The sequence below is a fragment of the Ovis aries genome, chromosome 5, assembly GCF_016772045.2.
Source record: "Ovis aries strain OAR_USU_Benz2616 breed Rambouillet chromosome 5, ARS-UI_Ramb_v3.0, whole genome shotgun sequence".
NCBI classification, from domain to species: domain Eukaryota; kingdom Metazoa; phylum Chordata; class Mammalia; order Artiodactyla; family Bovidae; genus Ovis; species Ovis aries.
Genome location: NC_056058.1, coordinates 59458290 through 59729413, shown reverse-complemented (window position 1 = coordinate 59729413; position 271124 = coordinate 59458290). Strand labels below are relative to the sequence as shown.

Below are 271124 nucleotides of genomic sequence, written 5' to 3'. Positions count from 1 at the left end.
AAAGGTTAGAAAACATGTCACTGTCCATCAGTAGGGACTACCTACCAAAGTACAGAGTGTCCGTGTAGCCAGATGGCACGTGGTGCTCAGATCTGTATTAAGAAATGATGTGTAAAACATACAACCCAGCAGAGTGGGTAGGATAGGTTTCCACTGTGTAAAAAGGAGGGATGGATACATTGGACATATGTCACCTAGAATCTCTCTTCAAGGATATGAAAGACCTGGCAGTAAGGGTGCCTTCTAGGGAGAGAACTGGTGTCAGAGAAGAGAAATTTATTTTTATTTTTTATTTAACATTTAATTGTACTATTTGCCTTTTTTTTTTTTTTTTTACAATGAATGTGCGACTTAAACTTTTTTAGTGTCAAAATAACACATGAAAGCCTTTTAAAAAAAATGATTCCTTACTCTAGGGGATAAAGTCCAAAGGCCTCAGCCTGACTTTATGGCCCCGGGAGCCCCTGTGACAGCCGCTCCAGCCCCCTGTTCTCTCCTCAGACCCTTTCGGCTCCGCATCCCACCCCACACCTCTGCCACAAGGCATGTGGCTGTCTCCTCTTTCTTTCTCTCTTACACACACACACACACACACACACACGATCCCCTCCTCCCCTTACTCCTAAGTCCTGTGTCTGGGTATACAGGCACACACACACACACACGCACACACACACGCATGAATGCACGTGTGCACACACACACACTCCCCTCCTCCTTCCTCCTACAGTCCTGTGTCTAGGGACACACACACGCACACGCACACACACATGCATGCACACACACACACACACTCATGCACGTGTGCACACACACTCCCCTCCTCCTTCCTCCTACAGTCCTGCATCTGGGGCCTCTGAGTCCACAAGGCCCCTTCTTTGCCTTCTAGGGAGGGAACTGGAGGCAGAGAAGGAAAGTTTACTTTTTACTAAACATTCGATTGTACTGTTTCCCAGGGCTGTACCTTGGCCTGAGCCTGGGCCAGGCAGCCCAAGGCTGGCTCTAGGGGTGTTCGCCTCCACAAAACACACTCCCCGCTCCCCAGCTTTAGGGCTGCGAGTGCAGGTGTCCATGAGCATGAGGAAGTTCCAGGCAGGATACGTGGAGCCAGAAACTCATGGCGGGGGCTCCTTCCACAACCTGCAGCCCCCTGGGGGTACACCTGAGTAGAAAATTGTACGCTGAGACACGGCTGATGGCCAGGCCGACTCAAGAGGGAGAGGCTGGCTGGTCCTCCCACCCCAGACCTGGGGCCTCATGCACCATACTCCCAGGGCCTTGGAGTCCACCCTGACAGCCCCACCGGGCTTTGAGGAAGGTGTGGAAGGGCATCTGTACCAGGCCTGACAAAACCCAGTGGTGAAGCTGGCCTTCCCAAGAATGCAAAGGAAACCCTAGATTTTGCAACCTCTTCTTTTAAAGGGAAAAATGGAGGCCCAGTGACTTGCCTTAGATCACACAGAACCCCGAGAAGAGACAGGACTGAAACAAGCGATTTTAACCCCATTTTTGGAGGCTGTTTTTGTATGACAGAAAATGGACTTAGGGTCACCAGATTTGCTGGGTGATCTCAGACAAAACTTCACCTTTCTGAACCTGTCCATCTCTTGTAAGAGGAAATTGAGTTCTGTAATTGCACCTTCTAATTATGATGCTGAGCTATTTTATTCTAATGAAACAATAAATAAAAAGCATCTGAGTTTAGCAGTCTAGACTTTTATAGTTCTACCCAACCATCTCTCTTGTGCTTGTGCTTCTGTCCACCTACCAATTCATCTACCTTCCAATCCAGGACACATTCATCCACCTATCCATCCATCTGTCTACCCATCCATCCATCTATCCCTCCAACCATCCATCCATCCACCCATCTACCCATCCATCTACCCATCCACCCACCCATTCACTCAACAAATATGGGTTTTTGCTATTTTCCAGGGCTGGTGGGTATACCAGTGAACACAACAGACACATCTCCTGCCCTCCCAGAGCTTGCAGCTAGAAGGAATATAATATCAACCAAATAATCCCACAGATGAGAGTTTAATTACCTACCATTCTGGGAGAAGCCCCAGCTCTGTGAATGCTATTTCTGAGGGAATTTGGCTGCACTCCAGTGTGTGGTGGGGTTTGGAGGCAGGTATCAGGCAGGCTTCCCCCAGGAGGGGTCGCTTGAGCTGAGGCCTGAAAGAGGAGGAGGTGCTACCTAGGAGACAGGAAGCAGGAGTAGAGTGTGACCCCACAGGCTGTGGTTGAGGGGGCTTCTGCCTGAATCATTCCCTGCTTCTGCAGTGTGATCCACTCTAACCCCTGTGACTTGGGGATCTGGCTGAGCACATCGCAGGGCTGGGCTCAGCTGCCCCGCCCTGGGGGCAGCACCCTGATCTCCTGCAGGGTTCACATGGAAGCAACTGGCGAGGTGCCATTCGCCTTTTCCCTCCTCCATCTCCAGCCTCTGCCTGGCACTCAGCTGTGTTGCCTGAAACACTGGTCTGTGCCAGGGGCTTGATGCTGATGTGTCCCAAGGACCTTCAGGACCCGGTCCCTGCGCTGCCTGGTAGCATCCCTCTCTGGGGGTGGCAGAGTCACAAGGGGCCTCCTGGGTCCTCCCTCTGTGAGTCCTGGTTAGTGACACCAGGGACACCTCTGCCCAGCTCAAGGCCAACCCTGGCAGGGTCCCCAAGAGCTCTCCAGATAGGATGCCAGGGCCAGGCTTGCCTGTCACCCCTCTTTCAAGCAAGGGATGACAGAAGTCCGTGTGTATCTCCCTTAGCCATGAGTCCCCCTCCGGCTGATCTGTCCCCTCGTTGGTGTAGGGCTCACGGGGACATTCCATCCCCATGCCTTGGTTCAAGCCACACTCACTTCCTAGAATGCGCCCCTCTCCCCTCCCATCCTTTCCCCTATCCTCTGAAAAGCTGCTCAAATCCCAGCTTCCCAAAGCTTTCACCTGGTTGATGCCCTGGTCTCTTCCTCATTCAAGCCTGTGAGTGCAGCCTAGTGAGAACCTGAAGACTGGAGCAACACTGCTAGGTTTGAGTCCTATCTGGCTGTAAGCCTTGCTTTTCTTATCTGTAAGATGGGGGCGAGATGGTAATGTTAGTTTCCACTGTGGTGGGTTTTTAGGGGAGTAAAGGAGAGAAGGCGTAAAAAGAATGGCCGCCCGGCAGCACCCAACACACTGGAACTACGGTCAGTGTTAGCGCTGCTCTGATCTCCCACAGGGTTCACACACCCTTCAGATCTCCTGGCGGGAGAGGCTGTGTCTCTGCAATAGCCCCAGCCTGACCCCACCGCTGCTCTGCCCCACTGCCTCTCCCTCCTTGTGTGACCCTGAGCAAGCCCATCATCTGGGCCTCATGACTGGAGGAGCTGTCAGTCCCTTGAGGAGGGGAACCTGGGCTCCCCTCCCCACTGCAGCCCAGCCCCACTGCCAGGCACACAGGAAGCAGGTCCCCAAGACTGGCTTGAGAGAGCAGAGGAGGGAAAAAGAGGGGAGAGGAGGGAAGGAGGGAAAAGGAGAAGGGGGGAGGGGGGAGCGGCAAGGTAAAGGGCTCAGGGACCTGTTGGGGCCGGGGGTGGTGCGGCCTCTTTCCAGTTCCGCAGCTCAGGGCTGGGGAAACACAAGATGCCAAGAAGGGGTTTAGAGCCTGGATTTACTGCACCTCCAGCTGCCTGAATCCGAACAAACCGAGTCTGTTCACTGTGTACCAAGCGCTGGGAGAGGCTTTGTGGAAAGGTTTGTGTGGCCAGGACCCAGCCTGGGCAGGAAGACAGAAGGCAGGGAGCAGGAGTGGGCTGGGTGTGTCTAAGCTGGTGGAGAGGGGCCGTGTGTGTGTGTGTGTGTGTGTGTGTGCGCGTGTGTGTGCGTGCGTGTGTACGTGCCAAGGGCAGGCTTCCTCTGCCTACCAGCTCTGTGGCCTCAGGCAGGTGAATTCACCTCAGCCATGCAAAGGAACTAGTGATGGTGCCTGCTCTGGGGGTGATCAGACAGTGCCTGGGAAGTGCCTGGCACATAGTCAGTGCTCAATCACTGTGTTAGTAACAATGTTACTGTATATTATTGTCATTAATGTATGTCTAAGCCACGAGCAAGAGTGTGGGGAACAATGAAACTGTAGGCTTCAGTGCACATGTGTATGCTCACTCACATGCACACATATGAAGGAAACTTGGAATACTGTCAGAAGTAATTGATGTTGACTGTGCATGGGAATGTCAGACAGGGCACAGGCTCCACGCCGTTGATGGGGTTCTTGGGTTCCAGGACGCTTCGAGAAGTCACCTCCAAGGCAACCCCCACATCTGGTGCTTCTCTGAGAGGTCACGGCTCCTCTGAGTTGGCATATACTCCTCTCCCTGAGGACCCCCGAGAGACAGCGGGGCCTCCTTGGCGGCTTACCTGAGGGCTAGGCTGCTCACCCAGCCTGGTCTTCGTGTCTGTCAGGGGTGAGCAGGCCTGTCACCACACAGGCCCAGGCCTGGGCTGGGTGCTCAGGAGACGATGTCCTGCCCTTGTGGCTGCCACCATCCCCGCCTGAGTCACAGACATCCCTGCCAGCTGGGTAGCATTGCAGTGATGTTGTGGGTTCACAGGCCCTGTGAGCTGGAAGAGAACGGCGACACTGGCTCCTCCAGTCTGCAGATGGGCAAAGCGAGGACCAGACAGGACTTATCCAAGGTCCCCTCAGTTCCCACCCGGGACTCCCCAACCCCTGCTGCCTTCCTGAGAACGACAGGGAAGGATGTGTTTCTGGGCCCACAGACAGACCCTGGCTGGCCACTGCGGGCCCTGCCCACCACCTTCCTGCAAAGTGGGGGCCCATGCTCGGTGGACATGGAGAGCAGGTGTGGGGACAAGCAGGTGAGCCAAGTTGGGGGAACCAGGACCTGTGTGTGTGAGTGAGAGTGACTCAGGCTTCAGGAAGTCAGTTTCATCAGGTGTCCCCCAAATCCCATGTATCATGTACTCTTCAACTGACCAATTTTACTTCTTGGAATTTATCCTAAGGAAGTCATCCATGTGTGTACAAAGGTACTGGTACAAAACGATTCAGGGCTGCATTGTCCAGATTGGGGAGATTTTGGATATCACCCAAAAGCCAAGAACATGGGGTATCTACACAAGGGAAAGGCATCAACAAGGCTGTGGGGATCTCCAATCCTGGAAGAGGGCAGGTGGTCACCACATGCTGCTGGGAAGGAAGGCAGGTTACAAAGTTGAAATATATGATGATCCCACTTTTTGGAAAAATGTGCGTAGTGAAAGGGACAGTCACTCAGTCATGTCTGACTCTTTGTGACCCCATGGACTGTAGCCCACCAGGCTCCTCTGTCCATGGAATTCTCTAGGCAAGAATACTGGAGTGGGTTGTCACTCCCTGCTCCAGGGGATCTTCCTGACCCAGGGATCGAACCCAGGTCTCCTGCATTGCAGGCAGATTCTTTACAGTCTAAACCACCAGGGAAGCCCCTAAATGTGCATACCTAACTAAATATTTATATCAATAGGTCTAGAATATAAGTAAAAGAAGAATTTATATGAACATGTTAGCAGTTAATTATCCTGCATGGTGAATCTTGGAGTGACGTTCTCTTTTTTGTTGTTGTTCCTTATGTTTTTTCCTGTTCTCCTCTAATTATTATATTTTTAATACTACGAATCATTAGCAGATTGGAAATGATGCTGTGTAAGTCTTAGCTACAGTCACAGGGCTTGACAGGAGGAGCACGAGGCAATAAGTCTTGGGTCTTGTCTTAGTGCTGGTGGAACCACCTTTTTGCCCAGAATCTGCCTTGAGACCCATTCACTAAATCACAAATTCAGGGCCCTCACTGGGATCCCCCAACCTCATGGAGGGCTCAGGCCCCAGTCACACCTCTCTCTGTGGCTCTGGGCAGAGTAACACAAAAGCTTTGGGCAGGCTCTTGGGACATTTTCCTCTTCGGAGCTTAAAGCCCTTTCCTAGGTGGTTATGTGCCTCTCCCAGCAGAACAGGGCAGGGGAGGACCACCATCCCCAATTCTGAACAGTCAGGTCCCAAGGAGATGTGGCCATTGGCCAAAGGTCAACAGCAGAGCCAACACCACCTGCGTCCAAGTGCCAAAGAGAAGGAGGCAGAAGCTCGACATCTGGGTGGCTGCCCCCTGGCCGGCCTTCCCTGCCCCCATCCCAGCTCCCCAAAGTCCAGGAACATCTGGCTGCTGGCCTTGCTCCAGGAGGGGTGAGTGGCGGAGGGGCCTCCTTCCGCCAGGCCCCATCGCTGCTGTGATGCAAGGCACATCAATCAAGGCTGCAGGGCTGGCTGATGCTGGGAAGGGAGCCGGCTCCTTCCCCACCCCCACCCCAGACATTCCTGCGTAATGGAATCTCCTTTCCTGTCCATTTATTACCAACCCACAGAGCTCTGCCAAGCACAGTCTGCACATTCAGACCTCAGCAGCCCTGCCTTTTCCTGGGGAAAGAGGTTCCCCAGGGGGGCCTAGGAGAAGTGCCAGACCCTAACCCTCACCAGCGTGTCCCACCCTGGGTCCTCCACCCTGCCCATGGGTTTGCTCAAGGAGCCAGATCTAAGCTACGCACTTCACATAAGGTTATCTCGCATGTCTGTAGCTATGAGAAGGGCACTTTCTCATTATCTTCATGTTAACAGATGAAAAAACTCAGGCTCCAAGAGATTAACTCACTTGCTCAGTCACACAGCAAGACAATGGCGGTGGCTGCCTAATCCCCAAACCAAGCCTTTTCTTTTCTTGTTCTTTCAAGTAGTCTTGAAAACACTACTCTTTCCTCATTGTATGGTCTTGGCACCCCTGTCAAAATCGGTTAAACTTAGACATATGGATTTATCTCTAGAGGAGACTGTGACTTCTATTCCACTGCTCTGAGTGTCTAGCCTTGGGCTGATACCATACCATCTAGATTATCATTGCTCTGTAGTAAGTTTTGAAATCTGGGAGTGTGAGTCCTCCTGCTTTATTCTTCTTTTTCAGGGTTGTTTTGGTTATTCTGGATCCCTTGAACTTTAGCATCAGCTTATTAATTCATGCAAAGAAGTCAGCTGGGATTCTGATAGGCATTGCATTAAATCTGTAGATGAATTTGAGGAGTATTGCCATCTTCTTAAAAGTATTTTTATTTATATATTTGCCTGAGCTAGGTCTTAGTTGCAGCATGTGGGATCTAGTTCCCTGACGAGGGATCAACCCCAAGCCCCCTGTGTTGGGAGCACAGGGTCTTACCCACTGGACCACCAGGGAAGTCCCGGTATTGCCATCTTAATAATGCTAATGGAATCTCCCAACCCATAAATATGTGATGTTTTTCCATTTCTTGAAATCTTGAGTTTATTTTAGCAATGTTTTATTTCAGACATAAATTTTACATTTCTTTTGTTAAATTTATTCATATGTATTTTATTCTTTTAGATGCTATTGTGAATGGAATTGTTTTCTTAATTTCATTTTCAGATGGTTCATTGCAAATGTGTAGAAGTACAGTTGATTTTGGTAGATTGACTTGTGTCCTGCAAACTCGCTGAACTCTTTCATTAGCTGTAATGGTTTTGTAGTGGATTCTTGGGGCTAGTCTAGATACAAGATCGTGTCCTTTGCATGACATGTTTTACATCTTCCTTCCCCATCTGGATGCCTTTTCTTTCTTTTTCTTGTGTGGTTGTCCTGTTAGAACCTCCAGTACAATGCTGAGAGAAGAGGCCAGAGCAGACGTCCCGGCCTTGACCCCTCTCTTCTCTGTGTGCCGCATCCCCCCTTCCTTTTCAGGCTGCCTTTCCCTCTGTTCCCCGCCCCCCACCAATCAGCGGTGAGGGTAGGTGTACCAGGAGAGGAGGATGTGTGTGTAAGTAGGTGGTTGTTCTTGTTTAGTCGCTCAGTTGCGTCTGACTCTTTGTGACCCCATGGACTGCAGCATGCCAAGCTTCCCCGTCCTTCACTTAAATTCATGTCCTGGAGTTTGCTTACATTCATGTCCGTTGAGTTGGTAATGCTGTCTAACCATCTCATCCTCTGCCACCCCCTTCTTTTGCCTTCAGTCTTTCCCAGCATCAAGGTCTTTCCCAGTGAGTTGGCTTTTCACATCAGGTGGTATAATGTGGTATAAGTAAGTGACAAACGTAAAATGAGAAAGAGGGAAATCCGTTGGACAGCTAAAAGCTCAAGGAATATATCAGGAACCTCACTGTATAACTGAGAAAACTGAGGTCCAGAAAAAAGAAGTAATAATTAATATTTACTGGACACCTGTATATGCATGCTACATTGCTCCAAGTTGTGTCCAACTCTTTGCGACCCCAAGGACTGTAGCCCGCCAGGCTTCTCTGTCCATACAATTTCCTAGGCAAGAATACTTGAGTGGGTTGCCATTTCCTTGCGTCAAATACTCAGGATCCAAAGATGAATCAGGCATTGAAGGGTCAAAGCTGGGATTCAAACTGAGGTCAAAGTTCAAGCAGACCCATGTTAGCATCTTTAAAGAGGGAAGACAAAAGTAGCCTGACACTGTCACTCCAAAACCTCTTTTAGTTTCTAGAGCTGGCAGGTCCTGCGCTGTCATGAAAGCAGCGGGGGAAGAGTGTGATTTAGGTTGGGCCCCTGATCCTTTACTTCCTGGCTTTGGGATCTTGTGTACACCATGAGCTTCTCTGTGACTTAGTTTTCCCTTCTGTAAAATGGGGAGAATTACAGTGGCTGCTTCACAGGGCTGTTATGAGGATTAAATTAGTTAATAAGTGAAGTGTTTAGTAGAGGTCCTGGTGGAGCTATGTATGTGGCCTTGGCACCCATAGATGCCAGCCCAGTTATGGAATGGGGCTGTGAAGCTGCTCATTGCTGGGGGCTTGGGAAGGGACTTGTCCTTGCTGCTTGGGCTCCTTTCGAGTCATGAAAGAGACTGACATGACTTATGCTTCTTTTAAGACAGGGCTCCATGACATTTGCCAAGAGCCTACACTATGCAGGCCCATGGCTAGGGAATTGTCAAAGATGTTGATGATAATGACTAATATTCTTATTTTAATTTACTATTTGCTAGAGTCAGTGTTCAACCAGAGAAACAGAACCACAGTAGGAGGGACACATTAAGAGATTTACTGCAAGGAACTGGCTTACACAACTGTAGAAGCTGGCTAGGCAAGCATGATATCCGTAGGTGATGGTTAATTTCAGGTCAACTTGATCTGGTGTCTAGATATTTTGCCAAACATTATTCTGAGCATTTCTCTGACGATGATTTTGGATGAAGTTGATATTTTTATCAGTAGACCAAGTAAAGCAGACAGCCCTCCCTAATGTGGGTGGGCTTCATCTAATCAATTGAAAGTCTGAATAAAAAGACTGATGCTCTAGTGAGTAAGGGAGAATTGTTTCTGCTTGACAGTCTTTGAACTAAGATGTTAGCTTTTTCCTGCCTTTGGGCTCAAACTGAAACATTGGCTCTCCTGGTCCTCAGGTGTTTAGACTCAAGCTGGAGCTATACCATCACCTCTCCTGAGTGTACCAACACTACTTGTGGGTATCCATATGTATACATTCTATTGGCTCTGTTTCTCTGGAGTACCCTTTGTAATACAGGTTGTCTGTCAGGAAGGGCGAGCTAGAATTCTCAGGCACAAGTAGAATATATTCTTCAAGGAAGCCTTAGCTCTGCTACTAAGGCTTACCAACTGATCCAGTCAGGACCACCCAGATTATCTAAAATAATCTCCCTTGCCTGCATGCTAAATTGCTTCAGTCCAGCTCTTTGCAACCCTATGGCCTGTAGCCCACCAAGCTCCTCTGTCCATGCATTCTCCAAGCATGAATACTGCCATGCCCTCCTCCAGGAGATCTTTCTGACCCAGGGATCAAACCCACATCTCTTATGTCTCCTGCATTGCCAGGCGGGTTCTTTACCACTAATGCCACCTGGGAAGCCCCCTGATCTCCCTTACTTAAACTCAACCGATTATGTACTTTAATCGAATTTACAAGATACCCTTCTGGAATAACGGGGGGCTGCAGCCAGCCTAGTTGACACATAAAGCTGACCACCAGGGCCAGATGTAATGCCAAGTCCAAGTCAGCTGGTTTGCTTCTCTAACAAAACCATTCGGAAGGTTTTTCAAACTCTTTTATTCCAGAAGAAAATGACTTGCCCAAGCTCACACAGCTGAGGAGGAGGAGCTGGGAGCTTGAACCCAGGCTCCCTCCAGCATGTGGTCCCACTACTCGCAGCTTCTGCATCAGAAAAGCACTCATACAACCCTGTGTGGTGCATCCTGTTCTCTGCTATAGAAGCAACTGGAGCTTTAAGGAGGGTATGTGGCTGCGCCAGACTCTTAGCTAGGAAGTGGAGGGATGTTCCATATCAGCTCAGGTCCTCCTCCTCACAACAGCCATCTGCTCACTCCCCCTCACCGCAGCCACGACCCCAAAGGAAAATGCTGGGTGTCCACCCCTGAGCGCCATGTGACACGGGCGCCCCTCCTCCCTGGCCTCAGCATTGTCCTGCGTCGGTGGGGACAGGGCCTTCCAGGTTTGTCCTTGGAGGAGAGGGTGGAGTCTGGGGACCCCTATCTCTGGGTGCTGTATTCCGGGCCAAGTCTAATCCTTGGGGATGTCTCAAGGGTATCCACGAGAGACGCTCAGCCAGGACCAAGTGCTCTCAAAGTGTCTCCCCCCACCTCAGACAGGGCGAGGCCTGAGGCGCCCCATGGAACGTGCATTCCTTGCGAAACCAGGGTGCCTTCTGGGACACCAAGGCCCTGAAGGGTCCCGGCTCAGCCAAGCCTGCGGTCAGCACTGGCCGTGGCCTGGCCCTCCCACCCCTTCCTGTGGGGGCCTCAGTGCCAAGGAGGAGGCCGTGTGAACAATGCCCAGCTCTGTTCTTGGCCCAGGAGGGGGTGGCTAGTTCAGCCACACTTCACATCAGCTGGCGATCCAATGCTCCCCACTCACCCTCACTATCTGGCACCTTGGGCCTCAGAAGAGACCCAGACACCCACACTTAGCACCCTCCCAGTTCCCAGACAGGTAAGGTCAGGAGTCAGGGCTAAAATGATTTCAGGGGCCCTGGGGCTGGGGGCTTGGGCCCAGAACCAACCCCAACCCCACACCACCCCCACTCAGTGTGTCTTTGCTCCGGCCCTCTGACCAGCCCCCAGGCTTCCTTTGGCGAATGAGGAGGAGAGATCAGAGAGGCTGGGCAGCTTGTCTCCAGTCACACAGCCAGTAAGCAGCAGAGGTGGAATTCAGACCCAGGCCTGTGAGCTTTCAGAGCCCATGGTCTTAACCACTGCACCAATGTGCTTATGGAAAGCCTGATGTGCTCGTGATCCCGAGGGCTCAGGACACCCTCCTCGGGTGTCAGCACACAGGCAGCCACACACGAGCACACCATCCTCAGTAACAGAACCCTGCCCAGTTAGAAGGGCCCCAAGGTGCTCCCCATCTCTACCTGGAGGGGCCTCTCTGCCCCCCACATGCCCAGTTGGGATGCAGGAATCAGGACCCCAGCTCAGGGTCCCCTTGGTGTGTGCCTAGGAGGGGGAGGTCAGTCTTGCCCGGAGCTCCCGCATCCTGACAGCCTATGGGTCAGCTGGACCTCCTCCCCCAACCCTCCCAGGGCCCCCAGGCCCCCGGCCAGGCCCGGCTTCCGGAGCTGCCGCCACCTTGGCCGGCCGCACCACACATGGTTTCCATCAGCAGCCTGCCTGGATGAATGGCGCCTTGTGAGAGCCCGGCAGGGCTCACCTCCGCACAGGCCGAGCCAGGTGGGCAGCCTCGGGGAGGGAGGCGTGTGAGGGGACCTTGGGGCGGGGGTTGGGCTAGGGGGACCGGCTGCACCTCTGTTAAGACCCAGGGCCTGTGGTCAGACAGAGAAGGGAGGCGTCCTGGCCCTGCCACCCACAGGCTCAGTCTGAGCAATGCACAGAAGCTCTCTGGGCCGGGCGCCACCCTCCGGGTAGAGGGGAGTAACAGAGTCCCTTCCCGGGCCTGCAGGGGTTTCAATGAGATGGAGCTTAGCATGGAGAAAGGGCCTGGAACAGGGTGTGCACTTGGCTCCTAGAGTCCAGCCTGTCAGGGGACCAGGGGGCTCACATACTCAATTTAATGGGGAAGGGAAAGGGCCCCGGCTTGGAGCAAGGGGACTGGTCTCCATCATGACTTTCCTTGTGAACAGGGGAGGGCTACAGCCACCTCTATGGTTCCATCCGCTCCCCTCACACTTGCAAAGGCCTCACCAAGCGAGCTAGAGAAGCAGACCTCAGCTTCATGAAGGAGGCAGGCAAGCACGGGGCGGCCTCCCTCCTCTATGGCACAGGATGGGAATAATGATCGTAGCGCTTCCCAGGTGGCTCAGACGATAGAGAATCTGCCTGCAATGCAGGAGACCTGGGTTCGATCCCTGGGTCGGGAAGATCCCCTGGAGAAGGAAATGGCAACCCATTGCAGTATTCTTGCCTGGAGAATCCCATGGACAGTGGAGCCATGGACAGGGTTGCAAAGAGTTGGACACAAATGAATGACTAACACACATTACGCACTTTCTGGGTGCTGCGCTCTGTGCCTTACATGATTCTCCTCCTCCTCCTGTTAATGTTTCCATTTTACACGCAGCAAAACTCATTCAGAAAGGTAAGCAGCCGGGCTGCAGCCATGCCGCTGGGAGAGGCAGAGCTGGGCACGAGGCTCCAGGGACCAGGCTGCTGCTGCCACACCACCTGCCACAGGGCGGCTGGCACAGGGCGACCTGCCATGGGAGCTGAGAGCGCCTTCCCTGAGGGTCTCTGGCCCTGTCTAGAGGCTCCAGGACCCAGATCCTCCTCCCCACCCCTCTCCCAGCACCTGGCACGGTAGAGCAGCTCCTGGGCATTTGACAACAGAGGGGAGGGGGAAGTATCAGGGGGAGGCACAAACCTTGTGTCTTTCTACCAAACCAGGGTGGCAGTGCTGCCACAGTCGGGATAAAGTGCAAACTCCTTATACCTTGGATGAGGCCCCAAGGACCTACCTGCCAAAAGTCTCCAGCTTCCTCACTCCTCTCCCCTCACCCCCGCCCCCACTCCCACTCTCCAGACTAAGGCCTTCAGCTCCTCGGCAGCCCTTGGCCCTCTGTCCTTCTCCTCCAGTCTTTGTTCCTGTTTTCACCTGCCTGGAACCTCCCCTTTTCCACCTGGGTTGACCAGTCCTTCAAGACTCAGCCAAGCACCCAGGTAGACCAGATGCCCCATCTGCCCCACTGGGCTCTGAGACACACCCTCCTCACTTTCCAGAGGGTTGGGAACAGAGCTCTGGAGCCTTGTGAGCTGTTCTATGGGCTGGGCTCCAAACTCCGAATCAGTCTCCCCAGAGAAACGAGAGCTTCCTTTCCCCTCTGTTGAAGATGCCCACCCCCTCCCCTTAGATCGGTTTTCTCTGTTCCTCTTCTGACTCAACCATCTGGGAAATCAAGGGGGCTGTATTGATGTGGCTACAGGGGAGTCATTTCTAGCTCTTAGCCTTTCAGTGGTTCTCTGAGCTCTGCTGAGAACCCACTTCTGGAGGACAGTTTTAAGACGAGCCGCCCCTTTTGTCTGCTCCGTAGAGTAGGATGTCTCCCTCCAGGTGAGCTGACAGAGCCAACAGCTGGTGCTCACATCTCACTAGTGTCCCCCCTCACCCCCATGCCCATTGCTGTGATTGCTCAGCGAGGGCAGTTGGAGAAAACAGCTCTGTGGACATAGCTGCAGATGTGCTCAAGGGTTAAGCTGCAAAAATGTTCAAGTGGCTTTGTTTATGATACTAAAGATTTAACACAGTCAACAATTAAAGAGTGGGACATTCCCAAAAAACTGAATTCCAAGAATATTTAAGGATACAGGAGATGGTCAGAAAAATAAAGCAGCAGAAGAAAACCTTCAGGCAGGCACATGGAGGAAGCAGGAGGCATGGCTTGAGAGTGTAGATTCGGAAGCTACAAGGCCTCGCCCAAAGGCAGACACTGCCACCCTGTAGCCAGGAGACGATGGACAAGGCACCAAACCCCAAAGCCAAGCTGCATGCTCTACAGGATGAATGCCCCGCCTCTGTGATGTGTGCAGGCCCTTAGCACAGTGTGACCAGCACAGAGCAAGCATCCAGTAAACACTAGCTTTTATGATTACAGACAACAAAGTGCATTATGAGTCATTTCAGTTTTCTTAGGTTTGCGTGCTTGTATTTACATTTTTTCCCCTGCAATTGAATGTGTATTACTTGCATTAATTTGAAAAATAAAAGCAAACATGAATTCCCAAGGAAACAGAGTAGCGGAACTCATTTCTGTGGTTCCTGCCAGCATGGTGCAGAGGACATTATTCATTATGATACACTGATGGGATTTTCTGAGAGAAACTCATCTGCTTTTGGCCCTAGGAAGATTCCCTGACCATACTGGCTGCCCATGGGCTTCAAGCCACAGCTGGGTGCCTAACCTCAGTGTTCAACGCAAGGCGATCATTTAAATAAACTATAATACAGCTCTATAATGTGCATAGGAGAGCTTGTGAAGGAAGCCCACCAAAGAGTTAGAAGTGTTAGCCCAGGGGCCCAGAAAAGAGAGACTCTTATGCTTTAGATTTTGTGCGCTTCACTGATGACTGCTATTCTTTCGCCAACAATCGTGTACCTCGATGAAAATGGAAATAAGACAATTTGATATGTTCATAGTAAGAAAATATTTAATAACATGTAAAGATGTTGATGAGGTTTTCCTGATGGCTCAGTGGTAAAGAATTCACCTGTCAAAGCAGGAGACATGGATTCGATCCCTGAGTCTGGGAAGATCCTCTAAAAAAGAGAATGGCAACCCACTCCAGTATTTTTGCCTGGGAAATCCCATGGACAGTAAAGCCTGGCAGGCTACAGTCCATGGGGTAGCAAAGAGTTGGACACAACTGAGAGACTAACCAACAACAAAAAGATGTTGACAATTTATTATGATTGAAAAGCAAAATAGAACGTTGGTTTATTATTTCTACAAAACGAATTTATACAACAGAAAGGAAAGTCCTAAAATATTAACAGTGATTATTCCAGAGTCATAGGTACGGACAGCTTTGTTTTTTTCTGATTTGTCTATATGTTCTCAATTTTCCAAATGGACATCTATGACTTCTGTGATTAAGGTTTGGCCCAAGGCTTTGCCTGTGCGGAGCGCCGGAGTCACGGCAGCCTGCACCGTTAGCCTTTTTCTCGCCTCTCCTTTCTCCTCCTCCTTGTGTGCTTGTTTTCTCATCCACTTTTAATTGGCGTCATCTTGCTGTCCTTCCTGCGTCCTTGAAAGAGGCCCGAAGACCTTGTTAAATGGATGCTAGGCGGAAGCCAGGGCGCAGGTCCAGCCCACAGCTCCCCATCCAGTGGTTCCCCCCTCATACCGCCTTCTGGGGTATTGTTCTAATTAGAGTGGGATGCAAAACAGACCCAAAGGCGGAACTATAAACACCAGAGGCAAAGACCCATAAACATCTGGATAACTGACTCCAGCTGTGTAGATGGCCCTGGCCCTCATGTAAAGGCTGGAAGCTGGATGGGGGCTGGGCAGACCGCTGAGGACCGGCCTCCGCCTCCCCTACTTAGGCCACAGGCTGCTATGAGTCAGGCAGAGAACTGGGTGGGTGAGTCCTGGGTGAGCTTGCAGCCAAATGAGCAAGGGGTGTGGGGGCCAAGCGTCCTCAAAGTCATTTGAGCCCTATTATCTATGCCCCGTGGCCTCAATTTCCCCTTCTGAAAAATGGAGAAGAGAGGAACTAAGAGACTAGATGGGCCTTCTCAGCTCTACCACATCATGCTTAACTCATATACCTATGCACTGGGACTAAATACCTGCAATTAAAAGTCTGTAATATGATAAAAAAATATGTATATGCTAATATAAACATATGCTATAACAATATTACCTCTAATGTAACCCATTCATTATAAATTATAGTATCATACTCTTTTTTATCAAAGTGGTTTTTAAAATTTTTTATTTTTATTTTTTTGGCTGCCCTGGGTCCTCATTGCTACGCACAGTCTTTCTCTGGTTGTGAGCAGTGGTGGCTGCTCTTCACTGAGGGGTGCAGGCTTTTCACTGCAGAGGCTTCTCTTGTTGCAGAGCACAGTCTCTAGGGTTTCAGTAGCTGCAGCACACGGCTCTGGAGTGTGGGCTCAGTAGTTGTGGGGCACAGGCTTGGCTGCTCCGTGGCATGTGGAATCTTCCAGAACGAGAGATGGAACCCTTGTCCCCTGCATTGGCAGACAGATTCTCACCCACTGTACCACCGGGAAGTCCTGTATCATACTCTTTATAATTTATAGAAATTCTCTTTCCGTAATTTCAAAATGACTATGAATATCTGTGATCAGAGTATGTAGAGGCTAGCCAGGAAGATTACCTATAAGAAGAGAGATTTAAGAGCTGTAAATATGGCAGGCAGAGGAAAGGAGGGAAGAGATGAAGGAAAGAGACTTGAAAGAGAGGGGATTTTACGGGTCTTTTGGGACAGGTCATCTGGGACAGGGATCCATGTCCATACGCCACCCTAGAAGCACACAGCCTGGTACAGCAGAGGGCAGGAAGAAAGCACACTGGGTTACAGGGATCAAGACTTGCCAGCCCCAGCAGCCCCCAGACCTGGATGCACAAAAGACCCCCTGGGGAACCTGGAAAACACAGATTCTTGGGCCCTTCCTAGAGTTCCTGAATCAGGATTTGGGGCGTTTGAATATTTGAATTTTGGAAGTTGCCCAATTGATTCTGAGGCCGTAAGTGTCTGTGACTGGCACAGGTGGGTGTTTGGGAACCGCTGGCCCAGAGTTCTCAGTGTCTGTGGAGAGAACGTGGTGGGGGTGACACTCATGAGTCTTAATCCTCCTCTGTGCCTGGCTAGCCTCATGCAAAGGAATGAAGCTGGACCCCAGCTGCACACAGTACACAAAGATCAACTCAAAATGGGTCAAAGACTTAAATGACCTATCTGAGAAGGGTCCATTTATCCAGAATTTATCAAGAACTCTTACAACTCAAGAAAAAGAAAAAAAAAAGACAATTCAAACATGAATAGGACTTCCCTGGTGGTCAAGTGGTTAAAAATCCACCCGCCAATGCAGGAGACATGGGTTCAATGCTTGGTCCAGAAGATTCCACATGCTGTGGAGTGGCTGGGCCTGTGCACCAGTTATTGCGCCTGTGCCCTGGAGCCCAGGAGCTGCAAGTACTGAGCCTTTGTGCTGCAAGTACTGAAGCCGTGTGCCCTCGAGCCAGCGGTCCACAACCAGAGAGGTCACCGCAATGTGAAATCTGAGTGCTGCAACTAGAGGGTGGGCCCTGCTCACCACAACCAGAAAAAGCCCTCAAGCAGCAATGAAGACCCAGCGCAGCCAAGTACCAAGATAGATAATAAATTTTAAAACATTTTTTCAAATGGGCAAAAGGTCTTGAATAGACATTTCCCCAAAGACATGCAAATGGCCAACAAACGCATGAAAAGATGCTCAAGATCATTAATTATCAGAGAAACGCAAATCAAAAACCACTTTGCACCCACTCAGATAGATACAATTTTTAAAAATGGAAAATAATAAGTTTTGGCAAGGATGTGGAAAACCTGGAACCCTTGTACATTGCTGGCAGGAATGCAAACTGGTTTGGTCACTATGGAAAACCGTTTGAAGTACTGATTCATGCTTCAATGTGGATAAACTTTGAAAACATTATGTTTTAGTGAAAGAAACCAGACACAAAAGGCCATATATTGTAGGATTCTGTTTATGTGAAATCTTCAGAATAAGTGACCCAGAGAAACAAAGTAATTGAGTGTGTGCCAGAGACTGGGAAGAAGGAAGAATGAGGAACAGCTGCTAATGGATATAAACCTTTTTATTTTTATTTTTTTTTGAGGTGATTAAATGTTCTAGAATTAGAGTGGTGATGACTGAAAATACACCAATTTAGTATATTTTCACGAATATACTAAAACCCACTGGTTGTATACTTTAAAGCATTATTTTATGGAATGTAAATTTTAATCTCATTTTTTTAGAGTTCCCTTTAATGCCATGTATGTATTTTAATTGTGCTAAAAAACATATAGCATAAAATTTGCAATTGTAACCACTTATGTTTTGGCCACGCCACATGGGATTTTAGTTCCCTGACCAGGGATGGAACCCATGCCCCCTGCAGTGGAAGCATGAAGTCCTAACCACTGGACCACCAGGGAAGTCCCCATTCTAACCACTTTCAAGCATTAATTACCTTCCCAGTGTTGTGCAAACATCTCTCTATTTCTAATATTTTCTGTCACCCCAAGCGGGAACCCTGGACCATTAAACTCCCCATTCCCTCTTCTTTCAACCTCTGATAACCTCTAGTTTACTTTACCCGTGAATTTTCCCATTCTAGATGTTTGGAGGAATCATACGATGTTTGGCCTTTTGTGTGTCTGCTTGTATGGTCAGGCCACTCAAGCTGGCTCTTCTCCTGTTACTGTATCTGCTGCTCCACCAGCCCTGCATCTCCTAGCCCTACTCACATGAGCCTGCTGTCCCCCTGCCCCAGCTAGTGACTGTTCTAATCCTCAGGCTAGAGTGTCTCCAACTGCTGGGTTATTAAAGGGAAACATCTGCCCTTGTGATGGTCATGAACCTGAGGTGCCCCAGCTCCTGGTTTCCATGGTAACTGAGGAACCAACCTGACGTCAATTCCCCCTGTAAATGGTGGCCTCCATTCCCTCATAGCAGCTCAGGTTACTTGCCGTGTCCTGCCTGCCGGCTGCCACTCACAATGAGGGTGTTGCTCCCGACCCATTTGTTTTGGACGCGTTAAATCCCCGGTCCAATAAACCATTGATGTCTCTGTCACTACTTCCAGAGCCTTTCTTTAGTCTTGAGGCTGGGCAACTACAACACTTGTTGGGGTACAGCCCAACAATTGACAAGCCAGCCCGAGAAACTCCTAGGAGCACTGAGATGTCAGGAAATAAGGCCAGGGAATGGAAAACTGCGGAAGTAAGGCTGACCGCCACTTGAATGGAGCCCTGTGCAGCTGACTACCACAAAAATGTCTTTCTCTTCCGTAAAGCCGATGCTATCCTGTTAACCTCAGAGCCTTTTCAGTTTAAAAGTAGCAGCTCATGGCTCATCTGACTGCATGAGGACAGCTAGTGGGTACAGACAAAATGTAAGGACCTGGATTATCTATCAAATACTTGAATGTTAACTGGTCAAAAAGACAAGGAGACCTCTGACACTATTAAACAGTTACAGACATAAGTCTCAGGGATATTAACTCAGGGACAGGATTGTGTATTGGTTACCTGGAACGATTTGGATGCAGTCAGTGGCAGTGGAAAAATGATATGAGTACTCTTGGTCTTCTGGTCCCAGCAAGAAAAGGGGCAGAGCAATGATATAGTGTGATGAAAGGGTAGCCACATGAGATCAACAATGCTACAAAAGTTGAATAATGGGAAAAGGCCGCTATTCAGGGTCTAGAACAGCTGTGCATGACATAAGGCCCTCCATGGAAATCGATAGTAACCAAGGAACACATTTTACCAACCATGAAGTTTAAGAATGGGCTGATACAAACGGCAGTTTCACTGCTGCTGGGCTCTGAATGGACTTAAACAACTACAGAGACAGGAAACTGGCTTTCTCAACTCATGGACACATCCCAGTGCTTCTGCCCTGTTACCAAGCAGCAACTAGTCAACACAATCCAAGTTCAACTCTTGACCACCAGAGGACCACTGCCAACTATTCGTCAGGACAATAACTCACTTCCCCAAGGGAACACACTGTAAAATGGCCTTGGAACTTGCAGGTTACTGGTGGTTTGAGTTTGCTACCTCATGGGGAATAGGATTAGAAAGGGACTTACAGATTTCACCTGTCTTCTACCTGGCCCCACCTAAGACTACTAAAGTAACTAATCTGGGCCCCCCACTGGAGAAAAACATATTTATTATATTATATTCAGTCAGTTCAGTTCAGTCACTCAGTCGTGTTCCACTCTTTGTGACCCCATGGGCTGCAGCACACCAGGCTTCCCTGTCCTTCACCAACTCCCAGAGCTTACTCAAACTCATGTTCATCGAGTCAGCGATGCCATCCAACCACATCATCCTCTGTTATCCCCTTCTCTTCCTGCCTTCAATCTTTCCCAGCATCAGGGTCTTTTCCAATGAGTCAGTTCCTTACATCAGATGGCCCAAATACTGGATTTTCAGCTTCAGCATCAGTCCTTTCAATGAATATTCAAGATCGATTTCCTTTAGGGTGGGGTAGTTTGATCTCCTCTCAAGAGTCTTCTCCAACACCACAGTTTAAATGCATCAATTCTTCAGCGCTCAGCTTTCTTTATATTATATTAAATTATATTTTAGGCTTTCCTGGTGCCTCAAATGGTAAAGAATCTGCCTGCTATGCAGGAGACCTGGGTTTGATCCCTTGGTCAAGTAGATCCCCTGGAGAAGGGAAGGGCTACTCACTCCAGTCTTCTTGTCTGGAGAATTCTGTATTCAGAGGAGCCTGATGGGCTACAGTCCATGGGGTCCCAAAGAGTCGGATACGACTGAGCGGCTAACACTTTCACATTATATTAACCCATCGTCCGTTATTATACTGCCTCTCCAGTACTGGGCACTGGCTGTGGGAACACAGTGGACAGAGGGTGTGGTACCGCAGGCCAGGACAAAACCTCAGGCAGGGGTGCTATTATCTCAGAATGCTCTTACTACTTATATTTTGCTTAATGGTCATGACCTTCCCAGTATTGTACCTCTTAAACATCTTACGTTTCATCCGTTTCAATATCTGCAAACAGCTCAAAGGATTTGGTTCAGAATATTATCTATAACCCTTGAGGATGAGCTAAAGGCCCTTGATTTTGTTTAATGGTTGAATTATTATTTTGTCCTGCTTGACTGTTTCGGTTTCTGCATCTTCTCAGGTTAAATTTATTCTTTGGGACTCAGGAAGGCCTTGGAGGCTCAAGTTTTTCTACAAAGAGATAGGAAGTAGACATGGAGGCATCTCTGTGCCAGGAAGGCCCCATTGGTCCTGCTCAGTTAGTTACAGTCAGTAGTCCAATGAGGGGGGAATCTGTTTGGGGCCTGGGGGACAATGGAGGCCTCACTGTGAAATGAGTTTCATTGTTGGGTCTGCACTGAGATGCCATTGTTGTCCTCAAATTCCAAGAAAAACTGACCTGATAAGTGCCTGGCTCCAAAGTTTGCCCACCTCTTGAACTCTAGACACTCTCTGTCTGCAGTTGCCTGTATGACACGTGTGTTGTTTGGCTGCAGTACCCCTCTACACACCTGAGCTCAGGGACAGAGCACAAGAGGGGCAGACTACGATGGTAAAGGTTGTATGTGGTAAAGAGGGGCGGAGTGTATGGTCAAACACTCAAGATGGCTGTTCTCCTGCTCCTGTGCCCGCCGCCCCCACCCCAGCTAGTGATTCTTCTAATCTTCAGGCCACTGTGGCTCCAACTGCCAGGTTATTTAAGGGAAACATCTGCCCTGGTGATGGTCATGAACCGTTAAACTAGTTATATACATATATGTAACCACTCTGCTTTAGATTCTTTGCACATAGGGGTTAATGCATGATACTTAATAGGGTTGCTTATGCTATATAGTAGGCCCTTACTAGTTAATCTATTATATATATAGTACTGTGTGTATGTTGATGCCAGTCTTCTAATTTATCCTTCCTGGCCACCCCTAACTTTACGGTCTGGTAACTATAGGTTTGTTTTCTGTATCTCTGACTGTATTTCAGTTTTGTAAATAAGTTCATTTGTGCCAACTTTTTAGATTTTGCATATAAGCAATATCATAGGATGTTTGTCACTTTCTGTCTGACGTATATCACTTGCTATGAGAATCTGTAGGTCCATTCATTTTGCCTCAAATGGCAGTATGTTGTTAATTTTTATGGCTGGAAAACATTCCATTAGTATAGATGTACCACTTCTTCTTTACCCACTTGTCTATCAATAGATTTTGGTGGCTTCTCTGTCTTGCCTATTATAAACAGTGCTGCAGTGAAACCCAGCATGCGTGTATCTTTTGGAATAATGGGTTTTTCCAGATGTATGATTTGGCATGGGATTGCTAGCTCATATGGTATTTCCATATATAGTTTTTTAAAGACCCTCCATATTTTATCCATCATGCTTGTACCCATCAGGGCTTTGCTGGTGGCTCAGATAGTAAAGACTCTGCCTGCGATGTGGGAGACCTGGGTTTCATCCCTGGATTGGGAAGATCCTCTGGAGAAAGGAATGGCAACCCATTCCAGTATTCTTGCTTGGAGAATTCCATGGGCAGAGGAGCCTGGTGGGCTATAGTCCATGTGGTCGCAAAGAGTTGGACACAACTAAGGGGCTAAAGACTAGAGATCTCTTCAAGAAAATGAGAGATAACAAGGGAACATTTCATGCGAAGATGGGCTCGATAAAGGACAGAAATGGTCTGGACCTAACAGAAGCAGAAGATATTAAGAAGGGGTGGCAAGAATACACAGAAGAACTGTACAAAAAAGAGCTTCACAACCAAGATAATCATGATGGTGTGATCACTCATCTAGAGCCAGACATCCTAGAATGTGAAGTCAAGTGGGCCTTAGAAAGCATCACTACAAACAAAGCTAGTGGAGATGATGGAATTCCAGTTGAGCTATTTCAAATCCTGAAAGATGATGCTGTGAAAGTGCTGCACTCGATATGCCAGCACATTTGGAAAACTCAGCAGTGGCCACAGGACTGGAAAAAGTCAGTTTTCATTCCAATCCCAAAGAAAGGCAATGCCAAAGAATGCTCAAACTACCACACGATTGCACTCATCTCACACGCTAGTAAAGTAATGCTCAAAATTCTCCAAGCCAGGCTTCAGTAGTATGTGAACCGTGAACTTCCAGATGTTCAAGCTGGTTTTAAAAAAGGCAGAGGAACCAGAGATCAAATTGCCAACATCCTATGGATCATCGAAAAAGCAAGAGAGTGCCAGAAAAACATCTATTTCTGCTTTGTTGACTATGCCAAAGCTTTTAACTGTGTGGATCACAATAAACTGTGGAAAATTCTGAAAGAGATGGGAATACAGACCACCTGACCTGCCTCTTGAGAAATCTGTATGCAGGTCAGGAAGCAACAGTTAGAACTGGACATGGAACAACAGACTGGTTCCAAATAGGAAAAGGAGTATGTCAAGGCTGTATATTGTCATCCTGCTTATTTAACTTCTATGCAGAGTACATCATGAGAAATGCTGGGCTGGAAGAAGCACAAGCTGGAATCAAGATTGCTGGTAGAAATATCAATAACCTCAGATATGCAGATGACACCACCCTTGTGGCAGAAAGTGAAGAGGAACTAAAGAGCCTCTTGATGAAAGTGAAAGAGGAGAGTGAAAAAGTTGGCTTAAAGCTCAACATTCAGAAAACGAAGATCATGGCATCTGGTCCCATCACTTCATGGCAAATAGATGGGGAAACAGTGGTAACAGTGTCAGACTTTGTTTTTCTGGGCTCCAAAATCACCGCAGATGTTGATTGCAGCCATGAAATTAAAAGACGCTTACTCCTTGGAAGGAAAGCTATGACCAACCTAGATAGCATATTGAAAAGCAGAGATTACTTTTCCAACAAAAGTCCATCTAGTCAAGGCTATGGTTTTTCCATTGGTCATGTATGGATGTGAGAGCTGGACTGTGAAGAAATCTGAGTGCTGAAGAATTGATGCGTTTGAACTGTGGTGTTGGAGAAGGCTCTTGAGAGTCCATTGGACTGCAAGGAGATCCAACCAGTCCATCCTAAAGGAGATCAGTCCTGGGTGTTCATTGGAAGGACTAATACTGAAGCTGAAACTCCAATACTTGGGCCACCTCATATGAAGAGTTGACTCATTGGAAAAGACCCTGATGCTGGGAGGGATTTGGGGCAGGAGGAGAAGGGGACGACGGAGGATGAGATGGCTGGATGGCATCACTGACTCGATGGACATGAGTCTGAGTGAACTCCAGGAGTTGGTGTTGGACAGGGAGGCCTGGCGTGCTGCGATTCATGGGGTCGCAAGGAGTCGCACACGACTGAGCGACTGAACTGAAGGGGCTAACATTTCAGTTTTAATAATGAATACTGTTGCGCATGCTGTCATGTGCCATTGGCCATTTGTATGTCTTCTTAGGAGAAATGTCTGTTCAGGTTTTTGGACCACTTTTTAATGGTGTTCTTGGCATCCTTTACATTTTGCTGATCTTAAACCCATGGCAGGCCTATGGTTTGCAGACACTCTCTGCCATCCTCTAGGTTGTCTTTTCACTCTTCAGAGAATGTCCTGTGACCCATGGAAGTTTTTCATTTTGATGCGGACCAGTGTATCTAAGTTTCATTTTTCTCTATGCCTTTGATGTCATATTTGAGGAATCATAAGCAAAGCCAAGGTCATGGAGATGTGCGTCTGTTTTGGTCTGTAGTTCTTAGCTCGAGCGTTTGTTTCTGGGTTCCAAGTCTGTTCCATGGTCTGTATATCTATGCTAATGCAGTACCACACTTTTGCAAGATTGTCTGTTCAGCATCTCTTGAAGTTTCATGTGAATATTAGATTTTTTTTCTCAACTCAAAAAACAACAAAGTAAAACTCTGAATTGAATAGGGATCAAACTGAATCTGTGCGTTGTTCTGGATAGTATTGTTATTTGAACACTGCTAATAGATGGGGAAACAGTGTCAGACTTTATTTTAGGGGGCTACAAACTCACAGCAGATGGTGATTGCAGCCATGAAATTAAAAGACGCTTACTCCTTGGAAGAAAAGTTATGATCAACCTAGACAGCATGTTCAAAAGCAGAGAATTACTTTGCCGACTAAGGTCCATCTAGTCAAGGCTATGGTTTTTCCTGTGGTCATGTATGGATGTGAGAGTTGGACTGTGAAGAAGGCTGAGTGCCAAAGAATGATGCTTTTGAACTGTGGTGTTGGAGAAGACTCTTGAGAGTCCCTTGGACTGCAAAGAGATCCAACCAGTCCATCCTAAAGGAGATCAGCCCTGGGATTTCTTTGGAAGGAATGATGCTGAAGCTGAAGCTCCAGTACTTTGGCCACCTCATGTGAAGAGTTGACTCATTGGAAAAGACTGATGCTGGGAGGGATTGGGGGCAGGAGGAGAAGGGGACGACTGAGGATGAGATGTCTGGATGGCATCACCGACTCGATGGACATGAGTTTGAGTGAACTCCGGGAGTTGGTGATGGACAGGGAGGCCTGGCGTGCTGCAATTCGTGGGGTCGCAGAGTCAGACATGACTGAGTGACTGAACTGAACTGAAGTGTTCTAATCTTTAAACATGGGTTGTTTTTCATTTATTTAGGTCCTCTTTAATTTAGGCAATGTTTTAGAGTTTTCAGGGTAAAAGCCTTTCACTTCTGTGATTGAATTCTGAGATTTTAAAAATTATTTTAAAATTATTATTGGAGTGTAGTTGATTAACAACATTGTATCAGTTTCATGTGTACAGCGCCTGAAGTGAGTGTATAAGGAGTGATAAGTGAATCAGTTATACATATACATGCATCCACTCTGTTTTAGATTCTTTTCCAATATAGGTTAATACCAAATATTGAATAGAGGCCCCTGTGCTGTATAGTAGGTCCTTATTAGCAGCAGCAGTGTATATATGTTGATTTCAATCTCCTAGTTTATTCCTCCCTGCCACTCTCTCAGTTCAGTTCAGTCACTCAGTTGTGTCCAACTCTTTGCAACCCCGTGAACTGCAGCACGCCAGGCCTCCCTGTCCATCACCAACTCCCAGAGTCCACCCAAACTCATGTCCATTGAGTTGGTGATGCCATCCAACCATCTCATCCTCTGTCGTCCCATTCTCCTCCTGCCTTCAATCTTTCCCAGCATCAGGGTCTTTTCCAATGAGTCAGCTCTTTGCATCAGGTGGCCAAAATACTGGAGTTTCAGCTTCAACATCAGTCCTTCCAATGAACACCCAGGACTGATCTCCTTTAGGATGGACTGGTTGGATCTCCTTGCAGTCCAAGGGACTCTCAAGAGTCTTCTCCAACACCACAGTTCAAAAGCATCAATTCGTCGGCGCTCAGCTTTCTTTATAGTCCAACTCTCACATCCATATGTGACTACTGGAAAAACCATAGCCTTGACTAGATGGACCTTTGTTGGCAAAGTAATGTCTCTGCTTTTTAATATGCTGTCTAGGTTGGTCATAACTTTACTTCCAAGGAGTAAGCATCTTTTAATTTCATGGCTGTAGTCACCATCTGCAGTGATTTTGGAGCCCCAAAAAATAAAGTCAGCCACTGTTTCCACTGTTTCCCCATCTATATGCCATGAAGTGATGGAACCAGATACCATGATCCTCGTTTTCTGAATGTTGAGCTTTAAGCCAACCTTTTCATTCTCCTCTTTCACTTTCATCAACAAGCTCTTTAGTTCTTCTTCACTTTCTGCCATAAGGGTGGTGTCATCTTTTCCCTTTATTAACCATCGATTTGTTTTCTATATCTTAGTGTCTGTTTCTTTGGTGAAAAAGTACATTTGTACCATCATTTTAGATTCTGCATATAAGGGATATGAATGATATTTCTCTCTTGTATCTGACTTAATGTTCCTTTGTATGAGAATCTCTCAGTGCATCCATATTGCTGCAAATAGCAGTATTCATTTACTTGTTTTTACTTTTAAACTTTTTATTTTATAGCCAGAGAATCCCATGGACAGAGGAGCCTGGTGGACTACAGTCCACGGGGTCATAAAGAGTCAGACACGACTGAGCGACTTCACACACAGCCAATTAACAATGTTTTGATGGTTTCGGGTGGACAGCAAAGGGACTCAGCCATACATATACATGTATCGATTCTCCCCCTCACCAAATTCCCTCCCATCCAGGCTGTCACACAATATGGAACAGAGCTCCCCATGCTGTATAGTAAGATCTTTTTGGTTATCCATTTTAAATATAGCACTATGTACATGTCCATCCCAACCTCCTTGACAATCTCTTCTTCCCGTCCTTCCCCTCTGGCAACTACAAGTTCTTTCTCTAAGTTTGTAAGCCTGTTTCTGTTTTGTGAATAAATTCATTTGTGTTCTTTCTTTTTAGATTCTGCACACAGGAGATGTCATTCAAGATTTCTCCTTCTGTGTCTGACTTATTGCATTCAGTATAAAAATCTCCAGGTTCATCCATGTTGCTACAAATTGCATTATTTCATTCTATTTGATGGCTAAGTAATAGTCCATTGTGTAGATGTACCGCTTTTTCTTTATCCATTTCTCTGTTGTTGGACATGTAGGTGGCTTCCATTACTTGGCTATTGTAAACAGTGCTAAGATGAACCCTGGGGTGCATATAGTTCCGTATGTGGTTTTTTAATATTCCTCCATATTCTTCTCCATAATGGCTATGCCCATTTACACTTTCACCAATAGTTCAGGAGGATTCCCTTGTCTCTGCACTGTCTCCAGCACTGACTGTAGATTTTTTAAATGATGGCCATTCTGACCTGTGTGACGTGATATCTCACTGTAGTTCTAATTTCCATTTCTCTAATAATGAGTGATGTTGAGCATGTTGTCACGTGCCACTGGACATTTGTATGTTTTCTTGAGAGAAAGGTCTGTTCAGATTTTTGGACCACTTTGAATGGTGGTGTCGGCATCCTTTTGGTATTCCAGATCTTAAACCCATAGCAGGCCTCCGGTTTGCAAACATTTTCTGCCATTCTCTAGGTTGTCTCTTCACTCTCGTGAGAATATCCTGTGATGCATGGACTTCTTCCGTTTTCTTGAGGGCCAGTGTATCTAGTTTTCATTGTTTTCAATGCCTTTGGTGTCATATGTAAGGAATCATTAGCAAAGCCAAGAGCATGGAGATGTGTGTCTGTGTTTTTGTCTATAGTTCTTAGCTTAGCCTGAGGGTTTTTTTCTGGGTTCCAAGTCTGTTCCATGGTCTATTTGTGTATCTGAATGAAGTAGCACACTTTTGTAAGATTATTTCAGCATCTCTTCGAATTTCATATGAATATTAGAGTTTTTCTTCCCAATTCAAAAAAGAACAACAAAGTAGGAAACTCCGGGATTGAACTGAATCTCTATTTTTCTTGATACTGTTGTTACCTGAACACTGTTTACTGTTCTAATCTTCAAATATGGACTGTTTTCCATTTATTTAGGTCCTCTTTAAGCAGCTATTTACAGTTTTCAGGGTAGAAGCCTTTCACCTCCTTGACTGAATTCTGAAATGCTGCACATGATGTGTAAGCCATTCATTTATTTATGGTTGCACTAGGTCCCTGCTTCTGGGCAGGCTTCCTCTTGTTGCAGCAAGGGGGGCTACACTTCACTGTGGTGAGCAGGCTTCTCCTTGAGGGGCTTCTCTTGCTGCAGGGCACAGGCTCTAGGCTCACGGGCTCCAGCAGTTGTTGTACATGGGCTCAGGAATTGCGCAGCACAGAATTAATTGCTCCACGGCCTGTGGAGTCTTCCTGGACAAGGGGTCTAACCCGTTTCCCCTACACTGGCAGGCAGATTCTTACACACTGCACCACCAGAGAAGTGCCCTTGTATTATTTTTTAATTTTTCTGGAGAATAGTTGATTAACAATGTTATATCGGTTGGTATATAGCACCTGAAGAGAATCAATGAATAAGCCCTGATAAGTGAATCAGTTATGTGTTTAGTCACTTCAGTCATGTCTGACTCTTTGCACCCCTACAGACTATAGCCCCACCAGGCTCCTCTGTCCATGGGATTCTCCAGGCAAGAGTACTGGAGTGGGTTGCCATACCCTTCTCCAGAGGATCTTCCTGATCCAGGGATGGAACCCGTGTCTCTTGTGTCTCCCACACTGCAGGCAGATTCTTCACCCACTGAGCTATACATATACATAGATCTACTCTGTTTTGGATCTTTTCCCATATAGGTTAATACAGAATATTGAGTAGAGTTCTCTGGGCTGCAAGCTAAGTCCTTATTAGTTATCTATTATATGTATAGTAGTATATATATGTTGATCCTAACCTCCTAATTTATTCCTCTCCGCCACCCTCTCACTTTCCCCTTTAGTAACCATACTTTCTCAAGAAGATCATTTGAATCATCTTTTTACATTCTTCACATAAGAGATATCAAATGATCCTCTTTTTATCTGACTTAACATTCCTTTGTATGAGAATCTCTAGTCCACCCATTTACGGCAAATAGCATTTCAGTGATTTATTCATTTGTATTTACTTTACACCTTTTTATTTTATATTGGAGCATAGTTGATTAACAATATTTGCATAGTTTCAGGTGGACAACAAAGGGACTCATTCATACACGTATCCATCGCTCCCAAACTCCTCTCCTATCCAGGCTCCCACGTAACATTGAGCAGAGTTCCCTATGCTATACAGGAGGACCTTGCTGATTATCCATTTTAAATATAGTAGTGTGTACATGTTGATCCCAACCTCCCTGACTATCTCTTCTCCCTGTCCTTTGCCCCGGCAACCATAAGTTCATTCTCTAAGTTTGTTTTCTGTGTTGTAAATACATTTACTTGTATCCTTTCTTTTTAGATTGCACATACAGGGGATGTTGTATGAGATTTCCCCTTCTCTGACTTCCTTCACTCAGTATGCAAAACTCTAGGTTCATCCATTTCGCTGCAAATTGCAGTATTTCCTTCTTTTCAATGGCCAAGCAGTATTCAACTGTATAGATATATCAGATTTTCTTTATCCAGTCCTCTGTTGATGGACATTTAGGTGGCTTCCCTGCCTTCAGTTCAGTTCAGTTCAGTTCAGTTGCTCAGTCGTGTCCGACTCTTTGCAACCCCTGCCTTAGCTATTGTAAACTCTTCTGCAGTGAACCCTGGGGTGAATGTATCTTTTTGAATACTGGTTTTTACAGATGTATGCCTTGGAGTGGGTTTGTGGGATCATATGGTAGTTCTGTATACAGGTTTTTTTTTTAAGGAATCTCCATATTCATCATGGTTATGCACATTTATACTCCCACTAATAGTGCAGGAGAGTTCCCTCTTCACACCCTTTCCAGGATTTATATTTTGTAGATTTTTTATGATGGTCATTCTGACCTGTATGATGTGATACCTCATTGTAGTTCTAATTTCCATTTCTCTAATAATGAATGAAATTGAGCATCTTTTCATGTGCCATTGGCCATCTGTTTAGGTTTTTGGTCCATTTTTGAATTCTGTTGTTGATATCTTTTACATCTTCTGCATATTAAACCCACAGCAGGCCTATGGTATGCAAACATTTTCTGTTCTTCTCTAGTTTATTTTTTCACTCTCTTAAGAATGTTCTGTGATGAATGGAAATTTTTCTTTTTTTTTTTTTCTGAAGGCTACTGTATCTATTTTTCATTGTTTTTGTGCTTCTGGTCTCATATTTAAGGAAACAAAACCAAATTCAGGTCATGGAGATGTGCAGCTGTTTTTTCTTCTATAGTTCTACAGCTTAGATCCAAAATTTAGGCCTTGATTCATCTTGCATCTTGATACCTTCTTGCATTACCTTGATGTTGCATTACCATCTTGCATTACAGTCTGTGCCTGGTATGAGGTCAGGTCCACCCTCAAGGCTTTGCACATGAGGTCAGGCTTCTGCAGTGCCATTTGTTGGGTCTGTTCTTGGCCCAGTGACCAGTCTTGGCACTTCTATCAGCAATCAAGTGAAAATAGAAGTGAGGGTTTATTTCTGGGTTCTCAAGTCTATTCCTGTATTTGGTAGTTCTGCATACAGTTTTTTAAGGAACCTCCATATGCTTCTCCACCGTGGTTGTACCCATTTATATTCCCACCAATAGTATGGGAGAGTTCCCTTTTCTCCACATCCTCTTTGGTGCTGATTCTTTGTAGTGTTTTTTGATGAAGCCCATTCTAACCTATGTGACTTGACATCTCACTGTAGCTCTGATTTCCATTTTCCTGATCATTAGTGATGCTGAACATCTTCTCATGTGCTGTTGGCCATGTGTATGTCTTCTTAGAAATGTCTGCTCAGGTTTGTGTACCACTAAAAAATTCTTTTTTAATTAATTTATTTTTTCGCCGTGCTAGGTCTTTGTTGATGCAGTGGGTTTTCTCTTGTGGTGACCATCAGGGGCTGGCTACTCTCTAGTTGTGGCACGTGGCCTTCTCACTGCAGTGGCTTCTCTTGTTGCTGAGCGCAGGCTCTAGGGCAAGTGGGCTTCAGCAGTTGTGACATCTGGGTCCAGGTAGTTGCACTTCCCCGACTTGAGAGCACAGGCTCATCAGCTGTGGCCCTCAGGCTTAGTTGACCTGCAGCATGTGGGATCTTCCTAGATCAGGAGTTGAACCTGTGTCTTTTGCACCAACAAGCAGATTCTTTACCACTGGGAAGCCTTGGATCAGCTTTGCATTGGCTAGTGGGTTCTTTACCACTGGTACCACTTGAGAAGCCCCTTGGACCATTTTTAAATTGTTTCATTGGCATCCTTTACATATTCTGGACTTTAAACCCAAAGCAGGCCTATGGTTTGCAAATGTTTTCTGCCATTCTCTAACTTGTCTTTTCACTTCTGTGAGAATATCCTGTGATGTATGAAAGTTTTCCATTTTTTTTGAGGTCCAGTGCCTCTAACTTTCATTGTTTTCTATGCCTTTTGCATCATATTTTAGGAACCATAACTAAAATCAAGGTCATGGAAATGTGCACCTGTATTTCTGTCTATAATTCTTTGCTTAGCTTGAGGGTTTGTTTCTAGGTTCCAAGTCTGTCCCATGGTCAGTATGTCTATGCTAATGCAGTAACACACTTTCGTAAGATTATTTCCACTATTCAGCATCTCTTGGAAATTCATTTGATTATTAGAACTTTTCCCAATTCAAAAAACATCAAGAAAAAAGGAGACTCTGAGATTGAATAGAGATTGAATTGACTCTGTATATTGTTCTAGATAGTATTGTTATTTGAACAATATTAAGTGTTTTAATCTTTAAACATGGATTGCTTTCCATGTATTTAGGTCCTCTTTAAGCAATTTTTTAGAGTTTTCAGGGTAGAAGTATTTGTTTCACCTGTTTCATTAAATCTGAAATATTTCACATTATTTCCTACTTTTTACTAGAGTATAGCTGGTGTTCAATGTTGTATTACTTTCTGGCATTCATTAAAGTACATCTGTTATACATACACTTATATCCACTCTGTTTAAGATCTTTTTCATATGGGGTTAAAGCAGAATACTGAATAGTAGTTCCCTTGTGCTGTATAGTAGGGCCTTATTATCTATTATACATTGAGTAGTGTGTGTGTGTTGATTCCAGTCTCCTAATTTATCTCCCCCGGACACCTCTCACTTTCCCCTCTGGTAATTACAGGTTTGTTTTCTGTATCTGTGATTCTGTTTCTTGTTTGTAAATAAGTTCATTGGCACCGATGTTTTGTATTTTGCATACAAGTGATATTTGTCATTTCCTGTCTGACTTATATCACTAGCTATAATCTCTAGGTCCATCCATGTTGTGCAAATGGCAGGATTATGTTCATTCCTGTGGCTGAGTCGTATTCCATTCTTATGTGTACCACTTCTCCAACCATCTGTCTGTAGATACTTAGGTGGCTTCCCTGTCTTGGCTATTGTAAACAGTGCTGCAGTGAACCCTGGAGTGCAAGTATCTTTTCGAATAGTGGTCTTCTCTGAATATATGCTCTGCAATGGGATTGCTGACTCATATGGTAGTTCTGCATATAGCTTGAGGAACCTCCATATCTTCTCCATCGTGGCTGTACCCATTTACATTCCCACCAATAGTATAGGAGAGTTCCCTTTTCTCCACACCCTTTTCAGCATTTGTGGTTTGTATATTTTTTGACAGTGCCCACTCTGAACTGTATGATGTGATATCTCACTGTAGTTCTAATTTCCATTGCTCTAATCATTAGTGATTTTGAGCCTATTTTCATGTAGTGTTGGCCATTTGTATGCCTTCTTAGGAGAAATGTCTGTTCAGATATCTGGACCACTTTTAAATTGTGTTGTTGCCATCCTTTGTGTGTTGATATTGTTTACTCGCTAAGTTGTGTCTGACTCTGTGACCCCCTTAGACTGCAGCACACAGGTTTCCTTGTCCTTTATTATCTTCTGGATGGTGACACCAGATAGTGGCACCCAGATTGTAGCACCCTTTACATATTCAGATTATTAAACTTGTAGCCAGACTATGGTCTGCAAACATTTTCTGCTGTTCTCCAGGTTGTCCTTTTACTATCATGAGAATGTCCTGTGATGCATGGAAGTTTCTAATTTCTTTGAGGACCAGTGTATCTAAATTTCATTGTATCTTATGCCTTTAGTGTCATTTTCAGGAACCAAAACCAAGATCATGGAAATGCGTGTCTATGTTTCGTCTGTAGATCTCAGCTTACCTCGAGGGTTTATTTCTGGGTTCCAGGTCTGTGCCATGGTCTGTGTGTCTATGCTAATACAGTAGCACATTTTTGCAAGATTATTTCAGCCATTCAGTGTCTCTTGGAATTTCATAAAATATTAGAATTTTTTCCCATCTCAAAAAACAACAGAAAAAAAAGAAACCTGAGACTGAATATGGATCGAATTGCACCTGTATATTGTTCTGGAGAGTGTTGCTATTTAGACGACACTGAGTGCTCTCTTTTCCGTACCTGGGTTGCCTTCTGTTTGTTCAGGTCCTCTTTCATTTGAGCAATGTGAGTTTTCAGGGTAGAAGCCTTTTCATATTCTTGATTGAATTATTAAATATTTTACATTATTTTTTAATTTGTATGAGATTACAGTTGATTAACAGTGTTGTATCAGTTTCAAGTGTACAGCCCCTGAAGTAAATAAGTGAATAAGCACTGATAAGTGAATCAGTCATGCGTATACTTATTTCCACTCTGTTTTAGATTCTTTTCCCGTATAGGTTAATACAGAAAACAGAGTAGATTCCTGTGCTATATGGTAGGTCCTTTTTAGTTATCTATTATGTGTATTAATGTATATATGTTGTCCTGGTCTCCTAGTTTATTCCAACCCTCCACCCTCTCACTCTCCCCTTTAGTAACCATAAGCCTCTAGTTCTCTTTTGTAAATAGGTTAATTCCTATCATCTTTTTAGATTTTGCATATAAGGGCTTCCCTGGTGGCTCAGTGGGTAAAGCGTTTGCCTGCAATGCGGGAGACCTGGGTTCGAACCCTGTGTTAGGAAGATCCCCTGGAGAAGGAAATGGCACCCCACTCCAGTACTCTTGCCTGGAAAATCCCATGGATGGAGAAGCCTGGTAGGCTCCAGTCCAAGGGGCTGCAAAGAGTCGGACATGACTCAGCGACTTCACTTATAAGAGATATCAAATGATATTTCTCTTTTTGAACTTAACGTTCCTTTGTATGAGAATCTCTAGGGCCATCTATGTCAATGCAAATGGCAGTATTTCATTCTTTTTTAATGGCCAAGTAATATTCCATTGTATAGAGGTACCCCATTTTCTTCATCCATTCTTTTGTTGATGGACATTTAGGAGGCTTCTATGTCTGGGCTATTGTAAACAGTGCTGCAATGAACCTGGGAGTGCTTGCATCTTTTTGAATACAGGTTTTCCTTCCAGATGTATAGTTCTATTTATAGATTTTTAAGGACCCTCCATACTGTTCTCCATAAATGGTATGCCCATTTATGCTCCCTCCAACAGTGTATGGGGCTCCCTTTTCTCCACACCCTCTCCAGCATTTATTGTTTGCAGATTTTTTGACGATGGCCATTCTGACCTGTGTGATGAATATCTCATTGTAGTTCTAATTTCCATCTCTCTGATAATTAGTGGTGGTGAGCATCTTTTCATGTGCTGTTGGCCATTTGTATGTCTTAGGAGAAATGTCTGTTCAGATTTTTGGACCACTGTTGAATTGTGTTGTTGGCTTCCTTTATCTATTCTGGATATTAAACCCAAAGCAGGTCTATGGTTTGCAAACATTTTCTGCCATTATCTAGGCTGTCATCTCACTCTCCTGAGAATGTCCTGTGACACAAGAAAGTTTTTAATTTTTTTTGAGGACCAGTGTATCTAATTTTGTCTTCTATGCCTTTGGTGTCATATTTTAGGACCCATGACCGAAGCCAAGGTCATGGAAATCTGTGTCTGTGTTTGTGTGTGTGTCTGTGTGTCTGTGTGTGTGTGTGTGTGTCTGTGTGTGTCTGTGTGTCTGTGTTTTCATCTGTAGTTCTTAGCTTAGCCTGAGGATTTGTTTCTGGTTTCCAAGTCAATTCCATGGTATGTATGCCTATGAGAATGCAGTAACATTTCTGCAAGATTATCTTGGCCATTGAGGATCTGTTGGAATTTCATATTTTCATATGAATAATAGCATTTTTTTCCCAATTCAAAAAACAACAGAAGAAAGCAAACTCTGAGCCTGAATGGGAATTGTGCATATTGTTCTGTATAGTACTGTTATTTGAACAATATTAAGTGTTCTAATCTTCACACTTGGGCTGTATTTCATTTATTTAGGTCTTCTGTCACTTAAGCAATGCTTTAGAGTTTTCAGAGTAGAAGTCTTTCACCTCCTTGTTTGAATTCTGAAATATTTTATATTATTTTTTAATTTTTAATAGCATATAACTGACTAACACTGTTGTAAATTTTAGGTGTACAGCAGCTGAAGTCAATAAGTAAATAAACACCAATAAGTGAATCAGTTATACATATACATATGTATCACTCTGTTTTACATTCTTTTCCTATATAAGTTAATACAGAATATTGAGGTAGAGTTCCCCGTGCTTTACGGTAGGTACTTGTTAGTTATTTATTATATATAATAGTGTATATATGTTGATCCCAATTTCCTAGTTTATTCCTTCTGTCCGTCGCTCCAAATCTTTGTTGTGACGAGACAAAGAACCGAGGAACATACACTCACATGACACTTCTCTCCACACTCTCAATTGTCCCATTAGTAGCCATAGGTATGCTTTCTATATCTGTGCCTCGATTTTTCTTTTGTAAATAAGCTCATATGTGTCATCTTTTTAGATTCTGCATATGACATATCAAATGATACTTCTCTTTTCTATCTAATGTTCCTCTGTATGAGAATCTCTAGGTCTATCCATGTTGCTGCACATGGCTCTATTTCATTTATTTATTTATTTTTACTTTTAACTGCTTATTAGAGTATAGCTAATTAACAATGTTGTGATAGTTTCGAGTGGTCAGCAAAGGGACTCAGCCATATATATACATGTGTCTGTTCTTCCTCAAACTCCCCTTCCATCCAGGCTGCCCCAAAACATTGAGCAGAGTTCCCTATGCTATACCTTGCTGGTTATCCATTTTAAACACAGCAGTATCTACATGTCAATCCTAAACTCCCTAACTATCTGTTCTCCCCATACTTCACCCCTGGCAACCATAAGTTCATTCTCTGCATCTGTGAATGTATTTCTGTTTTGTAAATAAGTTTACTTATATGCCTTCTTTTTTGATTACTCATAGAGGGGAGGTCATTCAATAGGGCTGATGACCCTAATTGCTCCGTACTAAGGGGACAACAGGGCTGATGACCCTAGTTGCTCGGAGGGGGCACCACCTGCTGGGGTCCAGCCCCGGTGGATCCAGGGTAATTCGAAGGGGAGACGGAATTGGCGACCTAGGAAAAAACTTATTTAATTACAGATATATAGAGAGATTAGAAATGGATAGTGTAGTAGGAAAATTAGTGGAGAAAAAGAGGCTGAATAACTTGGTTTACGTGGAATACCAATAAAATTCCAAGACAAGGAATTTGCACCATCTACGTTGGGCCACCGGCACCACTTGAATATCGGAAGGTGCTCCTCCTTGGGCTCCTTCTCACGTGGAACTTAAAAGCCGGGGCAGGTAAGTAGACGTGGTGAGTACCCGCGCTCCAGATGGGAATTCAGCCAGAAGGGGAAAGAAAGAACAACATGGGGGAATCAGTCTTTCCAGAAACTGATCTGATTTCTTTATTTTTTAGGTTTGCTTATATACCTTTTGTTACACATAGAGACAAATGGAAATTTTAAAGTCATGCGGGGGTCAGCAGTCCTGACCTTTATCAAAATCAGGTGCTTCACATAAATGTATTAAAAAAAAGGTCTTAGGGGTTTTGCATCATTTTCGGGCCATGAGGCCTGCTGACATTTTATGATCCTTTCTTTCTGATAACCAAAAAACTTATTTTTTCCAAGGGTGTTTTTTCTTAAACCAGGCACCACCCTCTGAAGGTATCAGATAAAGTTGCATTCCTATAGGGTGAGGGTGTAGTGGGTTACAACTAAGAAAGGAATTTATTTAACCTAAGGTTAACATGATTAATCTTAAAGGTTAATACTTATTTCTCCTATATGCTAGTTATATTCATTATAAGGGCAGGGAATATGGAGATTTAGCAGCAAACATCAGCCCAACAAATGAAAACCCTTCACCAATGTTCCCTGTAAGATCTATTTAGTCTTAAGTTAGTGATAAAGTTACATTTTTGCATAGCAAGGACACAGTGATTTATAACAAAGTACAGTGATCTATAACAAAAGAGAAAATTCATTAACTCAACAAGTCTAGTATTGCTAACATCAAAAACTACTATATTTTCTTTTCTATATTCCAAATACATCAATATATTCCCAGGTGCCTAAGGATATGGAGGCCTGGCGGCAATCATTGACTCAACAATGAGAAAAGCCCTATGCTAATTAAGATTTTCAAAATACTCCAAACTCTCTGTGCTGTTTATGGTTGAGAGATAGTAAACAATCATGTGTGTAGTGGCAGGAGCATGGATAATCCTGTCACACAAGCTAGTCTGCCAGTAGAGAGGTTTGACCTGAGACACCCTTGTCATGCTGAGGAATTTTTATTGACTGGAGCTGCAAGTTTACTCCTTCTCCGAGAGAACCGGTGGGGAACAGCCCCCCATAAAGTCAGAGGTGTAGGCGAGAGCATGAAACAGTAAAGTAGGTAGACTCTGGTTTTGGGGGTAGATGCTCGGGAACAGGGGGTTTCCTGAGGCTTGATCCCGCCCTTGCGTATGCCGAAGCGTCCTTCCTCATGACCTTTGCCATGGGCTGAGTTCCTCACGCTGGCTCCCGGCATTTCTCCTTCTCTATCTGACTTTTTTCACTCAGTATGGAAATCTCTAGGCCCATTAATGTTGCTGCAAATGGCATTATTTCTTTCTTTGTAATGGCTGAGTAATATTCCATTGTGCAGATGTACCACTGTTTCTTTATCCATTCTTCTGTTGATGGACTTTTAGGTAGCTTCCGTATCTCGGCTATTGTAAACTCTTCAGCAGTGAACCTTGGGGTGCATGTATCTTTTTAAATACTAATTTTTATTTCCAGATGTATGCCTTGCTATGAAACTGCTGAATTATATGGCCATCCTATCTATAGTTTTTTTAAGGAATCTTCATACTGTTCTCAGTATTTGGTATACCCATTTTACATTCCCTCCAGCAGTATAGGAGGGTTGCCTTTTCTCTGCATCCTCTCCAGGAGTTATTGCTTGTAGATTTTTTGATGATGGCCATTCTGACCCATGTGAGGTGGTATATCATTATAGTTTTAATTTCTACTTTTCTAATAATTAGTGATGTTGAACATCTTTTCATGAGCGGCTGGATATTTTTATATGTTTCCTTTAAGAAATGTCTGTTTGGGTTTCTGGTCCATTTTTGAGTTGTGTTGCTGGAGGCCTTTACATATTCTGCATATTAAAACCATAGCAGGCGAATGTTTGGAAACATCTTCTGCCCTTCGCTAGGCTGTATCTTCAATCCCATGAGAAGATTCAGTGATGCATGGAAATTTTTTCACTATGTTTTTGAAGGCCAATGTCTCTATTTTCCATTATTTTCTGTGCTTCTGGTCTGATACTTAAGGCACCATCATCAAATCTAAGGTCATGAAGATGTGCAGCTGTTTTTCCTTCTACAGTTCGATAGCTTAGCTCCAAAATTTCGGGCTTGATTCACCTAGTGTTAAGTTCCACGTATGGTATGAAGTTAGGTCCACCCTCAAGGTTTTGCACGTGAGGTCTGGGTTCGGCAGTGCCATTTGTTGGATCTGTTCTTGGACCAGTCTTAGCACTTCTATCAGCAATCAAGTGAAAATAGAAGTTAGAATTTGTTACTGGGTTCTCAAGTCTATTCCATGGTCTGTATGTCTCTGCTACTGCAGGAACACACATTTGCAAGATAATTTTGTCTCTTCAGCATCCCTTGAATTCCATATGAAATAGGACCTTTTTCCTAATTCAGAAAAAAAAAAAGATGAGATTTAACAAGAATGATGAATCTCTATATTGGTCTGAATATTTTTGTTATTTGAACAATGCTAAACATTCTAATACTTAAACATGGCTTATTTTCCAATTACTTAGGTCTTCTTTAAGCAATGTTTCAGAGTTTTGAGGGTAGAAACCTTTCACCTCCTTGACTGAATTTTGAAATATTTTATATTATTCTTAATTTTTTTAAGAGTATAGTTGGTGTTCACTGTTGTATCATCTTCAGGCAACAAAGTGAATCAGTTAGACATATACATGCATTTACTCTGTTTTAGATTCTTTTCACATGGGAGTTAATACAGAATACTGAATGGAGTTCCCTATGCTATACAGTAGGTTCTTATTAATTATCTATTATATAGAGAGTAGTAGGTATATGTTGATTCCTATCTCCTAGTTTATTCCTCCCAGCCTCCCCTCACTTTCTACTCTGGTAACTATAGGTTTGTTTATATATCTATGACTCTAATTCTTTTTTAAATAAGTTTATTTGTACCAAGTTTTTAGATTTTGCCTGTAAACATTATCATATGATATTTGTCATTTTTTTGTCTGACTTACATCACTGGCCATGAGAATCTCTAGGTCCAACCATGTTGTTGCAATGGTAATATTTCACTCATTCTTATGGCTGAGTAATATTCCATTGTATGTATTACCACTTTTTCTTCTTTTGAAAAATTTTTTTATTATTTAAATTATGAAAGTATGATAATACATTCACAAGAGACTTGGAAAATACAGAACAAGGTTCTATATATAGCCACCATATAGTATAGTTTTTTATCTAGATAAATTAAGATTTTTAGTTGGAGTTTCAATATCATACTCTCATATCCTTTCATTTTAGACTCTGTATCCAGAGGATGCCATATAGTATTCCTTCCTCTCTGTTTGACTTCCTTCACTCGACATGAAAATCTCTAGGCCCATCTGTGTTGCTGCAAATTGCATTATTTCATTCTTTTTAGTGGCTAACTAAGATTCTGTTGTAGTGATGCATGGAAGGTTTTCTTTTTTTTGAAGGCCAGTGTGTCTATTTTTCATTGTTTTCTGTGCCTCTGGTCTGATATTTAAGGCACCATCTCTGAATCTGATGTGCAGCTGTTTTTTCTTCTGCTGTTCTATAGCTTAGCTCCAAAATTTAGGCCTTGATTGATCATGCATTACCTTCTGTTTATTGTATGAGGTCAAGTCCACCCTCAAGGTTCAGCACATGCGGTCCAGATTCTGCAGTGCCATTTGTTGGATCTGTTCTTTGCCCAGTGCCTAGGCTTAGCACTTCTATCAGAAATCAAGTGAAAATAGAAGAGAGGGTTTATTTTTGGGTTCTCATTCCATGGTCTGTACGTCTACACTAATGCAGAAACACACATTTTCCAAGACAGTTTTGGCTATCTGTCATCCCTTGAATTTCCATATGAATATTAGGATGTTTTTCCCAATTCTGAAAAGAAGAAACTCTGAGACCAAATAGGAATGAAATGAAGCTCCATATTGATCTGAAGAGTATTGTTATTTGAACATTATTCAGCATTCTAATATTTATACATGAGTTGTTTTCGAATTATTTAGGTCCTCTTTAAGCAGTGTTTTAAAGTTTTCAGTGTAGAAGCCTTTCAACTCCTTGATTGAATTCTGAAATAGTTTATATTATTTTTACCTTCTTATAGGAGTGTAGTTAGTGTTCAATGTTGTATTAGTTTCAGGCATACAGCAAAAGCAATCAGTTGGACATATACTGATATCCACTGTTTTAGACTCTCATCATATAGGGGTTAAGGCAGAGTACCGAATAGAGCTTCCTGTATTATAGAGTAGGTCCTTACCAGTTACTATTATACATAGAGTATTGTTTATATGTTGATCCCCTTCTCCTAAATTATCCCTCCTAGCCACCCCTCACTTTGCACTCTGGCAACTGTAGGTTTGTTTTTATATCTATGACTCTAATTCTTTTTGTAAATAAGTTCATTTGTATAAACTTCTTAGATTTTGCCTATAAGCGATATCATATGATATTTGTCATTTTTTGTCTGACTTACACAACTGGCTATGAGAATCTCTCCGTCCAGCCATGTTGCTGCAATGATAGCATTTCACTCATTTTTATGGCTGAGTAATTCATTATTTAAATTATGAAAGTATAACACATTTACAAAACACAGAAAGTTCAGGACAAAGTTATATATCATTTCACTGTATAACTTTTTTTTACTTAGATAACTTTTTTAGTTAGAGTTTCAATATCATACTCGCCAAAATTAGTAGAATGTGTATATACAGAGAAGTTGAAAGATATAGTAGACCTGGGAGCAATTATGAACCATTTCAACATAATTAAGATTTATACAATTTTCACACAGCAATAGGAGACAAATTCTATTCAAGTTCCCATCGACTGTAAACTAGGAGACACTGGAACATATCCAGGACATAAAACAAGGTGCAAAGATTGCATAGTCTGAAAGTACTGACATCATACAGAGTCTATTGTCTTATCACTGTAGAATTACATCAGAAATCAGTATCAAAAGATATTTGAAAATAACCCACACATATTTTCAAGTGCAAAACGTGACATTTACCAAGAAAGGTCTTTGACTTAGCCAATGAAAGCCTCAGTAAAGTTAGACTGAAAAATACACAGAGGGCAATTGCAGGGAAGAAAGCATTTAAGTGAGAAATTAACAGCAAAAGAAGTAATTAATATTAAGATCCTTTAAACAAAATCCCATGTAGTTAGAAATTAAATGTCTGTTTTTAAGTGATGGGTATATCTAAGAGGCCATAACAAGGAAAATTAGAAAATATTTGTAATAGAGTAAAAATGAAAGATAATTTATTATAGTTGTTGCATGCAACTGAAGCTGCTCAGTGCAACTAAATACAATGTGGAGTCTTGAGTGAGGTATGAAAACAAATAATGGACACTGGCATAAAATTTTGTGAAATTTGAACAAAATCGGTACTTTTTAGTTAATAATCCTGTATCACTTGTTAATTTCCTGGTGTGTGTGTGTGTGTTTTGTTTTTTTACAACATAATATTTCTTTATATTCTCAAATTGGATTAGAAGTTTCAAGCCTCATTCAAATTTACTTTGAGTTTCTAAGATAATAAATTTTCTAGACTTTTAGCAGTAATACTAGATGCCAAAATGCATGGAACTATATCAAAGTTTTGAGTGCATATAAACTAGAAATCTAACATTCTAGTCACAGTACATCAAACAAGTAGAACAAAATGTCATAAATTTTTATAATTAGGCAAAAATTCATAAATTTTCTAAATATAAATATTATACATACTATACATATGTATTTAAATGCTTTTATTACTACATTTAATAAAGGCTCAGGAAAGAACAACAACGAAAATAGACAAATTGGAAAACAAACTAAATGAAACAGGAGTCCTGAATATGAAATAGAAGAAGTGAAATGAACTAGTTAAAAGTAAAAGATCATCACATAGTCCAGTTGTTTTTAAACGTGGCTGCTCATTAGGAACACATCTGAAGCTTCGGGAAAAAACAGTATTACCTGGGCATTTGTATTTTCCAAGATAATTCTGTAATGCATCTGAATTTTTTTATTTTATTTTTTAATATAAATTTATTTATTTTAATTGGAGGCTAATTACTTTACAATATTGTATGGGTTTTGCCATACATCAACATGAATCCGCCACAAGTGTACACATGTTCCCCATCCCTAACCCCCCTCCCACCTCCCTCCCCATACCATCCCTCTGAGTCATCCCAGTGCACCAGCCCCAAGCATCCAGTATCATGCATCAAACCTGGACTGGTGATTCGTTTCATATATGATATTATACATGTTTCAATGCCATTCTCCCAAATCATCCCACCCTCTCCCTCTTCCACAGAGTCCAAAAGACTGTTCTATACATCTGTGTCTCTTTTGCTGTCTCGCATACAGGGTTATTGTTACCATCTTTCTAAATTCCATATATATGTGTTAGGATACTGTATTGGCGTTTTTCTTTCTGGCTTACTTCACTCTGTATAATAGGCTCCAGTGTCATCCACCTCATTAGAACTGATTCAAATGTATTCTTTTTAATGGCTGAGTAATACTCCATTGTGTCTATGTACCACAGCTTTCTTATCCATTCGTCTGCTGATGGACATCTAGGTTGTTTCCATGTCCTGGCTATTATAAACAGTGCTGCGATGAACATCGGGGTACACGTGTCTCTTTCAATTCCGGTTTCCTCAGTATGTATGCCCAGCAGTGGGATTGCTGGGTCATAAGGCAGTTCTATTTGCAGTTTTTAAGGAATCTCCACACTGTTCTCCATAGTGGCTGTACTAGTTTGCATTCCCACCAACAGTGTAGGAGGGTTCCCTTTTCTCCACATCCTCTCCAGCATTTATTGCTTGTAGACTTTTGGATTGCAGCCATTTTGACTGGCGTGAAATGGTACCTCATTGTGGTTTTGATTTGCATTTCTCTGATAATGAGTGATGTTGAGCATCTTTTCCTGTGTTTGTTAGCCATCTGTATGTCTTCTTTGGAGAAATGTCTACTTAGTTCTTTGGCCCATTTTTTGATTGGGTCGTTTATTTTTCTGGAATTGAGCTGCAGAAGTTGCTTGTATTTTTTTGAGACTAGTTGTTTGTCAGTTGCTTCATTTGCTATTATTTTCTCCCATTCTGAAGGCTGTCTTTTCACCTTGCTTATAGTTTCCTTTGTTGTGCAGAAGCTTTTAAGTTTAATTAGGTCCCATTTGTTTATTTTTGCTTTTATTTCCAATATTCTGGGAGGTGGGTCATAGAGGATCCTGCTGTGATTTACACTGGCGAGTGTTTTGTCTATGTTCTCTTCTAGGAGTTTTATAGTTTCTGGTCTTACGTTTAGATCTTTAATCCATTTTGAGTTTATTTCTGTGTATTGTGTTAGAAAGTGTTCTAGTTTCATTCTTTTACAAGTGGTTGACCAGTTTTCCCAGCACCATTTGTTAAAGAGATGGTCTTTAATCCATTGTATATTCTTGCCTCCTTTGTCAGAGATAAGGTGTCCATAGGTGCATGGATTTAACTCTGGGCTTTCTATTTTGTTCCATTGATCTATATTTCTGTCTTTGTGCCAGTACCATAGTGTCTTGATGATTGTGGGTTTGTAGCAGAGCCTGAAGTCAGGCAGGTTGATTTCTCCAGTTCCATTCTTCTTTCTCAAGATTGCTTTGGCTATTTTAAAAAGTGACTACAAGTTTTTCTATAAGTGAGTACAGCTTCTTCTTTACCCATTTGTCTGTTGAAAGATAATTAGGTTGCTTCAATGTCTTGGCTATTGTAAAGAGTGAAGTAGTGAAACTTGGGATGCATGTGTCTTTTCAAATAACGATTTTCTCTGGATACATGCCCTGGAATGGGATTGCTGTACCATATGGTACTTTTATATATGGTTTTTTTTTTTTTTGAGGAATCTTCATATTCTTCTCCATCATGGTGGTTATTTACATTCCCACCAATAGTGTAGGAGAGTTCCCTTTTCTCCACACCCTCTCCAGCATTTATTGTCTTGAGATTTTCAGATGATGACCATTCTTAGCTCTGTGACATCGTATCTCATTATTGTTCTAGTTTACATTTCCCTAATAATTAGTGATGCTGAGCATCTCTCACTGTGCCTCTGGCCACTTTTATGTCTTTTTAGGAGAAACGTCTGTTTAGATTTTTGGACCACATGTGAATAGCTTTGTTGGCATCCTTTACACATTCTGGATTTTAAGCCCACAGCAGGCCTAAGGTTCGCAAACAGTTTCTGCCTCTCTCTAGGCTGTCCTTTCACTCTCCTGATAATGTCCTGTGATGCACGGAAGTTTTTCATTCTTTTGAGGACCAGTGTATCTAATTTTCATTGTTTTCTATGCCTTTGGAGTCATGTTTTAGGACCCATAACCCAAGCCAATGTCATGGAGATGTGTGTCTATGTTTTCATCTGTGATTTTCAGCTTAATTTTAGGGTTTGTTTCTGGGTTCCAAGTCTATTCCATGGTTTGTATGTCTATGGGAATGCAGTAACATACTTTTGCAAGGTAATTTTGGCTCTTTGGTGTTCCTTGGAATTTCATATGAATATTAGAATTTATTCCCAATTTGAGAAACAACAGGAAAAAAAAAAAAAGAAACTCTGAGCTAAATAGGGATCAAATTAAATCTGTATTTGTGCTGGTGAGTATTGCTATTTTGGTATTAAGTGTTCTAATCTTCAGACATGGACTGTATTCTGTTTATTTCAGTTCAGTTCAGTTGCTCAGTCATGTCCTACTCTTTGTGACCCCATGAATCACAGCACGTCAGGCCTCCCTGTCCATTACCATCTTCCAGAGTTCACTCAGACTCACATCCATCGACTCTGTGATGCCATCCAGCCATCTCATCCTCCGTCGTCCCCTTCTCCTCCTGCCCCCAATCCCTCCCAGCATCAGAGTCTTTTCCAATGAGTCAATTCTTCGCATGAGGTGTCCAAAGTACTGGAGCTTCAGCTTTAGCATCATTCCTTCCAAAGAAATCCAAGGGCTGATCTCCTTCAGAATGGACTGGTTGGATCTCCTTGCAGTCCAAGGGACTCTCAAGAGTCTTCTCCAACACCACAGTTCAAAAGCATCAATTCTTCAGTGCTCAGCCTTCTTCACAGTCCAACTCTCACATCCATACATGACCACTGGAAAAACCATAGCCTTGACTAGATGGACCTTTGTTGGCAAAGTAATGTCTCTGCTTTTGAATATACTATCTAGGTTGGTCATAACTTTTCTTCCAAGGAGTAAGCACCTTTTAATTTCACGGCTGCAATCACCATCTGCAGTGATTTTGGAGCCCAGAAAAACAAAGTCTGACACTTTCTACTGTTTTCCCATCTATTTCCCATGAAGTGATGGGACCAGATGTCATGATCTTTGTTTTCTGAATGTTGAGCTTTAAGCCAACTTTTTCACTCTCCTCTTTCACTTTCATCAAGAGGCTTTTTAGCTCCTCTTCACTTTCTGCCCTAAGGGTGGTGTCATCTGCATATCTGAGGTTATTGATATTTCTCCCGGCATTCTTGATTCCAGCTTGTGTTTCTTTCAGTCCAGCACTTCTCATGATGTACTCTGCATAGAAGTTAAATAAGCAGGGTGACACTATACAGTCTTGACGTACTCCTTTTCCTATATGGAAGCAGTCTATTGTTCCATGTCCAGTTCTAACTGTTGCTTCCTGACCTGCATACAGATTCCTCAAGAGGCAGGTTAGGTGGTCTGGTATTTAGGTCCTCTTTAATTTAAGCAGTGTTTTTAAAGTTTTCAGGGTAGAAGTCTTTGCCTCCTTGTTTGGCATCTGAAATACTTTTTATTATTTTTAAACTTCTATTGGAGTATAGTTGATTAACAATGTTGTATCAGTTTCAGGTGCACAGCCCCTGAACTGAAAAAGTGAATAAGCTTTGATAAGTACACCAGTTATACATATATCCACTTTGTTTAAATTCTTTTCTCCTGCAGGTTAGTACAGAAAATTGAGTAGAGTTCCCTGTGCTATATGGTAGGACCTTACTAATACATATATAGTAGTCCATATATATTGCAGAAGGCAATGGCAACCCACTCCAGTGTTCTTGCCTGGAGATTGCCGGGACGGGGGAGCCTGGTGGGCTGCCATCTATGGGGTCGCACAGAGTTGGACACGACTGAAGCAACTTAGCAGCTTAGCAGCAGTCCATATATGTTGATCCCAGTCTTCTAACTTAGTCTTCCTTGCCACCCTCTCACTTTCCCCTTTATAGCCATAGATTTGTTTTCTATCTAAATGCCTCTCTATCTCTTTTGTAAATAAGTTCATTTGTATCATCTTTTTAGATTCTGCATGTAAGAGATCTCAAATGATATTTCTCTTTTCTGACTTAATGTTCCTTTTATAAGAAGTTCTAGGTCCATCCATGTTGTTGCAAATGGTAGTATCTAATTTATTTATTTATTGTTTTTAGTTTTAAACTTTTTATGTTATACTGAGTATAGCTGATTAACAATGTAGTGATAGTTTCAGGTGGACAGCAAAGGGACTTAGCCATACATAATATACATGTATCCATCCTCTCCCAAACTCCCTTCCTTTCCAGCCTGCCACATAATATTGAGCAGAATTCCCTATACTATACAGTAGGACTTTTGCTGGTTATCCATTTTAAATATAGCAGTGTGTACATGTCGATCCCAAACTCCCTAACTATCCCTTTGCCCTGTCCTTCTCCCCTAAGCAGCCATAGGTTCGTTCCATAAGTCTGTGAGTCTGCTTCTGTGTTGTAAATAAATTCGTTTGTATCCTTTCTTTTTAGATTCTGCATGCCAGGGATGTCATACAATATTTCTCCTTCTCAGTGGGACTTCCGTCACTCAGTATGAAAATCTCCAGGTCCATCCATGTTGCTGCAAATGGCGTTATTACATTCCGTTTAATGGTTTAGAAATATTCCATTGCATAGATGGACCGCTTTCTCTGTATCCATTCCTCTGTCAGTGGACACACAGATGGCTTTCATGTTGGCTGTTGTAAACAATGCTGCAGTGAACACTTCAATGAAAGTATTTTTTTCAAATACTGACTTTCCCCCCAGATGTAGGCCTAGTAGAAGGATTGCTGAATTATACAGTAATTCTACATAGAGGTTCTATATAGGTTCCTTTTTAAGGTTCTCTATATAGTTTCCTTTTTAAGGAACCTCCACACAGTTCTCCATAAATGGCGTACCCATTTACACTCCCTCCAGCAAGGTAGGGGGGCTCCTCTTTCTCTTCATCCTCTCTAGCAGTTATTGTTTGCAGATTTTTTGATGATGGCCATTCTGACCCTTGTGTGGTAGTATCTCACTGTAGTTTTAATTTCCATTTCTCTAATAATTAGTGGTGGTCAGCATTTTTTCATGTTCATTTGACCATTTGTATGTCTCCTTTGAGAAATGTCTGTTTGGGTTTTTGGTCCATTTTCAAATTACATTGTTGTTAGTCTTTCACATATTCTGCAGAGTAAATCCATTCAGGTTTATGGTTTGCAGACATTTTTGGTCCTTCTCTAGGTTGTCTTTCCACCCTCGTGAGAATGTCCTGTGATGCATGGAAAGTTTTCATCTTTTCCTTGAAGGCCACTGTATCTATACTTTGTTGTTGTTTTTGTATGCTGTGCCTCTGGTCTGACATTTAAGGCACCATCACCAAATCCAAGGTCATGGAGATATGCAGTTGTTTTTTCTTCTACCGTTCTATAGCTTAGCTGCAAATATTAGGTCTTGATTCATCTTGAATTACCTTCTGTGTATGGTATGAGGTCAGGTCTACCCTCAAGATTCTGCATGTGAGGTCAGGGTTCTGCAGTGCCATTTGTTGGATCTGTTCTTTGTCCAGTGACCAGTCTTAGCACTTCTATCAGAAATCAAGTTAAAATAGAAGTGAGGGTTTGTCTCCGGGTTCTCAAGTCTATTCAATGGACTATATACCTATTCTAATGCAGAAACACACATCTGGGATAGTATTCTGAATCTTCAGCATCTCTTGGAATTCCATATGAATATTAACATGTTTTTGTCAATTTGTCAAAAAAAGTAAAGAAACTCTGAGACTGAATATGAATGAAATGAATCTGTATATTGGGCTAACTAGTATTGTTACTTGAACAATACTAAGCATTCTAATACTTAAACATGGGTTGTTTTCCAATTACTTAGGTCTTCTGTAAGCAACGTTTTAGAGTTTTCAGGGTAGAAGACGTTCACCTCCTTGATGAACTCTGAAATATTTTATGTTATGTTTAAGTTTTTATTGGAGTATAGCTGTCGTTCAGCGTTGTATCAGCTTCAGACATACAGCTAGGTGAATCAATTAGACGTACATCTCTATCTACTCTGTTTTAGATTCTTTTCACAAAGGGGTCAAAGCAGAATCCTGAAGAGAGTTCCCTGTGCTGTATAATAGGTACTTATTAGTTACCTATTACATACAGAGTAGTGTGTATATATTCCCCCATCTCCTAATTTATCCTTCCAAGTACCACACACTTTCCACTCTGGTAACTATACATTTGTTTTCTATACCTCTGACTCTCTTTCTTTTTATTCATTTGTACCAACTTTTTAGATTTTGCATATAAGCAATATCATATGATATCTGTCATTTTTTGTCTGACTTAGATCACTGGCTATGAGAATCTCTAGTGCCATCCATATAGCTGCAAATGGTAGTTTTTCACTCATTTTTCTGGCTGAGTATTACCCCATTGTATGTATGTACCAGTGTTTTCTTTTTTAAAAAAGTTTTTTATTTTTAAATTATGAAAGTATGATAACACATTTATAAAAAACTTGGAAAATGCAGAACAAGTTTATATACAGTTCAACACATTATTACAATTATCTTTTAAGTAAATTAATATTTTTATTTGGAGTCTCAAGTCAGTCTCCCCAAAATTAATACAGTGAATATACAGAGAAGTAGAAGGATAGAGTAGATCTGGGAAATGCTACACACCAATTCAACATAATTAAGGTTTATCCAATTTTCAAACAACAGCATAATAAAAATTCTACTCAAGTTCCCATAGACTGTAAACTACAAGACACTGGATCATATCCAGAGACATAGCACAAGGGGTAAATATTTCATGGTCTGAAAGGTACTGAACTCGTAGAGAGCATGTTCTCTTATCACTGTAGAATTATGCTGGAAATGAATATCAAAAGATATTTGAAAGCAACCCACATATTTTCATATAAAACATGACATTTATCAGAGAGATCTTTGACTTAGCCATCCAAAGCCTCAATAAGGTTAGAGTGAGAAAAACAGAGGGTGATGGCAGAGAAGAAATCATTAAAATGAGAAATCAGTATCAAAATGTGAGTTAATATTAAAGATACTTTAAACAAAATCCAATGTATTTAGAAATTAAATGTCCAATCTTGAATAATGGCTCTATCTAAGAAGCCAAAACAAGGAAAATTAGAAAATATTTGTAATAAAATCAAAATGAAAAGAGAATTTGTCAGAATTTGTTGCATCCAGCTGAAGGTGCAGCTAAATACAATGTGGAATCTTGATAAGGATTAAAACATATAATGGATACTGGCATAAAACTTTGTAATATTTGAACGAAATCTGTACTTTAGTTAATACTGTATCACTTATTTCCTTTTTTAAAACATCATATATCTTTATATTCTTAGAACTAGATTAGAAATTTCAAGTCTCATTCAAATTTTTTTAAATCACTAAGATAAATTTTTAGCACTAATACTAGATGCCAAAATACATGGAATTATATAAAGGTTCTGAGTTAATATAAATTAAAGTCTAGCATTCTAGCCATGTTGAGTCAAACAAGTATAATCAAAATGTCAAAAAAAAATTTAGCTAGGCAAAAATTCATGAATTTAAATATATATATATCCATTTTATTATACATACTGTATCTGTATTTGTATACAAAAACTTTACTACCACACTTGATAAATGCTTGAGAAAAAGCAACAACACAAAAAGAGACAGAGAAATTGGAAAACATAAAGTAAATGAAATGGGAGCACTGAACATGAAATAGAAAAAGTGAAACAAACTAGACAAAGGTGAATGACCAGCATGCGGTCCAGAAGCCTTTCAACATGGCTGCCATTAGAAACACTGCCTTGGAGGAAAACAGCTTTACCTGAGCATTCGCATTTTTCAAAATATTCCAAGATAATTCTGTTCTGTGTCTTGACTTTAAAAAGCGATCACAAGTTTTCCTGTTGAGTATCGCTTCTTCTTCACTTGTCTGTCGACAGAAACCTAGGTGACCTCCATGTCTTGGCTATTGTGAATAGCATTGCAGTGAGCCGTGGGGTGCATGTATCTTTTCAAATAACGGTTTTCTCTGAATATATGCACGTGAGTGGGATCACTGGCTCATATGGTAGTTCTGTATACAGTTTTTTAAGGAACCTCAATATTCTTCTCTATCATGGTTGGACCCATTTACATTCCCACCAGTAGTGTAGGAGAGTTCCCTTTTCTCTGCACACTAGCCTGCATTTATTGTTTGCAGATTTTTTGATGATGATCATTCTGACTTGTGATGTGATATCTCATTGAGGTTCTAAGTTCTATTTCTCTGATAATGAGTGATGCTGACCATCTTTTCATGCGCTGTTGGCCATTTGTATGTCTTCTTAGGAGAAATGTCTGTTTGGGTTTTTGGACCACCTTTGAATAGCGTTGTTGGTATCCTTTATATATTCTGAATCTTAAACCAATAGCAGGCCTATGGTTTGTAAACATTTCTGCCATTCTCTCAGTTGTCCTCTCACTCTTGTGCGAACATCCTTTCACACATTTTAATTTTTTGAAGAGCAATGTATCTAATTTTCGTTGTTATCTATGCCTTTGGTCATACTTTTGGACCCACAACCCAAGCAAAAGTTAAGAGAATTCAGCACCACCAAACCAGTTCAATTTAGTTCAGTCCTTCAGTCATGTCTGACTCTTTACAACTCCACGGACTGCAGCATGCCAGGCCTCCCTGTCCATCACCAACTCCCTGAGCTTACTCAAACTCATGTCCATCGAGTTGGTGACGTCATCCAACCATCTCATCCTCTGTCATTCCCTTTTCCTCCCGCCTTCAATCTTCCACAGCATCAGCGTCTTTTCCAATGAGTCAGTTCTTTGCATCAGGTGGCCACAGTACTGGAGTTTCAGCTTCAACATCAGTCCTTCCAATGTATATTCAGGACTGATTTCCTTTAGAATTGACTGGTTTTATCTCCTTGCAGTCCAAGGGACTCTCAATAGTCTTCTCCAACACCACAGTTCAAAAGCATCAGTTCTTCAGTGCTCAGCTTTCTTTATGGTCTAACTCTCACATCCATACATGACTACTGGAAAAACTGTAGCTTTGACTAAATGGACCTTTGTGGGCAAAGTAATGTCTCTTTTTTAACATGCTGTCTATGTTGGTCATAGCTTTTCTTCAAGGAGCAAGTGTCTTTTAACTTCATGGCTGCAGTCACCATCTGCAGTGATTTTGGAGTCCAAGGAAAAAAAGCCTGTCACTGTTTCCATTGTTTTCCCATTTCCCATGAAGTGATGGGACCAGATGTCATGACCTTAGTTTTTTGAATGTTGAGTTTTAAGCCAACTTTTTCACTCTCCTCTTTTACTTTCATCAAGAGGCTCTTTAGTTCCTCTTTGCTTTCTGCCAAAAGGGTGGTGTCATCTACATATCTGAGTTTATTGATACTTTTCCCTGCAATCTTGATTCCAGCATGTGCTTCACACAGTCCAGCATTTTGCATGATGTACTCTGCATTTCTTTTCTTTCTTTTTTCTTTTTTTTTTTTTTTTGCATTTCTTTTTCTTGGGGATGGTCTTGATTCCTGTCTCCTGTACAGTGTCACGAACTTCCATCCATGGTTCATCAGGCACTCTGTCTATCAGATCTAGTCCCTTAAATCTATTTCTCACTTTCATTCCAATCCCAAAGAAAGGCAATGCCAAAGAATGCTCAAACTACCACACAATTGCACTCATCTCACACGCTAATAAAGTAATGCTTAAAATTCTTCAAGCCAGGCTTCAGCAATACGTGAACCGTGAACTTCCAGATATTCAAGCTGGTTTTAGAAAAGGCAGAGGAACCAGAGATCAAATTGCCAACATCCTATGGATCATGGAAAAAGCAAAAGAGTTCCAGAAAAACATCTATTTCTGCTTTATTGACTATGCCAAAGCCTTTGACTGTGTGGATCACAATAAACTGTGGAAAATTCTGAAAGAGATGGGAATACCAGACCACCTGATCTGCCTCTTGAGAAATCTGTATGCAGGTCAGGAAGCAACAGTTAGAACTGGACATGGAACAACGGACTGGTTCCAAATAGGAAAAGGAGTATGTCAAGGCTGTATATTGTCACCCTGCTTATTTAACTTCTATGCAGAGTACATCATGAGAAATGCTGGGCTAGAAGAAGCAAAAGCTGGAATCAAGATTGCCAGGAGAAATATCAATAACCTCAGATATGCAGATGACACCACCCTTATGGCAGAAAGTGAAGAGGAGCTAAAGAGCCTCTTGATGAAAGTGAAAAAGAAGAGTGAAAAAGTTGGCTTAAAGCTCAACATTCAGAAAATGAACATCATGGCATCTGGTCCCATCACTTCATGGGAAATAGATGGGGAAACAGTGGAAACAGTGTCAGACTTTATTTTTTGGGGCTCCAAAATCACTGCAGATGGTGAGTGCAGCCATGAAATTAAAAGATGCTTACTCCTCAGAAGGAAAGTTATGACCAACCTAGACAGCATATTAAAAAGCAGAGACATTACTTTGCCAACAAAGGTCCATCTAGTCAAGGCTATGGCTTTTCCAGTAGTTACGCATGGATGTGAGAGCTGGACTATAAAGAAAGCTGAGCAGCGAAGAATTGATGCTTTTGAACTGTGGTGTTGGAGAAGACTCTTGAGAGTCCCTTAGGCTGCAAGAAGATCCAACCAGTCCATTCTAAAGGAGGTCAGTCCTGGGTGTTCATTGGAAGGACTGATGTTGAAGCTGAAGCTCCAGTAGTTTAGCGACCTGAGCTGACTCATTGGAAAAGACCCTGATGTTGGGAAAGATTGAGGGCAGGAGGAAAAGGGGACGACAGAGGACGAGATGGTTGGATGGCACATGAGTTTGGGTGGACTCTGGGAGTTGGTGATGGACAGGGAGGCCTGGCGTGCTGCGGTTCATGGCGTCGCAAAGAGTTGGACATGACTGAGCAACTGAACTGAACTCTGCATATAAGTTAAATAAGTAAGGTGACAATATACAGCCTTGACATACTCCCTTCCCAATTTGGAATGAGTCTGTTCCAGCAACAGTTCTAACTGTTCCTTCTTGACTTGCATACAGATTTCTCAGGAGGCAGGTAAGGTAGTCTGGTTTTCCCATCTCATTAAGAATTTTCCACAGCTTGTTGCTCTTTAAGCACTCTATCAGATCTAATCCCTTGAATCTATTTGTCAGTTCTACTGGATAATCGTAAGGGATTTGATTTAGGTCATACCTGAATGGGCTAGTGGTTTTCCCTAGTTTTTTTAAGTCTGAATTTTGCAATAAGGAGTTCATGATCTGAGTCACAGTCAGCTTCCAGTCTTGTTTTTGCTGATTGTATAGAACTTCTCCATCTTAGGCTGCAGAGAATAAAATCAACCTGATTTTGGTATTGACCATCTGGTGATATCCATGTGTAGAGTCATCTGTTGTGTTGTTGGAAGGTGGTATTTGCTATGACCAGTGCATTCTCTTGGCAAAACTCTATTAGCCTTTGCCTGCTCCTTTGCCCTGCCCTGTTCTATAGCTTAGCTCCAAAATTTAGCCCTTGATTCATCTTGCATTACCTTCTGTGTATGGTGTGAGGTCAGGTCCACCCTCAAGATTCTGCACGTGAGGTCAGGGTTTTGCAGTGCCGTTTTTGGATCTGTTCTTTGCCCAGTGACCAGTCTTAGCACTTCTATCAGAAATCAAGTAAAAATTGAAGAGAGGGTTTGTTTCTTGGTTCTCAAGTCTATTACATGGTCTGTATGTCTCTCCCAATGCAGTCACACACATCCGGAAGACTATTTTGGCTCTTTGGCCTCCTTGAAATTCCATATGAATATTAGAGTATTTTTCCCCATTCAGAAAAAGATAAACTCTGAGATTTAATAGGAATGAAATGAATATCTATTTTTACTGAATAGTATTGTTATTTGAACATTACTAAGCATTCTAATATTTAAACATGAGTTGTTTTCCAGTTATTTAAGTTTTCTTTGCAGTGTTTTAGAGTTTTCAGGGTAGAACCATTTCACCTCTTGGATTGAATTCTGAAATATTTTATATTATGTTTAAATTTTTATTGGAGTATCGTTGGTGTTCAGTGTTATATCAGCTTTAGGCATACAGCAAAGTAAGTCAGTTAAATATATTCGTATATCCACTGTCTTTTAGATTCTTTTCACACAGGGGTTAGTGCAGAATACTGAATAGAGTTCTCTGTGCTGTAGAGTAGGTTGTTATTAGTTATCTTCTTTATATAGAATAATACGTGTATGTTGATCTCAGTCTCCTAATTTATCCCTTCCGGCCACCCCTCACTTTCCCCTCTGGTAACCATAGGTGTGTTTTCTATATCTGTGTTTCTATTTCTGTTTTATTGATAACTGCACTTATTCAGATTTTGCATATAAGTGATATCATATGATATTTGTCATTTTCTGTCTGACTTACATCATTGGCTGTGAGAATCTCTACGTCCACCCATGCTTCTGCAAATGACAGTATTTTGTTCATTTTTGTGGCTGAGTAATACTCCATCGTCTTTATGTACCACTCATTCTGCACTCGTTTGTCTGCTGAGGGACAGTTAGAGCAGTTCCATGTCTTGGCTATTGTAAACAGTGCTGCAGTGAACCCTGGGGTGCATCTATCTTTTTGAATAACCATTTTCTCTGGATATATTCCCTGATGTGGGATTGAGGTATCTTATGTATTAATAGTTCTGTATATTGTTTTTTTAAGGAAACTGTATATTTTTCTCCATCATGGTTGTGCCTACCTACATGCCCAGCATTAGTGTAGGAGAGTTCCCTTTCCTCATTAGCCTCTCCAACATTTATTCATAGATTTTTTAACTTTTAAATGCGTTTATTTTTTGCGGTGTTTATTCCTGGGCCATCAGTTTGTATTTCTTCAGTTCCTTCTGGGGTATCTTTTTCTCCTGCACAACCTCCTCTTCTGGTTTAGGAACAGTGTTCTTCTCCAGCTGGCATCATCTCAGTGCGGCAGGGCGGGTGGATCTGGACATGAGTCTCTAAGTCCTGTGCTGCCTCCTGGGGCCTTTGTTCACCTGAATGTGCTCAATGACCAGAGACCCTACATCTAAGCCCGGAAGTTCAGCACTCTGCATTTCTGAGCATGTGCAGTAAAATTCAGCATTTTTTTCAGGCCACTGACCCTGCGTGCAGCCCCACTGTTTGGCCTGTGCACATCTACCAACTCCACGCTGGCATGATGGAATGGCGCACATTGCTTCTTTACAGTGACATACTTCAGACACTTGGTGGCTTTTCAGATATGCATACGCTTAATGGTCTGGGCGGTTTCTCAAGTGTTCTTAAAGTGAACACGGAAATTTGAGCCTCTTGATCTGCATTTGTGGGGCTTTCTGGGTCAAGTGTATTGTGCTCCGTTTTTAGAGGTCACTTCAGACCCTGTAAATTTTATGATGATGGCCATTCTGACCTACGTGATATCTCACTGTAGTTCTAATTTTCACTTCTCTAATCATTGGTGGTGTTGAGCATCTTTTCATGTGCTGTTGGCCATTCGTATGTCTTGTTAGGAGCAAGGGCTGTTCAGGTTTTTGGATCACTCTTGATTGTGTTGTTGGTATCCTCTATGTATTCTGGATCTTAAACCCATAACAGGCCTATGGTTTGCAAACATTTTCTACCATTTTCTAGTTGTCCTTTCACTCTCATGATAATGCCCCATGACTAATAGAAGTTTTTCATTTTTCTGAGGACCAGTGAACCTAACTTTCATTGTTTTCTGTGCCTTTGGTGTCATATTTTAGGACCCAAAACCCAAGCCAAGATCATGAAGCCGTGTGTCAGTGTTTCGCCAGTGTTTCGTCAGTGCTCTTAGCTTAGGCTGAGGGTTTGTTTCTGTGTTCCAAGTCTATTCCATGATCTGTATGTCTATTCGAATGCAGTAACACACTTTTGCAAGATAAATTTGGCTCTTCAGTGTCCTTTGGAATTCCATATGAATATTAGGATTTTTTCCCCCAATTTGGGGGAGGAGGGAGAGCTCTCAGATTGAATAGGAGTGAAATGAATCTGTATATTGGGCTGACAAGTATTATTTGAAGCGTTCTAATATTTAAACATGGACTGTATTCCAATTATTTAGGTCCTCCTTAAGCAGTGTTTTAGAGTTTTCAGGATAGAAGCCTTTCACTTCCTTGATTGAATTCTGAAATGTTATGTTATTTATAAATTTTTATTGGAGTATAGTTGGTGTACAATGTTTATTGGTTTCAGGCATACAGAAAAGTGAATCAGTTCAACATACACATATAGCCACTCTGTTTTAAATTCTTTTCACATAGGGATTAATGCAGAATACTGAATAGAGTTCCCTGTGCTACAGTAGGTCTCATTGGTTATCTATTACACATATAGTAGTGTGTATATGTTGATCCCAGGCTCCTAATTTATCCTTCCTGGTCACCCCTCCCTTTCCCCTCTGGTAACTGTAGGTTTATTTTCCATATCTGTAACTCTATTTCTATTTTATAACTAAGTTCATTTATATCAACTTTGTAGCTTTTGCATATGAGTGATATCATATGGTATTTATCATTTTTGTCTATCAGTGACCATGAGAATCTCCTGGTCCATCCTTGTTGCTGCAAATGGTAGCATTTCGCTCATTTTCATGGCTGAGCAGCACTCCATTGTATATATGTACCCCTTCGTCTCTACCCATTTGTCTGTCTATAGATACTTAGGTTGCTTCCATGTCTTGGCTATTGTAAACAGTGCTGCAGTGAACCCTGGGGTGCACGTATATTTTCAAATAATGGTTTTCTCTGCATATATGCCCGGGAGTGGGACTGTTGGCTCATATGGTATTTCTATATATGGTTTTTAAAGAAATCTGTATATTCTTCTTCATCACGCTTGTACCCATTCTACATTCCCACCAATAGTGTAGGAGAGTTCTCTTTTCTCCACATCCTCTCCAGCACTTACTGTTTGTAGATTTTTTGAGGATGGCCATTCTGACCTGTGTGAGGTTGTATCTCATAGTTTTGATTTCCATTTCTTTAATAATCAGTTATATCCTGCATCTTTTATGTGCTCTTGGCCATTTGTACATTTTTTTTTTTGAGAAATGTTTAGGTTTGGGCTCATTTTTTAAATGTTCTTTTTTATAAAATTTTATTTATTTTAATTGGAGGCTAATTACTTTACAATATTGTAGTGGCTTTCACCACACATCAACACGAATCAGCCACGGTGTACACGTGTCCCCCATCCTGAACCCCCCTCCCACCTCCCCCCCATGCCATCCCTCAGGGTTGTCCCAGCGCACCAGCCTTGAGTGCCCTATCTCATGCACTGAACCTGGACTGGCAATCTAGTTCACGTATGGTAATATACATGTTTCAATGCTATTCTCTCAAATCATCCCACCCTCACCTTCTCCCACAGAGTCCAAAAGTCTGTTCTTTATCTCTGTGTCTCTTGCTGTCTCGCATTTTGAAATTGTGGTGTCAACATCTGTTATATATCCTGGATATTAATCCCATAGGCAGCCTGTGGGTTGCAAACATTTTCTGCCATTCTCTTGGTTGCCTTTTCACTCTCTTGAGAATGTCCTATGACACATGGAAGTTTTGCTTTTTTTTTTTTTTGAAAGCAAGTGTATCTATTTTTCATTGTTTCCTGTGCCTTTGGTATCATTTTTAATGAACTATGAACAAGCCCAGGTCATGAAGATGTTCACGGATGTTTTTCTACATATCTATAGGTTAGCTCCAAAATTTAGGCTGTGACTCATCCTGTATTAACTTCTCTGGATGGTATGAGGTTAGGTCCACCCTCAAGATTTTGCCCATGAGGTCCAGGTTTTGCAATGTCATTTGTTGGAAATGTTCTTAGCCCAGGGACCAGTCTTAGCATTTCTATCAGAAATCAAGTGAAAATAGAAGTGAGGTTTTGTTTGTGGATTCTCATATCTGTCCCATGGTCTGTAAGTCTATTCTAATAACACATTACCACTGTTTTGCAAGATTTTTGGCTCTTTGGTGTCCTTTGGAATTCCAAAGAATATTAGGATTTTCCCCCATTTTTAAGATAAAAAAGTAACTCTGAACTATGGAGAACAGTATGGAGGTTCTTTGAAAAACTAAAAATAGAGCTGTCATATGATCCAGCAGTCTCACTCCTATGCATATATCCAGAGAAAAACATGATCCAAAAGGATCCATTCACCCCAATATTCACTGCAGCACTGTTTCCAATAGCTAAGGCATGGAGTTCACCTAAATGTCCGTTGGCAGTGGAATGGATAGAGAGGGTGTGGTGTATTATATAATGGAGTACTACTCAAAGTCTTTTTTAAAAAATGGAATAATGCCATTTGCAGCAACATGGATGAACCTAGAGATAGTCATACCGAGTGGAGTAAGGCAGAGAAGGGGAAATGTGGTATGACACACCATATATGTGGAATCTAAAAGGAAATGATACAAATGAGCTTACAAAACAGAAACAGACTCAGACTTAGTGAAGGTAATTTTGCCAGGAGGAGGGTAAGGATGGGGGGAAGGGATAGTTATGGCGTTTGGGATGTACATGTACACACTGCTACAATTAGAATCGGATAACCAATAAAAACCTACAATATAGCACATGGAACTCTGCTCAATATTATGTGGCGGCCTGGATGGGAGGGGAGTTTGGGGGAGACTGGATACATGGATATGTATGGCGGAGCCCCTTTGTTATCTACCTAAATCTATGGGAGGGGAGTTTGGGGGAGACTGGATACATGGATATGTATGGCGGAGCCCCTTTGCTATCTACCTAAATCTATTGCAACATTGTTAATAAAGTATACTCCAACACAAAATGTTTTTAAAAATTAAATACAAACTGGAAAATAGAGACACTCTTAGATTTAACAGGGATTGGATTTAATCTATATGTTATTCTGGGAAATATTAAGCGTGAGTGAACAATATTTGAACAATATTAAGCATGAGTGAGTGTGTGAAAGTCACTCAGTTGTGTCCGACTCTTTGTGACCCCATGGGCTATACAGTCCATGGAATTCTCCAGGCCAGAATACTGGAGTGGGTAGTCTTTCCCTTCTCCAGGAGTTCTTCCCAATGCAGGGATCGAACCCAGGTCTCCCGCATTGCAGACGGATTCTTTACCAGCTGAGCCACAGGGAAGCCCAAGAATACTGGAGTGGGTACCCTATCCCTTCTCCAGTGGATCTCCCAACCCAGGAATTGAACTGGGGTCTCCTGCATTGCAGGCAGATTCTTTACCAACTGAACTGCTGCTGCTGCTGCTGCTGCTGCTGCTGCTGCTAAGTCACTTCCGTCGTGTCTGTGTGACCCCCAAGACGGCAGCCCACCAGGCTCCCCCGTCCCTGGGATACTCCAGGCAAGAACACCGGAGCAGGTCGCCATTTCCTTCTCCAGTGCATGAAAGTGAAAAGTGAAACTGAAGTCGCTCAGTCGTGTCCGACTCTTCACAACCCCATGGACTGCAGCCTACCAGGCTCCTCCATCCATGGGATTTTCCAGGCAAGAGTACTGGAGTGGGGTGCCATTGCCTTCTCTAACTGAGCTACTAGGGAAGCCCGATATTAAGCATACTAATCTTTAAACATGTGTTGTTTTCTATTTATTTAGGTCCTTTTAATTTAAGCAATGTTTTTAGAGGCTTCAGGGTACAGTCCTTTCACTTTATGAATTCTGAAATATTTTATGTTTTTAATTTTTATTGAAGTTAGTTGATAAACAATATCTTGTTAAGTTCTGGCGTACAGCAAAGTGAATTATTCATATGCATATGTATACCCACTCTTAGATTCTTTTCTTATACAGGTTAAGACAGAATACTGAGTCGAGTTCCCTGTGCTCTATAGCAGGCCCCTATTAGTCATGTTTTACGTATGTTGTATTGCGTATTTGTTGATCCCCCTACACGTCTCCTAATTTATCACTCTCTGCCAACCTCCTCCTTCCTTTGATAACCATAGGTTCATTCTCTGCATCTGTGACTATTTTTGTTTTGTAAATAAGTTCATTTGTACCATCTTTTTAGATTCCGCATATGAGTGATACCATATCATATTTGTCTTCCTTTGACTTGCATCACTTAGTATGAGAATCTCTCAGTCCTTTTATGTTCCTGCAAATGGCATTATTTTATTCTTTTTGATGTGATGGTTAACAAAATTGTTTCCTTAATGTCTCCCTCCCTCTGTTCTTTCATCATTAGTGTATAGGAATGTAAGAGATTTCTGTATTAATTTTGTATCCTGCAACTTTACTGACTTTACTGATACTCTAACAGTTTCCTGGTACTATCTTTACGATTTTCTACATATAATATCCTGTCATCTGCAAACAGGGACAGTTTTTTTACAGTTTGAATTCCTTTTTTCTTCTCTGACTGCTGTGGTGAGGACTTCCAAAACTATGTTGTATGAGTGGCAAGACATCCTTGTCTTGTTCCTGGTCTCAGAGGAAACGCTCAGCTTTTCACCACTGAGAATGCCGTTAGCTGTGCATTTTTGGTAATGTCCTTTATCGTGTTTAGGTAGGTTCCCTAACGCCCGCTTTCTGGAGAGTTTTTATTGGGAGTGGATGTTGCAGTTTTCCAGAAGCTCGCTGCGGGCTTCTCGCTGCTGGGGCTCCTCTGGTTGCAGAGCGTGGGCTCCGGGGCCATGGGCTTATTAGTCGTGGTATGTGAGCTTAGTTGTCCTGCAGCATGTGGAATCTTCCTGGACCAGGGACTGAACCCGTGTCCCCTGCATTGCCAGGCGGATTCTTAGCCACTGGACCGCCAGGGAAGTCCAGTCTCTAGACCTGCAGTTCTATCCGGATTTTCTCTTTCTTCTTGAGTCAGTTTTGGTAGCTTGGGTAGTCCTAGGAATTTGCTCATTTCATCTATTTGTTGACATGCAGTTCATAGTATTCTTTTATGATCCTTTGCATTTCTGGGAAGTTGGTACTTGAGGGGATGTATATTTTGAGGGGTCATTCTCAGTGTCCTAGATCACCTAACCGATTTGATTTCAGGGGTCCCAGAGAGAACAATCACACGTGATGAGTTTTCCCGTTGGGCGTTCCTCTTGGCTCTTCAGCCCCATCCTTCTCAGCCTCAGGACAAAGGTGGCAGTGCCAGACCCAGGCCAAGGCATGGGAGCCGCCAAAGTCGGGTGCCTAGAACTGGATCAGTCTTTACCGAGTGCTCAGTGTGGAGCAGGCCTTACTCCTCACAGCAGCCCTGGCACCTGCCACCCATCACTGTTCCCATTTTACCAATAAGACAGCCTCGGGGACATAAGGTACTTGCCCAAGGTCACAAAACCAGTGTGGACCTATTTGAAATCAGGTCTGCTATCTGTGCATATTTCAGCAACTATGCTACACAGCCTCTTCCCTTCCCAAGGGACAGCTCCCTAGAACGGGGAACAGCTCCTAGAGAACTTAAGCTCCAGCTTATCCCTCCCTCCCTCCTCCTCCAAACGTTTGATAGAGTGGAGCCCCCTCCGTGCCTATACCAGAGTCTCCATCCACTGCTGAGAAAGCAGCAAAACCTGCCACACAGTGTCCAGTACCAGGGAAGAAGCACCGTGCAGAGCGTGCATGAGCAGGGCAAGCCAGCAGAGGATGTGCGTGTACTGAGCTGTCACATTTGAAAAATAATTTCCGGAAAGATCCAGAGACACTGGTGGTAGTCGTTCCCTTGGAGAGGTGCGGGTTGGGGTGGGTTAGAGGTCAGGGGGGTGGGGCTGCTGTTTAGAGCTGGACTTAGGTCTCACTGTAGGCGGTGTTGTGCTTGCTTTATACTCATGGGTGGAACACACACACACTTTTAAGTGCTCAGCCTATAGACGGGCAGGGGCAGGCTCAGTGCGTTCTCCCCAGTCTGACTCATGACAGGAGGCAGGACCACCCGGGGGGCTCAAGGCAGTGGAATCTCACAGACCAAGGACTCCCAGCTCTGTGATCCTGGCAGAATGATTCAACCCCTCCGAATCTCAGACTCCTCATTTACATAGTGGGAGTAAGGATAATACCTACCTCAGAGGGTTGTGGCAAGGATTAGAGAGAGCGCACTTGACGAGCAGAAGGCCTCCCTGACAGACTGAGAAAGTTTTTAATTAATCCTGTCGTTGAATTATTTATAGTCTCATTACCTCACCACCATTGATCACCAGCCCAGTCTTCCCAGAGGAGGTTCAAACCAACTCTAGTTTGTCAGAGGGTGGGGCGACAGTGTCCCCTGGTGGACACGGTCTGAACTGTGCCAGATAAATTTGACCCATTAGAGAAAACGCAGGGGTCAAAATTCAGCTTTATTTCTTCCCTTTTACCCATCAATATTTCAGCATGTACTACTTAAAAACAAAGATATACTCTTACATAACAGTATAATAAATAGTATTATCCAGTCCACACAAAAAATATTCACATTTTGCCAACTGTTAGTATGGTGTTCTTTACAAGTAACTCTTTTCCTAGTCTAGGAACTCTCCTGGATTATAAATGATGGTTGATTTGCCAAGGCTCTTTAGTATCTTTAGCATCCTTTAATCTCCTTGAACCATTTCTTAGCCTTTCTTGACCTTCCATGACCTCAACCATTTTGAGAGTTCAGGCCAGTTATTTTGCAAAAATGTCCCTCAATACGGATGTGCAGCTGCTGCTTCTTGGGTAGATTCACGTTATGAATTTCACAGGTGCTAGGCTGGGTTTGTCCCAACACTGATGTTCACTCCAACTCCCTAGTGTGAGCATGTGGAGCCGAGTCACCCACAGTCACACAGCGAGTCAGGATCCCCAGGTCAGGAGCCTGACAGGTGCTCAGGATTCCTGCAGCAAGGCAAGAATTCCCCCCACAGCCAGGGCCGCCTCTGGCCCTGCGTGTTGGGTGCCTGTGGGCTGGGAGAGCAGCAGGGCTGTTTTTACGGTGAGCATCCCACAACAGTCCTGCTCTCTGGACTTCATTTTCTGCTTTGCCCATTTCTGTTTCTTAAAGTCCCCTTTATGACATTTTCATTCCACAAATGATACATACATCTCTCTTTTTAGTAGAATACTTGGGACAAAGCTGAAGCCCCCTTTGAAAGCTTCCCCCTCCCCATTTCCTTCTCCCTCAGAAGTAGCCAGTTATCAGCTCAGTGTGAGAGCGAGCTAGCTACATTGCCAGGAAAAACAGTGCAGAATGGCCTAAGTAGTCGGAGCCAGCAGAGCATGTACGTGTACTTAGCTGTGTGGCAACCTCTTTCCACAGATGGTCACATTCTTCAAATTTCCCTGGATGGGGACCTGGGGCCTGAGCTATTCATTCTCTCCTCCATCACCATGTTCCAGCATGTGGCCATAGCAGTGGCTATTTAGCCAATGCTCTGGATGGACATCGAAGCTGTTTCCAGGGCTTCTCTGAGGGAGTACCCATTTCCAGGATCTGACACTGCCCCTTGGGCATGATGCTCCCTGAGTAAGGACTCCTCACGTGGGAGATGAGGAGGTTTCGATGTGTTTGTTCAGACTGTTGGAATTGCAGGACTCTTGGGACCTCTGAGAATACTTGGGCTGGGCTTCCCTGGGGTGTTTCAAGGATTCTTCGGGTTCCAAAACAGTGCAGGGACACGGAGATGCGCTGGTGAGTCCTGATACTCACCCCAAATCCAGTGAGAAGTCTCTGCCTCTACCTGGGTTTCAATTACGTTTCTTTAAAAAAAAGAATTCTTACTTCAAAACTCTCTGTTACAGCTTGACTGATTACCTGGCCCAGGAATCCCATCTGGACCGTGCATCCTCACTGCTCCTGTTAATGCCACACCCATGCTCTTTATATATAGAATTTGTTAGCTGCACCAGGTCTTAGCTGGGGCTCACAAGATCTTTGATCTTTACTGCAGCATGTGGGATCGAATTCCCTGACCAGTGATTGAACCCCGGCCCCCTGCATTGGGAGTGCGGCATCCTAGCTCCTGGACCACCAGGGAACCTCCCACCCGTGTTCTTATCGTTGCGCCATGACTTTTACCAAGCTCCCAGCCGACAAACCCCAAGAAGTGTCTGAAAGAGCCACCCTTGTGCCATCGAGGTTGTTTTTGCTGTCCTTTGGGGGGATTTTTGGCCACATCATGCAGCTTGTGGGATCTTAGTTCCCCAACCAGGAATCAAACCCAGGCCTTCAGCATTGACACATGGAGTCCTAAGCACACTGCACCACCAGGGAATTCTCATGGAGGCGGTGTTTCTTATTTTTAGTTTTTCTAGGAGTATGGTTGATTTACAATGTTTTATTTCAGGTGTGCAGCAAAGGGATTCAGTTAAACATCTATACATGGCCAATTTTTTTCAGCCTCTGTTCCCATACAAGTTATTAAAGCATGCTGAATAGAATTTTCTGTGATATAGAGTAGGTCTTTGTTGATGATCTATCATAATTATTATAATATATATTAGTGTGTATAGGTTTCTTTCACCTAATTTATCCTTTCCTCTCACCTTTCCCCTTTGGTAAGCAAGTTTCTTGTCCAAGTCTCTCTTCTTTTTTTTTGCAAATTAGTTCATCTGGAATGAGTTTTTGATTCCACCTTTAAGTGATATCACATGACGGTTAGCTTTATTTAGTATGATCATCTCTGGGTCCATCCATGTTGCTGAGAAGGGTCTTATCATCTTCTTCTTTATGGCTAAGATTCCATTGTCTCTCTATTCTTCCTTATCCATTCATTGGTCCGTGGACATTCTGGCCACTCTGGTGTCTTGGTTATTGTAAATAGTGCTGTGGTGAACGCTGGGGTGCCTGTGTCTTTTCTCCAGATAGATCCCCAGGTGTGGGAATATCTGATCAACTGGCAGCTCTATTTTCAGTTTCTTGAGAAGTTGTGGTGCTGTTCTCCAGGGGACTCTTTACACTTCACATTCAAGGACACTGTTCAGTTCAGTTTAGTCGCTCAGTCGTGTCCGACTCTTTGTGACCCCATGAACTGCAGCACACTAGGCCTCCCTGCCCATCACCAACTCCCAGAGTTCACTCAGATTCATGTTCATCAAGTCAGTGATGCCATCCAGCCATCTCATCCTCTGCCGTCCCCTTCTCCTCCTGCCCACAATCCCTCCCAGCATCAGAGTCTTTTCCAATGAGTCAACTCTTCACATGAGGTGGCCAAAGTACTGGAGTTTCAGCTTTAGCATCATTCCTTCCAAAGAAATCTCAGGGCTGATCTCCTTCAGAATGGACTGGTTGGATCTCCTTGCAGTCCAAGAGACTCTCAAGAGTCCTCTCCAACACCACAGTTTAAAAGCATCAATTCTTCAGCGCTCAGCCTTCTTCACAGTCCAACTCTCACATCCATACATGACAACTGGAAAAACCATAGCCTTGACTAGACGGACCTTAGTCGGCAAAGTAATGTCTCTGCTTTTGAATATGCTACCTAGGTTGGTCATAACTTTCCTTCTGAGGAGTAAGCGTCTTTTAATTTCATGGCTGCAGTCACCATCTGCAGTGATTTTGGAGCCCCCCAAAATAAAGTCTGACACTGTTTCCACTGTTTCCCATCTATTTCCCATGAAGTGATGGGACCAGTTGCCATGATCTTCGTTTTTGGAATGTTGAGCTTTAAGCCAACTTTTTCACCCTCCTCTTTCACTTTCATCAAGAGGCTTTTTAGCTCCTCTTCACTTTCTGCCATAAGGGTGGTGTCATCTGCATATCTGAGGTTATTGATATTTCTCCCAGCATTCTTGATTCCAGCTTGTGTTTCTTCCAGTCCAGCGTTTCTCATGATGTACTCTGCATAGAAGTTAAATAAGCAGGGTGACACTATACAGCCTTGACGTACTCCTTTTCCTATTTGGAACCAGTGTGTTGTTCCATGTCCAGTTTTAACTGTTGCTTCCTGACCTGCATACAGATTTCTCAAGAGGCAGATCAGATGGTCTGGTATTCCCATCTCTCTCAGAATTTTCCAGTTTATTGTGATCCACACAGTCAAAGGCTTTGGCATAGTCAATAAAACAGAAATAGATGTTTTTTTGGAATTCTCTTGCTTTTTCGATGATCCAGCGGATGTTGGCAATTTGATCTCTGGTTCCTCTGCCTTTTCTAAAACCAGTGTGAACATCTGGAAGTTCACAGTTCACGTATTGCTGAAGCCTGGCTTGGAGAATTTTGAGCATTACTTTACTAGCATGTGAGATGAGTGCAATTGTGCAGTAGTTTGAGCATTCTTTGGCATTGCCTTTCTTTGGAATTGGAATGAAAACTGACGTTTTCTAGTCCTGTGGCCACTGCCGAGTTTTCCAAATGTGCTGGCATATTGAGTGCAGCACTTTCACAGCATCATCTTTCAGGATTTGAAACAGCTCAACTGGAATTCCATCACCTCCACTAACTTTGTTCATAGTGATGCTTTCCAAGGCCCACTTGACTTCACATTCCAGGATGTCTGGCTCTAGGTGAGTGATCACACCATCATGATTATCCGGGTCATGAAGATCTTTTTTGTACAGTTCTTCTGTGTATTCTTGCCACCTCTTCTTAATATCTTCTTCTTCTGTTTGGTCCATACCATTTCTGTCCTTTATCGAGCCCATCTTTGCATGAAATTTTCCCTTGGTATCTCTAATGTAGGTGTCCCTTTCCCCCACATCCTGTTCAGCCTGTATCCTTAGTAGATGTTTTAAAGATAATCACTCTGTCTGGTGGGAGGTGATACCTTGTTGCAATTTTGAGTCCCCTGTCTCTAATCATTAGCCATGTTAACCATCTTTTCCTGTGCTTTTTCTTTTTTAAATAATAGTGAAACTAATATTTACCTCTTGAAATTGGCCTCCAGAGAGTCGTCCTGATTTGAATTCTTTTTTGATTACCTCTCCCAGGATATTTCTTGAGAGCTGGGGCGGCAGGCTTTGTGAATATTCAGTGCCGAGTTGCTGTTACAGGCAGTGTCCACACCGAGGCAGCACTTATGTTCCCAGCTGTGTCCCAGCAGACCCCAAGGCAGCCGTCCCCAATTCTGGGGAGCTTCTCAGGATGACCCTTGGTGGCTTGACTCAAGTGTCCCCATACCTTCCTGTGAGGCAGGGACTGTTTAAAGGCCACATTTCTGGATCTCTCTCCCAGAGGTTCTGAGTGGACAGGACTGGGGGAGGCTGGGAATGTGCATTTTGTAAAGTTCCCCAGCGGCCTCTGAGGGAGCGGCTTCTGCCTCTCTGCTCCCCACCTCTGCCCCGCCCCCGCAAACTTGACCTCAACCAAGCAGGGAGAACTAGGAAATCATTCATTTCATCCAAAGTTTTCACTTCTTGGGCAGTAGGAGGAATTAATTGGAATTCATGAATTAGAACCTGCAGGAGCCACCTATCTGAACCAGGGTTTCCTGAGTGGGGCGCCTCAGTCTGCTGGAGAGGCTGTTAAAATGCAGGTGCTCGGGTCACACATGCATCTGCCACGGAGGAACCCTTGGGGGCACAGACAGGGAATCTGCATTTGAATCAAGCTCTCCAGAGTGGCCACTGAGCCCAACACCTTCCACGCCCCTAAGAGGTGAGAGAAACTGAAGATCCAAGCGTAAGGGTGACTTGTCTTCAATCACATCACACGCTGAGGGCAGAACTCTCTCTAGACAGAGGCTCCTCGCAGCACAGAACTCCAGCACTTATTGTCCAGCGTGCCTGAGAGCTCTCTGGCACCTGAGAGACCCCATCTGGCTGTCCTGGGACAGGCCCCTACTGGCTGCGGCTTATCCTCTGTGGGATTGGTCTTCGATCTGATAAAGTCACTGTGATTACAGGGGTGGCCACGGCAGCCACCGTGCGAACACCCTTCTCTCTCCCACTCCTGTGGGCCTTGAAAAAAGATCAGACAGACAGATGTGACCAAGGTGTACAAACAGAACCCCACTTTATTAGCAGTTAGTTCAAGATTGTACATTAATGGAGGAAGGTTCCCACGTTCAACACAACCCAAAACGGCTGGTTTGAGAGCCCTGATCAGCTGAGTGGGGAAGCACCCTCCTCTCTCCTCCCCACCCACAAAGGAAGGAAACCTCTGCCTGTTCCCCTAACCTGCCCCCCACCCTCTCAGTCAGCACTCTCCTCTCTCCCCAGGAAATGACATGAATTTCATGCACAAATTACAAAAGGAGCCCTCTTGCTGATAATAAAAGCTAGCACAGTCATAGAAAACCCTCACCGCCCTCATTCTCCTCAAGGGCCACAGAGAGGAGGGAGGGAGGGATGAACTTATTAGGACGAAACACAGCCAGAGTCTTCCCTGCACCCTCGACACTGACTGCACATGAGGCCCATGGCTCTCCCTGGTGGGAGCTGGCGAAGGGAAGCCATGGGGACAGGCAGCCCCAGCCAGGCAAGCAAGCCAGAAGCCCAGCACTGCCTCAAGAGCAGGGGGCCTCCATCCCCACCTCAACGAGAGCAGACCCCTTCCTTCTTCGATGTCTGAAAAGCCCATGCTGCAGCCCCATCTGCTTGTTCTAGATGGGGAAATTAAGCCCCTGGGAGGAAAACTGTCACTGAGCTACTCGGTGCACACGACTTGGACAAAACTTCACATCTCCTGCCTCAGCCCAGCGCTCTTTCTCCCTAACCGCGGCCTGCGCAATGCGCCCTCCCCTTTCTTTGGTGCATCCTTGCGGCTCTGCCCTCATGCACACAGACCATGGGCCTCCAGGAAGCGAAAACCCAGAGATGCAAAACAGAGAAAAAGAGATACTATTTGGTGCCCTGTTTCCAGTTCCAGGATCAGAAGGAAAACACAGGACCTTATGAGTCCAAGATGCCTCATTTCCAGCAGGCCCAGCCTCCACGCGTGCGGCCTCTTCCTTCTAGACTCTCCCAGCCCAGTCGTGAAGCTGCCTCCCCCGGCCTCTCCAGGAGCTCTGGCCAGCCCCTCTGTTGATTTGGCACTTGGTACAGGTGACAGCAAAGGGACTGAAGTTTTTAAGTCAGCAACAAAAGGTAACACTCCCCATAGCCTAAATCACCCTTGCCAGTACAAGGGTTAGAGGAACTAGACCCCTTGAAAAACAGATCAGCTTGCGGGACGTCGAGCCTCAGAAATAACGTCATTTAAAAACCAAAGTGGGCAGAATGGAAACTTCACTGGCTTGAAAGAGATTTTAGAAAACACACTTCCAAGATGCAACTTGTGTACCTTAACTAGGTCCTAATTCTAAAACCAGGCATAAGTTATTTGGGGGAACTTTAAATAGGGACTGATGTTGCTGGGAAATGACTGTTGTCCTGGGTGTGATGGAGGGCCAACTGAAGGAAAATGACCTATCTCTTAGGAGATGCAGGCTGAAGTATTTGGGGTGGAGTCTTAATGATAACTGCAACTTTTAAACTAGTTCAGAAAAAGTGTACAGACAAAAAGATACAAAAATGTGGCAAAATGTTCACTGTGAGTCTAAACCGTGGGTAGTGGGAGTTAGTTATAGAATACTGGGTACAACATTTACTTGCTCTTTCTAACATACCTGTGGGGACAGCTCCATGTTGGGACCAACTGGTCTCTGCAGGTCAGCCCAGCAGTTTCCTCCTGCTGGGAACAGACCACTGCTCCCTCGCTGGGCCCCAGAGGCACTGGCTGCTCCTATTGAGAGGTGCAGAAGAGACCCATCCTTACACCTCAGACTCTTTCTCCAAGTGCAAGGCGCCTGCCGTGGGCAGCTCTAGAACCCCGGCGACACAGCACACCTGCTCCCAGCCTGGGGCACAGGCGTGTGGAGGAGACGGCAGAAGGGGGGCAGAGTTTCTGCTCTTGTTTTCAGGCCAGACAGTGACTTAGTGACATGGAGGATGCAGAGGACATTGCACCACTGACCTCTGGTTTTCTTCCCCTCTCAGGGGGATCTGTGTACTCAGTAGCCAAAGAGCCCCTAGGGCTCTCTCCCCTCCCCAGTACCTCCAAGTCCTGGCAGGGGGGTCCTTGAGACAAATTCCTTTAGTGGGAAGGGAAAAAGTAGCAGTGACCAGACAAACTTACAACACGTGACAGGTCAAGTCCCTAGGATTTCCTCTGCTCCCTCAGGGTCTCAAACCTGCCTGTTTCTTCCTCAGGCCGGAGGAGAAGGGGACCGGACCCACCCGCCCCTCAAGGACAGACCTCAGACGGTGGGAGCTGTGAGGTCCTCATCACAGAACACAAGCCTTGCACTGAAGGCTGGGCTCTGCACTGCGGAAGCCACTGCCAGCTCTGGGAGTCTGGTTCCTGGTGCAAGTAAGTCCTCACAAGCATGCACGCAGGCATGCCACCCAGTCCTCAGACACTCTGCTCCTCAGCCCCCGCCGGGCGGGCAGCGCCAGGTTCTAAGGCCCCGTGAAAAGCATAATGGGAACACTTCCCTCGGGGGACGGGAGAACCACATGCGGCCGGCTCGGCAGAACACTCCACTTCTCCATTCCACGGAGACCCCAGGAACCAAGATCCAGGTTTCCAGGCTGGGGAAGGGCCTTCTGAGGTGGGGCGAGCACGACAGGAATGCAGATCTGGGACTGAGAAGGCACCGGGCTGGGAAGGAGTGGTTTGTCCCCATATCCTGGAATGACCAAAGGCGTGACCGCTGGAGGGACAGCAACCTGGCAGGGCAGGGTCCCAAGGACAGGCTCAGAGGCAGTGTGGCATTGGAAGAGGAGCTCTGGGCATGGAAGCGGGAGCCTCAAGTTCGCTTCTTGGCCCTGCTCCCAGTCAATTCTGTGACGTCAGCCCAGGAGGCCCCCTCCCCTTTCTGGAGCTGTGTCCACACCCGTTGAGGGACTCCTCAGCCCCAACATCCTATGAACAAAGACCAGGCTCTCTAGAAAGGATTTCCGAAGTGTCAGTTCAAAGCTGAACTGGCAGTGGGAGGGACTGGGGAAAAGGCACCCCAGCCTTAGTCACTTCACATTGTTAAGAGGGGGTTAGGAGCAGGCCCCCACCAGAAACTAGCCCAGAGATCCACTTGTCTGCAGAGGGGCTGGAGACAGCTCTGGGGGGTCCTGGGGGGCCCCAAGCTCCCAGGGCAGCTCCCCACCTAGCACCATGTGAGGGGAAGGGGGACAGGCCAGCATTCAGCCCCGGGGTCTCCTACCTCAGCCTGGCTGTTTCCTTTGATCAGAAGTCCCTAGGATCACTGCACTTCATGAAGGCAGACTTCCTGGAGACAACAGGTCTTCCCTCTGCATCTTACAACCCCTGTTCCCCTGGAGTAGCTGCCGGGCAGCCATGACACTTGACCTTTCCAAGGGCACATCCATTCTGTGTCCTTGAGGCCCCCACACGTGAAAATACATACCACCCCCCGCCCCGATCCCGTGCTCTAGCACTGAGATAGGACACCCTTTGGGACTGGGGCTTGCCACCATTCTATATGACTGAATTAAAAACAAACCCAACCAAAAAAATATAATATATATATATATATATATATACACAGTTATATATATATATGTAACACAGTGCAACCCCAGCACCCAGGGTATAAACTCTGGCACCAAGAAAAAAAAAAATTAAAATACTTTAGCTTCTTAGTACTTGGGAGATTAAGGGGAGCTCTAGGTACCCTCGGCCCCAGGGAGCTGGCGTCAGGAAGAGGTGGTGGTCTCACCAACTCTGTCCAGCATCTGCCTGGGGTCAAGCCAGGGGCCTGGGGGCAACAAATGTACACTGGAGCATGTATACAGCCGGCCCCACGACCGCCTCAGTCTCTTACCACAGGAAACACCACGCATGTCATATCCCAGGGGGAGAGAGGGGGCAGGGTTGAGGACTGGGTCTCTGGGTCCAAATGGCATGGCAGTGCCCGTGGGGCCCTGAAGGTGGCCTTGAGAACCGGGTGGGTACTGTATAAACCAGCGGCTCTATCCCCAAAGCGGGAAGATGAGATGCAAAGGTATGGGCCGCAATGGGTGTGGAGGTCCAGCATTCTTTCAAGGCGGCCACCCTCACACCCCGCCTGTGGCTGCCTCTGGGTTTCCAGCTGACCCCTCTGAAGAGCCTGGCTTGAAACGTCAGTGACAGGTCCAATTTCTCTCCCTGGTTTGCCAGAGGCCCCAGCTGGACCCTTGTCCTTGTTGTCAGGAGGACAGAGACGACGTGGCAGCTAATACTGAGTGGACGCCCTACAGGGGCAGGGAGCAATGGATGGGGAGAGCGCGGTGGGTAGGACACAGTGAGGGCCAGAGAACAGAGTCCTGTGCCTCCTTCCTACTAGCCTGTGGCCTTCCACCAACAGGAAGCGGCCTCCCCATGAAAGACTGTGAGTGGAACGGACCGCAGGTGGCAAGGGAGGTCCGAGAGGCCACCGACGGCGTGCTGGATGCTCTGAGGCACGTGGGCACCTGCCTGGGCTCTCCTCCTGGCTGGCCCGGGCTGTGGCGGAGTATTGCTGTGAGTGCTTGGCCAGCCGGGTCCCACTCCCTGCTCTGCAGGTCAGCCTGGCTCAGCGTGTGGCGGGCCATCCCTGCCGTCACATTCAGCCCGGTGGGGGCCGCGGCTACCTGGTGTTCTGCAGCTCCTCCCGGAGCCAGGTTGGCAGTGTCTGGCCCATCTTGTACAGCAGCTTGGAGAGCTCGACGTTGTGGTCCCGGTAATAGTCCTTCAGGAAGGCACGGGACTGCAACAGGAAGGGACGCTCAGACGCTGGTCATGTGCTGGCTGGAGTGACCCCCGCCCCTGCCTCTGGAAAACCAGCACCCCGCTGCCATCATCGCCCACTCCCACTAGTTATTCACAACCTTCTTCAAAATGGTAACCTTCAAAAGAAAACATATAGTAAAGCACCAAACTAGTGCACAAGGTCAAAACTCGTGTTTGGGAGAAAAGAGAATTAATCAAGAGTACTTTGTTGAGGATTTTTGCATCCATGTTCATCAGTGATATTCGCTGATAATTTTCTTTTTTCTGTGGTAGTATCCTCATCTGGTTTTGGTATCAGGGTGGGTGATGCTGGCCTCACAGAATGAGTTTGGGAGTATTCCTTCCTCTGCAATTTTTTGGAAGAGTTTCAGAAGGTTAACTGTTAACTCTTCTCTAAATGTTTGATAGAATTTATCTGTAAAGCCCTCTGGCCCTGGACTTTGGTTTGTTGGGAGTTTTTAAAACACAATTTCAATTTCCACTTAAGTACTTGTGATTGGTGTGTTCCTATTTTCTATTTCTTCCTTGTTCCGTCTTGGCAGGTTGTACCTTGCTAAGAATTTGTCCCTTTCATCTAGGGTGTCTATTTTGCTGGTGTACAGGTAAGTGCTGAGAGTAGTTTCCAACGGTCCTTTGAATTTCTGTGGTGTCGGTTGCAGCTTTTCCTTTTTCCTTTCTAATTTTATTGATTTACACCCTTTCCCCCTTTTATCTTGATGAGTCTGGCTAATGGTTTATCAACTTTGTTTATCTTTGCAAAGACCTATCTTTTAGTTTCATTGATCTTTTCTACTGTTTCCTTCGTCACTGTTACATTTATTCCTGCTCTGATCTTTATCCTCAACAAAATACTAGCAATTCTAATCCAACAATATAGTAAAAGGATCATACACCATGATTAAGTGGGATTTATTTCAGGGATACAAGGAGTTTTCAGTATCTTCAAGTCAATTAGTGTGATACACCCCATCAACAAACTGAAGAATAAAAACCATATGATCATCTCAATTGATGCAGAAAAAGCTTTTGACAAAACTCAACACCAATGTATGATTAAAAACTGTCCAGAAAGTGGGCATAGAGAAAACCTACCTCAACATAACAAAGGCCATATATGACAAACCTACAGCTAACATCATTCTCAATGGTGAAAAGGTGAAAGCATTTCCTCTAAAATCAGGAACAAAACAAGGATGTCCACTCTCGCCACTTTTATTCAACATAGCTTTGGGAGTCTAGCCACGGCAATCAGAGGGGAAAAAAAAGAAAGAAAAGGAATCCAAATTGGAAAAGAAGTAAAACCATCACTGTTTGCAAATGACACACTATACAACGAAAATCCTAAAGATGTTATCAGAAAACTACCAGAGCTCATCAATGAATCTGGTAAAGTTGCAGGATACAAAATTAATACACAGAAATCTACTGCATTTCTATACACTAACAACAAAATCTCAGAAATAAAGAAATAATCCTATTTACCAATGCATTGAAAAGAAAATATCTAGATGTAAGGCCAGATACTATAAAACTCTTTAGAAGAAAACATGGGCAGAGCATTCTTTGACATAAATCACCGCAAGATCTTATTTGATCTACCTCCTAGAGTAAGGAAAATAAAAACAAAAATAAACAAACAGGACCATAAACAAAAAGAACCCTCAGAACGGGAGAAAATCTTTGCAAATGAAGCAACAAGGGATTAATCTCCAAAATATACAGACAGCGCATGTAGCTCAATATCAAAAAGCCAACAATCCAATCAAAGCATGGGTGGAAGACATAAGCAAAGATGGTTTAAAGAGCACATGAAAAGATACTCCATATCACTAATTACTAGAGAAAAGCAAATCAAAACTACAGTGGGGTATCACCTCATGCCAGTCAGAATGGCCATCATCAAAAAATCTACAATTAATACTGGAGCAGATGTGGAGAAAAGGAAACCCTCCTACACTGTAGATGGGAGGGTAAATTGGTGCTACCACTGTGGAAAACAGTATGGAAGTGCCTTAGAAAACTAAAAATAGACCTACCATGTGATCCAGGAATCCCAGTCCTAGGCATATACTGAAGGAAACAGTAGTGAGAAGAAAAAAAGTGCACCCCAGGGGTCATTGCAGCATTTATGAACTTATTTACAAAATAGAAACAGACTCAGAGATTTTGCAAACAAGCTTATGGTTACTAAAGGGGGAGGAGAATAAACTGGGAGTTTGGGATTGATATATATACACTGCTATATTTAAAACAGATAACCAAGAAGACTTACTGTATAGCACAGGGAACTATGCTTAATATTTTGTAATAACCTAAACGGGAAAAGCATTTGAGAAAGAATAGGTATGTGCATATGTACAAATGAGTCACTTTACACCTAAAACTAACACATTGTTTATCAACTATACTCCGATATGAAATAAAAATTTAGAAAAAAAACAACACTCCCTAACACCATATATGAAAATAAACTCAAAATGATATAAAGACCTAAACGTAAGGCATGATACCACAAGACTCCCAGAAGAGTAACACAGGCAAAACATTCTGGCATAAATCATAGCAATGTTTTCTTAGGTCAGTCTCCCAAGACAAAAGAAATAAAAGCAAAAATAAAGAAATGGAACCAAACTAAACTTAAAAAGCTTCTGCAAAGAAAACACTGACAAAATGAGGAGAGAAAATATGTGCAAACAATGCAGCCAAGGAGTTAATTTCCAAAACATACAAACAGTTCATGTGACTCAGTATCAAAAAAGCAACTCGGTTGAAAGAGCAGACCTGAGCCGACACTTCTCTGAAGGGAACATACAGATGATTGACAGGCACGTGAAGGGACAGTCAGCATGGCTAAGTGCTGGAGAAATGGAAATCAAAACCACAATGAGAGCGCTCCACAAAGATGAGAACGGACAACATCAAAGACCTACAGAAGATAAATGCCGGAGAGAATGTGGAGAAAAGGGATCCCTCCTATACTGTTGGTGGGGATGCACAAATTGGAGAACTATGGCGAACAATAGGTTCCTTTTTGAAAACTAGTCATTGCAGCATTAGTTATAATAGCGAGGATATGGAAGCAACCTAGATGTCCATTGACAGCTGAATGGATAAAGAAGTTGCGGTCCTTATATATAATGGGATATTAGCCATAGAAAGGCATGCATCTGAGTCAGTTCTAGTGAGGTGGATGAACCTAGAGCGTGTTATACAGAGTGAAGTCAGAGAAAAACAAATATCGTATGTTAACACATACATATGGAACCCAGAAGGATGGTACTGATGAACCCATTTGCAGGGCAGGAACAGAGACACAGTCACAGAGGTCAGACTTGTGGTTACAGTGGGGGAAGAAGAGGGTGAGACAAATACAGAGTAACATTAAAACACAAATATTACCATATGTTATAATACCATATTACCATAATATCCTACAGGATATTATCACACTAAGTGAAGTCAGACAGAAACAGACAAACACTGTATGATATCGCTTAATATGTGGTATCTAAAAAGCAAATCTATTTATAAAACAGAAACAGACTCAAAAGACAAACTTATTTGTTACCAAAGGGAAAGGGAGCGGGGTGGGGCAAATTGGGAGTATGGGATTAACAGATACACAATGCTATATATAAAATAAATAACTAACCAGGATTTACTGCAAAACATAGGGAACAATATTCAATATCTTGTAATAACCTATAAGGGAAAATAATCTGAAAAATTTATATATATATATATATGTATATATATAAACACTGAATCACTTTGCTGCATACCTGAAACATATAATATTGTAAATCAACTATACTTGGATTTTTAAAAAATGAGCAAGGGGTAATGAAAAAACTGGGAAACATAACCACAGTCACAGTTACGTACGTTTTACCATACATTTATACTATAAAGGATGTCCTCTCCTACAAGAATGCCTCATCCTTCCATGCCATAGGTCCAAATGCTCCCCCATCCTTCCAGGCCCAGCTCCAGAGTCAGCCCCCACCCCATCTGAGAAGCCTTTGCCCATCCAGCTTCACAGGGTGCGTCCTTGTTCTGAAGTCCCATCGCACATGTGCACACATAACTACACAAAGTGCTTCTTGCCTTGCATTCTACTTACTGGCAGGTGTGACTCATTTTCCTCCTAGACTAGGAACTCCCTGAAGGCAAAGAACATGTCTGATTCATTCTCAAAGCCCCATAGCATTCAGCCCTTGCGAAAGGAAATACTGTTTAACTAGATCAACTGAGTTGTTAAATCCTAGCCCACATTTCCTCCTAAGAAAGCTATCCAAGAAGTGTCAAGGCAATGCACTGAGCACTGGGTGTCAGGTAAAGAGAAGCTTGTCTCCAGTACGGGGCCCCATCATTTATTCCCCTGCCACAGGCGGCATGTCTGCTACTTACATCCAAGTCCATCTCCGGGTACTTCCGGCCCTTGCTTTTGCCTAGACACTTGGTTTTTCCTCCTTCGAGCAGCTGGCACCAGAATCCTTTCTTTGGATCAAACCTGTGGAGGTGGGGAAAGCCTTCATCATTCCTCAGCCTGGAAGCCCTCCTGGCACTCTCCAACTCAGGGGCCAGACCCAGTAGAAGAACGTTTAGTGGGGGTTCTTTTGCTTTTTAATAAATTCAATCTTTATCAAGAAATGCTCTATCTACAATTGTGTTTAAGCATGTGTATATCTGGAAAGTTGCTGTTGTTTAGTAAACTCCAGAACTGACAAAGCAAGACTGCCTTCAGAATCTGAAGTCATGCGGGCCTTCCAGGGTATTTTGGGGAGAGCAGGTGCTGTTACTGGGAGGGGAGGTATAGTGATGTCAGAATTCAGTCCCAGATCAGCAACTATCTGGAGATTCTTGGGCATTAGGACAGCAGAACATTTTCCTTCTGGCAGGAGAGCGAGATGGGGGTTTCTGAACAGGTCACAGGGCAGGCATGGTGATGCTGAGGGCAGCTGTCATTTACTGAGATTAGTACATTCTGGGCACTAAGCCAAGAGCTCCACAAGATAGTGGCCCTCGGGAGATAGGAATTATTATTATCTGTACCCCCAACCTACAGAGGAGGAAAGTGAGGCTTGACGGAACTAAGACACAAGTTCAAAGTCCCACAGTTAAAGTAGTAATGGGTCTGGAATCCTCACCCAGGCATCTCTGCTCCCACAGCTATGCCCTTAGCTGCTGCTCCTCTCTACCCTCAGAGCAAAGGACTGACTTTCTTTCTCTACCTTCATCCTCCAAAGTAGGGAGATGGCGATATTCTTGCTGCAGGGCTTTCCAGAGAAGGTAGCTGGGGAAGGAGACTTTATTTCTCCTCCTGAGACCCCCTCATCCAGCTGTGTGTCACGGGTCTGAGATTCACCCTCGAAGATAGCCCCTCCTCAGCCCTGAGTCCCTCAACAAAGGCTGGCACTTATTCACCTTGGGAGGGCATTCTCAGTGTCCTTGCACTGGGTTTTACGTGATGAAAATTATTAACTGTTGACAATATTTATAGTATCTTTTTCCTTAAATTATATTTAAGTCATAAACTAATGCTGAGAAACCCTTAAGGGTATTAGAGCTGCTCATTGCTGGTCTAACTTAAACATTCTGAAAATGTTCAGTCCAGATCGAAAAGAACACCCTACGGGAAGAACTACCAGAAGAGAACAGAGTCATCACCTCCCTTTTTCTTGAGTCAATACCTTTGTTTATATGACTCAAGTCATATAAACTTTTCTGCTAAACTGCCATCAGGGCCACGCATACTTCCTCATACTTGCTGACTTTAATCTGTGTCTCTCTCCTAATCATTCCAGCCTCCGGCTCTTGGGCCCATGTGCCTGTTTAGAACATCCCCCTGCTGAAAGGCCAAGATAACACTCACGCCAGCGTTTTGTGGTAGTCAATGGTGTTTGTCACCCCAAGGAACTTTTGCACTGTGTCCATCACTTTGGCAGGTTCTGTTCGCAGCAATTTGCCATCCAAGACCAGAATCTGGAAAAAAAAAAAAGAGTGTGATCTGAACCTGTTTTCACTCCGGTGGCCAACAGGCCCCTAGTCTTCTGGGTCAGCAGCCACAGTTATGGGTTGGGGACCCTACGCTCTGTAGAGTGCCTCCTCCTCCTCCTCAGACAGGAGGCGTCCTTGTGCCTCAGTCCTGGGCAGTCTTGCTCCCTGCCTTCTTCTGACTGACACCGTCCTCTCCCAGCATTTAATCCATCACCAAGACCCTGTCTTTCCCTCCTGCCCCTACGACACCACCCTCTCTGCCTCTCTCCAAGTTTCTGGACTACATGTCACTCTCCTGCCTAAACCTTCCAAGGGTTTCCTTAAAATGCCTTAGCAACCTGGCTCTTTACCTCTCCAACTGGGCTCTCCTCCCCTCCCTCCCAGGGCCTATTCCAGGGCTTTCTGGGTCCCCTTAGGGTTACAGAGCCTGCTGTGATGGGACAAGGGCTTGGGATAAACAAGACTGAAACCTTTGACGATCCCAAAGACCTAAGTGTCCAACGACTGCATTTCTGGCCCTGTCACTGGTAAAAGGGATCTTGAGGCCCTCAGCTAACTGCCCCAAGTCAGTGCTATAGCTGCCCTCCCGAGTCAGGGATAGGCCTACCTGGTTGGCGTGAAAGGCGCTGAGCCAGCGCTCGATGTGGGTGGCGTACCAGCCAGGGACCAGGCAGCGGTTCTGGAGGGTGCGCAGTTTCAAGGATGCGTCGGGCCCAGCAGTGATCACCTCATGGAAAGTGTACTTCAGGGCTACCGGGTCATCGTGGGCTCGCTGGTGCTGCAGACAAGCAGGGAGAGAGGGTCAGTGTGTCACATGGAGGCACCAAAGGGAGAGGCTTTTGTGGGGCAGTGACTAGGAGGTGGCCAGGACACCGAGCTGGAACCAGGAGCCCTGGCCTCAAGATCTGGCTCTACCTGTCATTACCCTTTGACCTCAGGGAAGTCACAGCCCCCTGGAGCCCTAGTTTCCCCATCTTTGCAAGATGGGGGTCAGCCTAGGTCAGAATTTCCGAATGCTGCTCCCTTTACACCGTCTCTGTGGTCTCTGCCATGCCCACCTGTACAAGCCAAATCAACAGGATTGTCTTTATGTGGACACATCTTATTCACATAAATGCATTTCAAAATAAAACTCAATACTGCCTTCACAGACAGAAAACTAGAACCAGCTGTCGTATATAAAGATAATAAAGGTAATCATTCATAAATACAATAAAAATAAAGCTATGTGCTCACACACCAGGCAGATACAAATGTCTGCTCCAAGCCTTGATGCAGTCAGGCAGGCAGAGCCCGTGATAGGATTGGTGCCCTGGTACAAAGAGACACTACAGAGGTGGTTTGCCATGACACAGTGACATGGTGGCTGTCTAAAAGCCAGGAAGGGAGCTCTCACCAGGAGCCAGACCGACTGGTACCTCAGTCTTGGACTTGAGATTTCTAGGCTCCAGGACTGCGAGAAAAAAGTGCTGCTGTTTAAGCCACCCAATCTATAATATTTGCTGTGGCAGCCCAAGCAGACTAAAACAGAAGGACTGGGGAAGAACTGGAAAGGGGAAAACACCAGGTTTGAAGCCCCTGAAATAATGCCCCAGGCAGTCGGCATCTGCAGAGTGCCAAAGTCCAGAGATCACGAGCCTGTTCACCAGGGGTGACCCTCAGGAGCCCCCACACCCTCACTGAGCATCACACACAGCCTGGGCCAGGGATTGGGGGACAGCCCCCTTCCTCCTGATCTCCCCTCTGAGGCAGGCCATCATCCTTCCCTTCCCTTCCTTGGACCTCCCTGGACCGTCCTGGGAGGAATCAGCCCCCCTTCGCCTTATCCCGCCTCAGCCACAGACAGAAGAAAGAACAGGGGCTTAGACCTGGAGGAGCTGGGTTCAAAACGCCAGCACATGAACTTGAGCTAGTCACCGGCTTGATGAACCTGTCTGTGAGAGGAGACACAAAGCTCTCCGCCCTCTAGAGGAGGAGGTGCATTAGGACAGAACCCGGATGCCTCCACCCAGGGCTGCTTTCCCTCTGCCTCCCTCTCCTGCCTCTTTCCTCCCCTCATAAATACAGATGGTCAGTCTCTGCTCACTGCCGGGGCACAGGGTAGGGGGCAGCAGGGCACGCAAGGGAAATGGCTTCTGTTCCCCCGGGATCAAAGCCCAGAGGAAAGAATACTGGGGTATAGACAGAAAGTCCTAGATAAGTGAGAGGAAGAGTGGGGTTGTACACCAGAAAAGGAGGGTAACCAGGCTTGGGAGGGAGAGGAGGGGAGAGGTCTGTTGGGGGATCTGCACCCAGACTCCTACCAGCCTGTGGTCACAATGAAGCCCCAGAGAGGAAGCTCAGAGAGTGGCCAGGCCTACAGTAGGACCAGCTCTAGAGCAGGAAGCCCCCCACTCTGGCATAAGCATAATTCCAGCAAGACTGGCAGGTAGGGGAGGAAACCCCCCAAAAGACCCGAGGTTAAGCTTTCCTATAAGCCCAGTGGAAAGGGGCTCAGAAAAAATTCAGTCAGGTCATTGATATTACAGGAAATTCTAGTTCTTACACAATCAAGTAGAAACTAGAAGCTGCATTCCCTCACACAAACCACAGTCCAGGTAACTTCCTTCCCTGATCAGGCATTTGCATCCTCCACTAGGAATGGCAGGTCCTGTGTTCTGTCCCTCTCTGAATTCCCAGCCCCACCCAGAGCCCAGTGAGGCGGCCACAGATAGCATGAAGCCTGGATCACTATTCGCCAAATCCTGGCTTCAGCAAGACAAAACCAGCCTCCACCTCTACTTGGAGAATCAGAGTCAGAGCAGGTCCCCAGATGAAGCTGGGAGGGGGAGCAGGTAACCTGGCTGGGACTCAGCATGGATTTCTGCCCGGCTCCTCCTCTGGGCTGGGAGCACAGTAGAGGGGACCCTGTTCTTACCCACCAGTGCACTGCAGGAGCCAGCTGAGGGTGAGCACAAAGACGACGCAGGAAAAGTGTTCGCTGATATTTATTAGTGGCTGAGTGGAGGACACAGCCCGTGCCACTACCCAGGGCCCCTCCCCAGCTCACCTGGTACCAGGAGTAGGCTCGGTCCGCTGGGTTGATGAGGATGGTCAGGACCTTGGCCTTGGGTAACAGGGCAGCTGCCCGCCGGGGAGCCACTTCCGAATCAAAGTAGTTGGCGCTTTTCTCAAAGTAGAAGTCGGAGGTGGTGTTGGAGGGGATAGGGAAGAATTCCATGTACCTGCAGGAAGCCCACAGAAGAGGGCTCACAGGCAAGATTCAGGAGGAGGGGCCTGGGGAATGCAGCCAGGAGGGCCAGGCTCACTGAGGGGTGGAACGTGAGAATGCAAGCAGGCACGCTGCTCTGGGTCTAACGAGGACTTACTTGCCAGGATCCCTTACTTGCCAGGATCCGAGGCAGAGTGGCCACTGGCAGACTCCTTATGAATCAGCTGCTTTTTCGGGGAGACCTCAGGATCAAGAGGATCTGAAGACTTGTGGGTGTGATGTGTGTGGCGGGGCTGGGGGCAGGGGGAGGTGTGTACGCATGGGAAGGGGTTGTGTCTTTTCTTCTTAAACGGGATGCTCCCAGGGTGAAACTAACAGAGCCCTAACCCCTACTGCCACTAGGGGGCGAGCGGGGACGCTTCTGACCCGGGAACCCCAGCACTGAGGGGAAGGACGCCCTCTGCTGCCTCCAGGCTGCAGGGTTTCCTTCCTGACCTGATGGTACTTTCTAAGCTGTTACTGTAGACCAGCAGACAAGGAGGGGAGGCGACTGACTGCCTACCATCTGTCCCCCCACACTCCGCCTGCCTCATATGGGTGAACCTCACAGTTTCCCAGATGAACCTCCCACATCCCGCCCAGAGTGACTGTCCACACCAGTCCTGAGATCACCTCTAGGTTGAGGGCCCCTCAGAAAAGAAAATAAACACTCCAGACCCTCCCAGGGGTACCTACTCACGCAAGACGGAGCTACAGCTTCGGAAGTTTCTGGGAACCAAAGCCCACAGAGCCCGTCTTAGTTGAGGGCATAGGATCCCTACTCTATCCTGTGAGGCGAGGTTTCTCCTGGGTGGTCCCAGGGACCCATTTATCAGATTTCAGAGTTACCCGGGGGCCTGGGGGATTTCTGTACCCCTACAAACAAAATATTTGGAGTGGAGCTGAGAAATTGCTAGTTCTCTCACATTTCCAAAATTTCTTTACAAAATAGCACCTTTATGTTCACAGTTCATTGTTGGTTATACCTGAAGGGAGAAAGCTCTGAGAAAGCAGCTTTTTTGCTAAGTCTGTAGCAAAGCCATCCAGCAGCAAACCCTGACTTCAGAATCTTACCTGGCATAAATGTTCACATACTTTGCTACAGATATATTAATAAACTTGCTAATGGGTGCTGCCGCAGACCTTGGTGAAGGTGCTGTTAAATATGCTATGTCCCTCTAAATCCAGAAAGAGGTGACTTCCAATCATGCATCTGGTTACAATGGATTTTAGATAAGAGATTGTGGCAGTATCAGAGAGAGAAAAAGACAGCTAGATTGCCTGACAGATGATTGGAAGGAAGAAACAGAAAGAGGCTGCTGGTAATACACAGAGAAATACCAGAAAACAGAATAATGCTCATGAGGCCTCTACTCAGGTAAACCACAGACATAAAAACAATGATAAACAATACACGTATAAGGTTAGAAAAGACAAATAAGAAAGAGGCAAACATAAGAAACACGGTGTGGAAGCATCCCCCCAGCACCCACACCCTGGGGTAGCCTCTTGGCGACAGCTTCTGGTAGGAATCTACAACTCCAGCCACGCTCCCAGGAGACTCCCTGAAGACCTAACAAGCCACCTCTGAAGGGCTCACAAGAACGCCTCCTGCTACACGGTCAGTCACACGCAGTGGAAAGGGCCAGCTTTCCGGTCAGAACCCCTGGATTTTTAACCCCTGCTCTGTCCTCAGCTCTCAGGGCCTCAGGCGTGTCCCTCTTCTCTTCTTGGACTCGTGAAGGCAAGGAAGGGGAGGGACTCTAACGTCTAGTATTCTGAGTCCAGGCAATAATACAAAGGGGCAAAGGGCTTCCTCATCAAGTGTCCCATCTGTGTGCAGGCTCCAACATCATGACTCAAGGGTCACCGCACTCTGTCCCTGTTTACAGGAACTGGCTGCGTGTGAGCAAGCGCCAGCTGCTTCCTGCTGTGGCCTCAGCAGACCTCCTCCTTGGCAGCCTCCATGGCGGCCGTCCTGTCCCACTGCTGACAGAAAGACCCACTCACCAGTCGATGCCTTTGTGATAGTTGTGGCCGTTAAAAAACTGGATCTCCTCAAAGGTCTCGGAGCTGGGGTAGTTGCTGCTGAGGTCAGGGTGCATGCCCAGGAACAGATAGAGGGCCGTGGTGCCTGCAGGGAAGGAAGGCGGGTGAGACCTGGGCCCAGGCCCCCAGTGAAAAGACAGTCTGAAATCCTGAGTTCTGGTCCTGGCTCTCCATTACTTGCTGGGAGACACTGGAAAAGTCCCTTCTCTTCTCTGGGTTTAGTTTCTTCGTCTCTACCATGAGGGAAACACACTAAACTCAGGACAGGCAAATACAGAGCTTATAGGTGGGCGCCCCAACTCTTGAATCCACTGCAGACATCACTAGCCCATCACAGCACTCTTCATCACAAAGACTTGGCCTCAGAATCCTTCTCAGCACTGTACTCCGGCATTCACATTCACTTGATTACTGTCCCCTCAAAACCCCAGAAGAAGATGGTTTCTGCTGGCCCCTTCAAGCCCTGGGCTTTGGTCCTCTCTAGCACTTGGGAGGAACTCAAGGACAAGGGAGTTCCAGACTCGCCAGCCTGCTGGGAAATTCCTGAAGGGCTAAGAAATCTGGCCCAGATGCCTCCTCTTTGAGTGCCCTTCCTTCACTCACACTCCCTCCCCATTCAACAGTACAGGGCTGACCCTCTCCCTTTAGAGGGTCCATTCCTTTCCTACATGGATCTACGGTTAATATGCTTTAATGAGAGGTTTCAGAAGAGAAGAGACCTCAGAGTTCGGTGGTTCAGAGTATATATTTTGGCGGCACAGAGACCAGAGTTCCAGACCTGGATATGCCATCTTCTAACTAAATGTGTTAGAGAAAGTGACAAGTTCTGTGAGCCAGGAGTGTTTGTCTGTAACATGGGAACAGCCATCCATACCATGTAGTGTGCATGTCACCACTGCAAACAGTCCTAACTTGTCACGGTCTCTTTGCCCTGACCCAGTTTTGCCAAGCACTGCTCAGTCTTGCAAAGCATCTGATCTGGGCTTCTCTGCTTGGACCCAAACTCCCAAGAGGACACCAAGAGAGCTCCCTGAGGCTGTGGTTCACAACAGGAGAATTCAATGCCCAACCTCTACCCTTCCCACCTCCACACTGATGGGCAACTCATGGTCACCCCAGCTTTGGTCCCACTTCCTGGGAAAGAGCGTGTAGATTACTGGAGAGTGGGACCAGGGCACGACGGTCTCCAGAATTGTGTGGCTGGGACAGCAGGGGAAGCTGTCAAGACAGTAAGGGAAGCTGGTCAAGAGTGGAGAGACCTGCCTGTTTTCTGGGGGCCAATGATGAGGAGCTTTGGGAAGCGGTCACACGTCTTCTCCTTGGACCAGATGTCCTTATGGCGCTTGTCTTCGCAGGGATCCTGAAATGACAGTGGAAGAGATGTCAGGGCGGGGTGGGAGAATGGACTCCGTGAGTGGATTCCAGACTCCCACTGCACGTGGACGTGTGGCTCTTACAGCCCTGAGTGACAAGTGTAACTACACGTGTCCTTGTCACACCCCACCTCAGGACACTGAGCTACTGGTAGGCAGCAATGATTTCTGGTCAGTCTCCCACTCCCAGACAAAGCCTTAGAAAATGCTCACCCCAGCACTTGGCGCATAACAGGAGCTCACAGGCTCCTACTGTTGAATTTAAAAGCTCAGCAAGAGGTCAGAAAAACTTTATGAAGTATAGTAAATCTTTTGAAATGTTTATTAAATATTTTAGGCTTGGGTACTATCCGGTCTCTGCTATTGGAGCTTGAAAGTAGTCACAGACAGTATGTATAAGAATGAGCATGGCCATGTTCCAATAAAACTTTATTTACAAAAATAGACCACAGGCCAGGCCATACCGACTTAAAAGCTAGGTTGTGGACACCTGGTCTGAACTGTGAGACCATCAATTCAAGCTTCTGCTCCTAGTTTTTGACAGTCCCCACTGGGGCAGACAGCCAAAGTGGAAATGGTGCTCAGCTGCAGAAGTGTCTGGTGGTAAAATTAAAGTCTGATGCAGTAAAGAACAATATTGCACAGGAACCTGGAACATTAGGTCCATGAATCAAGGTAAATTGCACATGGTCAAGCAGGAGATGGCAAGAGTGAACATCGACATCTTAGTGAACTAAAGTGATGGGAATGGGCGAATTTAATTCAGATGACTATTATATCTACTACTGTGGGCAAGAATCCCTTAGAAGAAATGAAGTAGCCCTCATAGTCAAAGAAAGAGTCTAAAATGCAGTACTTAGGTGCAGTCTCAAAAACAACAGAAAGGTCTCGGTTCATTTCCAAGGCAAACCACTCAGTATCACAGTAATCCAAGCCTATGCCCCAACCACTAATGTTGAAGAAGATGAACTTGAACAGTTCTATGGAGACCTACAAGATTTTATAGAACTAACACCAAAAAAAGATGTCCTTTTCATCACTGGGAAGTGTAATGCAAAAGTAGGAAGTCAAGAGACACCTTAAGTAACAGGCAAGTTTAGCCTTGGAGTACAAAATGAAGCAGGGCAAAGGCTAACAGAGTTTTGCCAAGACAACACACTGGTCATAGCCAACAACCCCTGCCAACGACACAAGAGACAACTCTACACATGGACATCACCAGAAAGTCAATATCAAAATCAGATTGATTATATTCTTTGCAGCCAAAGATGGAGACGCTCTATACAGGCAGCAAAAACAAGACCAGGAGCTGACTGTGGCTCAGATCATGAACTCCTTATTGACAAATTCAGATTTAAGTTGAAGAAGTACGGAAAACCACTAGGCCATTCAGATATAACCTAAATCAAATCCCTTATGATTATACAGTGGAAGGGACAAATAGATTTAAGGGATTAGATTTGACAGAGTGCCTGAAGAATGATGGATAGAGGTTTGTAGCACTGTATAGGAGAGAGTGATCAAAACCACCCCAAGAAAAAGAAATGCAAAAAGGCAAAATGGTTGTCTGAGGATGCCTTATAAATAGCTGAGAAAAGAAGAGAAGGGAAAGGCGAAGGAGAAAAGGAAAGATATACCTACCTGAATGCAGAGTTTCAAAGAATAGCAAGGAGAGACAACAAAGCCTTAAGTGAACAATGCAAAGAAATAGAGGAAAGCAATAGAATGGGAAAGACTAGAGGTCTCTTCAAGAAAATTAGAGATATCAAGGGAACATTTCATGCAAAGATGGACACAATAAAGGACAGAAATGGTATGGACCTAATAGAAGCAACAGATATTAAGAAGAGGTGGCAAGAATACGCAGAACTGTACAAATAAGATCTTAATGACCCAATAACCACTATGGTGTGATCACCCATGTAGAGCCAGACATCCTGGAATATGAAGTCAAGTGGGCCTCAGGAAGCATTACTATAAACAAAGCTAGTGGAGGTCTTGGAATTCCAGCTGAGCTATTTTAAATCCTAAAAGATGATGCTGTTAAAATCCTGCACTCAAAATGCCAGCAAATTTGGAAAACTCGGCAGGGGCCACACGACTGGAAAAAGTTGGTTTCCATTCCAATCTCAAAGAAGCACAATGCCAACCAACGTTCAAACTCCCACACAACTGCATTCATTTCACATGCTAGCAATGCAATGCTCAAACTCCCTCACGCCAGGCTTCAACAGCACACGAATCAAGAACTTCCAGATGCACAAGCTGGATTAGAAAAGGAGAGGAGCCAGAGATCCTATTACCAACATTTGTTGATCATAGAAAAAGAAAAGGAAAAACCAGAAAAACATCTACTTCTGCTTTATTGACTACACTAAGCCTTTGACTACGTGGAACACAACAAACTGTGGAAAATTCTGAAAGAGATGGGAATACCAGACCACCTAACCTGCCTCCTGAGAAACCTGTACGCAGGTCAAGAAGCAACAGTTAGAACTGGACATGAAACAATGGACTGGTTCAAAACTGGGAAAGGAGTCCGTCAAGGCTGTATATTGTCACCCTGCTTATTTAACTTACATGTAGGGTATGTCACGCAAAATGCCGGGCTGGATGAACCATAAGCTGGAGTCAAGATTGCTGGGATATGCAGATGACACCACCCTAATAGCAGAAAGGAAAGAGGCACTAAAAAGCCTCTTGATGAAGGTAAAAGAGGAGAGTGAAAAAGCTGACTTAAAACTCAACATTCAAAAAATTATGATCAAGGCATCCAGTCCCATCAGTTCAGTTCAGTTCAGTCGCGTCTGACTCTTTGCGACCCCATGAATCGCAGCACGCCAGGCCTCCCTGTCCATCACCAACTCCCGGAGTGCACTCAGATTCACGTCCATCGAGTCAGTGATGCCATCCAGCCATCTCATCCTCTGTCGTCCCCTTCTCCTCCGGCCCCCAATCCCTCCCAGCATCAGAGTCTTTTCCAATGAGTCAACTCTTCACATGAGGTGGCCAAAGTACTGGAGTTCCAGCTTTAGCATCATTCCTTCCAAAGAAATCCCAGGGCTGATCTCCTTGAAGTCCAAGGGACTCTCAAGAGTCTTCTCCAACACCACAGTTCAAAAGCATCAATTTTTCGGCACTCAGCCTTCTTCACAGTCCAACTCTCACATCCATACATGACCACAGGAAAAACCATAGCCTTGACTAGACGGACCTTAGTCAGCAAAGTAATGTCTCTGCTTTTGAATATGCTATCTAGGTTGGTTATAACTTTTCTTCCAAGGAGTAAGCGTCTTTTAATTTCATGGCCAGTCCCATCACTTCATGGCAAATAGATAGGGGAAAAAATGGAAACAGAAACAGACTTTATTTTCTTGGGGTCTAAAATCACTGTGGATGGTGACTGCAGCCATGAAATTAAGATACTTGCTCCTTGGGAGAAAATCATGACAAACCTAACAGTGTGTTAAAAGACAGAGACATCACTTTGCCAACAAAAGTCCATACAGTCAAAGCTATGGTTTTTCCAGTACTCATGAACGAATGTGACAGCTGGATCATAAAGAAGGCTAAGAGCCAAAGAATTGATGCTTTCAAACTGTGGTGCTAGAAAAGACTCTTGAGAGTCCCTTGGACTGCAAGGAGATCAACCAGTCAATCCTAAAGGAAATCAGTCCTGAATACTCATTGGAATGACTGATGCTGAAGTTCAAATACTTTGGCCATGTGATGCGAAGAGCAGATTCATCAGAAAAGACCCTGATGCTGGGAAAGATTGAGGGCAGGAGGAGAAGGGGACAGCAGAGGATGAGATGGTTGGAAGGCATCATCCATTGACTCAATGGACGTGAGTTTGAGCAAACTCCAGGAGACAGCGAAGGACAGGGAAGCTTGGCATGCCACAGTCCATGGGGTTGCAAAGAGTTGGACACGAATGAGCAACTGAACAACTGGGGCGGACTTCCCGAAGGACTGTCCCTTAAGCTCTCTGACTGGCCCCCTTTCCCGGGCTCAGAGCCTACTGGAGTGAGAAGGGACGTAACAGACTGAATCCAGGCAGGCCAGCAGCTGCTTCCCACACTCATTTATACCATGTCCACCCGCAGTTCTATGATGCTGTTTTTCACAGGCTGTGTGTGAGTGTGCATTCACATAGGTTCTGCATGGGAGGTCTCATGTGCACAAGAACAAGTGACAGTGCCCACACTGGTGAGCAAGTGTACAGCTGAGTTTACACTCGAGAGAGCATGCGGGCCTGAGGACCGAGTCCCTGAGCCTGTGCCTGGAGCGCAGGCCTGTGGGTGCTGGGCCTTCCCTCCCTGCAGCGAGGTATCCAGGCCACCCACCCCACTCACCTGCCAGAGCGGGTCCTTCTCCTCGGAGAAGATCTGGAAGTACTTCTGGGCCAGCTGCACCGGGGGCAGCGTCTGCAGCCGGAGGTTGGTCCAGGAGTGCAGGAAGCGCACCAGGTGCTTGAAGGTGTACAGGCCCAGGCGGTCATTCCCGTAGTTGGACAGGTGTGTCATGAAGATGCTGATCTGCTCCAGGGAGGAAGATGGGAGGCAGGGGTTGTCAGCCTCTGAGCCCCCTTCACTACCTTCACCCCGACTTCTGACCCGCTGGCCTTGCTTAAGCTTATGGTGCCACTCGATGACCAGTCCACAGTTCACCGGGGCCATCAGTCAACTTGCCACGTGACCTTGGACTAGGTGCACCAGGTGAATCCAGTCTGACACCAAGCACAGCAGCCCCGAAAGGGAAGCTGACCTCCTGTGCAGACACGTGGGTGCTCTTTTGTACTTTTTTGGCAGGAAGGTGAGGGAGTACATGAACCATAGGAATACACGGTTACCCCACAAAGCTGATACCACCACCACTTGATATCTATCTAACATTATCAAAGCATGGATGATTATTTCCATTTTACAGATAAGGAAAGAGAGGCCCAGGAAAAGAGGTGAAAAGTTTAAAATGCACTCTACATCTATAGCGAGTGCCTTTTAAACTTTATCTATCAGTACATATATATAAATGTATACAGATAGTGATATATAGTTTAACATATTCAGTTTATTATATATGTTAACATGCAATATTTATATATTTAAACACACACAAGGATTGGAAAAAGAACATGGAGAAAAATGACAACACTATTGTATAGAAGTGTAAGATGATAAAAGGAAACAAAGGCTGCTCAGATTCTCTGCCAAGGTCACACAGCAGGTGGGGACAGGATCAGGGCTGGAATGCGGGTTTTCTAACTCCCAGCTGCACACCTGCTCCCACCCTCCCCCAGGGATGGCGGTCCAGCTGCCCCTCCTCACCCCAGCCAAGGGCTGGGGAGCACTCACAGGGTTCAGGAGCACGGTCAGGAAGAGCTCGCCCCCATTGATGATCTTGTCCAGCTCACTGGAGCCCCCTGGGTACTCATTGTAGAAGATGGTGTGTGTGAAGAGGCCGCAGGTCTGCCGCGGGAGGACCTGGGGATGGGGCGGGAGAGGAGCTATGGCTTCTCCAGGTCCAGATGGTGGCAGGCAGAGTCCTGCCAGAGAGGCAGCCTCCTATGTGACCACACAGCCCCCACCCTTGGGGGTCTTCCCCACCAAAGAATGTCTGCAGCCTGTGACAGTCCCCCAAGTGAGCCCACCCAGCCTTGCCAGTTTACACACGTAAATACTTTCCACATTTCTCTGTACAAAGTGAGCAGACTCCAAGGTAATAGGGACTGGCAAGGGAGAATCTTTCTGGCAACCTGGCCTGTGTGCCCAGAAAGGGCCCCTTCCGTCTCTAGAGCAGCACCCCCAGGCACGCTCTGTGACTCCTCTCCTGGCTTTAGCACTTGCCTCGTGGCACTCTCGGTTGTGCACTGATTTAGCTGTTTCTTATGTGATCCACCCTCTCCGTCACCACCTTCATCCCCAGGGTCAGTAGGAATGCCTGAAAGGAGGAGGTCAGTGGCCGGATGGATGGAGGTGTGACTCTGGCCTTTCCATAGCTGCCCATCTGGACTGATGAGAACTATCTAGCCACTCCAGTGGCTGAGGTCAAAAACTGGGAGTAATCTTTCTCTCTCTTATATGCTATGTCCAACTCATCAGCAGTTCATGTATGCTCTAACTACTAACTAAGTCCAGAATCTGAACACATTCCAGCACTGCACCCTGGGCCAAGCCACTGCACCTCAACCAGAAGACTGCAGCAGCCTCCACCTGCTCCCCACTTTACCCCCTAGCAGCCAGAATGATGGAAATCCTTTTAATTTATGAGTCAGGTCATCAGAGCACTCCACTCAAACCCCCCCCACACACACACACACAGACTAAAGCTCAAGCCCATCCAGGGGTGTTAGTTGCCCTGCATGACCCGGTCCACCAATCGCCCTTCTGACCTCATCACCTGCCACCTCCCAACTTGTCTTCCAGCCACAGTTGCCTGTTAGTTGGTCCTCAAAACCACCTGCACAAGCCTGCCTCGCGGCCTTTGTGCTTGTTTTCTCTGCCACGCATGCTCTTCCTCATGTAGCAGCATGGTTCCATCCCCAAAAGGCTCTCCCTAACCATCTTGTTTAAGTTTCCTCTTTTCCCGCATGCATGCTACGTCATTTCAGTCATGACCGACTCTGCAATTCCTATGGACCATAGCCCTCCAGGCTCCTCTGTCCATGGGATTACCCAGACAAGAATACAGGACTAGCTTGCCAGGCCCTCCTCCAGGGATCTTCCCGACCCAGGGATCAAAGCCTCTTACGTCTCCCTGCACTGGCAGGTAGGGTAGCACCACCTGGGAAGCCCTCTCCTCTTCTGAGCCCACCCTTTCTCCATCCCCCTGCTTGACTCTTCTTCACAGCACTTATACCATCTGACCATTATATACTTTACACAGTCATGAATGCACTGTCTCCTGTCACTAGAATGTCAGGTCTACAAAGGTGGGGACTTCTGTTGACTTTGTGGATTTCAGTATTCCCAGTGTGTAAAAAAGGGACAGACACATTTCACGTAAGCCAACAAATGGATGAGACAGAGGCCTGTCCCAGGGCCTCATCAGAGGCCTCTTAAAAAATGTTCAGCCACCTGATCCTGTCACAAAAGCATGAGAGTCACTCACTAAAGAGGCAGACTGGCCTCCTCCCTCCCTGGGATAGAGAGCCTCAGGTGACAGAGGGGACAGCAGAAACCCCTAACCAGGTCCCCCGAATCCTGCCTCTCAGGCTCCGGGCCGCACTCACCATGATGCCGTTGTGGATGAAACCACGACGGTAGCGGGCTGGCTTCAGGTGGGGGTACTCCTCCGTGCTGGTCACGCGGATGTTCCACACCTGCTTCCAAGCCTCGTAGAGCTGCACATGCACAGGGTACACGCCCGAGTGGTGGGGTGCCACCGCGTACCCCATGTCTGTGGGAATGCCATGCTCCTGGGGAGAGGAGGGCCAGGGCAGGGTGAGCACAGGGTTCCTGCTCCTCTGGGCCTTACTTCCCCTTTGTAGGGCAGGGGAGAGAAGTCAGAGACTAGGACGGCAGGACGGCAGGTCCGAGACCTCGAGGTGCACATGGGGAAGCTGAGGCTCGGGGCCCTGAGTCTTGGAGGAAAGCACTGGCCGAGCCGGGACTTCAGCTCTCAGCCTAGTGTTCACTTCCTCCTGCTCCAGGAGTGAGAAGCAAGGATGGGCACCCTTCTGCCTTCGTGGTCTCTATGACTGGCTGGTAGCTCAGGGGGCACTAGCACCAGGCCTTATTCTCTCCTTGCTGGGCACCTCCTCCAGCTGTCCAGGGCTCCTAGTCTAGCCTCAAGACAAGGGCTTGGCTCCGGAAGCCAACAGTCCTGCGTTTAAGTTCTGGTTAGACCTCTTATAAGCTGGGGTGGCCTCCCCAAGCTTCCGTTTCTTATCTAAAATGATGCTATCAAGACACCGGGCTCTTGGGTATCAATGAGTTTTCAATGAGACAGTGGCTATAAAGATGTTAATAAAAAGCTGTCACATGGAACTGCAAAAGCAGCGGGAGGCCAGCAGTTCTGACCCCCAGTCCAGCCCCAAGCCCACCCAGCTCTGCCCTGTAGGGAATCTTACTCACGACAGCGAACTTCTTGTTCAGGGCCATCTGCTCAGCCAGCACAGACTGGTTGTGGAAAAGGTGGGGCTGCATGTGGCTCCACATGTGGGGGAACCACCAGAACTCCTTCACGTATGACAGCAGCAGGTCATCCCCCGCATCCTCAGCATCAGTACCTATAGCCCAAGCACAGGCAGCTCAGCCCAGCCCACCTGCCTCAAGGCCCAGGGATGGGCGTGGAAGGCCACTGCCCACCCAAAAGTTGCTCAGAGAGTTCTATGAGCTATAGGGCAGCACAGAGAGAGCCCCAGTCCAGGTCCTGGAACCATGTGGCCTTGAGTCAGTGGATGACTTTGGCCAAGTTCTCCCATATTTGGGCCCTCGAGGTCTGTCTGTTCAATATGCAGTTCAGATACAATGATCCCAATGGTTTCCTCTAGCTCTGACTTCCTTGCTGTGATTTTATTCCTATTTTTCTGTGTTGTCTTTTACTTATTAACTTATAGATGTTTCTTGTATATATACAGGATGTTTAAGCTGTCTTGTGTATATCACCCCAACTACCTCTGATATGCTAAGGGTTGTGCGTGTGTGTGGCTCAGCCATCTCTGACTGTTTGCAACCCAATGGACTGCAGCCTGCCAGGCTCCTTTCTCCATGGAATTTTCCAGTCAAGAATACTAGAGCGGGTTGCCATTTCCTACTCCAAGGGGTGGAACCTGCCTCTCTTGTGTCTCCTGCACTGGCAGGCAGATTCTATACCACTAGTGCCAGCTGGGAAGCCCCGTTAAGGGTTAAGAACATAAAAATACTGACAAACAACCCAATGTTGCTCTTATTTGGCTTTGGCGCTAAGCTGCAGACTTTCCTCCCAGAGCTGCAGACCGGGAGAGTCTGCCTAGAATTTAAGAGAGGCTGCCCTCACTATGGCCCAAGCAGGTGGCAGCTCAAGTGAATACTCACTACAGATGACCACTCATGGGCTCTTCCCTCCTGCCCAGTCCTGCAGGGTAGCATGTGAGGAACGAGGGAAAGTCACCAAGAGGAGGGCAAGTATGAACCAGAGAGCCCTCAGCCTTCAACCTCAACCCTTAAGACATGAAAATAAACTCATTCCAGGCAAAGAACAGGATAAAACCCCACAAGAACAACTAAATGAAGTGGAGATAGGCAACCAACCTGAAGAAGAATTTAAAGATGCTAAAGCGTGAGCCGCTCAACCTTGTCTGACTCTTTGCGACCCCATGGACTGTATGTAGCCTGTCAGGCTCCTCTGTCCATGGAATTCTTCAGGCAAGAATTCTGAAGTGGGTTTTCATTTCCTTCTCCAGAGGATCTTCCCAACCCTGGGATTAAACCCAAGTCTCCCCCATTGTAGGCAGATACTTTACTCTGAGCCACCAGGGCATAAGAATTTAGAGTAACGATAGTAAGCATGATTCAAAATCTCGGAAAAAGAATGGAGGCATAGATCATTAAAATACAAAAGATGTTTAACAAAGAGCTAGAAGATTTAAAGAACAAACAGAGATGAAAACAATAACTGGAATGAAAAATACACTGTAAGAAATTAATAGCAGAATAACTGAGTCAGAAGAAGTGAGCGGAAAGACAGAATGATAGAAATCACAGCCATAGAACAGAAAAAGAAAAAAAATAAAGAAATGAAGACAGTTTCAGAAATCTCTGGGATAATATTAAATATACCAACATTCGCTTTATAGGGTCCCGAAGGAGGAGAGAGAGAAAGGGACTGAGAATATATGAAGAGATTATAGCTGAGAAGTCTCCTAACATGAGAAAATAATCACCCAAGTCCAGAAAGAATCCCATACAACATAAACCCAAGGAGGACCATAAACACCCCAATACATGTTAATAAAACAGACAAAAGTTAAAGACAAAAAAATATTAAAAACAAAAGGCAACAAATAACATACAAGGGAACTCCCCCAGAGTTATCAGCTGACTTTTCAGCAGAAATTCTGGAGGCCAGAAGGGATGGCACAATATATTTAGTGATAAAAGGGAGACATCTAGAGCCAAGAATACTCTATCCAGCAAAGCTTTCGTTCAAATTCAATGGAGAAATCAAAAGCTTTACAGACAAGCATAAGCTAAGAGAATTCAATACCACCAAACCAGCCTTACAACAAATCTTAAAGGAACGTCTTTAGGCAGAAAATAAAGGGAGGACAACGAGAATCAGGAAAATCACAAAATGGGAAAGCTCACTGTAAAGGCAAACAAAGTAAAGGTAGGAAATCATTCCTTACAAAGCTGATATCAAACTATAAACCTAGAAGAGAGGAGAGTGCAAATGAGGGATATTGGAAATTAAGAGACCGGCAACTTAAGACAATCTTGTGCATATGTAGACTGCTATATCAAAACCTCGGGGAAATCACACACACACACAAAATCTACAAAAGATACAGACTCAAAAAAGGAAAAGCAATCCAAATACAACAGTAAAGATGGACATTAAAGCACAAGAGAAAAGAACAAAAGAAGAAAGGAAGAAAAAAAATCTTTAGAAATAAGTCTAACAACAAAATGACACTAAAGGCATACATATTGATAATTACCTTAAATGTAAAAGGATTAAATGCTCAAACCAAAAGACATAAATTGGCTGAATGGATACAAAAATAAGACCCATATACACATATGCTATTTACAACAGACTCTTTTAGGAAGGGTCTTAGGAAGCACTACTACAGACAAAGCTAGTGAAGGTGATGGAATTCCAGGCAAACTATTTAAAATCCTAAAATATGATGCTGTTAAAGTGTTGCACTCAATATGCCAACAAATTTGGGAAATTCAGCAGAGCTCACAGGACTGGAAAAGGTCAGTTTTCATTCCAATCTCAAAGAAGGGCAACGCCAAAGTATGTTCAAACTACCACACAATTATACTCATTTCACATGCTAAAAGGTAATGCTCAAAATCCTTCAAACTAGGCTTCAACAGTATGTGAACCAAGAAATTCCAGATGTACAAGCTGGATTTAGAAAAGGCAGAGAAACCAGAGATCAAATTTCCAATATCCATTATAGAAAAAGAGAATTCCAGAAAAACATCTACTTCTGCTTCACTGACTACAGTAAACCCTCTGACTGTGTGGGTCACAACAAATTGTGGAAAATTCTAAAAGAGACAGAAATGCCAGACCACCTTACCTGCCTCCTGAGAAACCTGTATGCAGGTCACGAATCAACAGTGAGAACTGGACATAGAACAACAGACTAGTTCAAAACTGAGAAAGGAGTACGTCAAGGCTGTATATTGTCACCCTGTTTATTTAACTTATATGCAGAGTGCATCATGTGAAATGCCGGGCTGGATAAAGCACAAGTTGGAATCAACATTGCCGGGAGAAATATCAATAACCTCAGATATGCAGATGACACCACCCTAACGGCAGAAAGCAAGGAGGAACTAAATAAAGAGCCTCTTGATGAAGGTGAAAGAGGAGTGTGAAAAACTGGTTTAAAACTCCAGACCAAAACAAACAAAGAACATGGCACCCAGTCCCATCACTTTGTGGCAAATAGATGGGGGGAAAATGGAAATAATGACAGATTTTATTTTTGTGGGCTCCAAAATCACTGTGGATGCTGACTGCAGCCATGAATTAAAAGATGCCTGCTCCTTGGAAGAAAAGCTATGATACCTAGACACTGTATTAAAAAGCACAGACGTCACTTTACCAACAAAGGTACATCTGGTGAAATCTATGGTTTTTCCAGTAGTCATGTACAGATATGAGATTTAGACCATAAAGAAAGCTGAGGGCCAAAGAACTGATGCATTCGAACTACGGTGCTGGAGAAGACTCTTGAAAGTCCCTTGGACAGCAAGGAGATCAAATGAGTCAACCCTAAAGGAAATCAACCTTCATTATTTCCTGGAAGGACTGATGCTGAAGCTCGAGTACTTTGGCCACCTGATGTGAACAGCTGACTCACTGGAAAAGACCCTGATGCTGGGAAAGACTGAGGGCAGGAAGAGAAGGGGGCAACAGAAGATGAGATGGTTGGATGGCATCATTGACTCAATGGACATGAGTTTGAGCAAACTCCAGCAGACAGTGAAGTACAGGGAAACTTGGTATGCTGCAGTCCAATGGGTCGCAAAGGGTTGGACACAACTGAGCAACTGAACAACAAGGTCAGAATGGCCATCATCAAAACATCTACAAAAAATAAAGGCTAGAAAGGGTGCAGAGAAAAGAGAATGTTCCTACACTATTGGCAGGAATATAAATGAGTACGACCATGATGAAGAAGAATACAGAGGTTTCTTAAAAAACTATATACAGAATTATTAATACCACATGATCCCGCAATAACACTCCAGGGCATATTCCAGAGAAAACCATTATTCAAAAGATACATGCATCCCAGGGTTCACTGCAGGTTTACAATAGCCAAGACGTGGAAGCAACTTATCTATCAACAGACCAATGGGTAAAGAAGGAGTGGTACATATATACAATGGAGTATTACCCAGCAGTAAAAATGAGCAAAATAATATCATTTGCAGCAACATAAATAAACCAAGAGATTCTTATAGTCAGTGATTAAGTCAAACAGAAATGACAAGTACCATATGATATCACTTTATAGCAAAATCTAAGGAGTTGGTACAAATGAACTTATTTACAAACAGAATTAGGGTCACAGATATAGAAAACAAACCTATCATGGAAAACACTTAGAGAGATGGGAATAGCAGACCAACTTACCTGCCTCCTGAGAAGCCTGTGTGCAGGTGAAGAGGCAACAGTTAGAACCAAACATGGAACAACAGACTGGTTCAAATTGGCAGGGGAGTAAAACAAGGCTGAACATCATCACTCTGTTATTTAACTTATATGCAGAGTACATCATGTGAAATACCAGGCTGGATGAAGCACAAGCTGGAATCAAGATTGCCAGGAGCTATACCAATCACCTCAGATATACAGATGACATGACCCTAATGGCAGAAAGCAAAGAGGAACTAAAGAGCCTCTTGATGAAAGTGGAAGAGGAGAGCGAAAAAGTTGGCTAAAAGCTCAACATTCAGAAAACAAAGATCATGGCATCTGGTCCCATCACTTCATGAGAAATAGATGGGGAAGCAGTGGAAACAGTAGCTAATTTTATTTTTTGGGCTCCAAAATCACTGCAGATGGTGACTGGAGCCATGAAATTAAAAGACGCTTACTCCTTGGAGGGAAAGTTATGACCAACCTAGAGAGCATATTAGAAAGCAGAGACATTACTTTGTCAATAAAGGTCCATCTAGTCAAGGCTATGGTTTTTCCAGTGATCATGTATGGATGTGAGAGTTGGACTATAAAGAAAGCTGAGTGCCAAAGAATTGATGCTTTTGAACTGTGGTGTTGTAAAGACTCTTGAGAGTCCCTTGGACTGCAAGGAGATGCAACCAGTCCATCCTAAAGGGGATCAGTCCTGGGTGTTCATTGGAAGGACTGATGTTGAAGCTGAAACTCCAGTACTTTGGCCACCACATGCGAAGAGCTGACTCATTTGAAAAGACCCTGATGCTGGGAAAGATTGAGGGCAGGAGGAGAAGGGGACAGCAGAGGATGAGATGGGTGGATGGCATCACCAACTCAATGAACATGGGTTTGGGTAAACTCCGGGAGTTGGTGATAGACAGGGAGGCCTGGCATGCTGCGATTCATGGAGTTGCAAAGAGTCGAACACAACTGAGCAACAGAACTGAACTGAACCTACAGTTATGTAGAAAAAACATATGTGAACATCTCCATGACCTTGGCTTTGTTCAGAGTTCACTAAATATGATACCAAAAGCATAGAAAACAATGAAAAATAGATACACTGGCTTTCAAAAAAATAAATCTTCATGCATCACAGGACATTCTCAAAAGAGTGAAAAGACAAGCAAGAGAATGGCAAAAAATGTTTGCAAACCCACAGACTGACTATGGGATTAATATCCAGAATAGGTAAAAGATGTCGACAACACAATTTAAAAACTAGCAAAAAACTAAAAAAACGTTTCTCTAGAAAAGAAATACAAGTGGCCCAGAGCACATAAAAGATGCAGAATATAACTGACTGATGGAAATCAAAACTATAATGAGATACAACCTCACACAGGTCAGAATGGCCATCATCAAAAAATCTACAAACAATAGATGCTGGAGAGGATGCGGAGAAAAGAGACCTTTCCTACACTACAGGTGGGAATGTAAATGGGTACAACCATGATGAAGAAGAATATAGAGGTTCCTTAAAAACTATGTATAGAACTATGTACGATACGATCCAGCAGTCCCACTCCAGGGCATTTATCGGGAAAAATCAGTATCTAAAAGACAGATGCACCGCAGCGTTCACGGTAGCACTGTTTACAACAGCCCAAACATGGAAGCCACCTAAATGATCACTCACAGAGGAAAGGATAAAGAAGATGCGGTACGTGTACAATTAGACACTACTCAGCCATTAAAAAGAATGAAACAATGCCATCTGCAGCAACATGCATGGAACTAGAGGCTGTCATACAGTAAGTAACACACAGGAGAAATATCACATAACATCTGTTGTATGTGGAATGTAGAAAGAAATGATACAAATGAATTCATTTACAAAACAGAAACAGAATCACAGACTTAAGAGAATGAACCTGTAACTCCCAGGTGGGAAGGATAGAGGGTATAATTAGTTGGGGATAGACAAGTACACACTGCTATAGTTTAAATGGATAACCAACAAGGACCTATAATGTAGCACATGGAACTCTGCTCAGTGTTACATGGCAGCCTGGATGGGAGGGGAGTTTGGGGAGAATGCATACATTTATATGTATGGCTGAGTCCCTCTGCTAGCCACCTGAAACTATCACATTGGTATTCAGCTACACTCCAATACAAAATTAAAAGGTAAAAGAAAAAAGAACAACCATCATCAAAAAATCTACAAACAATAAATGCTGGAGAGGGTGAGGAGTAAAGGGAACTCTCCTACACTACTGGTGGGAATGTAAATGGATACAACCATGATGGAGAAGGATATTCAGGTTCCTTAAAAATCTGTATACAGAACTACCATATGAGCCAGCAATCCCACTCGAAGACATATATCCAGAGAAAACCATTATTCAAAAAGATGCATGGATGCCAAGGTTCACTGCAACACTGTTTACAATAGCCAAGATATGGAAGTAACTTAAGTATCCAGTGACAGACAAATGGGTAAAGCAGAAGCGGTACACATGTACAATGGAGTATGGAGTTCATAAAAATGAACGAAATACCACCATTTACAGCAACATGGATGGACCAGGAGATTCTCAGAGTCAGTGATATGTCAGACAAAAAATGATAAATATCATGTGATATCATTCATATGCAAAATCTAAAAAGTTGGTATAAATGAACTTATTTACAAAATAGATATAGAAAATAAACCTATAGTTACCAGAGGGGAAAGTGAGGGGTGGCTGAGAGGCATAAATTAGGAGACTGGGATCAACATATACACACTACTATATCTATACAACAAATAACCAATAAGGCCCTACTATATAGCACAGGGAACTCTATTATTCAGTATTCTGCATTAATTCCTATGTGAAAAGAGTCTATAACTGAGTGCATACAGGTATAGATCTAACTAATTCACTTTGCTGAATGCCAGAAACTGATACAACACTGTATACCAACTAAACTCTAATAAAAATTTAAACATAATATAACATATTTCAGAATTCAATCAAGGAAATGAAAAGCTTCTACCTTGAAAACTCGAAAACATTGCTTAAGGAGGACCTAAATAATTGGAAAGCAACCCATGTTTAAATATTAGAATGCTTACTTTTGCTCAAATAACAATATTAGTCAGCCCAATATACAGATTCATTTCATTCCTGTTCAGAAATTTTTTTTCCCCCTGAAGTGGGAGAAAAATTCCTAATATTTATTTGGAATTCCAAGGGATGCTCAAGAGCCAAATTTACCTTGCAAAAGTGTGTTACTGCATTCAAATAGACATACAAACCATCGAGTCTACTTGGAACACAGAAAGAAACCCTCAGCGTAAACTAAGAACTACAGATGAAAACAGACACATCTCCATGACAATGGCCTGGGTTATGGGTCCTAAAATGTGAATCCAAAGGCATAGAAAACAATGAAAATTAGATATACTGGTCATCAAAAAAGTTAAGAACTTCCATGTGTCACAGGACATTCTCATGAGAGTGAAAGGACAACTAGAGGTTGGCAGAAATATTTACAAACCGGAGGCCTGCTACGGGTTTAAGATGCCAACAACACAATTTAAAAGTGATCCGAAAATCTGAACAGATATTTCTCTTAAGATGACATACAAATGGCCCACAGCAAACGAAAAGATGCTCAATACCACCAATTACTAGAGAAACGGAAATCAGAACTACAATGAGATGTCTTGTCATACAGGTCACAATGGCCATCATCATAAAACCAACAGGGTCTGACGTTATCTCTAAAAATGGAGCACAACACACTTGACCCAGAAAACCCCACAAATCACACAGATCAAGAGGTTCAAATCTTCGTGTTCACTTTAAGAACACTCGAGAAACCACCCAGGCCATTAAGTGTATGCATATCTGAAAAGCCACCAATATCTGAAGGATGTCACCATAAAGAGGCAATGCATGCCATTCCATCATTCCAGCGTGGAGTTGGTAGGTGTGCACAGGCCAAAGAGCGGTCCGAAAAGACTGCTGAATTTTTACTGCACATGCTCAGAAATGCAGAGAGTGCTGAACTTAAGGGCAAAGATATAGATTCTGTAGTCATTGAGCACATTCAGGTGAACAAAGACCCCAGGAGGCAGCACAGGACTTAGAGACTCATGGTCAGATCAACCCCCAAGTGAGCCCTCCCTGCCACACTGAGATGATGCTAACTGGAAGAAAACATTGTTCCTAAACCAGAAGAGGAGGTTGTGCAGAAGAAAAAGATATGCCAGAAGAAAGTAAATAAATAAAAATTGATAGTCCAGGAGTAAACACAGCAAAAAATAAATGCATACGAAAGTTTTTTTAAAAAATCTATAAATAAATGTTGGAGAGGGTAATGAGAAAAGGGAACTCTCCTACACAAATGGTGAGAATGTACACGGGTATAACCATGATGAAGAAGAAAATACAAGTTCCTTAAAAAACAATAAACAGAACTATTAATACCATAAGATCCAGCAATCCCATTCCAGGGCATATATCCAGAAAAAACTATTATTCAAAAAGACACATGCACCCCAGGGTTCATGGCAGCACTGTTTACAATAGCAAAGACATGGAGGCCACACAGGTACCTACTGGCAGACAATGGGTAAAGAAGTGGTACATATATACAATGGAGTATTACTAGCCATAAAAATGAACAAAATAATGTTCTTTGCAGAAACATGGATGGACATAGAGATTCTCACAGCCAGTGATGTAAGTCAGACAGAAAAGGACAAATATCACATGATACCACTTATATCCAAAATCTGAAATGTTGCCATAAATGCAATTATTGATAACACAGATACAGAAAACAAACCTATGGTTACCAGTAGGGAAAGTGAGGGGTGGCTGGAAGGGATAAATTAGAAGACTGGGATCAACATACACACATTACTCTATATAAAATAGATAACTAGTAACAACCTACCGTGCAGCACAGGGAACTCTATTTAGTACCCTGCATTAACCCCTATGTGAAAAGAATCTAAAAGACAGTGGATATACAAATAATTTAACTGATTCAATTTGCTGTATGCCTGAAGCTAACACAACACTGAATAACAACTATACTTCAAAAAAAAATTAAACATAATATAAAATATTTCAGAATTCAGTCAAGGATGTGAAACACTTCTACCCTGAAAACTCTAAAACACTGCTTAAAGAAACCTAAATAATCGGAAAACATGTTTAAATGTATTAGAATGCCTAGTAATGTTCAAATAATAATACTATTCAGTAAAAACAGAGATTCATTTCATTCCTATTCAATCTGATTTTTTTTTCCTGAATTGGTAAAAACATCATAATATTCTCATGGAATTCCAAGGGACACTGAAAAGCCAAATAGTATTCCAGATGTGTATTACTGCAGTAGCATAGACATACAGACCATGGAATAGACTTGAGAACCAAGAAACAAACCTTCACTTCTAATTTCACTTGATTTCTGATAGAAGTGCTAAGACTGGTCGCTGGGCCAAGAACAGATCCAACAAATGGCACTGCAAAACTCAGACCTCACGTGCAAAACCTTTACAGCGGACCTTCCCTCATACCATACACAAAATTTAATGCACAATGCCTCAAGGCCTAAAATGTTGGAACTAAGCTATAGAACTGTAGAAGAAAAAAAGGCTGAATATCTCCCTGACCTTCAATTTGGTGTTGGAACCTTCAATTTGACACCTAAGGCACAGAAAACAATGAAAATCAGACATTGGCCTTAAAAAATAAATAAATAAGAAACTTCCACGCATCATAGGACATTCTCACACGAGTGAAAAGACAACCTAGAGGAGGGCAAAAATGCTGGAACACTGTAGGCCTCCTATGGGTTTAATGTTCAGAATATATAAAAGATGCCAACAACAGAATGCAAAATTGGACCCAAAACCTAAACAGACACATCTCAAAGCAGACATACAAATGGCTAACAGAACATGAAAAGATGTTCAACATCACTAATTATCAAACAAATGGAAATTAAAACTACAATGAGATACCACTGCACATAGGTAAGAATGGCCATTATAAAAAAAAGTCTAAAAACAATAAATGCTGGAGAGAACGTGGAGAAAATGGAGCCCCCTACACTGCTAGAGGGAGTGTAAATGGGTACACGCATTACAGAGAACACTACCGAGGTTCCTTATAAAACTATATACAGAACTACCCCACGATCCAGCAATCCTACTCCAAGGCATACATCCAGAAGAAATTAGCATTCCAAAGGATACCCACACCTCAGGGTCCACCGCACCACTGTTTACAATACCCAAGACTTGGAAGCCACCTAGATGTCCATCGACAGAGGAATGGAGAAAGAAAAAGTGCAACACCTATTCAGGAGATATTACTTAGCCACTAAAAAGAATGAAATAATGCAATTTGCAGCCTCATGGACGGACAGAGAGATTTTCATATTGAGTAAAGAAGATCAGACAGAGATGGAAGAAATACCACAAAATATTCCCTGTATGGGGAATTTAAAAAGAAAGGATACAAGCTAACTTATTTAGAAAACAAAATAGACTCACAGACTTAAGAATGACTTATGGTTGCCAGGGGTGAAGGGCAGGGAGAAGGGGTTGTAGGGAGTCTGGGATACATGTGAACACACCTGCTGTATTTAAAATGGATAAGCATCAAATCCTACTGTATGGCATATGGAACTGTGCTCAATGCTATATGGCAGCCTGGATGGGAAAGAGTTTAGAGGATAATGGGTATGTGTATATAACAATCGTCATATATTGTTTTTGGATTAATCCCTTGATCATTACATTGTGCCCTTCCTTGTTTCATTTTTTTTAAGTTGTAAATATATAAGCACTCAAAATAGGAGCTCCTTAATATACAAAGTAAATGCTAATGGTCATAAAAGCAGAAACAGTGACACACAATAGTGGGGGATTTTTCAGCCAGACGAAAAAAATAAACAAAGAAACATGGGCCCTAAAAGAAACATTAGACCAAACAGACTTAGTTGATATTTATAGAAAACAGGAAACACCTTCTATGGTACACATGGAATATTCCCCAGGACAGATCACATCATGGGCCAAAATCAAGCTTTGGTAAATTTAAGAAAACTGAAATCACATCAAGCATCTTTTCTGACCACAAAACTATGAGATTAGAAATCAATTACTGGGGAAAAAATGTAAAACACATAAATATGTGGAGACTGTACAATATGTTACTAAACGACCAACGGATCAATGAAAGAATCAAAGAGGTAATAAAAAAATAACTAGAGACAAGTGACAAATAAAAAAATAGCAAACCTACGGGACTCAGCAAATACAATCTTACCTCACAATAAAAATCTCAAATAAACAACCTAACTTTACATTTAAAGCAACTAGTGAAACAAGAAGTAACAAAACCCAAAGTTGGTAAAAGAAAAGAAATCATAAAGATCACGGCAAAAAATCAGTGAAATAGAGACAAAGAAAACAATGGAAAAGATCAATGAACCTAAAACCTAGTTCTTTGAAAAGATAAAACTGGTAAACCTTTAGCCAAACTTCCCAGAAAAAAGTGGCAAAGGGTGCAAATCAATAAAATTAGAAATGAAGAAGTTATACAATGAACACCACAGAAACACAAAGGGTCATAAGATGACCACACACACATGCGCACAAAAACTATATGCAAAAAAAAAAAACGGACAACTTAGAAGAAATGGACAAATTCTGAGAAAGACACAGCCTTCCAAGACTGAACCAGGAGGAACAGAAAATATGAACAGACCAGTCACAAGTGCTGAAACTGAAACAGTGATTTTAAACTCCCAAAACAAAAGTCCATAACCAGGGGGCTACACAGGCAAATTCTATCAAACATTTAGAGGAGAGTTAATGCCTATCCTATCCTTCTGAAACTCTTCCCAAAAACTGCAGAGAAGAAATATTCCCAAGCTCATTCTATGAGGCCACCATCACCCTGACACCAACCAAAGACACAACACACACAAAAGAAACTACTGAACAGAGACACAAAACACTCAACAAAATAGCGGCAAACTGAATCCAACGATACACTGAAAGGATCACACACCACCATCAAGTGGGATTTATCTCAAGGATGAGAGAATTCTTCGATATCCACAAATCAGTGTGACACACCACATTAACGAACTGAAGAACAAAAACCATATGATCATCTCAATAGATGCAGAGGAAGCTTTTGACAAGATGCAACACCCATTTATGATTGAAAAAAAAACCACACTGCAGAAAGTGGGCATAAAGGGAACGTACCTCAACATACTAAAGGCCATATATGACAAACTCACAGCTAACACCATTCTTACTAGTGAAAAGCTGAAACCATTCCCTACAAATCAGGAACAAGGCAAGGATGTCCTCTGCCACCACTTTTATTCAACATAGTTTTAGAAGTCCTAGCCATGGCAATCAAAGAAGAAAAAGAAATGAAAGGAATCTAAACTGGAAAAGAAGTAAAATTGCCACTGTTTGCAGATGACATGATACTATACACAGAAAATCCTAAGGATGGTACTAGTAAACTACTACAGCTCATTGATCAATTTGGTAAAGTTGCAGGGTACAAAATTAATACAAAGAAATCACTTGCTTTCCTACACACGAACAATAAAGGTCAGAAACAGAAATTAGGAAAACAATCCCATTTATCATCACATCAAAAAGAATAAAATACCTAGGAATAAACCCATGTAAGACAAAAGATCTGTACTATGAAAACTATAAGATACTGATGAAAAGAAACAGAAGATGACACAAATGGAGGGAAACACCATGCTTTTGGATTGGAAGCATCAATACTGTCAAAAATGAGTATACTGCCCAAGACAATCTACAGATTCAATGCAATCCCTATCGAATTACCAATAGCATTTCTCACTGAATCAAAAATTTTAAGTCTGTACAGAGTCACGAAAGACTGAATAGCCAAAGCAATGCTGAGAAAGGAAAATGCAGGCGGAGGGATCAGGCTCCCTGACTTCAGACTACACTACAAAGCCCAGTCACCGAGAGGCATGCTACTGGTACGAAAGCAGAAATACAGGTCAACAGAACAGGACTGCAAGCCCAGAAACATAACCCCGCACTTAGGTGCAATTAACTTATGACAAAGGAGGCAAGACTACACACTGGAGAAAAGACAGTCTTCTTCAATAAATGGTGCCAGGAAAACTGGACAGCTACATGCAAAAGAATGAAATTATTCTCTAATACCAGACACAAAAATAAACTAAAAATGGATCAAAAACTAAATATAAGGCTGGACATTATAAAACTCTTGGAGGAAAACATAGGCAGAACACTCTGACATATCGCAGCAAGATCTTTTTGAACTAACCTTCCAGAGTAATGAAAATAAAAACAAAAATAAACAAATGGGACTCAAACTCAAAAGTTTCCGCACAGCAAAGGAAACCATAAACAGAAAGACAATCCACAAAATAGGAGAAAATATTTGCAAACAAAGTGACTGACAAGGGATTAATCTCCAAAATAGACACAAAACTGTTCATGAAGCTCTAGGTCGAAAAAACAACGCAATCAAAAAATAGACAGAAGATCAGACGTTTCTGCAAAGAAGACATACAGACGGCCAAAAAGCACATGAAAAGATACTCAACATCACTAAATATCAGAGAAAAGGAAAGCAAAATACAGTGACCTATCACTTCACACCAGTCAGAATGGCCGTCATCAAAAACTATGCAAACAATAGACAGGGAGCTCTGCACGGTGCTCTGTGATGACGCAGAGGAGTGGAGCAGGCCAGGGGGCTGGGGAGGCTTAGAGGGAGGGGATATATACACATATATGATCATGACTGATTTGCACTGATGTAAGGCAGAGATCCCCCCAACACTGTAAAACAATTCTCCAATTAAAAAAATCAAAAAAATATGCAAACAGTAAATGCTGAAGAGGGTGTGGAGAAAAGGGAATCCTCCTACACTGCTGGCAGGAATGTAAACTGGTATAGCCACTAGGGAGAATGTTATGGAGGTTTCCTAAAAAACTAAAATAGAGCTACCATATGATCCAGCAATCCCAGTTCTGGGCACATATTCAGAGAAAACCATAATTTGACAAGATTCATGCACCATAATGTTCGCTGCAGCATTATTTACAACAGCCAAGACAAGGAAACCACCTAAATGTCCACCCACAGGGGAATGGATAAAGAGGAGGCACATATAGTAGCTCAAACGGTAAAGAATCTGCCTGCAACGCAGGAAACCCAAGTTCAATTCCTGGGTCAGGAAGATCCTCTGGAGAAGGGAATGGCAATCCATTCCAGTATTCTTACCTGGAGAATCCCACAGACAGAGGAGCCTGGCGGGCACAGTCCATGGGATCGCAAAGAGTCGGATACGACTGAGCAACTGACAGTACCTACTACTCACCCATTAAAAAGAATGAAATAATGCTATTTGCAGCTACATGGATACTACAGATTATCATACTGAATAAGCCAAAGTAAATATCATATCTCATAAGTGGAATCTGACTTCTAAAAAATGATACAAATGAACTTAGTCACAAAACAGAAACAGTTACAGATATGGAAAACAAACTTATGGTTACCAAAGAAGGGGGAGGGATAATCAGCAGTATGGGATTAACATGTGCACACGACCATAAATGAGAGAGAGAGCCAACGAGGACCCGCCGTACAGCACAGGGAACTCTCCTCGATATTCTGGGATAACCTATATGAGGAAAGAATCTAAAAATGAACGGATATGTATATATGTATAACGGAATCACTTTTCTGTACACCTGAAACTAATACAACATTGTAAATCAACTATACATCAATAAAATTTTAAAAAGAAAGAAAGAAAATAAACTCATGACAGCGCTCGTCTCTGGGGTGGGTACAATTATAGTGCCTTTTCACTTTCTCTGCTATGTATTTCTGTAATGTTCTTAAAATTCAACCAATTCCTTTGTAAGGCAGAAGTAGTACAAAGAATATTAAAGGTGGGGGTGAGACAGACAAGAGGGAGAAGATGCCCACTCCCAGGACAGCAGAGCCTGAGGGCCGGGGATGAACTGGGGGCTGTCGTCACATCACTGCTACCCCCAAATGCCCTCTACCTGGGGCTGTGACTGCTCTGTGGGCTGTGTGGTTCTGGGAGAGGCCACAGGGGTCAGGTCAAATGTGACCCTAAGTGGGTCCATGCACTCTCCTGTTGTCCCCACGGCACTGCACTCCGAGGGTCTGGATGCTGAGGGCCCGTGGAAGTTGTGAGTAGGGGCAGAGCCAGGCCCACTTACCTGTGTGGAAGAATTTCCCTGAGTAGCCCAGGTTGAAAGTGAAGTTTGGGATGTGTGTCCGTAGTTCGTTCTGTGTATCAAACAGGGCCTAGGATAGGCAGAGTGGGGACAGTGGGGTGAGAGGGAGCCAGGAGCTGCTGCTCCCCCCGTGAGGGCCCACATCAAGGGTCCGGCTCCAACAGGACCAGCTACAAAGGCTGCAAGGCCCAGGGAAAAGTAAGAATAGGGATGTTTGCACAAAAATTGTTAAAAATGTCAGGAAGGCAACAGCAGAGGATCACCTTGTGTGGGCGTCTTCAAAGCATGGGGCCCTATGTGACTGTGCAGGCCCCATTCCCACGAAGCCGGCCTGTGCCGCCACCTCCACCACGCCTCCAGCCAGACAAGGCCTAGACCCTAAGCCTGGTACTGCTGTGTCCTTGAGAAAGTTTAGCAACTTCTCCAGGCCTCAGTTTCCCTAGGTGTGAAATGGGGATAACAACAGCTCTCTCATGGGACTCTAAATGAGATACTACATGTAAAACAGCCTGGCGTTTTGGCAAATGATGAAAAATGGTGGCATCGCCACGCCTGCAGTCACTGCCACTGTGAGCCTCACATCTCCATCTGCCAAATGAGGGGGATTTCACCTCACTGGTGACTAAAAGGCTGATATCAAAGGACCACAACTTTTCCAAAGATGTACTGTGTGTCCAGCAATGCAGCGTTTCCATGCATGGCACACCCAGTGCTTTGCATGTCAGTGAAGGGATGCTGACCCTTGTCAAACAAACAGTTGCCCTCTGGAGTAGGGACTCAAAAAATCCCTACCAGACATGATGTGCAAGGCTGCTGGGAAACCTGCAAGAGCCTGCTATCAGAACACTTTGGAAACAGAAAGTCCTGGCTCTCCTGGGGCCATGCACTACCTCATGGATAGCCATGCCCTAGCTGTGTTGCCTTGGGCCAGCCACTTCACCTTTCTGAATCTTAGTGTCTGCCTCTGTAAAACGGGATTTAAAACAATACCCATCTCACAAAGCTGCTGTGAGGATCAGATGAGGCAACACACAGAAAGGGCTGAACACAGAGCCTGGCGCTTGCCAAGCCTTAAATAAAAGCTGCTGTTGGTATTACTTAAGTTGTACTGGACAGCCCGTACTGTACAAGTTAATGAGGCAACATTCATGTTTCTGAAAGAAAAGCTCAGTTGTCGCCAGTGCTTGGGACTGAAGAAAAAAATTTTTTTAAGCTGTCCATTCTGACTCAAAAAAGGATGCTTAAGGCAAATGGGACCTGGTTGCTGGAGGGCTCGGCAGTCTCCACTGAGCTGCGTGCGTGGAAGAAGGCATCTCTGTTGGTACTCTTCTACAGAAACAGCTCCAAACTGCTAGCACTCTTCTCACTCTAAAAATGGGGAAAATAAGAACCAAGAGACCAAGTCTGGGGTTCATGGGAGACACAGTGAGTCTGGCAGCCTGATTTCCTTCTGGGGCCAACCCTGGACTTCTCAAGGACTCATCCTGGACAGGGAGCAAAGACCCAAGTTACAGAGGAGAGAGCAAGGCTGGGCCACTGGAAGAATGACCTAGGCAGAAAACAGAGTAATCTACTTTGCGGGAGGTGGGTTGTGGCATTGTATGAAGCCTCAGCTGGAAGGGTCGCGAGGAGTTGTCACAAAACTTTCTTCCAACAGAGGAGCCCTTGAGGAGGTGAAATCTCAGAAGCAAACATGTAAAAAAGCAATACTGCCCTGTCCTAAAAGTGAGGCAGAGAGCTCAGAGCCTGGTACCTGCACACACACCCCACCCCCACCCCAGCCATCCAGGGCCCTCCCACCCACACCATCTTGTCATTTCACTGCTGAGGCTCAGACAAATGAAGGGGTGTACTCAGGTTACCCACTTAGGGGCAGACTGGGACTTGAACCCAGGTCTTGACTCCCCAGACACTGCCTGCTCCCCAACAGCCCCTGCTCTGCTCTTCTCCTCTGGAGGTGTAAGAAGGAGCAGAGAGTTCACTCTGGACCAAGGAAGAGTCAACAAATCCCCCTGCCCCTCACCCCAGGGGCCCTACCCACTATGGCCCTTTCAGGACCTACAGAGAATCCCAACACAATACCCATGGGAGGAAAGCATTCCTGTAAAGTCTCTTTCACTCCTCCTAACATCAAAAAAAAAAGTCTTGGTTTGGTGCTAATACACTTCTAACTCTCACTAATCTCACATAAGAGAGGACAGGCGGTCAGTAGGCAGCAGGACTTCGCTAGAATTTAATCCCGTTTTGTTTTCACTGGATATATTGTTATGGCTGCCCTCTGTTTATGGCATGTGATACTTATTTCCCCATTTACACAAGTGATGTTGTTCCCTTTGCATATAACCCTGAGTAAAATAGTGAGTAGATGGAAGCTGTCTTTTAGAGAATGCTTAATGGTCTTAATTTGTAGGTGTCTCTTTTACAGTGAAACGTGTAAAATTTCATGGCTTGCAAAATGCTTCTACATATAGTTAGTTAAGTTAGGTAAACATTTTTTGAATTAAATACATGCCTTCCACCATCCATACAGAGCTCAGTTAAAGCATGCCTTGTGTATAATTTAAGCTCTAATTCTTGTTTTATGAGTTTTGGAGGAGCTTTGATACTGACATACACATTTTTGAGAGCTAAAAATCATGTCTGGATTAAGAGGTAGGTAAACAACTCTGCACAGCGCCCATCTCTCAGTAGTTATGTTCCTGAGCCCCACATATCCAGAAGCAAAATTCCTCTATATTCAGTACTTCAAATAATTTTAAATGGCAACCTGCTGCGAAGAAGACAATAGAACCAAACGGCCAAGGGAGGGGCACGGACAGCATAAAGGAGGTACAGAGAGCAAAGTCACAGTGGGGACAGCAGATGCTGATGGTGCTGAGGCATCCCCTGCCCCCGCTGGCACCCCCAGCCATACCTTCACGTCCTCCACCTTCATGCGTGTGCCCTCCTTGCCCACGAAGATGTCATCGATGTCCACCAGGATGTAGCGATCCAAAGGCAGCGAGAGGCGCTTGCCCGTGAGGAAGGCCACGGCGTCGACGAAGACGAGTTTGTGCAGCCAGAAGTTGAGGTTGTTCCCAAAAAGGACACGCTGGATGCCGTCGTGCAGGCCCAGGTCCTGGACCACTGTGGCGTGCAGCGCGGCATGCAGCCCGGCGTCCGCGCCCAGGTGCGGGATGGACTCAGACGAGCGCGTCTTGGCCAGCAGCACCGGCTCGTAAGTGGAGTGGTTCGACTGGAACACAGTCCAGTCCTCGCCGGGTAGCACGCCCTTCTCCACCTCACTGGGCCGGGTCACGTAGAGCAGCGGGGACTTGGGGTTGATGCTGCAGTCCTTCAGGCCCAGGTTCGAGTGCAGGAACAGGGGGAAACCTTTGAGCTGCGCGCTCAGCAGGCTGTTCTCATTGGCCTGCAGCAGGGAGGGGAGGAGAGGGGAGGAGAGGGGAGGGGGAAGACAGCCATCAGATCCACAGCCTCCTGGGACCATGGAATCTCAGGTGTAATACTGAGATGGGCAGAGAACAGTAATGTCAGCAGTACCCGCTCTCATTCCCGGAGGCCTCATCACACTCCTGAGCCTATGTGAATGTAGCATGCTCCACTCCGCCCATCTCAGTACTACACCAGCTAACACACAGGACGCCTTCCCAAAGCCAGGAGCCAGGCTCGCGTACTTCACATGAAGGGGCCCTGTAATCCTCCCAGCAGCCCCACGATGGAGGCATCTCCGTTATGCAGACAAGGAGACCAGGTCCGGAAAGGCTAGGTAACCTGTCCAAAATCACACATGGGAAAGCTAGCAGTGGAGTGCATGGATTCCGCCACCAGTCTGCCTGACCTTGAGCAAGTTATGTAACCTCCTCACGCCTCAGTTTCCTCTGCTATAAAACATGGCCAAGAATGGCAGCAAGTCCCTCAGGGCTGGTGGAGGAGGGTGAGCATTAAGCCTGGCAAAGTGAGCAGAACAGGGCTGGCGGCGCCACCATCGCTCCTTCAGTCCTCACATCAGCCTCTGTCGCCCCGCTTCACAGGCAAGGACACCGAGGCCCTGAGCGCAGTGCCGTCCTGGGTCACACAGTGGTCAGGATGAGCCACACCGCACAGCCAGATGGCTGACCCCAGAGCCCGCCCGCCTGACCACCAGGTTCCCTGCCTGGGCTTTCCAAGCTGGCTTCTGCTACACCATCTTTCCTTCAGGAGAAAGCCTTGGCGAATGCCCATGGAGAAGAGATCAGAGCACAGGAGACTGCTGGGGTACAGGAGTAGATACTCCGCCGCAAAGTGCTCCCAACCCCTAGACGCCCCAGCACTCCCGAGGCCACGCCCCGCAGGAGTCCAGCTCCCTGTGCCTCTGTCTCCTCCCAGGATCCACCGCTGCCAGCTCTCTGGGGACCTTCAGACAGTACCCACAGCACCCTCTCCTTCCTCTTCCCTAGACCCACAGCCCCTGCCCCTTGTCCTTCACCCTCCCAGTCACCTTCCTCTGATTGTAGTACAATCTGTCTTTGTCCCTGTGCCAGCTCCTTTGCATCTTCTTGGCCTGACAAACTCCTGCTCATCCTTCAAAACCCAATGCATCTGCCCTCTTCTCATCCCTGGGACCATATTAAAGCCTCAGCTGCAGCACCTCTCACCTCGGCTGCGGCACTATCTGTTCAGAGTCTCTCTGCCAGTCTGCGCCCTCTCAAGGGCAGGGATGATGTCATTTCCACCTTGGATCCCTGGTGCCAGCACAGGCTTGACACCCAGTGGGAGAAAAGGCATATTTGATGAGCAACTGAATTTTTAAAAAGAACAGACAGATCCCGAATACCTGGCACATGCCAGCTGTTCATTACACATTTCATTTGTTTAACCCACAATTATTCACTATTCCAGGCACTGTGTTAAGTAACAGGCACATGGCGAGAAAACAGACACTGCTCCTGCCCTTATGAACTATAAAGGCAAGCAGAGAAGAGAGAAATCAAAATAGCAGAAATGCACATAAAACGTCAATGTGGCACAACTACACAGAAGAGGTTCAGAGCTCTAGAAGAGTAGGTAACTGAGCACAGTCAGCTAGCTCAAGAGAGGCTTCGCTAGGAAACGGACTCCTGAACTAAGATTTAAAGAATGAGTAAGTGTCAACTAGGGCAGAGGTGGGAGCCAAGTTCAAAGAACAGCAAGTGCAAAGGTCCTGAGATTGGAGAGAGTGCGGCACAGTCAAGGAACATGGAAAGGCCAGCAGAGTGATCAACAGGGAGATGAGGCAGAAAGGTCAGCTGGGGCCAGCCCTGCAGGACCCTGGAGGCTGGAAGTGGCACTGGGAAGCCAACAGACTCCATCAACGGGATTTGAACAGAGGGATGACAGGTTCCTATTTGCATTTTAAAGGTCCACCTGACCACTGTGTCAGGAATGAGTGTGGTGGGACAAAGCAAGAGTGGACAAAGGGTGCCAAATGGTTGGAGAGGGAGGCAGGGTGGTGCGCTGGGCCATGCTGGAGAGCTGGCCTGTGAGCGCCATGCAAGGACACTTGAGAGGGCTGAGCCTTGTGCCAGGGCACCTTTCAGTAATAACCTCCATGCACAAGTGCTTTTCTGTAAGGCTCTGGAGGGCCCTGGCCTCACAAGCTGAGGTAAGGGGCCTGTGTTACACTCTCCACACACCAGGAACACGTGCCAACTCCCCACCCTTGTGCTGAGAGTCCCAAACTGAGAGGCCCCTCCCCCAGCCCCAGAGTCCCCAAGACTACTAAGCTAGCACCGGGGACAAAGGCAGTGGGAGCCAGCGACATCTCAGACCCTGTCCATCACCTGCTGTGGCCGGGGAGGCCACAGTGGACCACAGGCACTGGGGGATCCCATTTCAAAGCCCCGATCCTGAACTGACTGCCAGGCGCTGGCAGCTCAGGCAGCTGGCCTGCTGGGACGTGGAGAGGAAGGGAGAAAGCCAAGTCACTGACTGTCCACCCCAACCTGCAGTGAAAGCAAATGTCTGAGAAGGGAAGGGAAAGTAACCATAAGCACGGCAGAGACTGAATCCCCATTGTGGGCCTCGCCCCAAGGGAGAGGAATCCCTCCTGTCCTTCAGCACTGGGGACCCACACAGGAGACACCAAGTCTTCCAGTGGGGTCATCAGGCAGAGGAAGGAACAGCCCTGACCGGGAATGGGGAGGCCTAGTACATGGCACCCCACTCCAGTACTCTTGCCTGGAAAATACCATGGACGGAGGAGCCTGGTGGGCTGCAGTCCATGGGGTTGCTGAGAGTCGCTTTTCTCTTTCACGCATTGGAGAAGGACATGGCAATACTCCAGTATTCTTGTCTAGAGAATCCCAGGGACAGGGGAGCCTGGTGGGCTGCCATCTATGGGGTCGCACAGAGTCCGACACAACTGAAGCAACTTAGCAGCAACAGTACAGACTGAGAGTAACTGATTGCATGACCTTGGAAACCTCAGGGTGCTACTTCCCAAGGCACTACTTCTTAGGGCCTCAGGTCTTACAGCCATTGGTCAGTTTGCTCCTGCAAGTGGGCTAAAAGAGCTGAGCGTGGTGGCTGAATCTTGGCTCAGACTTACGAGCTGTGTCAGTCTAGACAGCCATGTTACTTTTGGAGCCTCAATTCCTCACCTGAAAACAAAGTACTCACTTCACCAGGACCTATGAGAATTATATATGATAAAGCACTAGAGCATTTAGGTCTGACCTAAATCAAAGCCCTTCCGATTATTCAGTGGAGTTGATGAATAGATTCAAGGGATTAGATCTGGTAGACAGAATGCCTGAAGAACTGTGGACAGAGGTTTGTAACATTGTACAGGAGGTACTGACCAAAACCATACCTAAGAAAAAGAAATGCAAGAAGGCAAAGTGGTTGTCTGAGGAGGCCTTACAAATAGCTGAGAAGAGAAGAGAAAGGCAAAGGAGAAAGGAAAAGATATACTCAACTGAATGCAAAGTTCCAGAGAACAGCAAGGAGAGATAAGAAAGCCTTCATAAGTGAACAATGCAAAGAAAGAGAGGAAAACAACAAAAAGACTAGAGATCTCAAGAAAATTGGAGATACCAAGGGAACATTTCATGGAAAGATGGGCACAATAAAGGACAAAAACAGCAAGGACCTAACAGAAGCAGAAGAAATGAAGAGGTGGCAAGAAGACACAGAGAAACTGTACAAAAAAGGTCTTAATGACCCAAATAACCACGATGGTGTGATCACTTACCTAGAGCCAGATATCCTGGAATGCGAAGTCAGCTGGGTCTTATGAAACTCACTATGAACAAAGCTAGTGGAGGTGATGGAATTCCAGCTGAGCTATTTCAAATCCTAAAAGATGATACTGTTAAAGTGCTGCACTCAATATGTCAGCAAATCTGGAAGACTCATTAGTGGCCACAGGACTGGAAAAGGTCAGTTTTCATTCCAATCCCAAAGAAGGGCAATGCCAAAGAATGTTCAAATTACCACACAATTGCACATTTCACATGCTAGCAAGATTATGCCCAAAATTCTTCAACCTAGACTTCAGCAGTATGTGAACCAAGAATTTTCAGGTGCTCAAGCTGGATCCAAAAAAGACAGAGGAACCAGAGGTCAAATTGCCAACATCCGTTGGATCTTAGAAAAAGCAAGGGAATTAAAAAAAAAAAAAATCTACTTCTGCTTTATTGACTATGCTAAAGCCTTTGACTGTGTGGATCACAACAAACTGTGGAAAATTCTTAAAATGATGGGAATACCAGACCACCTTTCCTGCCTCCTGAGAAACCTATAGGCAGGACAAGAATCAACAGAACCGAACATGGAACAATGGACTGGCTCAAAACTGGGAAAGGAGTACGTCAAGGTTGTATACTGCCACTCTGCTTATTTCACTTGTATGCAGAGTAGTACATCCTGTGAAAAGCCGGCCTAGATGACTCACAAGCTGGATCCAAGACTGCCAGGAGAAACATCAACAACCTCAGATACGCAGATGATACCAGTTTAATGGCAGAAAGCGAAGAGGAAGTCAAGAGCCTCTTGATGAAAGTAAAAGAGAAGAGTGAAAAAGCTGGCTTAAAACTCAACATTCGAAAAACTAAGATCACGGCATCCATCCCATCACTTCATGGGAAATAGATAGGGAAAAAGTAGAAACAGTGACAGACTTTATTTTCTTGGGCTCCCAAATCACTGGGGATGGGGACAGCAGCCATGAGATTAAAAGACGCTTGCTCCGTGGAATTAAGGCTATGATAAACCTAGACATTGTATTCAAAAGCACAGACATTACTTAGCCAACAAAGGTCCCTCTAGTCAAAGCTATGGTTTTTCCAGTAGTCATGTATGGATGTGAGTGTTGGATCATAAAGAGAGTTGAACGCTGAAGAATTCATGGTTTTGAATTGTGGTGCTGGGGAAGACTCTTGAGAGTCCCTTGGACTGCAAGAAGGTAATCAACCCTGATTATCCACTGGAAGGACTGACGCTTAGGTTGAAGCTCCAACACTTTGGCCACCTGATGGGAAGAGCTGACTCTTTGGAAAAGACCCTGATGCTGGGAAAGATTGAGGGCAGGAGGAGAAGGGGGTGACAGAGGATGAGATGATTGAATGGCGTCACCGATTCAACGGACATGATTTTGAGCAATCTCTGGCAGATGATGAATGACAGGGAAGCCTGGCATGCTAAGTGCTGCCGTCCATAGGGTCACAAAGAGTTGGACATGACTGAGCAACTGAACAACAAGGCCTGCAGGGCAATGAGCTGAGGGTGTGGCACAGAGTAAGTGTATAAACAGGGCTTCCCAGGTGGCACTAGTGGCAAAGACTCCAGTTGCCAATGTAGGGGTTTGATCCCTGGGTCTGGAAGGTCCCCTGGAGGAGTACGTGGCAACCCACTATAGTCTTCTTACCTGGAGAATCCCCATGGACAGAGGAGCCTGGCAGGCTACAGTCCATGGGGTCGCAAGGAGTCAGACACGACTGAGGTAACTTAACACACACACACACACACAAGTGTGCACAGAAAGCATTAGTGGCCCTTGTCAGGCCTCTGTCAGGGTGTGCTCAACCCGGGGGAACCTGGAGCTGCCAGGCTCAGCCAGGAAACAGGGCTACTGATGAAGACCGACTCTGCCCTCAGGGACTTCAGGGGCACATGTTGGCTGAGCCACAAGACAGAGAGCCACCCCCAGTTGCGTGTGCTGAGTAAGATGGCAAGGCAAGCCAGCTGCCATCTCCTGGGTGGCTCTGGGTACCAAGCACTGTGCTAGTGCTTTCTGTCCACTGTCCTGTCTTCAATGTGGCACAACAAAGGCGGGTGCTGTGACTGGCTCCATTTCACAGGCCAGCTGAATATCCTGCCCAAGGTCACTCTGTCTATAACTGACAGAAAGAGCTGACCCACAGTCTGGACTCTCCAGCCCCTGCTCTCCCACTGACCAGGGAGTCCAGTGCTGTGGGCATTGGAAAGTGAGCGCTTCCAGACTCCTGGAGTTCCAACCCCCGCCCTGCAGCACATGTTTCTTACAGAAGAGCAGAAACACGCAGCTTGACCACCAGATGGCTCCAGTCAGAATGGAAAGTCACCGGCCCCTGATGAAAACCACGGAGGGGGTCTTGTCTTACAAAGAAGGGTGGAAAGAGCATGGAAAACTGGAATGACCACAGGCCCCACAGGAGACTCAGCAATCCCCTGCCCCTCCCTGGGCCAAATGTTCACCTTCTGTATAGCAAGGGACCAGGGCCTGAGAGGATCCCAGCTCTGTTGTACCCACTGCACCCAATGACCGGAGTCCACTGACTGGTCCCCAGAAACCAGGGGAGCTCTGGGCACTGGGCGTGGCCTCTGGTGCAAATGCTACTAAATACGTGGTTTTCAGTGCTCCTGGACCCATCCCAGTGTTGGGAATTAAGTCTGTGGAACCAGATCACCTAGGTTCAAATCCTACGCCTATGCTCATTAGAGGTGTTGAGTGTGGGGACACTGCTTTGCCCCTCCGTGCCTCAGTTTCCTTCTCTCTCAAATCAAGATGACTTCCACCTGGTTTGGAGGATGGTCTATGAGTGGCAAATGTGTTAGTTCACATAAACTGCATAGGATGTGTGTGGCTGTGCTTGAGCACTCCGTAGCTGTCAGCCACGCCGACGTTTCTCAGGCCTGGGGCTCTGCATCGAGCATAATGAAGCTCATGGCAGGAAAGGGAACAGAGTCCAGGAGCAAAGGGAAAGCAGACAATGCAGCCGTCTGACGCTACGCCACTGCCCAGCCATAAACCAGGCCAGCATTCCCCAGATGCTGAGACATGAAATAAAGGGTTTTGTCATCAAGCCAGCTGGGGAACAAAGCTCACCAGGTTGGTCCACTGCAGGACTTCTAAGGGCCTTCAATTTCTTGGCCCACAAAACCTTTTCTAGTGGCAGAGCATCCTACTCCATTAGTGTGTGAAAGAATACACCGTGAGACACCCTCATCTAGACCACAGTCCTCCCAGCACAGCGCGGCTGTGCCACCAACGCCTGGGCACGAACAAGCAGCCACCGGTGCACATGGGCTACTTTTGACCCATCTCCTGCTCCTCTCTCCACTCACGCCACACAAGGGCCGACCTTGGGACTTGTGTGTTTACTGTCTCCTCTGCCTGGAAGGCCCTTTGCATAGAGTCATGGGCTCCTCTCATGCCCTTCCAGTCACTTAATCAAAGAAAACGTCTCTGGCCAGTCTATCAAAACCAGCATCACTGCCCATACCCATCATCCACGTGCCCTTTCCTGCTTATTTTTTTTTTGTACTTATCACCACCTGCCACATGGTATGTTTATTTGCCCACTGTCCAGTCACCCACCCCACCCATTGCACAGAAATGTCAACAGCACGACCGCAGGGACTTTGCACACTTCGATCACCACTGCGTCCCCAGTGCCCACCGAAGAACTTAAACATGGTAGGCACTCCGTAAATAATTGCTGAATGGAGGAACAAACACCCCCAAGCACCCAGCTAGTCCCAGTCACCCACCTTGCAGTTCAGGGTTCTCTGGCCAGAGCCTCTGGGTCTCCTATCCTGTTGTCCCCAACCTCCTCCCCAAGGACAGCTTCTCCATGACAATTCCAGAAAGGACCGTGGTCCTAGCAGTTGCTCCGGGTACCCCAACAAGCCCAGAGCAGCTCACCTGTCCTCTGGGATTTCTTTCCCTTCCTGCCTCCAATGCAAAATGGCTCTGGTTCAAGGGGTGCATGAACTCCATATACCCCTCCACAGCCAAGAGGAAAGGGTATAGGACCCAGAGTCCCAACCATCTGAGTCTGGGCTCAGAGGCTGACTCTCTCACTTACAGGCAGCACAGCCTCCTGTAACCTAACTTCACCCTCCTGAGCTTTGGTTTGCCCATCTGCAAAACAGGGACATAGCCCCGCCCTTGGGAGAACTGCCGTGACAGGTTTTGAATGACCCAGTAGAGCACATGCTCTTCTCCTTTGCACCTATCCCTAGAGCCACTCTTAAGAATGGGCCAGCAGCATGCAAGGCCTGTGTAAGGCAGGCAAGGCTCCTAATAAAGCTAATACTTAAAAGGCCCTATCAGACACGAGGCACCATGTACCCCAAGCACCTTACCAACACTCACCCGCTCACCCTTCACGACCAACAAGCTGGGAGGAGGTGCTGTTATTACACCCACTGTACAGGTGGGAAAGTCAGGAACTCAGCCAGCGAGGGTGGGATGAGAATCGAGCTCGGCTGGAGCCCCTCACTGCTCGGACCTGCTCCCTGCGTACCTTGAAGAAGCCAATGATGCCCACGCCGTAGGCCACGCAGTACTTGTCCAGCAGCTCCCGGTTCCAGGCATCCAGGTTGACATACTTAAGGATGTTCTCATAGATGATGAGGGCGAAGCGGCCGCGGCCCTTGTCGGTGAGTGTGGGCATGTCGCCCTTGCCCGGTGCAATCTCCGTGCGGTACTTGAAGCGGCTGGACTCCAGGATAGCCACCACCTCCTGGCCCAGCTGCGAGTAGAGGCTCTCCACGAACACCAGCACCAACGGGTCCGTGCGGGAAGGGGTGGCTGCCTGGATGGGCTTGAGCGGCAGCAGGCGGCTGGGGGCCACGGGAGGAGGGTCCCCACAGTCAGGCTCGGGGGCATCCGCGGAGGGCTCCAGGCCCCGCTTCCAGCCATAAAGGTAGTAGGCCGAGACAAAAACGCTGAACAGGCAGAAGGCGAATAGCAGGAAAAGGACGGCCTGCGGGGACACGTGCCGACACAGCCTGCGGAGGCGCGCCAGGGCGGGCATCCTGGCCCCCGAGACCGTGGCCACCAGGGCCCCGGCCTGCCCCAAGGCCCCACGCAGGAGGAGACGCCCGAGTTGTCCACCGGCCAAGAGATTCACAGAGACTCAGTGAGTGAGGCCCGCAGTGGGCAGGGGAGAGGAGGATCCGGGCCCTGGCCCTTCCTCCCAGCCAGGGGCGCAGTCCACGGCTGGTTGCGCTCCTTCCTTCCTCCGCACCCCTTTATGTCACCATGGCAAACCCCCACGTGGTCCTTTGCACAGCAGAAGTGCCCCAGGGCGTCAGGGCCTCCTGGGGGTGCTGGGCAGCGGGCAGAAGGATGCTGGGCAGGCCTGGGGGCGCCGCATGCCACTCACTCAGTGGGGCCCCTGGGGCCAAGGCTGTGGAGAGAGAAGGAGAATCAGAAGGTGGAAAGCCAGAGTGTGGGCCCTGGGGGGCTCCACCGACTGTGGACCCACAGGACCTGATCTAGGCTGGCCCGAGTTCAACTACTGCTGCTCGACCTGGGTGCATGCTTTGGGGCAAGCTTCTTCATCTCTCTGAGCCTCAGTCTCTCCATGTGTTAACCACAGTACCTGCCTCACCAGAGGCTGGGAGGTTTCGTCCCATGATACATACATCACGCTGAGCAGTTACCTGCATATGGTGTCTACAGTGATAGATGCGGTTTATCATGATTACCAGAGTCCAAGACTGCACCAAGAAGACTCCAGAAGCAGGAAGAATGAAGTGGGCCGATAAGCGTTCACAAGGCCTGGCAGCTAGAGGTGGAATTCTAAATCACGACCCAACGCCGCGTTCCCCCACTCCCTTACCCGCGTGCTTCCCACCCATTTCTCTCTCGGAGTGCGCCCAGCAGTGCCATCTGACAGATTAAAGCCTAAGGCTCAGACTAGGATTCAGACTTAGGCTGTGAGGCATCAGCGGCTTGGCTGTGCTAGAAGGCCCTCTCAAGCATCAGCGATCTCACGTGTGAAATCACCAGGCCTGCTGCACCGGGCTGGGGCCGAGGGTGACTGAGGAAACCTATGGGAGGAGGACGGCGTAAGCCACACATAAGAAACGGCAGCTGTCGCTATCTGCCCCAAATACAACAGGCATCTCTCCTCCTCAGGGCACAAGCCCACAGTGGCATACACCAGCCTAGCACAGCAGGCGACCAAACCCCCTGCCTTGAGGATCCCAAGCTCGCCCAACATCCTCACCCAAACAGCACCCCGACCACGGCCCTCTAGTCTCCCTTAAACCTGAGTGGAGGCAGCTGCTGAAAGCTGGCAGGAGAGCTCCCCTGCAGGATGGGAGGGCAGGAGGTGTGAGGGACTGGGCTGGCGCAGCCAGGAGGAGAATGTGAGTCTCAGACCCAGAGGCAGGGATGAAGATCCTCAAACCCGCTCCCAGCCCCCAGACTACATGGTCTGCTCAGCGTGGGCACAGTCTACCAGAGACCCTACAGCTGTACTTCTAGGAACTCATCCTAGAGGTAGTAATTGCAGAAGTGTGCAAAGATTTCCCCACAAGAAAACCAATCCCCGTTCTGTATAATAGCATAGAGTGTTGTTTATAATAGCAAATGCCCAACAATAGGGGGCTGTCTTTAGCAATTATAATGCAAGCATGTGATGGAATCCCAGGCAGCCATTTACAGTATGCTGAAGGAGGACATTTACTGACACAGAAATATAATTACCATATATATTGTTAAAGTAGAAAACATCTTTATAAGACCATACTGTCTTTTGTGAAAAATTTTACGCGTAAGCCAGAAACTGGTACTAAATCCAAAAATCAAAACAAAAAACAGTAACAATTATCTCTGACTTTTCTTTTCCTTTGTTTCCTAGATTTTGTATAATAATCATTTGTTATCTCGTGAATAGGTGAAAACAAATATTTTTAAAAGATGTGCTCAGCAAAGAGGCAGGGGTATGAAATGAGGATGTGTCTTAGCCGCTGGGTCTGCTCCCAGTTCTGCCATAACGTGCTGTGTGGCCTCAGGCACACTCTGCCCCTTTCTGGGCTTCTCGTCAGTCAGCGAGGGGCCTGGGCCAGATGATGTCTGGGGACTCTTCCACCTCTGATATTCTACAGTTCAGTCTCTTACGATGTACCAGCATCATAGGGAACCCAACGCAGCCAAGAAAACAGGCACCCACGATGCAGGGAGTGCGACAGTGGGAGGAGGGAGGGTATCTGAGAGAACTGAGGGGCACTTAATCCCCCTGGGGAGGATCAAGGAAGGCTCCTTGAAGGAAGTGGTACCTGAACTGGCCAGAAAGCCAAGCAAGGGTTGGCCCAGGGTAGGGAGAGGGAGGGATGCATAGCACAGCGTAGGCGTAAGGGAACAGGCAGAGCTTTCCAGGGAGTCCCTGCAGTTCCATCTGAGGGCAGGGCAAGGCGGGACAGGCTTCCCGGGTGCAGCCGAGAGAGCTGGGGCGACTGGCCCAGCTTATTCCCAGGGTGTACCCAAGTCCCATTCCCCTTTGATAAGGGCAGCCCTCTGCCCTGCGGCCACAGTGAGCCCCACCCCTTGGCCCAGGGCCAGGACAGGAGCACAGTGGGTGGGGAGGCACCTGCCTACTCAGGCCATCTAACCCCACTGCCCCTGCTGGCCTGGGTGCTCTGGTCACCGGCCTTCAGCCTGTTGCATTAACAGCCTTTCAACATGTGTGCTAATGACACAACCAGCAGTCTCAGGCGTCTTGGGGTCACCGACCCCTGTGGGAATCAGACATTTCCCTATTTTTAAAAAAATGCACGTACACTGGGAAATGTAACAATTTCATAGTCCAAACCCAGTGCCTCCAACTCCCTAAAGCCCTAGGTCAATAGAGCCTAAAGGTTACATGGGCAGACTAGAGATAGGCAGCTTCGTTCAAACCCAAGCCCTACCACCTAGTAAATGTGTAATCTTGGGCAAATTCTTTAAGTGCCCCCAGTTTCCTAATCTGTAAAACTGGAAAACTTGACATACTTTCCAAGGTTGTGAAAATTAAATGAGTGGATACATAGGAAGTGTCATGCCTGGCACACAACCCTGAGGAAAGCCCAGCTGCTGTTTTCATCTATTCCTATTTAGCGTACTCATAATGTGGGTAACACCTGAGCCCACAAAGCACCGTCAAGCTCTGGGCACTCTCTAAGTCTCTAACAGCCCTTGGAATCCCAAATCCCTACTTTCGGGAGCCATGCCTTGCTGGGGAACTGGATGGATGAGCAGAGGCCATATAGAAGCCAGAAGGCTAGAGAGAAGGCCATGCAAAGCTCAAGCCCAAGAGAGGGTAAAGAGGGAAAGAGAGGGACCAACTAGCCCCTGGCCCCAGAGAAGGCCGGGTAGCTGGCAAATCACGGACCACCATCGAGCTGGCCACGGGGGCCTCCAGTGCGGCCCCTACTGCAACCCTTCAAGGGCCTAGCACCAGCCATTCAAGGCCCTCCATACCTGCCTGAATTCCTGCACCCCTGTGGCTCAAGGGATGCCAAACAAAGGTTTCAAACTTCCGTGGAGCCACACAGGCCTCAAGGACATCTACGGGCTGAGGCCTCAACACTTCCCTCCCGCCCTGGGCCTGCCTGGGCCTTGCCGACATCACCAGCCATCTTCCTAAACTCCAGCCTCGCCCAACCAGTCACCAGTCTTGGTCATGCATCTAAGCCTTCGTTAATGAAGTTCCCATTGCTTGGAATGTCTTCCCCTACCCCTTGGGACACTTACTCATCCTTCAAGACCCCAGTTCCAATATCATCATGTCTCTGAAGTCATCTCCACCCACCAACCCCTTTCCTGTCCCCACATCCCATTCCTCGGGCTCCCGCCCCATCCTACTCTATAGCATAGAAGCTGAGAACCAGGACCCTCCAGCCAAAACAGGATGCAAAATTCTTTTGACAGCATTTTTCTTTGAGACTAGCTATCAGCATCTTAAAATCAGGAGATTTCATATAAAAGTCAGAACTCACAACTTCTTGGAGAAGGAAATGGCAACCCACTCCACTACTCATGCCTGGAGATCCCTTGGACAGAGGAGCCTGATGGGCTACCGTCCATGGGGTGGCAGAGTCAGACACGACTGAGCTACTGACACACACACAAAATTGAGGAGATACTTGATGGCAAAAGGGTACACTTCATCTACTCTCCCATCTCCTGCAGGAATAGGATGGGGCAGGCAGCAGCTGGGAGGCAGGATGGCTCGCCACCCCCTCTCATCCCTTCTGGAAGTCTTGGGGCCTCAGTGCCTGCAACAGCTGGCCTTAGGCAAATAGAAGACTAAGTTGTTTACTGACAAAAAAAAAAAAAGAACTTCCAACTTCTTGAAAAAGAGCACATTTGAGGGACTTCCCTGGCGGTTCAGTGATTAAGACTCTGTACAGTTTCAATCCCTGGTTGATGAGCTAAGATCCCACATGCTGCGTGGTGCGCCAAAATAAAAAACAAAAAGTCCATTTAAAAAACACACACACACATTTTAGTGACACTAGGCCTGTGGAAATGGCAACCCACTCCAGTACTCTTGCCTGGGAAATCCCATGGACAGAGGAGCCTGAAGGACTACAGTCCATGGAGTCACAAAGAGTTGGACATGACTGAATGGCTGAACTCAGCACGGGGCATGCACACCCACTGGCTACCTTTGTAGCTTATACTTCAAGCTCCAGCCTCAGGTGGGTAAACACAGTCCCATAGCTGACCTCCCTCCCTCATTTAGCTCCCTGATGGCTCAACAGGTAAAGAATCTACCTACAATGCAGGAGTCACAGGAAATGCAAGCTCAATCCCTGGGTCAGGAAGATCCCCAGAGAAGCAAATAGTAATCTACTCAGTATTCTTGCCTGAAAATTCCATGGACGGAGAAGCCTGGTGGGTTACAGTCCATTGGGTCACAAAGAGAGCGTCTCTGGTGGCTCAGTGGTAAAGAATCCATCTGCCAATGGAGGAGACACAGGTTCGATCCCTGATATGGGAATATCCCACAGTCAGGGCAACTAAGCCCGTGTGCCACAACTATTGAGCCTGTGCTCTAGAGCCAGGGAGCCGCAACAATTGAGCCGACATGCCTCAGCTACTGAAGCCTGCAAGCCCTAAAGCCCATGCTCCACAGCAAGATAAGTCACTACAATGAGAAGCCCTCATACCACAACCAGAGAAAGACACACACAGCAACAAAGATCCGGCACAGCCAAAAATAAAATAATAAATAAAAGTAAAAAGCAACAAAGGGTTGCAAAGAGTGGAACACAACTGAGCAATTAAGCACTTAAGTGCACACACACACACACACCAACCCCTGAGCACACCCGTGCGTGCAGTCCAGGCAGAGCAGACTTGGAGTGTTTCTACACACGGCTCTGTACCCTGGAGCCTGCAGATGGGGGCAGGACTGGAACTTATTACCTGTGCCTGGCACTGTGCTAAGCACTTTTACATACTTTATCTCAATTAATCCTTACAACTAATACTGTCATTCACCTTTACAGTTGCAGAAAATAAGGCTCAGCGATGTTAAGCCACTTAAACCACACAGCTAGTCAGTGGCAGAAATGAAATCTGAACCTAAACCCCCTGAAATGGTGACGGCTCCAGAGCCTACAGGGGAATCTTGGCAGGGACAGGGGAGAGCATGAGGGGGCCTCAGCTACCAAGCCCTCAACCAAGCCTCCACTGTGCTCTTTCAGCCCTAGGCCCAGCTTTCCCTGCCAAGGTGCTGGGGATAATGAATGAGATGCTCTGGTTGTCATGGAGATGCCATGGCAACACTGCACTTTCGGGAAATACCACGGTAACTGTGGCCACTGCTCTGTTGAAAGTCACTCATGACCCCACCCCCCATTCCAAAACACTCAGGTGCCCCCAGAATCCTCTCTAGGACCCAAAGAGAAAAGAGGCAGAGGCTACAAGGAACCTCTCAGAAACCAAGCTGTCTAGAGAGGAGGACTGGGGAGGAGGTCGAGCTCTGCCCTGGATGGACAGGTGGGCTCTGAAGTGAGACCAAGAGCTCCCTGAGCCTTTCATGGTGAAGTGCACCTAACAACCCAGGTCCCCCGCACTCACTGCCTCCACGTGCAGCAGGCCTCCCGTGAAGAGCGCTATGCGTCATGCTGTGTCATCCCAAACATCTGAGGGGCAGTGATGCGGTAGCTGCTAGCATCCTTGTTAAAGGTCTCTGTGCAAATCTCTCCACCTCTCCGAGTCTCAGTTTCCCCAGCGTAAAATGGGGTTTATACTACTTATTTATCTTGCAGGGCTACTGCCAAGACTGAGAGATGATCTGTGTAAAACTGCTCAGTGCCTGGCACATGGTGATTACAGGCTAACAAGATGATTATTCACTTAATGGATTTGGAAACTGAGACTCAAGAAGGAACTGGCCAAAGACCACACATCAAATTGATAGTGGATCCAGAAACAGGAAGAGAGGTCAGGTTTGGGCGCACACTGGAAGTTGGGAACAAGCAGATGACCCATTCCCTGTTTCCTCATTCTGTTCCTACTGAGCCCCGCCAGGTACCAAGCAGGGCACTGGGCACTGAAGGTGCAGACTTTGGGGCTCCAAGGTTCTAGGTCTCTGGCATGCTGCTGCTGTGGGCTGAATGGAGGCCAGTACCCAGAGCCCCACATGCTCACCCAGCCCAGATTTTATTTCCTGCCTGGGTCACTCCTGACCATGCCCCCTACTTCCTCCACACTCACAGGCACATGTATGGACAAGCAAACTTACATGGTGCTGAGATGTTCAAATGGATCAACACAGGCCTCCAGGCCACAGGCACAAGGATGGGGTGGGGAGTTGAGAAGAAGTGTGGGGAGAGCCCTGCAAACAGGCTTAAAAGTGTGTGAATGGGCGTTCAGCCTCAGGGAGGAGCGGCTGCCGGCTGGGCACTGGGAGCCCCACATGCAATCCCAGGGCCGTTCCCCACAGCTGACTTGGCCCCTCCCAGCCTGTCACACCCTCAGCACAGTCACACCACCGCCCATTACCCAGCCGCACCCCACAGTCACCCTGCTCCACCAGCTACCCAGCCCCAGCCTGCCCCACCCACCACATGTATAGCAAAGAAAATCCTTCACATTTGCTTCCCAGCTGTGCAGGAGTTTCTCTGGCGCAATCACACCCTTGGGAGGCTGAGACCAGAAGCAAATCCCTTCCTCTGTTGGAATCTGCGGCCCGCCCCATCCCCCACAGCCCCACAGCACCGCCTGGCTGAGGGCCAAAGGGCTGCCTATCCGTCACCCTGGAGTCCACAGCTGCCACCAAGGGACGGTCGGCAGTCTGGCTGAAGGGTCTCAGGACTGCAGAGTATATGGCCCACCCTGCGGTGAGCACACCGGGACAAGGAGGCCCAGAGAGATGAAAGGACCACCTTGGGTTGCACTACCAGGCCTACCCCACCCCCACCTGCCTTGGCCCATTTTCTTATCCACAAAAAAAGCCTACACATCCTCCTCCAAGGCCAGCCTCAGCTGAGAGTTGATTCCTCCAGCTCTGAATTTCAGAAGTCCTGGATGAGCTCTCCTGCCCTGTACCCCACCACAAAGGGCCAGACTGATGTGCCAGAGATGTCAGCTGCAATCAAGACTAGCACACCGGGCCCCAACTTCACCAAAAGCTTTCCAAGGTGAAGTGATCACCCACCCACGGTAGGTACGTAAGAGTGAAGTGCCCCTGCCAATGACCTTTCCCTTTTTCAATCTGCTACAAGGAACTGCCAAGCTAAACGTATTAAAGCATGAACTCCCATGTATTAGACATGATATGCCTGTACTACATGCTATTATTTACCCCACACCACACCACTATGAACAACATTCCCTTCATTTGACAGATGAGGAAACCGAGGCCCAGAGCAGTCTGGGGCTTGCTAACAAGTGGTAACTGGGAATCTCCCCAGCCCATCCATCCTTCAGCAGCATGCGCCCTCCAAGTCCACAGAGGACAGCTGACACAGGCCAGCGCCTGCACACCCCGTCCTCTGTTCCCTTCAAATGCTGCGCTTTCTGTTTTTGTTTTCAAGCATCTTATGTGTGTTTTAACATCAAAAGCAGCCTCTCATGATCCTGCCTGCAAGCAGACCCACAAATCAATCATCAATCAACAAGCAAACAGACCATAAAGCACTGGTTCACTCCCCGGTTCCCAACCTGGGGTCTGTGCTGGGTTCCTGGGAGGGGAATGCCCAACAAAACTCTCAAGAACCAACACTCCCTACTTGTTGAGAATTTGTCTTTCTTCCAGCAAGGCCTGAGTTGAGAGTGTACCTTTGCACCAGCTCTGAAAATGGGGTTTACTGAGCAAACAAACAAGACAGCAGGGCGGCAAAGTGGGGAGTGAGAGGGCACAGGACCTCTGCCCTTTGGCCCCACTGGAGCTCTCAGGCAAACAAACCAAGGCGGGCAGGACCCTCACAGAGCAAACTCTTCATTAGCCCCCAGAACTCCTCAAAATAGGGCTCTCTCCACCCAACGCCCAAATCCATCTATGCAATCAAATTCATTCCCAGTTATTTCTCTCAGGCTTGGATCACTGGCACTTGTGGGGGGCGGGGGGGACCAAACAGTAAGATATTTCTTTGCAAATATCCTAACCTCCCTCGCTGATGGCAGCCGGCACTGACTGAACTCCTGGTACCTTGCCAGCCAGACGCTGGCTTCCCTTGATTCATCACACCCAATCCTCACACCCTGAGATGTGGTGTCACTGATACGTGCACTTCACAGAAGGGAAATCTATGCTCAGAGAGGGGATGAAGCAACTGACTCAAGGTCACACAGCTGGGCAAGGACAGAGCTAGGACTACCCCAAGCCGGCCCACTTGGAGCCCCAGCCTCTGTGCAGCTGCCCAGCACTCCACACCATTCCTAAACTAGGTCTGCAGCCCAGAACCTACCCAGGGACGGGTAGGTTCCTGCTCCCTGCAGGTGACTGGCCCCAGTTGCCTCAATGCAGGCTGATCGGCATCCCTAGCAACAGGAAAGCATTCCTTCATGGACAGATGAGGCACCACAGGTCCCCAGAGAGGCAGGACCTCAGCCTGAGGGTCCTGACCATCCCCTGCCCCATCCCAGACAGGCAGAGACCCCACAACATGAGACAGGGAGGCTGCCTCCATGCCCCAAGCAGAGGCCTCATGTTGAGGAAGGGGAGAGCTGGATGGTGAGGGTCAGAAGCAGGAGATCCGAGTTAACAAGGCCAACTTGAAGGATATTGGGGACCAGCATGCCTCACAGGTCTGCTACACACCAGCTACTACGGCAAGCAGTGCCCAACCGTGATCTCAGTTATTCGTCGTTTTACCGTTATTCATTCCTCCCCGTCTGCCAGCCCTGCAGGGGAGCTGGGAAACACTGGCCAACTCCAGCCCCTGCCCTCCACCTCTTGTCCAGGTTGCCATATGACCCCGGACAGATCCTGAGAAACATGTGTACTCGGGATGGGGTGGGGGCCTCCAACTCCTGGAGGTGGAAGCAAACTCCACATGGGCCTGGAGTCCCATCAGCATCCCAGTGTGTCCACCAGCTCCCTCCAGGCAATACCTTCCCTTCTCTGAGCCTGTTCCTCAACTGGACAACAAGGGGGTACAGATTAGATCAAAAGTTTGTGACCTCTGGGGGTTACGGCACCTTTTGAGAATCTCGTGAAGGCTATCAGCAGACTCTTCGCAGACAGATGCCACATTCCATACAAACTCACAGAGACTGTGAACAACTCCCTCCCCAAAAGTCAAGTTAAGATCACAGAGGGACTTCCCTAGTGGTCGAGAGGCTACGACTCCGTACTCCCAATGCAGGGGGCCCAGGTTCGATCCCTGGTCACGGAACTAGATCCCACATGCCCCAATGAAGACCCGGCACAGTGAAAACAAAGAACAAACACAGAAAGTCTGCAGCAGCCTTTTGACTTTGACAAGCCATATCCTCACCATCTAGACAGGACTGAAGCCACGAAGGTAACGTCGGAGCACCCTGGGACCTCACCACGCCAGCTCCCCCAGGGCCTGTGGTAAATCTTTAACTCCCAGACCTGCTGGCCTCAGGTGGATTTGTGGACTTGCTGAGCTGTCAGGAGAAGCTCAGAGAGAAGCTGAGCCCGTCCTTTCCACCCCTCAGCCACAGTCTCCTTCTCCTCAGTCAGAAGTCTGCCAGGTCAGCCCTAGGCTGTCTCCCTGGGGCGGTCCTGGTGGTGGAGATCCTTGAGGCACCCGCTTCTGGTCCTGTATGCAGACAGGACCTCCAGGGCCAGGCTTGGGGGCCACTCCGGCACCCCAGGCCCCGTCCTGCATGGGTATGAACATGAACACACTGTGGGCACACACATATCAGACAGGCCTGGGAGGACTGCACAGGAGGGAGGGAACACGAGGCTGTGGTCAGACGGGGCAGGGAGGCCAGGGAGAAAAATGACAGGACCCACCAGAGCTCCAGGCAGCAGCCGCTCAGCTCCGCTCCGCTTTAGGTCGCCGCGTCCTCGTAATGGCTCCCCGCTCCTCACTTAACACAGCCGCGCCTAATCCTAGAGCCAGGACAAATGGCATTACTGTCAGCCCAGTCCCCTCCCTGGAAGGGAGGGAGGGGGTGGCCTGGGGGCACCCCACGCCACCAACCACGTTCGGGGAATCCTCCAGGCCTCCCCCATACTGCGTCCCTTGCCAGAGGCCACCAATTCCTACCCTCCTAAACCTCAGGAAGAGGATGTCTCGTCCGACTCCGTCCCACGCCTGGGGACCCTACAGCAGGCAGGGACCCTGCGCCCTCACCCATACCCTGACAGAGGCAGCTTCCACGGAAGAGGAGAAAGTATGTCCCTGACCCTATGCCGATGGCCCTCGCGTTCCTCTCAAGGGTGGCAGCCTGGAGCGGATGAGCCCTTGCCATCAGCAAGGGTAACTGAGCTCTGACTGCAGCTCTGCCTGACTTCCTATGTGACCAAAGCAGGGCCCGTCCCCCAATCCAGATCTCAGTTTCCCCGCCTGTCCTGAGACGAAGAGGAAGCAGGGCTGATAGCCCCTACAGGGCCAGCAGGTGGTCAAAGCACCTCGTTTTGGTCCCCACCCCAGCTGCCAGGCCCTTGTCACTGCCCCCACCAACCTCAACAGAGGAGAAAGAAGGGTAACTGCCAGAGCGCGGAGGTTCCAGAGCAGAAAAGGGCCTTAACAAAGCCCAGAGAGGAGGGGCAACTGGGCCGTGGTCACATAGGCAGCTGGATTAAGGCCAGCCTGGGTTTGCTCTTCAGCAGTAAACATGTAAGAACGTCCACCTGCGAACGTATCTGCCTTTTTAGAGGATGCCAAGGAGAACACAAGACAACCTGCTCAGTGGCAGAGTTTCAGGCCCCAAGAGTAGCAGCTGGGCAGGGGAGTGTTAATGGCATGTTTGAAAGTGTAGGGGCTGGGGATGGACACTGCTGACTGTCCAAGGCTACTCACATCACACCACGAGGGTGGCCTAGGCTCCTGCCAGCCCGCAGTGATCCCAGGAACTCCTGCAGGGATTAATAGCCTTGGCCACCTCCTAACAAGTCACCTGTGGCCCAGCAGTAGTGATCGGGAGCCTGGCCTAGAGGCACGAAAGCCTGGGGGATGCTGAGAAGCCTCCAGGCCCCATGGCCAGAGTGGAGGGAAGCCAGGAGCTCTGGGGTCAACACGGAGGAAAGGAAAGCCTGAGGCACTTGGAGCCCCAGAAGCCCCCTAATCTCCCAGAGGCCTGGTGGGTACCAGCCAGGCCTGCTGATACCAAGGAGGCTTCATCAGGGCCTGCATGAAAGCGCCCTCGTCTCTCCACGCTCGCTGGGGCTTGTCACCACGACAGGAGCCTGCTGCCAACATGCCTCCCCGCCCGGGTGAGGGCTCGGATGCTCACACGGAGGCGCAGCTGGCAGGGGAAGGGGCAGCAGGCAGGGGGAGGGGGAGGGCCTTGCTCTCTCTAGATCACAGACAGCTCGAGAGCAGAGACAGAGTAAACAGCACCAGGCCGGTGACTACTTATCCAAGGCCCCTTTTAAAGAGGCCAAGGGGCCTGGATGAGGCTCTACAAGGCACCCTGCAGGTGTCCGCACACCCCCAAGGCTCAGGGGCTGATTTCTGGAGTCGGGAGACTGGTGTTCTAGTCCTCCACTGAGCCAGGATGAGGCATCCAGGCAGCAGGCGCCCACTCTCAGGTGCTGGCGGGCACCTGCCCGGCACCAGGAGTCTCACTGAGGCACCTGAGTGCTCCTCTCAGTCTGCCTCTAAGTGCCTCCCTCGCCTCACCCTAGGCCCAGCCTCCCACTAACCTGCCAGTGAGCCCAGCCAAGCACTCCCTCCTTGCTGTGTTCACCAGTAAAATGGAATGGTGCCAGATGACTCCAAGGGCCAACCTAACTCCAAGCTGGGTGATTCTGCAGGGAGCATAACCAACCTCCACACTCAGCGCCAGGAACGGGCACAATGGCCCCCACTCCCGCCATCCAGAAGCCCATCAGGCACCACGCTCCAGGCAGAAAACATGGTATAACACCTCTGTGTAACCATGTGCTCTGCCCTTTCCTAAATGCTTGGCCTCTGCTTCATCAAGCCCTCATTTCACAAATGTGGAAAATGAGGCTCACGGGAGTGAAGCAACTGGCTCAAGCTTAGTCGGGAAGTGCTGAGCTGAGATTCGAACCAGGGCCTGGCTGTAATCCTACATTCCACGGGATCTGCCAGATAACCCAGAACTCACTACAGCTCAGAAGATGCTACTGGGTCTTTGCACCTCCCACGTCTTTGAGGGTGCAATGCTGAGGCTAATGCAAAAGGCGGGCTGCCGGAGGTGGCGGGAGCAGAGGCAAGCATGGGAAGCCCGTGTGGGTGCTCAGCATCTGCAGACTGACCAGCCTCCGGCCCGGCCAGCTGTCCACTACTGTGGCCACAAAGTCCTCGTCACCACAAGCATACCACCGCCACCACTGTGCCATATTTAAACCATCACACAGATGCAAAGCTTTTTCACAGATGCTGCTCTGGCATCACATGACAAGCTTCTAAGATCATGGCAGGGATTTCTTCCCTCTTTCTGCTATGAGGAAAGTGGGGTTCCTGGAGGAAGAGTGACTTCCCAAGAACACAGTGAGGCAACGTTTGGCAGTGAACTTGGAGCCCACACCCTCTGCCTTAGGTCTGGAGCTGTCTACTGCTCCATGCCCTTGACTTTTCAGGTCAACCAGCACTGATGGACCTATATAACAAACACTATTTTTTTTTTTTTTTTGGACCATGCTGCATGGCTTGTGAGATCTCAGTTTCCTGATGAGGGATTGAACTTGGGCCACGGCAGTGAAAGCACTAACTCCTAACCACTAGACCACCAAGGAGCTCCCACTAACAAATGTTTCTGAGAGCTCATTCTGTGCAGGTATTCAGTTCAGTCACTCAGTCGTGTCTGACTCTTTGCGACCCCATGGACTACAGTACTCCAGGCCTCCCTGTCCATCACCAATTCCCGGAGTTTACTCAAACTCGTGTCCATTGAGTTGGTGTTACACCCACATTTCATGTTGTTATCTCATTTAACCATCAAGACAGCTTCACAAACTACTGCCACTGTTCTCATTTCACGACACTGCAGTTCAGAAACATGGCATATCTTCCCCAGGTCACCATTTTAGAAAGGGGCAGAGCGGAGATTCAACCGGAGGTCAGTCTGGCTCTGAGGCCTGCAATTGGAATCTCTGTGCTCACTCTGGGACCAGAGGGGAAAGAACAGCAGACACACTCAAACAGCATGCGTGCCTGCAGGTTATGGCGAGATTAGGGTAACAGGGAGACAAACAAAGCTCTCGGAGAGCCCAGAAGATGCAGGCTGTTACAAACGTCCAGGCAGGAGGCCAGGAGTCTGAGCAAGGGACATGGGAACAGAGGGAGGTGACAGATGGGAGGGAGGCGGCCTTGTGAGACCTTGGTCAAGTGCCTTGCTTTCTCTGGATCTCAATTTACCCAGCTGTTAAGAAAAGTCCCTGGAATATCTCCAGAGCCCTCTCCACCTCGAAAAACTCTTGGACCCTGGGAAAACAAGCAATGCCTGGTGACAGCCTGGCTGCCAGCCACAGGGGAATCTGAAATGTCCTTGGCTGTCCTGGCACGATTCAACTGCTGGGTAACAGGCTTGCAAAAGCACAGGCTCGGTCAGCATGCCTGGGCACCACTGAAGTGTGGGTCCTAAGGGGGCCACATTCCACCCATTGTCAACCCCTCCATGGCTCCAGTGGAGAAAGCACCCAGGCTGGACCCAGACCAGGAATCGAGGTCACATCCAAGTGCCCAGTGGAATGTCACTCCAGGCCTGCCCTGATCCTGTTCAGACAGCCCGAGGACACTCAACATCACCCACCCCTCAAAGCCCCACACTCACATTCCCTAAGGTCAGCCACTGGGATGTAGAAACAAAGGGTTCTGTAGGAGCTCTGAGGGAAAATGACAACCTCCATTCCCACAGGACCTGTGCAAGGCAGAAGCTGCCCACGCCAAGTCAGTGAAGACCACCAGTTAAAGGAAGGGCGGAGAGTCCATCGGGGTGGCCCTCAGTTGTCACTCCTGCAGGTGGACGGGGTTCAGGCAAACTCACAGCTGCCTCCTCAGAGCATGTGTGGACCAGTCTCCTATTCTACAGCCTGCCGTGGCTCCCACCACCCACGGGGCAGAGCCCCTCAACCTGACCCACTGCACAGCCACTGTCACTAACAGCCTCTATCCACTGCATGTGGTGTGCGCCGAGGCCGTGGCAATGTGCATTTTCTCATTTACCCCTCACAGGAACTCTCTGATGCAGGATGCAAGTACTATGGTTGGCCTGTTTTCACAGATGAGAAAACTGAGGCGCAGAGAGGTTATGCCAGTGGCCCAGAGTCTCACAGCCAGGTGGCAGAACAAGGACTCACATCCACACTGGACTTTAAGCCAGGTTCTTAACCTGCGCTTTTGGCCTCTTCAAGTGCTCCCTGCCACCCTCAGAACCTTGGGGCCAGCTTAACAATTCCATATGCCGGAGGGGAAACCAAGGCACAGAGAAAAACCTCTCTCTCTGTTGGTAACCAAGCCAGGGAAAGGCCTGGGGCCTCTGGCTTCCTCTTCGAGGACTCCCCCCACGCCACCCACCCCAGGGGGAGCCCTCACCCAAGGAAGCACAACAGGCAGAAAGGCCAGGACCACTGCCAAGACAACGAGTCTTCAGAATCTGCCTTCTTCCTCTGTCCAGAACGAAGGGGGAAAAAGGAGCAGGTTTACAAAGAAAAAGCACATGAAAGGCCCAGGAAATCCTGCTCTTACAGACAGGTTCTCAAGAGTCTGGAAGGTCCTCATGGGCACTCCCACACCCCTCCAACAACAGGACGCCCAGGACCAGCCTCTACTCGCGCATCTCCCCTCCCCCAGGCATGCCCCTAACTAGCGCATCTGATCTGAAATCTCCACTTCTCTCCCTAAACCTGCCATCCTGCAGCCTTCCCTGTCTCCATAAACGTCCTTCCAGTCCCTCAGACCAGAAACCTTGCCGCTGACACTTTTTTCCTCCCACGCCGCCCATCTGACCCATCAGCACAGCATCCTGAGAAACCCATCCGGAGCCCGACCCCTTGCCACGCTGAGCTGTACTGCCACCTGTGTGACCGCCACACCTCCCTCCCTCCCTCCCTCCCGGCCTGGCCATGTTCTGCTTCCACCCTCCTGACTTCTCCCTGCCCGCAAACGTGAGTCAGCCCTCGGCCCCAGCCCCTCGGCAGCTTCCCCTCAACTCAGACTCAATAGCAAAGTCCTCTAGAAGGCCCGAGAGGCCCTAGGCGGTCCTCCCCGGCCTGGCTGGCCACCTCTCTTCCTAGGGCCGCTCTCACTCTGCCCCTGCCCACGCCAGTCTTCTGCTCCTGGAGCACATCCCAAACCCTCTTGCTGCGAAGCCTTGTGCTGCCGCACCCTCTGCCTGGAATGCTCTTCCCCACACACCCTGTGGCTCCCTAGCTCCCTCCTGGAGTCTCCCGTCCCCTCACCAGAGATTTTCCATGACCCCCACCCCTAACACAGCAGAGCCACCACTCAACACAGCTTTATTTTTGTGGCAGGCACTCTGGCCACCTGACAAATAGCCACTATTCATCAGTTTGTTGACTCTCTCTCACCAGTAGAATGTCACCCCCAAGTCCAAAGTAGGGACCTGGGCTGTTTTGTTCACTGCTGTTTCCCAGTGCCTGGAACAAAATAGATGCTCAATAAAAATGTGCTGGCGGAAGGACTATGGCTGCCCTCATCCGAGCATCTGTTGGTTTCTTCAGCCCCGAGGAGACCAGGAGAGCCTGGAGGTGAAGTGAGACTCTGCCTGTATCAGCCGGAATCTTGACAGTTGTCACGTGAACAGTCCTGGAACAAGTAACTGCTTGGACCTGACCAGGACCTACACTGGTCCCTATCTGATGCCTGTGCCCACTCTCCTGGCTACTTCTGGGTCTGACGGCTGGGCCCATGGGGCAGCTCCCATCCCCGCGGGAACACGGACTGGGCTGCAGCTGGGCTCCCCCCGCCAGTCCGCCAGTGCTGCTGGGGTCCGGCATCTGACAAAGGCTGCCCCACGCCCCCAGCCAGGGGAAGCGGAGGAGGGAGGCCCAGTGCCACGCCTGCCCTTTTCCTGTTGTCAGCAGGAGGGCCATCAGAAGGAAGCTTTGTTCTCAGAATAAAGAGCAAGAAGCCCAGTGCCAGGCGGAAACGGGCACAGAGGCAGCTGGCCCACTGGAGGCAGTTTAAGGAAAAATGAAAAAAAAATGGGATGGAGGATGTTTGAGGGGTAATTTGCACAACCAACCAGTTTCATGCCTCCAGGGTGGCTATGACGATGGTGGCTTCGCTTTTCCAGGCCAAGCCTCGAGGTTGTCACAGACAACCAGACGATTGTCCCAGCTCGGGGGGCCTGGCACTGACCCTGAGGAGGGAGGTGAGGACAGAGGAGTGGATCCTTGCCTGGGAGTCAGAAGACCTGGGTCCAAGCCTGGCTTTCCACATAATCACGTGAGACACGGGGGATGTCCCTCCCTCCACGTACCTCGACGTATCCATCTGTAAATGACTTGTGCCGGCCTGTGCTTGAAGCCTCAACCTGTCTGCCACCAGACCACCCAGTGAGATGCCTCTGAGCCTGTGGCCAGGTCACTGGCAGCCCAGGATAGTCCTCCAACCTTCTTGGGCACAGGCCCTGCCCACTGGGACCCGGGCTTCCAGCCTGCCTCCTCCCCTGCCATCAGGGCCCTCCTCTCCTGAGCTGTCTGTCACCTGAGCAGTGTTAAATCCCTCTGGGCTTGGCCTAGACTCTGACACCTGCCCAGATGCCCCTGTCAGCCTCTCCCAGGATGGTGCTCCAGACACTTTCAGTCACAACCACCAGAGGAACCCAGCATGTTAGTGCACAGAAGGTGAAAAAGCAGCTCAGAGAGGGAAAGGGACACGAGATGTCACATGGCTCAAACGTACCCAGAGGTCCACCGTTCCAGCCCTGGGCTCCCTGAGCCAAGATAGGGTCTTCAAGGCATGTCTATAGACCCTCGCGTCTAAATCCTCTAGGAGGGGGACACTATACTCTGGACTGAAAGAACCAAAGATGAGGGCCAGAAACCTGCATGCTTTTTTTCTTTAAAAAAAAAAAAAGCTTCCCAGATTTTTCTTGTACCCAGAACAATTGTGACCTCTCAGCTAAGACCTCTTCCAAGAGGGGACATCTTAGCTGGTCTCCAGGGAAGGTTAGGATTTCCATTAAAAGAGTAAAATAAGCCTTGCATAGATAGATAGCTGAACAAAGAAGCTGGGGGTTAAAGCACATTCTCTAGAAGAATAAAGCAGAAAAAGGCCTGAAGGAGGGGAAACCCAGTCCAGTAAACACTTGAACTGACTCTCCCCCACCATCTCCCATCTCCCCCGGATTCAGAGGTTTGCACTTGATGCCATCCAAAGGCTGCTGATCCCAGCCTCTCTCTGCCCTGAAGCTCCTCTAAGCCCCAGGGGAGAGTGGAAGGTGGAGACAGCTGCAGGGGAAATGTCCCTCTCCTTGCTTATACTGCAGCATGGGGATGACTCTCTGAGTGACTGTTTATCCCCAGCTTAAGAAGCTGCCAGGGTCAGTGGCTAAGCAGTCACAGCTTATCTGGGAGGAGGATTCTCAGGCCACGGGGCAGGCTGATCCAGAGGCTTCCATTAAATGGAATCTTCACAGCTGGTGAGGTTCAGCAATGCCCCGCCTTCGTTCATAAAGGAAACACTTATTATGCTCCTGCTGTGTATGCAGTCCTGAGCTTGAGCACAGTGCTTCGAGGGACAGAGAGAGGAGTCAGCTACCCCCAACCACCCTCAAAGAGCCCACAAAGCTGACAGACAGGGCACCATAACACAGCACAGGCGAGAGAACCAGCCGTGCCTACAGGACAGGGTCGAAAACTCAGATGCCTAGGAGGCTAGAGAGACTGTGTAAGTGTGCCAAGTGGCTCGGGAGGGATGGGGCAAAGTGGAGCTTACGTGCTTCATCTCCAGTAGCGGCCACTGGGGAACTAGGCTCAAACTTTTACAATCTTCTCATTTTTGAAGTAAAGCCAGAAGTTGAGATCTTACGTAAAATCTCCTGTTGGCAACTAGCTCAATATTTGGTGTGGGCCAAGTAAAATCTGCCCCTGGGGTGGATGTGTCCTGCCAGTCTGCGGCCTCTGTTTTCTTAAAGAGAACAGAATGCAAAGCTCAGAAGAGAAGAGATAGATCTCTGTAGCCGAGCTACCAAGAAAGGCTTCCTGGGAGAGGAGGTCTGGCGCTGGGCTGCAGGGATGGGTAGGTCACTCCTGGGAAGCGAGTCATGGCGGGGTGGGGGGGAGGTGGCGTACCAATTCAAGCCATGGGTCAAGGGCACCACCCCACAGCCTATAGCCTGCCCATCCCCCTAAAAAGGAATCCTGGTCTCCATCCCCAAAGCAAGTACAGAGGTGTCATCTCTGTCTGTCCCCAGGTGGCCGGGGAAGGGGCCACTTGCCCAGCAACCTCCTAACTAAACCAGTCGGTGGCAGAATAGCACGGGTTCGATTTCATCCCTGCAGCCTGAGGAACAGGTCAGCTAATGTAACAGCCCCACGGAGGAAGGGAGAGGAAGAGACAATGGAGGACAAAATGAGGTTGAGAATCCAGTCCTGCCTGGCCAGGCCCCACTGGTTACATAATCCTGCCTCAAGGCACCAGTGAGGGCCTGAGCTGGGGAGACCCAGGATGCAGAAGGTCCCCCCCCCCCCCCCCCGCCCCCGCCTTCCCCTGCCCACTGCTGCTTTTCAACCCTGCCATGCAGCTCCTGAAAAGCCCAGCAGAGCTGTGGGTGGAGACTAAGACCCCAAGATAAGGCACTTAACAGGATCACACAGCAAATTAGCAACAAAGCTGAAACTGATAATAACAGCAAACTTTAACCAAGTGGTTACTTTGTGCCAGGCAGAGCGCAAATCCTTTACACATATTATCTTTATCTTATTTAAAAAGTCTACAACACCTGTAGATAACTACTCTCATTTTTCCCACTTTACAGATGGGGGAATTGAAGCACAGACATACTAACTTACCCAAGGTGATGCCGGAGCTGGCTCAGAGGAGGAGCCAGTTTTCAGAACACAACAGTGGCCTCCAAGACCACACAACGAACCTCGAAACTACACTGCCATCAGGCTACTTTCTGCTAGAACCACACTGCCTTTCAGCTTCCTTCTCTCAAGCCCACAGGGCATGCATGCAGCCCCCTGCCCTCCTGTCAGCACTTTGGGGACCACTGAGTCCTCTTGACAACCTGATGAAACCTACAGATTCTCTCTGCAGAAAAATAATCCACAGAAATGCCTACAAAACATTGCAGGAGATCTGAGGGGCTCACACAGCCCTGTGCTGGGGACCAAAGCAGATCCAAAGCATGGAATACTCCAAAGTTGGAGGGAGATGGAGGAAGAGGACTCCCCGAGGCTCTCTGGCCCCCTCATCTCTGAACTTGAGCCCAAATGGACAGCCACGTTAGTCCACAGGCGTGGGCACACATCAGGGCCCAGGGCCTAGTCATCCCTTCAGGGCTGGGAGAACAGAATGAATCACGATATACAATAGCCCCCGCCTCTGCACCCACTGGGAGTGACTCACAGCTCCCAGCTGCTAGGCAGACGGTGCACAGCTGGGCCCCAGCATCTGGACGGGGGTGGCATCGCCAAGTTTACCACCATGCTTCCCCACCCTGCAAGTCACCATTCAATGGGTCACCTGTCTACAGGTTAGACCTGGCCTTATCCAGACTATAGTAGCTCTGTTTCCAAGAGGGGACCCTCCACAGTCTCCACTGAGCTCCAGGCCAGCTGGCGCCATGGGAGCAAGAGGTGAAAACAACTGCCCCTTACAAGGCACCGCAAGACCCAGGCTCCCATCCCAAGCCTCCTGCTGCCTCACTGTGCAACCACAAGCAGCACCCCCACCTGTCAGAGCCTCAGTTTCGCCAACTATAAATTGGGAAGACAACGCATCAAGTCCCACCCAGCGCCACAGCCCCAAGTCTATAAACAGTAGCACCGACACTTGACAAAGCCTTGGGATCCTGCTTTCAGGAAGTTACATAAACATCCTTCGGAGAAACAAAAGTCAAACCTAAGGACTTTTTTTTTTTTCCTGTAAGGATATCAAGAAGCCCTTTTTATAGTCTGACTTCCCCCATTCTACTTCCATTGTTTCAAATATCCTCTCAGGACCTAGAAAATACATTTGGTTTCCGTCTGGGGTCTGGGCTTCTTGGTGTTCTTCCCCTTGGATGCCGCCCCACCCTCCTTGGCAGCTTTCTCCTCCGGACACACCCTTCTCTACCCCCAGCACTGGTCTGGGCCACCCTGAGGGCTATGGCTACCCAGCCTGCCAAAGGAGGGGCGGGGGGCAGAGACAGTTTTCAGGAAACAAAGCCTCCCCTGGACAGAACAGAGCGCGCTGCAGGTCTGGTCCCAATCGTGACATGGTGGGTGGCCCTGTGTGGGTCCCTGCTCCCCACGGAGGAAAGAAGGGCTTCTTATACTGTGTCAGGGATGCTCCTGCACTGCACCCAAAGACACGGAGGCAGATGAGAACAGCAGGGTGCACACTGGGCTCTCTGATCACGACTCCCCAAACCCTCCTGCTAAAACGGGAGGAGACCCGGGTTTTTTCTGACTTTATTTCTTGCTCTAGCTGTGGGGCCTGGAACTCAGCTCAGCGCCTCTCTGAGCCTCAAATGGCCCATCCATGAGAAAGGGAAAGTGACAGTGTCTGTAGTGGAGGCCATGATTTGGACGCTTGAGCCCTAACCACCCCCACACAATCCCATCACCCCTCCTCAGTAAAGCCCGACTTACTCCTTTGATAGAATGCAGCTCTATAAAGCCTGCTACACAAACACCAAAACAATCCTCCACAGCCTCTCTTCCAAGGAGATCATGCTTCTAAGGCCCCCACAATAAAATTCCTAGATTTCTACCACCTATGGCTGTGTGCCTTCAGTATTGTCATCTGTAAAATGGGGCCAATAATGATGCCAACCTTTCAAGATTACTCTGGGGATTACTCCAGAGAAGATTACATGGATGTGCCTAGCAAGCATTGACAAGCTCTCCACAAATGTGAGTGGCAATTACACAATCACCATCATTAAAATGACTGAGACGCTTCAAAACCATTGGTGGTAACAGCTACGGCCCCGTGGCCCTCCTGGACCACATCTGGTCACTGTGACCACACAGGCATGCATGTGCCCCCGACCCCAGCACACACCCTTCCCTGCAGCAGGAACCACTCTCTGCCCTCAGTGCTAGAATACAGCCAGCCTATTCCTGGCACCCATCCTTGCCACCCACAGAGTCTGCCACCTGCAAGTTCCCCAACCTCCCAAGTGGCCCTGGCACTGTCTCCTGTAAGCACGTTGGGGTTCTCTTGAACCCCATCACTGTGGCACAAGACTGTTTCCCAGGCAGAGGAAGCTGTTACAAGATGGAGACTCTCTGAAGTCAGGCTAGAGAGAAACCGGCTTTCCTCTGGGTCCCCTGCATTTGCTGGTATCTGAATACGTTCCGAGTCCAGAGAAGCATCAATTTTTTTTAAATTACCCAACCAAGTACTTTTGGAAGTTGAGCATGCATCGGAATCACCTGAGAAACTTCATTGTTGGATTCCCCTCCCTAACTCATCAGTTTAAGATTCAGTAAGTCTGGGGTGGGGCTGGATAATCTGCATTTCTAATAAGTTCCCAGGTAATGCTGATGCCAATGGTCCAGAAACCAACTTTGAGAACCACTGACTTAACATGCAGGTGAGTAAGGGGGAGCGTCTGTGAACAGGTGATGCTAACAGTCCTGTAAACACACACGCAGGAGCTGCCCGGTGTAAGGGCAGGAAGAAGGGGACCTGGGCAGACGGTGCAGCCAGAGAGAAGGCCCTGCGAAGACGACCTTCAGTTCTCCTCACCTGGCCTCTGCCTGGGCAAGCAGCATAAACCAGAGGTGTCTGCGCAATAACCACAGCAAACCTCCACCGACCGCCACCCCAGACCTGCCCTGACAGGCCCATCCTTGGCCGGCCTGCAGATGAGGAGAATCCATGCTACGCCTCACGGAGCCAGAACTCTCAGGTCTCCATCACTTCCCAGTGAGGAACAGCAGGATTCTGCTCCATACCTCCAGACACCCATCCAGACACATCCCCTTCCATCTCGGCCAGCTCAGACTGCTTCCTCGTTTCCAGCGCCTCATGCAAGTCAGCTTCGTCTGACCGGAGCAGTTCCCTCAGAAACCACCAGACACCAAGGACGGACCTGCCAAGTCTGAACCTCTCCAGGCCAAGTCATCCACCTCGCTGGGCCTCAGTCGCCACATCTGCTAAAGGGGGGTGATAACAGTGCCCATCTCCTTCTGTTGTTGGGAGAATGAAAATGGGGTCCTTGGTCATTAACTACATCATCAGCTACAATAATAACCATATCTATTCTGGCCTGGGCTTGCAGTTAAGCATCTTCCTTATGTTTTCTTTCTAAATGCCATGAGATGAGGACAGTTATCCCCTTTGTACAGATTAAGAACCTACAACTGCTCGCCCAGGGTCCCACCAAGTAGGAAGTGGCCCTGCAGAGATGCGAACCCAGCTTATCCTGCTCCAGAGCCTGGTTCCTAGCCTCTTCTCAATGCGTGTCCCCATCAGCCCACCCTGAGACCCAGCCCAGGTCACCTCTCCCTGCCACCATCCTCTCCCCCTTCCTGGGGCACAGGGAGGCTGGGCAGGAGGCCCATAGAGGCTGCAACCTCCACAGCTGCCCACAGTCTAGAGTATGGGCCCCTGGTCTTGACGGCAGTCATGAGGCCTGCCAGCTGGGCCAATCTATCTGGCACAAGTTCTAGATACCACTCAACAGGGCCACCAAGGAGGAGGCTGGGACTATAGAACTTGAGCATCTTAACCAGGAAAGAAGAGAAGAACGGGTTTCCCTGGTGGCTCAGTGATAAAGAATCCCCCGCCAATGCAGGAGACACAGGGTCAATCCCCTGAGAAGATCCCATATGTCACAGAACAACTAAAGCCCATGCACCACAACGACTGAGCCTGTGTCCCAGAGCCCGGGAACTGCAGTTACTGAGTCCCCTGGATGCCGCCACTGAGGCCCTCGTGCCTGGGCTTCACACCAAGAGAAGCCAGCACAATGAGAAGCCAACACACCACACCCAGAGAGCAGCCCCTCTCTCCATAACTAGAGAAAAGCCTGTGCAGCAATGAAGACCCAGGACAGTAAAAATAAATACAATTAGTTTAAAAAAAGGAAAACCAGATGTAACCAAGAGAGATCCTGCCAGGCTTCCAGGATGAGACGGGCAGCTGTCATGCCCCATGCACATTGCCCAGTTTCCTCACCCATACAAGCCTCAAGTAACTTAGACAGAAAGCTTAGAAATCCCAGAGATTCCTCCCTTCATCTCTAGAAAGAGAGATCACCTCCTAGGCACAAACAATAATTATGATAACCATTGTTATCTCTGAACAGCTCCCACTTACTGGGCTCTGACACTGGGTCAGGCAGAGATCTACTCCATCTCCCTGCAAAACAGGACTATTACTATCCTCATTCTACAGTTGAGGAAAACCATGCCGAGAGATTTAGGTAGTGTGATCTAGATCCCACAGCTAACGATGACAGAGTTGGGACGTGAACCTGGGACTTCTGACTCCACTGTGCAAAGCTGCCCAAATCCAGTGGGACAGAAACAGGCTGCCTGCAGCCACTGCCTCCAGAGCATGGAGCCTGGAGGAGATGAGACATGTTCTTAAGGAGCCAGAATTCAAAACCAGGTGTATGAAGGTCCCTGTAGAGGCCCAGATAACAGACTGTGCATGGAAAGCAGGGAGGAGGCAGTGCCAGCTTGGTGGATTTAGAAAAAGGTCCTGCTGGAGCTGGGTACTGGCTGGGGAGGGACTCTGGGGTGGGTGAGTGGAAGTGACTACGGTGCAGCATCCTCTCTGTGAGCAGAGATGTGGAGACAGGAAGGGACTAGGCACACAGGGAGGGAAAGGGGACAGTTTCTTCGTGAGGGCCAAGGGGGACTGGGAGATAAGAGCACTGTAGTCACATAGCAAGCCACCCACCTCCCACGCCTGGCCCTCAAATAAGTGTTCATTTGCAGTGCACATTTAAAATTAGACTAATCCAATCTGTATCAACAAATAAAACAAGCAGGAATAAAAAGGTCCAGGAGGCAATTGGACACAAACTTTTCTTCATCGAGATAAGAGCGTTAGGCTGTGTGAGTGTGTATACTCAGTCATGTCTGACTCTTTTGTGACCCCATGGACTGTAGCCTGCCAGGCTCCTCTGTCCATGGGATTTTCCAGGCAAGAATACTGGAGTGAGTTACCACGCCCTCCTCCAGGGGATCTTCCCGACGCAGGGACCGAACCCAAATCTCTGCATCTCCTGCATTGCAAGCAGATTCTTTACCGCTCGCTGAGCCATTGGGGACCTCTGTAATCCCTTTGGTGACAGACTGGCTTTAGCCCCAACACCACACAGTCCAAGACACCCCCCTCCACCCCTTCTTCCAAGCTCCCAACCTCCAAGCTCAAGCTGAGAGAGCTTTGTGACAGGCCCACAGGCAGAAGAAAGTACCTTGGCTGGTGAGCCCTGAGACTGGGAGACTCTAACCTCTAATGAGGGGACAGAGGCAGATACCCCCCCGCAACACACATCCTACCCCATCCATTCCTCACTTTCAAACCAACCCCTAACTGAGTCAGCCTGATTCATGATTTAGCCTTATTTCCTCATATTTGAGGAAAGACAGACTGAACCCATTTCACAGACTGAGAAAGGAAGGCAGCAGGTTTCAGGCCTATGTGAAACCACAGGCCCTGGCAATTCAGGCTTTGGTGGCTGATCTAGAAATCCTGAGGGGCCTCTGAAAGGGCAGCTAGGCTGAGGGTTTCCATGGGGCAAGGGCTCTCCCAGGGAGAGCACCGCAGAGGAACTTCTAGAAACGCACAGAAGGGGCAGTTCTGAAAAGCTATGAGAAAAATGAAGTGGAAGTGGGTCAAGCACACCCTAAATGCCGAGATTCTCGGGTGAAAAGGGAACTGAGAGAAGTCACCCAGGCCTGACCGTCCTGGCACATGCTTTCTGCACCCTCTCCAGAGTCTCTGTGTGCTGTCAGCAATGAGACTTTGCTGTTTTCCCAGGCAGTTTACGCCCGTTACTGTCACTGTTAGCCCTATAGGGAACTGAAAACAGTGACACGGCCACTTATGGGTCCTCCCCCAAAACTTAGGCCACCTGTGATGACGCCATCCCCAAGGCACCTATGAAGTCCTGTAGCCTCCCCCTCCTTCCCTCTCAGTCCATCTTGTGGCCTGAGTCAGATGCCAGTCAACTTTTTCCTGGACCACAATTAGCATCATCTCTGAGCTGGTCTCAACCCTGCCAGTCTTGCTACCATCTCCTGCCAAATGACCCCCAAGAGAAGCAGCACAAGAGGGCAGAAACAGTTCAAGCCTGGGCTCAAACACAGGTCTGCAGGTGACTCAACCCCTCTGAGCCTCCATTTCCTCATCTGAAAATGGGGTGGGGTTGGGGGTGAGCAGCAAAAAGCTACTTTGCAGGGCTATTGAGAGATTTCAATGAAGCATCTGTAAGGAGCCTGGCACAAGACACAGTAACAGGCACCAACTCAATGAGCTGCTTACAACCCTCTGTCCTCTCCACCAGCCACAGAATAAAATCCAAACTCCTGAGCAGGATACTGCAAGCTCCCCATGACCTGATCTTGCCTCCCACTGCCCCCCTTCCCACTGCCTGCACCCTCACAAGCACTTCCTCCCCCAGGAAGCCCTGTCGACATTAATAACCAGAAGAGCTTTTCCCCTCCACTGACCTTCCAAAGCCCATCTATCACTGATCACATCCTGCCTCTTCGCCATCACTTGATCCTTGCCTTCCCTCCTCCATCAGATTAGCAGACTCTCCAGTCAGAAAGCAGCAGCACCTCACCACATTTCATTTCCCAGTCACCCCCGTCCACAGGCATTTTCCATACATATTTAACAAATTACCCGAACGTTCCATTTCAAGTAAAGAATGTCCAAGTTCTCCAAACAGTCCAGATATTTCAAGCCATATCCTAAACCAAATCCCAAGCCAGCAGAAGTCTGCCCAATCTCCAGGGACTTACAGGCCTGTTTTTGACCTCAAAGTTTGGAAGACGGGTCACGCAGGTCCAGAGCCCAGGGCAGAGAAAGCTCTAAGCTGCGAAAACCAGAGTCAGTTCCGAGTGTCTCACATGCTGGGTTTCTCAGTTGGCCCCTAGGTCAACCCCCAGCCTATGATTTCATACCTTTAACCACATCCTCGATTTGTGATTGTAAAACTGTCTTTGCATACTCCTGTGGCCGGAGATTCACCATCCATCTTTTCATTCTTGCTGGCTTCTCCTCCCTTCACCTGTTGATTCTCTTGCTCTGATCATGACAAAGAGAGTCTGACCACACGCCAAGGGTCATTCCCATCCCTCACGACTCTTCAATCCCCCACATTTCTGAGTGCCCTTAAAGTCTAGCTAAGTAGTCGAATTTCCCCTCTTGTTCCTACAAACTGGTAATGAACTGTCAGTCCAAGAGAACTCCCTACTCTCAGGGTCCAGGAAAAGCCTATGGACACTGCAAATCCCAGACTCGGTGCTGGAACAGCCCCCTTGGAGCAGTTAGAACAGTAATGCACAAACTTTCCTCTCCCCAAAACTTTTTTCATTGTCTACTCCCACTCTATTGTTTTAATATGTCATTTACTAACCAGCAATTTGTTTTCTATTTTTAAATAAATTTCTCAAGGCCCCTACTCAGAGCCTGATACACAGTCATGGAATGGTACCGCCACCAGAAGACTGGGCTAGCACAGAGCACTTATGCAAGTGAAAGTCTAGGCCACCCCACATTCATTCCTGGGCTATTTACTGAGGGCCTACAGTGTCCTCTGGACTCAGAAACCCATGCATTTTCCATGAGGATTCTGCAATCGAGACATGGGCTCAAAATCCACCCTTCCTGACTATCCTCAAGGACGCTTGGGGTTGGGGCACCAAAGCAGCCCACTACTTTTGCAGTGAGGACCCTGCTAATGAGTCACACCAGAGGACACCTGGAATGTAAGTCCCTTGGCCATAGGTCTCTCATCACCCCAAGGGCTCCGCTCCTGGCCCTACCTCTGCCCCTTGCTGATCTGAAAGTGACCTGGTCCGAATGGAGCTGGAAAGCTCTTCGGTTCCCTGGGTACTGGGAAGAGACAGCCACCAGCTGTCCCTGGGCAGAGCACCACCCGCACGACAAGCTAGTTGCTGCCATGGACCCAGCCAGCAACAGAACTTGGACCATTATCCAGCGCCAGGCCCAGGCTCCAGCCTCCCACAATAATAAGAACCAAAGCACAAGACGTCAGCCCTTACGAGACTGAACAGAAGGAGCAACACCTGGGGGTAAGGGAAAGGCCAAGGGTGTCCTGATAATTTCAGAGGAAAATAAGATCAGTCACAGCAGGACTTTATAGAGCCCTGTGAGACTCAGGCTGGGGGAGGGGAGTCAAATCCAAGCTCCACCGCTTCTCACCTGTGTAACCTTCCCGATTTCTGTGCCTCAGTTTGCCCCTCTGTAAAATCTTGCTGATAGTCACATGGTAGAATTAAACAAGATAAAGTATATAAGGCAATTAGCCCAGGGCCTGGCGTGTAATACACACAGGACAAATACTTGTTGAATATAAGCATTCTCCTGTTTACTAAGGTACCCCAGGTTCTCATTTCATTCTTATCCTGGCCCATTCTTACACTTTGCCCATTTTACAGGTGAGAAAATTGAGGCTAGGGGAAGGTAAGAAATCAGCCCAAGCTTACAGAGCTGGGAAGTGACAGGCACCCAGGTCAATCTGAACCTCAAACCAGGGAAAATAATGCCCAGGCCATTCCAAATGCTCTGGGCGGGTGGGTACAGCAGCTGGGTGTGATGGTGGGGCTCTGTATCCCCTGGGCTTGGCATGGCTCCTCGCTGACCCACCGGGGCCTGAGTCTGGGAAAGAGCCAGGAGGCCAGTGCCCAGTTTCCCAGTTTGTCCCAGAGCCCTCGCGTCCACATACGCCCCCTTCTTACCTCGTCCCAGGTTGTTAAAGGGCAGCGTTCAAAGCGGGGGTGTCCTTGCTCCCGAGAACCTGAGGGAGGAGAGGAGTTAAGAGACCAGACGGATCACTACCCAGGGAAAACCGGTCCGGCTGCCTTACCCTTCCCGAAGCGGGGACCGGCCTCTAACCCCCTCCCTCGCTAGACAAAAGTTTCCCCTGTTCGGGAGTGGGGAGGGGGAGGGGGCATTCCTCGTGAGTGACATTATCCGTGACCTACAGCTGCCGCGCTGCCCTCGCCCGCACCCCGGCCTGCCCCTGGCCCCCGCGCGGTCCCCCACCCCTTTGTCCTCCCACCCCCGTGCGCGGGGCCCCGCGGACGCTGCAAGCCCGGCCGGCGCCCGCCCGCACCAAACTTGAGCCGGCAGCCACTCGGGCCCCGCGCGGCCTGCACGCCCGGCTCGACTCGGGCCCCGCCGGCTCGGCGACAGGGGACTGGCCGGCCCCGGCCCTCCCAGCCTCTTACCTGCCTCGGCTAGGGCGCCACCCGGGGGACGGGGCGCTCCCGGCGAGCCGCCGGACGCCTGGGTCCCCCGGGCCGAGCGCGCGCCGTGGGGCACTGGCCCGGGCCGGGGTTAACCCCTTCGCGGCCGCCTCCCGCCGTTCCCACCCCCGCTCCACGCCGCCGCCGCCCCGCCTTCCGCAGGCTCTCCACCCCTAGGCCCTCCCTCCCGGTGCCCAGCCCCCAGTCCCGGCCCCCGGCACTGCGCTGGGGCACCGCTCAGCCTTCCCCCTCGTCCCGCGGTGGGAGGTGAGGGGGTCTCCCAGGAGGCTGGAAGTTGGGGCGCGCCACCTCGCCCCCGCGCGGGCCCGCGGAGCACAGAGGGGTGAACCCGCGCGCCAAGGGACCCCCCCACCTGCCTCCCCTAACACCCTCCGGCCCGGCGCCTACCTCCCCGAATCTCGGCGGTGGAGGCGGGTTTCGATCCCGCGATGGAGCGTGGGTGCCGGCCGGAGATCAGCGCCGGAGGCCCGAGCGGCCGGCGGGCGTGCGGCGAGCACCCCGGGGCGGGGGCCGGGGCGGGACTGGGCGCTGCTATCGGGGCTGGATTTCTCGGCTTCCACCCGGATTCTCCCTCGGCTCTCCCGGCCGATTCGGTGCTGCTCGGCGACCACGTGACGCGGGCTGCCTTTGACCCCAGTCTCGGAGCGGGTAGGGGGCGGGGGCGGGAGGGGTGTCAGATGCTGGACCCACGAGGGCCCGAGGCGGCTGCCGGGAGTCCCGGAGGCGGTGACCTCGAGGAAACAAAGCCCGAGTGAAGCCAACAAGTTATTCGGGGTCAAGGAGGGAACAGTACTGGGGGGTCGGAGACGCTGCAGAGAGACCGAGGGAGACAAAGACCCGCGCCCGCCGTGCTTCCAAGGGCCCTGGGAGCGGCCCGCCGGGCCCGAAGGGGCCTCGTGGCTCTGCCGCCACTAGGCTTGTGACAGCCCTCCAGGGCCTCCTCTGACGGCTCCCAAACAACTAGGTCTCTGCTGGAGTGACCCCTCCTGCGTGCGCAGTTCTTCCCTGCACCCCTACCCCTTTGCCCTTACCCTCAAAAACCCCTTTATTCCCTTTATCGTGATTATCTTGTTCATTTATTGGTTTCATTGTTTACTAGAATCATCTTCCCCAACAAGTTGTTCCCAGCTGAATTCCCAGCGCCTGGCACGTAACAGGCAGATGAAGAGATGGATGACATTGTGCAAATCTCTTCTCCCACTGAGCCTCAGTTTCCTACCTCCAGTGTTATTTCAAGGATCTCAAGGACCCTACAAATTAGGCAGGATTACAGTGGTCATCCTCATTAAACAGATGAGAACCTTGAGGCCCAGAAAGACAAAATGATTTCTGGGAGTTTCTTAAGTGGCTGAGAGCAGGAGCCTGCACACAGATGTATTTGTTCCAGGTGGGGCTTTTTGCCATTCATGAGCCTGTCTGTAAAATGAGGGGCTGGGTCATTAGTTGATTGGTTGATTAGGAGCCATAAGGAGTTTGTTTAATGATGTAGATCACCAGGCCCCTACCCTACCCTACAGGTCTGACTCATAGGCCTGGAGTGAGACTAGAGCAAATTTGGAAAGCAATAGATTGGTGGTTTCCTAAGGGCCTTCAGAGGCTCAAGATTACCTCACTGTAGGAGCAAAGCTTAATATATATATATATATATATGTATATGAAACTATCATATGACCCAGCAATCCCACTACTGGGCATATACCCTGAGAAAACCATACCTGGAAAAGACACATGCACCCCATTATTCGTTGCAACACTTCTTACGGTAGCTAGGACATAGAAGCAGCCTAGATGTCCACTGACAGATGAATGGATACAGAAGCTGTGGTACATACATACAATGGAATGTTACTCAGCTTTAAAAAAAGAATGCATTTGAGTCAGTACTAGTGAGGTAGATGAACCTAGAGTCTATTTTACAGAGTGAAGTAAGTCAAAGAAGAGAAAGACAAATATTGTATATTAACACACATGTATGGAGTCTAGAAAGACGGTACTGATGAACCTGTCTGCAGGCCGGCAGTGGAGAGACAAACAGCAGACTTGTGGACATGGTGTGGGAGGGGCAGGGTGGCAAGGATCCAGAGAGAAGCATGGAAGCATATCCATTACCATACGTGAAACAGCCAGCCAGTGAGAATTTGCTTTGTGACACAAGGAGCTCAACCCAGCGCTCTGTGACAACCTAGAGAGGTGGGATGGGGTGGAAGATGGGAAGGAGGTTCAGGAGGGAGGGGGCAAATATATACCTGTGGCTGATTCATGTTGATGTGTGGCAGAAACCAGCACAATACTGTAAAGTGAATATCTTGCAATAAAACAAAAAATATGTGAAAAAAAAATAGCAAAGCCAGGAAAGGTAAAAACGTTAAGCCGGTCACTTAAAGAGTAAGACAGACTCACCCCAACTTCCCTAAAGAGTAACCTCCCTGCGGTTGCGGTGGGGAGGGGGGAGGGGTTGAGAGGGAGAAGGGATTTCAGCCAGCCCACTCATGTCTCAGAGAGGGAAAGACTCAAAGGCCTGAGCAAGGTATGCGGCTGAGGGGTGGGACCAGGCTCAAGACCAGTCATGTCCATGTGACAGCTTTAGATGGAGCACAGTCTGTTGGACTTAGCCTAGGGTTGGTGACCACAGGCCCAAACTGCAGGCCTTGTTCAAAGATAGGCTTGTGACTTCCTAGGGCATACTCCAGCCATGCCATCAGTTTAGCCAGGGAAATCAGCATCCACCAGCAAATTCTCTTTCATGACCCATGTTCCTGCAGTCAACGATCTAAAAACCCTGAATACAGTCTGGGTCTTGGGCAGGTTAAACAAGCCCCAAAATCTTACGCTCAAATCTGCTTTAGAAAACCGTTTTCATCCACATGAGGTCCTGCAGGCGTCTTCCCTGTGTCAGGGCCTGTGTTCTTGGTAACAGGTGCAGGGTTGAAAGAACACAGATCTGCACTCTTAAGAAGTGTCCCGGTGTGTTTGGAAATGATCTGCATGACCCTCTCTGTGTCCAGAGGCTTCCTGAGCTGAGGGCCCAAGGCCCTCCAGCTCACTGTCACCCAGAAAGCCTGCAAAAAGGCCCCACCCAGGAAATCGGCCTCCCTGGGTCTGGGTGGAACTGAGAACTCGCATTTCTAATCCATACCCTGGGAGGTTCTGCGGGACACTGTCAAGATGCCCTGCTCCTCCATCACCTCAGACCTAGGGCAAGTGCTGTGGCCCACAGTAAGAGGGGAGCAGCCTCTGAGCAGGATCTAGAGAAACCGGAAGGGATCGGGGTGAGGAGATGACATTCCCGGTATAAGGAACAACCTGTTACAGGCCACATGGAAAGCATTCAGGAAAAGCTGAGTGTTGCATGGACAGGGGTAGGGGGAAAGGGGAAGAAACAGGAAGGAAGGAGTGAGCAAGAAAGCTGGAGAGGTAGATTGGGAGCAGCTTATGGGTGACCTGCTATTAGGAGTCCAATGGAAGGGATGTTATCCTGAGGGCCAGCTGGAGTGAGCAGGCTGTACGCAGGTGAAGGAGGTGATAGGAGACAGGCTACACGAGGCCGGTCAGGCCACCAGCTATCCTCCTGCCCAAGCTGGGCAAGGCCAGCATCTCATCAATGGAGCTGAGGGGTTGGGGGGAGGGAGGCTGTGAGCCGGGGTAACTCCCCATCCCTGATAGTTCTTCTGGCTCTTCTCAAGTCCTCAGAGTTACTGTTCACCAAGCTGGGCCCAAGGCCCTCCTGCTTAGTGTCACCTGGAAAGCCTGCAAAAAGGCCACGCCCAGGCCCCACCTAGGGAACTGGCCTCCCTGGGCCTAGGGTCAAGGTGGAGCTGAGGACTCCCATTTCTGACCATACCCTGGGGGGTTCTGAGGAGGACTGTTGAGATGCCCTGCTCCTCCATCCCCTCAGGACCCACCCACATCTCCCGGAGCTTTGGGGACCTTCTCTGTTCTGATAACCCCCACTGCCCACACCCTCTCCTCAGTTCAGCTGTTCCCCTCACTGACCACTCGCCATGCTCCTTGGTTGTCCCAAGGTCCCCTTTATCCAACGCCATAAATCAAGGCTGAACTTCCAAACCTGCATCTGCTCAAACCTGCTTCTCCCCCTTCTCCATGGACATGTCCAGTTCACATGTCCAGCCCAGAAATCTGACACAAGCCTCTTCTCCCCGCATCCCATCCATGAGCCAGTTCCATTGGTTCTGCCTCCCGTTGTTTCTCTAACCCAATCCGATCCTGTTCTCTTTATCACTACCACTCTAGTCCAAGTCACCGTCTTGTCTGCCTTGGCCCATGTTAACAGCTCCCTTCCCCCCACTTTGCCTCCTCTAAGGTAACCTCACCATGCTCATTTCTTACTTAAAGCCATCAATGGCTTCCCATTGCTCTCATGATAAATTCCCCAACTTGTTGTCCAGCCTTATCTCTTGTCCTACATGATATGCCTGGCCTTCCCCTTTACCTAATTCCTTGTTAAGTGTGTGGACTAACTGGGTTTGAATTCTGGCTCTACAAGCTGTGTGCCCATGGGCCAGTTTTTCAAACTTTCTGTGTTCATCTCTAAAAGGAGATAATGGTAGTCTGCACTTCATAGGGCCATTGTGAGAATTAAATGAGTTAAACATGTAAAGAAGCTCTCAGAATGGTGCCTGTCACATGAAGTTGTTGCTTAGCTCCTAAGTCGTGTCTGACATCTTTTGCAACCCCATGGATTGTAACCCACCAGGATGCTCTGTCCGGGGGATTTCTCAGGCAAGAAGAGTACTGGAGTGGGTTGCCATTCCTTTCTCCAGGGGGTCTTCCTGACCCAGGGATCAAACCTATGTCTCCTACATTGGCAGGTGGATTCTTTATTACTGAACCACCAGGGAAGCCCCTGTCACATAATAAGCTCTATTAAACCAGTCCATCCTAAAGGAAATCAGTCCTGGGGGTTCACTGGAAGGACTGATGTTGAAGCTGAAACTCCAATATTTTGGCCACCTGATGTGAAGAGCTGATTCATTTGAAAAGGTCCTGATGTTGGGAAAGATTGAAGGCAGAAGAAGGGGACGACAGAGGATGAGATGGTTAGATGGCATCACCAACTCAATGGACTTGAGTTTGGGTGGACTCCGGGGGCTGGTGATGGACAGGGAGGCCTGGAGTGCTGTGGTTCATGGGGTCGCAAAGAGTCGGACATGACTGAGCGACTGAACTGAACTGAACTGAAAATGTTAGCTAAATGGTTAATTTTTATTTGGGGGACATCAGGTTAAATCTCACTTCCTCCTGAGGCTTTCCCTGTGCCCCTTACTAAGACCACTTCCAGGTCTGCCTGTCATAGTCCCTCTTCATCACCCTTGCAGTTACTTGCAGGCTGCCTCTCTCTAGAGTGCAAGCTGTGCGGGGGCAGGACCACATTTGTCTCAGACCCAGCTGAGCTCTGAACCCCCACACACAGTGCTAGGCACAGGGCAGGCCGGCAACCGTCACATATTTGCTAACTAAACAAAATAAAAGTCAACAGATTCATCACAAAACAAAGAACAATATCTGCCTACAAAATGCCCATTTATAGCATTTTGTACATTTTTTTTTTCATTTGACATTGATTAGTACCTCTCCTCGGAGAAGGCAATGGCACCCCACTCCAGTACTCTTGCCTAGAAAATCCCATGGACGGGGGAGCCTGGTGGGCTGCCGTCTATGGGGTCGCACAGAGTCGACTTAGCAGCAGCAGCAGCACCTCTCCTAGAGTTTTCCTCACACCATCCTGTGGGGAAGAGGAAGTAGAGGGACACAGAGATGAACATGACAGATGTGGCCCGTGTCCTCAAGGAATGTACAGTCCACTGCAGAGACAAGCATGTAAATGAGTCACAAGCTATGCGCGCTCTAACTGTGCTGTGCTGGCCTGTAACAACTCTATTTCCCAGGAGATCTTTGGAACATGAAAGTGAAAAGTAACTAAAAACAGACACTGTTGCCTACTTACCTCCACCCCCAGTTTCTAACAAGGTTTTCTGTAGAACAGAAAGGGTAGGTCCTGTCCCAAGGGCACTAAGGTCACCCCATCTTTCTCTGCCTGGAGACCTCCTATTCAAACATCAAGACCCCACTTACGCAGCACCTCCTACAAGAAGTCTTCCTGCTCCTGCCAGGGCTCTCTGTATGGGAGTTAGTCACAGCTCTAGTGATTTTCTGGGACAATGATGGGATTTGTCACAGAGAATCCAAATTTCATGTCATTTGCTTCTCTAAAAGAGTAAAAGGTAATTCAATGAATGTGGAACTACGTGTGATTTCATGTTTGGACTTCAGTGGAGGCAGAAAATAGCCTCTGTCTGACCATGTGACCTGATTTGTGGTTTGGAGAACATGGTCACCGTAATTACAGCATTGACCACATGCTGTAAGAGTTTCCTGTCTCTCTCTCTCTCTCTCCTACACACAGTCACACACTTCTTCAAATACGGGGACCATTTGCTTTCTGTTAAACAAATGAAGGAAAAAAATCTGTGAAATGGGCGGGTTATCAGATGGAAAATGGATATAAACTGTCCTGGAATGCAACAAAAGATGGTCAGAGGTGGGAGACGGGAGCAATTAACAGCACTTAATCATTTACTCTGCTGCATGCTACCTGCTTTCCATTTGTTATTGAGCACCCAGAGAGCTGTAGCTCAAAGAGGTAAAAAAAACTGCCCCATGGTCTCCCGGACAGGAGTGGCAGAGGAGTTTTCAAATCCAGGTCCACCCAACTCAAAGGCTACATTCTTACCATTTACCCCACCCCTCAGTGCCCAGGGACAATGAGTCCCCAAACTGTGCAGGACCACCTGGATTCCGTGCCCTACTTCCTCACTTCCATAGGGTTTTCCCAACCCTTCCCTGTTGCACCTCCACTTTCATCTACGCTGCTGCTGCTGAAGAGCATCTGTAGCTGGTTTCCAAAGCAGTCCTGACCCTGGGGCCAGGCTTCCTGTTTCAGGCACAGCCCACCCACGGATGTGTGTCCCGCTTTCCTCAGCGCATCCTTCACTCCCAGGAGCAGCCTGGGCCGAGGACTCGGCAGCACAATCCTCTGCAGGTGCAGCACTTTCCCCGTGTTTTCTAAAGCATTTTCCCACTCTGTAAAGCAGTTTCTGGTGACCCCACAGTAGTCCTGAGAGTTTTTCACAGTGGAGGATTTTTCACCCTATTTTAAAGAGGAGAAAACGGAGGTTTGGCCAACCTGTGGGAGATCCCCTCGGCTGTTCAAAGAGCTGAGCTGCAGCTGAACGGGATTTCGGGCCACTGGACCGCAGTCTTCCAAATCCTTACAGGGTTCAACTTGACCAAGAGAACAGGGATGGAGGGTGAAAGATCTTCAGAATCTTCACACAGAGAAGATAATGGCTTCTGCAAACAAATGTCAATCGGTTAATTTCCCTTTTTTACTGTGTTCATTGTGATGCACCAATTACAACCTGGCAAAAGAAAAACATTCACAAGCACTTGTGGTCTCTAAACTGCAATAAATTGGTAAATAAATTGGTAACTGCAATAGGCTCAAAGTCCTCTGAGGGTGAGGCAGGGCCCAGTTACAGCCTGCCAATCTGGGGGCAAGCAATCTGTTCTTTGGCCAACCTCTCCAGAGGGGCTCTGCACTGGTCTTGCCTTCAACCCCAGGCCATTTCTCATCCATTCCTCCTCTATCTGGCTTCCACATTCTTCAGTTCTCTTCATTTGATCCCCAGGTGCTAAATACATTTTTTTTAATTGAAGTAAAGTTGATTTACAATATTGTGTTAGTTTCAGATGTATAGAAAGTGACTGTTATATGTATTTCCTCAGATTATATTCCATTGTAGGTTATTGTAAGATATTGAATACGATTCCCTGAGCTGTAAACTGTTATTGCTACATATATTTCTCAAATTTTTTCAAAATTCTCCAAGCCAGACTTCAACAATATGTGAACTGAGAACTTCCAGATGTTCAAACTGGATTTAGAAAAGGTAGAGGAACCAGAGGTCAAATTGTCAACATCTGTTGGATCATAGAAAAAGCAAGAGAATTCCAGGAAAACTTCTACTTCTGCTTCATTGACTATGCTAAAGCCTTTGACTGTGTGGATCACAACAAACTGTGGAAAACTCTTCAAGAGATGGGAATACCAGACCACCTTACCTGTCTCCTAAGAAACCTGTATACAGGTCAAGAAGCAACAGTTAGAACCGGACATGGAACAACAGACTGGTTCCAAAGTGGGAAAGGAGTACGTCAAGGCTGTATATTGTCACCCTGCTTATTTAACTTATATTCAAAGTACATCACGCGAAACGCCGAGCTGGATGAAGCACAGCTGGAATCAAGACTGTCAGGAGAAATATCAATAACCTCAGATATGTAGATGACACCACCCTTATGGCAGAAAGCAAAGAACTAAAGAGTCTCTTGATGAAAGTAAAAGAGGAGAGTGAAAAAGCTGGCTGAAAACTCAACATTCAAAAAACGAAGATTATGGCATCTGGTCCCATCACTTCATGGCAAATAGATGGGTAAAGAATGGAAACGGTGACAGATTTTATTTTGGGGGGCTCTAAAATCACTGCAGATGGTGACTGCAGCCACGAAATTAAAAGATATTTGCTCCTTAGAAGAAAAGTTAGGCCAAACCTAGACAGCATATTAAAAAGCAGAGACATTACTTTGCCGACAAAGGTCTGTCTAGTCAAAGTTATGGTTTTTCCACTAGTCATGTATGGATGTGAGAGCTGGATCATAAAGAAGGCTGAGCACCAAAGAATTGATGCTTTTGAACTGTCGTGTTGGAGAAGACTCTGGAGAGCCCCTTGGACTGCAAGATCAAACCAGTCAACCCTAAAGGAAGTCAGGCCTGAATATCCACTGGAAGGACAGATGCTGAAGCTGAAGCTTAAATACTTTGGCCACCTATGAGAAGAGCTGACTCCTTAAAAAAGACCAGGATGCTGGGAAAGACTGAAGGCCAGAGGAGAAGGGGATGACAGAGGATGAGATAATTGGATGGCATCACTGACTCAATGGACATGAGTTTGAGCAAGCTCCAGGAGATGGTGAAGGACAGGGAAGCCTGGCGTGCTGCAGTTCATGGGGTCACAGAGTCGGACACGACTGAGTAACTGAACAACAACATATATTTTTATGTATAGTAGCGAATATCTGTTAATCCCATACTCCTAATTTATTCCTCCCCCACCTTACTCTTTGGTAACCATAAATTTGTCTTCTATATCTGTGAGTCTATTTCTGTTTTCTTATTTAGATTTGTATTTTTTTTTTAGATTTCCAATATAAATGATAACATGGCATTTGTCTTTCTCTTTCTGACACTCTCTAGGTCCATCCATGTTGCTGCAAATAGCATTATTTCATTCTTTTTTTATGGCTGAGTAATATTCAACAGTCCATATATACCACATTTTCTTTATCCAGGCATCTGTTGATGGACACATGCTGCTTCCATGTCTTAGCTATTGTAAATAGTGCTGCTATGAACATTGGTGTGCATGTCCTTTTTCAGTTTAGTTTTCATTTTTTTCCAGATGTACACCTAGGAGTGAGATCACTGGATCATATGGAAACTTTATTTTTAGTTTTTTAAGGAACATCTATACTGTTTTCCATGTTGTGTGTGTATTAGCTGCTCTGTCGTATCTGATTCTTTTTGACCCTATGGACTGTAGTCCACCAGGCTCCTCTGTCCACGCAAAAATACTGGAGTGGGTAGCCATTTCCTTCTCCAGGAGATCTTCCTGACCCAGGGATCGAACCTGGATCTGCCGCACTGAGAAAAGATTCTTTACCATCTTAGCCCCCTGAGAAGTTTTCCATAGTGGTTTCACCAATTTACATTCCCAACAAGAGTGTAGGAAGGTTCCCTTTTCTCCACACCCTCTCCAGAATTTATTACTTATAGACTTTTTGATGATGGCCATTCTGACCATTGTTAGCTGATACCTCATTGTGGTTTTGATTTCCATTTCTCTAAAAATTAGTGACACTGAGCATCTTTTCATGTGCCTATCAGTCATGTGTATATCATCTTTGGAGAAAGAAATGTCTATTTAGGTCTTTTGCCCATCTTTTAGTCGGATTGTTTTTTGATATTGAGCTATATGAACTTAGACATAAATACTTTTAATATGATTCAAATAAAAAGATTATATTCATCAAAGGCTGGGGGGCATTTCTCCTCAAGATTCCTATCAATTATTCTCATCAGTTCATTCTCACCACTCCCATGGGGTAGGCACCACAACTCCCAGTTAAAGAAACTGTGTCTCAGGGTCCCGGGGGCTCCACAAAATGAAGCAGGGAAGACAGGCCGAGTCACCTGGTCAGGAGGTTGCCTCCAGTCCTCCTGGCCCCTCAACCCCTACCACACACATACACACCCCTACCCACCTCACCTCATTCGTTTGCATTCTCCTCCTTATCACCTTATCACCTTAGTTTATGATTCCTGAACTAATTCACTCTGCTTGCTTACAGAAACAAAGAAACTGAGGCCCAGAGAGGAACAGGGGCCTGCCTCCATCACCGGCGATGCAGCCAAGCCAGGACACCCGGAGGAGGCGCCTGCCTGCAACTCTCCCACTTGCCCAGCTGTGTGTGCATCAGGAGCTGAGAAGGAGGTGGCACCCAGGGTCAAGTCTAGACACCATTCCTGGGTCCCGGACTTGTGCCAGCATATAAGGAAGGGAGGGAAGGGCAGTGTTGACCCCAGTGAGAAATTGGCTCTAAAACTGCCATGGTGACCAGACTCTTGTCTGGGGCTATCTGTTCCAACAGGCATGGAAATTCTTATCATTCCAAGGCCCCATCTTCACACAGACCTGTCTGGGCTGAGTCTATCCTGAGACAGAGCTGCGGTTGGGTGAGGGAAGCAGGAGGGAAGCAGTGGGGATCACCCCTCCTTATTTACTTAAAACAGGGTCACACCCATTCACTTACCCGCTGCACACACCACTCACCCCACCAATCTCCATTCCCCACAACCTCCCTTCATCCAATGCTTAAGAGCTTTGAAGCCAGACTATCCTGTGTGGAAATCCAAGGTCAGTCAACACTTACTGTCACTTACCATGGCTTCAATTGTTTATTTGTAGAATGGGAATAACAGTACTTACATCATAGGGTTATTGATAAGAATAAATGAAATATTAGGAAACCACTTAGCACCGTGCCTGGCATAGCTGCTATAGTTCTTACTGTTATTTTACCCAACATACTCCTACAGCTAACTGGGATTCCCCCTTTCTCTATTGTACACACACACCACTCCAGAGGCCCTCAGCCAGCTGACTCATCCTCACAGCCCTACTGCCCTCTGACCCTTCTACTCCAGGCAACCTGGGACCCTCAAGGCCTGGGTCCCGGCCACGTGTGCCCAGCATTCTTCCTGCCAAGGAGAATGCCCTCACCTCCACCTCTTCGCAACTCTAACACCCCCTCCTTTCCTTCAAGTCCTAGCTCCAATCCCACTTCTTCCAGGACGCCTTCCCTGACTGACTTCCGATCTTCCTTCTCAGAACTGCTCAGGTGCTGAGTGAGTCACCTATTAGTACTGGATTGGAATTCCTGAGTCTGTCAGTAAGAAAACCTCTTCCTTCTTCCTCCCCACCATCTCTTAAAATCGGAAAAAGCATTTTCCAGGCGGATCTGAGGCACCCTGAATCCATTCCCCGATTCCTGTGTCACCCCCACATCCCAGCACCGGCAGTCACCGTCATACATCCTCTGGAGCTGGGAACAGGGCAGGGCCTGGAGACTGCACAGGGCAGGCAGTTCCCCAGACAGACAGACAGGATAGTCTATAGACTGGGAGAGGCTGGAAGACCCTCACCTGATCACTGGGGTCCCAGGTTCTGCTAAGACACAGAGGCATCAGGAGCTGAGACTCCCTGAAGCTCACCTGTAGGGGAACAGGGGTCGAGGTAGACCCTGCAGCCTGCAGGACAGCGGCCTGGGGCGGGGGCGGGGGGGGGGGCGGGGGCGGGGGTGGGGGGTCAGAACTCAAATTCCACACCTTTCACGGAGAAGAAGGATGCATGCAGGCCTGTCCTGGAAGACCCTGGAAGAGGCTCTGGAAGCCAACCACGAGGGTGGAAAAAGCTGTGGGGAGTAGATGCGAGCCGACACCCGGAAACTCTAGCCATTCTAAAAACCCAGCAGCCATGGTGGCAGTTGAGTTCTCCACTGGAGGAGGGAATGGGTAGGCAAAGGCTGGTCAGTGTTGGTCAGGGTGGGCTAGAGGATCCCTGCGCTGGGAGAGGACCAGGATTCTTCTCAGATTCTCCCAGGCTCTGGGAGTTAATATCTAAGGCTCAAAGTCAGCTAGTGATATAAAAATCTGGAAACCTGCTTCTGAAATTCCATCTCTTTAAAATTCTGAAATGAAACACATGAAATTTAAAATGTTCTAGCAGTCATGTTTTAAAAGCAAAAAAGAAAAAAAGTGAGATTCATTTTAGAAATACATTGTATTTTACCCACTATATCCAAAATATTATCATTTTGACATGTAATTAATATGTTATTAATGAGATGTTTGAAAGTCTTTCTTTTGTACCAAATCTTCAAAATCTGCTATGTATTTTAAATGTACAGCTCATCTCAATTCAGACTAGTTACATTTCAAGGACTCAATAACCACACGTGGCCAGTGGCTACAGTGTTGACACAGCACAGTTTAGAAACCTACAATCTATGACTCACTTTGCTAAAATTCTGAGATGCTGTGCCTCTGAGATTCTAGAATTCTCCAGCATTCTCAGGTTCTGTAACGCTTCAAATGTGATTCCACCGGATTAACGTATTGCCCCAAATCTGCGTGTGGGTAAGGCTCCTCCCCACGTCTTTCGTGTGGAAAGAAATCCAGGCCCCTGCAGAGCCCCTGGGTGGGGGAAGAGAGGAGCGAGGATCCCTCTCCTCGCCGCCCCTACCATCTGGCCCAGCTGGAGGAAACGGGGGTGGGTGGGCCTGTGTGCCCAGGGCACTGGCCTCTCCACATGGCGCTGCCTCTCCCACCATCCCTCCGGCTCGTCACCTCTCCATCCGTGCGCACAAGCCTGGCAGTGAGACTCCTGCCTCTGAGTCCTCCTGGGGAGGGGGCGTGCCCCTACCTCCTCACCCTTGGTTTCTGGCCATTCTGGAGAGCGTTTGGGAGGCTGCTGCAAGCAGATGGGGCTGGGGATTGTGGTTCAGATCCCAGATGGAAGGCCGAGGGTGGAATTGGTCTCCATCTGTTCGAGGCTAGGGCCTGGAGGTCTGAGGATGGCAGAAGTTGGAGACCCACCCACTGTACCTCAGAAGGCTCTGTGAGGTCCTGTGATATATGTTTGAACAATGCAGATGGGGAAACTGTGGCCCACCCAGGCATAAGGTGAGTGTGGTGATCTGCCAGAAGGTGGCCTCCTGCTTAGCCACAGGCCTCCTCTTCCTGCTCTCCCTGCCCCACCTCTACTTGTGGGAAAGTCAAGGTGCAAAGTTGGCATGGCAGGGTGTCAGTGAGGCTGCTGGAAGGTCCACCGGGGGGATGCAGCCAAATGAGTGATCCCGTAGCTTGGGGATGCTGTGCCAGGTCCAGGATTTCCTGGTTCCAACCAGGCTCTTCCCAGGCTCCTCCTGCCCCAGATTCTACAGGGGATCTGGGGAATGGGAGCTTGGGCATAGACAGAGTCTAGGTGAGGCAGAAGCTGGACCTGGTGGGGAGGGTCTCCATCAACAGCCATCAACTTCTGCATCAGCTGGTATCCAGTTCTGGCCTCTGTCTCAAAGTCCTTTTGTAGCCACAGTCTCCTTTATCCTCACAAAAGCCCAAGAGGAAAGATGGGCGGGAGAACTTGCCATCAGCCTGTCAACTCCCAGCACAAAGGCCATGCAGATGGCCTGGTGCTGTAGCTTTGTTACTGTTCCACTTTTCACAGGTGGGGAAACTGAGGCCCAGAGAGGGGCTGTGACCTATCTCAGGCTACAGAGCCAGAGGGGAATCACTGGCTCAGCACCCATTCAGGGAGCACCCCCCCCCCACCGCGACCCCACTCCTGGTCCTGCTCCACTCCCGGGCACTCAGATGCTCTGCAACTAAGGAGATCAGGAGTTACCCACAGCCACATTTTCCAGGCTGGGCTGCTTCCAGGCTGGGTTTCCCCTCTGGGGAAAGCCCCAAGGTTGTTCTGCATGGTCAGGAGAACCAGGGAGGAAATGACAAAAATCCTGCTGGAGAGGGCTGCAGAAAACAGCCCAACCTTTGGCCTCCAGGGAGTCGGGGTCGCCTCTGGCTTTGCCAAAGTGGGGGTGCAGATGCGGCGGTCAAAGGGTGCCGCAGGGAGGCAGCCCTGGAACCTTGATTTGGAAAGGCGTTGGCTTTGGACTGATGTGGGCCAGGGTTCGGTTCCATTACTGCTAGTCAGTAGCTGTGTGATCATGTGTCCGTGACTTCCCCTGGGCTCCCTGCTCTGTGAACTGGCTGACACACAGCTCCAGGGCAGTGGGTATCTGAGTATACAGAAACTAAGCCCACAGTTCGTTCTAGCCCAAATGCCCCGTCCAAGAACTGATCCATTTTGGGATCCCCACCACTTTGCTGCCACAAAAATGCTCCATAAATACTTCTTGAATAAACGAATGAATGACTGTTGCCAGCCAAGCATAGAGCAAAATATAGGGGAAGGCTGGACTTCCCGCTTGGTTCAGTGGTTAAGAATCCACCTGCCAATGCAGGGGACATGGGTTTGATCCCTGGTCGGGGGAGATTCCACATGCCTCGAGGAAACTAAGTCCACGCGCCACAACTCTAGTGGCCGTGAAGACCACGCGCTCTGGAGTCTGGGCACCTACAGCCTGTGCTCCAAGAGAAGCCACTGCGACAAGGAGCCCGCCCACCTACACAACAAAGAGTAGCCCCACTCACAGCTAGAGAACTAGAGAAAGCCGTGCACAACAAGGAAGACCTCGCACATCCAAAAAATAAACATCAAAATGGGGAGGGCGCCAAACTCGTCCATCCAGAGAACAAAATGGGGAGGGCGCCAAACTCGTTCATCCAGAGATCTGACAGATTCTGCTGTGGCTCACGGCACGGCCTCATTTTTTTAAAGCCCATAATAATAACTAGCCTCTCCAAAGCACTCACTATGTGTCAGGCTTTGTTAAGAACCTTAGGGCACTTAGTTCTCCCAGTAACACTCTGAGAAGGCGTGACTATTACCCCCTCGTTCCCAACGAGGGGCCTGAGGCACAGAGAGGCTCAGTGACCCGGTGGTCACACTGCTGGCTCACGGCAGCCTCTGGACACGGACCCAACCTCCCCGCCCACCGGGTCTCCACTCGCGGGTGGCTGAGGACCCTGTAGCTCTCCCTTCCTGTCTCCTCTGGCCAGGGCACCTATCAGGAAGGGCTCCCCTTCCCAGGCTGGTGTTGGGTGCTGCTCAGGGCTTCCCATGGGTTCTGGAGGCTCCCAAAATCAGCTTTTGGTGGTGAACGTGGGAGATGAAGTCGGGGCTCTACCCACTCCAAGACTGTCGCCTGGGCCCTTAGTCAGAGACTGATTCTCACAGCTTTCCGGCTGCTTCCTGCCCAGAGGGAGGCAGGAAGCCAGACCGCTGGGACTGGGGCTCCAGCTCCTTTGTTTGCCTTTAGTTCACCCCCCGCCCCCCTCCCCCGCGCCAACGCTGCCCCAGCTGTGGACCTTCCTCTTCCTTGCCCAACTTCAGACCCTGACCTTAAGGGTCACTCCCAGGCAGACTTTCTAGCTTGAGGACAACCACCCTCGGGGCTGGGAATCCAGGGACTGGGTTCCATGCACTGCCAAGAACTGGGTGAGGTGTGGGGAGGGGGGGGACACTTTTCTCTCCGAGGAAGGGGCATATTTGCAGAAAACCTGCCCCGAGATGGGGGAGGTGGGGGTCAGGAACATGCCAACAAGTCATATGGGCACATCAGTTCTCAAAACAAGCTCCACAGTGAATGTGTGGGATTGTCCTGATCACTCTGCTTAGAGACGAGTTAGTTTGTTATCACCCCAATTTTAACACAAGAGGAAGCTGAGGACCAGGAGGATTCAGAGACTTGTTCATGATTATGCAGACATTTGGGGGCAGAAGCAAATCTTTACCCAAGTCTCCAGAGACTGTATGGGTATAAAAACCATTATTATTATTATTATTACAAATATTTACCAAGCTCTGACTCTGCCAAAATCTTCCCTTTCATTCCCACATTGAATCATCTCAGAAATTCTAAGTAGTGATCCCCATTTTACAGATGAGGAAACTGAGGACTGAAGAAGCAAATCACCTGCCCAAAGTCCAGTTATCTGCATCCACATATCCACTTGTGAGGATGTGAAGGCAGTTTGAACTCAAATATTTCTGGCTCCAAAGTCTCGGGTCTCACAGGGAAGACAGGGCTGCCTCCAGCTGGGGTAGAGGAGTCACCTTATTTCCCCAAACGGGGCCTGAAAGAAGCCTGGCCACACCACCCGTTTACGGTGCTGCTTTGGGCTTGGCGCACATATCCCCTGGAGCCTCTCTGGCGATGGCCCTGAGAAATGTAGCAGGCGCTGCAGGACTCAGGAGCACGTCAGGGCCACGTCTGTGTGTGAGTAGCATTCCTGGCCAGGCCTACGTGGCCCAGTGACAGCCTCATAGGTGAGCTCACACATGTGTGCACCCAAATTCCTCCATTCCTTCATTCATTCACCAAACTCCAACCCACCAGCCTTCATATTTCTATATATATTTACTCTTTTTTTTAAGTCACTTCTTTTGCTGACCTCCCCAAGCAGCTGCTGCTGCTGCTGCTAAGTCACTTCAGTCATGTCCGACTCTGTGCAACCCCATGGACGGCAGCCCACCAGGCTCCCCCGTCCCTGGGATTCTCCAGGCAAGAACACTGGAGTGGGTTGCCATTTCCTTCTCCAATGCATGAAAGTGAAAAGTGAAAGTGAAGTTGCTCAGTCATGTCCGACTCTTCGCGACCCCATGGACTGCAGCCTACCAGGCTCCTCCATCCATGGGATTTTCCCAGCAAGAGTACTGGAGTGGGGTGCCATCGCCTTCTCCATCCCCAAGCAGGGAACAGCTACATAACTGATGAGACCCAGTACAAAATGCAAACGCAGAAGAACCCCTTGCTTAAAAATGAAGAACTCCAATGGGACTTCCCTGGTGGTCCAGTGGTTAAGAATCTGCCTTCCAATGCAAGGGACACAGGTTCGATCCCTTGTCGGGGGCCTAAGGTCCCACACGCTGCAGGGCAACTAGGTCCCTGTGCCACAACTACTGAGCCTCTGAGCACTCTGGAGCCCATGAGCCAGCATGAAAGATTCCACATGCTACAGTTAAGACCTGATGAAGCCAAATAAATAAATAAGAATTCCAACACAGGGGCAGCAGGACATTCAGTGAGGTACAGGGCCCCGGTGAGTGCACCGGGGCCAGGCTGTGGGCCCACCGGCCCCAGTGCACCTCGGCCTCGCTCTCTGGACCCCACCTCTTGCCACCTCATCCTCCTTTCACATTCTCACAAGGTCCACAGTCCTGACCTCAGGCTTTTGCAAAGGCTGTTCTCCCTGCTCTGAACACTTCTCAACAATTCTCTCCTGAGGTCCTTCTCATTGTTCAGCTCTCAGCTGGAACGCCATCTCCTCTGGGGGATGCCTCCCTCATCCCCAAGCCTCACGGGGGCCCCACCCTTAGCTCTGCATCACAGCTGCTGTTTACTCCTTGGGAGAAAAGTTATGGTCAACCTAGATAGTATATTCAAAAGCAGAGATATTACTTTGCCAACAAAGGTCCATCTAGTCAAGGCTATGGTTTTTCCAGTAGTCAAGTATGGATGTGAGAGTTGGACTGTGAAGAAGGCTGAGTGCCGAAGAATTGATGCTTTTGAATTGCGGTGTTGGAGAAGACTCTTGAGAGTCCCTTGGACTGCAAGGAGATCCAACCAGTCCATTCTGAAGGAGATCAGCCCTGAGATTTCTTTGGAAGGAATGATGCTAAAGCTGAAACTCCAGTATTTTGGCCACCTCATGTGAAGAATTGACTCATTGGAAAAGACTCTGATGCTGGGAGGGATTGGGGGCAGGAGGAGAAGGGGACGACTGAGGATGAGATGGCTGGATGGCATCACTGACTCGATGGACGTGAATCTGAGTGAACTCCGGGAGTTGGCGATGGACAGGGAGGCCTGGCATGCTGCGATTCATGGGGTCGCAAAGAGTTAGACACAACTGAGCGACTGAACTGAACTGAACTGAACTGAGCAGACATCTATCTGTGCCCTCAAGTGTAACCTGTCAGCTTACTGTTTACTACCTAGCCTCCCCGGGAGATCCCCACGGCAGGGCCGTGTCTGTCCTGTCCGACACTGAGTCCTAAGGGCCCAGTCCAGTGCTTGGGCCATGGCAGATGTTCAACAGCTGTTTGGAAAACAGTGAGTGAATAAATGAATGGACACGGACACCCTTCCACCCCCTCTGCCTGCTCACTCTGCCTCTGCGCCCCAGAGAAGCACAGGGGTGCTCCCTGAATGTCCTGGTGCTCCGGATATCCCAACACAGAGAGCTGAGAGACCGAGGGGTGGCAGGCGGATCCTGAGACCTTGAGATGGGGACAGACAGAAGAGGCAAGCCCCGGAGGCAGGGCGGAGAGGGGAAGAGGAGGAAAAGTGGAAAGAGAAAGGAAATGGAGCCAGAGGAAGGAGAGAGGAGGCACACAAAGAGGGGCGAAGGAGTTGGTTGGGCTTGGGGATAATCCCGTTTCTCCTCTTTATTTGTGAAACTAATAATTACTATTAATACCTGGCCCCTCCCTGGCCCTTTCATCCAGGCTTGTGGGGAAATTTCAGAGATGAAAGTCCGGGGAGAGGGGGGTGGTGCTCTCAGAGGCAGGTCCCAGGGCTTCACAAGCACTAATTAAACTTGGCAGCCCCTTCCAGGTGGGAGCACTCCCTGGGCCTGGCCCGCCTCCCCTCCTTTGAGGGAGGCTCACTAACTGCAGCAGGGGGCTGGGGCGGTCAGCAGAGACAGCCGTGGGGGAGGTGCCAGAAAGAGGAACCTCACACCAGGTGGCACCGAAACCCAGGAGCCCGGCCTCCAACTGAAATTACAGCCCCATGCCAGAGGCCGCCCTCCCCCCTAGCTCCGGACCAGGGTCTGTGTCCCTGGGGCCATCTGCCAGATGGTGGTGGGGGAAGCACTCCTGCGAAGGAAGGTCTCAGCAGACAAAGAGGCAGAGTCAGCAAGTCCGGCTCCTCCACGCGACCCCAGGGCCACCTGAGTCCTGGTCTTTCACATCCTCAGGGGCCGTTTCCTTGCACCGCCCTCACAGAGGCCGCCCCTCTCCACCAGTCATCGACACCTCCAGCAGGCTCCCCGTCACACCTGCAGCCATGGGGCCCTCCTCACAGTCTCCCATTATTGAGCTGCCTGGCGTTTGGGCTGTGTGAGCGCATCCAGGCCCTTGACATTAAGTTCAACCTAGGGACTTCCCTGGTGCCCCAGTGTGTAAGACTCCATGCTCCCAAAGCAGGGGATCCAGGGTCAGCTCCTGGTCAGGGAGCTAGATCCCACATGCTGCAACTAAGAGTGTGCGTGCTACAACAAAGAGAGAAGGTCCCAGGCGCTGCAACTAAGTCTTGGTGCAGCCAAATAAATACTAAATATTTAAAGACTAATAAGTACAACCTACAGACTCCTGACTGATTCACTGGAAAAGACCCTGATGCCGGGAAAGATTGAATGCAGGAGGAGGAGAAGGGGGTGACAGGATGAGATGGTTGAATGGCATCACTAATTCAAGGAACATGGCTTTGAGCAAACTCCTGGAGATACTGAAGGATGGGGAAGCCTGGTGTGCTGCAGTCCATGCGATCACAAAGAGCTGGACGCTGTTTAGCGACTGAACAATGAACAACAGAGGCTCTGGAGATTATTTCAGCGGTCTCTACCTTTCCAAGGAGCCCCAACTCCTGCCCCATCTTTCTACTAGGATTTCACAGGGGTGGCTTCAAAATAACAGAGCCTGACCTTGTTTCCCGTCTTTCACCCAGCTCACACCCTCCCCAGGCTCTCCCACCTTGGGAAATGGCCCCACTGTCCACCTGTTGCTCATGCTTGGAACCTGGAATCATCCTCACCCCTATATGCAATCCATCTGAAAATCCTGCTGATTCTACTTCCAAAGTACCTCTCAAACCTAGACACTGTCCTCCACCTTCGCAGCTGCCAGCATGCTGTGAGCCACTATCGTCTCTCACCTGTGTGGTCATCTTCACAAAGCCAGAGTGGACTTTGAAATGCAAATCACACTGTGCGAGCCCTGCCTAAAGCTCCTCCCCCTTCTTACGGTTTGTAGATGGTAATACACACCTCTCACCAGGGTCCGTCAGACACCCTCTCCCCCCCCAACTCCGCCCCAGGGATGACCTCCCCTCCCTCCCCCCTCCCCCCAGCCCCCCATCCCTATGCAGCCCCTCAACACTTTCCCGCCTTGGCAGTTTTTGTTTCTCCTGCCCGCCTCACGGTTGCACCTTCTCACGGAGTCCTGTCACTGCCATTCTAAGACTGAGGCTCCCTCACCAACCCCCTAACCTTCTTGGGTCTGCTTGTCAGCTGGCTAACTCTGGCTGTCTCCCTGACAGCCTTCAGGGACTTCCTTGGTGGCTCAGACGGTAAAATGTCTGCCTACAATGAGGAAGACCAGGGTTCAATCCCTGGTTTGGGAAGATCCCCTGGAGGAGGAAATGGCAATCCATTCCAGTACTATTGCCTGGAAAATCCCATGGACAGAGGAGCCTGGTAGGGTACAGTCCATAGGCATGTCTGTTACCAGTTGCTTTATCGTTCACCAATGCCTAGCACGGTGCCTGGCACATAGTAGTAGGTGCTCAACAAACATGCTAAATGGATAAATGCCCAGGATTCATATCCCAGTACCGCCAACCCACTGGGCTCTGTTCTTCCATTCAGAGGACTTCAGCAAGTCCTTCACGAGTGGGTCCTGCCCCGTGGCTGGGATCTGTCCTAAGACGCCTGGTGGTGATCACTATTCACTTCACTTTGAACCAGCCAAGTGACCTTGGGCACGGCACCAACCTTCTCCTGTCTCAGCGTTCCACTTTGGAAAACTAATAGTCTGAGCTCCTGGGGTGTGACGAGGCCCTAAGGGAGAATGTACACCAAAGCCAAATCACAGCCATGTCCCAAGTAGACGTCCTGACAAAAGTGAAGATATACACACACGCTGACTTACGTTTACACTCCCCAAGCAACCTCGGGGCTCGGAAATTACAAAGCTTATCGCTGCCCCCATCCTCACACCAGTGTACCAGCCCCAGCCAAAGCCTGTCTGTCCCCCCAGAGGCCTGGTGATCGGGCGCCATCTAGTGGACAACTAGGAGAAAGACAGCATTCCAGCCTTCTGCAGTCCGCGGGGTGGGCGGGGCAGCTCCCTGGGACCCCACCCTGACAATCCTCAGTTCAGCTCAGTTCAGTTGCTCAGTCGTGTCCAACTCTTTGTGACCCCATGAATCACAGCACGCCAGGCCTCCCTGTCCATCACCAACTCCCGGAGTTCACTCAAACTCATGTCCATCGAGTCGGTGATGCCATCCAGCCATCTCATCCTCTGTCGTCCCCTTCTCCTCCTGCCCCCAATCCCTCCCACTATCAGAGTCTTTTCCAGTGACTCAACTCTTCGCATGAGGTGGCCAAAGTACTGGAGTTTCAGCTTTAGCATCATTCCTTCCAAAGAACACCCAGGACTGATCTCCTTTAGAATCGACTGGTTGGATCTCCTTGCAGTCCAAGAGACTCTCAAGAGTCTTCTCCAACACCACAATTCAAAAGCATCAATTCTTTGGCACTCAGCCTTCTTCACAGTCCAACCCTCACATCCATACATGACTACTGGAAAAACCATAGCCTTGACTAGACGGACCTTTGTTGGCAGAGTAATGTCTCTGCTTTCGAATATGCTATCTAGGTTGGTCATAACTTTCCTTCCACGGAATAAGCGTCTTTTAATTTCATGGCTGCAATCAACATCTGCAGTGATTTTAGAGCCCCCCAAAATAAAGTCTGACACTGTTTCCACTGTTTCCCCATCTATTTCCCATGAAGTGGTGGGACCAGATGCCATGATCTTTGTTTTCTGAATGTTGAGCTTTAAGCCAACTTTTTCACTCTCCTCTTTCACTTTCATCAAGAGGCCCTTTAGTTCTTCTTCACTTTCTGCCATAAGGGTGGTGTCATCTGCATATCTGAGATTATTGATATTTCTCCTGGCAATCTTGATTCCAGCTAGTGCTTCTTCCAGCCCAACGTTTCTCATAATGTACTCTGCATATAAGTTAAATAAGCAGGGTGACAATACACAGCCTTGACGTACTCCTTTTCCTATTTGGAACCAGTGTGTTGTTCCATGTCCACTTCTAACTGTTGCTTCCTGACCTGCATACAGATTTCTCAAGAGGCAGATCAGGTGGTCTGGTATTCCCATCTCTCTCAGAATTTTCCACAGTTTATTGTGATCCACACAGTCAAAGGCTTTGACATAGTCAATAAAGCAGAAATAGATGTTTTTTTGGAGCTCTTGCTTTTTCGATGATCCAGCGGATGTTGGCAATTTGATCTCTGGTTCCTCTGCCTTTTCTAAAACCAGCTTGAACATCTGGAATTTCATAGTTCACGTATTGCTGAAGCCTGGCTTGGAGAATTTTGCATTACTTTACTAGCGTGTGAGATGAGTACAATTGTGCGGTAGTCTGAGCATTCTTTGGCATTGCCTTTCTTTGGGACCATCCTCACCCAGAAGAAATGGCTAGGCCTAGGAGTGGAGGATCTGCTCATTGCCCATCAAGGCCCTTAGCCTCTCCCCAGCAGCACAGAGGCCTAACCCTGAAACCCTGAGGGCCCGCCTCTCCACACTTCAAGCTTCCCACAGGCTGTTACCTCAGCCTGGGAGCTCTCCCCACCCTCTTCTCTCTGTCTTGGCTGACCCTTGCTCCTACTCTGCACCCCTACTCTAGGCACCTGCCTGGAGGCCCGTGACCAAGCCGGAGCTGCCCCCGGGGACCCCACAGGCCCCCTCACCGCCTGTTGCTAAGCCTGACCCACACACCGTTGTTTCTTGCCCGTATTCACCCTTTGTTATTACTGTTCAGTTGCTCAGTCGTGTCCGACCCTTTGACCCCATGGACTGCAGCACGCCAGGCCCCCCTGTCCATCACCAACTCCCGGAGCTCAGTCAAACTCATGTCCATCGAGTCAGTGATGCCATCCAGCCATCTCATCCTCTGCTGCCCACTTCTCCTCCAGCCCTCAATTTTTCCCAGCATCATGGTCTTTTCAAGTGAGTTAGTTCTTCGTATGAGGTGGCCACAGTATTGGAGTTTCAGCTTCAGCATCAGTCCTGCCAATGAATATTCAGGATTCATTTTCTTTAGGATGAACTGGTTTGATCTCTTTGCTGTCTAAAGGACTCTCAAGAGTCTTCTCCAACACCACAGTTCAAAAGCATCAGTTCTTCGGAGCTCAGCCTTCTTTATGGTCCAGCTCTCACATCCATATTCCTCCTTAGACAGACCTTTTTTTTTTTTTTTAGCATTTTGTTTTGTACAATTTCCTTTCTGTGCTGCGGGAATCTTAATTCTCTGACTAGGGATCGAACCCGTGCCCCCTGCAGTGGAATCACAGAGTCGTAACCAATGAACCACCTGGGAAGTCCTAGACAAAAGACAATGATAGCAGACCCTGTAACTCCCCCCCTGTATGCTAAGTACTGAGAGAGTTCAGGCCCATAAGCTCAGCCTGTGGGTGAGTTCTGCAAAAATCCAAAGCAGGTGGGTCACAACCGATAGAAGATGGAAACCGAGGGTTTCCAGGAAGGATTCAGGGTGCTGCTTCCGGCTGGGCCCCATCTTGGAGCCCCAGCTCCCACTGAGCTGCAGTTCCTCTCTGACGTCTGGCAGCGTTTCTCTGGTGAGCCAACGCTCCCTCTCTGGGCCACAGCTTCCTCTCTCCACTATCCCCCTTGCTCCCTCCAGCAGAACTTCCCTGCAGAAAATGAAGCCCACGGGCAAATTAAAATATGCTCTGTTGCTAAGGAAGGGAAGCATGGGGGCCTTCCAGGTTGTGCTTCAGGGTGCAGGAATGGGTTTGGATTTCTCAAGGTTAATTCTCAGTTCCTCTTTCATGCACTCAACAAATACGTTAAAAAAAAAAAAGCCTGGATCTGAGATTAAAAGTATTGGGGCTCTGGAGTCAGACTGTCTGGGCTCCAGTCCCTGCACCACTGCTGATGGCTGTTGGCTGCTAACTCATTTCCTTAGCTGTAAAATGAGGGAATAAACATTGCTGCTTCGCAGAGCTATCGAGGGGTTTCAACGAGAATATACATGCAAGTCACCGGGGTCTGACTGTAGTGCGTTTTTGATGGAAGGGCTTGGTGGCACCGTTATTCATGGAACAACTGCAGTGCTGGGTTGCTGATCTCACACTGCCTCTCTCCTCCACCTGGCACCCAGGGCCTCCCTTGGCCCAGCACTCTAGTCCCTATGGGCCCTAGGCAGCCCCTCAGCGGCACACCCCTCCGCCCCGCCTCCAGTCAACAGAACTCCTGCAGCAGAACCTGCTCTCCTCTGAGGACGCTGTGTTCCCCTGCAGGCCTCCCAGTGGCCTTTTCTTCCACAGCCTGGGGACAGGAGAAAAAAGGGAAGAGGGGAGGGAGAAACCACAGGCTGTTCTCCCTGCTCTTCGTTGTCCTTTTCAAGCGTTCTCTGTCCCTCCTCCCTCAAGGACGCCCGTTTTGAATCCTGTCTCCGCACTGCAGCACCCAGGCCTCCACTTTGGCGCAGACGTCTTCCACCCTCTGGGCCACAGCCTCCCATCTCTGAGGGCTTGCCCCTGGCCGCGGTATCACTCTCAACTGGTTTGTTCCTGTTGCAGTTCCTGGTTATTCCGATATTCACAGGGATACTGCTCCCATCACCCCGGCCTCCAGTCCCTCGACCTGTCCCTGAGGATCTTGTCCCCTCCACCCCAATGTCAACCACTCACTACCAAGGTCTGAAACTCCGCCCCAAGCCGTTTTCTCAATCTCATGCCCCCCGCACCCCCATCCTTGACCTTCATCGCAAAGTACCAGCTGGTGCCTGGCCTTCAGCCCTCCCTCGCCCCGGTGGGCCCTCAGACCTATCATCCCCACCATCGTTCTGCTGTCCCTCACCCCGATGCGCTCTCTACTCCAGTCACCCCAGTTTTAGCACATGCTCAGTGGCAATCACGTTCTGATACATTCACCTTCCAATCCCCCGTTCCTCTCTCAAGTTGTCTTCTCTTGGCAAAACTGCAACCCCAGTGAAATCCAACACTCTGCTGACCCTATGCCTACATCCATGCAGCTGAACATGGCTGAGAAAACGTTGAGTGGACCCTTAGCACAGCCCGGAATCACCCTCTCTTCCCTCTAGCTCTTGGTGAAGTTTCAAACCTTCTCTCACCTCCAAACTTCAATATTCGCCCACCCCCAGCCTCACAGCTGTTCTCACCCCACTTCCCTGACTAGAACGTTCTCAAGCTCCACTCCCACGCGCTCACCCTCCAGCCCCGCCCTTCTCCCCATTTGCACAGATCGGCTATCCACACTCCTCTCTAAAGCTGCTACCTCCATCTGTGCACTAGAGTCGGTCACCTCTTCCTACTCAGGGACACAGCTCCATCAGCTTTTTCCACTTTCTACTAGACCATTCCCACTGGCATCCAAATATCTGTTACTGATATTTTCCTGTTTTATTAAAGTAGGAAGAAGAAAAAGAACCTCTTGATCCTGCCTGTTCATCCTGCCCTTCGGCACACCTTCGCAGTAAAGCTTAAGCACCGTCTGTACCTCCATCTTTCTTTCTTCAGTCGACTCCATTCAAGCTTTTGCACTCCCCTCCCGTGCCCCTGCCACACACACCCTGACCTCTCGCCAAGGTCCCCAGTGGCCTCCGAGCTGCTACACCAGTGGTCACTCTCGGTCCACGTCTCCCTCGACCTCTCTTCACGTGGACACAGCCCCCGCTCCCTCCTCCTGGCCTCCCTTCCTGCTCCCGCAGGCATCCCAGCCTGGGCATCCCCTGGCTGGGTTTTCCTCCCATCTCACTGCTCCCTGCTGCTTCTTCCTTGGCTGTCTCTTTCCCTCATCCCCACGCTTTGAAGCTCAGTTCCTGGATCTCTTCTCTATCTACACTCAGCTCCTGAGTGGTCATAAGCAGTCTCAAAATTTCAAATTTCATCAGGATGCAGGAGACTCCCAAATGTACACCTCCAGCTGAAAGCTTTGCCTCAATTCCAGACTCATCTACCTCCAAAACTTTCTTGACATCTCTACTTAAGATATGTAACAAACATCTCAAACTCAGGCCTAAGACTGAACACCTAATCTTCCTCCCAGAATTTACTCCCACCTCAGCCTCCCCGGGACTTCCCAGGTGGCGCAGTGGTAAGAATCCACCTGCCAACGCAGGAGATGCAAGAGGTGTGGATTTCATCCCTGGGTCAGGAAGATCCGCTGGAGAAGGATCCAGTGTTCTTGCCTGGAAAATCCCATGCACGGAGGAGTCTGGCGGAATACACTCTACGGGGTCACAGAGAGTCGGACACAACTGAGCCACGGAGCTTGTGTGCATGCAGCCTCTCTATCCCAGCCGATGGCGACTGTCCTTCCAGTTCCTCCAGCCTTAAATGCTGGAGTTTCCAGTTCCTCCAGCCTTAAATGCTGGTAGATGCGGGTTTCATCTACCAGGGAATCCTGTTGGATTTCCTTTCAAAATATAACCAAATTTTGAGTACTTCCTTCTATCTCAACTAATGCCACCTTGGTCCCACTGACCAATCATCTTTCATCTCTTCACCGCGACCCCTGCTCCCACTGTAGTCCCTCACACCACCCTCACTGGGAGACTAGCCTCCACAGAGCATCCGTGCTGATCCTATTAAACCTGAGTCACACTCCGTCACTTCTCTGCCCAAAACCCTCCAATGCTTTTACTCAGAGCAAAAGCCAAAATCCTTACAATGACCTAAAGGCCTATACAATCTGCCCTTGGCACACATTCTCTTTTCTTTTTCTAAATTTTTTTTTTTTTTTGGCTGTGCTGGGTCTTCGTAGCTGTGCAAGGGCTTTCTCTAGTTGTGGTGAGTGAGGGGTTACTCTTCGTTGAGTTGTGGGGGCTGCTCACTGAGTGACTTCTCTTGTTGCAAGAGCATGGGTGCCAGGCGCGAGGGCTTCCGTAGTTGCGGCGTGCGGACTTACTAGTTGTGGCTCGTGGGTTTTGTCACCCCATGGCATGTGAAATCTTCCCGGACCAGGGGACCAATGTCCCCTGCATCGGCAGGCGGATTCTTACCTACTGGACCACCTGGGATGTCCCTCCACCATTTTTTTCCCTCATCATTACATTGTTACATCTCCACATCCCCTCACTCACTCCCTCCAAATCCAGCCACGCTGGCCTTGCTCGTCCTTCAATATGTCACTGAGGCTTCTACCTCTGGGCCTTTGTACACGCTCTTCCCTCTGCCAGTAATGGTCTTCCCTTAGTTCACTGACGATAAAGGGAAGGCTTGCCCCCTGTCCTCCTTCATGCCTCTGCTCAAATCTCTCAAGGAGACTACTCTGCTCTCTCATTTTTAAAAAAATATTTTAAAAATTAATTTACTTATTCAGCTGTGCCAGGTCTTAGTCACAGCATGTGGGATCTAGTTCCCTGACCAGGGATTGAACCCAGGGCCCCTGCGTTGGGAGCGTGGAGTATTTAGCCACTGACCACCTGGGAAGTCAGTGCCTCTCTATTTAATTCTGCAAATGCCCCATCCCCTTTCCTACCTGCCCCGCCCCCTTTTCTCAGACACCTCGCCACACTTTCCCTTGCTGGACTTCTTTTTTCATAGTGCTGGTTAGCTTCTAACACAACAGAAAATTACCTTAAATAGTGTGTCTGCCTTTCCTGCCAGAAGGTGAACTCCAAGATAGAATGGATCATTATCTAGAGCAGGACCAGACACATACTAGGTGATCAATAAGCATTCATCGAAGGCATGAATCATCAAGGGAGGTGCTGGCAGACATAGCCCCTGTGCTCACAGTATTGATGGCACGTGGGGTGGGCTGGGATGGGGAAAACAGACACAGCAGAAGGGAGGTGAGAGCCCGCAGACGGTGGCTCCGGCCATTCCTCCAGCCTGACCTCCCGTCCCTCCGCCCTCACACACAACAGCCCAGCTGGTTTTAATTCCTTCAACCCTCCAAACGCCTTCCCGGCCCGGGACCTTTTCATACACTGGGGCCCATGCTCAGGCCATTCTTCCTGCCTTCGCTTAGGGAATTCCTGCACTGCCCTCAAGTCTTACCCTGGAGCCACTGTTGCTTTGTCTCAGAGCCTGGCACTAAGCCCCCTGTAAAAATATAACTCTCAGTATACATTTCTTTAAAATTATCCCACTCCACAGATGACAAAGCTGAAGCCCAGAGAGGTTCCAGTTTTTGCCCAAGGACCCACAACCAATAACTCTCTGTTGAAATAATAAACATGTTGAATAGACAATGACAGTGGAGGGCTTCCCTCGTGGCTCAGAGGTTAAAGCGTCTGACTGCAATGTGGGAGACCTGGGTTTGATCCCTGGGTCGGGAAGATCCCCTGGAGAAGGAAATGGCAACCCACTCCAGTATTCTTTCCTGGAGAATCCCATGGACTGAGGAGCCTTGTGGGCTATACAGTCCACAGGGTTGCAAAGAGTTGGACTGAGCGACTTCAAAAAAAAAAAGAAAGAAAAAATGACAGTGGAATCTGAAAACAGTGACTTTGAAGACTTCTGGCACTTTCCTATGGAAAGATTTGTCCCGAGGTGACTGTGGGCTGCCTCCAGCCACAAGATGAAGCTGTGCTCCCTCCATCAAGCCTTCCCGCACTGAGGTTTAGAGATCTGTGTGTTCAGTACAACTCTTTTATTTGTCTATTTGGCCGCATCGTGTCTTAGCTGCAGCGTGCAGGATATTGCATCGCAGGGCACAAGCTTTCTAGTTGTGGCACAAAAGCTCAGTAGCTGTGCTGCACAGGTTTAGTTGATCCCCGGCGTATGGGATCTTAGTTGCCTGACCAGTGATCGAACCCATGTCCCCTGCATTGTAAGGCAAATTCTTAGCCACTGGACCACCAGGGACATCCTTAAGACAACTCTATCCAGAGCAGAAACTTACTCCATAATGCTCCAGTCTCTGCTAACATACCTTCTCCACTGGGGAACTCAATACCACAGAACAAAATGGTTCTTTCTTTCCAAGAATATAAACAGACAAATCACAAAAGAGATGCAAATGTGCAAAACAATCCATAAAGATGTGTCTGACTTTGTTAATTACAGAAGAAATACAATACAGTAAGGAGGTAGATTTAGAGTCTCAGTTTAACAGAAGTGAAAATTGATAACAACTTTCTGGAGGGCAGTTTAGCTACAAATATCAAAACTTAAAGTACATATTGCCTTTGACTGCTGGCAATTTACCCCAACGAAAGAATATCACAACTGTGTTTGTGACACTTCTGTTTATATTTCAAAATTCTGGAAATAAATGTCCTACAATACAGAACTAGTTAGATAAACAGTGAGACAGCTATAGAGAGGAATACCATATAGTAGTAAAAAAAAATAATGCGATACAGGGATTCCTGAAAGTGAAAGTTGCTCAGTCGTATCTGACTCTTTGAGACCTCATTAACTATACAGTCCATGGAATTCTCCAGGCCAGAATACTGGAGTGGATAGCCTTTCCCTTCTCCAGGAGATCTTCCCAAGGTCTCCCTCATTGCAGGTGGATTCTTTACCAGCTGAGCCACGAGGGAAGCCCAAGAATACTGGAGTGGGAAACCTATCCCTTCTCCAGGGGATCAAACCAGGGTCTCCTGCATTGCAGGCCGGTTCTTTACCAACTGAGCTACAGAGAAGACCTATAGCGATTCCTGGTTGCTTGCAAAGAAGAGAACTGGGTTTCTGAGGACAGGAGAGGAGTAGGGTTTTTTTTTTTAAGCAAAGGGAGAAGAGTTTAATACTCAAATTAGGTATAAAGTTGTAGCAGCGTGAATGCAGGGAAACCACAGGCCCCTGGGACGTTAACAGCAGATAATGTCACCTCCCGAGAATGGAGAGAGTATTTCTAGACCTGAAAACAGAGAAGGGGCATCCCACAGAAGCCCAAGTCACGGGACCCAGACAGCTTGCTGACAGAGACCAGGGACATAAGTCTGCCCTCTGCATCTCCCTTCCAGTCTCTTCTGAGTTCTAACCAGAACCAGAGGGCAGGGACATAGTCTGAGGTTTTCAGGACAACTTAGCACCCCGGGCCCTAGGATAGAGTGGAGAGGGCAATGCCAGAGGAAGAGCTCTGGTATGTTTAATTTTTAAATTTGTGTGAATGCACTTAATATTCAAAATAATAAATGAAATATTAAATACCTGTGAAAAAATGTTGTAGATCTCTCTATTAGTTGTTTTGGGAGGATGTCCACAATGTTGAGTGAGAAAAAAAAGTCACATACAGAACACACGTGGCATACAGAACACAATTTCATTTACATAAGACTGAATATTATAGGTATAGATACAAGTAAACAAAATTATTTCTGGAATGATGCTCCAATCTGATAATAGTGGTATCTCGAGAAGAAAGAATTTAGAGATGATTTTTACTTTTTGCTATTTATTTTCTGTAGTGTGAGGATTGTTTATAATGAGCATGCTTTTTTAATACTATCGGGGGAAAATGTTGTAAAGTTATTTTCTTTTAAAAAAGAAGTGCCTCCATACACACTACTATATATAAAATAGATAACTAATAAGGACCTACTGTCTGGCACAGTGGAGTCTACTCAGTACTCTGCAACGGGCTATATGGGAAAAGAATCTAAAAAAGAGTGGATATCTGTATTTGTATAACAGATTCAGTTTGCTGTACACCTGAAGCTAACACAACATTGTGTTAATCAATTATACCCCAATTAAAAAATTAAAAAATGTGCCTCTTCTGTATGCTTTGGATTGGCCAAAGCATTTGTTCAGGTTTTTCCACATCTTACATCTTACGGAAAAACCTTAACTAATGTTTTGGCCAACCTGTGTGCAGAGATGGTGTTTGGAAAGAACACACACCAAGGTATTAATAGTGGTGGGCAAGACTCGTTTCCTTTTTCTTCTTGTTCTCCATTCTGAATATTTCTATTCTATGGGTTTTCTTTAATTAATTACTTTTCATAAAGGGGAAAGAGGGCATTACATTTTTAAAAAGACGTTCTTCCCTGGGTTTTCCTCCAGTGGCTGAGAGTACAACTGCCAATACGGGGGATACGGGTTTGATCCCTGGTGCAGGAAGACCCCACATGCAGCGGAGCAACTCAGCCGGTATACCGCCACTCCTGAAGGCCGAGCACCCTAGGGCCTGCGCTCCTCAGGAAGAGAAGCCACCGCAATGCGAAACCCGCACACCAAAACTACAGAGCAGCCCCCGCTCACTGCAACTAGAGAAAGCCCACGTGCAGCGACGGAAACCTAGTGCAGCCAAAAACAAACAGATGAATTTTAAAAAAGCTCTTCCTGAAATCAAGCCCAAGTTGTTCAATGGCATCAATTACAGTACACAAAGAGCTACATGCTATGTTACATAATTGCTCATTCTGTTAAAAAATTATATATATATATTTCACTATGTAGGCATTATATGTACATGCATGTATTGATATATTAATATACACACACCTCTGCATACACACACACACACACACACATACACACACACAGAGCACAACACATGACCTACTTTTTGTCCCTTCTTCATGTCTATACATTCCAATCCTTCAAGGTCCTTCAAGCCTGTTATTAGAGGGATATATGGAAGTAGTTATTAAACACAGACTTTGAAGTCAGAATTCCAAATTGCCCACAACTGTGTAATTTCAGTTAAAATTGCTTTCTTTAAATGTAAGGCTGGACACTATAAGCTCTTAGAGGAAAACACCGGCAGAACACTGACATAAATCACAGCAATACTTTTTGGATCTGTCACCTAGAATAATGAAAATTAAAACAAAAATTAAAAAATGGCAACTCCTTAAATTCAGTCTTCTGCATAGCAAAAGAAACCATTCACAAAATGAAAAGACAGCTGACACAATGGGAGAAAACATTTGCAAATGAAGTAACCAACAAGGAATTGTGTCAAAAAACACACAACCCAATCGAAAAATGGGCAGAAGGTCTAAATAAACATTTCCCCAAAGAAGCCATATAGAAGGCCAAAAAGCACATAAAAAGATGCTCAACATCACTAATTATCAGAGAAATGCAAATCAATTATCAGAGAAATGCAAATCAGTGATAATGACGTATCACTTCACACTGGTCAGAATGGCCATCATCAAAAAGTCTGCAAACAATAAATGCTGGAGAGGGTGTGGAGAAAAGGGAACCATCCTACACTGTTGGTGGTAATGTAAATTGGTATAGCCACTATGGAGAACAGTATGGAGGTTCATGAAAAAACTAAAACCAGAGCTATCATATGACCCAGCAGTTCCACTCCTATGCATGTATCTGGAGAAAGCTAGAATTCAAAAGGATGCATGCAGCTCAATGTTCACTGCAGCACTGTTTACAACAGCCAAGATGCGGAAGCCTCTTAAACATCCATTGACAGGGGAATGAATAAAGAAGTGGTAGGGCTTCCCTGGAGGCTCAGCGGTAAAGAATCCGCCTGCCAATGCAGGAGACACTGATAGGATCCCTGATTCGGGAAGAGCCCATGTGCCGTGAAGCAACTAAGCCCATGTGCCACGACTATTTCGCCTGTGCTCCAGAGCCCAGGAGCTGCGTCTACTGAGGCTCATGCGCCCTAGAGCCTGCGCGCCACAGCAAGAGAAGCCACCACAGTGAGAAACCCGAGCACCGAAGCTAGAGAGTAGCCCCCGCTCAACACAACTAGAGAAAAGCCTGCACCGCCACAAAGACCCAGCACAGTCACAAATACATACGTAAAAATTATTTTAAAATGATAATCTTAAGAAAAAGTGGTAAATACATACAATGGAGTATTACCCAACCATGAAAAAGAATGAAATAATGCCATCTGCATGGATTGCGTGGATGACCTGAAAATCATCATACTAAGTGAACCGTGAACTTCCAGACGTTCAAGCTGGTTTTAGAAAAGGCAGAGGAACCAGAGATCAAATTGCCAACATCCACTGGATCATGGAAAAAGCAAGAGAGTTCCAGAAAAACATCTATTTCTGCTTTATTGACTATGTCAAAGCCTCTGACTGTGTGGATCACAATAAACTGTGGAAAATTCTGAAAGAGATGGGAATACCAGACCACCTCATCTGTCTCTTGAGAAACCTGTATGCAGGTCAGGAGGCAACAGTTAGAACTGGACATGGAACAACAGACTGGTTCCAAATAGGAAAAGGAGTACGTCAAGGCTGTATATTGTCACCCTGCTTATTTAACTTATATGCAAAGTATATCACGAGAATAGCTGGGCTGGAGGAAGCACAAGCTGGAACCAAGATTTCTGGGAGAAATATCAATAATTTCAGATATGCAGATGACACCACCCTTATGGCAGAAAGTGAAGAAGAACTAAAGGGCCTCTTGATGAAAGTGAAAGAGGAGAGTGAAAAAGTTGGCTTAAAGCTCAACATTCAGAAAACTAAGATCATGGCATCTGGTCCCATCACTTCATGGGAAATAGATGGGGAAACAGTGGAAACAGTAGCTGACTTTAATTTTCTGGGTTCCAAAATCACTGCAGATGGTGACTACAGCCATGAAATTAAAAGACGCTTACTCCTTGGAAGGAAAGTTATGACCAACTTAGACAGCATATTCAAAGGCAGAGACATTACTTTGCCAACAAAGGTCCATTTAGTCAAGGCTATGGTTTTCCAGTGGTCATGTATGGATATGAGAGTTGGATCATAAAGAAGGCTGAGCACCAAAGAATTGATGCTTTTGAACTGTGGTGTTGGAGAAGACTCTTGAGAGTCCCTTGGACTGCAAGGAGATCCAACCAGTCCATCCTAAAGGAGATCAGTCCTGGGTGTTCATTGGAAGGACTGATGCTGAAGCTGAAATTTCAATACTTTGGCCACCTGATGCAAAGAGCTGACTCATTGGAAAAGACCCTGATGCTGGGAAAGATTGAGGGCAGGAGGAGAAGAGGATGACAGAGGATGAGATGGTTGGATGGCATCACCAACTCAATAGACATGGGTTTGGGTGGACTCCAGGAGATGGTGATGGACAGGGAGGCCTGGCGTGTTACAGTTCATGGGGTCGAAAAGAGTTGAACATGACTGAGTGACTGAACTGAAGTAAATCAAAGACAAATATCATATGATATTATTCATATGTGGAATCTAATTTTTTTAAGCTGCTAAGACTCCTTTTATTTAAAAACATTTATTTATTTGGCTGTGTCAGGTCTTAGTAGCAGTATGCAGGCTCTTCATTGGGTCATGGGCCACATGGGCTCTCCAGTTGTGGGAAGCTCTGGAGTTGTGGCATTTGGACTTTATTTCCCTGCAGCATGTGGAATCTTAGTTCCCCCACAAGGGATGGAACTTGAATCCCTTGCATTGAAAGGCAGATTCTTAACCACTGAACCACTGGGGAAAGTTCCTAATTTTTTTAAAGAAATGATACAAATGAACTTATTTACAAAACAGAAACAGACTTACAGATATCAAAAACAAACTTATAGGGACTTCCTGGTGGATAGGAATCCACCTGCTTGCTAAAGCAGGGGATGCAGGTTCCATCCCTGATCCGGGAAGATTCCACATTCCTAGAGGCAACTAAGCCAGTGCACCACAGCTACTGAGCCCCAGTTCTAGGGCCTGTGCTCCTCAAGAAGAGCAACCACTGCAATGAGAAGCCCACACTCTGCAGGGAACTGCGGCCTCCACTTTCAGAAACTAGAGATAGCCCTCATACAACAAGGAAGACCCAGTGTGGCCAAAAACTAAGTAATAAATAAGTAAGATTATTTTTAAAAAACAAACTTATGGTCACCAAAGGGAAAACGTGGTTGGGGGTGGGGGGTAGATAAGTGAGGTTTGCGATTAAGGTACACACAATAATACATAGGAGGATGGCATAGCAACCCACTCAAGTAATCTTGAGGGGAAAATCACATGGACAGAGAAGCCTGGTGAGCTACGAGCAGTGGGGCTGAAAAAGAGTTGGACACCACTGAACTGACAGAGCTTGCAGGCCCTACTATATATAAGTAAAAACAAACAATGACCTACTGAATAGAAAAGGGAACTCTACTAAGTATTCTGATAACCGATACGAGGAAAAGAATTTGGAAAAGAATGAATATCTGTATAACTGAATGACTTTGCTGGACACCTGAAACTAACACAACACTGTAAATAAACTATATCCCCCCAAACCCCAAAATCTATACTCCAATAAAATGTTTTTGAAAATCTCTTTCTTTAAAAGAAAAGTCAAACAGTATCTATTTAATAGTATCTATCTGTTAACGTGGTGACGATCAAATGAAGCAATGCATATGAATATAGGCTGGTATAAAATAACAAATATTGAATAATTTATTCTTATTTTGCCAAGTACTCAGTAGTTAAAAGGCCTTCCCTGGTGGCTCAGACTGTAAAGAATCTGCCTGCAATGCAGGAGACAGGGGTTCGAACCCTGGATCAGGAAGATCCCCTAGAGAAGAGAATGGCAGGCAACTCACTCCAGTATCCGTGCCTGGAGGAGGAAATGGACAGAGAAACCTGGAGGGCTACAGTCGAAGGGATTGCAGAGTCAGAGACGACAGACAAATACTGTTGTCATTTACCTCCGCACCGCGAGGGGAGCTGCCGCCCTCAGGCTAGGCAGGCTCCGGGCTCAGGGTGGTGGAAGTTCGTCTAGCCGCGGTCACCGCCATCTTAGAACGCAGGCCTTCCACACCCACGGGGTGTGGCTGCTGCTTTCAGTCTTAGAAGCAGACCGCTCGTCAAGATACCCAGGCCCTTACCTCCTTAGGCGCTCCCTTCAGTAAGCTGTGTTCTCCAGGCGTTTTAATCTCCTTGGAAACGCTAAAATCGGCGTCTTCCGGGAGCTGGCCTCGCCCCGTGACCTCAGACGTGCACTTCCGGGACAAGAGCGTGACCCGTCGCCCCGCCCTCTTCCACCCTCTCTTTCCGGTGGCGGAGTCTGGGGAAGACGCTCAGGTAGGAATCCTGGACAAGGAAAATCGGCTGGCATCCTGCAGCACGGGGGCTCATCGGGGCCAAGGGCTTGGGGCTGAGGTCTTTCTGCGGGAAACAAACCTCGTGCCGGGCGAGAGGAGCACGGCGGGCTGACCCAGACTGTTTCGCGCCCTGTCTCGGGAGGCGGCCGCCTTGGTTTAGGAAAAAGCTGTTAAGTGTGGGTGAGTTCGGATCCAGCCTTGAAGGCGTAGGCCCGGCGCCAAGACCACCACTACCTTAACCGGCAGCACACCGTGGTTGGGAAGGATTGGGTAATAAGTTGGTCTAATGGAGTTCCCACCTTAACCGGTTTTTTCCTGGGCAGTCTCATCCCGGGCCTCTGATCTCTGGAGTTGTCGAATCTGGAAAGTAGGAATAATCGTCTCGTGAATCCCGTGGGGATGTAGTGAGGATTCAAGAAGGGAATGCAGAGGAAATGGCCTTTCCTTAGGTGCTTCCTAAGTCCGAGTGACTGCTAAGTCGGGCACATTGCAGTTTCTGTGCAGGTCTCTCAGAGCCAGAAATTGAGGGTAGGGATTGCACATCGTTGTTTGCTGAACACCTATCACGCGCCTGCTGCCCCTGAAGCCAGAGATGAGGGGCACTCTGGTCTTGGCAGGGTGGGTTGGGAGTCCCCTGGGAACCCTGATTTCTGCTCCCGCCGGCCTGGAGCGGGAGAGCCAGAGCTCTTCAGTGTCCTGCTCACCTTTCTCGGGAAGGAAGTAACTCCCAGAGTTGTAAACATTTGGGGTTTTGTCCTTAACGTTGGAATTTGTTTTTTTTCTCCTTAAGAGATGGCGCCTCGCAAGGGGAAGGAAAAGAAGGAAGAACAGGTCATCAGCCTCGGCCCTCAGGTGGCTGAAGGAGAGAATGTATTTGGTGTGTGCCACATCTTTGCATCCTTCAACGACACTTTTGTGCACGTCACCGATCTTTCTGGCAAGTGAGTTACCCCCGTGGGGAGGCACAGGACCCAGTTAGCAAGGGCTGGGATTAGAAATGACCGGGGAACTGAGTAGCACTTTAAGGGGATCTCTGGAAATATTTTCATTAAAGATGTTCAGATAAGGATAAGTGCTTGGTTGATTAGTGCACAGATGCTGTAATCTAGATGCTGGAGTTCTAAGAGAAAAGGAGGTACACTTTGTGCCTTTACAGCCTGGGGACTTGTTATGTAAAATGAGGAGGAATTACTCCTATTACTCGAGTAATAAGATTAAAGCTAAGAGTAAAATGTTGATGCAGTGTTAATCTGGGATCTGTGAACACCTTCACTGCAGAGCCTAAGGCAGTCTTGTGGGATCAGGATGATGTTCAGATTGACCTTCATCCGCTGCCCTTCCTGGGCAGTACTGCTCTTTATCTTTAGGGTGTGATATGCACTCTGAATCCTTGATGGGTAAGAAAGAGAGGATCCTGTGCTTTTGTTCCCAGGGAAACCATCTGCCGTGTCACTGGTGGGATGAAGGTGAAGGCTGACCGAGACGAGTCCTCTCCATACGCTGCCATGTTGGCTGCCCAGGATGTAGCCCAGAGATGCAAGGAGCTGGGGATCACTGCCCTCCACATCAAACTCCGGGCCACAGGAGGGAATAGGTAAGGCTCGGGGGAGAATGAGGTCCCTGAGCTTGGGCAAGGCATCATGGGTACCTATGTGATTAATATGGGCATACCTCAGAGACACTGTGGGTTTGGTTCCAGACACCACTGCAGTAAAAATATCCCAGTAAAAATGAGCAGCGCTGTTTTCTCAGTGTGTATAAAAGTTACGTTTACACTATACTGTAGCCTATTGTGTGTGCAGTAGCATCCTGTCTTTTTTAAAAAACGCAGCATACCTTAATTTAAAAATACTTTATTGCTTTAAAGAAAATGTAACGGACTTTTTTTATAAAGGCATGATTTGTGAAGCACAATTACGTGAGGTGTGCCTGTATTTGGTCTGCACGACCCCTGCCCCAACTTACTGTGTTAACTGAGCATACACAGCATGTGAAGTGCTATGTTCTACGTACTAGAAAAGAGTGATGGGGGAAAACAGGTATTGTTCCATCCTCTGTGGCTCTCAGGCTGGCAGAGTCAGGCTTTAAAAAAAATAGAGAAGGGGAGCGTATGGTTCCTTTTTGCAGTAAATGTTGGGAAGCAAAAATGTGTCAGGGCTGGGTTGATAATAAAGTTTAAATGAAGACCTAATGTTGTGATATTAGGAATTGGTCCAGTGAAGGAAGGACAGACGAGAGTATTACAGCCAGGGACAATGGTCTTGGAATGGAAATGAGCTTGGCAAATCTCTGGGCATGAAAACTTTTTAATAGTAATGGTTTGAGGTTGAGGTTGGTTTGTCTGTTAAAGATGGCCGCTATGTTGGGAAGAGACCAAACAGGAAGTTGTTAAGTGATCCATTGATCTTGGGAGGGTGGGAAAGGACAGATCACCAAAAAGACTTAGAATCACAGCATGTGACGAAAGGGAGCACAAACTGTGGCCCATGGTGCGGGGGCAGTATGCAGCAAATAATGACTTGGCCAAAGGCTTTTCTTAATTTCGGTATTCATTTTCTAGGACCAAGACTCCTGGACCAGGGGCCCAGTCAGCGCTCAGAGCCCTCGCCCGCTCAGGGATGAAGATTGGGCGGATTGGTGAGTACCCCTCCTTGGCTGATGCTTAGTTTCCTTTCAAGTGTGACCCCAGAAAGCATGCGGTCTGTGCAGTGGATATAGGCCCTGGTCTGCTAACTCTTGGCAGTTAGATTTGTTAATGGGGTGTGCAAGAGGTACCGAGTGACATAAACTCTCTACCTGAGCACTCACGCCACCTTGACCTCAATGTCCTGCGTTGGAACAGCACCGTGTCATTTCTGTACTTCTGTGCCTGATGGTGGCTGGTGGAACTAATGGGAGATGAATTGTCCTTTTTAGTGTTTTCAAGGGAGTTGTGTTCAATATTTGGGGGGGCTGACTACTGTGTATTGGTAGAGCTGGCCAGTCATTGTGACAAAAATATGTGGGGGGTGGGCAGTGGCTCCCATGGTTGAGAATCGCAGCAGATCTCTATACTTGCATAGTGTTTATACCCTTGTGTCTGTGATCTGACCATTTATAGCTCTTAGGAAGAAAATGTTAGCCCTTCCCTGCTATTTCTGTGGCAGTGTGTACTGATCCCCTCGACCTGATGGTCCATCTCTCTAGAGGTTTTTTCCAAAACATTTTCACTCTTCTTTTACCTAATTAAAATGGAGCTATTCTTCAGTTTGAGAGGACTTTTCCACTAGAGTCAGTGGGCTAGGTATCAGAGACCTGGATTTGCCACCTGCCTCTGACATCCTATTCAAGGTGCCTGCTCTGTCTGAGCCTCCGTTTCCCCTTCACGGAAGTTGAGTTCAAACTACGTGAGGAGTTTTGAGGAGGCAGCTCCACACCCATCTGCTACATACTGAGGACTTCCTTGTGAAGCAGTAGGATCCACTGCTGATCTGCTTGACCACGGGCCTCGGGCGGCCTGCTCCCCTTCCCACCCAGCTCCAGACAATGACGTGTTCTCTTCCTCCCCACAGAGGATGTCACCCCCATCCCCTCCGACAGCACCCGCAGGAAGGGGGGTCGCCGTGGTCGCCGTCTGTGAACAGGACTCCTCAAATTATTGCTTTCTGTTAATAAATTGCTTTGATGTAAGCTGTTTTTGACTCCAGTCGTCTCTCCTTTATGTAGGGGCCACTGGTTGGGGGTAATTGATTCCTTCTTTCTGTCTGTATTTAACCAGGGTATGGGGCTGTCTTGAGGTCACGGATGCATTGAAAAACCAGCAGCCATTAATAGATAGATTACTTCAGAGAATAGGTATAACCTGTCAGAGAGGAACACGAGGTGTTGATCCAGCCCCTGCCCTGGGACAGGGAGAGCCTGTGTTCTCTGAACTGGTTTCCTGAGGAGGAGCTGAAGGAGAGGTGAAGATATGGTGCTACGGTTGGGTCTTCTCAACACTACTGGTTGTGGCATTAGTTGCCTCAGTCATCTAAAGAGACCAAGGTCTTGGAGACCTTGTTTTGAAAGTGGAGATGTTGATTCCAAAAATGGACCAATTCTTAAAGAGCGGGAGTGGAGTGGAAACTGTTGAGCCCAGTGTAGCCTGAACAGAAGAGCCTTCCAGACAGCCATATATAAACACATGTGGGTGGGTACTCGCCCCCCACACCTTCTGTGCAAAAAAGGGAGTACACTGTCTTGTATCTTTTCTCACTTGGCAGATCTAGGAGGTTGTTCTACATCAGTACATAAAGTACATAAAGATTCAGTCACCCACCAATACACACCAAGCCCTATTTTCATCAGTGATAAAAAAGTTTGTCCTTTCCGGAAGCCTGCATCCAACTCCAAGTACCCATTGGCACCAGATGGTCCTGAATGTTATGCAGAGGATTAGCCCAGGGCCCTGTGATGGTGACTTCTACTCCGAGGCAAGACAATGACATGGTGCTTTCAGGGTTCATCCCAGCAGACATGTTTCAGTACTTCATTCCTTTTTATTGCTGTTTAGTATCCATTTCCCAGGTAGGCATCTACTTAACGACTCCCATCCCACTTGGAAGAGCCTTGAAGAGGTGAGTCTTGCCATGGCTCCTACCAACTTCTGTGTGTGATGGATTAGCCATAAATGAGTCGATGTTTATCATCTTTAAAATGAGTAATTACAACACAGTATAAAATGAGTCCATGCTGATACAGGTGATCTTAAGATGAAGGCATAAATCTTACAAAAACTAAAAATAGTTGATCCCCCTTCCAGTAAGTGAACTTACCTGTGGGCTAGGCTTAGTGACTCAATTTCCAAAGAATAGAACATGGAAGATGTTAGCTTTGGGGAGATGAACTATCAAGTTTGAACTGGCTGAACTGTTAAGGTTGCTGAACACTTGGATAAATCATGTTTATCTGACCAGTACTCTTGACTTGACAAGATGATGAATACTTCAACTGAATTTTCAATTTCTGGAAACCCATAATCTAGTTAGAGGGCATTCTACAACATATCAACGTTTAAATTGTAAAAAGTTAAACAAGGAGGAGCTGAAGGAGGTGGAATAACAAGGCATTGGATGCTGGACCTGAGAGGGCAATAGTGTAAAAACTAATAAATACTAACCTAGGGACTTCCCTTGTGGTCCAGTGGTTAAGAATCTGCCTTAACAGAGGAGGCAGATTTGATCCTGGTTCAGGGAACTAAGATCCTGCATGCTACAGGGCAACAAACCCCATGTGCTCCAGAGCCCATGCTCTGCAACAGGAAAGCCAAACACCCTGCAATGAAGAGCCTGCACACCACAGTGAAGGCCAGTGCAGCCAAAAAAAAATCTGAATCTGGAGTCCAGTTAGTAGTAATGTACCTGTGCTCCTTAGTTTTGACAAGTGAATTGTTAAAAATGTAAGATACTAGCATTAGAGGAAACCAAATGAGTCATATACAGAAATGTCGTATCTTGCAACTTTTTGGTAAATCTAAAAGTATCCCTAAATAAACATTGCAGGGGTTGGGGGAAGTGAGGGTGCTTTTCTACTGTCATTCTGGTTTCAAAGGCAGGGCATGGTACACAGACCTGCAAGAGGCAGGTATTCCAGGGTGGAAATCCCAGTTCCCCAGATTTGGACTCAACCTTGGGCAAGTTACATAACCGCTCAGCCCTTTAGTGAAAATTCCTGTGATAATGGCAGCCTCATAGTTCATCACAAGAAAGATTAAAGCATTTAATCTGGCACTGAAGAAACTGCTCCTATTCTTAATGCCTGTTCAGTTCTGCCAGGCATCATGAATGACAGCTGGCTGGAATCCTGGTGGGAAGATGCTGGCGCTCACTGAAGCGTTCTTTTTATTTCCTGTGATGGGACTTTGCAACTTGTCCTGCTGTTTCCTGGTAACCAGGGATGTAATCAGGAATTTTTGAAAGCAGTTCATTCCTAGGTTTTGTTTGCAAGTTGCAAAGAGCTAGTTGGTGCAGTCCAGGTTGGAATGTAAGTGGCCTATTGGCCACTGAGGTAGTCAGGGCAGGACTTGGCCTGTTGCCCACCTGAGACTGCAGATGGCGGAAGCCCAACCACTGACTGTTAAGTGCAGCCTCAGTCAGGGCCATAGAGATGGTCCCTACTTCTCACTCCTTTCCCTTACCTGAGCTCCTATAACAGCCTTTCTCCTAACAGATCTTGTCTTCCCTCTGTTCTTTGTTTAGTCGTAAGTGAAGCAAAGACTACTTTGTCAACAAAAGTCCGTCTAGTCAAGGCTATGGTTTTTCCAGTAGTCATGTCTGGATGCGAGAGTTGCACTATAAAGAAAGCTGAGTGCCAAAGAATTGATGCTTTTGAACTGTGGTGTTGGAGAAGACTCTTGAGAATCCCTTGGACTGCAAGGAGATCCAACCAGTCCATCCTAAAGGAGATGAGTCCTGAGTGTTCACTGGAAGGATTGATGTTAAAGCTGAAGCTCCAATACTTTGGCCACCTGATGCGAAGAGCTGACTCATTTGAAAAGACCCTGATGCTGAGAAAGATTGAGGGCAGGAGGAGAAGGGAATGACAGAGGATGAGATGGTTGGATGGCATTACTGACTTAACAGACATGAGTTTGGGTGGACTCTGGGAGTTGGTGATGGACAGGGAGGGCTGGTGTGCTGTGGTTCATGGGGTCACAAAGAGTTGGACGCGACTGAGCGACTGAACTGAACTGAAGTCATGTCCAATTCTTTGTGACCCCATAGACTGGGGCCTGCCAGGCTCCTCTGTCCATGGAATTTCCCAGGCAGGAATACTGGAGTGGGCTGCCATTTTCTTCTCTAGGGACTCTTCTCGACCCAGGGATCAAACCCACATCTCCTGCATGGGCAGAATGATTCCTTACCACTGAGCCACCAAGGAAGCCCTGTCTTCCCTCTGGCCCATGCCTATGCCCAGACCACACTACAGCTGTGTGACCTCAAATTAATTGGATCCTGTCACACATACGAGTGCTATTTTATCCATGCCTCACTCTTATCTTCAGTCTAGAATCCACTCTCCATGAATCTCCAGTATTTCATCTAACTCTGCCATACCTTCACCCTCTCTGCCCAAACCAAACCTGGTTCCTTTCTCTTTGCCGATTCTGCATGCCTTCAGTCTGACTCCTCCAGTATCTTCTCTCCCCAGCTTGGCCTCACTACCCACCACTCACTTGTTAGAATCAGTTTTTCATCAGTCTCAAAGTTATCTTCTGGGATGTCCCTCGAGGTGCTTCTCCACTCAGTTCCCCCATCACTCTTACTCCCCTCGTGGTACCACTAGTCTCCCTCTATTCTAATAGCATATTGCCCTGCTAATCTAGCTCCGAGAGGGCAGAGAGTGTCTTATACAGTGTCTGCCAGCCCAGCTCCCAGTCTGCAAAAATAGGGGCTCTATAAAGACTTGTTCGATGAATCATTGAAAGAATTGGCTTCACCTTCTGTAGTTTAGTCAGTTGAAGGACTTTTCTAATAGATTCTAGATACGTTGAAACAAACATGCATTCTTGGGTTCTAAGAAAGTGAAGGAAATTCCCAGGAGCATTGAAGAAATGGGAAAGAAAAGGACATCAAGATAAAATGCTTTAGGGAGCTGAGAGCTATAGGAAAGAAAGCTGGGGTAACACTTGGGGCAAATACTGGAGTTAGTGCCAGGAGGTTAAGTGAGCTTAATCCCCCAAGGGCTCTGCTCTCAGCCCCAACCACAGCCCCGAGGTGAGGGAACTGAACTTGACTTTCATATTAACCCAGTAACCCTCAGACTTCAGAGCTAATGTGGTCACAGGTGGGAGTGTCTTTGGGCTCTTTGTAGAAGAGCAAGTCCTCTTTGGAGAAAGTGAAAGTGTTGGTCACTGTCGTGTCTGCCTCTTGTGGCGCCACCCGCCAGCCTCCTCTGTCCATGGGATTCTCCAGGCAAGATACTGGAGCAGGTTGCCATTCCCTTCTCCAGGGGATCTTCCCGACCCAGGGATCGAACCCAGTTCTCCAACATGGCAGGCATATTCTTTACTCTCTGAGCCACCAGGGAAGCCACCTACAATTGAGGTCTTGACAGTGGTTTTTCTTCCAGTTAACTCCATTGACCTGGGTAATGGTGTCATGGCTCCCTTTTGCCCAGGAGAATACTACCAAGGCAATTCTCAGTCTCTTAATGAAAGACCTGGGAAACGTTTTGCAAAACATGGCCTCAGGGGGAGCATTGCTGACCTTAAGTGGTCCAAAGAGAAGATGTATAAGGGACTTCAAATAAGTTGAGTTCTGTCTTGTTGCATGTAGTCCTAAGGTGGTGGAACTTGGCCAGTGGGTAGGTAGGAGTTGTAGAGAGATTTAAGCATCAGTTAAAGGAGCATTTTCTAAAAGAGAGCCGCTAAGAGGAAATAAAACTGCTTCCTAATCATTGGAGGCATACAAGCATGAGCCAGGCCCCCAAAGGCTAGCGAATCAGAATCAATGTGGCAGAGACAGTTGTGTCCTAGTGCTCCTTCATGTTCTGTTATGAACAGTAGCAGCCTTAGTGTTTAGCTGGATGCATGGTTGATCAGAATAGAAATCACTTTTCCTAACTATAGTCACCAGGCTGTGTATTACAGCCCCAGGTCTTATAAGAAAATGTCTTAAATAATGTCTAGATACTTGCTTTCAGATCTTTGCTGGAACTTGTCGCCTTATCAAACAGTCCTTCCTTGATCATCACAGATCAATTAATGTTTCTTCCCCCATCCCACCTCTAGCCATCACTCTCAAGCTGTTTACCTGCCACATTCATAGCACTTAACCGTAGTGTGGAGCCTGTGCCTCCTGAGTCCTGTGGTTCTCAACCTTGAGTGTGCATCACACTCAGTAGATCTGGGATGGAGGCCTGAGGACATGTATTTCTAACAAGTCCCCAAGCAGTGCTGACGTCAGTGGTCTGGAGAGCACACTTGGAGAACCAGTGGACATGTCTGTTTAGGTCACTGCTGTATCCCAGCACCAGGAGCAGTACGTTAAGTTGTGGTGTTTTCTACATGTTTGTGGACTCATTTTGCAGATGTCGCGTTCAACTAAATTTAAGGCAAGTACTGTTATCCACATTTTAGCTGCAGAGAGCCTGAGTGTCAGAGAAATTGAGTTGTCCAGGGGCACATAGCTAGAAAAGTTCAGAGCAGAGATTCGAACCTATGCTTGTCTGAAACCACCGAGTGTGCCCTCCTCAATTACTGTGCTGGCACACCCTTGGTGGGCTCCAGCTCAGTGCAGTCTGGTTGAGGGCGAGGAAGAGGAGGGCCCTGCCTGTCCTTGCATAAGATTGGGGAGTGGAAGGCAGCGGGGCCACTCCTGAAGGAGCCTGCGGCTGCCGCGTCCTCAGGCGCTGTGTACTGGTGGCCACCAGGTGGCAGTGGCATGCATACGGGATGGGGGTCTGCGTTCTGCTGCCCTGAGCTTCCGTGACCCCAGATAGCTCCCACTTCTCATGGCCTGTGGTTTCCCCATCTGCCCAGATAGAACCTTAGATCTCTGTAATATCTAAGGAACCCCTGCAGCTCAAATGCCGTCTATAAGAGACAGGTGCGGCCACTGGAAGTCAAATGCCCCCAAACCAAATATACTGTTTCTCTGCTCCCACACTGAGAAATACCCCCAAACCAGAATTCCATCACCGACAAACCCCCTCCACCGCTGCAAACCCCCACTATACTATCACTGTCCAGAAGAAATATGCAAGCCACAAAACTTAGCCACATAATTTCAAATTTCCTAGTAGCTTATTAATAAATATAAAAAGTGACATTAATTATATTTTACTTAACCCAATATATTTAGTGATTATATAAATGTATAATCAATATGGAAAGTTATTACCAAGATAGTTTCTTTCTGAGCTACACCTTGAAATCCAGTGTGTATTTTATACTTAATAGCACATGTCTCAATTGAGACTAACCATGTTTCAAGGCTTCACCTGCCACGTGTGGCTAGTGGCTGCCCTGGTAGACAGCATAGTCCTAGGATATTAATGACAAATATTTATTGAGGTATGCACTATACCGTCTATATACATTGCTCAGTCCTCATAACACCCTATGAAATAGGCAAGATTATTATCAGTCTAATTTTGTAGATAATGAAACTGAGGTTCAGGGAGGCTTTTTGGCCAAGATCACAGAGTAGGTCAGCAGAAGAGTCTGGATTTGAACTTGGCTCTGTCTGGCGCCAGAGTGTGGCTCTTCATCTTGACATAATCCTGTCCTGGTAGGAGATGTTTAGGATATACAGTCAACGGGACCCACTGACTGGGATACCAAGTCCAGGGAGTGCAAAAGCCCGGGAGCCAACAAGAAGGCCTGTGAGGGCAGTAGATGAGAGGCCTTGAAGCCTACCGTTCTCCCACCCTGAGTTATGTGTTTGGCAGCGTTGAGCTTGCCCAGCTAACAGCCAGTGACTCTGTCAGGAGGAAATCATGATCTTAGGAAGAGCATGTCAGTGTAATGAATAACTAAGCTTGCCCTCCCTAAAAAAATCTGGTGTCAGGAGAAAGTGAAAACTGAGAAATGCAGGAATAACGTGCAGGGAGTGTGGGAGAGGGTAGAATTTCAAGGGACAGGGCTAGGCCCAAAGTGTGGAAGTTATAGGGAGCAAGTTGTAACTCTGCCTCAGAAAAAATAACAATAATGACAGTGTCAGTAGCTAAATTTATTAAGCACTTACTAAGCAACTTAAATGTAGCATCTTATTTAACCCTCATCATACTAGGAGGTAGGTACTGTTTCACCGTTTTACACGTGAAGGAACTGAGGCACACGCTGCTTGAAGGAAGCAGAGTTGAGGTCAGCCAAGTAGTGTCGACACTCTGCACTGCCACACCATCCTACTGCCTAGAATGGGCTGCTCGTGGAGGTGCTGAGCCCACTGTCTCTGGAGGCATTTCAACAGACCACCAGATATGTGAAGAAATGCTCATGCCTGAGCAGGACAGAGCTAGTGAACTGCTAGTGAAGCTTGTCTGGAGAGTAACGGAGGTAGTACAATTGCCCACAGAGATTGGGAAGGAATCCTGCCTTTCTAATCCATCACCTTGGTAACAGGGGCTACAGGAGGCATGACCGTCACTAAGATTGGTCACAGCGAGTAAGGGGTCTGTGGGAAGCAGCATGGCAGAGTAGTTAAGAGAATGGTCTCTGTTGATAGCTTAAACCTGGGTTCACATCTTGGGTTTCCCACTTGCTGGCACTTAGCTAGTATTTGTACATCTCATCTAATCTTCCTGAGACTCACAGGGCTATTGTGACAGTAAAATGAGGAAACACACAGAATAGTTTATGCTCAGAGATGAGATGAGCTCTGCCAAGGCAGGAAAGTCAGGAGCCAAGGCCTTGGTGTAATTCAGAAAGCTTCACTTTCCCCTCAAACCCATTGGACTGGACTGATGGTGGCAGCATTTGCAAAATGAGCTGCCAGGCTGAGGAGGCAGGTCTGAGAGGAGAGCAGGAAAAGAGAGGCAGCAGGGAATTGGTGCCTAGGAGGAGAAACACTCCAGGACCACTCCTGCCTCGGGGGGGAGGCTGGTCAGCCGAGTGACAGTGCTGTGCGGGGCGGCCCCGTGGAAGTGCCGGCGGCCCGCCTTGCGGGAGCCCAGCAGAACCCCTGCTCTGCAGCATCACCGGTCCCTCCGCCACCCTCCCGCGGCGCTCCCTTCTGGACAGCAGGTTCAGACGCCAGGACCTGCATCCTCTTCCAGAGGCTGCCCTCACCTCTCTGCTCCGCCTCCCGTGCTGGTTTCACTTCTTCCCTCCCAGTCACCTCCAAAACCAATTCTCAGACCTGCTTTTGTCAAGATCTCCCATGCCTTCCGGGTGGCCCAGGCCAGTAGGCCTTTCCCTCAGCAGTGTTTGACGCAGCTGACACTCCTTCACTCCTCTCTTGGGATCTGTGATCACACCCTCTCCCTGTTTCCCTTCTGCTCGCTGACCACTCCTCTGCACTGCTCAGAGCTGCTCCTCATCTGATCTCTACACATCAAGGGTCTCTAGAGCTCAGCCCTCGTCCCCCGGTAAAAACTGTCTGCAAGCCGATCATTTACAAACATGTATACTCACTCTTCAAGTTTCAGTCTGGCACCGTCAGTCATCGATGATGTCTCCACATGGGTGTCACACAGACTATAGCCACAACAAAACTCTCGGGTCTTCCTATCCCAGAATGTGTTCTCCCATCTCCTACATCCCAGTGAATGCCACCATCCATTGCATAGCTCTAAACCCGGACACCATCTTTGACTTCACTCCCACAGCAAGTCCTGACATTTCTACTTTTCAAAACAGCTATCGAACCCATCTGCTTCTCCTTGTCTCCACACCGTCTCTCACTTAAACGATTTTACCCCTAACTGATCTCCACACTCCCACTCCTGCCCCTGGGAAATCTGTATGCCATACGTCATTAAAAAACATAAACCAGCCCCAGCCCATCCCTGCTTGACACTCCCCACCAGCTTCCCATTTCCTTGGAATAATATCTAAGCTGCAGCCCAGCCTGTCCCTTCAACAGCATCCGAAACCACCCTCCCCCTCACTCACTAGGCTCAGACGCACTGCACTTCTTTCTGTTCCTCAAATGTGCCAAGGACTTCTTGTTTCTGGAAAAGACATCATCTCCGTCACCGAAGCCAAAAAGCTCAGCAACATGTTGGTCTCACCCCTCTATCCGTGTTCAGTTTGGTCTGAGTCCTGTGGATTTTCCCCCTGACATTTTTACTCTTTGTTACCTTTCCTGCAGTGCTCCCAGCCATGGCCCCCAACAGGCCTGCCTCTCCAGCTTGACTTTTCACCACAGCCTCCTGACTGATCTCCCTGCCTCCAGCCTCAGCCACTGTAGCCCAGGATCATTCGTCGCCAGGTGTCTCCATTTGCTCTGTGTCCTGGTGACTGGTGCAGAACTGGTGCTTGATACATATTTGCTGGATGAATGAATCCTAGGAGAGGGCTTGATCAGTCTTGCTCAGTTGTACTAGCTGAGATCACATGTCCAAGGGCCATACTATTAACTTATTTGCCAGACAGCAGCTGGGAGAAGAGTCGGGGAGTCCCAGATCCTAAATTGGTTGTAGGACATCTGACCTAGGGCAAATCAAATCCTCTCCTCACTCAGTTGTCCCTTCGGTACGATGGGAAGGAGCAGAGCAACTAGTTTCTTTCTCCCAGAAACACTGTGAAGTGATCAGAAGTGAAGTGAAAGTCGCTCAGTCGTGTCCGGTTCTTTGCGACCCCATGGACTATACAGTCTGTGGAATTCTCCAGGCCAGAATACTGGAGTGGGTAGCAATTCTGTTCTCCAGGCATCTTCCCAACCCAGGGATCAAACCCAGGTCTCCCACATTTCAGGCGGATTCAAGGCCGTATGTTACAAAATGTTTCCTCACTCTCCTTCTTGGACCTTCACAGCAGTCCCAAGAGGTAGTGGGGATTATCTGCCCCTGTTGTACTGACTTTCAGCACAGCCCGAACCACCCTTTTAAACCGCAGTTTGGATAATGACACCTTTTGCTCAAAGCCTTCCCATGGTGCTTTTTTCTTTCTTTCTTTTTTTTTTTTTTTTGGCATGTAGAATCTTAGTTCCCCATCCAGGGATCAAACCCACGCTCCCTTCAGTGGAAGCACAGTCTTAACCACTAGACCACCAGGTAAGTCCCAAAGCCTTCCCAAAGCTCTTGATTTTACTCAGAGTGAAAGCCAAGGTTGTGACCATGGCCACAAGGTCTGGCTCAAGACCTTGTTCACTGCGCGTCCTGTCACGCCCCACCTCAGTGGCTCCACTCCAGCCACTCTGGCCTCCTTGCTGCTCCTCAGCCAGGTGCACCCCACACTGGGATCTTTGTTCTGGCCGTTCCTTCTGTCCAGGGAATCCCTCCCTCAGACATGGCCTAGGTTAACCACCTCATCTTCAAGCCTGTGCCCAAACCTCGCCCTGTCAGTGAGGCCGAGCCCAGCCCCCTATAAAGTACTGCCACTTGCCCCACCCTGCAGTGTAGTAATACCTTTTGTTTCCCCATCTCTGCCATTACTCTTTAACAAACAAGTGTACTTGTTTGTTTCCAACTGGAAAGCAAACTCCGTAAGGGCAAGGATACTGTCTGCTTCATTCATTGACATAGCCCAAGGACCTGGCACGGAGTAGGTGGGCAATAAATAATTGTCAAATGTGTAAATAAGCAAGTGAGAGGAGTGAAGTAAGGGGCTTGCCCAGGCCAGGCGTGACAGGTACAGGACCGTAGCGTGGGCCTGATCCTTCCCCATAGAGAGGACCTTTTCTGGCCTCTTGTTCATGGCCAAGATGTGCTAGGATCCAAGGGGCCCCAACACAGAAAGGATGGCCTGGCCATGTAGGGTGGTGGACAGGGCTGGGCCTACACTGCCTGCCTACCACCTAGGGTGGCTCTTTCCTCTCCCAGGACTTGGGGACCAAGAAGGAACACAAGATTGTTAGAGGTCCTGGGGGATTCCACCTCCTGGCTCACCCAAGTGAACTGGCAGGAACTCACACCTCTGGGGAATGGAGTGCCCAGACCAAGGGAGAACAGGCATCTCAACCCAGACCAGCTCAACAGGGACACCATAGGAGTCTCCTATGATCCGGGGGTGGGGATAAGGGCTCTCTGGCTTTGTTGTACAGCTCCAGATCTCTGGGCACAGTCCCAGATTCAGATTCAGCAAGTTTGCAGAGGGGCTTCCCTGGTGGTTCAGGGGTAAACAATCTACCTGCCAATGCAGGAGACATGGGGATATCCCACATGCTGTGAAGCAGCGAAGCTCATGTATTGCAACTACTGATTCCGTGCTCAAGAGCCCAGGAGCTACAGCTGCGAGCCCACGTGCTGCAACTGCTGAAGCCCTAATGCCAGCACTCTGCAGCCAGAGAAGTTACCGCAATGGACCACAATGTTACTCCTGCTTGCTGCAATTAGAGAAAAGTCCATGCAGCAATGAAGACCCACTGCAACCAAAAATAAATAAAATTATTTTTTTTAAGTTTGCAGAAAAAAATTCATCACTGAACTACTTAATACTTATTGCACACTTAATCTCTACATCAGGCATATGTATATCAATTCATTCAATCATCCCAAAAAGCCAATGGTTTAAGTTCTGTTAGTATGCCCATTTTACAGATGAGGAAACTGAGGCACAGAGGAGTTAAGTCATTTGCTCAGAATGACACATCCTGACATCCTGTAGTAGTGGAGCTGGAATTTAAAAAAAATATTTATTTGGCCAAGACAAGTCTTACTTGCAGCCCATGGGATCTTTAGCTGTGGCCTGTGGGATTTAATTTCCTGACAGGGATCGAATCCAGGCCCCATGCATTGGAAGCACAGAGTGCCAACGACTGAACCACCGAGGAAATCCTTGGAATTTTTTTCTAGTCAATACAAAACTTTGGATAATTTCTGAGAAATTTCAAGGGGGACTACAACTTACATTTTTTGCTTATGCTGTGGAAGAGCCCACTGTCAATGTAAGAATGTGTCAAGGGAACAGTGGTGGAAATATAGTGTCTTCTGAGCAGCTAGCCCAGTTTTTATACAGGAGGGGATTGGATTTGTACACAGTTGCTTTCAATTTTTTCCCAACCATTTATTATTCAAAATTTCAAACATATAGAGATGTTTATACATTGCACTTAGATTCACCTATTGTTAATTTTATCTATTATCTTTTTTCCTGAGCTATTTTGAAAATAACTTGCAAACCACATTTCATGTCACCTCCAAGTACTTCATTCAGTCTTTAGCCTCTAAAAATATATTTTTCTAGCAGACTAAAATTGCATTATTGTACCTAAGAAAAGCAATAACAATCCCCAAGTATCAGCTAAAGTTCAGTCTATATTCAAATTTCCCCAGCTTCACAAAAATATCTCTTACAGCTTTTTTCCCAACCAAAATCTTGTCAGAATATACAAATTGCATTTGGTTATTATGTTTCTTTAATCTTTTAAAACACAGAACCCTCTCCACACCCACACAGGCATCTTTTTTCATGACACTGACTCTTCCTTGGGTACTGTTGTTCTTTGGAGACTGTCTGAATTCTTCTGTTTATTCATAGTTTTATTTAATTTGTTCTTCTGTGTCTGGTAAATTAGAATTTAGGTCTAATGGCAGATTCAGTTTAATGAATTTTTTTAGCAAAGATACTTCCCAACTGATGCTGAGCATCTTACCTCTTTAGGAAACACAAAATGTCACAGTGCTCTGCGGTCGGTGATGCTAAAAGTCTGATCATGCGGTGGCAACCGCAGGACTGCACCATTGTAGGGTGGCTTTTCCTATGAGCAGCCAGCAAGGACTCTGGAGAGACGCCATGGGAGGTGGGTATCCTGTGTCCCCCAGCCCTTTGTCTCGTGATTTTGGCATCCATTGGTGGTTAACTGTTACACTGGGGATTACAAACAGGTGGTTCTCTAATTCTGTCTTCTCTTTTACGTTAGCTTGCATTCTTCTGGAAAGAAAAAAGAAAAGAAAAGAAAGAAAAACTCCTTTTTCAACTGGGATTGAACTATATAGTTCCTTTTGAAGAAGCAGGGCAAATTATTCCTATTGATGCTGGAATTGTCTCATATTTGGCTGGCAGGTGCTCCTTCAAGTTGGCTTCGGGGTCCTTCTGACAAATACCAGTGGTCCGTGAGCACTTCTTTGCTTTCTGGGGGGAAAAAAAAAACAAAAGATGTCTGCAACTCACCTGTTTCCCTTCCTCAGCCCTGGGATCGACCATTTTGGCACTAGGATGTTATTCGAAGAAGTTAGCCTCAGAGCTCTTTTGTTTAGACCAGATCCAGCTCTGTGTGACCTTGTTCCTTTCCCCTTTCGGAGTCAGACTTTCTTCATATGAACAGTGGGGGAGCCGAATCCTGCCTTAACCCTGGGTCCCTCTCAGGGTGTGGCAGACACCAAGCCTTCCTGCTTCCTGTCATTCTGTCTCCATCTCCATCGAGAGAATGGGTAGGACAGGACTCCTCCACTGGGCAATGGGGCCTGTGTGACACCTGAGACCTCTTACCCTACTAGAGGAAGAGAAGGGAACCATCGTTCTGTCCACTCTTCTAGCTGGAATCTCCAGCCTCTTGTGGGCGAGGACAGGATGACCTTTGGGGTCACCCTGAACTTTGACCGAAAGCTGCTTCACAAGGAAAAGGCTTTTTTTAAGATTGCCATTTTGTTATCACAGTCAGCTCAGAATCAGCTGACTTTGATGTTAAATGGAGTTTTACCTCGTATCAAAGTTATAAATTCACATATTTAAATAATCAAATCCTTCTAAAAAGCTGGCTGCAAAAAAACAGAAGTCCTTTACCTTCCTTTTCCCACCACTTTAAAACGTTTTTAGCCTCCATGTCTCTCAATAACTTCTGGTACTGTTGCTTTCAGATTGTTTCAGGTTTAAATATGATCTGGTTGGCTTTTCACTGTGGACACAAGACCAAGATTTAGTCCTCTTTCCTTCTCTTCTAAGCCACTTTTCCTATCCTCTCATCCTCCCCAAATGCCTCTACTGTATGTTTAGTTAGATCAGTATTCAAAGTTTGCCATATTATGACAGTGAATGCCATTTATAGCTGTGCTGTGTAGTATGGTGTGATGACTATTCATTTCCTATATAACTTTTGTTTTCCCCAAAATTAATAATTGTCTTGATATAACTTAGCAACTAAACAACAGCAACAAAAAATAGTTGTCTTGGTTTTTTTTTTCATTTGCTTAATTTTCTGTGAAATTTATCATAACTTAACCTCATACTCTCCAGAAAATGATCTAAATCATCTCTCAGTATATTCAGATCTATCAGCTGTCTATCAATTTTATCGTCTTGAAGAAATGTCTTTCAGAGCCTGTGGACCTGATCCAATACGAATCTATTGCTTTTCTCTTGGGATTTCTCTGTGCCACTGTTCTGGGGAATCCCCATTCCCTTTTGTGAGTTGAATTTCAGCTTCCTATATTCCAAAGTGAAAGTGAAATTGCTCAGTCATGTCCGACTCTTTGCGACCCCGTGGACTGTAGCCCACCAGGCTCCTCCGTCCATGGGATTCTCCAGGCAAGAATACTGGAGTGGGTTGCCATTTCCTTCTCCGGGGGATCTTCCCAACCCAGGGATCGATCCTATATTTCAAGTCTTCCTTTATTTTTAGTGAAGACCTTCATTTTGGTAAAGCATACGTTCATGAAGCTTTCTGAGAAAGAAAAATTTTTGAGATAATGAATGTCTGAAAATATCTTTGCGATACCTTCATACCTACTTAATAATTTGGCTCAGTAAATATTCTAGGATGGAAATAATTTTCTCATAGAATTTTGAAGGTGTTGCTCCATTATCTTCTGGTTTCCAGGGTTGCTCTTAAGAAGTCCAAAGTCATTCTGATTCCTGGTCCTTGGTATCTGTCTTGTTTCTTTCTGTGAAGTTTGTCTTTGTTTTTCTATAACCTCACTTGATGTGCCTTGGTGTGAAATTATCTTCATGCTTTGTCTCTGGTATTCACTAGGTCCTTTCAATGTGGGAATTTATGTCTTTGAGTTCTGGACACTGTACTGAATTTTTTCACTGGCTTTTTTTTTCACCTTTGTTTTCTCTGTTCCCTATTTCTGGAACACTGATATTTGGCTATTGGGCATCCTGGATTGGTCTTTAATTGTCTTATTTTTTCTCCCAGTTCCTTTTTATCTTGGTGGTCTACTTTCTGGGAGATTAAAAAACTATCTTTTACCTACTGACTGTTTAATACCTACCCTTGTACTTTCAGTCTTCAAGGTATTTTTGCTGTTGTCGTCATTGTTCTAACAGTACATTCATCTTTATAGCATCCTCTTCTTGTTCATGGTTGCAGTATCTCCTTTATCTCCCTAAAGCTGTTAATATCTATTTGTTTCCTCCATGGTTCCTTTTTGAGATTGGGTTATTTGTTTTTTCACTCTCTTGTGTGTTAGAGGTTTTCTTCAGATGTCCCAAGAGCCTTGATTGTCTAAAAAAATCAAGTGGAAGCTATGATTGATGTGAATGGCTTATTGGCTGAGGTCTTCCCTGTAAGGTTATTTGGCTGGGTTGTTTCATCGTTGAACCCAGTATCAGAATCTTTAGGTCATTCCTTGTGGTCATGCTCTCCAGAGAAGGATTCTCTCATTTATTGCCCAGAAAAAGAAGGTCTGGCTTCTGGCATTCTGGAAACTGGGTCGGAGAGAAGGCTGGGACTCATCTTCAGAACTGGGCCCATGCCCTGCCCTGTGCCTGGGGATAAACTTCCAGCCCTCTTTCAGGGAGGGAGGAGTAGTTGGGGAGGGACAGGACATGGATATCTAACTGTACTCCTACCCAGTGTGTCTAGTTCTCAATTTCTGAACCTGTTCTACCACATAAACTGGTGGCTTCTCAGCTTTTCTAGCTGCAGGTTTAGAATTAACCTTCTTGGGTCTGTTAATGACTACTCCTAATCCATTTGCTTGCCAGCTTCTAAAATTCTGCTCTTTTCTCCTTTTCTCTCCGTCCATACAGATTAAACTAAAAAAAAAAAAAAAAGAAACTTTTTGTCATTTTAGTGACAGAAGCCAAGTGAAAGAGGAAGCAAACATATAATGTGTTCTAACCATCATTACCAAGAAATCTGTTTTTAAATTGAACTATCAATTTCCCATGCCATAATATTCAGGCTTTTAAAATGGTACAGATCAATGGTCTTCCTATGTATCCACAAAGTTGTGCAACCATCACCACTGTCTAATTCCAGAATATTTTCATCACCCTGAAAGGATATCCCATACCCATCAGCAACCATTCCCCATCCCCTTTCCCCTGGCAACTGTTGATCTACCTTCTGTTTCTATGGCTTGCCTAGTCTAGACACTTCATATAAATGGAATAGTACAATATGTGGCCTTTTGTGTCTGGCTTTATTTCACTTATCATGATTTTTTAAAATATATATCATGATAATTTAATGGCATTATTAAAGTATATACAATCCAAATTTAAACACTTAGCCTCTAATCTCAGTTTCACTTGAAATAGATAAGCAAATTTTATTTACATATCATTACTTCTCACTCTTTGATGATTTAGAACAGAATTTACTAAAATAACTTTTGTCAAACTTTATCTCTTCAGATATTTGGTCAAATTCACTTAGCATGATGCCTTCAAAATTAATTATGTGGCATGAATCAGTACTTCATTCCTTTTTTTTTTTTTAAATAAGACTTGTATTGAGACATTAATTCTTCTTTATGGCTAAATAATGTTCCATTGTATGGATATACCACATTTTGTTTACTCATCAGTTGATGAGTATTTGGGTTGTTTTTGCTTTGGGGCTATTATGAATAATGGTGCTATGACCATTTGTGTAAAAGTTTTTCTATAGATACATGCTTTAATCTCTCTTGTGTAGATATCCAGGAGTGGAATTACTGGATCATATGTAACTCCATATTTAACTTCTTTAGAAATTGCCAAATAGTTTTCCAAAGTAGCTGCACCATAGTACATTCCTGCCAGCAATATCTGAGTTCCAGTTCCTTCACATCCTTGTCAACACTTGTGATTATCTGTCTTCTTGATTACAGCCATCATAGTGGATGTGAAGTGGTACCTCACTGTGGCCTCAATCTGCATTTCCCTGATGACTAATGATGTGGAGCATCTTTTCATGTGCTCATTGACCTTAAATTTGCTGAAAATTTAAACATACACACAAAGACATAAAGATTAATAAAACAAGTATGGTCTATAAGATACAGATAGTGAGAAATGAAACCATGCCAACAGTTAAACCTCCCCTGGGTAGCCTTTCCCAGACCCTCTTCCTTCCCTCCCTGTAGAGGCCTCCACTGTCATGAATTTGAATGATATAATTTGAGCATTACGAAGCAGAAGGGTGGAATGGTTAAAATCAAGATATGATGCATGATTCTGGGCAAACATGTAGCCTCTCAAAATCTCAGTGTCTCTATCCATAAATGGAGATAATAAAATAAAACAGCCCTCAAAAGGTCACTGTAAAGATGAAATGAAACAAAGCATGCAAAATGATTAGCACAGTGCCAGCTCAAAGGAGGGCTGGGTAAGTGCTGGCAAATATTAGTACCAGAGCCTTAGAACCAGGGACTCAAATTCATAAAATGCTTGTATTAGCAGAGTGCAGAGAGAACACTGAATCCAGCTTTCCTCCCCTGGCTTTGAGATGACATAACTGAGGCCCTGAGAGAAGGAAAGGATTTGTCTAAGTTCATAAAAGGGGGGCAGCCCCTTTATGTACCCACTCATCTACAGGTGAGAGAGGAGACAAAAAGAATTTTTGGCTTTTTTTTTTTTTTTTTTGCTTCAAAGTGATTTCCTATCTAGGGAGTGAACATTTGCCCATTTCTTGAAACCTCCAAGGAGCCTTATGAATCCACAGGTCTGCCCAGAAACAAGTGACGAGGGCCCTGGGCAGCCAATGGAAACATGCTGGCCTTTTCACCTGCCTCGGTGGGGGCTCCCCCTACTCATCCTGTCCCATTAAAGGCAACTTGCTGAAGTGAGGGTATTTCCAGCTTTGTGGCTTTCACTTCCACTTGTACCGGGTGGGCGGAGTGGCCTCCTGTGGACGAATCAGATTCCTCCTCAGCCCCAACTTCAAGAGGTGAGCACGGGGCTCAGCATCCCAGATACGCAGGCAGCAGCAGCAGCAGCAGCAGGAGGGGAAAGACCAGAGGTCAGAAGCATGGAAGACCAGCGTGACCTCATCTCCAACCATGAGCAGCTGCCCATGCTGGGCCAGCGCCCCAGAGCCCAGGAGAGGTATGTGTGAGCAGTAGGAGAGAGCAGCCAAATCTTGGGCTGCACAGACGTACGTGCACAGGGCTACAGAAGGAGCACTAGACCTCGAGACAGATGAGGCGTGAACTTGGGCTCTGACGCCAGCACTAACTGGGTGGTCTGGGGCAAGTCTCTGGCCATCTGGCTTCAGTTCTCCTGCCTGTAAAATGAGCGCGTTCCTCTAGGGCAGGGGTTTTAACTTTCTTTGCATCACATACTTCTCTTCTGAAAATCAGAGAGCTCTGTACTCATTCCCTACAGTTTCCCACAGTATCAGGAGCTTCCCAGAGTCCCTTGAAGCTGGGCCAAGCCCTAGATTAGAATTTTGAAAATATTATGGATCCTAGATGGAGAAGCAGATTTTCTAAGAGAGAATGGCAGAAGCAGCTCATCATTGAGGAGTTTCCTCCTAGTTATCATAAGTTGGTATATGTGTTTATATCGAGGGAATTATAGTTGCAGGTGTCTGTAGAGTAGATGAAGATGTTTGCTATCACAGGAGGGAATGAGAGATGTTGGAGGAGGGTCAAAAAAGGGTGAGGTGTGGGGCTCTGGCTAAATTTCCAGAAGGGGCTGTGGGTTGATGTGGGTGGTGCCCTGCCCATGCCCCTCTCCCTTGCAGTAAGGGGCCAGCACAGCCATCCAGAGGACCCTTTCCCAGATCCTTATCCATCTGTTTCCCTGAAAAAAAATGGGGAATGATTAGAATACAGCTACCCCAATGTCCCTGCCCCCGATCCCAGGTAATTTGCATATTACAGGGACTTGTTGTGATGTCAGCAGTTGCCAGGCAGAAAGGGGTTTGGGAGAGACTCTCAGAGATGTCATGAGGAACTTCATTCTGTGGGACATGTAACTAGAGACAGACCATTAGTGCCTGGGCTGTGAAAACCTTGGGGAATCCCGTGGCTAGGAGGGCCAACTCTTGTGAAGGCTGGATTCTGGTCAAGGTTCTGCAACTGTCGTGTATGACTTGTATGAATCACAGTTTCTCTCTGGGTCTCAGTAGTAGCAGCAGCAATAATAATGACAGTGGTTATGATAATAGTTCCTATTCACTGTATACTTGTTACCAATCCTCAGTCCCTTTTAGATATTAGTATGATTAGTTTTGTGGTGGGCATATAACTAAATGCTAAACTCAATCATAATTCTTTTACTAACTTTAAGTTGGGTACTTTTATTATTTCCATTTTTACATAAGAAAAAATTGAGACTCCTATTAACAAGTGAGTTACCAAAGTGATTGCAGCTAGTGAATCCTGGAGCCAGAATTTGAACCCAGGACTAGTCTGATATTAAAATTTGAATTTGTCTACCATCCGACCCCCTTCTAGAGGCATAATTTGCAGGGAGGGGAAATGGGTTGCCTCTGAGCACAGGCCACCCAGTGAGTTGCAGAGCCATCGTGGGCTCAGTGAGCAGAAAGGGTGCCCCCTTGTCAAATCCTTGTCTGGTTTTCCCTCAGTTCAATCACTGCTTCTAAAAACTGTCCTGGCCTGTTTTGGACCCTTTTGTGAACACTTCTGCCTGGCAACACTTGTACCATGATTCCCCCTAGTTCTGGTTGGCTCCTGACTTTGGCCAGTTATTTATTCAAGAAAGAGGCAGTAGAAAGGAGGAAGTGACAAGAGCTGGCACTCATCCAGAACCAAGAGACAGGCCATCAAGATGCGTGAAGAGGAAGGAAACCAGATGCTAAAGTTAATCATTAACTCCCTTGAGATTAGTGCTCAGTGTTACAGACTGCTAACTGTGTGCTAGGTATGGAGTCAAGAGCTTTATCCTGATCTCATTTTATATAACAACCCTTTGAGTAGATACTCTTACCTCAAGTTACTAAGAGAGGTTGAGTGACTTGCCCCTGTTCCCTGAGCTAAGGGAATGACAGAACCAGGATTGCAATCCAGGTTACAGGGTCTCATCTTTATTATGACTTTCTAGAATCTTAGACCTTATGAGAAACTGAGGTTCAGAGAAAAGAAGGTGGGAGGAACAGCTGGGACTCAACTTGGGAATGGGGTTGCTGAAAAGGTGAGGTTATAGAGCTTGAACTCAGGAAGACCCAAGCGTGGGTGGACTTTTCACTACATCAGAGGCCAGGCCACCCCTTTTCCTTGGGAAGACCAAAAAGTAGGATTTGTTTTCCCCTCTTCTCCACACAGGATTTTTACATTCTCCTTTCAGAGTAATCCCTGGACTGGGCCTTGGGTCCAGAAATCACAGAGGATTGGCGAGCAGAGAGGCAATGAGACTGAGCCATGTTTGTGATGTCATGAATTACTAGGCAGCAGGGTCTTCCTGGGGTTTCCTCAGCTGTCCTTGCTGGTTCCCTCGAGAAGACAAGGCCCTTGTTCTTGGCTCTTCCCCACACAGGGGCAGCTCCACGATTTCTGCCTGGGAGGGCTATAGGGGCAGCAGTGGTGGAGGTAGGGGGTCAGGGGAATATCATCAAGCTGTAAGTTCATAGGCACTTATTTGTGCTTAAAGCGTGTATTTGTTAGGGGCAGCTGAGGGCAAGGGCTGGAACTGTGGGGGCACATTCCCCCATTCCCAGCCAGTCCCCGGGACAGCCACTTCTGTGGACTCTCCTCTAACCTATGTCCCCCTCCTCCCCCCACAGCAAGTGCAGTCGTGGAGCCCTGTACACGGGCTTTTCTGTCTTGGTGGCTCTGCTCCTGGCTGGCCAGGCCACCACTGCCTACTTCCTGTACCAGCAGCAGGGCCGGCTGGACAAGCTGACGGTCACCTCCCAGAACCTGCAGCTGGAGAACCTGCGCATGAAGCTTCCCAAGCGTGCGTGCCCTGCCTCTGTCCCGACAAACCCCCTGCCCCTCACCTCAAAGAACCCTCATTCCTGCCCCAGCTGGGCCCACTGTCCTCGCCCTCTGGTCTGGAATTCCAGCCCCTCATCTGGGTCTGAGCTCTCGGTCCCTGGGTCTGAGTACCCTCTTCCCTGGGCACTGGGGCCACACTCATGCTGTGCCTTCTGCCCCCACAGCTGCCAAGCCTTTGAGCCAGATGCGGATGGCCACTCCCATGCTGATGCGGGCGCTGCCCATGGCAGGCCCGGAGGTAAGGCCAACCCCAGGGCAGTAGGAGAGGGAAGCTTACCCTACCTGGATAGAGGGCAAGTGTCAAGGGACAGGGGATGACACCTGGCTCAGGAAAAGCACAGCTGGAGAGGCGGTCCTGGCTGTTTGGGGGAGGAACAGGAATTCTAGGGGTGAAGAAGGAAAGAGCCTCTTGGGGCCCTCTCTGGAGGAAGGCCTAGCCCTCCACAAATTATAAAATGCTTCTCATTTCCCAGAGCATCTCACAGTCCCTCCTATTTTCAGAGCCCTTGATATATAGATGATGTTTCTGTTCACAAAAGTATCTCCTGTCCACAAAGCCTTGGGCAGGAAAGCGTAAGCAGAGTAGAGGAACAGGATATTGAGACAGGAAGATAACAACCTGCTCAAGCTCTCACAGTGGGAGGTGGTAGAGATGGACTTGTTGAACATCTGGGAATCCAGACTCTCACCCCGACCCCAGCTGCTGGCTCTGCTCTGGGCCCCACCCCCAGGTGCCAGCGCTGGGGACTCCTCCTCCCTTCCTTCCTTCCACAGCCCATGAAGAACGCCACCAAGTACGGCAACATGACACAGGACCACGTGATGCACCTGCTCCTGGTGAGTGGAGCCCGGCCAGGCAGCCCCCACCTCCCACCCCATCCCCACAGGCCCCTGGCCCGGCTCACAGCAGACGTTCAACGTGGGCTCCGCAGATTAGTGAAGCAACACAAATGTGGCCCTTAATGTTCTATGAAGTTCAGCCCCACTGCTCCCCACTTTTTTGTTTGAGGTGGAGAAACTAGGGCCCAGAGTCTGGAAGTGACTTGCTGAAGATGCCTGTTTTATTCCTTCCCAAATTTTTACTGCATGTCTACTCAGCACCAGGCACTGTGCAAGGCTCTGGAGCCACAGTGGGGAGCAGTCAGATCAGTTCCTAGTCCATGGAGATCTCAGGCTAGCATGGGAGACAGACAAGTGACCAGGTGATGAGGGATGTGCAGGGGGCTTTGAGAGAAAGAGGCCAAGGATCTGACTTAGCTGGGGCGGGAGTGTTGGGATGAAGTCGAGGGTTCCCTTGGAAGGAGGTGAGACCTAGAAGATGAGTAAGAGTCTGCAAAGATCAGAAGACTGAGGACTGTTGGTAGAACTGGGCCTGGAACTGGGTCTTCCGACTCCCAGCCCCAGGGTGTTGTAGCTGGGCCCCTGGATTACTTTAACACATCCCCTTCCGCATTAGCTCCAGTGTGCTGAGGTCTGGGCTCCACACCTCAGAACCAAAGATCAGGGCAACATGAGCTGTACATTAAACCTAGCCTGCCTGGAAGCTTTTTAACCTTCCTTCCTGCTTTGCTACCCTGTAGAAGGCGGACCCCCTGAAGGTGTACCCGCAGCTGAAGGGGAGCCTGCCAGAAAACCTGAAACACCTTAAGGACTCCATGGACGGCTTGGACTGGAAGGTCAGCACTGGTACCCTGCCTCCCTGTCTAAAGCAGCCCTGGGACGAGGGGCGTGAGCAGGGAAGCCGGAGGAAGCTGGAGGCGGCTTCCCAGCACTTAAGAAGCTCCCACCGTGGGAGAATGCTTGAACTAGAGGAACCACCTTGACGAAACCCTGTGGGGTGTCTAAGGGGGAACCAGGTCCCCGCTGGCCCTCCATGTCTCTGTTCCCAGGGGCATAGTCAATAGGGTGGGAGTGGGCTACTAACCCTGACCCTTTGCCTTTATCTCCATTAGCTCTTTGAGAACTGGCTGCATCAGTGGCTCTTGTTTGAAATGAGCAAGAACTCACTGGAGGAGAAGCCCTTTGAGGTTCCACCAAAAGGTAAAGGGAACGTGAATCTTGGGGAGGCGGGGTTTCTGGGAGCTCCCTCAGGGATAGGGCCTTGGGTGCTCCCTGATCCAAGCACAGAGCTCTCCCAGCCTCTCAGCTCTCACTCCTGTTTCTCCTGCCTGTTCTTCTGGGCTCATCTGCCCCCAGCCCCCATCCTGTCCCTTCAGGAGGTGACCTCCCTTGTGGAGGATGGAACTGCACAAGGAGGCCTGGAGCAAAAACCACCCAAAACCTCGCAGGAGTCGTAGCAATGATCTTCCTCACCCAGCACTGCATCCTGCAGGCTCCCAGAAGAGGGCTGGGCTCATGATTCCCACCCTTTCAAGGGACCTCTCCCAGGTCACACAGCCACGGCTGCTAGATAAGAGGGCCTTGGGGTTCTTCCATCTCATGGGCAATGTGTAACAGGGTTTTCAGCCTGAAAGCCGTTATGGGTGCTCTGTTCTCATCCTGGTGCTAATTGGATATGTGACTTTGAGCAAGTCTCTTCCCTCTGGGCTTCAGTTTCAGAGGTGGAAGATCAAGGGCCCACCCTTCCTGAACCCCAGGATTCTCCATCATGGATTCAGAGAGGGCACCTTGCATGTTATCTTGACCAACTTCCAGCTAATGTTCAAATACCCTCTATAACAGCCTCACCACATGGTAACCCCCATTTCTACTTGGATACCGCCAGTAATGGGAGCTCAGACTTGGCAAGGAGTCTACTGCTTTTCTCTAGAAATCAGAATCATAGGTGCAATTCTAAACTCTAGTAGGTACTGACTGTCAGAAGAAATCATCATGATCTGGGATGAATTAGCAACACAGCCATTCACTTCCTCTCTGCTCCTGGACCTGGTTGGTCCAGGCCTGTTTCTCCATCTGTGCAATTGGTAGAGCAAGTGCAGCCACTTGGACAGAAGGCATTAGGCACACCACAGTGGTATGTGGACCTCTGGTTCTGCTGAGACCCCAGCCCAGAGCCCGCTCACTCACTGTGTTCACCGTGCCTGTCGCTTCAGTACTGACCCAGTGCCAGGAAGAGGTCAGCCGCATCCCTGCCATCCACCCGGGCGTGTTCAAGCCCAACTGCGACGAGAACGGCAACTATATGCCGCTCCAGTGCTATGGGAGCATCGGCTACTGCTGGTGCGTCTTCCCCAACGGCACCGAGGTCCCCCACACCAGGAGCCGCGGGCGCTATAACTGCAGTGGTAAGCAGTGGCCGCTATGCCAGGAGCAGGAAGGATCAGAAAGGCTGAAGGGCAGGTTGTCCCCCCAGCACACACTAGGACAGGCAAGGTGCCCTCTCCGGGGAGCAGCCACTCAGCCATGCATCCACCCACTGTGCATTCCTTATTTATTTGTGTACTGTTATTTCTCTCCTTATGTCCACACTCATCTACTTAATTCATTTGTCCTCCAACCCTTCCACTCTACCCATCCATGCGTGCATCCAGGGCCCTCCAGGTCCACCCACCTGATTTCATCACCCCCTCCTTGGCCTCGCTCATTCAGTTCCCCAGCCACATCTCACTGCTGCTTGCAGCCATCCAACAAGCGTCCTTCCATTCACATCTGTTCTACCAAGCACCAGGCTTGTGGCAAGGTTGGGAAGAACCAGCCCACCCAGGCCCCTTGCCAGTGGGCACAGCAGGCCGGACTGCAGCTAACGAGTGGATTCTCTGTTCCTTTGCAGACCCAATGGAGATGGAGTATCCATCATCTGGACTGGAGGTGTAAGCAGGATTTCAGTCAGGTAAGCACCCTTGCAGGGCATCTGGTCCCCAGCAGCTTATCCCCAGAGGGGCCAGCTCGCCTGTGGATGATGACCCCAGGCCATTCTCCAACTTCCTTCTCACAGATGAGGACCAGGGCTGGGGGTTCTGGGGCCATGGCGGTCAATTCTTGTATCCAAGCAGGAGGCAGTGGAGAGTGAAGGGCTCTTGACTGCTCTGAGGCCACAGGATGCTGGGAGGGGGCAGGGACAAGTGACTCTAGTCCTAACCTGCTGCTTCCCTCCCTGCAGTTGCCCTGTGAGCTCAGCAGACGCAGACGCCAGCACCCTGCAAGACGCCTGCAAGGCCACAGCTTCCCTCCCTGCCCCAGCCCCCTCCTTTCCTTACACACCCCTCCCCTTGCTGTCTCCCACCCTGCACCTCATTCTATGAGACTCTGCCTCTCCATCATCCTTGGACACAACAATCATATCAGAACGGCATAGATTAGCAGTACACTTGCTGCCCAAACTCCCATCCACTAGCAGGAATGCAAGGTCCACGGACATGGACCATGAGTGTGGCTGACCCCCACTGCTGACACCACAGCAGGCTGACATGGAACTCCAAGATCGAGGCCCATGAAGTGGTGGGCAGGTGCAGGGAGAAGGGACGGCACTGTCCCAAGTCCCACGACAGACACCTCTGCTGTCCCCTCCCGTCCAGGCTTCAGCTTTCCAGCCCTTTAACTGGGGGCATGAGCCACCCCTTCCCTGTCCCCAGCATCATACACCCAGGAAGAACCAGCCTCCCCAAACTGCAGCCCCTCCCCTCACTTCCTGCCACCCCCCAGTTCCCTCTGCACAGCCAAGCTTGTCATCAGCCCTATGGCCACGGCTCCTGTGAGAATAAAAGGTAGTGAGTAGAACACTCCCGGCTCTCAGCTGTTCTGTTGGGCATGGTCTGTCTACCCCAAGGGGGTGAACTGAAGACCTTGAATCCTGTGGTCGAGGAGGGAGGTCACAGCCTGGGGAGCCCACACACAGATGCCGGGCTTGGGGGCTGCAGTGTTTGGACACAGACCACTTCTCCATGTTTCACACACAGGAATACTTTACTTCCAAGAAGAAGAAACAGGCTCTTACCCATAATTCTTTAAGCACCAGCTCTTCTGGGTCCAGCTTCTCCTGTCCCCGTTTTCATTTCTATACTAAGAACAGTACAAGTGTAATGACAGATGGCAACACGCAGGCCCTTGTGTCGGGACCACCAGGGAGTGGGGGCTGTGGAACTGGGGGCCAATGTCCTACTTAAGAGGTGGCCGCTGTGCAGCCCCAGCCGCTTGTTGCCAGGAGGAGCACAGGCCCCTGTGGTCACATTTCTGGACTTTCCAAGAGGAGCCCTAAATGAAAAAGTTTATTGAAATCTCTCCATTTCTAAGTCTGAAGACTTCCTAGGGGTCAAAGGAACCCAACAGGAAAATGCTCTGCAGCCTCTGTTCTAGCCAACACACTTAGAGGAAGAGAGGCGACCTGGGAGGGGGTCCTTGCCCAAGGGCCCCCAGTTAAGGGTACAGTTGGCTGTCACCCTGACTCTCCCAGAACCCCCAGGCTTAGTGCTGTTTCTGCACGGACTCTCGCTGTCTCCAGCAGAAGGCTAAAAGCCTTGGACCTTCACGACCAGAGGTGCTTCACACTGCTCTGGGACCAGGGAAGTGGGCTCCCCACCATCACCGCCATCACCAACTCCTGTGGATGTCACCCTGACACATCTTTTGAGTGCCTCCACTTCTTGCCTTCATCATAGCAGAACCTTTGTAACCTAGCCTGACCGTGCCCAAGCTCCCCCTTAGCTTAGATAGCCTTCCATACCCCATCAGGGCCCTTCACTGAGTCTCCTCCTTTGGCAGACAGGGTGTCACTCAGCACAGTATCCCAGAGTCTTGATACACCGTCAAGAATAAATCCTGAGCAGATGAGGTCTGTTCATCTCCCAGTGTCAGTCAGACTCTCCCTTCCAAGAATCAATCAATTGTAGAGCGTTTGCCCAGAGGCACTGGGAACTTGCACCTTTCCTTCAAGTCTTTTATTTTCTGAGTTCTTACAAAAAAAAAAAACAACCCATACAAACAAAACAGGGAAAAACTGACAAAAGGAGGACAAAGCCTCAGCATCAGTCAGAGACCAGGGCCCGAAGGAGCCGCAGACTGAGCCTCACTGGGTCTACAGAGCAGAGGCAGAACGTCTTGAGGCCTCTAGGCATGTTGGAGCTGAGAAGGGAGGGGCAGGTCACTTAAAAAAATATATATATACTGTACATGTCCATCCGTCCGAGGCATCCTGCGTTGGAGAGAATTCAGTGAGCAGACGTCATGGAGCCAGGCAGGCTTCTTCCTCCTCAGACCAGCCTCTCTTCAGGGCTCGCTGGTTTGGCCGGCATGGACATTGCAGCTGGCCATCATCTTCTGGGGAGGGAGGGGAAGTTAAAAATTCAATTCCCACCCTCGCTGGGCAGAGGGAAGAAGCGTGGGGCTGGCCACCACTTGGCTAAGAAATCCCTGGGAGAAGGAGATATAAGACTTCCCCAACCTTTTCTCCACCAAGGAGAACAAAATCAAATCAAAAGCTCTCCCCGTGCAGGAGAGGAGCATTAACTAACCATGGTGGATACCTGGTGGTGCTGTGTCCCAGGAACTGGGACGAGGGCTTCAGAGCTTAGCTTCATTGAAGCCTCACCACCTGCCCAGTCCTGTATCACCCTGTTTACAGCAGGCTGGGGCTCGCTCAGCTAGGCGGAGCACTCCACCCCTTCACTACCACCTGGGAAGCACAGAGCCATCAGAATGGCTTGTTTTGAGTAAAACATGTTCCTTCCCATGAGGAAAGGCCCTCGAATTACAAAATTAGAAAGAAAAGGAGTGACAGTGGCAAAGGAGAGACTGAGCTGTCCCCAACCTCAAGCCTTACCCTCATGTACAAGGAGGAAGCATGCCAGTGTGCCCCTCCGCTACCACATCCCAGCAACCCCCACCTCCCCCGACCTGGGCAACTCAGCGGTGGTCACTGTCTGGACTCTCCTGGATCTTTCTGACTCTGCAGCTCTGATTCCTGGCATCACCCACTGCCCTTGAGGAACTGAACCCTCTTTCTCTAAAACCCCTTCCCCTCAGGCCCAACCCTGAGGCCCAGCCTCGCTCCTGAGGACCACAGTGGTTGCTGGAGCTGACCACCTGCCCTCCCCAGCGAGCCAAGGGTCAGCAGGGGTCCCCAGGCCAGGAGTGTACCTGCCACCCAGCGTCCCTCAGACAGTCTGCTCTGCCGTCTTCTTCTGTGAAGAGAGAAGCAGGAGATGCTGTTGGACCTGAAGTGTCTCCCCACCCATGCCACCCCCACCAGGAGGGGCTATGATAGTTCCTTCCCGAGGCTCTGTGGCTCCCCCAGAACAGATACTGGGGACACACAGATCCTGAGGGTGTGGAGGATGCCCCCCAAGCCCTGGAGGATGGAGCCCAGGACTCTGCAGCAGCAGACGCTCTGATTTTCTGACCGCGGCTGTGGCCCTGCTGAGAACTGCATCTGGGTTTGAGGAGCTGAGGGCCCCGGGTCAGGCGGTCAGCCCTTGACATGTACGAGGCAGGCCGTGTTTCTGCCGTGGGGATACCCCGCCAGCTGGGGAACACACATCCAAGGGAACCTATTCTCTCACCCAGAAACCTGCAACAGCCTAGCTGGTCTCCCGGCCCCAGGGAGGCTTCTCCTTTTTTCACTTGTCATAACAGCCTCCTACCTCACAGGCAAGACAGGGCCGCTCCACGGCTCCCACGTGCACAGACCTTGGGCCCCTCAGGGTGGCACCCACCTCCTAGCTCTTCTCTAGTGTCTCACGATACACAAGCTCCTGCTCGGGCCCCTGAGAATGGTAGGGGCACAGGGACTGGCTCTGGCTTACCCTATCCCCTACCCTGACATCCGGAGCTGGGGCGGATCATGTCCACCTGGGGGCTGGGTCTGGGTCCCCTTTTCTAGCCCAGGACTCCTTGGGACTCACTCTACCTTTCTCTTCTTTTTCTTCTGTGATGGTGAGCCAGGGTCTTTGGTGGAGGCCTTTTTTGTTTTCTTCTTCTTTTCCTTTTTCTCCTTGTCTTTTTTTTCTAAGGGAAGAAAGTAAAATTGCTAAACAACAGATGTTAATCTCAAGGGTTGGGGTCAAAGTGGGCAGACAGGGCAGGTCTCCAGGGGCCCTAGAACAGCTCTCTCCTCTCCATGCCCCACACCCTGGGGAGCTATCGAAGCACAAGTCTTATGATTTCTGCCCCCATGGAAGCCCTGGACTGTTACCATTTTAACTCACTTTGTAAAATTTCTACACATTGATTTTAAAAAGACACTTTCAACCTGTAAAATGGGAATGAGTGACCACCCATCAGACAGGGCTGGGGTGGGGGTTAAACGTGGCCCGGCTGCACGAGGACTCCAGCACAGAATGCAGCAAGGGGCAGCTGCTATCCAGGAGCCTGGACCCCAGGAGCCTCGGCTGCCAGTGCACGTGGCTGTGGCCGCCGTGGGGGAGGGCAGGGCTCTTCGAGCGGAACATGCCCTGGAGCTGTGAGCGCCGTCCTGGTGGTGGTGGCTCCGCTGCTCCAGGACCTGGTTCTGGCTTTGCCCATCCTGTTCCCAAGACGGACAGGACATTCTCAGCCCTCTCTGTGCTGGCTGAGGGCCACCACCCGAGTGGTGACTGCAGCCCTCAGCAGGACTGGGGAAGTGTGCTCTGGGCTACAGCAGGCACTTACTCTTGTCAGATTTCTTCTTCTCTTTCTTGATCTTAAGGTTGCCGTGGTCTCCCCCGTCACTCTTCGGAGTCCCCAGCTCCCCTACTGGCTTCTCCTTGGCCCCCTGAGAGCCGGGAGACTCCTTCTCCTTCTTCTCCTTGGCGTCACCACTTGCTCTGTCCTTCTTGGATTTCCCTTTGACAGTCCTGGGCGCCTTTTCTGAGGAGACCACATGCTCCCCACTATCTGCAGCTGCCAACTGCTTCTTTTTCTTGCTCTTGGGGGCCTTGGGGGCTGTCTGGTCTTCGGACAGCTTCCGCTTATGGCCCAGGCGGCCCTTCCGGTTGCCTTCCTTGGCGGTCTCCACGGCCTTCTTCCTCTCCTGCTCCAGCAGCTCCGTGAGCACTTTTGCCACCGAGGCCTGCACCTGCGCCTCACTCAGGGGCCAGGGCTCGCTCAGGAGGCGCTGGGTGATGTTGCTCTGCAGCGCCAGCATGGAGGCCGGGGTACTCCCAGGCCCCTTCCCGGGCTTCTGAGGTGTGGCACCAGCCTCTTTTCTGCCTATGGAGAGAGGACCTGGGGTTATGGACCTGCGAGAACTGGGGACTAGACCTCTGGTGGCATGAAAGCCAAAGGGGTCCAGCATAGACCTGACCTTCTCTGATGCAGTACAGATGGGACCATGGGAACCCGCTGGGTCCCCTGCCCACACCTCTCCTCCTGCTTCTTAGAGCTCTTTTCATGTCTCCTCACACTGAAAACTCAAGTTCAGGCTGGGGATGGAAATTAACTCCAGCATGTTAATCAAAGGGCTCGTAGTATTAGTTGCTAAGTTGTGTCCAACTCTGAGACCCCACGGACTGTAGCCCACCAGGCTTCTCTGTCCATGGAGTTCTCCAGGCAAGAATACTGGAGTGGGTTGCTATTTCCTTCTCCAAAGGGCTTGTAATCCACCATCAAATCAAAGAATCTATGGGACAGGATAGATGGCACCTTCCAGTCAGGAGCCCAGGGCAGGAAGACAGGATGCCTGGGCCCTGGGTCTGAAAACCAAACTGTATAAAATGAGGCATTGGATGAACAACAAATCCCCTCACTGTTCTAAACCACAGATGCATTAAAAAAAAAAGCCAAGGTCATGTGGCCATCCAACCTATGCCCACTTGTACGCTGGGGACCTGCAGCCCTCTATGGTCAGGGGTCCAGGTGGCTTGGCCTGGGGGTGGGGGGTGCAGGGAATACGCACACGGCGGCTGACGAAGCAGGTTTACTGCCTGCCAGAGCGACTTCTGCTGCAGCCTTTGTTTAGAATTTTCCACGCCTCTGCTCTCCTTTGATAATTGTGTGCTGACTACACGTGTGAAAAAAACCTTCCACAGCCCCCTCTAAAATGTCTCCTTGTCACACCCGCCTCTCACAAAGAGAACACTGGGGAAGAAAATGAGCAATGACTCTTCTTGCTGACCCAGCACTGGGCAAGCTGCAGCTAGAGGCCCCAGGACTGGGAGCTGAGCATATGTCCCGGCACTGCCCCAGCTTCGCAGGTCCCTTTGGGGTCTCACAGCACAAGAGTGGCGAGACCCTGGGCTCTGGGAGGTGCTGGGAGCTTGGCCCTGGCTCCATGCGGGGAGAATAAAGCTGTTCCCTTCAGAGTGCAGTGGGACCTGCAGCAGCTCTGGCTCCAGAGCCCCGGGGGCTGAGGAGGTAGGCAGAGGGGGCTCCCAGGGCAGAGGGAGGCCCCCTTCAGTCCTCTGGTGCTTCGTGGCAAGAACAGGAGTCAGCTAGAGAAGGGAGCCAAGAAGAGCACAGGGTGCCTCAGCAACCAACTTCTCTGCCTCCTGTCTACCACACACCTTAGAATGCCAAGGCCAGGGAACCTTGAGAGCTGGCCCAGGCAGACCCTCTGAGACACCAGTCCCAGAGTGCTGGCACAGTCAGCAGTGGCTGACACCCTAGGCCAGGTGACCTGAGCACTCGAGTCTGCCCTCCAAATACCACGTGGCTTTCTCTACATGTGCCATGTTCTGTATGTGCCACCAATGGACCCACAAACCCCTGCCCTGTAAGGTTAAGGCACCGAGGTCCAGAGTCGCCATGGGCTTGTCTGAGGCTTCAGAGCATGTCAGTCCTTTGCCCGGGGTCTTCACCATGTGCAGAAGACTTCTTCAAACGTGACCCCATCTTCTGTCTGAGCTATCCCAGGTACCTACACCCTGTACCAGGAGCCCACTTGTTAAGAAGAAAAGTCAATAGGAACAGCTAGAGAGTGCCAAGGCCTACCCTGAAAGTCCAGGTGCACTTCCTCTAAGGTAGGGAGCAGCCTACAGGGTGCACCAGCATCCCTCAGGGCTGGATAACCCGACCTCCGGGCGGCTCTAGACTACAGGAGCCAGACTCTAGGGCACAGGCCCCTGCACTTTTGACAAGCACCTCCAGGCCTGGTGTAGCGGTACCAGACCTCACTTGGGGAGGCCCTGCTGGCAGACAGGACCATGTTGGTGGGACTGCGCCTGAGGGAGGCAAAGGGGCTCCTTGCCTTGTTCTTCCACATCCTGCTGTGTCCTTCCTGCGGCCCTTGACTCACCTGTTTTAGGGGACATGGTGCCTGCTGCTTGCTGGGGCTCCACTTCCTGATTGCCTTCTGCGGCATCTCTGGTGGCCGGAGTAGAGGAAACAGAGGGGCTGGTGTCTGGTTTGGGAGTGGCCTTTGAAGTCTTGGAACCAGCTGGAGTCAGCCCAGGAGTCACAAAACCTGAGAGGAGAGACTGAAGAAGCCCAGTGTGAAGAAGCCCAGCAGTGCATGGCCCACTGGAGGGGATCAGCCCCGGGACCCTCAGGCCAGTGGCCCACTGGAGGGGATCAGCCCCGGGACCCTCAGGCCAGCTGGGCGGCGGGCACATCGGCCCTGTGTGCGCACCTCCTGCACTACTATAATGAATACGTATTTTAAACAGCCTCATTTAAAAAGGAAACTTATTACTAATGCAAACGGAAAAGCACTAGCACTTGCCACATAAAGATGATAACCTTAAAAGAAATCCCATCTGTTATCTGTTAGAGAATGTTTTTATCCGGAAATCACCTAAAATCAAGGTAAACCCTTTCTATAGACTCCAAGAGTCTGCTTCTCACAGCTTTATGCTGAAGTGGGACCTCAGGAGAGGAGCTGTGCAGACGGGACCCTGCCCAGGGCCCCTGGAAAGAGGACGGGCCTGGTCCCAGACCTATGACCCAGGGCATGGCCTCAGTCTACAACTGCATGGTGGGTGAGAGCCTGGCCTGGGGCTCCCACCTCAAGGCTCCTGAGACCGCCAGCCCCTTCCCTTGCAGTTACCTGGGAAGGTGCCACCACCTCATCGTCACTGGACTCTGTTGTGGTCTCTTCCACCAAGGTCTCCCTCCTGGAGGGGGCTGAGCCTACGGGAGAAGCACAGGTAACTGTTAGGAACCCCAGGTTTCTTCTGCCCGCTGGACAGGCCAGAGCGCTCTGGGAGCAGAGGGCCCCGAGGTGGGCTGTCCCTGTTTACGTGCCTCACCCTCTGATCTAAGGCATCATTGCCCCTCATTGATCCCTTCCATGATCTATTGCTATTCGCAGCATTTCCAGTGAGACACCTGCATGCCCAAACCTTCTAATCCCCAAGAGAGGTATGGTCCTGGGAATCTGGGGATCAGTTAGGGAAGCCTGATCCCAAAAGGTTGGGCATGGCCAAGCAGTCAAGTAAAAAGGTTGTTCATGTCATGTGGACCAATTTGGTCATGGGATTGTATAGCTGGGTAAACCGAGGTCCTGCATGAGATGCCTAGGTCAAAGTCATAGAACATGGGCAGCTACAGAGCAGAGATCTGAGCCCAGGGCTCCACCAGGCCCTCCAGCATTTCCCTCCCAGGAGCCTCACCTGGCCTGTGGGCTGACGGGGCCGCCTGGGACCCCTTGGCTTCGTCCTCGCTTCCCGAAGAGCTGCTATTGCTGTCATCTGAGGTTGCAGGAGCCTTGGGTGTGGGGTGCCCCGAGGGAGTAGCTGTGGCCCGCTGAGCTGCAGGAACCTCAGGCTTTCTGAGCTTGTTGGCCATTCTGACCTGGGTAGGGGTGCTCTGGGGACTCACCGTGGAGAGAGTTCCCACAGCACTGTCAGTCTGATTTGGGGAAAGGAGAGAGAATGGAAAGGGAAAATAAGATCTGGTGCTTACTGAATACCCCAGGGAAGGGCCAGGCACCACTAGAGGCTTTGCAAACAGGCCCCATTTAATTCTCCCACCACTCTCTAGGATGGGCAGTTGGAGACTCCCTGGCAGTGATTAGCACTCCAGGATTTCACTGCTGAGGGCCTGGGTTCAATCCCTGGTTGAGGAACTAAGATTCCTCAAAAAGAAAGTTTTGGTGGGGGGGCATGCATAGTAGAAGCCTGGGAGGGTAAATGAGCATGCCGAGGTCACGGGGTAGCTAAATGCCAGCGCTGGGACTTGGGCCCCTGCCTGCACCCTGCCTTCTACCTCCTGTGCCTCTGAACACTATCCCCTCCGGGGTGAGGCCTGGCCCCCAACTCCCCAGCTCACCCCACTTGAAGACGGGGTCTTGGCAGCAGGAGGCTGGGCCTCACTGGCTTTCTGGGCAAGAACCTTCAGGGCAGCCTGCGTCAGTGGGAGGTTCCTCTTGGTCACCTGTGAAAGGCAAAGGTGAGGAGCCAGCCTGGCTCCATGCAGACAGGACCCTGCCCAGGGCCCCCAGAAAGAGGATGGGCCCAGACTCAAGACCCAGGGGCTGGCCTCAGCCTAAGACTGCATGGGTGGGTGAGAGCCTGGCCTGGGGCTCCCAGGTTCTTGGCATGCCATCTAGGCCACACCCTGGTCACATCCTGCCTGGCTGGAGTAGGAGGGGACCTGTAGCTGCCAGAGGAACCTGGAGGTGGAGTGGAGGGCTGAGGGGTGGTTGAAGGGGTACTACCACTGACTGGACAGAAAGTAAGCTAATAGTATCCTTCTCAAAGGATCCACAGACAGCTCCCAGCCCAGGGAAGGGGCGGGGCTCAGGCCCCCTGACGCCCCACCAGAGTCTGAGCCTCTAGACCAGCAGCTGCAGCAGACTCCTCAACAGGCTCCCTGGGGCTGCTTCTGTTTCCCACATCTGCCAGCAGCCAAGGAGAGAACAGAACGAGGACTGGGTGTGATCCCTCGCCAAAACCCCCAGGCCCCCTTCAGCCCTCACCATGGGCCGTGAAGCCTGGCCCCTCTGCCCCTGCTCCCCCACCTTCTCCCAGCTCTCATACCCCCAAGTGCTCCCCCAGAGGCTTCTGTGCCTGGGTCTCCCTGCCTGGAGGGCTCCTCAGCTTGCCCAGGCCTGGCTGCTTCTCCAGCCCCAGCATCGCCTCCTCTGAGAGGCCAGCCCGGCCTATCCTTTCTAAGGCAAGTCATCCCACTGTTTCTCGCTTACATCGATACTGCTCCCTTCAAAGCACCCACCAGTTGGTGAGTACTTTAACTCTTGGTCTCCTTGCTTAATGGCTGTCCCCCGCCCTGGGAATTCCATGAGGGCAGGGCCCCTCCCTGTCTTCTTCCTGCTGTACCCCCCGTTTCCAACATGGACAGATGCTCAGCACCATCTGCTGGCTGAAAGGCCAAATGGATGCAGGTTGGTGGGCGCAGTGACCACAACCCAGCCACCCACTCAGCAACCAAGCTCCCAGGAAGCTCTTTTTGGGTTAGAGGTCGTGATGAGCCCCAATGAGTGGAGGTGCCCAAGTCCTGCTTTGGCCTATCCAGCTCTCGCTCCTGCCATCTCAGGAAAAGAGGGGGTGGGTGCAAGGGCTTGGAAAAACAAACGGCTATGGCCCCACGAGCAATGGGCCCCAGAAACAATGAACTAGGATCTAGGAGCCCTGGGTTCTGACCCTGCCTGATCATGGACGCGTCTTGACCCTCTTGCTGAGGGCGTGGTGCTCAGCTCCATCCTTTGAACAATGAGCCATTAACTCTTCCCTGCTTGGCTTTTAGGTTCCAGCAAGGACCAAAGAAATAAAAATGCACTGAAAATAGTGAAGGCTAGGAAGAACGTTACTGGTCACTATGATGAACATTAACAAAGGGCAACTTTTGTTCACGGCAAACGTGAGAGAAGAATCAAATCAAAAGCCTGGTATTGGAGAAGCTGCTGGAGTCGTGCTGGTTCTGCCCAGCGGGCCACGTGCCAGAGGATGCTTCCTGACCTTCGGGGGCACGGATCAGGGCTATGGCCAGGCCAGGAAAGGCCCTGGCTTCCACAGGGTGGGTAAGAGCAACTACAGTGCCACCCAGCAACCCTGAGGGGAAGTGGTGTTGAGGAGGGGCCCCTCAGCCCACTGGCCCGGCAGCGCCCCCTTGCCCACCAGGTACCTGAGTGGCTGAGGCCTCCTGCTTCTTGCCTTCAGACCCCTGACTTGTGTCCTCACTGCTGGGAGCCCCCACCACACTGGCTCTGAGGGCCGCCTTTGGAGGTGCTGTGGGCACAGTCACCACGCTGGTCCTAGTGGCTGAGATGGAGGGGGAGGGGTATGTCAGGGCACAGAAGCCCTGTGGCCTCCCCCAAGCAGCAAAACCCGCTCTATCAGCCCATCCTGGGAACCTTGTGCAGTGCCCAGGGCCCATGTGGTAGAAGCCCCTTAAACCCCCTCCCAAGCCTTCCAGGCAGGAGCGGCCTCTGTCTCCATGTTTTATAAGGAGATGAGACGGCAGCTGTGGGCAACACCCCAGGCCTCTTCCTCAGCCCCTCCCCACCTGCAGTCCCCCTCGCTGGCTAAGCTGCTCCTCCTGAATGACAGGCAGAGCACTGGAGCCAAACACGACTCTGCGCATTTAAAACCCTCTCTCTTAGAAAAGCCGTGGTCATATGCAGAGGCTCAATCACATGGGTTCACTGCAGCACTGTTTGTAACAGCCCAGCACCCCAAATAAAACCCTTAGCTTCCTCCAACTCGACACTGGGCTGAAAAAATTGCAGGATTCCCAGGTGACCACTCTGTAGCCAGTGGGGATCACGCTGTGACTATGGAACGTCACAACACGTCAAGATTACTGAGCATATGTACAGTATGGTCTCACTAAAAATACACACTGTACCTTTGGTTTTTGTAAAGTTAATGTCTGTAAAATGTTAACAGTGATTATTCTGGACAATGGGATTACAAGTGATGCTTTTTCTTTTGTGCTAATCTGCATTTCTTAATAAACCCGCCAAGATCAGGTATTAATATCATCAAAAAGTGTTCTGGTAACAACAATGATAATAATTACCCATTTTCTTGCTATCACTGTCAGAATCACAGATTGTCAAAAGTCAAAAGAAAATCCAGATCTGGTCCTGTCTCCAGGAATTCCTCCCTACACCTCTCTGTTTAGGGATTACTTGATCTCCTTCACATGCCACCAGGAATGAGAGGCTCACTACCCTGCAGCCCTCTCCAAGTTTAGTCAGCCAGCTGTTACAAGGCTCCTCCTGAACTACAAACCTGGTCAATGCAGTGTCTAGTCTGGGTTCTACCTTTTGGAACCCGCACAGAGAGGCCCTGGCACAGTTATTGCTCAAGCCAGATCCTCATGGGGATGAGCCAACATAGGGTCAAAACCTTGCCCTAAGCCCCTCCAGACCAACTACTTGCTGAGACTCAGCCAGTGTCTTCTCCCTTTGGCACCTCAATGGATGTGTGTGTGCACACGTCTGGCAGCTGCAGCCAGGGAGTCAGCCCTGCAGGGTGGCCCGTGCTCACCAGGAGTCGGGCACTGTGTAGCGGGGATCACGTCCTCGTCCTCGCTCTCAGAGGAGCTCCTGGCTGTGCTCTCCAAGGCCTGAGCCTTCCTTGGGGTGCCTGTAGCCTGCGCTTGGGTGGGGGTAGCAGCTGGGCTAGCTGGACTACGATTAGGGTCGACAAAAATCAGAGGGGTTTTAATCACCTTGAAAAACAAAAACAAAACACACCCCCCCAGTGATTAACAGCTTGGCCAGGGGAAAGGGAAGGTGGGTAGGGGAGGGTGTTACAAGACAAGGGTTCCAGAGAGCTCCCAAGGCTCTGCCAGCTCACTCCCAGCCCAGGCACCCACCAAGACACTGCACAGCTCCTCAGAGCTCACAGGAGCCCACCCGACCCTCAGAGGAACCCCTGAGATCAACAGTATCAGCTCCATCATACAGATGGGAAAACCACAAGTCCCGAGGGGAGGGAGAGTTGCCCAAGGTCACACAGCCTAACTGAAGCCGAGTTAGGCCCAGAATGTGGAGGTCAGCCTCCTTCCCCTCGCTGACTTCAGAGACACACACCCGCTGTGTGGGGTGCTCTGAGCAATGCCCCGCCAGCTGCCTGACGGGTCGCTAGGGGGCTGCTCACAGTCTAGTTGCCCCCATGCCCAGGACTCTGATGCTGCCTCCTGCCAGGACACAGGAACGTGGCCCAAATTACAGGGGCCCAGGACCTTCAACAAGTAAACTGCTCAGGGAAAACCAACTAAGACCAAAGGGACCCAATGTAGCTGGTGGCCCTTACCTAGATTCCTGTTTGACCAGATACAGAAAACGTCATAAGGCAACTGGGGAAATGGGGACGCTGACTAGGTGGGCCAATTTTTTAGTGATTGTGCTTTAAAAACAAAACAAAACAAAAACAGTGGTGTTGGGGAAGAGAGTGAAGATGTAGATGAACCAAGACTGGTCACAAGTCCAGAACTACCAAAGCTGGGATGGTGACTGGCGACTCTACACTGTTCTAGCTTGGGGCATGCTCTGCATTTTCCAGTAAGACACCGAAAAAAAAGAGAAAAAAGTAACACTCCTTGTGGACTCTTGGCAGATGTCTGGGAACCACAGCTCCAGTGAACATGCCCACCGCCTAGAAGGACACCCAGGGAGCCTACGTTCCAGTCCCCAGAGAGCTGACCTGGTCTGAGTTCTGCCCCCACCCCCTGACCCCACAGGGAGATGGAGGGCAGCAGGAGAGCAGAAGGGAGCTGCCCATGGCCATGGTCTGGAACCCAGGTCTCTGCCTACCCCACTGGGCCTGACTCCACGTCCTCCAGGGTGCTGCGGGAAAGGCAACATGAAATGGAAAGCAGAAAGGGGCCTGCCCGAGGGGGAAGCTCTGCCGGGCCTGGGACCAGCCTACCCCTGCCAAACAGCCTCCCCCACAGCCGCTCTGATCTGCCACTTCCAGAGACTTCCTTCCCACATGATGAAAGAGAGAAGGATGGAAGTGGGAGAAGGCTTTCAGTTGAGGGAGGGGGGATCTATATATATGTGAGAAGACAGAGGAACAGATTGTCGGGGACGAAGAGAGGCAGCGAACCCACTGAGGCAAACAATAGCGTCTGGGATATTAAAAGCAGCTCTGCAGCAGAAGCCTCCGCCCTGCTCTACCTGCCCACGCTGCCTGCCCTGCCTCTGAGCTGGGGTGGGGCAGGGCGGGGGGGCCGGGGCCCACGGAGCCCTGGATGGGAGAGGAAGGTTCAAAGGTGGGGTACATGGCACACACTTCTGACCCCACCTCTGCCACGACCTCGTCGTGTGGCCCAGCCCCTGAGATTCGTGAGCCTCACTCTCCCACCTTCTGGAAGGGCTCTTAGTAACCCAGTCTGGGCTCTCTCACCAAAGAGCTTCTGGTCTGCTTTGGAAACCACAAAGCACGATACACATGGGGTGACAAGGACCTTCTTTCTGGGGTGGGTCAGGAAAGACTCACTGGAAGCGGAAGCAGCCTCAACACCTGGCTAGACCTCCACTCCGCCCCTGTAGGTGCTGGGCAGTGAGGGCCCAGAGGGAAGACATAGGATCTCTTTCTATTGCAGGGGTCAGTGCCTGTAGGACCAAACCCAGTGGCCTTCTGGAAGTCACAGCTGAGTGCATCACAAGAGTGCCCTCATTCAGGTCATGGCAGTCGGGCGGGGGGTGGGGGAGTGGATTGGCCTAGACTGCTGACCCCGGGGACAAGGGACATGAACACGAGGGGACCCGAGCTCTGGATGGCAGTACTTCTCTGAGGCCTCTCCCAGAACTGTCTGGAGCTGGTAGCACATCCTAGGCCCACACCTGAGGGAGCTGAAAAATCCCACTCCTGGGCATGTGGCCCAGAGCCTCCATGGTTCACCAGCCTTCAGGGAGTCTCACCCCAGGGGTTCAGAGTGCCAGTGGTCTCAACCAGGGTAACCAGCAAACTGGTATCAGAGCCAGGGCTGGAAGCTGGTCCTTCAAGCACCAGACAGGGACTCCGAGGACCAGCCATGCTAGACTTTAGATCTTTAACACCTTAATTTCAGCTTCTTAGAGGCCTCTTCTTTCTTTCCAACTCAACCTGGAACTCTAAAGGCAAGGCCTTGTCTGTTAAAATTTGGTACCTACCCTAGGCCCTGGCACAGACTCTGGCCTGGGATTAATGCCTACACAACAGGGCTAAGCCACGCAGGGACCATCCCCTGATCTGTCTTTGAGAGGTAAGCCCAACTCCTGCAGCGGGGGAGACTGAGGCACAGTGAGGGGACCTGGGAATGGACCCACAGCCCCTCTCTGCCTCCCAGCCTGGGGCTCTGCCCACCACCCTGTATCAATCCCTTACTCTCAGTGATGGGCTAATAATAAAAACAGTGAAACTCATCAGTAGAGAAGTGCTTGATAAATGCATAATAACGATAATAATCATAATTAGAGAGCTGGGGATTAAGGAGCTAAAATACCCCAAAGCTGGGAGGAGGCTGCAGCTCCCCTGGGCTGTGCCGGCTTCCCTGAATCCTTCTGGGGAATGCTCAAAGTGCTGATTTTTTTCCCTTTTTCTTTTCTAACAGGGACTCCAAAACCTTGAGGACCAACGTACCAATTAAATGGTTCAGTTTAAGCATGATGTTCATTTTAATTGTGTTAGTCCGCCCCCGCAGAGAAGGGAGAAGCGGCCCCCTCCTTCCCAGCTGTTTAGATCCTGCACAGAGGAGGCAGGCTCCAAAAGGCTCCACGGAGAGCCCAGAAGGGCAGGGCCCGAGCCCCGCTGTCTTCCTGCCACAGGAGGGGAGTGTCAGGGCAGGGCCAGGGAGCGAGCAGAGTACGGACAGCCTGGGTTCTGACAGCAGGTCTGTCCCCTTATGACAGCCATGTGATGCCAGGCAGCTTGTCCAACTTCTCTGGACTTATTCCTTCCTCCTCAAAATGGTAGTAAAGGAAGCACCTTTCCTCATAGGGCTGGTCTGGGGATTAAACAGACAAATGAAAACATGGGGACTAGCATAGTCCTTGGCACTCAGGAAGTGGCCAACGGTAGATGGAGTTGTTCACAGTTACTCTTCTAATCTAGGCTATTAAAGGAGAGAAAGACAGTGAGCACCCCAATACCATGGGTGTGCATGACACCTGGCCCTACTGATGGACTAATCAGTGTACGATATGATATTTAAGGGGAGCTGGATAGGGAGACCCCACTCATCTGACAGTTGGAACTCCAGCATCTCTGAAGGGCCTGGCAGAAGCTTCTAGTACCTTGGGGCTAGGGGAGGACAGAGGGCAATGCCGGCTGTGGGAAAGTCCTAGGGCTCACACAGAAACTCAGACTCCTGCCAGGTGAACGCCAGCAAGCCTCTGGAGCTGGGGAGATGGGGGGCTTGGTTCCACCCTCAGGGGTGGAGCCAGGGGAGGATGGCTGGCAGCATGTGGAGACGGGCCGTAGCTCCCTGAGCGAGGTCTGGGACCAGGCCCACAGGGCTCTGACAGAGTCCCAACAGGAAGTGGGGTACACATGGAACCAGGGGCCAGTGCCTGCCTCTTCCTGGGCTTCTTATGGGTCATAAGAGTTTGGGGAGATCACTCCAGCTTGTTGGGCCTTGATTCCTGACACAGCATGTGCCTCCCGTAGTAACAGGCCCTCCCTGTCAGGTGGCATGCTGTGTACCTGTGCCTTGGGGCTGTGGAGCCAACTCTGACCCTCCATTGGCAGGCTCTGCTACCTGCCTCCCAGGTTATTGTGGAGATCAAAGTGTTAAAAAAAAAAAAAAAAAAGAAAGAGCTCAGAAAATGGGGAAGCGCTGTAAGTGGGACAGACCTGCCCTCCCCATGCCCCCACCGCCGCTTCCTCCTGCCATCTCCCAGGCGCATCTGCCCAGCTCTTAGCCTAAGTGCCCTTAGGGACAGGGCCGGCTACCTGGTTCGACGGCAGGTCCTCATCACTGCTGGTTGAGGACTCCTCTGCTTTCTTCTCCAGGGATGCTGGAGTCAGGGTCTTGCTTGTGGCAGTTTTGGAGCTACCCTCCTTCTGAGGGGACATGAACATGGTGGGCAAGGGGGTGTTCGTTAGCTGAGAGGAAGCACAACTGAGACACCAAGCAACGATCTCACTCTCCCAGGAAGATAGCATGACCCCCTGACACACAGTGTGTGTGGCGGGGTGGCCAGCATGCCCCACAGACACCGGGAACATAGGCTTCCACGCTGAATGTCCTTCCTCCAGGGCTGACTCCAACCGTGAAAGGGATGTGTGAGTCAGGCACTACTAAAACCCGAGGGCTAGCATGCTGCTGGCGAGGCGTCTGAATGAGAGGTGACAGCCGCCCAGGACAAGGTGGCAGGGGTGAGCCAGAGGCCCCAGCACAGCTCACATCTGGCTGTCACATCCCCAGCTAAAAGCAGGAGCCGGCTGAGAGCAGTTCAACCAGCTGTTGACCAAACAGCCCAAGACTAAACAAGGGGGGCTGGCTGGTGATGGCAGTTAGGCCAGAGGAGGACCTAGAGCAGGGACTAAACTGAAAGGTGCTGGTGGCGGAGAGGAGCCCGGCCAGGGCAGAGGGCAGCTCTGCACCTCCCTATTGGTGTGAAGGTCCAATTTTTATTACTCAGAAAAGCAGGACCCACACTGCTGGGGCCTCCAGCTTCTTGAACCCACCTGCCAATGCAGGAGACTTAAGAGATGTGGGTTTGATCCTTGGGTCGGGAAGGTCCGCTGGAGGAGGGCATGGAGCCCACTCTGGTATCCTTGCCTGGAGAATCCCATGGACAGAGGAGCCTGGGGGCTACAGTCCATAGCGTTGCAGAGTCGGACACGACTGAGCAACTTAGCACGCACAGAATTAATCCATTATTTATTTGGCTATACTAGGTCTTAGTTGCTGCATGTGGGATCTAGTTCCCTGACCACAGGTTGAACCCAGGCCCCAGCATTGGGAGCGCAGAGTCTTAGCCACTAGACCACCAGTGAAGTCCCTGGAGCCTCCAATTTCTCAAGAAAAGCTAGAAGATCCTGATTTGGGCGTGTACTTCCCAATTTTCCACTGGGTCAACTACAGTGCACACTGCAACAGCCAAGTCCCCGTGTCTTCCTTGTTAATACAACCCTATCTCTGTTCTGGCGGCCCCCACCACAGGCTTTGGAGAGGGTGGCCCTTTTGTCCCAGCCAATCTCAGGAACTGCAGGCCCCGCATCAGTGAGTGGCTTTTTTTTTTTTTGCGGGGGGAGGGGATGGCCGAGGACAGGTAGAACACATGCCTGAGATCTGGTCAAGGAGCTAAGTGGAGGGGAAGTAAACTGGGGGATTTTCTCTTTAGGAGATGCTGCAGCCCTGCTGTTTCAATGAGGCAGACGAGGCATGGAGAGAGAAGAAATCTGTCACCAACGATCCTAAGCTGAAGGGACCACCTTCGCAGGAGCCCTACCATGAAACTTCATGCCCTGAGATAACCAACCCTCTTAAGAACCATCTGAGCTCTTGTGAAGTAGCTCTTATTTTCTCTTACAGATTAAGATGTCCTGACTGATACAATAACCTGATTAAAACTTTACAAAAAGCATCACGGTCCAAAACATGGCTAGGACCCTTGTGTCTCACTCTGGCATTTAGGCTCCTATAGATATTATTGGTAACAAGCAACTGGAAGTGACTGCTGCCTGCAGGACAGCTGGCCTTTGCCGAGCCCACCTGACTTCACAACCCCCCTCCTTTCCACACTCTCCCATCTCCTCCCTGGGGAGCCTGTCTCCACTTTAGTGTCTAGCGAACCCCAGGTCTTCCTCCAAGCTCAGCTCAATCACCTCCTCCACCCTCTCAGACACTCATTTTCCCAGCTCCATCAGAAGGAGCACTACCAGAACAAGCTCCAGTAACCCCATCACCTTGTCTCACCCTACAGTCTACAAGTTCCCTGAGGGCAGGGCCAACGTCTTTCATGCCTTCATCTCTGTCAACAAGACAGCATGCTCAGTAGTTGATCTGCTACACCGAAGGCAGAGAGGTTAGTGCTATGAGCATTTACACCTCTTGGTGCTTGTTTACTTGCGAAGAAAACACAAATCTAGGAGGGATTAGAGCTCAGCCTGGAGCAGGGATTCCCAGCTTCCCTTAAGGAATGAAAGATCTAGCCACACATGTCCATCAGGTCACAATTGGCTGGAGCCGAGAGGGACCATCTTTCTAGTTTCCCCTTGTTGCCACCACTCCCTCAGTCTCTCCTGACACCAAGGCTTCATGTCAGCTGGCATCTATCACCTCCACTAGGCCTGCACCACTCAAGCCATTTCCACCACATGTCTGAGCCCTGTGAGTCCTGGAGTCTGTCACCCTGAACTATAGGTTGTAGCCACTCCTACAAGCAGACAGAGGAAAAATCATCCAGATAAAAGTTGGGTCATCATTCCTTCTCTCTCCCCACTCAGCTAGAAGAACAACTCTCCCTGAGAGATACACATACCAACAGGAGGCCCCAGGCCCCACTGCCTATAGGACGACAGGGTGAGAGATTTGGCTTCCTCCCACTCCCCAGGGCCTCATGGTACCTACACCACATCAAAGCCCCCTCCTGGTTCTCTGGGACATCCTTGAGGGCCTGGCCTGGCCTCCCACGGGGCGGGTGGGGCCCATGTGCATCATGGAGGCCTTGGCAGATATGGGAGTACCAAAGCCACCTTTTACTGGGGAGGCCCTGGTTTGGCGCGAGGCAGGGGTTGTTTACAGGAGGTTTTACCTAAGGAAACATGGGGGACAGCCTCTGGGGAAAGGTCCCTGGAGGCAGAGCTTAAATCTGGTCTTGCTACTTCACCTAGCCCTGAACCCAAGTTTTGACGTGGGAGTAGGTGGCGGAAGCTTGGAGGCCTGGCACTGTAGCTGCTTCCTCGTGAGGTCTCACCTGGGCTGGAGGTGCAGCTGCTGGCACGTCCCCGTTACTGTCTGACTCCTCCTCGCTGCTGCTCTCCGAGTCCTCCTCCTGCCTCCTGGCCTGGGCGGCTGGGGGTCCTGCCTTCCCAGGGGGTACTGGGGCAGCCCCTTTCTTGGGGCACGCCTTGGTGGGGGCTGAGGCAGTTTTGACCTGGGGGGTCTTTCCTGAGGGCTTCGCCTGGAGTGAGAGAAACAGGATCAGGAAAGGGGGGATGGGAGACGGCTGGGGCACATGCAGCTGCACTGTGGGCGGCTCCTGGTCCAGAGGACAAGCATGGGGCTGCTCTCCGGCCCCCGGGGCCTCACCTGAGGAGGTGCCTCTCCCTCACTGTCCGACTCCTCCTCACTGCTCTCCGAGTCCTCCTGTGAGCCCCCGACAGGCCCCGGCTGGGCCTGGGCTGCTGCAGCCGCTGCCTTCCCCACAGCCGGCATGGACACCTGGCCGCTCCCAGAGACGGCGCTGCTCTGGGGGGCTCTCGCTGCTGGGGTTACCTGAATCGGGAGGAGGGAATGGTACTGAGGAAGGAAGAGGAAAGCATGGCTCCCTTTAGGTGAAACCCCACCCAGGGCATGGTTCTGGGGAGGTCACGCCCACCTGTGCAGGACCCTGGTCGAGGCTAGGGCCATTGCTTGGTCCTCCCCTCCACTCCACCCCGGCACCTCTTTCGGCTCTGGTCCTACTTGCCTTGGCTGGGGACCCCACTTTGGCTTGAGCAACAGCAAGGCCCCCCTTTCCAGGAGCTGGTGCTGCTGCTTTGGCTGAAGCCACTCTGGTGGCAGAAGGGTTGGCTTTGGTCTGAGGGGTTTTCACTGAAGTCTTCACCTGGAAGGAGAAAAGGGAATTAATTACATAAAGGATGCAAGCAGTTAGCTAAGAATGCCGATTCTGGAGTCAGATGCTGGAGTCTGGATTCTGACTCCTCCAATAACACCTGTATGAACCTGGGCAAATCATGTGACGTCACTGGGCCTCACTTTCTTCCTCTGTAAAATGGGAATGAGGAAGGGTGAGGATGAAATGGGAGATATCACAGTGTTTAACATAGTGCTGGCACACACTAAGCGCTCAAACTCATCACTGTTGTGAGCACTTTTTCTTCAAGTTAGCTAAGCATAAGACTACCCTGAACAAACGGTTTCCAGGCTCCCTTTCAGCTAGATGGCCGTGCGATTAGCTAATGAATGTAAGTCAAGCGTACGTTTGACTTTCTTACACACGTAGATGTGTCTTCTTCCTTCCTGCTGCCTGGAATACTGAGGCAATAGCTGGAGCTCAAGTAGCCATCTTAGTCTATCAGGTAGAAGCCAGGTACTCAGGATGGCAGAACAAAATGGAAGACCATTGTTGTCTGAGGTTTTCTTCAGCTTAACCTAACCTTAACTGATGTCCAAGGAATCCCTTAAAAGTTTATCAGTGTCTCCAGCAAATACAGACCTAGAAACTCAAGAGCAACAACGAGCAAAATCCTTAATAAGAGTGTGAAAGGAAACTTTGCTAATGTGAAATAGGATGAAGGATTTGGCAGCATCTCAAGGACCACCTCATTCAGAGATGTCATCTGAGCAGAGATATGCCCCATAACTTAGCTTCCCTCATTTACATAAGACCAAGTGAAATTAACATTATTGAACTGAACAAAGAAACCAGTCTAAAGCATAGCCTATGTGTGATGAAGAAAGGGGGCTAATCAGCACAGAACTCAAATTAACAGAGGGAAGTAATGTCTTTGACATAGACTTACAAAAACAAAAGACCATGTCTAAGTTATCCTAACAAGTCAGTTAGTTTAAAAGCATTGAAATCACACAAAATATATTCTATAGCCACAACAGAATTAAACTAAAAATCATCCACAAAAACAAATCTGTATTAATTCCATACATTTAGAAATTAGCCCACCCCTTTTTTTTCCTGGTGTGTGGCCACGCTGCATAACATGTGAGATCTTAGTTCCTTAACCTGGGGTTGAATCAGCCTCCGTGCAGTGGAAGCACACAGTTTTAACCACTGGACTGCCAGGGAAGTCCCTCAACCCACCTCTTTTTGAAGACATTTACTTGGCTGCACTGCATCTCAGTTGCTGCATGGAGGATCTAGTTCCTTGACTAAGGACTGAACCCAAGCCCCCTGCATTGGGAGTGTAGAGTCCAGCCATTGGACCACCAGGGAAGTCCCAACCCACTTCTTAATAATCCATGGCTCAAAGAATAAAAAATACAGTACTTTAAAATTCATGGGACAAAGCTAATACAGTCCTCAGAGGGAAATTTATTGTGTTAAATGTTTCAATTAGAAAGAAAAATCTAAAATTAAAAGAAAAAAAATATAAGATTCCATCTTAAAAGGCTAGAAAAGGAAGAGCAAATCAAACTCAAAGTAAGGGAAGAAATAATAAAGATCATCGGAAATTAATGAAATAGAAAACAGGAAAATAAGAGAAAAAAAAAAAAATCAATGAAGCCAAAAGTTATTCCTTTGAAAAGAATGAAATGTAATTCTTTAGTTAAAGTGATCAAGTAATAGGACAGAAGACACAAATTACCAAAAATTATGAAAGAAAGTAGGACATCACTACAGATCCTATGGATATTAAGAGGATACAGAGGAATATTATGAATAAATTTAAGCTAATCAACTTAAATGGACAAGTTTCTAGAATGGCACCAATTATTAACTGTGCACAGAGTATTAAAAGGTACAAAATATAAACTAATTCAAGAAGAAAAAATGAATACACCAACATCAATTAGAGAAACTGACTGAGCCATCAGAAATCCTCACCCACACACACAAAGAGGCCAGGGCCAGACGGCTTTACTTATGGATCTGAATTGCATTGAGAAAAGAAATAGTACCAGTGCAACACAAACTCTGAGAAGAGAGGTTTTACAAGGCAGGATCACACAATACCAAAGCCAGGCAAAGATATCACAAGGAAACTATAGACCGATATTCTTTGTGAACACAAGACACAAAAATCCTCACAAATGATTCGCAAACCAAACTCAGCAACAAATACAAAGGAGAATGCACTCTGACCAAGATGGATTTATTCCAAGAACGAAAGATTGATTTCAGTTCAGTTCAGTCACTCAGTCGTGTCCGACTCTTTGCGACCCCATGAATCGCAGCACGCCAGGCCTCCCTGTCCATCACCAACTCCTGGAGTTCACTCAGACTCACGGCCATCAAGTCTGTGATGCCATCCAGCCATCTCATCCTGGGTCGTCCCCTTCTCCTCCTGCCCCCAATCCCTCCCAGTATCAGAGTCTTTCCCAATGAGTCAACTCTTCACATGAGGTGGCCAAAGTACTGGAGTTTCAGCTTTAGCATCATTCCTTCCAAAGAGATCCCAGGGTTAATCTCCTTCAGAATGGACTGGTTGGATCTCCTTGCAGTCCAAGGGACTCTCAAGAGTCTTCTCCAACACCACAGTTCAAACGCATTAATTCTTCGGCACTCAGCCTTCTTCACAGTTCAACTCTCACATCCATACATGACCACAGGAAAACCATGGCCTTGACTAAATGGACCTTAGTTGGCAAAGTAATGTCTGTGCTTTTGAATATACTATCTAGGTTGGTCATAACTTTTCTTCCAAGGAGTAAGCGTCTTTTAATTTCATGGCTGCAGTCACCATCTGCAGTTGATTTAATACCCCCAGAACAACTAATGTCATACATATTAACAAAAGAAAAAAAATCACTTTCATAAAGAAAAAGCACTTGACAAAAATCTAACTCCGATTCATGATAAGAACTCTCAACAAATTAGAAATAGAAGGAAACTTCCTCAATCTGATCAGAAGCATCTATGAAAAACTTACAGCTAACATCACACAACAGAATGCTTTACTTTTAAGATTAAAAATAAGACAAGGATGTCTGCTCTCACCACTACTATTCAACATTTTACTGGAAGTTCTAGCCAGTCCAATAAGGCAAGAAAAAGAAATAAAAGCTACCTAGATTAGACAGGAAAAAGTAAAACTGTCCTTAATTTGAAGGCATGATCTATATATAGAAAATCCTAAGGAATCTACAAAAGTCACTAGAACCGATAATCAAGTATAACAATGTCACAGGACATAAGATCGTATACATCACAAATTCAGGCCCAGAAGGCACCACACCACTTATTTGGCCATTCATCAAACACTGAACATCTCTCCCCTATCTTTCTCACACCAGGGCTACCTTTCTATTCACAGCATTTAAATCATGAATCATCTCCTTCCTGTGTCTTTGGCACATTTGGTTTTCCAGAACCCATCCTCTGACTGTTAATTTGTTTGAACTTTAGTTTCCTCAGTGGACGGTTTACTTTCAGCTGGCTGGGTATCTCTGAGCAGATCAATTTCTGACCTCAGCAATGCTGAGAACACTGATTAGAACTACTGATTAGAAACCAGTTAATATGTATACCACTGAGGGTAAGGCCGAACAAGTATTATCCCATTTAATCCTCATAATAACCTTGCAACAGAGGCAGTTATTATCCTCATCCCTTGGATGAAGGTGAGGAAAAGAAGTTGGCCAATTAAGACTCCTTTTATCAGTCCTGCTTGTTTTAGTAGAGGTTTGTCAGACCTCTTGAAGTTAGAAAAGACAGTTTCGTCTGACAGAGCACCAGGCTATAAGACTTGGCCCCTGGAGAGGGATTGGCTGCTCTTTTTTTCAACCCAAGAGAATATGATGCCCCAAAATATGACTATTTCTGTGGCTGGAAAAGTCACGGTAAAGATGTAGCAGAAGGGGTCTTCCCTAGAGATCCAGTGGTTAAGGCGCGGCACTTCCACTCCAGCGGCATGAGTTTGATCCCTGGCTGGGGAACTAAAACCCCACAATGCATCTTGGCCAACAAAACAAAACAAACAAAACCTCAGTAGAAGGAAGTGGGAAAGGCTTTGGAGTCAGGGGCTGGTGGGGCTGGATCAAATTACCAAACAACTCCTCTATGCTCTAATTTCCTTATCCAGAAACCAAAGCAAATGAACACTGTCTCATGGGACAAGTGGAAGGCTCAAATGTGAAGACCTAAGTGATGTGCTTAAGTGATCAGCACATTGAAACTTTTAAGGCACTGGTCAAATGTGTCTGTAGCTTGGAAAAACAGGATAGGAGCCTATTGAGCTGAGACTGGAAAGGCCAAGAATAGCTTAAAATTTCAGTAAAGGAATTACAGGACCTTGGGTCCCACAAGATAACAGTGACACAAAGACAAAAAAAATTCACAGAAATGTGTACTCTGGTACAGGGAAACAAGAAATGACTAATTTGAGTGGTTAGTGAAAAAAAGAGAGACAATTAAAAATAATAAACGGTGGGTGGGTGAGTGAGCAGGGAGTGAGCTATCTTCACTTCTCCCCGCTTTCCTAGTCTGGAAGACAACTCTTGAGTCTGCTCCCTCGAGGGAGATGGATGAGAACATGCTGTGTGCAAGCCCCTTGGCTGGATGTGGCAGGTAAGAGCTCATCAAATTCAACTCTGTGCGGGTTGATTTCCAGTCTACAGAAGAATAAACATAGGCCCTGATGGATTATAGCACTTGCTAGGATGTGGAGCTAGGACTTGAACCCAGGCAGCCCAGCTCCAAACTTCCCACCACTTGCCATTCACATGGTCTTCCCTAGTGATCCCACCAGAATGCTCTGCTTGGGGCACTCAAAAAGCCAGGCACTCCCCCGGCTTTCACATAGGCTGGTTTCTCTGCCTGGAAAACGCCACGTCACCTGGCCAACTCTTTCGCCCACAGTTTAGGTGCCACTTCATCCAAGAGATCTTCTCTCCTGAAAAGGCCCTAGATACCATCCTCTGCCATGCTCTGCTGGCCTAGGCACACACCCTCCATCCCAACCGTCATACATGCTGATACAATCTGTGTACACATCCATGTGCCCCATCTAGGCTGGGAACTGTGAGAGCCAGGGCCAAAGGAGCCCCAGACAGGATGGAGCCTGGCAGACAGGGTACTCAACAGAGCTGGCGTAAAAAGAAATCTCAGTGGGAGCTCAAAAGGAGACAAAGGAGGCCCTGGAGCTCGACCCTGCAGCTCTTATGGGCAGAGGAGATGAGCAGAAAGTGCGGAATAAGGTGAGCTGAGGGTGCCGCTCACGCTTCTGCACACCTGGGGCAAAGGCAGCCGGGTTAGCCCATCCTCAGCTCCGTCCCAGGCCTCACCTGTGCGGGAGCTGCAGCCGCTTCCTCACTGTCCGACTCCTCACTGCTCTCTGAGTCTTCCTGCACCTCAGCCTTGACCTGTGCCACGGGGGGTCCTGCCTTCCCAGGGGGCCCTGGGGTGGTCCCTTTTCCTGAGGGCCCCTTGGTGGATGCTGAGGCAGCTTTCACTGGGAGGCTCTTCCCTACAGACTTCATCTGGAATGACACAGGAGAGAGGCCTATCACAGGGGCCAAAGGACCTATGAGGGCTGGCCCCAACCCAGCCAAATGAACTTGGCCTCACCTGTCCCCCTGTTGCAGCAGGAGCTGTCTCCTCCTCGCTCTCAGACTCCTCGCTGCTTGAAGAGTCCTCCCCTGGCTTCTGGGTGTGCCTGACTATGGCTGGGGATGATGCACAGGTGGGCGTACTCACTGTTGCTGCTGTCCGGGGGGATGGTGTGCCGACTTGCACTGGGGGGACCCTGGCAGATGTGGGTGTAATGGGGGTGCCCTTCCTTGGGGAGGCCTTGATCTGAGAAGTTTTCACAGTTGATTTTGCCTGAGGGGACACACAATTCAGAAGCTCGAGAAGGATCTTGGACTCAGAGGACCCATGTCCTCAGGGCTGGAGCTCACTGCCATTCTTCCACACAGCCGCCCCCGCAGAGCTGACTGGTCGGCGGGGGCAGTTAAGGGTCAGGCCATGAAGCCGCCCCTCCCGAGACCCTACCTGGGCTGGAGTCTTGGCTACAGGTGCTTCGTCCTCACTGTCTGATTCCTCCTCACTGCTCTCCGAGTCTTCCTCGGCCCTTTCGACCTTGACCTGGGTGGTTGCAGGTCCGGCCTTCTGAGGGGGCCCCTTGGTGGGACCTGAGGAAGGTCTGACCTGGAGGGCTTTCCCCGAGGACTGTGCCTACAGTGAGACACAGAGATGGAGAGGGTCACCCGGTCCAGGGAGTGGAGGTGGGGGAAGGGGAGGGGCTTCCGGCACTGAGCAGGAGAGATGAACCTCACAGGCAGAGGACTCACCTGGGCTGAGGTCCCTGCCCTCTGCATCTCCTCCTCGCTGTCCGACTCCTCCTCACTGCTGCTCTCCGAGTCCTCCTGCTTCCCGTCCTGGGCGGCCACAGACCTTGCCTTCTGAGGGGGCGCAGGGACTGTGCCCTTCGCCGAGGGTCCTGCACCCGTGGCTGAGGCAGCTCTGACCTGAGAGTTTTTCTCCAAGGGCTTTGCCTGGGAGTGACAGAGGACAGGACAGGAGGCTTAGCGGGGAACGTGTGAGGTGAGACAGGAGGGGAGGAGGGCGAATGGAGGTTCTGGAACAGAGAACGAGAGGCCCACAGGGTCTCTGCAGGTAACTCCCAGGGCGAGGCTGGGCGTCCTCTAGCCTCACCTGAGCCAGGCTTGTAGTCTGCCGCGTGGCCGTGGGCGCCTCGCCCTCGCTGTCTGATTCCTCGCTGCTGCTGCTGCTGCTCTCCTCCTTCTCCTGCTTCCTGGGCTGGGCTTGGGTGGCTGCAGGCCCTGCCTTGCCAGCGGGTGCTGGAGGGGCCCCTTTCTTAGGGGAAAGCACCTGGGTGGGTGCTGCAGAGGCAGCTTTAACCTGGGGGATCTTCCCAGAGGGCTTTGCCTGAAGAGAGAGAAACAGAATCAGTGGAGAGAGCCCAGACAGTGGACTTGAGGAAACAGGATAGCAGACGGGGTCAAAGACACCACAGACTCCACGTGGCCCTTGCGTGGCCAGGGCACGTGGAGTGGGAGAATCAGCCCTCAGGAGGCCTCCTGGGGTGGGTGCCAGCTCCGGGGCCCTCTCTCCAGGTCCCACCTGCACTGGGGTCTTGACAGCTTGTGTCTCCTCCTCGCTGTCTGACTCCTCGCTGCTGCTCTCCGAGTCCTCCTCTGGCTTCCCTAAGGGCCCTGCCTTCCCAGGGGCTGCTGGGGTGGCCCCTTTCCCAGGGGTCCCCTTGGCAGGACTAGGAGCAACTCTGATTGGGGTGGTTTTCTCCAAGGCCTTCACCTGGTAAAAGAGAAAGCATGGTTTGTTCATTTCTTTCTGAAAACTCTCTTGTGATGTCTTAAGAATAAAGCCTGAGCCTTTAGTGAGGCTCACGAGACCCCTTCCTTCTCTCCCCACTCCCCGCTTTGACTGATACTCCAGCCAGTATGGCTGGCCAGCCAGATGGCCGTATCTCCTCATTCCTGGGGCCCTCACAACCCCTGTCCGTATCACCTGGGTACCAGATAAGATAGCAGTTCCTTATACTGGTTTTCCGTGATGGCCAAGCTGGATAGGCTCCTCACCTGGGCAGGCTCAGGGCTCTAGGGGCCTTTTACCACCAGTCTGCCCCTCATCCTTGCTGCTCTCTGATTCCAACAGTTTCCCAGTGCCTCTGGTTTTCCCTCAGGACATGCCCGGCTGCAGCTCTGGCCACCCATGCAAGAAGGGGGTCCGAGCAGATGGAATAGAGCTGGATTTCTGTTTGCTAACAAGCCATGATTTGGCCTGAGAAGCCAGAGGGCCAGGTAACTAAAACTTCTCAAGTTCCTTCACAGCAGGACCAGCCGGGACAAAGACAGCAGCCTGTTTTCCAGACAGGGGAACTGAGGGGAAGGGGGTGCTGGGCGGGGTTCTTCCCTTTGGGCAGGAAGGGCAATTTCCAGGAGCAGCTGAGGCAGAGTCAGGTGACCTTGCCCTTCACCTCCCAGAGCCCCGCCTCCCTCTCCCCAAACTCCAGAGCCAGTGTCCTCTGGCAGCGGAGGTGCTCTTTACATAGCTGCCCCGGAACCGGAGGAGCGGGCCTCCCTTGGGCCTCACCGGGGCCTCCTCCTCACTCTCATCGGACTCCTCGCTGCTCTCTGAGACCTCTTCTGGCTTCTTGGCCCTGCTGGCTGGGGTTACAGCACCGCCTTTGACTTGGGGTGTCACAACCCCTGCCTTCCCTGGAGTTGGGGCTGCACTTTTTCTCGGAGACTCCTTGACTGCAGTGGCTGAGGCTCTGACCTGCAGTGGTTTTACTGCGGCTTTCACCTGGAACAAGAGCATGGGATCAGAGAATAACCCTGTCTGCCATTGAGGAGTGTAAGATGCTTCATAGTCTGTAACGCTCTGTCTTAATGCCATCTCATTCTCAACTCCCTAAGATACCATCTTTACACCCATTTTCCGGAAAAAGACAAAAGGCTCAGAGAGGTTAAACCACTAACGCTGATAATAAGGGGCAGAATGCTCAACCACAAACCTCCTCTACCTCTTGGCACACAGGGCTCAGTGGAGGGGTAGTCTCTCACAAGCAGGACAGCTCATACTTGTCTACCCCTCCAAATATTAACACAGTATCTGATCATGGTGGCTACCACAAGGGCCAAGAGGCCAGGGCCTGAACTCTAGTCTTGGCACCAGCCTGCTGAGATTCCTGGGGCACCCCCCCTCCCCTCTCTGGGCTCTGGCCCACTGAAGCTATGTGTTTGGCTGCTGGCTTCCAGGGCCAGGTGTGTGTGCCTTCCCTCGACAGAGCCTGGACATGGAAGCCCAGGGTGCCTGGACTGTATAACTGGCTGTAACTAGGGCCCAAAGGTGGGATGGAATGTGAGAAGCAGCCCACAGTTAGGTCTGCATCTTCAGGGGTTACTGGTTGAGGTGGGAAGGTAAGGTAGGAAGCCCCATGGGTGCCAGGTCAATTTGATCCCCGAATCCTATTGTTCTCTCTCCCCATCTCTCCGCTGGGTGCCCTGGTGCCAGCCTTCAGCATCTCCTGCCAGCATTACTCCAACAGCCCTCAGCCATCTCACTGCACTTATGAAGCACCGTCCTCCAACCCAGGCCACAACCAGTGATGTTTTGGAACCATAAATCAGGCCATCTCACCTGTGTGCCTGCAAGCCTGCAAGGTTTCCCACAGCCACCAGGACAAAACCCAAACTTCTCTCAGTGGGCCTCACGGTCAGGCACCAATCTGGCCCTGCCTCCCTCGACTTCATCTTACGTCACTCTCCCCTTCATGACCCTGCGGATCCCTGTTCCTGCAAAGCACCAAGTCTGCTGTGTCCGTCCTGCCGTGCTGCCCCTCTGCCCGCATTGCATCCCTGTTACTGCCCCTCGCGGCTTTCTGCGTTTCCTGTTCATACCAACCATCACCACTGCAGTTAAATTTCTGAGGGTCCCTTTCACTCCCCCACGGCAGCAGGAACCTGCCTGCCACCTGGAAGGTGCACACTAAGGAATAACCTGCAGAGACTCCAGGCCACGGTTCCCGGAAGAGCCGAGGCCACGGACTTCCTCAGGCAGTGCTGAGACCCAGCACTCACCAGCAGACCCAGAACCTCCTCAGCAGTCTGACCCCAGACAGCCACACTCCTGACCCCATGGCCTTTGCTCGTGCAGCTTTTCCTGCTCGAATACTCACACCCCAACATGCCCACCCGGTGGAGCCCCCTGTGCGTCAGGCCCTGGTCCCGTGCCGTCTCTCCGAGAAAGTCTGCCCCCGCCTCACAGGGAGGATGGTGTCTCTCCCCACCAACTCCAGGCCCTCTTCCTGCCCAGAGCACAGTGAAAATCTGGCTCCCAACCTGCCCAGGCTCAGCCTTCCAGCTCCCGGTCACCCCAAAACACCCACTGAATGGGGAGAGGTGACACCGGTACCACTGGGAGGTGAGGCCTCTGGCCAGGCCCCAGGAGGGTTAGAGGTTTGCAGAGGGCTGCTCTGAGGATGGGTGGCAATTACCTCCAAGTCCGTCTCATCGCTCGAGCTGGTGGTATCCTCACTGGAGCTATCAGCCTGGTCGGCAGATGCCATTCCTGAGGGATAAACAAGGAGGGGACTGAGGGCCAACCCTTTATAGACACGCCTGCCTCTCGTTGGCACCCTCCACGCCAATTACTCAGGGCCAGGTATGAGTGCAAGCTCCTGCACCCATGGAGGACGAACAGCTGAGGGGCATACCACACTGCCCCCCGCCCCCACCACTCCTGCACAGCCGAAGGGCTGGTAAGAGGTGTAACAATAGGTCCTGACACACAAGCGCCAGCACCTGGGGGCTTAGAAAACCTCCTTCCCCTATCACAGGGAAAATACCTATTTTACATGCGATACAGAGGCAAACCCAGGCCTCTCACCTTAGCGTCTAAGCCTCCGTGGAAGGCACTGGTACCCACCTGAGAGCAATAAACCAGAAAATGCTCCAACCCCACCCCGGCTGCTCACATTCCCTCAGCAAAGCCTGAGGTGTCCCTATAGCAGATTCTCTCTCACCCAGGGGAGGAGAAAGTGGCCTGAGGCGGTGGTCCTCGCCGTCATGGAGACAACCACCTAAGTTCCAGAATGTCCCGGGGGCCTGGCCCTAGAGGTTGGGGCTCCTTACCAGGCGTGGCAGCGGTTCTGAGAGCTGACACGCTGCCCTCCTCCTCAGTTTCTGACACCAAGACAGCATTTGCCGAGGGCCCCGTCGTCTTCTGGGGTGACTTCCCAGTGAGGAGGTGGGCCACTGCCTTTCCCGGGGCAGGGTGTGTCGTGGAGTTCACCGTCTTGCTGGCTTTCGTGGTCTTTGCCTACAGAGAACAGGAGTGACAGCCACTGGGTATGGTCAGGTGGATAAGAGCACAGACCACATCAGCTCCCACCTCTGCCACTTCCCAGACCCATGAGCTTGGACACATGACCTCCCTGAGCCTCTGTTTCTTCATCTCTGAAGTTACGGATTCATCACCAACCTGTGGCCAGTCAAGGGGGAGCTGAAAACGGTACCTCCCCTCGCAGAGGTGTGAACTGAATTACAGTTCTTAGGACACAGCAGTTTCGCTAAGCGGTAAGTAGCAATTTATTGTGGATGTTATCATGGCCTCGTGATTATTTCTACATATTTTTTGCTAATGCTTGAGTCAGTATCTGGGACACAGTCCTTTCCATGTCTGAGACACCACTTTGTGGATGACCGGAAAACGATATTCTGCCTTCCAAGTAGTTTCCAGCCTAGAAAATGCTTCTCGAGCTTTCAAAGCCACAGGTGTCTTGTTTGCTATGGTGTCTCCACTGCCTCATGTAGCCCCTGGAACATAACTGTATTGGTAATGACTTTCTGAGTGAAGAGCTGAATGCAGGGCCGGAAGAGGACAGGAGCCGTCTACCCCAGGTATGCCAGGTGCCCAATGGCTCACAGCAGTAGGCATCATCCCCATCTTACAGACAAAAACCCGAGGCCCGGAGAGGTGCATGGGACACACCATGATCACACAGCTGGTGACTGAGATCCGAATCCAAGCTGGGCAATTACCCACAACCCAGTTCTTCTCTGATGCCAGGGAACATGTCCTACAGGGCACCTCACCTCCCATGGGTGACAGCCTGGAAGATGGTCCCACTCACCTTGGCTTTTTCTTTCACACTTGAAGACGAAACTGTCCCTGTGACTGAGGAGTTGGTAGCTGCTAATCTCGGGGCTGCAAGACACAAATACCCATTGGGTGAGCCAGACCAGCCTTTTCTCAGGGAAGAAGAAAGGTTTCAGCTCACATAACAATTCAATTTGTATGGCTGCCTGGTGTTGGCATGAGATTTGAGGCTGAGCCTGGACTGAGGAAGGGCTCAGTGGTGCTCAACCACATCCCCCAGGAGCAAGAGAGAGTGGTGACATGGAAGTCGGCTGACTACACCCCCAATGGGGTTCCAGCTTCCTGGAGGCTGGAGATACCGAGGGCCCCAGAGGAAACGGGATTGGCTCCCAGACCTACTGCATACTACCCTGGAGGCCCGAACAACTCCAGGGATGCCATTCCCACAGGCCATCTGCCACACTGCAGCCCAGAACGCCATTTAGCAAGATAGAGGCAGGTCATGCAGCCCCAGGTCCACAGAGAAAGCTGCTCGAATTTAAACCATGTCCCAGTGGGTGGGGAGCTGAACTAAAAGACTGGAATCTTGTTAGATGTCAGTTTCCAGACCCTTTTTGCCTTGATACCAGGATACTGTCTCCTTTGAGCTCAGGTTAGGGAAAGGTTTCTAACGTATGCTGTGAAATAAAGAAGATGCTGTTGGGGGCTTCCCTGGTGGTCCAGTGATTAAGAATTCGCTTGCCGATGCTGGGGACACAGGTTCAGTCCCTGGTCCGAGACGATCCCACATGCCGTGGAGCACCTAGGCTTATGCACCACAACTGCTGAGCCTGTGCTCTGCCGCGAGGAGCCTGTGCAACCAAACAAGAGTAGCCACCCCCTCACTGCAACTAGAGAAAACCTCGAGCACAGCAAGGAAGACCCACCACAGCCAAAGACAAATGAATAAATAAAGCCAAGAGAAAACAAGTGTTGATTAGGTTAAAAAATATGATGCTGTTGAGAGGAATTACATGATCTAATTCTTCTCCTGACATTTAATTCCATCTCTCATTTTTTTTTTTTTTTCTCCAACTTATTGGCTGAGCTGGGTCTCTGTTGCTTTTCTCTAGCTGCAGAGAGCAGGGCTACTCTCCAGTTGTGGTGCGTGGGCTTCCCAGCGTGGGGGCCTCTCTTGTTGCAAAGCACACGCTCTAGAGCACAGGTCCAATAGTCGTGGTGCACAAGCTTAGCTGCTCCGTGGCACGTGGGATCTTCCCGGACCAGGGACTGAACCCACGTTTTTTGCCCTGGCAGGCAGTCTCTAACACTGAGCCACCAGGGAACCCCTTTCTTGATTTTTAATTCTGGAACATTTTAGGCCCGTTCATAAGTACTGAGGAAGAGGACTAAGCCACCCAACCCCAACCATTACCAACTTGTGGCCAATCTTATTTCAACTGTACCCCGCATTCATCCATCCCAGTGAGTATTATCCTGAAGAATACACCAGACATCATATTACGTTGCCCAACAATATTTCAGCAGGTTTCTTTCAATGAGGGCTCTTAAAAAGTATAATTATAATTCCATTATTACAGCTTAAAAAATTCATTAATATTGAGTAAGCAGTCAGTAGGCAGTTATACAGCTTTTGTTTCGAATAGTTTGTAAGTATGGATGTAGGCCTGTACGGATGTCTATCTGTTTGAGTGCAGATGCAAAGGGGAGCGTCATCAGCATCGTCAGGCTACCTTCCAGGAGATGCATTTAGGGAAAAGAAAGGGAGCAGACAAGGGGAACAGAAAACCTCCCACTTCTCTTCTGTATGTTTTGTAGAGTTCACAGAGAACTTGTTTTGCATTATAATTTTCAAAGATTAAGCAAAGTATAACATACATATTCAGTATGATAGCCAATATTTGAAAAAAACATGCTCAGGAAAAATAAATGGAAGAATAATTTGCCAAATTATACGTGGCCAAGAATATGGGTAATTTTCCACTACCTCTCTAAAAAGTCATTTTCACATATTCTATAATGAATATAATGAAGCCTGTATTTCTTTTACAATGAGAAAATATATTTAAAAATTAAGAAGTTACCTTCTATGTAAGTAAAAACCAACAATGCAGAGAATGGTAATTCTTCTGTGGAGCTGTGACCACTGTTGGTTAAAGCACAAACTAGCTGGAGAACGGGGATAGGAGGGGGCTGTGAAGGCCTCACAGGGTGGCCCCTGCCAACGCACTGGAACCAGGGTGCCTGGGACAGCGTACAGGTGCTAAACCTGCTCCCTTCAGAGAGGCAACTGCTGAAATAGCCCCTGAGCACACAGAAGAGGGGCCTGCCAGCTGCTGTCTCTGAAATCTCTCTCGCAGTTCTTCTGAAAATGAAAGCTGCTCTTCTGTTTTTACCAGACTTATCTAGAAGGCTTAAAAAAATGCAGTTCCTGGACTGGAGAGGCTGACTCTCTACATGCCTCTAGACTCTAAGAGCCCATTCCTGTTTTTGTTCACCACTGGATTCCTAGCACCTGGGACACAATGTCTGGCCCAGAGGAAGGGCTCAAATCAAGACTAAAATAGGTATGTGGGGCTCTTACAACCTTCCCTCTAAAAGGACCTGGTCCTCCAAGGGCTCACAGAAGGTGAAGCTGGAGGTGGACTCTCCCTTGGAACAATCCAATATACAACAGCCGGTCCCCGAGAGGTGCAGGGTACTACACCGAGCCCCTGGCTCAGAGACAGGGGCCCTCTCAGCACCCAGGACTCTTACTGGGTTTGGTGGTTTTGGCTTCTGCCTCCTCCTCCTCCTCCTCCTCTTCCGAGCTCTCTGAGCTGCTGATGGGGTCTGACACGCGGGTCCTCTTGGCCTGCAAGGCCGCATCTTCCTCTGCCTTCCGTTTCCGGCCAATCTCCGAAGTTCTGCAGGACAAGGGTGACTGGCAAGCTCAACCAGGGGGCAAGGACAACCCTAGGATAGTTGAAAAGGAAGACCTCCCACATCCTCCCTGACCCCAAAGGGAAAGTGTATAAAGAGACTTTAAACAGTGATGAAACAGAGTGGAGAAACAATTTCGTGTTGTGCATCTTCACTCATTTCACTGTATTTTTACAGTTTATCTTCAAACACTCAGGAAGGGTGGGCAGTATTTTCTAACAGCCGCTAAGAGTCACAGAGCTCTAAGCGCCAGCACTGTATACACTTCACAGAATCATCCAGGTCCCTCCTTCCTTCAGGACTTGTGGCACCCACAGTCACCTCCTCTTGGAAGACTGCCCAGGTCCCTGTTGTCCCTCAGGCCTCAACTGCAGTACAGCCTTCTCGGAAAGGCCTTCCCCAGTCACCACTGTCCTCTAAGATATTCTCCGCCCTGTTTCATTTTCTTCAGAGCACTTTTCTCTCTCCCATCGTTTTACTTAACTTCCTACTTGATGATGCCCCTACTGCATGCCCGGGGAGGGGAGGGCTGGCAGAACCTTTTCCAGCTCACTTCAGTACCTAGAGTACCTAGCCTAAGTCTCACGGCTAACTGACCTGCCCAGAGTCACAGTCTGAGGCTCTGGGGAGGACAAGCACTCAGATGGCTGAGGTGCCAGAATTTTCAAGCACCCCATCCTCTGAGCCCAGCCTCCTGCCCGAGGGGGTCACTGTCTGTGTGCCACACTCTCCATGTGGGACAGATGTCGCTCTGCCACAGTTTGGGATGTGCTGCCTGGCTCCCTTGTTCCCAGGAAGGCCACTTGTTGGGAAATCTACAAAAACATGTTTCATTTATCACACGTATAGGTTCACTCTGCCTCTCTTCTCCCCGTAGAACGTAACTTTCACAGGTGCAGAGATTTTTCTCTTCCAGTTTGTTTCCAACTACATCAAGAACAGTTCTGTCTCAAAGTAGGTGCTCAGTAAACAGAAGCGGGGAGAGGAGTAATGCCTCCACTGGCCAGGTTTAGCACTTTATTTACTATTATTATCTTCATTTTACTGAAGGAGACTAACTTGGGGAGATCAAGTTTGTCCAAGGTCATACAGCTGGGTTTGAACCACCAGGTTAGGCTGGTGGGTGTGAGGTCCTTGTCCAAGTCAGCACCGCTCATCCAGAGAAGGGGCTGGTGGTAGGGGAGGGTGTGAGGCACGGCTCAGTGAAGCACTTCTCTGGGGAAGGAAGTGCTGCACAAATAGCAGACACCTGGGCACGTGGAAGAGGAAGTGGGGGGTGTACCCTGTGCTCACCTTAGCAGCAGAGGAGAGCCAAGAACTGAGGGCTGACAGGGCTTGCAAAGACCTTAGCTCTCTACTGGAAGCTGGGATCCCTTCTCTACCATGCCCGCCTTTGCTTACACACCTCTGATGACAGGGATCTCACCACTCTACTGTAGCCCACCTCAGTTTTGGACAGCTCTGATGACCAACTGCTTTCACTCAGAAGCTGACACTTGGCTTCCTAAAGCAGGTTCACATGGGTCCCACTTCTCTCTCAGGCCCTAGGGAACACCCCACTCCCTTCGTCTCAAAACATGTGCAGATAGTGGTCCCTCCACTGCCCCTCTGCCATCTTTTTTCCACCCAGACAGTTGCATGTTCACTATCATTCCTCATGGGTCACAACTGCAGGTCCTTCACTCCCGTAGTTGGCTGTGGTCAGGCCAGTTCACTGAGGGAGCGATTACCCGCTCCTTCATTTTCAATCCATTCCTCTGTTGATAAGTCCTTGGATTATCCCCTCTCCTTGTTTTGCGTGTTTCACAGACATTTCACATTCAGCATGTCTTTGAAATCTTTCCCTCCACGTTGGGTTCCTTCCATTCAAGCATACAAGTCAGACACCTGGGAGCTGACTACACTGCTTCTCCAAACCATCTGCAGACCCTCATCTCATCCTCTGGTATTCCTGCACACTGTCTCCCTCGTATGTTATTCCTGCCTCAAGCCCTAGCAGCTCTTGTCTGGAGGCTGATATCCACAGCCTACCCAGTCGAGCCAGCGACCTCACCACTCTTCACTTCACCCGTCCATGGTTCTCAGGGCAAAGACACAACTTCTCCTTGTGGGTGATCAGGCCTGTCATGGGGTGGTCCCTGACGATTGTCTAGTCTCGTCTGCACTGCACAGCAGTTACAGCCTCAGACCAGCAGCTCCCTCTGCCAGCTACACTCCATCAGCCTTTCCACACCTATTGCCGAGTTCACCTCCCCACTCCTGCAGTTCTCAACTCAAAGGTCACCTCAAGGAAGCCACTCCTACACACCTAAATGAGGTGATGCTAACCTATTCAGGCAGTTTTGGCCCCAGGCACCTCTTTCATAATCCTCACCACCACTGTGATTTTATACTCATTTGTCTCATTCTCTGTGGCATGCTTACCTCCCTGACTCCAGTGTCAGCTCCAGGAAAGGAGCCACCATGCATGTCTCATTCATGACAATATCTCTGTACTGAGAGCCTGGCATTCAGCAGTTACTCAATAAATGCTCATTGACTGAATGAATAACAAGCTGCCAAGAAGCTCTTGTCCTTCAGAGACACTGCTCACAGTTCTCAGTGTCCTCTCTACTAGCAGACAGACACCCATATCTGTGGTGTAGCTTCCTAGAGGTGATAAAAGTATCTACAGTGGGTTACGGGGACAGATTTTAGACCAGATTAGTATCCTAGCTGATTTCATGCTGAGAGCTTGGGGTGTCCTTCTTGCACTCCCTCAGCCCCATTAGACTTACTGTTGCCAGTGTGTATAGATGTCCAGAAGGGTTACAGGCTGACTCAGGAAAATTTTCTGCAGAGAAGCAAAGAGAAAGCAGCAATTAACCCTCCTGAGTACAGCAAGGTTCCTCCTTGGGCCCCACGCTCATGACATCATGAACCACAGAGAGATGGTTGAGAAGGGGGTCTTTCTGCTCTGGGCAATACGTCTGCTCAGCCCTGCCAGGACCACCCGAACCTTTCAGAGACACACAGGGCAAGTACTTCCAACTAAAACCTTTTAAGACAATATTCTGGTGAGAAGTACCTTTGACAGAGTAGAGTGGGAATATTCCAAGCTAGCATTTATTCAGCCCCCAGCCTCCCTGGCACTCTCCAGGCTTAGGTGCCACAAGACAGGGCTTTTTCCACCCCTGACCTTTCAAAAGTCAAGCTGGTCAATTTCCCCAGGCAGTATGAACCACAGACTAGACAACCACGCTGTCTGCTCACCCACTGGGCAGAGACTGGAACCAAATGGTGCCAATCCTTTGGTAGAAGCAAAGCCCTCTGGAGCCAAGATCAGAAGTCTACTCTCTGCAAATGTCAAGAACCTGGAGTGTCAAGTGCCCCAAGGAGGCTGAGTGAGTAATGCAGGGCCAGGGATTTAAGCAGAGTGGCCAGGAGGGTGCATCTAGGGTCAGGCAAAGAGAATTAATTTGTTAACTGGATAGTCTACTGTCTTCAGCTCTTTAAAGCTGCAGGTTCTTTCTTTATATGGGGATAACAGCAGTACCCATCTAAGATGCTGCTCTCAGGCCTTAAGGAGACAGTCTACAATAGTAACTGCACAGCACAGCAGCCAGTAACATTCAGTCTGTAACTGACAGTGACTAAAAGTGTCAGTTTCACTTTCCTTGGCCCCAGGCACACTGGCCTCCTCACTGTCCCTCAAATCTGTCAGGGGACTCCGCCCCCATCGGGGCTGGCTGTTCTTTCTGTCTTGAATGCTCTCTCCTGCCAACTATATGGCTCACTCCTTCACTTTCTTCAGGTCCTCGCCCCAAAGTCACCTTCTCACTCGGGTTTCATGACCACCCTATAGATAATTTAACTCTGATATTCCTTATCCCTTCTACCTGCCTTATTTTTACACCTAGCACCTACCATCACCCCATACACTGTATCATTAACTTAAAAAAAAATTCAGTCATTTGTCTGTTCCTGCTGGAATATATGCTTCATGAGGGCAGGATTCTTTCGTCTAGGCAAATGCCCCAAAGAAGATAGGTACTCCCTTTTGTTCCCTGTAGCTGGTAAGTGATATAACTGAAGTAAGAAAAGCTACCGAGGTCCAAAGATTGGGAAAAGCACAGATGATGTCTTATTTGTCATCCTTTAGTCTCTCCCAGAGGTCCTGAGAGAAAGTATCATGACCAGAGCCTACACCATAGCCAGACAGACACCGACTAATCAAGTCAACAGACACCACACCAACTTAACACCTTCCAGTGGCTTACCACTACTTCACCAAAACCAAAGGAAGCCCACTTCCTGCCTCTGTCTCCCCAGAGATCTCTGTCACCCTTGTACTCCATACTTCAGTCACAATAAACTTTCTGGCGGCCAGTACATATGCAACACTTTGCATTCCTACTTGGAACATCCACTTCCTTCTCTCAGATCTCAAAGTAGCATTCACTTCCTCTGGAGAGCAGGTCTGGATATCCCTGACTAAGGCGATCTGCCATTCCTGTCTTAGCACCCTATGCTTCTCATTCTTGGCAGTTAATGCAGTGCTGAGTGCACAGTTACTTTTGTGGTCCTCTGATTTATGTCAATCTCCCCTAGCAGATTTAGCCTGTAAACTCTAATTAGTAAGCCAAGGGACCCTCCTCGCTATTCTATCGCCAGCACCCTCACTGCCAGATTAACAGCTGCTTGAGGGATGGATGAAGTAAGAGCGACTACACCACGAGTTCAACTCCCAATTAGTACAGAAAAGCTGCTAGGGGCTTGAGCTCCAGCTCAGTCAAGCAGCTTCAGGCCCCTTCTCGGGCGCTCTTTCGCTCCTTTCTGGGCTGGTAGCGATTCTCTCCTCAGACTCGCAGCAACCTTTTCGCCCTAGGGGGCCGCGCCGAGCCACGTGGCCTGATACTTCGAAATTTTAAATTGTCGCTCCCGGAAGGGGGTGGAGGTAAGGGGCGCGGGAATTATAAAGCCCAGAGCGTTCGGTCTCACTTCCCGGCCCGCCCACTCCACAGATAAGGAAAGTGAGGCCCAGAGGAACTGGGAGCCACAGAGGTGCGGGGCAGAGGTTGCGGCCCCTTCAGCACCCCGGGCCGCGTCCCAAAGCACAGTGGGATCCGGGATCTCGGCGCCCGCAGGCCGCCAGAGGAAGAGGCGCGGGCCGCCTCTCCATAGATCTTGCACGCGGCCCTTGGACACGGCCCGCGCACGCTTACCTGGCCGCTCTGCTCCTTCACTTCCCGCGCCGCACGCACATAGCCCGCCTGCAGCAGATGCTGGTAGATCAGGGGAAGGAGCTCCCGCCGCTTCCTGGCCTCAGCCATGCCCGCGACCCCCGGCCTGTCCGTTCACCTGCACGCCCCCCTCAGTCCCCGCCCGCCACTTCCCTTGTGCCCTTAGACCTCGCGACCCCCACTTCCGGCTCCTCCTCCGCCCGCCGCGCGGCACGCCGGGAAGCGTAGTCTTATCTCCAAAGGTGGCCGGCCCCGCCTCCGCGGATGAAAAGGGAGGAGGCATGGGAGGCATTGAGACCGCCTATTGGCGGGGAGGGCGGGAGTCGGATCCGGACTCGCCCCCTGGGCCGCCTAAGATTAGAATGCCTCCCTCTTAAATCCTTCAGCCTCGCTCCTTGAAGGCATTTGTCTTCCTCTTAGCTGTGTGACAGCTGTGATCGGATTTTACTCATCTCTGAATATCCTATTCTCCAGCTCTCTCTAGACTCGAACTTCCACTTACCCACTCATTTAATCATTTCACAAATCTTTTTAGAACGCATGAACCGGTGCTATTTGTCATCGTTCATTCATTCATTGAATAGTTATTGAGCGCCATACCTTCGGCAAGCGCTTAGGCTAGGCCTGCGGGATATATAAGATGTGGCAGCTGCCCTCAAAGCTCACAGGGAAGAGAGAGGCTGGTAATCGAGCAACTATGGTTCAAAGTCTTCTGCACATTGTCTGGGACAAGCACAGCCTATGGGAGAAAGGAGGGGCCCCTAACCCCAAGAGGGTATCTAAGCTGAGGCTTAAAGACAGAATAGGAGTTTCTAGGTGCAGAGGAGAGGGCTGGCATCCCAGGCAGAGGGCACTGCATGAATATAGACAGGAGAAACCACTTCGGTACAGGCCAGGAAACCCAAACATAAAACGCCGTCTGTGCTGCTGGACTGTTGAGTTGGAGGGTTGAGGGAACCAGTGTGGATGCAGAAGGATGGACAAGTTAACAGGGCCTTCAACACCCGCTCCACCTGGTCAGAGTTTGCACTTTGCTCCAAGGGCAATAGCCAGTCTCTGTCTGATTCTATGCAGGAGGGTGACTTGGGTTTGTGTTTTTTAAAGATTGCAATGGGGACTTCCCTGGTGGTCCAGCGGCTAAGACTCTGTACTCCCACCGCAGGGGGCCTGGGTTTGATTCCTGGTCAGAGAAGTAAAAACTGCATGCCACAACTAAGACTTCTCATGCCATAACTAAATAGTCCACATGCCTCAATGAAGATTGACGATCCTTCGTGCTACAAAGACCCAGCACAGCCAAAAAAAAAAAAAAAAGATTGCTATGACCAACGCATAGAGGATGGATTTTTGGAGAACAAAACTGGATGAGAGGGTGCTGTAGTTGTGGAGAGGAGATTGGCAGGGAGAGGGTGAGTTAGGCTGGGGAATATTTGAATCAGCTATTCTTTTTTTTCTTTTAACATATATTTAAAATTTTTATTTGGCTGTTCATTTATTTATCTATTTGGGTCTCCTTATTTATTTGGTCTTCTGCGCTAGGCCATCATTGCTACCCGCAGCCTTTCTTTAGTTGTAGTGCTTGGGCCTCTCACTGTGGCAACGGCTTCTCTTCCTGCGGATCAGGGGCTCTAGGGCACTCTAGGGTGTCAGAGGTTACGGTATGTGGGATCTAGAGCATGGGCTCCGTAGCTGTTGGTACACGGGCTTAGTTGCTCCCCCAAAACAGGGATCGAATTCATGCCTCCTGCATTGGCAGTCAGATTCTTAACCGCTGGACCAACAAGGAAGTCCTGAACCAGCCGTTCTTAACTTCATGTGTCCATCGAGAAAATGAAGAGAGCAAGAAGCACCTAACGTTTGCTGTAGAAAATTCTAAAGGTGTACAGACACATAACGTTTTCCGTCCAATTTTAGGATACGGGGTAAGCACATACCTGACCACCCTAGGCTTAGGAACGATTGCTCCAGGAAGAAATAGGGACAGGACCAGGTAACTGATGGAATATGGTAAGTGAGGAAGAGAGGGGAGACTAATCTACATTCAGCTATTTAGCAAATATTTATTGAACAACTACTGTTGGAAATAAAACTGTCTCCACGCCAACAGAGCTTATAGTTCAACGGGGAGACGTAACCTAACAAATACATATAATTTGTTACATGCATTTTGTTATTTATATTGTTTTTGTTATTAAACACATACAAATACATTGTTACAAGCGGTGAGTAAGTGTAGAAAAGAAAAGGATAGAGTTTTTTTCTTATGGAAGAGGAGTATTTAAAAGCTATGCTGGAGTCATTCTGCCCAGGTTCAAACTCCTGCTTTGTCTCTTATTAACTAGGTGACCTTCGCTAAGTTACATAACTTCTTGGTGCCTCAGTTTCTTCACTCATAAGATAGAGGTAATTATAGTTTCTACCTGATAGGGTTGCCATGAGGAGTAAATGAGTTCTAAGCAGAAACGCACAGAAAATTTCCAAGAATAGTACTGCACTTGTGTGTCCATTAGCCGTCACCATGAAATCATCTGACAGGATGACAGGATCTATCTCTGCTTGGGGGTCAGGGAAGGATTCCCTGAGGAAGTGATCTTTGTGAGGACCTCTGAACTATGTGAGGGGAGAGTGGGGTAGGGGGAAGAATCCTAGGCAGAATAACGGACCTGTGCAAAGGGCCTGAGGTGGAAGGTACCACTGAGAGAAGAGGTGAGAAAATGCCTTCGTGACAGGGCCCAGAGGGAGCGCAGGGGGATTGGGGAGTTTAGAAGGAGGGCAGAGGCAGGTTCTGTATCGAGAATCTTTCTCTTCATCCTCAGAGATTTAGGAAGCCACTGACAGTGTAGGTCCAAGAAGGATAGGATGACATTTGCATTTTAATGTGACCCCTGTAGGCAGAGAGTGGAATGGGGTGTGTGTGTGTGTGAGTAGCTGCAAGATGACAGGTTAGGGTTAGGAGGGCAGGCAGGCATCCGGGGAGACTATCACAGGGGTGGTGCTGATGGCAGTACAGGTGGAGGGCTGTGGAAGGTTCCAGGTATCAGGAAGTAAAATCATCAAAGAGATGTGTGGGAATGGAGGGGATGGAGAGTGAGTGTCAGGATGACCTCTGAGGTTTCCATGAAAACAGGCAGTGGTTTTTCACTGAGATGGGGAAACCTGAAGGTGAACTGGGAGGAGTTGCTTGGGTGAGTGATGATGGGAGGCTGTGGAGGGGGTCATGAAAAATGCAAGTTCCACTTTAGACGTGTTGAGCTTGAAAGACCTTTGGGACCCTGGAGGTAGATGTTGCATAGGCCTGGGTTTGGAAGCACACGAGGATGGGAAGTTGTCAGGAGACAGATGATCACGTGGCTGTGGGGGAGGCCCAGATTGGCCAGAGAGAAGAGAAGGTGCCCCAGGATGGAGCTGTGAGGCACACCCACAGGTTGTGGCTGTGAAAATGAGGGTGTACCTGCAGAGGCTGCAAAGGAGGGCCCAAGAGGTGGGAGAAAACCCAGGAGAGTGGGCCTAGGGAAGGAAGCCAAGGGAAGGAAGCTGAGAGTTTTGGGAAAGTGGGGAGAGTCAAGGGGCAATGTTCTGAGAGGTCAGAAGGATGAGGATGGGACCAGTGGCTTCAGTTACTGACAGTCATGGGGACTGTTGGTGGTGGGTTTAGGGAATACTGTTTGTGGAAAGTGATGGAGAGGGTCAGATGGCAGCGATCTGATGAGTGAAGGAGGGGTGAGGGAGGCAGTGGGTCTTTTGAGAAGTATTTGTGTAAAGGGGAGGGGAGAGATGTTGTGACGGCTCCGTGTGTGTGTACGTGTGTGTGTGTATGTGTGTGTGTTGGGGGAAGTGAAGTGAAGTCGCTCAGTCGTGTCCGACTCTTTGCGACCCCATCGACTGTAGCCTACCAGGCTCCTCTGTCCATGGGATTTTCCAGGCAATAGACCTGGAGTGGATTGCCATTTCCTTCTCCAGGGGATCTTCCCAACCCAGGGATCGAACCCGAGTCTCCCTCGTTGTAGACAGACGCTTTACCATCTGAGCCACCAGGGAAGTCTCATGTGTTGGGGGAGGGGAGGTATGTTAGAAGGTGGAAGAGACCTGAGTTTGTTTTCAGGCTGATGGCAGATTGAGGGGAGAGATTAATTAAGGGTGTGGGAAAGAGGGGAGGCAAGCAGTAAGCGATGTTCACAAGTGTGCGCGAGGGGATGGGATCAGGCGCGTAGGTGGAAGGGCTGGTCTTGGAAAGAAGGAGGGATGACTTCTCTAAAACCAAAAGAGGGAACAAAGAGAGGATGGTGCAGATGTAGATGTAGGTTTGTAGTGGGATGTTAAGGGAGATTTCATCTTCAGCTTCTATTTTTTCTGCAAAGTGGGAGGCAAGGTCTGCTGAGAGTGAGGGAGAGAAGTGGTGAGACTTTTGAAGGAAGGAGGAGAGTGTGCATTCAGAAGAGCAAACTTGCCCACAAAATTTCAAATGTCCTGTCCTGTTGGCTGGGGGATTTCCCCACTGTGGCTCACCAACCCACGTACAAGCAGGGGAAAGTCCTGGGTGAGGTTTATCCAGGCCCAGGGCTGTGCCGGATGGGTGGAGAAAAGGGCATAGGGGTCTAAAATGTTGGCAAAATAGATGCCTAACCTTTGGGCCCTGGTGTCTAGGCTGGGCAATGTGGAAAGTGAAGACAGATGCAGTCCATTTTCAGGGAAAGAGTGGAAGCCTTCATGCACTGGGCAGCCACAAGGTCAATTACCAGGAGCCTGAGCTCAGAGAGGACTGGCAGCTCAAATTGATGACTATGCCCTGGCCACTGACTGGGTGGCTGGTGGGGCTTCTCACTGAGAGGGCAAACAGGGTGATAAACACGAAAATCATTAGGAAGATCAACGTGTTTTTTTTTTTTAACCCTTCCGAGAACCAGTTTCAGCCCCGTGGGGCATTATGGCCCCAGTTAAGAATGCCTGCCTTAGTAGAATGTAAACTCCTTGAAGACAAACTGGTGGTTCTCTTGTTGGCTGCATTATTCCCAACCTTAATCTATAAATACTGGCCAGTGAGAGGGTGGTTACAGTCTGCCTCCTGAGGAAAAGAGGAGGGCAGAGCAGACGGGGCACATGCGCGTATAGACGGAGAAGCGGAAATGTGGGAGGCTTCTACAAGTCAGTGGAGAAGAAACTGAGTCTTCTGTCCTTGTATGACCTTGGGAGAAATGGAGAATTGTTATTAAATTAAATAAAAACCAAACCAAGACAGTCTAATACCTTTTGTCTGGCAACAGGTTGTTTGTTTTTGTTTTGTTCCTAATAAAATTCATTTTAGGCACTGATGCTTTGTCCTTGGCTCCTGGGAGGCTGCCTCATCTGTGGACAATTTCTTTATTTCCTTGATTGTCCAAATCATACCCTTCGCTGAATTGCCTTGGGGGCCCAAGCATAAAATCAAAACATTAAACTGATAAAATATAACATGGCAATAATTAAGGCAGCAACAAACAAAACAGTGCATTAAAAAGAAAAAAACAAAACACACACAAAACTGGCCTCAGAGCTTTTTTCTTCCACTTAGAAAAAGATGTCTTTCTTAGCATTAGAAGCCAGAAGCTTCCAGGCCACTCAACTGTGAGTGACTCTTGGGTAGGGTAAGCAGTATGCCTGGGTTATCTTGACTTCTTGAGTAGGGCACTCAGGAAATGAGTGAAGGAAGGAATGTTAATAGAAGGGAAGGAAGCTAAACAGGTAGGACTCTACTCCCTTATTTTCCCAGCAAAAGTGGCTCCTGCACAGAGGTGGGAGGTAGCTCAATATAAGGAAGAGGATCCTGGGCCAGGAGTCAGGAAACTGCTTTTTTTGACCTGGCACTGCTGTGTGACCTTGGGCTAATCTCTTGCCTTCTCTGATCTTCAAATTTTCTTTTCTTCTTTGGAGAAACTGGACTAAAACCAACACAAACACTCCAGAGAGGCTCCCTTTGCCTCCAGCACCCAAAGTTGGCCCCCTTATCCACTGTGACCATGGGTTCTCCCTGGGCCAAGTCACTTGGGCCAGCTGGTTTCCCACAGCTTTCTTCTCTCTTCTAGGATGACAGCTTCTCTGTTTCTTTTTTCCTTCAGTCTCATTGGAGTTTTTAAAGCTTATAAAAGATTGAAAAGTTATTGCTGAAGTAACAAGTCAAACAGTTCATAGATATATAAAGACTGAGTTAATCCTCTGTCTTTCATTCATTCCCAGCGCACTTCCCCCCATCTAAGTACTAACCAGGCCTGACTTAACTTCTGAGATCAGACACAATCAGGCACCTTTTGGATGGTACGGCCATAGACCCATCCCATTTCCTGACACCCAAGTGAGGCCCTGTGGGGCTCCCAGGTACAAAGTCCCTTTTGTCTCCTGTTTCTTATAGACCAGACTCCAGCTTCCATGACTTTCCCTGAGTTCCAAAGGGCGGATTTGAATGGCTGCCAATTAAGAGAGGAGCAGCAAAGTTAAAGGGACCAGAGAATCTCATCAAGATTGGAGGCCAACTGAGATCAGATTAAGCCCTGCTCACATGTCAGAGACTTCACCTTTGAACCATTGGTATATCACCTTCATCACTTCCTCCCAGGCTGGGGACTTCCCTGGCCATCTAGTGGTTAAAACTCTGTGCTTCAAGTGCAGGGGGTGTAAATTTGATCTCTGGTCTCGGAACTACACGTGCTGGATTGCACGGCCAAAAAAAAAAATTTCCTCCTGGGTTGGAACACATAGTCTTTCAAAGCAGAAACCTGTGTGTCTCCTTTTGCTTGGCAAAGCAATAAAGCTGTCCTTTTCTGCTTCACCCGAAGCTGTCTCTGAGATTTGATTCGGCACCAGTGTACAGAGAGGCTGAGCTTTCAGTAATTTTCGCTATACTCAGCCCACTTCAACCAGTTCAGGGGCCTGGCCTCATGTACTTCCTTGCAGACAGACCCAGGCATCCTTGGCTTCTGTTCCCTAGTCCACTCTCTCTTTTTTGTTTTACACAAGGGGTCATGCTAAACACAAAAGTCCACAACTTGCTTTTTCAGTTAATAACATATCGGAGCTGTTTCTCCAGATGTTTGGCTCGGCCACGGGCTTTTGAGTAATAGTAGCAGCTCACATTTGTAGAGTGGGTACCATAAGCCTATGGGATGCACCGTAGGAAGCATAGAGCTAGTTATCAGCCCCATTTTTGTTCTCATTTTGTTCACTGCACAGCATGAAGGATCTTAGTTCCCTGACCAAGGAACGAACCCATACCCCCTGCAGTGGACATATGGAGCCCTAACCACTAGACCACCAATGAAGTCCCTAACAGCCCTCAGGTAAGAAAACTGAGGTTCAGTGAGGTCAAGGCCTCAGCCACACAGCCAGGGAGTGGCACGCCTTGGACAGGCTCTGGCTGCCAGAGTGCCCTAGCCAGCCCCCGGAGGGGCAATTGACAGAGGCAGGAGACAGCATGATACAGTTTAGTGCCTTCTAGTTGTTTGGCTGAGACAACGGTGCCACTCAAAACAGCCTAGTAAATACGTTTGTACAGACTGGAGCTTCAGTTTTTGTAGGATGGAATCAAAAGTGGGCCAGAGGAGATGCATGGGTTTATTTTAATAGCTAAAGCCAGATTAACTGCCCAAAGGCTTGTAACAAACCACAGTCTCATCGGCATAATTTCTTCTTTATGTGATTTTCTTTCTCAGAGCTGAAAGTGTCCTTGGAGAGCAAGGAATCCAGTTGTCTCTTCTTGCCCATAAAAGTACAAGCCCAGTGGTAGGGACCGACTTGGAGGGGTCCCCAGTGGGACAGGGGCAGAGGTAGGCCCCATCCCTCTTGGCTTGGACCACTGCTACACTGTTCTTCCCTCCAGGCAGTCTCTGCCCTCATGCTCTTCTCCCCTGTAACTCTCTTCTTGTCTTTCCTTTTATTTATCTTTTAAAATAATATTTATTTATTTCGCTGCAACAGGGATCTCAGATATGGCATGGGGGACCTAGTTCCCTGACCTGGGATTGAACCCAGGCTCCTTGCACTGGGAGCACAGAGTCTTAGCCACCAGACCACCAGGGAAGTTCCCCTTCCTTGTCTGTTCTTCACACCACATTTGGCATGACACTACTCCTCTGCTTACCAAACCTCCCCCAGATGAACCACTGACCATGGGACCTATCACAGCTTCGTAATAGACATTCAAGCTCATCCCAGTACGTTCATCCTTCAAAGCCAAAGGCAAATCCCACCTCCTCCGTGATGCCTCCCCTGACTATCCCAGCTTCTCATCTCAGCATCCGTAAATGCAGCTAGGCCTGCCCTCCAGGTCGCTCCGTCCAGGTGGAGCCACATTACAGAAGGACCGGCCAGGAGGGGGCAGTGCATAACCAAAGGAAGGTCTCTCTAAAGGTCAAGGTCACCAGGGTGCCTGGAGCCCGTGCCACCCCCCACTGTGGTGTGTACCCCTTAGTCTCTCCAGTGTGTATGCCTGTAGAAATATGAGGTTCCATCCGGTGGTGCGAACAGTGGCAAACGCCACCTCTCCCTGCGTCTCCCTGCATCTCTGTAAAACAACAGGGATGGACTGGTTTGATGTTTCTGAAAAGTGGAGAGAAATAAATGGACATTTAAAAATGGAAATCATTATGTATTTATTTTAAAGTGTATTAGACCAAAAAAATAACTAGCACATCAAACCTGTTATTTCACAGATATTATTGCTTAAAGTGGGGCTAAAGTAGGCATTCAAGTAAAAAAAAAAAACCAAAAAACAGTGAGTCAATGCAAAAGAAGGTATCAATTAAATAATAGTACAGGTAGTAAGATGACGGTGAATGGCTCCAATTGGGAAAACACTGGTCTGCCTCTGATGTTCTAGAATTCTGTGATTTGCAGTGACTCCTGTCCTCGCTGGGGGTGGAGGCGGGGAAGAAGGAGCTGCTCTAGGAGCTGGGGTGCGGGGTCTTGGAGTGGAGGGGCAGGAATTCGGCAGACGGGCCGGGGCCCCACCACCAGCCCTTCCTTTCCCCGTGGAGGGTAGGGTTCTTGCCCTCCTCCCCGCCTGCTTTCTCAGCTTCCCTGCAGTTACTAAGGAGTGGGAGGCTGCGAGGGGCTGTGTTCTGAGAGCTCATCTGCTCCCTCATTCTCACCCAGCACCCTGTTTTGGCATAAACTATTCAGGGTGATGATTAACAAGGATGCGGGAAGGCACTGGGGATGGGAGAAAAAGCAAGGTGGTTAGCGTTTGCTCACAGACGTGGATGTCCAACCTGGAATGACCATCTAAGGATTCCCAGACTTGCCCAGGCATCAGCATCACCGGAAAATTCTTCAGAAAGACGATTCTAGGGCCCCACCTTAGGCATTTCTGATTCTGGGGCCCCAGCGTCCGTGTGTTACAAAGCTCCCCAGTCCCTGCTGAAGCTCCTAGGTTTGCTTCTCCCTCAGTGTACCTGGGGAGACACCAAGGCTCAGAGAAGTTGTGTCACTTACCCAGAGTCACACAGCAACTCAGCAACAGATGTCCTGATGACTCCTAGCTCATTGCTCCCACTGAGTATCCCTTAGTGAGCCTGGTCCAGAGTCTGCAGAGAGAATGCCACTGGCAAACATAATTTTTTTGAGCCTCCTTTGCCTCTGGGCTTCTTAAGGATTTTCCACAGAAAAGAACATGCTGTGCGAGCAGCCATCTGCTGAGAGGGCTGGAAGGGTTGATGAGGGGTGGAGGAGGGTGGCAATGGAAGGGGTGGCTGCGAGATGCGGGTTTCTCTCTGCAGTTGCCAGCCTGCACAATTAGCCTGCTGAGGGCAGGAGCCAATTTGGATGATGCCATCAATAGTTGGGTTTTCGCATGGGATCCTAAAGGAGCAGAATTAGGAGCAGTGACTAGGATACATTTCAGATGGGATTTTCTAACAGAAATTAGTGACCTGGGAGACAGTTGACCCTGGAGCAACTTCCAGCTCCCTGTTTTTCTTTATTATAAAACATTTAACATGAAGAAATACAGGGCCAAATACATACCATGTTCCCAGGGACCTTGATTGTGAAGCATGACATCACAAATAAACCGGAGCTTCCCACCCCATTTCCCCACCCCTGCCCACTGCCCCAGCCCGGAGGGTCACCACTGCATTCCCTGAGGTTGCTGTGAATCATTCCTGTACACATTTTCATATTTATGCTATGTATGTATGTATTCATAAAACACATAAAGTTTTGCTTTGCAGATTTTTCAAGTTTTCGTAAATGATATAATACTGTACGTTGCCTTCTGCAACGTGTTTTTGTTCAACATTTTGTTTGAAATTTATCCACGTTAATGTGCAGAGCTCTGCAGGGTACATTATCACTGTTCTAATCCTTTTCACTCTAGGTACCACAATTTATTAATCTTTTTTTTTGGCTGATGGGCATTTGTTTCCAGTTTGGGGCCGTACAAACCACACAGCTCTGGACATCCTAGAATCTGAGAGTCTGGCTAGTTTCTCCCATGCCCCATCTAGGCTGAAGCTGCAATCTTCAGACTTTGGAATTTATGTCAGTCTGAGAGGGGCCAAATGCCTCTCCTTTATATTTTTTAATTTGTATGTCTCTGATCATTGGAGCTGAAAGATTTTCATCGTTTTATGGGTCTTCTGGATTTCCTCTCCTGTGAATTGCCTTTGTATCCCGGGCTGTGTTTCCTTGGGTTGTTTGTGTCGTTCTTATTGATCTGTGACGGCTCTAATCCTGGGTCTGCTGTTACTATCTTATGCCAGTCAGTGGCTTGTTTTTTGCTTTATTTATGGAGTCCTGATGCACGAGGGTTTTACATTTTAATATAACCAGCAGCATCAATCTCTTCCTCTGTGGTCTGGGCTTCTGTTGGTTGTAGAAGCCGAGCCTGTTTCTCCAGTGTAGTGTTCCCTCGGGAGGCTGTGGTGGAGTGAGAGGTGGGTGGCTTTTCCAGCTGGGCCGAACTGGGCTGAATTCAACCTGAGAGGTTTATGGGATAGGTGAACTTGGGCGCAAGTTACTTTACCTCTGGGTTCCAGCTTCCTCACTTTTAAAACTGGCATGAAGGCGAATTCAATCCTAAAGAAAATCAACCCTGAGTAGTCATAGGATTGATGCTGAAGCTGAAGCTCCAATACTCTGGCCACCTGAAGTGAAGAACCTACTCACTGGAAAAGATCCTGATGCTGGGAAAGATTGAAGGCAAGAGGAGAAGGGAGTGACGGAGGATGACATGGTTGGATGGCATCACCAACTCAATGGGCATGAGTTTGAGCGAACTCTGGGAGATAGCGAAGGACAGGGAAGCCTGGCGTGCTGCAGTCCCCGGGCTTGCAAAGAGTTGGACAATTTAGTGACTGAACAACAACAACTAGTGGTTAGGACTCGGTACTTTCACTGCCGTGGACAGGGTTCAATCCCTGGTTGGGGAACTGAGATCCTGCAAGACTCACAGGGCAGCCAAAAATAATAAATAAATAAATAAATAACAAACTAGGGATGAGGACAGTCTCCAGTTCTTTGGAGGTGGTGGGGGGGAGGGCAGTGGCACGCAGTACTGAGGCCCCCACGGAGGACTCACTGAGGAAAGTCTCTGGAGAAGTTGACCCCTGAGACCCGTCCAGTGTGTCTTCCCCTGCCTTGTCTGGCCCAAAGGGATCAACACAGTCTCCTCCAGTCTAAGTACTGGTACATCTCAGAGTGGGGCTGCACCTTTGGAGGAACTGGACCATGGGGAATCCAGATCTACCACCCCTGGGCCCTGGGCCATGCTCAGCAGCTCTGGAGGCAGGGACGCGAGTGAGTGGCATTCCTGGTTCTGGCAGGAGAGGAGGGAGCACGCACACCACAGCGGCCGAAATCAGCCCACTCAGCGTGCCAGCAGACTTGGGAGGGCATCTGATGGTTCCAAGGGAAATATTTGTTGGGGAAAGAAAGGGGCACATGGGCCGGGTGACTTTCACTCACACGTGACCACATGATGCCCACACAAGTGGGTCTCTTGAGGCCACAGCAGAGGGGTTACCCCTGTTACCTCCATCCTGGGTACAGCACCCTGCGGGGGTGGGATCAAGCTGGGAGTGGGTGGGCAGAGCCCTCTCAGGTCAGCAGCCTCTTGGATGAGGCCACAGAGCTGTAGTCAACAAGGCCAGAAGATGCCTATTTATTCATCCTACTTACTGACCCCGAAGCACTACCACTGACACCATTACCACCACGGATGGAGGTTTCAGCCTGAGATGACCAGAGCACTGGGATGGCAGTCAGGAACACTTTTTACCTTGAAACTGATTTCTGGAGTAGGCAGTACATACTCATGATGCAAAATTATAAAGGTGCAAAAAGGATGCAGGGAAAAGTAAATCTCCCAGCTTCTTACCCCTCCCTTAGATTCCTAGGAGGAAGCAACATTACTGCTGAGTATATACATATGTGTGTTTACATGACATTGATAGTGGCACATTATACACACAGTGGTAAACCTTCTTTTTGTTTTCCTACCTTATCTTGTCTCTCTAAAATTCAGGACCTGGAATGTAACAGGCGGGAGTGAATATTCTAAGAATGATGGATTAGTGAATGGGGGGTGGTGGATGAGTGAATGATATCCACCCAGGTTTAGGCCTCTTGTACTCGGTATTTTGAGACATATATCCCTAACCTTGGAAGGTTTCCTCTTCCCTTGGCATGTTGCTGCAGGTGCATAAATTCAGGCCTTCTTGACCCTGGCACAGAGCCATAATGGGGGAACTAAGTGAACAAGGCTGCTGAACAGCTTAATTGTCATTTCCACCAGCAGATGGTTACCAGGGAGACTCAAAGAATGTTAGAACCGGGAGGGGTGTTTCAGAGACGTGGAGGCAGCCTGACAAAATCTCCGAATTGGGGTGGGTCATTCCACCAGTTCTGTATGACTTTTTGAATGTTCATCCCAGTGATAATCTAAAACAATTAAAAATTATGTTTTTGGACCATCTGATTGTCTGTCCAGTAATGTTGCGTGGCCATGTGACTATACCCGTGCTGGTGTTTGTGTTTACGATCATATGGGCACTGGGAGAATCAAGGATTCCACAGCCCACTGAATAAAACAAGGATTTCATATAGATCAAACTGAGCAGGTTCTTATATTCTGTGTCTGCAGAGCCCCACGGTCAAGATCCCTTGACATATTCTTAGGATCTTTAAAGGCATCTGGACGTTACTCTAGTACCAGAAACTTGGTGAAGAAAAGAGGATGCCAGGCAAGGGTTGGGAGCCTGGATGTGAGTCCTGTCTCTGCCTCTGATTGATTGGGTCACCTGGACTCTCCTGTCTCTTCTGTTTTAATTTCTCCATCAATAAAATAGGGATCAAAATGCCTTCCTCACAGGATATTACAAAGGCAAAATGAGAGAGTAAATGTGAAAGTTCAGTCTTTATGAGCGTGTTCAGCCCTCTCATTTCATGAAGGAGGGAGATAAGGCGGGAGGAGGTGAAATGACTTTTTCAGCATCAATTATTGGCAGAGCTAGGCCAGGAACCCAGGCTCGTAACTTCACCTGGTTCTCCTCCATTGCCCCAGGCACCTAGGCCATTAGCAGTGATGGTGTGATTCTAATTCTGGAAAGTGTAATAATAACATCTCAGAGGGGGCCTGTCACTGTTTGGGCAAACACGCTGTCTTTATTTTTATTTGTTAAAGAGATTGAATTAAGGAAACCAAAACAAATAAATGAGCACACTGAACTCCCCACAATCACACTACTCTTCCTGGAGCAAAAGCAAATTCTTCCTTAGGCAAAAGGTCAGACGGGAGACAGAACACCCAAACCAGCCCTGTAGTGCCTGACACTTTGATT

General features: G+C 48.2%; 4 protein-coding genes and 2 long non-coding RNA genes across 27 annotated transcripts; 2 read left to right on the top strand and 4 right to left on the bottom strand.

Moving 5' to 3' along the window:
- Nucleotides 1-37897: 37897 nt before the first annotated feature.
- Nucleotides 37898-41406, bottom strand: LOC132659830 (uncharacterized). The gene is made up of 2 exons (XR_009600703.1): nt 40517-41406; nt 37898-39308 (listed from the first exon to the last, which is right to left on the bottom strand). It is a non-coding gene; the product is annotated as an uncharacterized LOC132659830 (long non-coding RNA).
- Nucleotides 41407-69061: 27655 nt separating this feature from the next.
- On the bottom strand, nt 69062-152664 carry NDST1 (N-deacetylase and N-sulfotransferase 1). 11 transcript variants are annotated; one of them, XM_042250985.2, is made up of 17 exons: nt 152450-152664; nt 151532-151590; nt 133280-133378; nt 122366-123253; nt 113533-114027; nt 110601-110688; nt 94567-94721; nt 93723-93908; nt 91846-91974; nt 90847-91029; nt 86382-86478; nt 85080-85203; nt 82869-83043; nt 80427-80597; nt 79695-79804; nt 78230-78332; nt 73815-73935 (listed from the first exon to the last, which is right to left on the bottom strand). In XM_042250985.2, the coding sequence occupies exons 4-17, from the start codon at nt 122876-122878 to the stop codon at nt 73903-73905; spliced, it is 2562 nt and encodes an 853-aa protein (XP_042106919.1). In that variant the 5' UTR covers nt 122879-123253; nt 133280-133378; nt 151532-151590; nt 152450-152664; the 3' UTR covers nt 73815-73902. The 11 variants fall into 11 exon arrangements, with proteins under 11 accessions (XP_014951633.2, XP_042106919.1, XP_060271899.1 ...); XM_060415916.1 differs by lacking the exon at nt 73815-73935 and adding an exon at nt 73969-74165 and having other exon boundaries at nt 142439-151590; XM_060415912.1 differs by lacking the exon at nt 73815-73935 and adding an exon at nt 73969-74165.
- Nucleotides 152665-181439: 28775 nt separating this feature from the next.
- On the bottom strand, nt 181440-188272 carry LOC105606717 (uncharacterized). Its single transcript, XR_009600702.1, has 3 exons — nt 188149-188272; nt 183916-183968; nt 181440-183647 (listed from the first exon to the last, which is right to left on the bottom strand). It is a non-coding gene; the product is annotated as an uncharacterized LOC105606717 (long non-coding RNA).
- A 34-nt stretch (nt 188273-188306) lies between these two features.
- Nucleotides 188307-192033, top strand: RPS14 (ribosomal protein S14). Of its 4 annotated transcripts, none has more exons than XM_004008974.3 (5): nt 188307-188344; nt 189155-189305; nt 189797-189958; nt 190925-191001; nt 191916-192033. In XM_004008974.3, the coding sequence occupies exons 2-5, from the start codon at nt 189157-189159 to the stop codon at nt 191981-191983; spliced, it is 456 nt and encodes a 151-aa protein (XP_004009023.1). In that variant the 5' UTR covers nt 188307-188344; nt 189155-189156; the 3' UTR covers nt 191984-192033. The 4 variants fall into 4 exon arrangements, with proteins under 4 accessions (XP_004009023.1, XP_027826210.1, XP_042106923.1 ...); XM_027970409.2 differs by having other exon boundaries at nt 191695-192033; XM_042250989.1 differs by having other exon boundaries at nt 188307-188544.
- A 17896-nt stretch (nt 192034-209929) lies between these two features.
- CD74 (CD74 molecule) lies at nt 209930-217718 on the top strand. 3 transcript variants are annotated; one of them, XM_012178802.4, is made up of 9 exons: nt 209930-210184; nt 212826-212998; nt 213204-213277; nt 213814-213876; nt 214620-214715; nt 214992-215079; nt 216093-216284; nt 216770-216829; nt 217100-217718. In XM_012178802.4, exons 1-8 carry the CDS (start codon nt 210108-210110, stop codon nt 216811-216813), a joined length of 807 nt encoding a protein of 268 aa, XP_012034192.1. In that variant the 5' UTR covers nt 209930-210107; the 3' UTR covers nt 216814-216829; nt 217100-217718. The 3 variants fall into 3 exon arrangements, with proteins under 3 accessions (XP_012034192.1, XP_042106922.1, XP_060271903.1); XM_042250988.1 differs by lacking the exon at nt 216093-216284; XM_060415920.1 differs by having other exon boundaries at nt 214992-217718.
- A 1140-nt stretch (nt 217719-218858) lies between these two features.
- TCOF1 (treacle ribosome biogenesis factor 1) lies at nt 218859-257459 on the bottom strand. 7 transcript variants are annotated; one of them, XM_027970400.3, is made up of 27 exons: nt 257302-257459; nt 254875-254930; nt 251933-252081; nt 249210-249283; nt 248209-248395; nt 247572-247645; nt 245666-245878; nt 244676-244867; nt 244247-244480; nt 243883-244086; nt 243584-243766; nt 243158-243412; nt 242875-243069; nt 237380-237517; nt 237001-237186; nt 236666-236872; nt 233694-233804; nt 229299-229482; nt 227929-228065; nt 226117-226221; nt 225459-225696; nt 224894-224976; nt 224144-224324; nt 221581-222120; nt 220841-220938; nt 220072-220115; nt 218859-219252 (listed from the first exon to the last, which is right to left on the bottom strand). In XM_027970400.3, exons 1-26 carry the CDS (start codon nt 257407-257409, stop codon nt 220089-220091), a joined length of 4359 nt encoding a protein of 1452 aa, XP_027826201.1. In that variant the 5' UTR covers nt 257410-257459; the 3' UTR covers nt 218859-219252; nt 220072-220088. The 7 variants fall into 7 exon arrangements, with proteins under 7 accessions (XP_027826201.1, XP_027826203.1, XP_060271891.1 ...); XM_027970402.3 differs by having other exon boundaries at nt 218859-219249; XM_060415908.1 differs by having other exon boundaries at nt 243287-243412.
- Nucleotides 257460-271124: the final 13665 nt, after the last annotated feature.

What these genes read in the sequence shown, in the direction of transcription:
- RPS14 (XM_004008974.3), top strand. Translation starts at nt 189,157, where the DNA reads ATGGCGCCTCGCAAGGGGAAGGAAAAGAAGGAAGAACAGGTCATCAGC. An exon ending in GTCACCGATCTTTCTGGCAA is followed by an intron (nt 189,306 to 189,796) that starts GTGAGTTACCCC and finishes TTTTGTTCCCAG; the next exon opens with GGAAACCATCTGCCGTGTCA. An exon ending in CGGGCCACAGGAGGGAATAG is followed by an intron (nt 189,959 to 190,924) that starts GTAAGGCTCGGG and finishes TTCATTTTCTAG; the next exon opens with GACCAAGACTCCTGGACCAG.
- CD74 (XM_060415920.1), top strand. Translation starts at nt 210,108, where the DNA reads ATGGAAGACCAGCGTGACCTCATCTCCAACCATGAGCAGCTGCCCATG. An exon ending in CGCCCCAGAGCCCAGGAGAG is followed by an intron (nt 210,185 to 212,825) that starts GTATGTGTGAGC and finishes CTCCCCCCACAG; the next exon opens with CAAGTGCAGTCGTGGAGCCC. An exon ending in TGCCCATGGCAGGCCCGGAG is followed by an intron (nt 213,278 to 213,813) that starts GTAAGGCCAACC and finishes TTCCTTCCACAG; the next exon opens with CCCATGAAGAACGCCACCAA.
- TCOF1 (XM_027970400.3), bottom strand. Translation starts at nt 257,409, where the DNA reads ATGGCTGAGGCCAGGAAGCGGCGGGAGCTCCTTCCCCTGATCTACCAG. An exon ending in CTGTCAAGACCCCAGTGCAG is followed by an intron (nt 244,481 to 244,675) that starts GTGGGACCTGGA and finishes CTCTCTCTTCAG; the next exon opens with GCAAAGCCCTCTGGGAAGAT. An exon ending in AGGACCTGCCGTCGAACCAG is followed by an intron (nt 229,483 to 233,693) that starts GTAGCCGGCCCT and finishes TTGTTTTTCAAG; the next exon opens with GTGATTAAAACCCCTCTGAT.
- NDST1 (XM_060415916.1), bottom strand. Translation starts at nt 122,878, where the DNA reads ATGCCCGCCCTGGCGCGCCTCCGCAGGCTGTGTCGGCACGTGTCCCCG. An exon ending in TCATCCACAACGGCATCATG is followed by an intron (nt 91,975 to 93,722) that starts GTGAGTGCGGCC and finishes CCCCATCCCCAG; the next exon opens with GTCCTCCCGCGGCAGACCTG. An exon ending in TGACCGTGCTCCTGAACCCT is followed by an intron (nt 91,030 to 91,845) that starts GTGAGTGCTCCC and finishes TCCCTGGAGCAG; the next exon opens with ATCAGCATCTTCATGACACA.